This window comes from Anas platyrhynchos, chromosome 1, assembly GCF_047663525.1.
Source record: "Anas platyrhynchos isolate ZD024472 breed Pekin duck chromosome 1, IASCAAS_PekinDuck_T2T, whole genome shotgun sequence".
NCBI classification, from domain to species: Eukaryota; Metazoa; Chordata; class Aves; order Anseriformes; family Anatidae; genus Anas; species Anas platyrhynchos.
Window position 1 is genome coordinate 74,528,168 of NC_092587.1, and position 238,399 is coordinate 74,766,566.

At 41.3% G+C, this 238,399-nt stretch overlaps 5 protein-coding genes and 1 long non-coding RNA gene across 38 annotated transcripts; 2 read left to right on the plus strand and 4 right to left on the minus strand.

The window, feature by feature from the left end:
• Positions 1 to 10,459: 10,459 nt before the first annotated feature.
• On the minus strand, positions 10,460 to 20,913 carry LOC101791946 (poly(U)-specific endoribonuclease-A). Its single transcript, XM_005026305.6, has 6 exons — positions 20,723 to 20,913; positions 18,767 to 18,878; positions 17,458 to 17,579; positions 17,260 to 17,372; positions 16,499 to 16,652; positions 10,460 to 10,744 (listed from the first exon to the last, which is right to left on the minus strand). The coding sequence occupies exons 1-6, from the start codon at positions 20,846 to 20,848 to the stop codon at positions 10,484 to 10,486; spliced, it is 888 nt and encodes a 295-aa protein (XP_005026362.4). The 5' UTR covers positions 20,849 to 20,913; the 3' UTR covers positions 10,460 to 10,483.
• Positions 20,914 to 29,049: 8,136 nt separating this feature from the next.
• Positions 29,050 to 45,633, plus strand: CYB5R3 (cytochrome b5 reductase 3). The gene is made up of 9 exons (XM_027450038.3): positions 29,050 to 29,156; positions 31,039 to 31,170; positions 34,456 to 34,528; positions 36,885 to 36,991; positions 37,978 to 38,107; positions 39,116 to 39,199; positions 39,337 to 39,422; positions 41,661 to 41,760; positions 43,183 to 45,633. Exons 1-9 carry the CDS (start codon positions 29,136 to 29,138, stop codon positions 43,353 to 43,355), a joined length of 906 nt encoding a protein of 301 aa, XP_027305839.1. The 5' UTR covers positions 29,050 to 29,135; the 3' UTR covers positions 43,356 to 45,633.
• A 2,130-nt stretch (positions 45,634 to 47,763) lies between these two features.
• REP15 (RAB15 effector protein) lies at positions 47,764 to 51,588 on the minus strand. The gene has a single exon (XM_005026296.6). It carries the CDS (start codon positions 49,693 to 49,695, stop codon positions 48,943 to 48,945), a length of 753 nt encoding a protein of 250 aa, XP_005026353.3. The 5' UTR covers positions 49,696 to 51,588; the 3' UTR covers positions 47,764 to 48,942.
• Positions 51,589 to 51,738: 150 nt separating this feature from the next.
• PPFIBP1 (PPFIA binding protein 1) lies at positions 51,739 to 172,301 on the minus strand. 20 transcript variants are annotated; one of them, XM_038173509.2, is made up of 30 exons: positions 172,162 to 172,301; positions 112,373 to 112,534; positions 110,074 to 110,279; positions 92,021 to 92,107; positions 90,830 to 90,943; positions 90,143 to 90,274; positions 85,130 to 85,222; positions 84,432 to 84,524; positions 82,811 to 82,925; positions 80,200 to 80,232; positions 78,724 to 78,785; positions 77,954 to 78,029; positions 75,086 to 75,243; positions 73,986 to 74,116; positions 72,752 to 72,805; positions 71,585 to 71,645; positions 70,465 to 70,494; positions 69,133 to 69,307; positions 67,631 to 67,663; positions 65,345 to 65,486; positions 64,758 to 64,886; positions 63,921 to 64,071; positions 62,532 to 62,643; positions 62,289 to 62,377; positions 58,265 to 58,387; positions 56,903 to 57,028; positions 55,892 to 56,080; positions 55,391 to 55,570; positions 54,968 to 55,033; positions 51,739 to 54,346 (listed from the first exon to the last, which is right to left on the minus strand). In XM_038173509.2, the coding sequence occupies exons 2-30, from the start codon at positions 112,434 to 112,436 to the stop codon at positions 54,260 to 54,262; spliced, it is 3,111 nt and encodes a 1,036-aa protein (XP_038029437.1). In that variant the 5' UTR covers positions 112,437 to 112,534; positions 172,162 to 172,301; the 3' UTR covers positions 51,739 to 54,259. The 20 variants fall into 20 exon arrangements, with proteins under 20 accessions (XP_038029437.1, XP_027305828.1, XP_038029434.1 ...); XM_027450027.3 differs by having other exon boundaries at positions 69,133 to 69,304; positions 77,945 to 78,029; XM_038173506.2 differs by having other exon boundaries at positions 77,945 to 78,029.
• Positions 172,302 to 178,302: 6,001 nt separating this feature from the next.
• On the minus strand, positions 178,303 to 234,867 carry BMAL2 (basic helix-loop-helix ARNT like 2). Of its 14 annotated transcripts, none has more exons than XR_011811085.1 (20): positions 229,631 to 234,598; positions 228,807 to 228,856; positions 227,020 to 227,164; positions 225,787 to 225,822; positions 221,792 to 221,830; positions 219,542 to 219,699; positions 217,464 to 217,543; positions 216,705 to 216,797; positions 214,633 to 214,750; positions 213,622 to 213,765; positions 211,679 to 211,919; positions 210,585 to 210,691; positions 209,850 to 210,000; positions 208,581 to 208,636; positions 207,715 to 207,823; positions 199,377 to 199,464; positions 198,581 to 198,689; positions 185,237 to 185,374; positions 184,919 to 185,125; positions 178,303 to 179,174 (listed from the first exon to the last, which is right to left on the minus strand). XR_011811085.1 is itself a non-coding variant. In XM_072041906.1 (19 exons), the coding sequence occupies exons 1-18, from the start codon at positions 229,705 to 229,707 to the stop codon at positions 185,256 to 185,258; spliced, it is 1,920 nt and encodes a 639-aa protein (XP_071898007.1). In that variant the 5' UTR covers positions 229,708 to 234,598; the 3' UTR covers positions 178,303 to 185,125; positions 185,237 to 185,255. The 14 variants fall into 14 exon arrangements, 9 of the variants coding, with proteins under 9 accessions (XP_071898007.1, XP_071898002.1, XP_021132513.1 ...); XR_011811086.1 differs by having other exon boundaries at positions 183,158 to 185,125; XR_011811083.1 differs by having other exon boundaries at positions 179,284 to 185,125.
• A 248-nt stretch (positions 234,868 to 235,115) lies between these two features.
• On the plus strand, positions 235,116 to 236,765 carry LOC140003121 (uncharacterized). The gene is made up of 2 exons (XR_011811125.1): positions 235,116 to 235,753; positions 236,233 to 236,765. It is a non-coding gene; the product is annotated as an uncharacterized lncRNA (long non-coding RNA).
• The last annotated feature ends 1,634 nt before the right edge of the window (positions 236,766 to 238,399 follow it).

The following is a 238,399-nucleotide window of genomic DNA, read 5'->3' on the forward strand; positions in this document are numbered from 1 at the left end:
GATTTTGTGGCTAGATGGAGCCTGACCTGAGGCTTGAAGAGCTCCAGTGATGGGAATAGCTACAGGTGCTTTCCTAACAGCTTCCCCAGTGTTGGTACCTTATAAGTGGGTCTGTGGTGATGCAGTGCTTGAAAGATCTGGGGAGGGGAGAATGAGTATGGGAAGCTACAGACCTGATATTTGTTGTAGACAACTGAGTAGAAACTGCAATAAATCCTAAACTTAGTGGCTCTATGGGTAAAAGGTGGACATTTTATGAACACATCGATGTGTCTTCTTTAAGGGAAGGTCAGCAGCCAACGAGTACAGAGACAACGGGGAATTGTTAGAAAACGAGGGCCACCTGAGTTGAGAAAAGCTATTCAATGAAGTGCCTGGCATAAGGATGAAGCTTCCCAAATGGATGAGTAAATTAATTGGTGTAAAGTAGTGTGTGTTCAAAGAGCACTCAGGACCTCAGGTGTTTGGGTGAGAGGAGACAGCTCTATGAAACTCTGCTCAGTTCTTATGGCTGTCACCCAAACAGTGTGAGCACTGGGAATTATTAGCAAAGGAGTAAAAAGCAAAAGGGGGGAAATGGCTAAAGCAATTTAAAGCAATTTTTTTTTTTTTAATTGGAAATTTGGTGTGAATCAGAACAAGAGGATGTGAGGCTAGTAATATCCAGAACAGCATGAGCTGCAAAGGGGTGAGTGCTTTTTCCCCAGAAGCTGTGAATTATATTCCCTGGTGGCAGTGGAATAATTTATTTGCAGCAATCAGCTCCTTGAAGTTTCAAGAACTCCTGAAGAACATCTATGTAGTGCATGTAGGGAACAAGAAGAGACAAGAGACAAGACTAGAGATCACATCACAAGTTTTGTTGTCTTAGCTGCATTCTCACTTCTATCTTGCCAGATATGAGAACATGAAGAAGGTCTCTGAAGAGTAATGAAATCCTGTAATGGGATCTAATGGCCTTGGCTTCTGGGACGTTCCCAAACCTGAAAGAAACTGGATGCTTTTAACATCCCACAGTTTTCAGCCCGTGGAGCAGGTATTCCGGGTGGCATCTCTGTGATTTTGTACCATTTCTAATATCTGCATTAGAGCTTATGTATTTGAAATATAAACCAGATCTCAGTTCTGACTCTTGTCTTGTCCTTCAGTAGCCCTTGCTGCTGCAGAGAGGGGTAAACATGTTCATTAGGGCCTCCCAGTTGCTCCTCTTTTGCTGTTCTAGCAATTGTTCTTCCCATGAAAAATAAGAAAAGCCTCTTATTTACTTTCAACAGATGTAGGAACCCTTGGCTTGCTCTGTGTAACATTTTAAAGTATGTAAATAACTACCAACCAGTGCTATAGAACATTCCTTGGCTGTTTTAGAGGAGCTGTTCTGAGGCTGCTTTTTAGAGGCTGTTTTGTTCTTAAGAACAAATTTCCGGACTGTAAAAATTATTTCCGGACTGTAAAAATTATTATGACTGATCAAGTTTGGGGATAGACTGGTAGTATATTAAAAATTCTTTAAGAAAATAAGAATATTTTTAATCTCTGCTTGGCTCGGTGTTAAATTTTTCTCACTTGCCATAGGCACTTTATTTCAAATGATCTTTTCTATTGTTTTACATTCTACAACGATAGGCTTACTTTTCTGGTCCTATTGAGAAAAATAAGTAGGCAAAAGCAGTTCTTTTACCAGAGCGGAGAAGTGTAAGAGATATTGAGAACAATACTCTCCACCTGAGTCACTGCTTGGAAGTAAATATGTCCTTATCAAAATTCAACACCTGCAACACCTTGTAACATATTTAAAATAGCATGGTGGAACAGTCAGTGATTAGGAAGTATTTTCTTGTGGCTTATTTGCCTCTTATTGTGAGAGAGTAAAGTAAAAGAAATAATTAGCAACCTGTATTAATGCAGCTCATACCTAATTTATACTCACCTTTTCCATTGTGTGTAGAAACATGTATTTTATGACTTAATCTCTTACTCCTGTAGATACCTGTTCTTGAATTCAGAGAAATTGTCATGTCATAGGGAGTGTACAACTTTCCTCAATGCTATGCATTTGTTTGATTTAGAAGAGTTTTTCCATCAAAGTATTTCTATCAATTGTGAGGACTAGTCTGTGAAAAAACAGGCTGAGCAAAGATACAGGATGCTCAAAAGTACGGCTTGTCACGCATGTCTTGTAACTCTCATTTTTGGGCTAGATAGTAAAAAATCAACGTCTTTATACAGTAATTTGCCATGGTTCAGATATGCAAAAATGATTAGTCACTAATAGGACAATCTCCTTGGCTGTATGTCTGAGTTTCTTTTTCTCTGTCATTACTTTGTACTTGCTGTTTTTTCACTACATAGAAATCCCACTGCATTCACTGACTGCATGTGGGCAACTCTGCTCCCAAAGGGAGCCTCCAGACTGGCAACCCTGTAGGATTAAAATCAGCACATGCAGGTTCCTGTATGGTAAACATAAGCAGAATGAGCCCGTGGCTTTCTAGACTGAACTACTTCTTCTTTTAACAACCACTCTATTTTTTCCCCCCCCTACAAAAATGACAACAACAAATTTATAAAAATCTGTTTACACCTAACAGTTTACATAACACGCAAAATGCAATGCTGGACACAGGACTTTTGGGTTAGTTATGGTGTCATTTTGGGGCTGAGGCTGCTGTGACTTCAGTTGGGCCATCAACCAGAGGGGGGCTCAGCATGGTTCCAAGATTTTGAAGCCCAAGTGAAAGCTAATGCTCCAAACTAGAGGTGAGACTTGAAGTGGACAGCTGTTGCTTTGTTACCTTTCCAGTAACCCTAACCCCAAAGAAGGATAAGAGGATAGCATGGGACAGAAAGCTATAGGGAGGGTCTGAAACTGAGCTCTGATGTGCTTTCCTACATGGAGCTCTGACATGCTTTCATGCGAGACTGCTGCTGGCAGCTGACTGAGAGCAGCTGGTGCCAGAGAAGTCCCTTTGCATCCTGCTGCATGCGTGTGAGCAGAGCTGGTCCCTGCTGCAGGCACTGGTGAGTGTCTTGCTGTGCCTGGCTTGCCCCTTGCTCCCTTCTGGGTGCTCCCTACCTCAGAGCACATCACTTTCAGTCTTGACCCACCTCATTAAGATAAAGGCACAATCGCTATTAAGTCTACCATCTTTATAATTAGACCTGGTAGGATTCTAATTGCCTGGGGGAAGGGAGAGACAATCCCAGTGTGATGTTGTAGTTGAAATAGGATCTTTACATTTAAAAGAGTACAAAGTTGACGTTTCCTCTGTGACCAGTTTTAGTGGGACCATCACTATTTTGTTATCATTTCTGCAACTGATATTGCCTGTACTATATTATTTTGATTCCGAATTCAAGAAAGAGCAGCATAGGTGACAGAAACCAAAGGAACTTAGCTATGCTGTGCTCCTTGTGCTTGTGCTTGGCTGAGATGTTTAAAGGCGGAAGGCAGCAAGGGTCAAATCAAGTTCCAAATAAGACTACATCAGCTGATTTACAGTAATTATATCCTGAGTTTCTCATAGCTTTAAAGAACACAGAGAGCAATCAACAAAAATTCAGTTACAAAGCAGTCACTGGAGACTGACCTCTTACTATGCAAGAAGGAGGGTATTTTAGGAGGTTTTGTTTGTTTGTTTGTTTGTTCTTCCCCACATACCCTGGCCATTCACAGTCCTTTGTAGAGAGGGAAATGATCTGGCTATAGCTTCTGTAGGCAGCAACCTGATTCTGGCTTAAGGCCTGGCTTAGAAGAGAAGTGGCCTAGATCTTAGGAGGTCCTTGGGCACCCTGCAGAAAAGTTTGAAGCAAACACTACATCATCTTGTCATTTCCTCCTTTATTATTTCATGCTGTTACAAAATGCTCTCAAATATGTTTTGATACTTAGTTCACTTTTTTTTTTCTTTTCCCTTGATTTACAGTAAAGTTGTCCTTTCTAATGACCTTCCTTAGTAAAGGAAGGAAACTTGTATCATTTCACAGAGTGTTTAAAATTCATGCTCTTCTTGTACTGCTTTTTAGAACCCCACACACATTGATGAAATGAAAAGAAGGTGCCTATGTATCAAAATATAATGAGATAGCCCATGTTCTCCCTTATTTCTGGAGTTCACTTGCATTGCTGTTGTTATGCATTATCAGAAACAAGGCAGCAGAACTACAACTGTATCTAAAGGCATATATGCAGACTCTTGCAAGATTTGCTTGAAAGCAATGGGTTTTTTCCTCTGGAGGGCCCACCAGGAAGAAACACCCACCACACAGCTGAGGCAGGCATGTGAGAAAAATGCTTTTAAAAGACCTCTGCTTAATGGGGGATTTGAACCTACTCTGTAACTTCAGCAGCTCAATGCAAAATGTGACATAACCCTCCCTTGGTCCTGAAGACTTTGTTGTGGCTGAACATCAGTCATTGCCTTTAGATTTTACCTGCCCCACTCGAGATGGCTGCAGAGCATGGTGATTTCCAGGGAAGAAAAAAAAAAAAAGTCTCTCCGTGCATTCCCCTTAAGTCAATTCTTCATAACAATGACCTCAGCATTTGTTTAAATATTCAAGAGGCTTAACTGTCTGAGAGTGATTAAACTATGAAAACTTGTAAACTGTCTTGAGCGAACAGCTTTGCAGGCCTGAGAAACCGAAACTGCTTTTAGAGCAGGTCAAGGTGGAGCCTACACACAAAAAGCAAAAGCTCCTCTAGAATTAATTTAGCTCTCTAGTGCTCAGCTCTTTGCTTCCTGAGGCCTTTTTTTTTTTTTTTTTTTTTTTTTTTACAGAACAATTCAAGGAACCAGGGTTTGTTTCAAAGGAAATGGCATATCCTGGGCAGTGCCCTCAGGTGGGTGACAAAAGGCCCTTTGCTTTTGCTGCCCTCCTTCTGGAGCACTTGTTGTTTGTGAGGGGCATCCTGGCTCCCACTACACATCTCTGTCAAGGTGCCTCGGCCAGGCTGTGAAATGCTGGGATTTGCCAGGCTTGTAGCAAGGAAGCTTTTGAGGAGATGAAGCCAGGCTCTTCACAATGGTGCATGGTAGGAGGATGAGAAAACAGATATAAGAGGCTCAGACTGGATATAAGGAAAACCTTTTTCACTATGAGGACAGTCAAGTCATACAACAGGACATTTTCGGACTCTGTCACCTGCTTGTTGGCACCCACCACTTGTTAGCTGTTCAGTTCTGGTTTCGGTATTTTTCTAATACTCTGTTGACTGTCACCCAGGTTCAACAATTTCACTTTTGTTTCTACTTTCATTAGCTTGCTGACAGGAGTGTACGTATTTGCTCACCAACAATTTTTCTTACTAAAGCCAAGACAAGACTACACATCCATGCATCACAGAACCAAGCTTTGGTCACAGGACTTTGGGTTACAGTCTCATCCCTGGTGGCTGGATATCTTTAATACTGAGTCATTGCTACACTCAGTATCAGTGTCTGGCAGCCATCAGCAGGGTTCAGTGTCGTCTTTGTGGTAATACTTACCTATACACTTGGTCTTGTCCTGCTGCTACAACTTGCTTATCAGGTGATACTTGTATGGACTGTTCTGGTGCACGATTGTGCTCTTCCTTATCTTATTCAACTCAGCAAGCAATTTGTATTGTGGCTGTAGCTAACAGCACTTGTAACATGAGAAGAACTGCTTCTCTGCTTTAAATTCCCGTGCCACCATTCTCAACCAGTATTGTCACTGGGTGCAAGTTAATTCTATCAAAGCATTCCTGTATGAGAAAATAACAGCAGCTGCTAGCATTATTATTATTAAAAACAAAAAAAACAAACAAACAAACAAAAAACAAACAAAAAAAAAACACATTTGAAGATTATATTGCGCAAGCTAACTTAAATGAAGTTGTGCATGCTTGTTTTTCTGGAAGCCAGTACAACTCAATCTTAATTCATTCTACAAATTTCCTACTCTTATCTAAGTGTAATAACATTACTGAACACTTTCCACAGATCTTAGTCTACTGCATATTTTATTTAGGAAGACTGAAACTGAGAGATGTTGCCATGAGTGGCTAAGCAATTTGCTGTTTGTGATCATTATTCAACTATCTTATTGCTTTCCTTTCTTCCATACAGCAGACAGACTTTGTATTTCATTCTATATAACTTCAGTGAGAGGTCATCAGACCTATGGCCACATTCTCAGAGCCAACTGCTATAAAACTGTCGTATTGTTTCTCCCCACAATCCCCACATGTATTATTATATTATTTTCAGAAACTTGCTAATGTTCTCTGACTCTTTACTGTTAATTGGTTTAAAATTCTTCTTACACCATGGAGTGTCTATCCACATATTCTAATGACACTAGTGGGTATTTTTATTATTATTTCTTTAATTCTAGTTTCCAGTAGAAAACTTGGTTCAGAAAAAAAAAAAAAAAAAAAAAAAAGTGAAATTGGATATTACAGATTAATTCAGGAAATGTAAAGTTGTGATAAAAGGTACAGAAGATTCAGTTAAGATGCCATAAGTGTCCTCTGTATATAGCTGTGATATCTTGTGTCATAGTCAAATATACCCCATTACAGTTACAATATTTTCTTATCTCACCTCAAATACTCCCACAAGCTTGGACTGTCACACTTCTCTACCATCAGAAGGAGGAACTCTAAAGATGTTTCTCTGACCTGTAATTCCCAGAGGATTTAGCTGAAAGGTTCATCCATGTTTGATACGCTTCCATAGCTAACAGACTGACTAACCACCTGATAGCTTTTGGTATTATCAAACCTTAACTGTTACCTGCGCTGCTCAGGGGGAGGAGGTAGAAGAGGATAGATGGGGGGAAGTGTTTGTAGGATGTAGGCATGTCAAGTCAATGAAGACCCTCCACAGAAAGGCTGGCAACTCTTCCAAATCTGTTTGATGTGGCCTTAACTTAGTATTAGCCAGTTTTGTCTTCTGTCAATTAACTTCCACCTACAAAAGATCCCTATTTCCACATATAGGATGTCATTGGGATACTACATTCTCCTGATGGATTCACCTGTATGGAAAAATCATCTTTTCTTTCTGTCTGGAAAACCGCCACTTCCATACCTGGGCTACAAAACTCAATAAAGAGCAAGCCAGCACAGAGTCTCTCAGACTGCAGCTGTTCATACACATACAGCTACTGGCACTGCCTTAAACCTCTGTAAGCCTCTATTCTCTGCCTAAGTGACTCTGCATCTGGGACACAGAGAGCTGACTGTCACAAACCCGTGCCCCAGGTAACAACGTGGTGGCGTTGCTTGCAGGGATACGGTGTAGAAGGCCATTCTTAATGCAGAGAACTGCAGGAATTATAGTTGAACTGGCCAGCAGAGGGCATGGCTCTTGCTTGAAAATGCTGACTATGAAAGGGACCTTCTGAAGCATGTTGCTCAGTTTAAGATGGCAAATCATCTTTAAGTCAGCCTGCTGTGTAAATATGCGTTTGAGCATGTTCTGAGGAGTCTCGAAGAATTACATTCTCTATCCATTTTAGCTAACAACAGAGGTCAGATAGAGGTGATGTTTCTTTTACAAGCTCCCTTCACCAGGGTGGAGCATGAGAGCCCCTTGTGCTGTTGCCACTGCTGGGTGAAGCTGAGCGGGCGTGGGTGCCAAGAGGCCAACACCACGAACATGCACACGGGAGGATGCTGGCAAGACTTTGAGGACAGAGGCCACTTCGTCACCTCTGGACACAGTGCCCCTGTGTGTGGGCCTTGGTCCCAGCACCCACAGGTTTGATGGGAAGGATCAGGAAGGATTGCAGGACAGGTGCTGGTTACTTTCCTTTTAGGACTGGTTGGGAGTGCTCACAATATTGCAAGAAGTTGTTACTCCTTCCACCTGGGGGATATGTCAGATGCAGTACTCTTAGAGCCTGTAGTTCCTTTCCTACACAGTGGGAGCAAGCGATCACATTGCCAGTTTTCCAAGGGGTCCTCCTGTTTGGGATTATTGTGAACTGATATAATATTTAAATTCTACACCAGCTCTTTTTCCTGTTTTCTAGAGACGTCGCATCTGCCTGTTCAGCGGTGCAGATTCTCTCCTCCTCACAGCCCTGGGGGCTGGCTTGTCACACCTCTGCCCTCAGTGAGTAGCTTGCTTGTCCAGGCAAAGCACAGCCAAAGTCCTAGACACTCAGGTGATCAGCCTCTTCTGGTCACTGTGGGCAGGTGACCAGTGAGTTCCTGGGTGTTTGGCACTCATCACTGTGTTTCTCTTTTGCAGTTTTCTTTTTTCAATGCATTAGACAATACTGAATCCATACTCTGTGCCTCCGTTTTTATTGCTCGCTGCTCTTCTTCTTCTTCCCTTGCACTTTGCAGGTGTATTTGCTAATTTTTAGATCATTCACTTCCACCATCTCTCCTATATTTTCTGCTTATTTGCAGATCTAGATAGATTTATATGTTAAGCCTGCTAATTGCCTAGGCATAGGCTGTATCAACTACTAGGCTGTATTAACTACCTCAGAAGGAAAACTAAAGTTCTTGTTTACATCCTTAGTTTGCATTCTACCTTGCAAACACCACTTGCAGTTCTGTGGAATATACAGTTACAATTTTCCTGTAATCATCTGATCCCCTCTGGCTAAGAGAGCTGTCTGTACTAGTTATGTTAAGATTTAGGTCTGGAGGTTTAAGACCTTCCATAGAAGTCATAATTTGAGAATTATAGAGTTCTAATGTCATTATGCAAAAACAATTCTAAATGCTTTCAGCATAAACTGAGAATATAACTTTAATTCTCTGACACCACTAAATGTATACCTTTAGAGAATTTATACAGTTGATTTCTTGCCTTTTATTTCTACTGCTTGAACTATCACTGAAATCTGTTGTTCTGCAATAGTATCAGTGTGCAACAGTGTACATTTTTTTCCTATTAGGATGGATTTGCCAAGTTTCAGGGATTTCTGAGTACCTGCAGTTACACTTCAAAACAGAGGATAGAGGATTGCAGAAACTAGTGATGCTTGTTTGGCTTCATATAAGTTGGCTTCGTGTATAATTAGTGTTGTAACATCATCCAATTACATAATCGTTTTTTTTTTTTTTTTTTTTTTTTTTTTTTTTTTAATCTAGTTATGGTTTTGCTACCAAATAAAATATCAGTGAAGTACATTTATTGTCATATAGGTCACTTTACTGGTTGCAGGGCACTCCAGTGTCCCTTAGGGGCACCAAGAGCAGAAATAAGCATGTGGTGGTCCTACAGCATCAGGCTGATGGAAGTCCCTGAACAGGGGAGTTCGAAGATATTCCATGGTAGCAGTCCTATGTCTATTCCCTTTGTGCTGTGTTTAATCCCTTTTGTGCTTGGAACAGTAACTTGCTATCCTTCATATGTCAGCCTCTTTGTGTAGCCCCTTATGTAATGATGTATCTCTGTAGGCTTTTTTTTTTTTCTTTTTTTTTTTCCCTTTTCTTTTCTTTGCATATTTCCAGCACTGGGTTGGTTACTTAGCATTTTAACTTTAACACTCAAATTCATGAAAGTTATATGCACTTTCCAAATAATGTATTGTCAGAAAATACACATCAGGAATAATTGTAGGATTTGAATATCTAAGCAATCCCTATCACATTCTCAGAACATCTGCCTGTTTCTGCATTAGCATGAGAAGGAAAAGCATCACATTCCTTTCACTGGAGTATTGAATACATTTTGGAAGAAAAATGGCAGATGTTCTCATCAGCAAAAGGAACAGTGACCAGGTCTTGGAAGAGAACAAGCGTCTCCAGTGGCATCTGATTATTATTACCCAGGATTTATTCAGTGTATTATACAGGGTCATTCATCTAACCCTAACAGAGATTACACAAGCAGAAAAATGACTGCAGACTTCATAGGAACATAGGTGCCTATACCACAGACTTGTAAACTTAGGTGAGATAAAGCCTACTGTGGTATCTAGAAGCAGGCAAAAATCTGGGCAGATCCACAGCAGCGACAGACTTACTGTTGATCTGATTATCATTCTCACAGCTGAATATGCTTCCTGGGCATAGGAAAAATGCATTTGAAATTAACCTCTAATGAAATGAGGAGAAGAGAAAAAAAAATGTACTGTGGTTCAGCTTGCACCAAATCCAAGTTCCTGTCTGGAAGGAAAAGTATAAAAAAGGTATTGCTTTTGTTCTTCCAAATATGCAGCAGGTAACAAATAAGAGAAAAGTGTGTATCGATTTTAATATGGCTTTTTTTCTAAAATCTATTATCTGGTGAAAAGTATAGTGTTGTAATGTGTTAAGGAAGGCTAATACAAGTTTAATACAGACTTTAATATGAAGAGAAATGTATTTCAAGGTGGGTCAGACACTCCAGCATGTCACACTATTGATTAAACACTTTATTGCAGACTAAAAGTGAACAACTCAAAAACTTGTACTAGAAATTAATTGTATGAGACAACTCATCAATTTACTCCCTCCCCTCCATCAAATAAACAAAACAAAACAAAGGTAAATGCTGCCTGATCACTGTAATTACTGGTCTTCACTACTGGTGCTGCAGAGCACTGGATATGCTGTTCCAATGTGGTGCCCATGGCGACAAACAACAATCTGTAGCTCATATTCTTCTATCTTCACTGTTTCACATGTGACTCTTTCTTCAGACAGCAGAAAAATGACGGTGTAAAGGGCAAATTCAAACTCGGGGCTGACACCGATAAAGGTGCTTCCAATTGGCTTTACTGAGCCCTTCCAGCTGAATTGGATGCTCAAAACTTGGTCATCTTTGTCAGGCTGAAAGCATTAAAAAAACAAACAACCAAACAAACAACAATGGGATAATCTCCAGCACAGCTATGACCACATACCTACAATTTCAGATTCTGGATTTTTAGGTACAAATTATCCTGTTTATGGTTCTACAGTTTGTGAATTATGTTTTCTTCCTTGTCTAAACTAATCTTGCACCACTGAAGACAATAGATGGATAGCAGTTTAAGCCAGTGGACTTTTTTTTTTCTCCAAAAAGAGGCTAGAGCAGACTAGTCAGCAGAAAAGTAGAGCAGACTCAGTTAAACTGATATATCAGTTCAAATAAATTATAATGAGTTTTTTTATAGGAGACCAAGAGTAAAGTGACTCACCCAGTTTACAGTGAAAGTCAGTGGGAAATAGATGTTACAAATTGAATGCCAGCCCTTCTGAGCTCCTTTCCAGTCCTAATGTGGATCTCAGTAGCTCAGTGCCACTGTGAAGTTGTCTCAACCACAGCTGAGCTACAAGTAGGAAGCCCTAAGCAACATGTGATACACCATATCCTTGCCATGCCAGGATCACAGACCTGGAGCACAGCTTTTTCCCTGTCCTATAGAGCATACATGATCAGTTTTATCAATTAAGCATTGGTAGTGTTGCCGTTCCCCAAAAACTAGCATTACTGTTTGAAATAGTTTCAGTACAAAAGGATCTGGGCATGAGGGAGCACTAGGATTTCTTCTGCTTATGTATACCTGGGTAAATTAGGTTCAGAGCAGTTGACCCCCATAGCAGTAGCATCCTCTTCGTACAATTAGTGAAGAAATATGTGTGCATCATTTGGTGCCATACCTACACCCATGCCCCATTTGGCACTGATCATGTTCCTCACAAGCTGGTCACCATTCACACCAACACATCCAGGAATGGTGTAGGGTCACCAGCACCCACAGCACTCTGCGTCCGTGGATGGCTGGATCCACAGGCAAGACCCCCCTGGGACTACTGCATCCTGAGCATGCACAGAAGGAGTTTCTAACTGGTAAGAAAACATAACAAAACAAAACATTTGGGAGTTGAGGAGGAGTGGAAACTGGTCCCTGCGCGACATGGCAGGCGATGCCCTCCCCTTCCAGCCCCACCTTCCCAGGTGCCCTTACAAAACAGGTTTGAGGCCCTGGAGAATGAGAGATCAACAGCAACTGAGGAAGAGGTAGAAAGTGTTCCCAGGAGGATGCCTAGGGCGAGGAGGCCGACTCCACGCATCAGGACTGCCTCCACCAAGAAAGAAAGAAGGGTGATTGTCATGGGAGACTCTATCCTTAGGGGGACAGAGGGCCCTATTTGTCGGCCTGACCCTACCCGTAGGGAAGTCTGCTGCCTCCCTGGGGCCAGGGTCAGGGACATTGCCAGGAAGCTCCCCAACCTGGTACGCCCCTCAGACTATTATCCTCTTGTGATAGTCCAGGCAGGTAGTGATGACATTGATGACAGAAGCCTGAAGGCTATCAAAAGAGACTTTAGGGGGCTGGCACGGTTAGTGGACGGAGCAGGAGTGCAGGTAGTATTTTCGTCCATCCCTACGTTGACAGGGAGGGGTACAGAGAGGACAAGGAAAGCCCACCTGTTAAACACGTGGCTCCGGGGCTGGTGCCTACGCAGAAATCTTGGGTTTTTCGACCATGGGGCAGTTTACTCAGCACCTGGTCTGATGGCCGTAGACGGGTCCCTATCCTTTAGGGGAAAAAGGATCCTGGGCCAGGAGCTAGCGGGGCTCATTGATAGGGCTTTAAACTAGGTAAGAAGGGGGATGGGGCTGAAGCAAGGACTGTTGGGGCTGTGCCAGGGGGAGCAATGGCAAGGCCGGAGGATAAGGTAAAGGCCCAGCTGAAGTGCATCTACACCAATGCACGCAACATGGGTAACAAACAGGAGGAGCTGGAAGCCATCGTGCAGCGGGCAGGCTACGACTTGGTTGCCATCACGGAGACGTGGTGGGACCAGTCTCATGACTGGAGTGCTGCGATGCCTGGCTATAGGCTCTTCAGAAGGGACAGGCAGCACAGAAGGGGTGGCGGTGTGGCTCTCTATATTAGAGAGTCTTTCGATGTTGTAGAACTCGAGGCTAGGAATGACAAGATCGAGTCCCTTTGGGTTAGGATCGGCAGGGACAACAAGGCTAGTGTCCTGGTTGGGGTCTGCTATAGACCGCCGAACCAGGATGAGGAGACGGATGAGGAGTTCTACAGGCAGCTGACAGAAGTTGCGAATTCGTCGGCGCTTGTACTCGTGGGGGACTTCAACTTCCCTGACATATCCTGGAAGCACAACACAGCCCAGAGGAAGCAGTCTAGGAGGTTTCTGGAGAGCGTGGAAGATAGCTTCCTGACGCAGCTGATTAGTGAACCTACCAGGGGTGGTGCCCTGCTAGACCTTCTCTTCACAAACAGAGAAGGACTGGTGGAGGATGTGATTGTCGGGAACAGTCTTGGGCAGAGTGACCACGAAATGGTGGAGTTCACTATTCTTGGTGGGGCCAGGAAGGGAACCAGTAAAACCACTGTATTGGACTTTCGGAGGGCTGACTTTGGGCTGCTCAGGACACTAGTTGGTGGAGTCCCATGGGAGGCGGTTCTGAAGGGCAGAGGGGTCTAGAAAGGCTGGGCGCTCTTTAAGAGGCAAATCCTAATGGCGCAGGAGCGGTCTGTCCCCATGTGCCCAAAGATGAGCCAGCGGGGAAGAAGACCAGCCTGGCTCAACAGAGAATTGTGGCTTGAGCTTAGGAGGAAAAAGAGGGTTTATAATCTTTGGAAAATTGGGCAGGCCACTAAGGAGGACTATAAGGATGTAGCGAGGCTGTGCAGGGACAAGATTAGGAAGGCCAAAGCTCATCTGGAGCTCAATCTGGCTACTGCCGTTAAAGATAACAAAAAACGCTTTTATAAATACATCAACACAAAAAGGAGGACTAGGGAGAATCTCCATCCTTTACTGGATGCGGGGGGAAACTTAGTTACAAGAGATGAGGAAAAGGCGGAGGTGCTTAATGCCTTCTTTGCCTCAGTCTTTAGCAGCAAAACCGGTTGCTCTCTGGATACCCAGTACCCAGAACTGGTGGAAGGGGACGGGGAGCAGGATGTGGCCCTCACCATCCACGAAGAACTGGTTGGTGACCTGCTACGGCACTTGGATGTGCACAAATCGATGGGGCCGGATGGAATCCACCCAAGGGTACTGAGAGAACTGGCAGAGGAGCTGGCCAAGCCCCTATCCATCATTTATCAGCAGTCCTGGCTATCGGGGGAGGTCCCAGTTGACTGGCGGCTAGCAAATGTGACGCCCATCTACAAGAAGGGCCGGAGGGCAGACCCGGGGAACTACAGGCCGGTCAGTTTGACCTCAGTACCAGGGAAGCTCATGGAGCAGATCCTCTTGAGAGTCATCATGCGGCACTTGAAGGGCAAGCAGGCGATCAGGCCCAGTCAGCATGGGTTTATGGAAGGCAGGTCCTGCTTGACGAACCTGATCTCTTTCTACGACAAAGTGACGCGCTGGGTGGATGAGGGAAAGGCTGTGGATGTGGTCTACCTTGACTTCAGCAAGGCTTTTGACACCGTCTCCCACAGCATTCTCCTTAAGAAACTGGCTGCTCTTGGCTTGGACTGGCGCACGCTTCGTTGGGTGAGAAACTGGCTGGATAGCCGGGCCCAAAGAGTTGTGGTAAATGGAGCCAAGTCCAGTTGGAGGCCAGTCACTAGTGGCGTCCCCCAGGGCTCGGTGCTGGGGCCGGTCCTCTTTAACATCTTCATCAATGATCTGGATGACGGCATTGAGTGCACCCTCAGTAAGTTTGCAGATGACACCAAGCTAGGTGCGTGTGTCGATCTGCTCGAGGGTAGGAAGGCTCTGCAGGAGGATCTGGATAGGCTGCACCGATGGGCTGAGGTCAACTGTATGAAGTTCAACAAGGCCAAGTGCCGGGTCCTGCACCTGGGGCGCAATAACCCCAAGCAGAGCTACAGGCTGGGAGAGGAATGGTTGGAGAGCTGCCAGGCAGAGAAGGACCTGGGAGTGATGGTGGACAGTCGGCTGAATATGAGCCAGCAGTATGCTCAGGTGGCCAAGAAGGCCAACGGCATCCTGGCTTGTATCAGAAACACTGTGACCAGCAGGGCTAGGGAGGTGATCGTCCCCCTGTACTCGGCTCTGGTGAGGCCGCACCTCGAGTACTGTGTTCAGTTTTGGGCCCCTCGCTACAAGAAGGACATGGACGTGCTTGAGCAGGTCCAAAGAAGGGCGACGAAGCTGGTGAGGGGCCTGGAGAACAAGTCCTATGAGGAGCGGCTGAAGGAGCTGGGCTTGTTCAGCCTAGAGAAGAGGAGGCTCAGGGGTGACCTTATCGCTCTGTATAAGTACATTAAAGGAGGCTGTAGAGAGGTGGGGGTTGGCCTGTTCTCCCATGTGCCTGGTGACAGGACGAGGGGGAATGGGCTAAAGTTATGCCAGGGGAGTTTTAGGTTAGATGTTAGGAAGAATTTCTTTACTGAAAGGGTTGTGAGGCATTGGAACAGGCTGCCCAGGGGGGTGGTGGAGTCACCATCCCTGGAAGTCTTCAAAAGACGTTTAGATGTAGAGCTTAGGGATATGGTTTAGTGGGGACTGTTAGTGTTAGGTTAGAGGTTGGACTCGATGATCTTGAGGTCTCTTCCAACCTAGAAATTCTGTGATTCTGTGATAACTGAAAAGATTACTGGTCATGCTTTGACAGTCTTTTTCTGGGTATTAGAAAGATCCCTAAGATCCTGGTAAGAGTTTCCTTTAGAAACAGTGAAATAGCACTTTGCTGCCAGGAAAAATAAAATAAACAACCATGCCCGCCTGCTTGTAAAGTCCAAGTTTGTCCAGTGCCCTAGCAGCCAAGCTATGTTCTAGCAGTCACTGAGAAAGCATGGTTAGCAGCTCTGGAGGTATCCCAGCCGACCAATCCATTACCCACCAAACACTGCTGTTAAGGAAACATGGCATTTTGGGCTGATGTTTCAGTCTGTGTTTTCTTTACCTGTCCCAGAGGAGGTATAGGCAAAGCTTTCTATCTTTCACACTAGTTCAAGTGCAACAACCCAAAATGGCTTTTAAGCTTCACTTTTTGGTAATCTGGTTCCAAGTTGCCAATGCTCTTTGGATTATGCCCCATAATTTTCAGCTCTAAGATTTACAGACTTTCAGTTGCAAGAAGAGGACAGCAGCAAGGAATAAATAACCTGATTCAAAAGCCACCAAAGTCAAAGAAGTCTTTCCAATAACTTCAGCTGCCAAGGGGTGAGCTTCCAGATCTGCCAGCAATAAAAACCCAAATCTACAGACTGTACAAGCCCAAGAATAACCTTGCCTTTCCAGCAAAACACTTTTTGTAGCCTGGGCTCAGTAATTCCTGTCATGGCACCTTTTGGAATTTACTGCACTGGACCTTAGAAGACATACAGATTAACAGGTTTCTGTCCAGTTTCACTTGAAGTCAGGGGAATTGCCATAGGATTTTGTTTGAATAAAAATGTCTGCTCCCAGCATTTGTCTTAAAGGGGTCTGGAATTACAGACATGCTATGTGTGCAATAACCACAAATGATAGTAGGAAGAGGATGAAAGGGAACATGTCAGTGACTATGGATGTGACTCTGTAGATACAGGGAAAAATGCAACCTTGCCTCTGCATCATGGTGTTCTGATTCATTAGCACAGCTTTTCTCCGTGTACCTATTGATCTTATTTGCTAGGCTGCCCTGCTCATTCTTACCCTGGTTTTGTTCTTCCGAGTGATATATCCCTTGTAGTCAATTTGGTTATGCTTCTCCTGAAGGTAAAATTGCACCCAGTTGTGCAAACCTAAGATCTGTTTACCACGCCTTGTTTCTCCAACAAAAACATGTTCAAAACCGCAAGAATCGGGTCTGTAATAAACCAAAGAATAATATATAGGTCTTTTGTTTGAATAGTTCAAATTGGCTGGGACAAAAGGCAAGAAAACGTACAAGCTTGCCTACACTAATTTGTGAACAGTTTCTTTATTTGTTAGGATAACTTTAGGGTTTTTTGGGTTTTCTTCTTACTTTGAACAAAACTTGAAGTGGAATCTAGCCACAAAGTTTATTTGATAATGAAGTGGTTAGTAAAAGTCACAGATGTATCTCATCTGCTTATTCTGATTTTAGCAAGACTTTTGACATCATGTCCTGTAACAGCAATGCAGACAAATTGATGAAGTACAGATTACAAAAGTAAATGATGTAATTGAAAAGTGGATGAACTTCTGCAGTTGAATGCCTGTGACTAGGGACGCATGGTCCAGCTGGAGACCAGTGTACCCCAAGGGTCAACGTTGTCTGTATCTGATCAGTAAGCCTTTAAACATGATCTGTGTGGGACCATTGAACACCTGACTTGGGCTGTATCCTGAGGCCATCTTCCAGTTCTGCATGTAACAGATGGAATTCAGGCTTACCGTTGCATAAATCAAAATAGCGTAAGATGATCAGGGGCCATATTCATCAGACATACCTGTCTCCTTCTTTCCTGGCATAGAGCTGGAACCAGATGTCATAGAGCTGATACTTGAAATCAGCAAGGTTTGGCTTTGCCAGGTTTTTTTTAAGCAGATATTCATGAGCTAGCTGAAAGAAAAAACAAAGATACATATGAAGTTTATAATTTGTAATTCAGTGTTTTCAGTGACTAAAAAAGATCTCTGTTACTCACTTTCATTACTCCAGTCATTAAAATAGCATCAAGAAAACAATTGTTTTCAGCTATTTCTTCTGGAGTCACTACTTCTTCTACTCCAGTTGATGTCTCATAGTTGTCCAATAAGGAAATAAAGGCTGCAGAAAAAGAGAAACTTTCAGCATGTTCATTCTGATGAACAGGCCATAATCATACCTGTGATCCAGTCATTAAAGCCATCATAAAAAGTTGCCATATATTATGTCAGTGCTCCTTTATGTGTCAGATTTCATTCTTGAGTACAGAGCTGGGTGTAGACTAGAGGTGGCTCAAAGCCAGACCAGTGCTGCACTTCTTTTTAAGATAAACTGCTCACAACTGAGCTCCTTTATGGAACAAAGTGGCTGATGCAATAATGACCTTCTAACAACAACAACAACAACAACAAAAATCTGAGCACCTAAATTACAGACCTATGTTTATGAACTTGAGCTATGCTGGCAGAAGGTTTTGTGGGAATTACTTCAGCAAAGGAATATCACAGCATGAGGTGACCCGCAATTGAGCTCATGGCCTCTGAGTAGATGAGTTCATTTTCTTTGTATCCCCCTTTGCCACCTGCTGCCTCCTATCACTTCAGCTGCTCCTGCTCTACCCTCAGTAGATTCTGAGGGATGATGAATCATACTAAACTGATAGAAAAATGCCTGAGGTCAAAACTAAGTCATTCCCTGCCAGATTAGTGAGCTGAAGTGACACAAGGTTGGATTCAGTGAGTACCAGAGCTGTACCACAGGGTAGGATTGTGTGGCTCAGAGAAGTGTGGGGGAATAGAGAAGAATGGTTCTTCCCATTAGACGAGCAGTTTGATCAGCTTAGCAACATAGTGCAGCTTCACCCAGGGAAAAGAAAAATCAGGGGAGGAAACATCTATTGATAGATAGACCCGAAGTATAACCTCAACAGAAGTGCAAGGCGTAGCTGAGGACCTAGTGCTGTCTGAGAGGGCCAGGAGCTGTGGCCAAAGGAGAAAAGATGACTGGCATTTTTTCAATACATGGGATAATGAAGAGAGTCTCATCCATTTCACTTTGTAGTTGAATAACTTCAGAAGAATTCAGATCTTGCTATGACACAAAAGGTGTTCTTCCTGACGCTGAGGATACAGGTAACCTTCGTGTAAACATTGGGTAAACTACTTGCAAATGACATGTAGCCCGATGTACCTCGCTTCCTTCTCATCTGACCATCCAAATTATATACACTGTTGTATTTCTTGTAAACACATAAAAACAACATGGATTATTCCTGTCACTTCCACCATTAACAAAAGAACGGGTCTCACTTGAGAACGTTTTTATGCTCTTCAGGCGATCTTCATTTACATTGTGAAACAGATGTCTGGCTGCGCTGTCCTGGACAGCACTGTCTCCTTGCTGTACGGCACCTGCTTTTCCCTAGGAGAAACACCAGAGTAAAATAACAATAGAAGCAATATGTTCTTAGAGGTGACAGTGGCTGCCTTTAAAATAATCAGAACAAAAAGCATAATCCTATCAGGACACTTTGTTAGGAATGGTCATCCTAAAGCAAGAGAAGATATTAGTGAAGAAATATCAGTGTAAAGAGAAAAGACATGATTTCTGACACACTAGAAATCTGAAATTTTTCTGTTGACTCTTGTTCACGGATGATTGTAATGACCCACATGATAGCTCAGTTATGAACAGTAGCCAGATCTGCTACTGAAATATATACACCACAAATGATAGAGGAGTAATGTAGAGCCAAGACTGATTCCCAACACAAACAAAGAAAAATGAGATTTGGACACATTCTGTCTCTTCTCAGTACCCACTGCATACAGTTTATGAGTCCATGCAGTGCAGCAGAGATGTAGTTTGTCTCCTTATTACCAAGCCTGCCCCACAAGCAGTTCATTGCAGCTCTGGCAGCTTTGGACAGGTGCATGGTTGTACTCTGGAGTTTTCAAAGACTTGTAGCCAGCCATGTTTAAGGGCATCTTAATCAATGTGACAGTAAGTGCATCCAAAACAGAAAGGTGGCTTTTGTGATGATTTTCAGGTCTCTGATTCACAAAGGGCATTCTCAAGGAAAGAAGAGAAAAGACAGGCAGCTGTTAATTAACATGGGCAAGGGAGACCTAGAGCCTTGTTCTGAGAAATGAGGAAGATATGTGGGAGAAGCTTTCCCCTCACACATTAGGGCTGGAGGTACATTTCTTTCAAGTTTATTATCAATAGAAAACTATATCTGTATCTATATAACATCTATATCTATGTAACATTGAAGATATAGATATATAACTATATAACATTGCAGTAAAGAGTGTAAGCACTTTGAATACAAAATTGGTTACCAAATACTCAGTGACCTGCTGCACTTTGTGGCCAAAACACATGGTCATGCTTGTACCACACTGAGCTGGCAAAGAATGAAATGGCTGCTCATCAAATATGATACTTACACCTCCCTCACAGTTCTGTAGGAGTGTCAGCAACAACCTTGAAACCCTCCTCACCCACACCACTCTGCTATTCCATATTCTTCAGGTGAGGCTGATTCCTCAGTTTACTCCTTTACTCCAACAGGAATGACTTCGGACCTGCCTCCACTTCTCCTTTATGGGAAGTCGCCCAGACTGTACATGCAAGCAGTCGTACACACACATACATGTATGCACAACTGTACACTCACAGAAACATCCAGACCTCAGAACATCTCTAGTCCTGCTCAATGTATGATCGACACTGAATTCAGACCACGTTGTTCTGGCTGTCATCCTGTTGGGTCTTGAAAACCTGCAGAGATGGAAATTTCACAACTTCTCTGGGCATCCTGTTCCATTTGTATTTTTTCTTGTCAAATTTCATGACGATCCTTCAGCCTGTTCTTCCAGCCTGCTTAGGCCCAGCTGAAGGGCAGCCCTGACCTTGAGCATACCACCTGTATCACCACTGTTTTCTTTCATCTGAAAAAACAGAAAGGTTGTACTCCATCTCCTCCTCCAGGTCACAGATGAAGATATTAAATGTTACAGGCCCCAGGACAGACACTTGAGATGCCACTTGTAACCATTTTCCAGGTAGCATGGCCCATTAACATGTTCTCTGTATTATTCCCTCTCCTAAGTGCTTCTTCATCATTAGAAAGTCTTGCCTATGCCATTAAAGGAAATGATGAAGCATAGGCAACTCTTTAGCAGAAGGCAGTTTCACAGACACTTTTTCCTACAATACCATCCTGCCTTTAATTCTCATGTTACTTAGCAATTAGTTACCTGCACTTCAATTGTATAGTCTTTCCCAGGCATAAAGCGGTTAACGTCCATATCCCACATCTCATTGAAAAGTTTAGAAAGTTCATGATTTAAGGCCTTCCTGCCAAGAAATCCAGAGAAATGCATGTTAAAAAAGACACATACTATTGTTTCTGAAAGTCACTTTTAGAGTCTTCTGTCACTCTAACCATGTTCTGAACATGGTTAGCGTGTCAGCAGGAAAGTTTTCTCCTCTCCCCACACCTTGTTATCAGTCTGCTATAAAAACCATGGTGCTTATTGTCAATGTTAATATCTAAAGGATGCAGGTAATCTGTAAAAAAAAGCCAGTCTTCTCTGATGTTATTTTAGAATACATTTTAATGAAGTTTTTGTTAACAAACCATTTTTTCCACGCAGTGAAATAAAAATGAAGGTGATGGTGTTTCATTCAGAAAGATTCCATGTACAAACCAGAGGCAAGCAGGAGACTGTTACCAGCACACAGCAGCACTACTCAACAAAACAGAAGGCAAAACTGTCGCATTAAGAGGTATAGCCAATCAACCATTATGGGTCAGGTCAGATTCAAGATATGGAACTATCATGGTCATGGATTCACCAGTAATGTAGCATGCCCTCACTCTAGTCACGTTCAATGAGAACTATCATGGCTAGGAACAATGTAATTAAGTGGAATTTATTACAGCAACTTGTACACAGGTTCTTTGGATTTGTGTTGATAAATTCACTGTCTGCAAAAGCAAGCTAGCATGCGTAAAATACACAAGTACACAGTCCGGCTATTAACACATTGAAAAGGTACAAAAACTCTACAGAGATTTCTAAGTTTCCTGGGGAGGCACCTGGTACAACCAAGTGTTCAAATTTTACTTAAAGGCATCCCGGTGGGGTTGGGTGGGAGGAGAGACCCAACCCATCAGCTGATCCCTGAAGTCCCAATGGTGTCTTCCCTCACATCCTCTCTCTCTTAAGCCAATTTATATTATTTTCTTTTAGGTGGAGCTTGAGTGACTCTAGACAAGCATATCTTGGTTATGACTGGTAAAAAGTTTTGTCACTTTCGTTTAAAGCCATAGGCTCCGAGAAATTTAGAGCACATGCTCAGTGAGGGGTGGTTGCACCTTGGAGGTGGGTAGCTTTTTGGATGGAGGTGTGTTTTGGTATTATAATGACATTATAATGACATTATAATGAGAAAAAGTTCACCAGAATACAGCATTTTGTCAAAAACATGACAGGTCCTTGGCTCAGGGTGGCAAATATGCAGACTCGGTGTGTACAAGATCAAGGTCTCGGTGTGTACAGGTCTCGGTGTGTACAAGATCAAGTCCCCATCTTGCCACAGAGCCTAGCCGTGGTGTCTTCATTCCATACTGTTCCTTAGAGTCAGCACACCAGGTTCATCAAGTGTGACAGCCTCTAAGGTTGAAAGCCTAGGGAACGCTCAGGTAGTGCAGCTATACTCCACCCTGAAAGCTTTTTCAAGGCTGTACATATTCTTTAAAATTTGAAAATCAGTTTAATTTCCCAAGTCACCCCAGGCAGTTACCCCACAAAAGCATTCACTCTGTGATGCTTTTCTAGTAGTCTTACATAAACTTTTCCTATTTTTTTTCCTTCAAGACTCTATGCTAGAGATGCTTTCCTTTGCCCAAATGCAGGGTTATCCTAGTATAAAGCTAGAGTGATGAAGGCTGACTAAGACTAAACACAACATCTGCATACCGTAAAATCCTCTCTTTCACTGACCTCAGATGCTCATACAAACCTATCCAGGCTTACCCTTTCCTCATTTTAATGGATTTTTGTCCTTCATAGTATGTAGAGTTTTCAGAAGTCTATCCATCCATATATCAATAAGTTTTGGGAAGGTTTGTTATTGTGATGAACTGCCCAAAGGTAGCTCCAGTTCCAGAGCATTATGTCCACACTAACACAAAAGATCACAGATCTTTTCCAACAAGAATAGAGTGGAGAAGAAAGAGAAGTGGATTAAACTTACAATGACTGTCAGTTGAATTAACTGATTGCAAACCAGCACATGCATCAAAGCCTAGAAAAGAAATTCCCAATAATTTTAAATTTCTCCTCCAAAGCAAATGCTTAAGAAAAATTTCTTAAGAAAAAAATTCTTAAGAAAAAAAAAAGTGCAGAAGTTTGTCAACGTGGGCTTATCTTTCAAACAGCCATTTAAGCTACTTGTCTTGTTTTTAGTAACTGGTTCTTCCAGACTAGCCCAAGGCACCCTAGAGCCCTGCTTAACTTCCATACTGATATCTGTTATGTCCTCTCCTCCTGTTCTGGCCAGGATGGAGTTGCTTTCTGCATCCTCCAGTCAACCACAAATACTGCAGTGGCCACACCTGGGTTTGCCTGCAATCGGGATCTGAGCCACCATGTACCTCCGCTGCACTGGAGGCACTGACCATCTGCTGTCATTTGGGCTCTGCATTGCTTTGAGATCACGGGTGGAAAATGTACAAGATTGCTTTAATTGCTTGAATTGGGGTTGAATAGGTGTCAATAACTGAAAGAAGGAAAAGGATTAAAAATTCTGGTATATGGGAGTCAAAGGATATGTTTGTTGCTAGGACAAAATGTATTTATGAAGGAGGATTTTTGCGTAGATCTTACAGTGCAGCAGAAGGAGGCTGACACAAAGCAGATAAATTTAGCCCTTGCCCAAGCCTCATGCTCTGCCCTTACAGCAGAAGTGTGTCTTGTGGCGTCACATTATCAATACTGGCAGTGCAGCCTGTACAAGGCAACTGCTCAGCTTCACGGGAAGTCAGCTACACGGCATATCACAGAAGCCACCACCAGCAGCATTTTTATTCAGTTTCAGTAGAAAACTGAATAAACAGAAAACTGAAACACCTTCTTTCCAGAGTAATAAGAAGAGCAATCAATTTCTTCTCAAAAGAGCTTAAAAACCAACTTTAAGCAGAGAAGCGCTCATCTCACCAGCTCAGCTGATATCCCAAGAACAGGATCAACAAGTTCATGGAACAGTACCAGAGATATTTTCCAAACTCCAAACACCATCTGCATTCCCTTGGACTGACCTAATTTTACTGGATCACTATTCCCCTGGGATCTAGACCCTCCTGCTGGCTATTCCTTTCCATCAGCTTATCCAGTTTGCTTGAGTACTGCTATATCATGTTTGATATAGTTTTTACCTTGGAAGTAACTACCAGTGGTGGATAAGAACCTGCTGCCTGTTGAACTTCCAAGGTATGTGAAATATTGGGGGGGGAGGGGGAAAGGGGACTGATGGGGGATATCAATATTTTTTTGTTTAGAATTTTGTACTATATGTGTAGTATTTTATACACATATATTTTAGTATGTATGCATCTCTTTTCTATACAGGAAATCTGTCATCCCTTCAATACCTTCTGCTTATTCTTGGTCTGTTCTCAGCAGATTTGCACTGTGTTTGTAAAGGACTGTAGGGCTCTGTTCATCTGTCCTCCTCTAGAAAGCTTACAGAATACCACATGTTTAATTTAATAAAATAAAATGTCTTTTCTCTTGTGTTTCTCTTCTGGGTGCTACTCCAATATCAGCATGGACTCTTCCTCTCTGTTTTCTTGTCCCTTTAATTTCCAAATAGAACAGAACACTTTGACACATTGAATAAAGAAAGCAAAGAATTGCCAAAGCAAAGAACTTGTTTAGCAACTTACATAGTTATCTTGTAAAAGTTCTTTCTGAAGCATATTTCTTTTAAAAAGGTCCAGAAACTTAGCTTATATGTATGAAGTCAGACAACTTCAAAGAGAAGCCCAACACCTTTATGCAAATCCATGACACAAAGCATTTAAGTAAAGCTTTTCTGAAAAAGAATACTGCATATTTGCCCTGTGATTTTCAATATGTTGCATGCATGACTCAAAAGCAGATAATTTATTTATTTATTTATTTTATGTCACTAATTCATTCTATGGTGAAACCTCTCAGCTGTTGGATTTGTACATTCACATAAAACATATCTATGCAAAATATCTGGCCAATTGGGGTTTGTCCATTTGGGAGTCTAGCCCAGAGGCACCTATGTGTGAAAAACACCACTCCAATAACAAGAACACTTAGCCTGTAGTTGCAAGAGCTGGAAAAGCTCTTGGGGGAGATTTTTCTGCAATAGTAACTCCAATGTAACAGCAGTATAGCTAGCGCAAAAGAAGATGGTATCAACATTTCATTGTAGCTTTCATGTGAAACATTCAGGTGATGTGCCAGTTTTTCCAAGTCATTTTTTTTTATGACACTTTCATTCTGTACAAATCATTCCCCAGGAAGCAATCTTTTATTAGAGATTTTATTAGAGATGGAGAGAATTAAAGCGTCAGTGGAGAGTCGTGTGAGCAAGTCAACGATGTCAAAGCAAGAAAAGCATGTATTGCAAATGGGTCACATAGAGCCCTGCAGAGGTTTTGTTGATCATCTTCTTTAAAGTAAATTTATCTTCAGAGAACCTTTGAACAGAATCCATTTTTTAAAAATCCTTTAAACTTAGCATAGAGAAGTAAAGCATTTGGAAAGCTTGATGAGCAACCATTTACATTTCTCAATCCCTCAAAAAAATTGGTTTAAATGTTGTGAAATACATTCATCATCTCATAGGTTTAATTGAAGATGTAAGCAATTCTTTCAATTTTCTTCTTATGCCAGTGTGCATGTCTTTTGCTTAAGCCTGGTGACATTTTTTCTTGTTGAAACTTGATATTTGAAATACAAAAGGATAAATAGACAGGTTTTGTAGTTGGAAAAGAAAATGCCTTGCCAATAGCAGTCAGTGAGCATTTGCTTGGCAAATGCTGTCAAGGTCCTCAGCAGATTTGGAGAACTGATTCTGCATTATCCTCTCTATTCAAGCAAAATGTCACTTTACTTTAGCTTAGAGTTTGTGATTCACTTGTTGTTTTAGTTCTCACCAAGTTTTCAGAAAGGTACAGGAACAGAACAGAAATAGGAAGCAGGATTGCTGAGTGTTGCATTTCATGCAGCTTTCTTTTACACATCTCCCAGACATATATGTCCTGTCCCCACAGCCCTTCATATTAGAGAAGATTGGTATGATTTTTCCTTACCTATCAGCCATTCTGGAAAGAAGTTTTTCTCCTACCAAGAGCACGGAGCAGAGAAAATGCAAACTGAAGCTCTAAAGTCCTTCTAGCAGTCCAGGGAGAGGAGTTGTCTGTCTTACCCTCCAGTCACTCAGACTGACGGACGGCTCTGAAAGGCAATAACAAGGCAGGAGTTGCTAAGTCCCACAATGAAACGTGGAGTGCAGCCACAACACCACATCTCTTGTACCTTTGTTGGCACCGCCACAAAGTTGCAGCAAATTCTGCCAGCCTCGCTCTTTATCTTATCACCAACATCAGGAGGACAAATAAGACCAAAAAGAACAGCAGATATGCTGCTACCTGGGTTTTCAGGCATGAATCTGAAATCCTTGTACAAACTTCAGACACGACTCAAGTTATTACTTCTGGATTGACCCTGAGTTATTTATTGGTAGATTTTAGATGTCCGCAAGGATTTTGGGCCCAGAAACAAGCACCTCCAGTCTGAAAGCCTTGGCCGAGATGGACAGGCCACTCTAGTGCTACTGGTCTATATACACTTATTATAAAACAACAGAGGGGAAGCTGATAATGAATCAGGCATCTAAAAAGTTACAGGTAAGGAAGAAAAATAAAAAAACAGTGCACTTTTCTATGTACAGCTGAAATTGCTGTGGTTGCGACCTTGTAAATACTAGGAGGCATTATAACCAGGAAATGTTTTACAAAGGCAGCCCTTCACATGCATCACTGCAAGCAAGTGGGGGCAGGTGCCATAAGCACAGGTACCCTCTCCAGTGCCTTCCCTAAGAAGCATGTATTCATTATGTGGCTAAACTAAAGCTTTGGATGGTTTAAGGCTTATTTTGGTTTGATTTTTTATTTTTATTTTTATTTTATATTTTTGTCTTCATAGTAATTAATTCCTGAAAACATAGCTTTAGGTTTCAAATGATATATATTTATACAGAAGCCAAATGAATTTGATCCTAGACTCCCCTCCCAAGTAGTTCTATACTTGGAGGGGTACTGGTCCATGTACCCCTCCAAATAATAATGTTAAAGATAAACATAGCTGCAGGTAATGAAGATGCCTGCCATGTAGAACAGTATGTGGAAACATACTTGGTCAGCTCACTTAAAATACTTTAAAATGAAGATTCTTTCTGACACTAGTAGGAGTGTATCTCAAAATACACCAACTTAGTGTATTTTGGTGTATTCCTTCTGTAAGAAAGTTGCAACTCCTTTATTCATGTTAGCAGAAAAAGGTCCATTTGTGAGCCCTGGAAATTTCCACTTACAAGCATTCACTGGAGTCAGTGGATTTAAATTAATTCTTGATATAATTACACATCACGTTAGTAGCATCAGGGTTGATTTCAAAACTAAGCAAACACTTAAATCTCTTGTAAAACTTCTGTCCTATGATCTAGCTGCTGAGTTAAGAGCACGTTAAGGATCCCAGAGAGGTGTGTTGGACTGAAGAAACAAAGTGCTGATCAACGCCTAGCAAGAGCAGTGCAGAGTTTGTGTCACTCCTGGGTCTAACAATCAGAAAAGGTAACAATATGTCTTGCTTTAAGTTGTCAAGCAACTTGGCCGTCGGGCCTTATGTATCCCGTTCTTCCCGGATCGAAGAAAAGCATATCCATCTCCTTTTCAAGACCAATAGGGCCTGGGTCAAAAGGCACGTCCAGGTCACCAGGGGGCGGAACAGCAAAAGCCTTCGATGGCTGTAGCAGCAGAGGGGCTGATGGTGTAGCAGTCGGATCAGTAAACGAGCCTGAGCCCGCAGATCCCTCACTATCTGGCAAACCACACGTGTCTGACTGTGGTCCCACATGACTCTTTAAGGCTCAGTGACTGCTTGCCAGGTGCAGAGCAATCCTGCCGCTACCTTGTTGTTTTCAGTTGCACAGTCCCACACCTTGACCTCAATTTGGTCCCATATTTCAGGATCATAAACTGTCTGATTGTTAATAAGGAGAATAAGCTGTAAGGTTACCAGGACAGTCTTTGTTTCTAAGGACGTATGATTCCCCATAATGCGCAGCTGCTTACCAGTGAGGGGCAGTTGTGTGCTCAGGTCCTCTTCTCTCAGCTTGAGCTTCTTCCCAGCTCCGGTGCACCTATTTCCAGCGACTATCTCTATGAGCTTCTTTGAGCGGTTTGCTGAGTCTGGCCGAACCTATCTTCATGAGGCAATCAAAGCGCCTGTTCCCGTCCTGGTCTCTGTTCTGCTAGCCTGTATCTTTTCATCCCTTCTTTCTACTTCTTTATTGATGACATAACTTCATTATATCATGTTGCCTTTTTTTATCTTGAGGACAGGCTCCCCTCTTATACCCTTCTCTCCACAGCAGTCCTTTTCAAAACAACTTTTCATTGGTCAAACAACTTTGCCCATTAACAGCAAACACCCAGAAACTTCCATTCCTTAATGGCTGGAGAACAAGTAACCCGAGACTGCATGGAGTCTCCTGATTCACCCTTCTTTGTTCCCTCTAAACTCCTTTACATTCCTGATGGCCTCATCGTTAAGAGTCTAATGTTCTCATCAACCATGGGGCTTGCTGACCCCCACAGCCACACTCCCACATCTCCCCCTTCTTTATTACCAACCATCTTCTCGACATGAATTACCACTCCATATATAACAACTCAGAGGGTGGTGAGGCACTGGAGCAGGCTGCCCAGAGAAGCTGTGGATGCCGCATCCCAGGAGGTGTTCAAGGCCAGGCTGGATGGGGCTTTGGGTAGCCTGGTCTGGTGGGAGGTGTCCCTGCCCATGGCAGGGGGTTGAAACCAAATGGTCTTTAAGATCCCTTCCAACCCAAACCATTCTGTGGTTCTGCGATTCTGTAATCTTGCTGATAACGTGCAAAAGAGCGGTACGTATGCATCATAACGTGATAAGGACAAACTCACGGAAGGGCGGAACTAACCAAACCAGACTTGCACACATTCTTTGCTGAAGAGAGGCACTGAAAACAACACGGCGTTTACAGCATTTGGTGGCTTTTATTTTATTTTGGTTTTATTATCCCCACCCGCCCCGCTGCCCCTGCAGGCCCCAGCGGCAGCGCCCCGAGGGCCCCAAGCTCCAGCCAGCCCCCCTTCCCCGGAGGCTCTCTCCCCGCCGCCGCGTCCGGCCCCTCCCAGCCTCCGCGGTGCGGTGCGGGCGCCCCCTGGCGGGAGAGGGGCGATGCTCAGCGCTGATTGGCGGGGCGCGGCGCGGCGGGGCGGGGCGGGGCGGGGCGGGGCGGGGCGGCAGGGAGGCGCGGCGCTGATTGGCGAGGTGGCGTGGCTGTCGGCCGGGGTGGAGGGCAGCCATGGGCGCTGGGCTCAGCACGGTGAGCGGGGCAGCTGGATCCGGCGTTTTGGGGGCGAGGGGTTTGGGGGCGAGGGAAAGGGCTGCGGCTGCAGCTGCGGCTGCGGCTGCCCCTGCACGCGGCGCTGGGGATGGGCCGGGTGGCCAGGCGGTGGTGCCCGGCCCTGGCCCCGCCTGTGTGGGGCCCGCAGAGCCTCCGGATACTCCCCCAGCCGTTAGTTCCCGTTTCTGCCCATCAGCTCTGTTAGAGCCCGGCTCGCAGCGCACCTGGGCTGTTCCTCCCCGGGCTCCTCCCAGGAGGTTTTTTCAGGACCTGACCGCGAGTCACGAATTGCCTTCCCCGAGGCTAACGTGGTGCTAAAGACGTTCCTCAAAATTAAACTTCGTTCTGCTGCAGCAGGCTCAGATCTGGTCAGTGGCTTCAGAAGGGAAGGATTTGCTAGCCCACAGCTGCTGCTTTGCTCATTTCAGATAGCCATATGATAGCCATATGTTTAAATCGAATTAGCTTATTCTGACATGTTCGTATTGCATTTGAGACATCATCTCTTGCCGATTCAGCTTCCTGTCTCCGCTTGACTCTGTCACTGGTTGCAGTTCTTATTAGGGGTTTATTTGCTACAGTGTAATTGTCCTAAGCAACGTCCCCATCCTTTTCTTCTTTTTTTTTCATGGCTTAATAGCAAAAATTCCTAGAGCTGAAGTAATGTGATGGGTCTGCAGAAATTAAAGAGTAAGTTTTTTGTAAACTTCAGCTAATTTAGAAACATCTTCTGTCTGGCTATTTCAGTATTTTCAAATAAAAGTGAAAAATGCAGCGTGTGCGTGGTATGGTGTGCTTTCAGGTCAAACCAGCTGCTGCTATCTTATACATCTGTACAGCAGAATTTTAAGAAGAGGGATTTTATGCTGTCTTTCCTTTTAATTTTGCACTTGCCATATTTTCATTAATTACATTGTACATCTTATATCCTCCCAACAGCTGTGTCAGGTTCAGAGAGATGTGATTCCAAAATGCTGGTCAGGTCCCTCTAAAACAAAAATTAAAGTAGAAGCTGGTTGTACAGGGCTTCCAGCTCTCCCAAGAATCATCAAGAGCACCTCATGTAGTCAAAGTGTTTTGCAAAATTTTTATTTTCAGTTCTGTCTCTGTTGCCCTCCTTTTTTTTTTTTTTTTAAATGTATATAGGTATTGTGGAAAAATGCAGCTGCAGTCACGCTGTTTCACTGCCCTGAGTTAAAACCTGGAACAGCAAATGAGGGTCAGAGAGGATTTTTACCCTCAGCATTACCTGGATGCGATCACTCCCATACCCGTCCAGGAGAGAGGAGGGCTTGTGAAGGTTTATATCTATGTGTGCACTGGCAGGCGGGGAGCCGTGATACCCTGGCCTGAGGAAGGAGCCGCTGTCATGGGGGATCCCTCTGCCCCAGGGGCTGGGGATGACCCCCCTTGGCATCACCTTGCAAGCCCAGTGGCATGGGATGCAGCAGAGGAGCATTTGGGGATGCCATGGGCAGAAGCCACCTGCGAGCATGTCTGTGTCTTTGGGAGATGGGCAGCTAGCTGCTGGGTGCTGTTTGTGTGTCTGCATATGCTCATCTGTTGGTCTTGTTAGCGACTGGACTTGGGGACATGGGGACGGGTCTGACAAGCCTCTGCTGGCATGCCCAGTGTCACAGTGTGGGAGCAGCTCTGGCTGCTCACAAGGCAAACTTGTATTACACTGACTTTTTTTTTTTTTTTTTTTTTTTGATACTTCCTCATTCCACTCATGTTAGCACAGAAGAAGAGAGTATTATTTTGGGTGGTTAGATTGTTACATCACACTAATATTTTCCTCCTCACCAAAATAACCTTCTATTGTGCACATGTATCTAAGGATCTGTCTGTTTTGCTGCAGTTACGTTGGGTTGTGACATACCCTATATGGCTGATCTACAGCACTATCCGGAGGCTTTTTGGGAATCCCTATCCTGCAATCACTCTGAAGGATCCTGAAGTGAAGTATGCATTGAGGCTGATAGATAAAGAGGTAAGTATGTGTACAGCGCTGAGCATCCTCTCCCCGAATTCTGTGAAATGCTTATAGTTTCCTAAGTCTTGGGCAATGTTGCAGCAGGGATTGCTTGGGAACAGTAGATGTTTTGAAGGCTGCTAAGCCTTTCTAGTAAAATTGATTAAACATATGTATTTTAAGTAAAGAACTTATTTATACCTGCTCCTTGCATAATATAAGTGAGTTCTGCAGCATGCATTTCTGCAAGCCAGCTGAGTGGTGAATACTGCTTTAGAAATGACCATACTCATAGTTTCTGTCATATGAGCCTCATGTCATAGAGTATATCAGCAGGAATTACTAAAATCCCCACTTCTAGATGGGCTGTGAGACAGATGTCAGGCGGAACAGGCAGTTCTCAGTAGCATTCGGTACGGTAGCTATCACAAATATATTGATACTGATTGCTGTTATTGTATTTATGTACACTTACATGTATGTGTTACAGGAAGAAATATCTTTAAATGGTGTAGTTCTGACAGTAGCTGAGGTCTCTCAGCTTCTCCTTCTCTCTGTTTAAAGTGGAAGGTGTCTTCTACCTCCTGGGGTGCTCAAGTGGGCTTTCAGAGGAAAGTAGTCACCTTTTTAGTGCTGGATCTTGCTACCAGAATTTGGTAACTCTGCTTAGGGAAAGATCAAAAGATGAAAAATCAAAAGATGAAAAGTCCAAATTTCCCTTGGATAAACTGGCCATTAGAAAAAAGTATGAGACAGAAATCTTGCCTTTCAGGTATGCATGAAGTCATACCTGAAGATATTTGTAGTGTTGACTTTTTAAGTCAACGGGATAGTCAAAATGTTATGAGAAGAGTTCTGTTGGAAGGAGCTTGGGACTGGAACAGAGCTTTCTTCAAGGTATGCAGTGTGCTGATAGCTTGGCTTTCATTTGTTCAATCAAAGAAAACAATTACTGTGTTTCTGAGCCTTGGTTTCTTGGGAAGTGAAAGCTTTCCCATGGCTTGGGTTGGGCTGCCATATTGGATTTGTTTCCCATGCATGCTACAGCAATGCAGTTATTACGTACTCCCCATTTCCTCATGGGGTCTGTAGCATGTGGTGGCAGGTATGGTCTGCTTGACAGATCGTAACAGAAAATAATTCACTGTTCACATGACATTTTTTTGCTAAATACTGATTTTTCTCAGTCCATCATTGTATGTTGTGTAGTCTGTTTTAATCTTGGTATGAAGGAACAGCTCTGCTATAACCTGCTCAAAAGTTGCTGCATGGGGTAGCTTGGTCAGTGAGAATATTTTAGTGATGTACGTATAGAAATTTTTGCCTGTATGGAAAATGTATTCTGGAAACAGAAGTTGGTTTTGAAAAATAATAACCTGGTACTGAAGTAAAGTTTTTTGAGAGCTGTAATTCTGTGTTTTCACTAGCAGTTTCTAATGTCCTGCCAAAAATCAGGTGCAAACATTCTGAACATTGTACTGCTAAACTTCTCAACCATACCTGACTAGCTGGGGAGGAGGAAATTAGTCTTTCTGACAAGCTACAGTTTGTATTTTACAAGCTCTTAAAATTAAAATAGGTGAGAACTTCAATTGAAACATACCTGTCATTACACAAAAACATTTTAATGTCACTTGAGAAGGTAATTGTGGCTCTCAGCATGGATGTGGAGCAAACTCAAGACATGCATGGTATAAGTCAGTAGGCAGGTTTTTACTTGGAGTGTTGGATCTTGTTGCTTGTGAAGCACAACCAAAGACCCTCATATTTTAAGAGTTTCCATTATTCCCATTACCAAGTCGATATTCACTATTCCTTTTTTGTAACAGTGAAGCTTTTGGTAGCTTCACTATCAAAGCACCAAAATGATTTATTTTTAAAACAAAAATAAGAACTCTCTTTTTTGGCGAGTAGCTGGGGATTGTCATTTTTAGCCAGAAGTGTTTTGGTGATACAGTTGAGAATATGGCTGATACTTTGTTGGGCTGTTGCAAGGAGAATTGTTTCATCCTCCACCCTGTCTGCCTTTGGACATGGTGGCGGAGGTGCGATGAGTTTCTTGAGCCTTTTAGTGTTTCTCACAGTTGTCTCTTGTGATGCACAAAAGGCTTATGATCAGATATCTTTGGCTGAGCTATCTTGAATTTAATTGATGAGATGGTTAACTGAGAATTCAGGAGTTCACAACATTTTTGCTTTCTGCATGCTATTAAGGACAGTATCTTAAAATAAAGGATTACTGGCAAAATCCAACTTTGAAGCAGTGAAACTGGTGCTTAAATTTTCATGCAGAAACAGCAGTGGACAATGCCAGAGAAGCACTGTTACAATCTATGTGTCAGCTGTCATTCTAGTGAAGTTCCAAATAGTCACAGGTACAGAGAAGCACTTTTTAGACTGCTCCTCAATTAAATCACTTTTTTTTCTTCAGAATTTATCTTAAAGTGATTTGTTGTGAGGAAAATGTTGTCAGCGTGAGCAGAACTCATAATTGAAGACTAGGTGAACTCTGATGAGATGGAAATCTGTCGTTTCTTAAAAACAAACAAAAAAAACACAGTATTTAATAGGATGTTTATGTAAGTTTCTGTAGAGGGGATATAATGTCTCATAGGGCTTTAAAAAGAAAGTCATTAAATGAGCTGTTTGGCAGTATGCTGTTTCTTTCTTTTTCACTATTTTAACTCCGTTACTGTGAACTGATTTTTAAGAGGTAAAACTTGTGTACTATGAGAAACACTAATCTTTTTGACATCCGCTAGTGACTTCTGAAGTCATCTTCTGCATAGAAATGGTAAATTTATCAGATTTTGAGATGTTGAGTTTTTTTTTTTTTGCATTGAACTCCTGTGTTTTTAACCTTTAAATGAGAACTGGAATACTGGTTAGTTTTTTTAGCTTGCAACCTCCTCAAAGAAGGCAATGTAAATATTCATACCATTTAGAAAGTTGTTTAATCTTAATCTACAAGTACCTCACTGTTTTGCAATTAACATATAAATATATATCAAAACAAGATTTGTGTATGTCTCTTTAACTTTATTTTTTTTTAATTATTTTTATGCTGTTTCTAAAATATTTTGAGGAAAAGTTAAATTTTCAGGGAATTTGAGTGAAAAGTTTACCTCTGCAAGATTGTCCTGTTCAGATGAGTTCTTACATTATGCACAATCTTCAGTTAGGGTGCTGCTGTCCCCCAGATACTTAATCCTGAACAGGTCGGACTTGGGTGTTGATCATACAGGTAAAATTACAGTCATAATGTCCCAACAACATAGCTGATGATTATTTTTCTTCTTTCAGGAAGTTAGTCATGACACAAGAAGATTTCGATTTGCTCTTCCTTCAGTAGATCATGTTCTGGGTCTACCAATAGGTACGTTCTGTCTTTCCTTGCTGTGGATCAAATCCTTGTTCATTTAGAGATTTTGTGGGAGGATTGTTTGTTTTTTTACTTTTTGAACTGTTGAACTTCAAATACTGTCCATGTGGTTTCAGCTGGTATTTAGGGCTCTGCAGAACAGTCCTAATGCTGTGAGTCATCTTCAGCATCTGAATTCTTGTGTTATTACAGAGTGCATACATCCAGCTTGTTTCCAGGAAGATAGTTGAAACTAACATCGGCCTTTGCTTGTATTTCTCTAATCTTAACTTTCCAATGTGCAGTATTCCCATGGCTCTTTGTCTCTGTGGTTCCTTTTCACCCCATAAGGCAATGTCGCCTCTACCTCTCTGCTAAGGCGTGCATTCCCCAGTAGGCCGCTAATCTCTGAGTTTGCAGCCAGTCTCATGGAACTTCTTCATCACCATGAAGCAGATGTTTCCTGAGGCCTTCCCATGTGGCATATTACCCTCTGTAATAGCTTAGTACTGTTGTTTCTTACTGCTTATGTAAAGAGCATTTGACTGTGATGTGTGTCTGATAGGGACTTTGGCTTTAACCACCTTTTGCAATGGTCTGTGGGTTAGAGGTGCTGGCTGGTGGTCCTTAGACACCTTTTCAGCATTACAATCTGACCTGATTTGTTTCTCTTTGGTTGATATCTTATTCTCTTGATCCTAGTTTACCTCACTTTTCCTTAATTAACACGGAGGACTGAGCTGTCTCACCTCTGTAATTGTCCTTGTCCTAACAGAAAGGAAGCTGTCTGGGGTGAATTTGGCCTGCTGGATGCCACATCTTCCAGTATTTCATTCAGTAAGATAAGGGCAAATCAGCAGATGGTTTCAGTATAGCCCAAGAAGGGATGTGCCTCACCTTGCATGGTCCCAGCAGTAGTGTTGTAGTTGTGCTCACAAAGATGCTCTGCTTGGGATATATATATATATTTTTTTTTTTTTATAAATGGGGAGTGGTTTATTGGGTGAGAGCTGGGGAGCAAAGCAGCTGAAAGTTGGTGAGGGAGGTAAAAGCAGCTGGGAGCAGGAGGCATGGTAGCCGTGGGACAAATACTGGAATACACTCTGAATGTTCAGTGCAACACCAGCCTTTTGCTTTTACCAGCCAACTTGGGTGTTACAGGAAAGAACACAATTCACTCAGAGTTGGATTGTGCAGGGCTTCGTATGGAGGCCTCCCAGCAGCTGCTGTCCCTTGATTGAGGAGCTAAAGCTCTAATGGGTAAGAGCAGGATTAGTCATGGGTCTGCTCCTGTAGACAGGGATGACAAGGCAGTTGCTTGCCTGGAAAGATGAACAGGAAGCTGGTGCTGCTGCTGCCTCAGTAATTCCCCAACAGGAAACACATGTGCTACCAAATGTACATTGACTCACCCTCGTATCTACATGCTGCTTCAAGTCAGTTGTGGTTGCTCAATTCCCAAGTTACCAGGTTGCACGTCTTTATCCATCCACTGGTTTGCCTCACTGGCCCTCCAGCTTGACAGACCAGCTTTCAGTATAGTAGCAGCTTTGTGTATCCCATTACAAGCAGAGGAGCCGTACCATCTTTGGAGAGTTATGTTCATCTTAAGAGACAGTGGTGATAAAATAATGGAAAACAAATCTTCCCTATATATTCTTCACATGTTCCTCTTAAGAGTATTGGAATTTTGTTGGAAAACCTTTTCAAGGAGTTAAATTCTAGTTGGTTGTTGTTGTTTTGTTGTTGTTAATGTTTTTCATTAAAATATAGACATTGAGAAAAGGAATTATTGCAGAGAGTTCAGCTGATGTGTGAGAGATTGAAACATGATTGCTATTTTATTGGAGGAATAGCGGGGTTAAAAATATGCTTTACATCTAGGCAGCCTTAGCAATGGCAGCTGGAAGACCTCGTGGTAGACTGGAGTGATCTGTGGTCAAAGATTTTTCTATGTTGTGACTAAACTATAGCAGTTTGTAACACACACTTTAATGAAGTGGTTTGAGTAGCACTTGGCAGTTTCCCCCTCCCATGTTCTTTTTATGTGTTTGTAATGGAGAGAGATCACGCTGTTTGCAAGATCTCACATGCAGATAGGGCTTTGAAATATAAATGAGTGAAGATATCAAAACAGACGTGCTAGACACGCAAGGTTAGGCTGCCCTTCCAGGTAGAATCTGTGTCTGGTTAAGAATAACTGTGGCAAGATATTACAATGTCAGGAAAATGAGAAAGGAAAGAGTGGTACCTCCAAAACAAGGTAAACTGAACTTTAAGACTGCTTTCACAATTCATGTCAACCTGATAGATCCACAGAAAGAGAAGTCCTTTGAAAGCAAACTGTTGTTTTTTTCATACCTGCACACAGGACAGCATATCTACCTGTCTGCACGGATCGATGGGGCCCTGGTTGTTAGACCGTACACTCCGGTCTCCAGTGATGATGACAAGGGCTTTGTGGATCTTGTTGTCAAGGTGAGAATGTATTGCTGCTTTTCCAGGCTGGGCAACTGCTAAGCCCACCCGTGCTCTTGCAGTGCTATGTGGAGTCTGATGCACCATGTTCTGTTCAGCTGTGTGCCACTGTGAGCTTTCATTACTCTAACAAGGAATGTGCAATTACCTACAATCCATGCGGCATTCCACAATCCCTTTTTTATTGAGAGTTCTCATGAGATACTGCATAATTTTCTGTATATGCAGACTGCCATTTTCCAGAATTTGTGTACACTTGCAGATGTTCACATACTTTTTTAATCCTTCTGAAATAAGGAATTAGCCTTGCCTGAACTGTCCGCTTCTTTTATAGCTAATGTAACATCGTCTTTGTGGTCGTTATTAAGAGTGATGATTTTTGTTGTTACTGACATGGTGGACTGATGTCATTGATGAAAATGTGATTTAATCTTGTGATAATGTACTTTTGTTTTCTCTTGGTACTTATACTAAACATATATTTGAAGATGACAGTAATTTAAATGGCAAATGGTTGAATCTTCAGTTAGTTGCTCTCTGCTCTTTTTGTTACTCTGGCTTTGAGATGCAAACAGTTGGTGTACTGAGAAGTTGTTTGGGAACATCGCTTTGCAACTGGCCTGTCAGGGAACATTCACAGAAGTTTTTCCATTTTCAGTTGCAGTAGTTACTATATTTTTAACTTGGGTTTAGATCATGTTGTTTATTAGAGATACTTTCTATGTACAGAACTAAAATGGAGAAATTGCCAGTCTATGTCCAGTCTGATCAAAATCAGGGCAAGAGCATCATTTTAATCTTTATCAAGAAATTTTAATGCTTGTCTTTCATTTTCAGTCAAATCTGTCTTGATGTTATTTCTTTATGTAATAGTTGTTTCCTTTGAAAGAGGAGTATGAGTCTATAAATATTTGAATGGCAGAGAGAAGGGCAAGTACTCATCTTTGAGCTGTCAGATTAATAGCTTCATTGTTATTTTTTAACAGATTTACTTTAAAGGTGTCCATCCAAAGTTTCCAGATGGAGGGAAGATGTCTCAATACTTAGACAGCCTGCAAATAGGGGATACTATTGACTTCAGAGGACCAAGTGGCCTGCTTGTCTACAAAGGAAAAGGCAAGGCTGACTCATAAATATAATTTGTCCAAAGTAAACAATACAGAAAAAACAAACAAACCACAAAACACATTATAAAATAGCAGTAATCCTGATCACATTTTTTTTCCCAGCTGAGTTCAGGTCTTTCTCTGCACAAAATAAAGTGCTAGTATTATAATTAAGTCAACAGCCATCTTGAGGAGAATCGTTACATGATTGTAGAAGTGCCTGTGTTTTTACTGTTCTTAAAGAAGGGAATTCTCTCACTGCTTATACGGGCATAGTTGCTACACTGATAAAAACACTTAGTATTTGTGCTGTCCACTGCTAATTTCCCAAGTGAAATTGAACTTTATCAGCAGGAACTACCTTTATGCCAGTATAAAAGATCTTACTTTGGTATAGTGCAGCCACAAATTTGTCATAAAAATCTTCCGGCAATTCTGTGTGCAGAACTTTGCACACAGAAATTCCTGATTTTTGTGTTCACGTTACCCTATATGTAGAGACATGTGAATAGAGGAAAGACAACATTTGGGGGAATTTCAAGAGCTTTGTCAGATTTGGCTGTCAAATCGGCTCAAAAGAGCAGATAAATATTAAAAAAAAATGCTTTGCATATTTCAGGTTTTCCTTTAAAATAATCAGCATGGGGGAAAAAAGTTCTAAGGAGATAGATTCTGGAAACACTTCTACATAAAGGAATCAAGGCTTCTGAACATTGTTGGGGCTAAGGGACTCAAGCAAATAGAAATAGTAATGGCTTGATGCTGTAGTCACAGAATCAGGAGTGGTACCCCATGTCGGTGTCTGATCTTATTGCCATGTGCCTTAAAATCTCTAATAATGCTTCAGGATTTGTTTTTCTTTGTGATATCTTTGGTTCACCTTTGTTTTCTGCCGCTATTTTACAAACAGGGAAGGGTGACAGGGCTGAAACAAAGTCAATTAATTAAAAATACTGTGAAGGGACCATAGGCCATTTTTCCTGCTTTCTTCAGTGTTTTCCATCTCTCTCTCTTTCAGGCGTGTTTGCTATTCGGCCTGAAAAGAAAGCTGAACCAGTTACTAAAAAAGTCAAATACGTGGGGATGATTGCTGGTGGGACTGGTACGTGCATATAAAGATTCATCCTTGGTTTCTGACAGCTGCTAGATGTGTTTGTTCATATCTTCTCTCACACATTTGCTTGTGCTTCCTCTTGCTTCTTTACTTTTTCACATCATTAACCAGCATTTCTCTTTCAGGGATAACACCTATGCTGCAGATCATTCGAGCAATCATGAAAGACAAAGATGACCACACTGTTTGTCAGCTGCTGTTTGCTAATCAGGTAATTCTGTGCTTATTTCTGCTTATAAAGTTTTACTTAACAAACACAACTCCACTCAGCAAATGAAATTATTGCTGAGAAAGCATGGTACAAAAATACAAACCCCGGAGGGAGAAATGAACAGAAGTGTTGAAAACTTCCTGTATGAAAACACTGTAATGAATTCCTTTGTTAGCATTACTTATGAAGTGATACTGTCTTATCAGCTAACAGGTTCTGTCCTGTCTCACTGCTTTGCTTCTAATCCAATTTATAAATGTTTTAAAACTCTGGATTCATCTGTGCAAATTGTTAATGTTTTGGGCAGACTTTTAGAGCTGTCTTTCTTAATGGAAACATGGAAGAGGTGGACATCTGCATTCTTCAGCAATTGCAGCTCCCCAGTTTCAGAATAGGGTTTGTATGCTCTTTGAGAATACCTTAGTTAAGAAAAAAAATAAAATTGGTCTCCAGCAGCTTCCTTGACTGCAAAGCTGTGATTCTTCACAGCTGTCTCATTTCTATTCCCTCCATCAGCTTCTCCATTGGTGTTTCTTTTGCTCTTTGAGGTGTATCATACTGCAGTGCTGGAAAAAGGGAAGATTCTCACCCATAGGGTATTTGTGATACAGAGATATTTCTCGGATGATCAGTGCAAACCAAGTGGCAGTGCACTGCTGAATTAACTATATGCCCCTTTCTTTGACTGATATTTTTCTGGTGTTTATCTTCTTTCTATATTCTATCTCATGATGAATATCAGTTTCTGGATTACAAGACTCCTCTTCATGCCTGTATTTTTTAGCTTCTCTAGGCTCCCCTTCATCACTCCTCTCTCCTGTGATATTCAGTATTCCCATTTCCTCTGGACCATGTCTGAATCATAGAAGTTTTTTTGTACCCAGAAACAATGATCCAAGTGCCTACAAACACCTTGTTCTGATGCTTTATTAAAGACCTTCTTAAGAGCATTAGTATTGCCCTCTGGTGCTGGTTGGGGCAGCTGCAGAAGTTGATCTCTGCTGCGTGCTTGGAGTTGGCACAAACTGTAGTAGCTAGCAGGGCAGGAGGGCCAACATTGCCTGAGTAATTCTGAATGACTAATATAGGACTAGAGCTCCTTTAGCAACCTAAAAAAATTAACTGCTACTTCTGAGGAGGATTCAGGGAACACTTGCCTATGTATTAGCAACAGCCTGTGTAAACATCAGTCCTTGCCTTTAAGAAGTCCATATACCCAGTAACTGTACAACTATATAGCAGCCTACTGATGGATGGACAGACAAGAAAGCCTGCAGACTAGAGTTTTTTTGACATTCAGTATTGTAAAGTACTTTTTATATGTGTTTTGTTGATGTTTTATTTTGACTCTCCTGAAAGGGCTGTGTTGGATTACACACCACACAGCTTGTGAGCTCATGTGGTGCTTCAAACCAGCCTTTCTTGAGCTGGTCAGTCCCAGTTATAGCCTTTCTGGAACACAGGCAGCTGCAGGTCCAGAAATAGGCACCTTCTTGGCTATAGTTGCTGGCACATTCCTCATCACCCCCACAGTTACAGACATAGTGGTGTCCTCAGTGCCAAATTATTGGGGCTGTAGAGGATGATGCCAGTTTTATTCTCTACCCTTTCCTTCCTTCCTGAACTGCAGCTTCTTTTATGGGAATAAGGCTTTCTTTTGGCCTTTAACAGTGTTGCATCAGGGGGGAGCAGAACTTGCCTAACATTTTTTGTTACATTCAGAATGGGATGTTTTTTTTGGTTATTTGTTCCACATCTATTTTAAAAACTAAGCGATCTCTGTATGGTAATGCCAATGATTTGAAGTGGCAAAGGTGAAAAACTTGCCTTTTTCCTGATGGAATGGCAAAGTGTGGAGGGTAGGGAGCTACTTGTGCAGTCATGGTTATTTTTTTGATGAAAATTGCTTATGTAATGGTGGTGTTAAAAGAGGGCTTTACTCTTATGATGTTAACACTAATTTCCCTAATGAGTGAAGGTTCTATGTTTTGATACAGGTGTTGCTTTGTTTTGTTGTTTAGAGAGAAGGCATTGGCATTGCGTGGTAAAGATTTGGGGAAGTTCTGAACTTCTGGTTCATTCTGCTATGGGATAGTCAAGGAAATAATTTGTATTTACAGGCTCTGTTCAGCTCCTACAACATAATTGAATAATCTGCTCCATTTCACAAAACTGTAGGGGTCATCTGAAGACTGCATTCAAATGCAGAGCATAATCATTGTTTTCCTTGTCCTGCAGACTGAGAAGGATATCCTGCTACGTTCAGAGCTAGAAGAGATCCAAGTTCAGAATCCTAGTCGTTTTAAGTGTTGGTATACACTGGACAGAGCACCTGAAAGTAAGATCTAACATGCTACCTCCACCAATGCTTAAGTTATGAGAATTAATGCACATTTGATGCTGTTGTATGTGTATTTCTGGGCTCCTTTGTTGTTTAACGACTCGCAGGTTTATGCAACTCAGAATGCATTCAGCAGCATCATTCCTCACGTAGTGATGCACACAGGCTTGAGGTATTGTGTTTCCAAAGCTATGAAGTTCACCTCAAGTGAATGGTAGTGTAATGTTCCTCCCATGACTAGACTTGAATATTAGCCATTATTTACTGATCCAAGGTGACCTTCCTTTCTCCTTCCCCTTAGCCATAACTATAAGATGGCACCATATTGTCTCACGTTCAGAGCATTCATTAAGGCAGCTGTGAGAGGACTGGTAGAGGCATTGCATCTCACTAAGGTGTGGCTGAATACAGGCTCATACCTAGCTGTCACATGACAGTTTGCACTAGCTGCTCTTTCTAGGCAGTGGATTTGCCTTTGTATTAACAGTGATTCTCAAAGACAATGTGGTTTCATCTTGGTGCAGTCCAATTTTAAAGGTAATGTGATCTGGTTGGGTGCCGTAGGTGAGAGATGAGCTAGCTAAATGTGTCTCCCTCAGCTGTGCAAGTTGAAGGAAGAAAAGCCTGAAGAGTTATTGCCTAAGGTTTTCATGTCACATCAGGGTAGATTCATGCCCCTAGTCAGTGGTAGTTTGGAGCAGAGAGGGAAAAGCCACAGGCTTTCTTACCTTGTGACCAAGAATATACCTCCCATAGAATTGTGGGGAGGGTTTTACTGTCCCGAGTCTGTTGCTGTCATGCAATCTTCTTCAATTAGTGTTCTCCCTGAATTTCTAAGGCAACTTAGATTCAGATAAAATTGTTGTTCCTTCTCTTTGGTATTTGTGAATTGTGAACTGATCTTAGCAGTTGTGATGAAAGATCCTTCTTAGACCTCAACACTGTTCTACAGAATTCCACTACCATGCCTGTAAACAGACCTGAACTGGATATTTTTGGATGGGCTGTGGGAGAAAAATGTCTCAATTTTATTGTGCCTAAAGGTTTGGGTCAGCAGCGTTTTTATCCCAGAGCTGGGGATATGATGGGTAAATGTGAACCCTATTATTAACTGATTAGCACAATGAGTGTTCCTACTGGGAATAACATCAGCTAGAGTTCTTCTAATGAAGATATAAATTGGTGGCATAAGGAGAATAGATGTTATTTTTTCACAGCTCTGCTTGGTATTTCCTGGGGGCTTTTAGGAAGTTTTACTAAAAGTTAGCCTGTTTTCTCCATGCATCAGTTTTCCATCTTAAAAGCAGGAGTGGCAGATTTTCCATATAGAATAGGTCCAATTAAAAAAAAAAAAAAAAGCACACACTTTTATTATAAAGTGATTTGTTCATTCCCCCCCCCCTTCATTTTTTTTAACAGATTGGGAATACAGCCAAGGATTTGTGAGCCAAAATATGATCAGAGACCACCTGCCCCCACCTCAAAATGATGTTCTGATCCTCATGTGTGGACCTCCACCAATGATCCAGTATGCCTGCATTCCCAACTTGGACAAACTGGGCTACACCAAGGACATGAGGTTCTCTTTCTAAAGAAGACTGATACCTCAGCGATCTTGTAAGGAAAGGAAGAAAATACATTTTATGGGGAACAAGACAAGAGAGGTGGGTGATAAACAGTGCTGGGAAGCTACATTTACATTAAAAATAATTAACATTTATCTGAATCTCTGGCAAGTTAGACACTTAAGCTTAACTGTATCATAACCATACTGTATGTTGCACAGAAACAAATGTATTGCAGAGACATAGCGATGTATTGTATTTGCCATGTCTGTCCTGTAGAAATATACTCCATCTCAACGCAGGAAAGTATAACTTCTTAGGGTGGCAAATACTTGTTTACACTTCTCTTAGCACTGTAATCAAATGCAAGTAATATCCTGTTTCCTAACACTGTGCATACCCAGTATTTTATTTGGTATGAAGTATGAAATATATAGAATGAGCTGGATTATTGACCTTGCTTATGCCAAACTTTAATCCTTACAGAGCTTTTACTATATGAGGGCCAGGAGCATTTGCCTTGTACGTATAACCTTTGCAACACCAGAAGCTTAAAGATTCTTGTTCATTTGAAGGGTGACAATTAACCATTTATGACTGACTGAAGTTGTCCAAGTTGCCTCGTTAACCAAAACAAGAGTAGACACAAATACGAAATCTGTTCCAGTGTATTTTGAAATAGCCTTTCTTCAATGTAAACACTTTTCCAGCTCGTCACATCCTTGGGCAATGCAGGAAACTATGGAAAGCAGGAGGCTTTACACGCAGTTCTACAAGTAGCTGGAAATCTTTGCTTATACATGTGTTGAATACTGAAAAAAAATACTAACTAACATTTGTATTTACTTTTGAATAGCAGACAGTGTCATAAGAGTAGAAAAACAGTTGTTCTGCAGGTTCTGTGCAGTGAAAAAACGCTGGGTGAAAATTAGATCCAGATTCTGTTTCTTGTTTCCTGGAGTCTGATTAGGAATGAAGGGAGCTCAGGTTTCACCACTCAGGTGGGTTCCAGCAGGTATCCCTGCTTCACATGCAGTATGCCTACAGTCAGGAGACTCACCTGCATATCTTGCTCTGGCAAAACCACAAAGGGTTGCTAAGGATTGCATGGAACAGCCTTAAGTCACCAAACTGACAGCATATAGAAATGTCTCACTGAATCTAAACTGTTCTTGGATGCTACAGTTTATTTTTTTAAATGTAATTTTTTTACAGCAACTTTTTACCTAACCTTTAGTAAACTTGATGCATCTTGCATACTGAACCTTATGCTTCCAAACAGATGCTACTGACATTAGAGATAGAGCAGTCCCTGCAAGGAATCTGTGTAACTAAAAATTGATTTCTGGTGATAAAATCAGAGTGATTGAAAAGATGTCTAGGGGTATGTGAAGTAATGTGGATGCTAGTTAGCTACAAGTATCAGTGTATAATAAATATCTCTCTTTTTTAAAAGATTTGGGTAGGTAGTTGAAGCTATAACTTGCCGTGCTTTCTTTTGTGCCTGTACAACAGATGTGTACCATGCATTTAAAAGGTTTCTCAGCACGAATTAGAAGGAAAAAAAGATATTGCACAGTTAATTTAAGGAACCTGAGGCAGATAATACTATTATTAAATTTATTTTATTGAATTTACACTTGCCTCTGAAATCTTGAATTTTTGATGTGTGCTTCTAAAACTTATTCTTTAATACTATGCTGTGGAGTTCAAATAATGCTCAAGTAAGTTTCAGTCCATTTTATTGTGAGGCAAAAAGCAGATATTTGAGAGAAGTTATCTTGGTTGCTGGGTTGTATCATTAGGGGATAAAGAAATTTTTTTTTTTTTATGACTGTATTTAATGAAGTTTTCATATCCAAAATAGTTAGTTGGTAACGCATCAATGTTTTGTATTACCTTGTTTATCGAAGTACTGGCTTTTTCACATCTATGTATGAAATAATTTTGCAAGTGACTCGTGTTACACAGCACATCATCTTCAGCCTCGTAAGAGAAAAACATGTAGAACACTCCAGGGAGTGAATGTTCAAAAAAAAAAAAAAGGGAGGGGGGTGAGAGGGGGCCTGTGAAAACTGCTGTATTCAGATACCGAATCAAGGAGCAAACTATTGCTGTTTTTCACCCCAATCTCTTAGTTTTATCTTTACTTTATACATCTGTGTGAACATGGATCTCTTTTAATAGAAAAAATGAGGGATTTTTTATATGATCCACTGAAACAAAACGGTGTCCCAATCCCTTTTGCTTGATGGTCCTGTATTGTAACATTTAAACAAGTAATAAAAGTTGGGTTTGCATCTTTTTTGATTATTTGAGCCAATTCATCTGTCTGTCTTACAGAAAATAGTGTGGTGGATGTTATTAGACAGCTTGCTGTGGCCAGGTGTGAGAGCAGGCTGGTCCTGGAGGGTTTCACCCAGTTCCCAAGTGGACCAGGGCAGCTCTGTGCATCTTCCAGGTATGCCCTTACTGGAGGGGAAAGAGGCAAGAGCTACCAGAACCACATCCTCTTCGGGGAGGCAGAAGCAGCTGAAAAAGGGCTTGGGGTACTGAAACTGAGGGGCAGCTGCAGCCAGGCGCTGTGGAGAGGAGATGCCTCATCTGGCTCCCTGCCTACAGTCTGAGAGGCTCCTGCTGACTGCAGAAACTAGTCCTCACAGCAGCAGAGGCAAAACATCGCTACAGCAGGGAGTCAGTGGCTTGTGATGGGAGGTAAAAAGAATGTTTTCACATTTCCTGAACAACTGTGTGAAACAGCTGGAAACTTGCAAGTAGGGTCCTGTTCCGTATCCAGCAACTGGCATGGTGTTACATGTACTGCAGTTGTGCACAGTGGCGGTACAGTTACAGACGCCAATGCAATGCTGCTGTGTATGTGTGGGCACACATGATGGGATAGTCCACTTCTGTTATGAAGCCACAACACAACAGTGTTAGTAATTGATCCAGCTGGAAAAAGACAAGCATTTGTCTGCATAATTTGATAGAGAAATGCTAGTCAGCTTTCTTAATTTAAAGTTTCTTAAATTAAGAAGGGGTAGGGTAAGGTTTTCTGATGCTTTTTGATCTGAAGAACTACCTGGTGAAACTAACTGGCCAACAGCAGCAGGTGCTGCATGTTTCCTGTTTTGGCAGAAGCCTCTCTTCTCTATCTACGCTTTTGTGAGCTCTTGAGCTCATCCTCATGAGTTTCATGCATTAACCAAGCTATACAATGAAAATGATGGCAAAGTGAAGAACAAACAAACCAACCCCCTAAACTTTGCTTCTACTCACTATTAAAAAACAAACAACAACAACAAACACAAATTACCTAATTACCTTTGGATTAGACTGAGGTCAGCAACTTACCCAGTAAAAATGTACACTGTTAGAAAAGCCTGAGGTATGACTGAGTCACCAGTTCAGCCTGGCTAAATAAATGAACAAAGTCAAATTTACATCATTAAATACTCTGTTGTTTGTCCTCACCTTTATTATCCACAGCACAGATTCTTGGCAAATTCCCACCATTGCTGAGGGGCCAGGCTCCTGAGCTGCAACCCATGAGGCAACCAGGTGAAAGCTGTGGCACACCCTGGAAAATCTAACCTGGATCCCAGAATAAGTATCAAGGCAGCTTAAGCAGCTCTGGTACCTCAAGACTTACCTGAGTCTTGCTTACTTGAGGTACCAGAGCACCTCTGGAGGAGTCAAATTAAATGGTCAACTGCCTCAGTGTCTAATTTTCATAGTTCAAAATCTATACATGCAAATCATTTGGATTTATTTTCCTTTTCCAACTCCAAAAAGGTATGCAAAACATCCAAAGGAAGAAAACACAATGTTTGCCAAGACAGCATTCCTATGGAACTGATTTTATTACAAGACAATGCCCTAAAAACCACAAGCTGCAACATAATTTAAAGCAAAAATAAAGCTTTTCTGCTGGCCTTTTATAAAACAATCAATCCAGCTACAGTACTGCTCATGCTGTTAATTTAAACACACAAAACCAGAAACCATCCTGAATGGTCCTAGACCTTGCTCTCACTGCACAGCCCTGTAACTATGCACATTTTCTTTGTAAAATCTAATATAATACCAGAATTATCCTCTCTGTCTTATCAAACCCCTGTTATGCACAAAAATTACAATGCAGCCAGCTCTATAAAAAGCAACTGTATTTCAATGAGCTAGTTTAAAAAGCCTCCCTTCCCCAGCCTAGCTACCTTTGTGACATAGCAAAAATTTCACTGATGTCTGTGTGTTTGGTTTTGTTTCAGTTCACTTTTCAGCGTCAGTTCAGACTTACCTTGTGGAAAGCTTCTGGCACTACTGCCAAAGCTTCTTTATGCTCTTTTTATATGACTGTGTAAATAAGAGCCTTTATTTCTTAGAGGTTGCAGCTTCCCCATCTTAAAACTCAAACATCAAATAGCAAAAAATAAGATTGTTGAAATTATTTTTATTCTGTTAAATTATAAGGAAAGCCACATGAAGAGGAGGGTGATGCTTACAAAACTACTCCCATATACAAAAGTTGGTCACTACAGTGCCACAGTGGCCTACAAGCACAGTGGGTTTGTGAGTTTGAAACTGGATTAATTCTTCCTTTCACTGGTTAACAGTGGCTGAAAGAAAGTAACTACAACCGTGCAACCCGAAGTGCTGTCTAATAAAACCTGAGGAAAATTGAATAAATCAGTACATAAATACTATTAGCTGCTAAGATACTGAAAACAAAGACAAAGCAAAGCACTTCTGCCCCTTCCAGACTGCTGCTCGCTGCCATGAGTGGTCAGGAGCTCACCTCTGCAGTTTTGAAAGACGAAAACTCCCATCAGCATCCCCAGTGCTGGATCTTTGTCCCCATTTGTTAATTTTCCCACATTTTCTTTAACAATTGCCACTGCCTTTTGCCACACCTTGACCTGACACAGCTGCTTAGCAAGAACAGGATTTGCAGCTGGGACCAACCCTGCCCATGCATTTCACAGTGGCTCACAGCACTGAGGCGCTCCTGTCCCTGAATCCATAGCAAGGCACTGATTTACTTCCAACAGGCAGGTGATTAATAGCTTCTTCATATAGCCCATTTCTATCCCAGGGAAGGGCTTTTCCTCCTCCTTCTAACTGAGAACCAGCTCCACTCTTCCAAAAGAGTGTTTTGAAGTCCTCGTGTTGTCCTCCAAACTCACTGCAACTTTTATGACTAGTAACAACACATTTTCTTTATTACAGACTCATCCTCCTGTTTAAAAAACAGTCTGCCTTCTCTATAGACATAGTGCACAGAGGCTGAGTCAAGTCTAATAAGACCTCCCAAGGCTCCAGGCAATAAAACTTTCATCAGCCTTAGCCAATACTTGACAGTTGGAGAACAAAATGTTCTGGCAAAATTATGAGCCTTGTATAAACACATTTTCTGGCAGGTACGTCCTGTTGTTTTAAAACCTGGAGAGACTGAATCAGCTTTGGCTACTGCAGGATCTACAGGAATGTGCTGGGCAGAGGGGGAAAGTGGGAAATAAGGGGGTGGAGGAATGGCGTGCAAGATGGGAAATGAGGCAAGCTCAGCCCACACAGCCTTTGCATCAGGCATTCAGAGCTGCTGCTGCTAACACAAGGTTTACAGAAAGTTTACGTACACATTGCCCACCTCCTTCAGTCCATTTCTTGTGCTGAGGCACTTTTCCAACATCTCTTTTGTGGACAGGAAGCTCTCAGTACTCATGACAAATTGCCTTAGAGCATTCCTGCCCAACAGGCAGCATTTTTGCTTCTCCTTGGCAATGCTGTCTAGCATGACTCCGCGGATGTCCTTGGGCTTCCCTGGCACACTAAACACGATGAACAAGCCCAGGCAGTCCTGTCCCACCAGGTGGCAGAACTCTGCCAGCTTCTCGAACCTGCTCCTGTTTTGGAAATGCTCGTCTGCCAGCGTGGCTTCCCAGCAGCAGTCATCCAGTGCCTTGGTGGGGCTGCTTTCACTATGGAAAAGTTCGGCCAGCTGCAGAGCCTGCACAGCAATCTGAAGTTTGATTTGCTTGTCAACTCCCAACAGAGTCCAGATCCAGTCCACACCAAACAACAAGGATTGCTGCTTGGTCGTTTTGCTGGTTGTGATATGATCCTCCACTCCCTTTTCCACACAGAAGCTGATGAAGTTGACCAGAAAGATCTCGTTCAGAGTGTCTGTGGCTGTCTGGAATTTGCTCTGAGGATCTGTGAACCCAAGGTAGTCCTTCAGTCTTTGCGATGCATAGACCACACCTTGGCTGAAGACTTCACGGATAACAAGAGTTTCGGCCTTGCTCTCCTGGTTGTCTTCATGTGATATTTTCTGGCCCATTTTCTGTGCAGAAGAAGATTGTTTCCACATGCAGACAGCCTCTGGAAAGTTCCTTCCTTCTTCAGCAAAGGCTCTGTAGTCACTGGGCACTGTCAGACCTACTAAGTACACATAACGGGTAGCTGTCACCTTCTAGATTAAAGTCATGCCTGGCAGGCTGCAGTCCTGGAGGGCATGAAAGGTTTCTTCTGGGCGTGTTCCTCCACAGCTCACTGAGCAGCGACCGGCCCAGCAGGCCCTGTAACTTCCACACCTACTGAATTCACCTGTTTGTTTTCCTTATTGTTCATTCTGGCACCATTTCCTTCACCAAACCTATGTCGTTCCAGTCTGATCTTATCTCATTCGATCTCATTTCTAGGAGTATTACAAAGAAGCCTCTTTATTGGCACTGGGTGTTTCCTAGAGATGAATCAAGCTGTTTCTTTAATCACCCAGAGAGAAATATGTATCCAAACCTGAAGACTTCTACAGGATGCGTGAGATGATGTCATGGTCTATTTTGATGGAATGTTTGCCTGTATCCCAATATTAACTGCTGTTACTGTCAGTGGCATTAACTGTGCTATGACAATGCACATGGACTCATTTGAACATTTGGCTCAACTAAGAAGCTTGTGCTGTTGCTGCTGGATTATCTCAGGGAGGCTTGGACAGTCAATGCACAGCTACAACTACAAAAAAACAAGCTTCCTAACTTTACAAAATTCAGTCTCCCTAATTGTAAAAGCTGGAATGTATGTTACTGCTGCAGCAGGCACCAGCCCTGTTCAGCTCCAGAAGCTACTGCTGCCACCAAATGCACTGTCACAGTCTCCTCATGGGCCCAGAAGCTCACCAACCTTCTCACAAAACATTGTCCTACTGAGTCTTATTCCTCTTCATTCTCAATGAATGAAAAAAGCAACGAGGTTCTCTCTCTGCCTTCTTTTCTCTAATTGCTTAAAACTTCCTTCATTTGATCTCTCCCCTCCTGCCTACAGGTGTTCTTGTGCTCCTGCCACACCAAGGGAAACGCCATCTCAGGAGCAGGGCTGGTCAGTCACACTGCCCTCAGGTCCCTCTCTCCAAGAAACAGATCATGTCCTAGGTACTACCTTTCTTCTCTTACAGGGTCTTCATATTTGTCATGGGCCTGTCTCCACTCCTTCATAACTAACAGCCATCAGTAGGTGTTCACTACTGCTTCTCTTGTTATCTCTGACCCTAAATCTTGAGTTCTCTTCCTTTCTACAGAGGGATTCCCCAGCACCTAACACACTCTCCTTGCTGACCTCTGCTCCAAATCTACTGGCAACTCAGGTTTTGCTTTAATTTTCACAGCTACCTCACAGAGTGCTATCCTCAGTTGGGAGGAAGAAGATAAAAGGACTCACCAGGTAAAGCTCTTGCTACAAAGTAAAACATCAGAACGCTCAAGGAAAGCATAAAGCTCTCAAGTAGTATGCATCTTCTATTTTCCACATCACTGTAACAACAAATGCATATTGTGCTCTAGATTTCAAAGTGTTTATCCTCATTGTTAACACAGAAATGTTGATCTGTCAAACAAAACCACAGAAATGATAGTCAAAAGACAGGGAGGGGTTCTGCATTTTCTGCTCTGTTATCTGGCCACACCAGGCAAAACATTTATCGACATTTGTACCTGCATCCCAGCAGCACACTGTGGTCTGGGGAAAACAGCTGGAGCTCCTATGCCTGCTGAAGGCTGCAAATACATGCGTAGGGGACAACACCTGGGACTAGAGAGATGCTTGTTCTCTGCAGTGGGAATGGCCAGAGCTGGTGCTTTTGCACCAGATGACAATCAACAGAGACGCTTTCTCATCACACTGTGCCAAATAACCCAAGTGATTCAAATCTGGATCTCAGAAATCAGTATAAAAAGACCTAGGACAGTGCATTTCTTTGCTGTTATCTGACTCTTTCTGCAGGCACTAATGTGAACTAACGAGTCCACAAAGACTCTAATTTTGTTTGCCCCCTCTCCCTCATCTTTTAAATAGAACAAAATAGCTTCCTAGGAAATTAAAAAAAATATGGATACATATTTAAAACAAACACAAACACTTGGCATTTTCCACAGATTTTATTGGATCTTACATGGCAATACACAGTAGTAATGTTGCCCTCTTCAAAAATGCACAAAATACCACAATGTTATCAATTTTGTGCACATGCACCCATAAACTTCCTGAGGTCATCCCTTGCTTTCATATTAGACCCCCATAAAATAATCACGGTTCAGATGATAGGCTGCTTTGAAGGGACAACCAATTTTCCAACCAGTAGATGCTGAAATGGGTTGTTCGGAGCAGAATTTTACTTACACTGGACTTAAAAACAAATGATCATCTGCTGCTGCCAGTATGTTTGTTAATAGCACTGAACTGAAAAGAAATTTGAGAGTATTTGCTTATACCTGTTTCAGCACATAATATTGTGTCACTAGCCCTTTTTTTTTCCTGTGAATATCCAGCCATTATGTCCACTAGTCACAGCCTGCTAAAGGAGTGAAATTAGAGGAATACTGTTGCTCAGAAGCCTGTGCTATGTCCTCCCAGTGCGTCTCTACTGGTAAGAGCAGGGTCTTGAGCCCAACTTACATGTAAATAATTACCATATTGCAAATTATTCACAGAAAGCAAGCCCTGAATCCACATCTGAGTATTTGCACCTGAAAGCTGGAAGCAGGCATTACAGAATGTGGTATTTCTGCCTAATTAAAATAGCTCAAACACCCCCAAGACAGCAGAGGAAGAAACAACAGACAGCAAATTATTTGTGGATGTTACTTAGTCAGGAATTTTGGATAAAGCACCAGTGTTGTAGTCTGTCTGTAGAGAAATGGTAAGTGGCACAAACTGAATATGAATAATTACAGATTGTTTGCCTGGCTCCAGTTAGTAAAGTGAGAATGGCAGCACTTGATATCATATACAACACAACTGGTCCACATCAAATTTTTCATTTTCTTTGCACATAAATAGCCTTCACTGCACATCCTTAAAAAAAAAAAAAAGAAAAAAAAAAGAAAAAAAAAAAGACTTGTAATAGATTATAAGCTATAAGCAGAGCTCAGTGAAGAACCTTCCTTCCCTTCCTAACTTTTGTAATGGTGTTTCAGAAACACCCACAAAATCAGCCAAAATCTAAACTCCATTATACAACACAAGCAGCATGTCAGAAATGGTTTCATTACTACCCTTGCCGGAAGTGACAACTCTTATAAAAGCCAAATACCACTGCAAGGAGCAATTCTAACTGTATTTTTTTCCTTTACAAAGCAAAGAAATTTCATTCCATTGTGCTAAAATACATGCAACATTCAACACCGTATAAACAACTACTGTAATAAACAGTTACTTTTTTTGGCTTTTGGCTAGGACATCTTGCAATACAGAAAAATTCTGACAAAAAAAATTCTACTGGCTAGTTAGACTTACTAAAATCTGATCATCTTCAAGGCAAAAGAGTTATGTTTTAAGAAGGTAAAATGATATGCAACATGTTTGATATCTGTATTTTTGAGGGAAATTCCCACCTTGGCTTTAATATTATGAAATAATATACTTCCTATACATTTCTCTCTCTATATATTTTATTTTTGATTTTTTGCAATTACACCATCTTTATGTTAGTTACAGCACAGAAATATCCCTTCCATATGCAGGGAGTACTCTCAGCTTGAAGGAAAACTCTCCAGAATATTTTTAAGTCACAGAAACATTAATAACTTTCTTGAATGCTATAACTATTGCTGCAAGGAACACGGAAGAAGACGTTTTGAATTTGCAGTTTCCATAAGAGTCACTGCCAATAAAAACATGCTTTATAACTGTTTCATCCCAAATGGAAGATCATTATACTGTGCACTTAGAAAAAGCAAAAAAAGCAAACAGTTCCAAAGGCCAGCCTGCCTTTTCCAGTAACCAGCTGGTATACAAACTGCGATAATCTTTTACAAACCCCTCCCCTTCCCCCACACCTCAAGCTTTCCATCACTCTATTTCACAAAATTTAAATTTCTGTTTTTACATGTACTTCATATATTCTTTTTTTTTTTTTTTTTTATAAAACAGTATAAAAATAAAAGCAACAATTAAGAGCTACAGGGGAGGGCATGGATGACTAAAATCCTACATTTGATATCATGGGAAGGGCAGAACTAGTATTTGTGCTGATAGCAATAACATCTTGTTTCAACTGAAAACCTAGAGAAAGCTGATCAACATCTACAGACACATCTATTCTGAAACAATATAAAGGATTATCTCAGGACAAGAATAAGCAAAAGGAACACTATGATACCATGTAAATTTAAATGCAACACTCTGAAAGATACCACCAGTTTGTATATTAAATACAGTAAAAAACCAATTACCATTCACTAGTGTCTGGGTATTTCTTATGGCAACTTTAGAGTAGGCACCTTTTTTTTTTTTTTAAAATTCACCGCCTCCCAGTATTACTTCTAACAAACAGAAGAAAGGGCAATGTAATGTACATGATTTGCTGCCCATCATGTGTAATGCTGTTTCTTGTACATAGGAAAGTGAGCTGAGCCTTCATCAGTGCCTAGTGGTTACTGTCACACGTTAGAGTCCTCATCTGTTATACTGGTGCTAGGAGAGCGAGTCGCAAAGTCTTTAAACATTTCATCTTCTTTTAACATGTGCTAGAAAGGAAATGAGAAAAGAGTCAAGGTTCAGGCCCTCCCAATTAATATCAAGTACTGAGGACAGTCCAGTCTCATGGCTGGCAGCAAACAACACTAACAGGCAAGGCATCCTATCACTCTTCCTCTCCAGACCCACTCCCATTGATTTCTGGGGAACCCCTGGGGGGACAGAGCCAGCTGAAAAACAACTCATCTACAAAACAAACTGTGAGGAACAGATTTATTTTTTTTTTTTTTACCCCATGGCCCAGCTCCATTTCTGCTGGCACAAATGGCTTGGGAAATGCAGGCTGGGGCTGGGCTGATTCCATTTCTGATGAGGCTTCACTGTATCTGTTGTTTGCACAGTATTTTACATACTTCAGTTCTCAGACTGAGGTGTTTCACCCCATCCAAACACTATCTCTCACTAAAAGCACCGATATCTAGCAAAGCAATTGCTCCCCAAAACACAAAACTAAGCTGCTTGACAGAGCTGCTAATAGTGATGAAAATTTGCACTTAAGTATGTTTGTAGATAACTCAGCACTGCTATTTAATGCTAGAGACTGGCAAAAGTCTTAGGTCCATTGTACAGAAAAGGAACCTTATTCTACAGACACAAGTTTTACGCCTTACTGTTAAGTTGTTGATGCCTTCAGAAAATGCTCCTATTTGCCTCACTGTCCCTTCTGAATCTTCCATCTGCAAAAAACAGATAATGAATAATGAATGAATAATAAATTCACTGTATGCCACAACAGAATGGCAATTAAGTACAGCAGACAATGTAAATGCTTGATTACACCCAACCTGGTCAGAGCAAGGAAAGAGTGTGGCCCATGAGGGCCACACAATATGCAAGAGAGGGTCTTACAGGTATTGCATTCACAGCTTGTGTCTTCCTGTGCCGAGAGGAATGTTTGTTATGTTTGCTAGTGGTGCTGTGTGACTCTAAGAAGTGAGGACCTTCTCAGGCCAAAGCAAAGGAAAGGTTTCACCATGAAAAGGAGGTTTTCCACCAAACCTGACAGCAGAGCCAAGGATTTTAAACTGTTTTACCTGCTCCAGTCTGTCCAAATCGTCGTCATCATACACTCGGATATCCAGGCCAGGCTTAAAACCCTTCTTTGACCCACTTCCAGAAGCCCTCCCCAGTTCCATAGGACACACATACTCTTCCACATCATCTTGCTTTTTCTTCCTCAGGCTTCCAAAACTACTGAAGGCAAGTTTCTTTGGCTTACAAGTGAAGAGAAAGTTGACAAGTAAACAAAGAATTAACAGATCTCTCTGCATTTGGTGTTTCAATCAATGTAAGCAGATGATGAAGGGTTAAGACCCCCTGCTCTCCTAACAACGACTTTCTGAATAGCTGCATTTCCTGATAACTGCATCCAAAAGAACAAGATGTGTTCCCTCATGTGTTTAATGTGTGTTTTTTTCATTAGCAGCCAGCCCCTTTTCTCAGACCTTACTGAACTGTGCTCCAAGAACAGGTAAAACTGGATATCTAAACGTCTGCCTGGAAGCTCATACATGGACCCAGAACAAGTGGCCTACCTTTACTTTGGCAGTTGCTGTTAAGAGGACATAGTCTGGGGACTCCATGGCTTCACGTTTCTTCTGCTGGGCATCCTGCCCAATGAGGAGGTTGAAATGAGTCGCCAAGTGCCGTCGCAACAGTGTCTTGTTTGGTGGGATGTTTAGCAATTGCGCCATGGTTTCTACATTGAAACGTGGCTCCAAAACCTTTTAACCAAACCACAGAGAATACAGCTGAAGCCAGTACTGTCTGATGAGGTCTCAAGGACATCAAGAGGCACACCTGTCTTCGTCACCTCCTAAGGTTGCTTTGAGATGTTTTTATTTTTGAGAAAATATACAATAAAGAGGAAGCAAAAAGAGATAACTAGTTAAAGGATTCATAAAATGCTATCTCCAGACTTGCTTTCTCGAGCTATATTGAAACAAACTGGCAGGTAAGAACACATAAATCCACCCTTAGCTTATGTGGAGCTATCGCAAAATGTTTATTCACCATCTTCTTTAATGCTGGAAAATGCAGTCAAAGGAATGATGGAGAATAAACAGACATAAAATGTCTGGAGAAAGGATATACCTCTCGATCAGAACAAGCTTCTACAAGTATAAGCCTTTAGCCTGGAGCATCTCATGCTAGAGCAACTAAAAGCAATGCTGGTTTGACACTGAAATTACAGATTGTATGAAAGAATTAAACCCCCCTCACAAAAGAAAAACATACTCAGGTCTAGGAAGGAAGATGGTGGAAAGTGGAGAACACCATCAAATTGTGAGGGGGATACAGGTAAACAAACTCATCGCTTTCCAAACTAATTTCGCCCAAGACATTCATGTTTTTTAAAAATATAAGGTAATGAATTTTGACAGCAACTTATTATTAACCAGAAACAGAAGAAAAAATAAGAGTGGCTGCAGCAAAGATATCAGAACTTTGCTCTAGCAATTCTCAGTGGTAGTGGTTTTTCGTTTGTTTGTTTGGTTGTCTTTTTATATAAAACAGAATAAATGCCTGCCTGCCTAAAACCTTACCATCAGTCCCCCATGCACACCACTCCCCCGCAGATTAGGTGCATACTCTGCCAGATCAACAGAGCGTAACCACTCCATCACACGATGATTGGTCCACTGGGTGACTTCAGAAGGTGTGACACTACTCTATGAACAGGAGAAACAGGCAGTTAAGGAGACTTCCCAACACAGCTGTCGCAGCCTAACCTTTACTGAAATAAACCTCTCCTGTCTTTAATGCACACAAGCCCACCTTGCACTTGAGAAAAAGCTTCCACTCTTTTTGGATTACTATCTTGCAGCAATGTCAAAGCAGAGATGGGTCTGGACCGAACCCCACACATTCCCCAAGTACTGCAAGATTTCAAAGCAGATATAAACTGAAATTTCATCAGAAATATTTTACCTCTGTATTGCAAAGGGTTCAAAATATGCTGAGCTCTCCTGAGTTTCTTAAGCTGCTTCTTCAACTCAGAGTTAAGATACTGACAAGTCTAGGTGATGGGGACACTGATATGAAGCTACCTTTCTGATGCTTTTCTAGCCATAACAAGAAGAGTCTAAAGCCTTCCAGCAATGCAGTATGGTTTGAAATCAGCCAGTTTCAACTGTGGTTCATTCACAACATGAAATGTTTTATCTTTCTAATAATCTAAGCCTAGAGCTGATCATAGCAGTGATTAACTTGTGTTTATCCTACTGAGAAGTGATCATCTTTCTTGCTCTGTTTGTAGGAAGTTGTGCCAAATAACATGAGCTGTGTCTGTGAGTTGAGTGGGCAGGTCTGTATCATACTTCATGCAGTTTGAATATCTTCCTGTGTACTAAGAATAGTTGCAATTTCTACCAGTGCAGCTGAAAACTAGCTATCTCCACATGGTGCAGATAGGCATCACATATCTAAACCCAAGACTCTGAGTTGGTTCATCATCCATTGCCCTAGTCAGTGTACACTGCTTCCAAAACAGATACCAGTTTCCCATCTGATAAGAGTACCAAATTTCTTTTACAGAGGAAATTCTGACACGGCCATAGACTTCACAATTACATAAGCCTCACAGTAACTGTGCACTAAGTTTAAGATGACTTCTGTTACTGAAACATATTAAAGGCAAAAGAGCCAGTTCTCAACTAGGAAGAGGAATGGGAAATTTGGCAGAGATTTACTCTAGGACAATGGCCTGTGGAAGAAAGAAGTGGTATTCCAGGTAATTACAGCAGGGCATGAAACTTGGGAACAAAATAAGAAAGAGGAAACAAAAAATGAAACAAAATGAAATAGAAGACAACCAATAAAGGAGGAGAGGGCAAAGAAGGAATAATCACAAACTCTCAGAAAAAAACTAGAGGATTCTTCTTCACAGTTCTGTCTTCAAGCAGTACCTCATCTGATGGCCTCCTGCGCAGACAGTTAGGTTCAAAGTTATTTATTCTCAGAACTTGGATGGCCCTTTTGATGCTGAGGTGGTGGAGGACACTGACAACCTTCAAGGACAGCAAGTCATCCTGTCGAAGAGGAAGGGGGTGTTAGTAAACACAAATACACTTATTAGAGGAACTAACATCCAACTGTAGGAGACTGCTTTGGACTCTGGCTTAAAATGTCACATCTGATACATTCTGGGATAAAATTTTAATAAGTGAGACACAGGATGTCAAGCCATCTGTCCCAGAAGAAAATCTTTCTATGTTGCTCCTATACTAGCTCCTGCATGATGTTCTTCACATGCTGTATGGAGCTTAGTACAATAAATCTGGAGTGATGATGATGGGAGAGAGTGAGATGATGCCTCCTCTGCAATCCTACTAGAGACAGGACAGCTTTCTAACCACACTGCATCAGAATCAGATGGCATTTTCATTTAGTCGTGACCAAAGTTTTAATATCACAAACATCCAGCTCGAAGTTTAATTTAAAACAATAAATTACCCTGAAACTGATTGGGGCATTCTGTATGGTTAAAATGAAAAAAAAAAAAAAAAGGAGATAAAAATATGAGGTTATGTCAGGTGAATTTACACCACATCATTTTCAGCATGAGATGAGCCACTTCTCACACATCACAGGGTAAGAGCACGCAAAGACACAGGCACACTCCTCTCTGCAACACATTATGATACTAACATTCTTTCTCCAAAAGCTTGATCCTCCCAATGTTTTTTTACTTACACATTAATCTTGTAGAGAAATTGATTTTAGAGCTCACACAGACCAGCTATTTAGGTTCCCACTACTCTTTCATAGAAAGAGTCACACATCTCCTGACACACGTGAGAATTTCTACCATGCCAAAGGGGACACTGCCTCACAGCGTCCCTCTCCCTGCACTGGCCACCAGGTGCAGCCTTTGGCTGAATAAGTAGCTTTTAGATGTCAAGAGCTGGGAGAAGCAAGTTTCCTTCCCTCTTTGTGACAAGAGCAGCAAGCAGCAGTTTTGCTCTGGCTCCATTACACCCCTTGTTCTCCTTCTTATATTCAGGGCTACTTCAAATCACTGAGAAGGGGAAGAGAGAGTCTTTTGGCAACCAAGAGGGCTTAACTCACAGGACACAAATGGTGAAAACAGCTAAGGAGACACAAAGTTTAGATGAGGCTTGCAGGCTAGAAAAGGCTGTTGGTGTGTCCTGCTGATGGGTTTGCAATCTATGCAATGCAGAAGATGCCATGCTTTGCTTACCTCTGTTTTCACTTCAAGGTCTAGCCCCAGAAATTTATCATATCAAAACCAAAATAATCAGATTCTGTCTCATGAGAGAGACACGAAAAACTTTCATGCAGGAGCGAGTTACATGACCAGCCTGGAGAGACTTCCCAGCCCACTATCAGCTAGCTACTGCAGCACCAGAGAAGGGCTACAAAGAACCTCTGCACTGCAACAGGGGTCACATGCTGCGAGACTTGCATTCTTGCTATATTAGGCTCTTTGATTATAATTTAATCCTTATTGTGCCATTAAGTGTCTCAAAGTCTGATTCTTTTCTGGTACAATTTGGCTGACAAATTAATTTATGCACCTTTATGTCAGGGTTAACCTGGCTTAATATTAAAACATTAATATTTTTATATTAATATTAAAACATTAAGCCAGGTTAACCCTGACATAAAGGTGCATAACGTTTTAATATTACATGTGTGTTACCAATACTGGACTATTTTACAATTTTGTCAGAATAATCTATGACTAGATTCTTCACTTGTCCACATATTTCATTGTTTTCGGCTAACCTTATGATGAATTTAAGATTAGAGTTTCTATTTCATAGTTTGCTATTTTAGTTTGAGTTGGGGTAAATCTTCATGTGATTTTTAAAAGTATTTTTCATACTTTGCATACAGCTATGTTTAGTTGATCATTTACACAATCTGCTAAAAATTTGATGGTTCTACTCTAAAACATTCCTAGCAATTTAAAATTAAAGGGAATTGACAGGAAGAATACCTATTTAATAGGCAATGCCCTTGCTGCATTTCCCTCCTCTGTCCTATTACTTTTCTTCTTTAAGAGAAAAAAAGACTTGAATAACAGAAGTTCCTTTACCACCTACACTGTATCCTATCAGCATTCAATGCTCATCTAGTCAATAGTGATAAAGTCTCCCAACACGAGATCAACTTCAGCAGAACCTGCTGGCATCAGATCTCCATGATCTAACAAGCAGAAGAAAGAAACTACCTCCTGCTTTTATATTAATGTCCAAACTCAAAAACAAAAGGAAGCAAACACCAAAACACCTTATGCAAGCAGCAAGTACTTGAGTATCTGACTGAAAAGCACTTGACAGCAACATCATGTCAGGTAGCTGAGCTAATGTGAGAGCTGTACAAAATACATGCAAACACGGCATAAAATGATAACTTTTACTCTGTTCATAGCACAACTCATGAGGGAGTACCACTGCAACTGACTTTTTTGTTACAAAGAAGGGAATAATACTGGCAATGCTCAGTTTCCATTTACTTCTTCAGAGAAGAACAAATGCCTTATAAGTCATCTTACCTGATGTTTTAGACAAATTAAACCTGCTAGGTTGGCTTCACCTGACAGGCACTAAAGTGGGTAGCTGACACTGGTTGTGTACATTTTGAAATACATTATACAAATGCTATTAAATGTGTCCTGTTTTCAAACAAGCTGTCTCTTAAAACTGCAATTCTCTTCAAAGAAAATTGCTTGGGTTTTCTTACCCTAAGCATCCACATCAATATGTAAGTAGATTTAATATTTGCTCACTGAAGAGAAGAAAAAAATTCTACCTACTTTTATTAATTAATAGCATCACGAACAGCAAAAGCCCAGCTGCATGAAATGCGACCACAGCTTTTGTGTACTTACACATACTGCCTGAGCACATCAGACAACATCACAGACAATTAAGTGCAAGATTGCCCATTACTCAAGTATGATTCTGGGCTCTTGCTTACTTTGTTTGCTCTTTCACTTTAAGATAGTGTCTTTAAAGCTGGAAAGACTATAGGAAATACTTGCAGGTGAGCTGTACTATCAGGGCTTCTGTTTTCTACAGGTTGCAGCTATTAGCATTAACACAGGACACCCACTACAGTTTCAAGCAGTCCGTTAAATTCTGCGATACAGCATGTGCAAATATGGCATCCCAGAATATCTTTTTAGCATTAGCTTCTGACACTCTCACTTTCTCTCTGCAATTATGCAGAAAATTTGCAGGCCCAATTTCTGACCTGTTCAACAGCTTTGAAAATACTGACATCTCACGAGACATATGAGATGCGTAGGTGTTGGAATGAACTCTGCTTTTGGTACACAACATGAGTATATGTGTAGCCTCTGCAATGTTGCAAGAGCAAGTGTAAGCTCCATCTTTAGCTTACTTTCAATAGATTTTGTCATCTGGGGCAAAACTCAAATGTGCAGATGGTGACCTCACAGTACTTCTAAGTTTCTCTTTAAAACTTTGAACATAGACCCAGAGTAATGTGCAGATGGTCTGCTGGCCTCCAGACCTGTCAACTTTCTGCTCTACGAAGCTGCAAACCAGACTGCCATGACCTGACTCCTCATGGACACCAGACCCTGTAAGACGTCTATCTGGTCCTGCTCTCCCCAGCAGGATCTGAGAACAGATGTCTGTGTTGCCAGAGCTGCCCAAGCAGCCACAGATGCCCTCCAGTGCCCCATAAATGGGATGCTTATGGGGACAGCAAGGATTTGGCTGGTGCACACTCCTGTGGGAGGGCTGAGGGAAAGAGGTTCAAGTGTTAAGTGAATCTAATATCTATGCAGTCACAATGATGGCAGGTTGAAAGCAGGTCTCTCTAGCCTCACCTGGTCTTCAAGTGAGCTGTCTGGAGGTATGCCAGTGTGCTTTGAAGCGAGGAAAAACTAAGAACATGGCAAAGATGTCAGGAAAAGAAGAAACATTTACTCACCATACTCATGTAATGAAGCATTCGGCCATCCACCTTTCCTTCATCGAACTGGGTCTTATATTGGGGGAGGCCAATGTCATCCAGCCACCCTAAGACCGAGACAACCACATTAGTGCAGCAAAGCTCTTCTCGATTAATAGCAACCATGTCTGTTGGTGCTATTATCACTCTTTGAGCCTTAAATTTGCCATGATTAGGAACCCCTACAAAAAGTTGCTGCTTCAGAATTCAATAAAATCTTACTTGTAACCCAGTGGTAATCCAGTTTTCCATGATTGTTTTCCTCTTCAGACCCAAGCGCCTGCAGAGCAAGCTGAAGCTTCTTCCGATGCAATGGGTGCTTTATCCCAAGCTCCTGTGAAAGTAAGGAAAGCAGCAAAGCTTACGACAATCCTGTACTTTATTTCTCCCTCTACTAAGAATTAAATATGGTTTCAGAAAGTCACAGTGTAAACAGCACTTGATGGTGACTTGGCAGGTATATTTCCCATTGCTGAATCCCAAAACTATCTCAGCACATGCTTGGAATTATGGAAATGCCAGCTCACTGGAGTGGATTAAGAGACGTAGGTTCCAAAGAACTATATGAAAATATAAGCCATAGTATTGCCATACCAGCTTAAATCAAACAATTTAAAACATGTTAATATTCAGAAAAATACTTGATGTGATTACAACCTTCCCTCCCACTTAGGCAGGTAAAGTTAAATGTGTTAATTATTTAAAAGCATATAAAGGTCCCAGGAATTACTGAAATTTATTTATGCTTCCAAATGCACAAGAACTTCCCTGGTCTAGAGGTGCAAGTGCAGCTATCGAAGATTTATTTAATCCCATGTATGCTTTTACTAGCGCTCACTGGTTAATGTTATCTCTGAATACCACAAACCACTATGTCCACATCACACTTCTTGTATTCCAGTTGTAGTATAGTATAACTAAAGTTGTAGTATAGTATAACTTTGAATTAGCTTACTAATTGAAACAATCCCCCCCTTCCCTAGGGTTACTATTTCCTGAGGGTAGTAATTATTAAAAGTTGAAAATTCAAACATAAGCAAACATCGTGGATTCAAAGTGTAAACTAAACTAACTTTTTTTTTTTTTTTTTTTGCTTTTAGTTTTAGGAAACAAGACAAACGATTCCATAATTTAAGACAAAGAAAATGGTCACCCTGTGTGTAACAGGGTGTATGCCTCTGTGTAAAATGGGCAGAAAATACATCCAGACCAAAGCAGCAGCTTTTTACAACTTTTTCACACAGGCATAAAATAACTGTGCCATAAATAAATGATAATGAACCTGTTTCAAAGCTGTTTGATAATGAAGCACTCTTGAGTGCATGCTTTTAAAAAGCAGCACAGCCAATTCAGGTGTCCATGTCTAGTGAAGTTAATTCACAAACTTCTAATTAAGAGTTTCATTACAGAACATTACATTTCTACTAAATGTCACCTACAAAGAACCAGATTTTGCATTGTTGCAGATGATAAATAAAAAGAAAACAAAAAAATTTTTACATTTTTATTTTGACTAGATGCACTTCACAGTGCAGACATGATTTACATTAATACTTTTTTTTTTTTTTTTTTTTAAGTTTAATTAAACGTAGTGTTTCTAGTACTTCTCACCTTTTCCAAATCCTGCTGAGAAGCCTGAAGAAGTGTTTGCCCCGACAGTATCCATTGTCTGCCATTACTTATATAAGAGCCTAGTCCTTGGTCCTGGAGCCAGTTGCAAACCTGCTCTTTTGTCCACTTGGCAAATGGCATGTCCAGCTCACTTCAGAAGATTTTACAAAAAAAGAGATTGATAAATCCCATGCCTCAATCTTCTGCTTTCATACTTAAAATAATAATAAGAAGAACAACTGAGCCATTCATTCATGAGTATTTGGTGGGAGCTGGGGCAATCTCCAGGGAAGAACGTACATCATGATCAGCTGCTAGGTAAGCCTTGGAATAGTGTATCTCTACGTCAGAATTGTTAGCACCACAAAGTGCTAACTGCTACTGATCTCGCATCACCATTACAATAAACATAATCTATTAATGCTACTGGCACAATCACCTTTGCTGCCTAGGGTGGCTAAAACTCTAAATAAAAAACATAATATTTCACTTTTGCCTTTAATAAACAGGAAATATCGCAGCAGGAAATATACTGGAGGAATATCTCTCACGGCCACACGAGGGCTCATGATCCATTTTGTGCAGCCTTACAGATGCACTCCTGCATGAAAAGCTTCACTCAGCAGCAGAATCCCACCCCTGGGCACCCACCACCCAGCCAGCCTCAACCTTGCCAAGACCACTTCTCAAAGGAAGAAAGAGCATGGATCTGCCTGTTTCTGCTCGCCAGGGGAGGGAATGTATCCTTTTGACACTGTGATTCTCCTTTTGACCCTGTGCTCTACTGGAGCTGCCAGGAAGACAAAGCATTGGCACACTTTTCACCACTCATCTTACTTGTGAGACTGCCCCAGGTCTCGAGACCAGCCCAGTCGCGGCCCTGCAGTTGCTCTTGTCCCTCCTCTTTTGAACTCAGTCTCGGACATGTCATCTAGGTTGAAGGTGGTAGACTGACTTCTTTTAAGTCTAGATTAATGGAAGGAAGCATATTCAACATTTGACCAAAGAAAAGGAATGCTTCTACTAGCACAACCAACACACACAAGATTTCCCATGGGGTTTGTAGCCCTTCCTGCACCCACCACCAACCCACCAGTAGCCAAAAAAAAAAAACCAACAAAAAAACCCTTAAATACCATGCTGGTTCCTGCTCTTGTGACGGTCACACCAGCCGTGCCCACAGCCTGCCTTGAACAGACCACAGGGCCACTGGTTGGAGAGGGGAAAATGGAAGATGAGAAGCTAAGGCAGATTTGACAGAAAATGCATACAAGACGGAAGACAGAGCAGTGCCCCTGCTAAGCCCACCAGCTTCTTCCTCCCAAAGGCATCAGCTTGGGCAGCCCCAGTGCTTGGTTGGAACCCTTGCAAAACCCTTCGCAAATCCAGCTCTGCAGAACAGTCATTTTGCATCTTTCACTTACTTTCCAAAAAACTTCTTGATTCCTCTGGCCTTTTTCTTGGAATCTGGAGAAGGCGGAGTCATCTGTAAACTATCTGTTTCTTTTGGTCGAGGGGGCAAGCCAGCCAGATCCAAGTGATCTGCAGATCCTTTTTCTGTTTCAGCTATTAGAAAACAAAGTTCCATCAAGACTTGCTTTCACAGCACTGTACAGACACACTCCTGAACTCTGGAACAACTCTATCTAAAATTATTGAGCTTGTCTTCCTCATTCATGGGCCTTACTGAAACACTCCAAGGCAATGTCCTTGCTGGTTGAGTAGGCAACAAACATTTGGTGAATTAATCAACGACTTAAATCCCACATACACTCTTTCTCAGGGAGTGTCCTTTCACAGAAGCCCAGGAACAAATCAGTGCCATAGCAGAAGTCCCCAGAGCCCCCCCCAAAAATAAATATATTATCCTGTGGGCATCTTTCCTAAAGAACTGCAATATCTCCTAAGTTATCTCCTCAGTTCCCCACTCAGAAAATTCCAGCAACAAACAATTCCTCCTACACCCCAGGAGTAAGAGGGCCCTTTCACGTCATTGGTGGAAAAAGGGCTTCCCCCATGCAAGTTCTGGAGCATTTCGTTCCTCTGTAGAGAAATACCATGAAGTCTAGGCTCTGTCTGAACTGAATCTTCTCTTTGGAGAGAACTATAGAGCACTCTGATTAACATGAGAAGTTTAATCTATAGCTGTTTTCTTTGACAACAAAACTCACAAGTGAAGTTGTTACAAGACTGTTTCGTAAAAGCTAAGCTAACAAAGAACAAAACTACTTAAAGACCATTTAAAAAGAAATTACACAAAATTACAGTATCTATTAGGCTACATAAGCAGAGATGTGGCAGCAAAGTGCTAGATAGCTGAATAAAGTAACCATGTGGAGCTTATGCCACTTGCTTGCTGAGGAACTGTGACAGCACGAGCCTGCTCAGATGAAGCAGCTGTAGCAAGGCAGCCTACAGCAGGCTGACAGTCAGGCCTGCAGCCACTTTTACCCTATTTTCATGTGGGTGTGTAATTAGATGACCATCGTTTGTTTTTGACATGGACTCTCAGACTTCCAGAAGAAAACACGTTGCATGACTCAAACTAGAGCACATACTGCTGGGACATGTGGTCTCAGCATACCTTTCTGCTGAGCAAAATTTTAGATGTTTCAGCTAGACTACATTTGAACATGCCCCATTTTCCTTCAGTGATTTACAAGTGAAACCTCATAGTAAAGCAACAAGGTCACATAAAAGATTATTTCTTCGTACTTCGGTTTGACCACTATTGAATATGGGAATTCTGCCATCGAGAGACAGCGGTAGTGTCAAAGAAGGCTTTTGCATTAGTGATCTTTGCTTTAATTGGATAAGAAAAATTGCTAGCTTAGAAAAAAACAAACGAACAAAAAAAAAAAAAACAAAAACACATTTAAACATAATTCTGAAGAGAGAGATCAAGGACAAGGCTAGATGCATTAGAAGCAGAGGTTTGCGGGTATTGCAATATTTGCTCCTTGTACCTTGCTCCACTGACACAACCTCTAAGAGGAGATGACATTTATGGGGCTGTATGGGAAACCAAGAGGGCCAAGAGCACTTGTGTCTCTTTGTCAGCAAGGGTGACACGCGATGGCTGTGCTGCCACCCCAGCTGACACAGCTCCATTTGCTAATGTCAGACTCTATAGGTCCTCCCTGCCCTTGCCAGAATCACTCAGGGAATGCTCACATTGTGAGACCAGGTTTTACTACATAAATAGCTCCATCTCAATCTGCCCCAATTATTTCTCATTCATTTACTACATAATAAATATAACTACGTCTCAGAATATAACTTACATACCCTTCCCCTCAGAGCTCCCCTAAATGAATGCCTGAGAAGTAAATACACTCCAACGCTGCTTTGCCACCCTTCAAGTTTATACAGGGGTGTCCAAGAGGGGCACCAGCACAAAGGTGCCCCATGTGTTTATATGTTGCTGATTCTCAGTTGCTACCTTGGTCTGTAGGTAACTCTGTGCTCAAAGCTTTGGCAAAGGTCTCTGCAAATTAACCCGCAATCTCTCATTAGTAGCAGCTATCAAAAAATTGCACAGCTGACTTATAGCAGAGGGCAGATGTTACATGGAAACTCCTTTTAACAATGTACAGTTTTGATGCAGAGCTCTCGTGTAGCTTTTGCTTTAAAAGTGTGTGGCCATAACCAGCTGTTAGCAGCAGTCACAGCGCAGTGCTGGTACAGGCAGACATGCAGTATTACTATACCTAAGGTAGGTGCACTTGCACTTCGACTGCGATCTTCAGATATCCAAACAACGCACATAACCACACGCAGCACAAGGGGAGAGAACACGCAGAGGGACAAGGTAAAATACATTTCAAAACTTACATCAGCAAAATACAAGACAAAAGGAGGGAGGTACAATAAGGCACATGCACCACATACAACATTGAATTTACAGAGAGATTAGGATTACCAATTTGCTGCTAATCCCTCTCTCACAGAAAAAGAAATGCAGTAAAGATCCTTGGTGGAGAGGTTAAAACAGCACCCTCCATCACTTCAGTGCAGGGAGGTCACCTGCTATGTGACTCACGCAGGCTCCTGTGGGGTGGCAAGTATCTGGACAACAGTTTTACAGATGGAAGCACTGAAACCTGGATAACATGGGTAACACACTCAAATCCACAGAACCATGCTCTAGATGGCCCATCTTCCAGCCCTTTATGACAGCCACAAGAACTCCATCTTGTTAAACAAATTTCAGGATGAAACAGATGATTACACAAAAGCATGCACAAAATAAACCAAAGCAAAGTCTAATCCTCAGAATAGACTGTTTATCTACTTCAAGCTAGTAAATTTCCATGCCACATGACACAGGTAAATTATGTGCAATGCATAATAAATGTGTGAGCATGTTCTTTTGAAAAATGACCCAGAATTGTCATTGGTAAGTAAAAGCAGGAGACTCTTCTGCTCAAGACAGAAGAAGCTATCCCCTTTTATGCTTCTGAAAGATAGAGCTAAAGTCCTAAATTTTGTGCAATAGAAATAAAAACATTTTAGATAAATGGCAGTAGATCTGATGCACAGACTCACTTGATGCTTGAACAGGAACAGTGTAAATACTACTGTAGCAGAGCAGCTAATGCAAGTAGGATTTCAGCTACTGGTAACAGCAACTTCTGCATTAAGCAAAATAATTTATTTCTTCATCGTCCAAATGTCATCGAATGACAAAACCAAAAAAAAATACCACTTTCCATCACAGGTCTAGAACTCAAAATGAGCTTGAATAACTTGTCAATGCTGTTCTTGTTGTCACAATCTCTTTGCAAGGCTACTTAAATACACATAAAATAAAGAGGAAGACTGCCTCATTTCCATACATCTTATGAAAGATAAACTGAGGATGGGACCATGGGAAAAAAAAATACCCACAAGTCTCATGTGCGAACTACCACCAGGCAGCCAGCACTTCAGAACTGCAGCATTCTATTACAAAGTCTCAGGGGAGATATCACAGCAGAGGTTAAGACAGATCAACTAACTTCATTACATCAGAGAGGTTTTCTCTGTCTGTTGCTTCATTTTTTCCAATCATTCTACTGAGAACAGTACCACCAAGTCACAGTGAGACCAAGGCTGGCTTTCCTGCTTCTTAGGACTGTTACAGCACCCAGAAAAAATAAACCTCTAGTTCTCTGTTATTAAGACATTTGTCAAAATGCACAGAATCTGAGTGCAGGTGCACAATACCTACCCAGATTTGGGGCACTTGCAGTCCTCTTGTTATTTTTGATCTTGAAAAAGCCTCGTCCAAATGAAGATCTGGCTTTACGGGTACCAAAACTATCCTCATCTCCTGTGACACCGTGAGAAGGAGATTTTGGAGGGAGGGTTGCAAAATTATTACCTTCCATTGGAGGTTTAACCTGCTTAAGGTAGGGAAACAGTCAGTATCAGGGAACTGCAAAGGACCTTTTAGAAAGATACAAAGTGACTGTTGACAGATAACCTGAAGAGTCATTCCTTTACTTTTGTTACTACAAGAAAACAAGGTAAAAGGCATAAAGGAGAACACAGACAAGATCTTCATTTGAATATGTTCGGGATCCAGGATTACTACCACTAGCTTCTAAGAGTAACGTGTTGTCTTGAAGATGTTTCTCAGTTTCTGCAAGTAAGGCTTACAGGTATGAAAAAGATAAAAATACAGTCCTGGAAGGCTTTGAACTTTTCCAGCTTTCCAGGGTTTCTGTCTCCCCCACTGAAGGGGCAATGGGAAGCAATGAGGGAGACAAAACCCCCACACTAAATCAGTTCTCTGCCAAGTGCCACATAGCCCCTTTCATCTTGTCACTGCTACGCAATTTCAGAAGAAATTAATTAATTGATTATGTCCACTGACCAAGCTGAGAGTAAGCACATAGCAAAGAGTAAAAATGACAGGACAGAAAATCAGAAACGTCAGTTCACCAATTTCAAGTAGTAGTTTTAACCTTTTTCACTGTTTCACTGTTTCTTTAAAGGCAGAAACAAACTCATTCACAATCCAAACACATTCCTTTGGCTTTTGCTGAATGGATACCACATTTGGGCTAAAAGCAGTATCTGATATAGGTGTTTGATGTAGGTGTTCTCTCCACTCAGATCTTCCTGCAACTGTTGCATGCAAACTACTGACATAGCAGGGTAGACCATGGTGTAACTGTTCTGCAATGACAGTCTCTTTAAGAACACAGCTGTTACAGAAAACAATCTGGAAACCCAACGGTTTTTAGAGACATTAATTATAGTCAGTGTAATAGTTAATGGTTAGCTTTGCTAATTATCGAGTGGTAGAATTATGTGGGGGAAACATTGGCTTAGATGGCAACCTTATGCTCTACCAGACCAAAAGATAATTCACGTGTGAGAGGACAAGAATGTGTGAGATACAAAGCGGTTGTGGCAATTCATCATATCCTCCTCGCTATCTTGTTGCATTCTCCCTTTGGAACTGCATGCTGCAATTTCACAAGTTCTAGCCTTTCACCACCTACTTGCTGTCCACATTTCTCTGCATTCACACAGGAGCATACACACACATTACCTCTGTTGGCTTCTGTGCAGGGTCTCTGTCCTGTTTCGGAAAGATTAAGAAACACATTTTAGAAGTCACAGTTTATAGTCAGTATCCAATTCATTACAGTCACCCTGAGATGAACTGACTGAAATACCCATTCTCTGTACTTTTTTATTCCCTAAAGTTATCTCTTTGGAGCTGTATTTCACACAGACTAATTCTTGCTTTTTTTGAGGTCAGTGAGCTGACATGAAAGTACAGTTGCTTCAGTTTACTTTGTAAGGGATTAGCTGTGTACATAATCAGTGACAAGCAGCCTGTAAGGCACTATTGAGCACAGCTGGGTGACAGGACCCATAGCAGAAATCAGACAGGGTAGAAGCCAAGTAGATGAAACATCCACAGCCTCTACTCCTTGCCTGTCCAAACCAACCAGCCCCACAGCCTCCAACCTGGAATTTCTAGCTTTCATAATCAAGTTCTGGTCATATTTTCAGTACTGTCAACATCCTTCTTAAGCTGTAAAGCACAGCTCTTGGTCAGCTTGGCTATCAGACAATTTAAGAGCTTTTAACAGTTTAGGCTGTCAAAAAAACCGCACAGGAATAACCCTGATTTGATGACAGAGTCTATCTGTTTTGTCTCTTCTAAAGTGGCCTAAACAGAAGCTATCACCAGAAACACAATGGCTCAATATTTTGTTCCCAACCACCTGAAACGTAGAGCCATCGCAGACCGTATTTTAGAACACAGCCTTCCAAAATTATTAGCCTTGAACACGGGAAGGAAGTGGTAGCACATTTTCTGTGTGTCTTAAATCAGAAAAGCATATCAACTTAAGTTTAAAAAAAACAAACACCACCACTCATTATTTGAAGAAAAACACAGCACGAGATTTTCTGGTAAACACCTCAAGCAGAAAAACAAACAAACAAACAAACACTACATTTGCAAGGACAGATTTTCTCCTTTAATAAAGTCTGGAAGATGTCACACATTTGAGACCACTGGTAACACATGATATGAGGAGCCTTGCTGTGACTCAGCGTTTCTCACAATAAGAAAACAAGGCATCTGCAGGGTCAGTGCCATAACAGATGTCATCCCCATTTCAAAGGGAAAGATGGAAGTAAGAGCTCAAACCAACCGCTTCACATGTCTCCTTCTTCAAACTGCTTAGACTGCTGGACTTCTGCAGTGAAGAAGTTCTGAAACAACATGAAGAACAAGCGGAGTAATTGGCATTAAATTTTCTAAGATAAATACACTCTCAGGAGTTCGTTTTTGAAAAGCATTACAATACATGATGAGATATACTCAAAAACAAAGACATTTCTAATTAAGGCAATCAACACACTAATCAGAGCCCACACAGTTTGAGGAGATATTCTAAGAACCTCCACATCATAATTACTGATGCTAATGCTGCAGTGACATGATGCCTACCTTGGATATTTTTGGCTTCTTATTTAAAGTTTTATTTTCAGAGGTACAAGCAGAAGTTACACAGGCAAAAGTGATATAAACAGAAGCTATGAGAAACTGTATTATTAGCAAGAGGCTTCTGACTAATTTAATCCTTACAGAAGCCAAGCACAGTAAGCCAATCATGCTTTAGTATTTTATTTACAGTTCATTTTCCATTTCAGACCAGGTATCTCCCTGTTCTGGTGAGACTTATGCTGGAGTGCTCAAGTCTGAAAAGAAAGTTACCATTTAAATCTTCCCTACATACAGTTAAAAGAGTAACTTCACTGCATTTTACAATGTTACCTATCATTATACCAGCATGAGGGCTTTGGGAATAGTCTCATGGCACTACATCACACAAAATATAAACAGCCATTGAGCATTATGCAATGGACCAAACAAGCCCCGTTGACTTGGACACATCGTTAACAAATTGCTTTGACTCAACCTTGAGCTCATAAATAGTACCACTGGTTTTCCTGAGCAATAAGGTTATGTGACAGGTTAAAATTACGTTTTCATTGTAGTCTGCTGAGTACCTTTTCCCCACTATCAAAAGAACAAAAGCAAACCAGAGGCACTTGTACTACAGAAAACTGTTAATTTCAGTGTCTATCAATGGTCTATGACTCAATTAGAGATGCTTCATAATATAAAAGAAATTGTTAGCACGTGTGCACAGGTAAAGCATTGGAAAATAACGGCCATGAACAGAAAACCACCACCGCTACATCTTGGCTGGAATTACTTGGCATATTTGCATGTGTCTGTAAAATATGGAGGGATTGGTTAGGGTTTTTGAGTCAACAGTCACATATGTTTCCCAAATATTTTTGATACTTACGCTGGACCGTCACACAGCTGAGTTCCTGGGGAGGAACCAGTTGATCTTCCTTCACTGTAAAAATTAAAGATATGAAAAAAATAACGTATTTAAGTTTTCCGTGCAAACACCTTGCTAATATACAAATCCTAAAATCTCAGCCTGCTTTTATTTATTTTCACGTCAGCTGTTACCACACTAGCACATGCCAAATATTCTCCTCTACAGTTGTCAAGTCTTCTAAAAGACGAAGTTGAGCTCAAGTGCCCCAGGAAAGAAAACTCATACTGTAAGTTAACTACAATACTACAGTACTGCAGCAGAGGTTACAGCACGCATAGTGTAGCATTGCAACACCAAGTAGCAGAGATGACTGGCTCCCTGTGACTTACCCACAGTGCTGGGAGTTTTGTTGTTGGTTGGTGCTTTGCTGTTTTGTTGTTGTTGTTTGTTTATTTTGTTTTTAAGAGGCAGGATATAAATATCTGCAGCAATGGCTAGAGCTGCATGAGGTTCTCTCTCACCCAGGAGGCTGCAGTCTGGGGCACAGGAGCCACATTTCAGCCACAGCCCTAGGGTGCAGCCATGCACCCCCTGCTCTGGCTTCTCTGAATTTCTGGATCTACATGCTTAGTCTGGTATTGGAAAATCTCAGGCACAGTTCTCATAAGAACAACTGAAGAAATATCTGCATTTCATCATGTCAAAGCATGGCACACCAAGGATATCTCCTTCTCTAATCTCTTGAAACACTTCTTGTGGTTTCCTTTTGAGGCACTGTTAACAGCTCAAGGTCAGTGTTGGACAGCCCTTTTGTGGCAGTTTGTGTGGTGCCTTACACCAATCTTTAGCAACTGTGGAAAATGCCTGAATGCAAATCATCAGGAACAAATTCGTTAGCACAGCCAACACTATCTCAGAACAGACCTAGGTGATGTAAAACTATATAAAAATAAAAATTCGGTGTCCTTAATTACATTAGGTCAGTTTTTCTCTCCTGTTCATTTATTGCGATACAACTGATAATAGAGTGTAAGTGCTGCTACAAGCAACAACCACCAAATCAATGCTTACTTACTGAAAAATATTTAATCAACAGTTTGCAAATACATGATTAGTTTGTGATAGCTAGTCAAGTGAACGTTAGTCTCATTTAATGAACTTAATAACTTGACGTCATTGGCAGATTATTACTTTCATTAAACATCACAGAATACTGGATTTACAATTGAAAAATACATGAAAACAATAATACCTCAAATCACTTGCGGGATCTGACCTAGGCTGTGTTTTCACTTTTTCTGCAACAATTTCTGAACTCTTGGACGTTGATGAAAAAGATGGGATTGAAATCTGTAAAACACTTGTGTGGATCTGTAAGGAATTCTAAAAAGAAAGAAGAATATCTCAAACTGAAATGAGCTCAAATTAAGCAGTCATAAATGGTAAATGTGATAGATAAACTATAAAAAGGCTCCAAATTAAAATTATAAAAAAAGGAAATAAATTATATATATGTATGTTTTAAAGACAGTGGTGATTTACTACTTGAAAAATGTCACTGGAAGATAAAGCATGAATTGCTGCACTGATAAGCTATGGCGTAGACAAAAACCTTAAAAGCCACCACAGGCTGCCAGCTAAATCTCTCTCTACCACAGACTCCAAGAAGAGTAGTTAATTTTTCAGGTTCATGCCTGTCCTCAGGCCACTCAAAGAATACCAGAAAGCTGCTGAACATCTTTTCTTCAGCGTGTGTTCATGCTGTTTAGTTTTGTCTATCATGCTGTTTAGTTATGTCTATCAAATCCCTTCTTTGATTCAGAGTTTTAAGAGAAGAGATCTGTAGATTTATTACTGAAAAATGTGATTATAAAAAAATAAGAGATTTGACAATAACCTAGTTATTTCACTGAATTCAATCATGTAATGATGATTACAATCATTACATGATTACCATTCATACATTGATGATTGCATCATTTTAAATATGATAGGGTATATTAAATGAGTCCCAGCATGTTAACTTCCAGTTCCTGAACAATGAAATTCAGCTCCAAAAACAGACATGTTTGATATGAAAAATAGTTAAGACCCATTATCATGACAAATACAGCTATTTGCTATTTCCTGATCCCATCTGATTAAGGAAAATAAATTCAGCTGGATTCCAATGAAACTCCTCAGCAGGTTTCACAAGAAATCCACCTTGTCCAAAAGGTTAGGAAAGATTACTAAAACTGAGACCCTGAAAAAAATATTTTCAGAATCTCGAGTTTTGATGTCTCTAACATGAGTCCAGAACAGGCAATATTTTCAAGGAGTAAAGGAATTAAAAAATGAAAAAAGAGATACCTCTTCTTGAATATTCATGTTAAACTCATCATGGATTGGAGATGCTGTTACAGGAGTTGGGGATGGACTTTTCTCTGGGTCAGTCAGAGTTGGTGTGTCCAATAAAACTGTAGAAACTGATCCTGAATGCAAGAAGTCTTCACTGTCACTTTCCTTGCCTGCAGGGAGAGAAGACGGGAAATTTGTTAGTTTGACTTCTGGATACATGATAACTCTCATTCCTATGCAAGGTGCAGCCAGTATCCTCATTTATGGGCTATTGGAAGAGGCTTGAATTATGTATTTTTAGGAGAAAGTCCAATAGGAGAAGGTACCACATGCTGCTTCCTAATTCATCTGCCACAGCGTGGCAGGGTTGAAGCAGAAGGGAAACACGCATCTGACAGCAAAAGCCCAGCCCCCTGTAAAGGCATTTAGTTGGATCCATTTCAAAAAGCTCAATAAACTGAAGTAGTTATTTCCTGTCTCATGTCCTGGGATTTCATACTAAATACTACTTTTTGCATATTAACTAGGGAAAGACTAAGGGGATGGGTCAAAGTTTGCCTGAGACAAAAACAACCCGTCTCTGTGGTGTCTTTAAGTTACCCATAGGAAAAATGCAGTCCACAGCACAAGAACTTAACACCAGCTTTTAAGTGACTGCTTTATGTTTGCAGGCTGCCACAAACTGAGTGTGTTTCATTTAGTTAACTCAGTAGCCTGCATCAGCATCTGACATCCTCTGCGTCCACAGAGTGACTTGCTGCTCCTGAACTGCCTCATTACACACCTGGATTTCCATACTTGTCACTAACACCGGAGTACTGACCCCAGTAGGGGAACGTTCAAGGAAACTGATACTTTCTAAAAAGCAAGCAGAAGCCTAGCACTTGTTGCAAAAGACCTGATACAAATATAAGCCAAAGTCTGTTTACATCTTTCACAGAATCACAGAATTTCTAGGTTGGAAGAGACCTCAAGATCATTGAGTCCAACCTCTGACCTAACACTAACAAGTCCTCCACTAAACCATATCACTATTTCTTGCTCATTTTTCACTGCCTGTCCATTGCTCTATGAATCAACCATACACCACAGTTCCCAGAGACTCGATGTCTGTTTTACCCTCTTCCTCTCTTTGAAGGAATGGCACTCCATGAAAAAGCAATCCCTATTTTAAAAATGTTCCTCCTCTTTCACATTAAGCTTGTTGCTTTGCACTCATGACCCTCTTTCCTCTTCCCTCACAGATTCTGTGTGATCCTAGCTTTGGCAGAATGAAGACATTCAAGTTGTGTTCTTAGTGTTCGTGAGTGCTGGTTTTGAGGAAGGAAAGGTTCTTACATACCAAAATTGATGCCCACAGACAGGGAGAACTGTCTGATCTCTTGTCCCCTTACAACAAGGGGAGAAGGAGCCACTTACTAACAAGGAGGTAGCAAAAAGACTTCCCTATGCAACCTGAGCCCAAAATGCTTCAAAGCATGCCATTTCCAGTTTCAGTTTATGTTCCTGACACTAAGCTGAGAGAAGCTGAGGAAAAACAAACAAACAAAAACCACAAGCCCTTGTCATCTGCCCTAAAGAAGGCAACACACTCGGGGCAGTTCAGGCCTGTGAAAGGCTGTGTAAGCCTTCAAAGAACTCGCACACAAAGTAGGTTTTCAAAATGTAGCAATGCAACATCACAGCGCACAGACTTTTAAAGTTGTGCATATATTATGTATACATACATTAGCAGAATGCTAATGTCCAAAATTTGTTGAAGACAGGTCTTTCAGAGGATGATGAACTACAAAATGTGACTTGAGTACTGGAAGAGCAGTATGATGTGGGGAAAAAAAAATCATCCTATAGGAGCTATAATGCAAATAGGCCTGGATTGTAACTGTAAAGATAGTGCTTGTTTTCTAACATCTGAGTGTTTTCATCTGAAAACCCAGAACCATTTCAGGGTAATGCTCTCCATGTGCTTGTTTTGCTTATCTTTTAAGGGAGAAAGGGGAAAGAAAGGGTACTCTGTGTAGTTACATTAAACTGATGACCACCACCCTCAACATTTATCACCTTTGGGAATCAGAAGTTCCTGGATCTGGAATGCTCCACCAGCCTTTCAGTGTATGAAACATAACATCACATGCTACAACATGTAAGTATATTATATAACAACCATTTCAGCCACATGGTTATGCTCATTATCTGAGGGGTGTGGGAAGGTGGACAGGGAGACAAAGAGAGAAGAGGTTAGTAGTAGAGATGAAGAAAAGCCAGCTTTCCCCCCACTCCAGAAAGGAAGAACTATTCCATAGCTGCTGCATATGGTGGTTTGTGGGGATTCCATTACATGCCAAAGACATTGTGTGCCATTACAACACAGCCTTGGTAGCATGTCCACTTTGCTACAGGTATTTTTGCAGCTCTTGGGCATTGCTATAAGTGTGTGCAACTGCTGTGGCAGTGCTTGTTTGGCTGGAAGGAACATGCATGCTTAGGGTCTGCTCTTCTCAGCTTCCAACCCCTCCCACGGAACACTTGCAAGTGAAGGGAATTGCGATATTTAGCAGTTAATGTAGTACCTAATCAAGAAAGGCATTTCAAGAGGCAATGGAAAGAATGTGAGAACTCATCACATTCAAGCTAACTTTACACTGGGGAAATAAGCAACTGACAACAGTAGTCACTACTACCGGATGCACCCAAATGTGCAGCAGCACAGACAGAAAAGGAAATTTAACAGTTTGCTCTGGTATACTGTTTTATTATACCTAAGAGATACCTTCAAAGATCGTAAGTCTAAGAGTCAAAATGTAACACTATCACAATGCACCTACAGTTTAAATGGGAACAGAGTTTAAAACTTCTTAAACTGTACAATACCTTTTTTACCTTGAGCCAGTATCACCATGTCTTGAACTTTCTTGTACCTATTCAGAGACTGTCGAAGCTCTTCTATCTTCCGATCCTTAAATTAAGGAAAATTGTGATTGATCTTTTTCCTTTCGTAAATAAAAAATAATAAATATGAATACTTGATATTATTCAATTTAATTGGCTGTGTGACTAGAAGTATGGATGGGACAGGACCCAGAATTCTTTGAGGCTTTGAAATATCAAATACTTATATTTAGCAAAAGCTATTATCTGGTTAATCAACAGAATTGTCCCAGCCTTGAAACTGGATTTCAGCTCCCTCTTTAAGTCAAAGGTCAAGTATAATGCATGTGTCATTTACAAAGGAAGCAGTAATCAAAAGATTTAGGACTCTGGTGATCAAAAGAAAACATCCTATTAAATGTACATGCATGTAAATATGCAAAACCATACATGAAAACGAACCATACTTTACAGAATGTCCTTTGGAAATGTGGCCTCTATTTATATCCTGGGACTTGCGTTGGAGCTCTTTACATTTCAAAACATGGTGTAGAATGCAGTCCCACTGAATTTAATGACACTGATTTGTGAGGACATGGGACAGAGCTCATAAATGCCCAGCATCTTTCCATTTAAAAGGTACAGCAGTGCTTCTGACTATAGTGAATACTTGATTCTTACAAATTTGATTTTGTATTGAATTGCAACATGTATACAGATTTTCCTAAGAGATTTAACTCACTTTGATGAATGATTATAGAGGGAAAAAATGACTTCGCTACCTTCTCTTCATTTGCTGCCATAAGGGATTCTACCGCCTTCTTCATTTTCTGTACCTCTATATCTAAAAACACAATACAGTTACCTAAGTCAAATTAAGTAAGATAGTGTAAGGAAATAAGGAAAATAAAAATACCCTAGAATTGACTTAATAGTATCTGAAGGTAAATTCACAAATTAAAAGACATAACACAAGACACTTAAATTCTATGTTAGATGAAAATATACAGAGCCATTTTCTGCAAAATCTTTTTTCTAATATTTTTTTAAACCAAGGAAATGACCAAATTCACAAAATTATCCACCCCCTCAACTTCAGGAAAACTGAGTCATGAGTAAAACTAGTGCTTGACTATCACTCTCTCTCTCTCTCTCTCATATAATCAAATAATTGCGAAACAAAAGGTCCAAAAATACAAAATATTACTACTGGAATGCAATAAAAATACATCCTCATTACTACAGTCAATAAACACCCCACATGGCATCTCAAAAACCCACTATACAAAGCAATAGGATTAATGGAAATCATGAAGAAAGCATTGTGCAGTGGTGTTTAGTTATAATTCAGTATGGATGTAAAAATGAGGCCAACACAACGGAATGATGCAAGTATTTGTTGTGACAAGCAGTCATGCTAGAATACATACTGTAGTTCATACTTGGAAAAGGTCCCTGATACAGAGATCATGGTTCCGCACTTCATCTATAATCCTTATTTACAAAGTAATAGAAATACATGGAAACATGTTCTATTGATCTATGAGGTTTGATTTTGGAGGTGTTCTGGACAACATAAATGTAAGATGAATGGAAATAATCTCAAATTTTGCTAAAAATCTACTTTACATAAATGAAGGAAACTTTAAATTTCTTTACAATTATAGGAAGGTAGCCAAATTTACAGGCAAGAAAACATTTTACTTGAACTTCCTAAAATCCTTCTGGAAAAAAACAAACAAACAAACAAACAAACAAAAAAACAACAACAAAAATGCAGTGGGAAGATCGTTTTCCTCCTTAACGAAATGCAAGAACAAAACAAGCTGCCTGACTTTCTAGATAAGAGACATTTAGACATATTGAGTAAAACTGTAACTGGTACAGCTCCAGAAATTTTCACTGAGTTATGCTAATAGAAAATCTGGCCTACTGGATTGTAGCTTCATTTCACTGACAGGCAACTATTTTATTTGTGGGTACATTTTATGGAGAAAAATCTATGCACTCTGCTTTCAAGTGAAATTTTGTGTCTCAGTGAGACTAAATCTTCATTTATTAGCTTTTTTTCAGAGAACGTATTTCAAGTTTGATATATCCATCCTTATTCTCAAAATTTACCTTAAGTGTAACTAAGGGTTATAGATGACGCAACCTAACGGTGTGTGTTAAAGCAGTTTTATATATACATGCAGAAAGCTCTTCTGGTAAGCACTTCTGAAATACAAATGCATGTGGAAAGACACCAGAAACCTTACTTTTATCTTTCAGCTTCTTTTTACAATTTTCATCTGTGCAGGAAAGTCCATTGGATGTAAAATTAACATGAAGGTTATGACATTAAATAACTTTTAACAAAATATTGCTACATAAAGGAGCAAACTATTACACACTATTGCAGAAGCAAGCAGTTCAAAATTTTACCCTGCACTCCCCCATTGCTGATGTTCCTAATGACTCAAACAGTCTCGCTGCTCTCACCTGTATTTACCTATCTCAAGGATTTATTTATTTCACAGAATCACAGAATTTCTAGGTTGGAAGAGACCTCAAGATCAACGTGTCCAACCTCTGACCTAACACTAACAAGTTCTCCGCTAAACCATATCCCTGAGCTCTACATCTAAACGTCTTTTAAAGACTTCCAGGGATGGTGACTCCACCACTTCCCTGGGCAGCCTGTTCCAGTGCCTAACAACCCTTTTGGTAAAGAAGTTCTTCCTAACATCTAACCGAAAACTCCCCTGGCACAACTTTAGCCCATTCCCCCTCGTCCTGTCACCAGGCACATGGGAGAACAGGCCAACCCCCACCTCGCTACAGCCTCCTTTAAGGTATCTGTAAAGAGCAATAAGGTCGCCCCTGAGCCTCCTTTTCTCCAGGCTGAACAAGCCCAGCTCCTTCAGCCGCTCCTCGTAGGACTTGTTCTCCAGGCCCCTCACCAGCTTCGTCGCCCTTCTCTGGACCCGCTCAAGCACCTCGATGTCCTTCTTGTAGTGAGGGGCCCAAAACTGAACACAGCACTCGAGGTGTGGCCTCACCAGAACAGAGTACAGGGGGATGATCACCTCCCTAGCCCTGCTGGTCACACTGTTTCTTATGCAAGCCAGGATGCCGTTGGTCTTCTTGGCCACCTGAGCACACTGCTGGCTCATATTCAGCCAACTATCAACCATCACTCCCAGGTCCTTCTCTGTCTGGCAGCTCTCCAACCACTCATCTCCTAGCCTGTAGCTCTGCTTGGGGTTATTGCACCCGAGGTGGAGGACCCGGCACTTGGCCTTGTTGAACTTCATGCAGTTGACCTCAGCCCATCGGTGCAGCCTATCCAGATCCTCCTGCAGAGCTTTCGAGCCCTCGAGCAGATCGACACACACACCTAACTTGGTGTCATCTGCAAACTTACTGAGGGTGCACTCAATGCCCTCGTCCAGATCATCAATAAAGATATTAAAGAGGACCAGCCCCAGCACCAAGCCCTGGGGAACGCCACAGGTGACTGGCCTCCAACTGGACTTGACTCCATATACCATGACTCTTTGGGCACAGCTATCCAGCCAATTTATTTATTTTACTATAGGTTTTCACTTGTAAGGTCTCAGAAAAGGCTTATGCCAGTAGCTTACACTTAAGCTAATGCTATGCAAAACCCAGCTAGGTGATAATGTATGAATATGCGTTCAAAAAGCACAATTCATGTAATGGGGCTGATAACCGGTGTTATCTGCATTATTATATAGTATTGTTCTGAGGCAGAAAAAACATAGTTTACTGGGGAAGAAGATCCCCTGATGAGCCATACAGAGAACGAAACTAAAGGTAAGAATCAAAGGGTAATAGCAGTTCAATGTATAAAGCAGCCCCCAAGGAAGAAAAGTGCCATTTAGGTAGTAATAAATGCAATAAAGCCAGACCTTTTTCTACATTTAAATGTTCTGAAAGAAATCACATTTTGATGTGGTCACTTTCAATGCTTTTATACAGTAGCTTTAAAATCAGATAATTTTATTAAATAAAATTTGACAATCTACACACAGCTGTTTCTGCCTCAGGTTAGGGGAAGAGACTAATTAACCTCTTGTGGCTTTCTAAAAAGCATACTTTAAAAGTACAATTCTAAAATCTGTGGTAACTATCAATGAGATACATTCAGAAGTGAAATTTCAGTAAGTCCATGGAAAAAGTTTTGAGGCTTTAAAGTAAATTTTCTATTTTTAAATGAAGTTCCCAAACTTAAATTTCCCCCAAATAAATACTAATTTTTTTTTTGAAAGCAACTAGAAGTATCTGACACATAACATTTCTTTGTGAATTCAGGTTTAATTAGGATTTAGAATTAACCAGTGCATAAAACCAAAACCAATCCTTAATTTCATCTGTTTAGGGCTGGGGACACACTGAAGATTTGCACATCCTACTTCGGTTTGCATTATGGCTTTTTCCCCCCCTTAATAGTAAGAGGTATATAAGCAAAGCCCAGCACAGATACCCACACTTTGACGAATACATTGAGAAGGGAACTTCTCAATATAACCTTTTTGGGGACCTAGTTGAAATTTGTTTAGGGATTTATTTGCCAATATAAACTTTATCTTTCAGACACCATACAAGCCATACGAAGAACTAACTAGGGATTACCTAAGGCAGTTTAATGTTGATCCAGAACTATTCTGATGGTAGGTTCAGCAGTTGCATTGTGAATAGTCACTAAATATGGTAATAGTACTAAAACCAAAGGCAGAAAGAGCATGAAAATTGTTTTTATCTGTTATTTCAGTTCAACCACTCACAGAAGTACTACCTCAGATAAAGTGACTGAGGAGGATGGGTGCCTCTACACCATCCTAAGAAAGCCTCCCTTGGTCTTACCTCTGTCCAGTACTTCAATTCCTTCTCCTTTCAGCTTACAAACCAATTTTTCTTGCAATCTTTTTACCTCAGCTTCCTTCTGCTCCAGTTTCTCTTTCAAAGCTGCTAGTTCATCCTGTAACAGACACAGAATCACTCAGTGACAGTTACCATACACATCTGAGATGCTTTCAAAATTTACTTCTATGAAGCACAGCGGACAGGTCCTCAGCCAGTGAAAGTGACCAAGCACTCCCTGACATTTACACTGGGTAAAGGGACACCCATCAAACTCTGCCACTGAGCACTGCAACAGATTATTGAGTCCTGAAGGAGGCAAAAGCAGGAGACTTACAGACAAAAGCATCAGTCTTATGCATAATTTGAAAAGAGATTTTACATCTAAATTTAAAAAAGTAAAACAAAAAAATTCTTTTTTATTTAGCCTTGCACTGATAGAAAAATTGCAGGTGATAAGGCTGAGTGGTAAAATTTATGCTACAAACATTAGCTACAAAATGCTACAAACATTTATTTTTATATTTATAAAGCATTTTGCACGTTCAAAGCCGGATAGTTACAGAACTGTGCTTACAACAGGCTGAGGACAGTTTCAGAAATAATCACTGCTTCTATGAACAAAAAATTGGTCACAACACCATTAAGCACAAAAACAGATGCTGAAAAGCAGTTCAGACAAAAACATGGTACCTCTGCCATACTTTTGGTTTGCTGACCAAGTATTAGGAAAGGAAACTTAAGAGTTGAGATTCATGGGAATAAGACGGATGGTGTTTGAGGGAGTTGGGGTGTATTAGGTAAATGCTGTCAAACTGTAACTTAGATCTAACCATCTGCACCAGCAACTGACTGGCACAGGTCCATGCATTTAAGTTTTAAAATTTGAGTCAAATCCTATGCAGTTTAATAAGATATTCCTTTGAAGTCCGAGAATATCTTGTGCAACATCATCATCAAGACAGGACCCAACACTAAAAATTTAATTTGTTCAGTTTGTAAACAAAACAAGGCAAGACCCCTAATTTTGGCATTTATAGCTTCTAACTGAAGTGATAAATACTTAAAGGAATAAACCAAACTAGAATACTATGGCTTAAATGTTTTCCTGAGCTTCCCTCAAAAGATCTATGGCAAATATGCATAGAAATGATACCTGTGCCCCCATACTATGGCCCAGACATGTGGCCCAGTGTGAAAGAATCACTGCTCTCTAGCTAGTTTTCATGAATAAACATTCTCTAAAAAGGTGAGAAAAATTCCATTTGAGTAATGGGTGTAAACTACAAAAGAGGCAGTCTTCCCTTGGAACAAAAATGAACTCAAGCCTAATTCAATTATGAATACCTTATGCAAAGTTTATACACTAAAATCCTCTCCCATCCAATATATTTTATATTTTATATTTTATATTGGATGGGAGAGGATTTTAGTGTATATATTTATATATTTGTAATGTCTATCTACATAAAGAGCTTTCTGATCTAATGAGAAAGGAAGCACTGCATATCAACACACAAGAATTAATGAAGAACAAAGCACAACAACACAATGCAAGACAAAGTGTAAAACGGTGAAACAAAGAATTCAAAACAGGCCAAATGTTACCCAGAAACTACTACACCTTTAGCATCTGGCATTTTTGCTCCATCCGCTGCTTTTCATACTGCATCTGACCCACTTTGATTTTCATGCTAGAAAGTTTGGCCATTAAAGACTGGTAACAGAGATAGAGGAGTAAGAGAAAACTAAAGACAGAAAAGAGACAAGCTAAATGGCAAAGAGAAGTCAGACACTTACAGAAACGGACTGCTAGAATTACTTAGGGGAATACTTTCTCTTCAGAAGTAGCTGATTTTCAGCACATTTAGGAGAAAATAAATGCTCAGCTTTGGTCTCACCCATGGCATGTCTTATGTACTGCAACTGGTATTTCTTGACACATGCATGAAAGAAGGGTCTAAACAGGTAATATATTATCTGATTTTTTTTTTTTTTGGTGATCCCTTGGGAAACCAGGAGTTGGACTCGATAAACCTCATGGGTTCCTTCCAACTTGGATGTTCTATGATTTACTGTTAACAACCAGCTGCATGGTGAGTTACCCTTCATAAAACGCAATGTCTGGATCTGAAAACTACAACACAAAATTCAGAAATAACCCCTTTCTAGGCTTTGTTCTAGTTGTTAAGTGAGCATCGTTGAACTCCTGAGCATGCTCAGAATTTTTCAGGGTGCAGGCAAGGACTGGGGAGAAGAGAAAGAAGTTCTAAAACCTGTGAGTTGTGCCTATTACTGTTTCTTTTCCTCATTTTCACATACTTTGGTTGTTTTAAGCTTCTTCTCATACTGGAATCTTTCATTGTCCATCTCTCCCACTCTTAGTCGCAATTCATTTATTTCCTGGATCAAATCCTGAGGGAAAAACAGAAACAAAAGCAAGAAAATAAATCAGTAAACAGAGTCATAGTTGACCAGGCACACCTTGGTGGGACCATAAGAACTCAGCAGCAATAAAAGGAACTCTATACACACAAACACATCACCCAAATTCACAGTTAAGTCAAGGAATTCAGAACTTTCTGGATATTCAGGGGCCTTATTTCTCAGTTCTCCATTACTGCACTGGATAAAATCAGGCAGAGGAAAAAGAAAGAAAGAAATTGAAGTTGTGTTACCTGAGCTTGGGATAAAGAAAGGCCTCCTGCCCATCCAGCTACTCAACTGCCTTTTAAAAATATGAAGAGATTACAGTGGGAATCCACATCTCTGTCACTCATGAGACCTTCCACACACTGAATAAAAGCACCATCGCTTGTTTCTCTAAGCACCAAAGCACATTTGTTTAAGCATCAATGGCGCCACTATTGAAGTTTGCAAGTTCAACCTGGTTTAGAAGAAACTCAGAGACACCACGGACTTGCACCTGAGCTCTTCAGGGGAACAGTTCAACCTCCTGTGCATCCTCCTGGAGAGACCTTCCAGGTCTGGATGTTCAATCCAAGTGCCAGCAGCACCACAGCTCCCTTCCTGCAGTAGTTAAACAAACCCTAAGTTTGTGCCCCGGCAAGGTGCAAGGCACTCTTTCTCCGAACTACCCCATCCTCCAGATCAAGAAATGGGATGTTAAGCAGCCAGCTCCAGACCTGTCAGAAGCCTGTGTGACGGCCAGGACATTGTCCCCCCCAATATGAGACGAGGAACCACAGCTTATTGGGAAAATCATCTCCTTGTTCAGAAGGGGAGCACATTACCAGAAAGCTGTGGCTTTCACAGAGCTTAAAGATGTCCAGTGTGCTTCTACTTCACATATAACTCACTGATCTTTAGTTTATGAACATACACCAGAAAACTGTTACATTTGCATGTTTTACATAATAAAAAATTAGCCTTTCCTGACAACTGTAATGCCCTATCACTAGGGAACACATCGAAAGAGAGGATAAGCACTTTGGGCACCCTAGAAAACAGAACTCAAACTGCAGCTTAATGGCTTTTACACTACCAAGAGGGTAGTGTGGTACTTAGGTTTGCTTGTCTTCCTACACAGAAAGGCAAATCCTATCCATGTGAAGTGGTGCTGTACATTGAGCTAACATCTGCGAGCACTGGAACAAGCCAGAGGCTGACATTTGGAGAATATTCATGGGTTCCTCGTAACACCTGCCTTCCAGCTCCATTCCACATTTTCTCAGCTTGCAAAACCCTGGTTATCATTTTATGTGCTTGATGGATCTGATGGCAACAGAGCAGCATCTGTATTTCTTTAGCAAGATCCAAGCTCAATTACCAGAACTACAAGGAAAACATAGAACATTTTGATGATAGTAATAACTATTATTACTGCTAATGTACAACTCTGATTTGGATACACCTGCAATTCCTCACTGATTTTGCAGTGTGTGACCTTTACAAAGCACATCACTCTTAAGTATAACTACACATGGATGTCACTATTAATTGAACTTTTCTTCACCAACACCAAGTGTTAAAGACCTCTAACAAATTTACATCCACAAGTCCAAGAGTTAGCTTTGAAGCTATGACAATGGATTTGTTTTGGACTTTTGTCTCCTGCAGCCAATCCCTCTCCTATCTTTCTGCTGAAGTTGTTGCCTACATATTTATCACTTGAACTACATGTATTTTAAAACACTGGAGGAGGAGAAGGAAACCAGTTATCAATATTCAAAAGGCTGCTATGAGGCAAAAATCAATGAAAAAAATATTATCCTTTTGTGAAAAAAAGTTAGTGCAACCCGTATTGATGGAAGTGTCAAGATGTACACAAAATATAACAGGAAACAGTAATATTACAAAACCAAGAGTGTAAGATATTGGAATTGAAACCAAATTCCTCTTTTTAACCTGTTAAGGGCCTCATGTGTAATGGGTCCAACTGCTCATCAAAATGACAGTACAATTTGCTCAGGGGCTAGATAGAAATAAAGAGGAGACCTAACAGCATGCTTTGCACTACAAATATTTTCAATTACTCTCCTGCAAGTGCAACAAGAGATGTCTCTCATGTCTTAAGTTATCTACAACACAGTAATTGTAAATACCATTATTTCTCAGCTTTGTGAGGCAGAGAAGCATTTTAAAAACCAACCAGGTTCCACAGAGAGATTCTTGTCAATACAGAAGAGATGGGTCAGACCTCGTATAAATAAGCAGAGGAAAAAGAGAAGACCCTAAGAGCTCTGCCTCCGCTGCTACTGCATTACTTAAAAACATGGAAAATGGTAAAGAGCAATTAAATGGTCCTCTTCTGATACAGAGTCAGGTCCCTCCATGCAAACACCCAACAGCTCTTCCTTACAGAGATCCACTAATGGAGCTGATGAGGCAGGGACATACAAACTCCTGTTTCCTAAAATATTTTCCTTCCCTGCTCATGTTACTTGTGCTCTTGATTGTGTGGCCAAAGAGGCACAAAAAAGCAATGACAACTTTAAGCTTTGAGGGTCAGAAGCTTCCTTATTGGTACTGGAAATGTAAACTACATTCATGGTTTTTCTCCACTGAGAAATTCATCTGCCCAAAGGAGCCTGGTGGTGTTTAAGTTACAAAGAATTCCCCACGAGTGAGCCAGTTTAACCTCTGGCGGCTGCTTCAAAGACCACGTCTGGTTATGGACTCCTCCCTAAACAAACTCCCTAGTATGATATTTTCTTACATAAACCCAGCCCAGCTCAGACCACCCGTGCTCCTTAAGGAAAATAACCCTGGTGTCTGCTGAGAAAGTGGAAAGACTGGAATGAATTAAAGAACAGATTAATTATACAATTAGCTTTGAAAAAGCTCAGTATTTGTAAGCATCCAGACAGGAAACTCCTAGAGCACAAAGGAAAAAAAGCTTACAGATCTACTTAAGCATTGTTTTAGAGAAAGAATGGTGAATATGAGAAACCAACCAAGCTAGAAGGGGAAGTTGCAATAACAGACGTAATTAAAAACTGGATAATAGGAAAGATTTAGTATGAATGATAATTCTGTGGAAGAGAGCAGCTGCACAAAAGTTGGTTTCATATGTCAACAACATTAACATTTTTTTCCTTTCCATGTTCTTTTCTCCAAATAAAAACAGAACCAACATTAGCAATTTTTCTTTCCCAGTTTGGGTATGATTTTTTTGTTTTGAAAACAGCATGGAAATTCCACAATGTATTTTAGGGTAGAATATTTAAAATATTTAATCAACTCTGCTGAAATAAACTGATTATTCTCTATAACTTTTTAGGAATATAATTAGATCAATACTGAGTATAATATCAAGTATATCTGAATAAATACTACCTCCAAAATACCGATCAGAGATTTTACATGAAATCTCATGAGTCTGAGACTCTTACATCTAATTACAGCTGAGAATTAACAGCCAAGTATTTTCCCACTGAACAAAATGGCAATTAGGCATATTATCCCTTTCAATATTTAGGCCTTTTATAGCTATAATTTCTGTTACACTGAACTACACTGTTCAGGTTTGCAAAGGTATAGAAGAATGTTTTAGTAATAGTTCATTAGGCCTGGCATAAACTTCCAGCAAATAAATCTATATGGCCCTCAAATATAGTAATTACCTTTTAAACATAATTTAGGTTATCATATTTTTATCAAAGACATAAAGCATATTTCAAACAGCAATTGTTCATAGCTACCACGCAGGTAAGCCTCTTACACGGAGCCTGCAAATTTGTAGTACATGTTGTGATCCCCACACCTACAGAATCAGAACACCTTCACTGATTCACTCCACCTTTCACTCTGCCAATCCATCTGGCACTGCAAGGCATCTGTGACATTGCATGTCACTTGCCTGGACTGCAAAATCAGCCACTTCTAAGGCAGTGCTGTGATCATCCTTCACATAAGATCTAGTATCACACTAAGAGGAAAAGGTAATGGGATGTAATGGCTCAACACAAATTTAAGCCATGGCTTGGCAGCAGCCTGATGTGCTACACTGCAGAAATGGACACCACCATCACTACATAAATGATCACCACCTTTCAAATCCAAACATAATTTGAGTCACTGGTGTTCATCTTTGGGTTTGTGGATTACTTTTGACAGTAAGTATGTAAAAGCAAGCCTAACTTTTACTCTTTTCCTTGCAATACAAGTGAAGGAATTAAACTTCATTGCCTAACATATAGGAATCTGAATAGGAGTTGAAAGACCACTGATCAAAGTGGAAGTGTCAAGTGTTGTCTCCTGTGATGACATTATGGCTTCTTCCCTTCTAGAAATGAATGACATTTGGAACATCCACAATATGAACATCAGATGTCTCAGATCATTTATGAACTCAGAATAGGAAATTTTCTTCTGCTTCCCAGGCAGACTCCAAGATATTTCTGACACAGGGTATGTCACCCTCGCGGTGAAGCACAGTCTAATTCTTGGAGTTTTGGGAAACAAATGGGTTTGCCTACCTGTAGCCCCCTTCTGTGGAGCTGAGGTCTGAAGTGAGACTTCAAAAAGCCAAGCCATCACAGATCCACCTCATTCTCTCTTACTGAAACCTAAATGCCACCTGCCTTAAACCTGATGGAAAGAATCAAAAACTGGTTTTGGAAATCTTTCTTTGTCAAACTAGAATTTACCAAGGCAAAGAGGACACTGTTTTTATTTTAAGAGAGAAATGTTTTAAACTTGAAGATGAATTCCTTCCTTGTCTGGCAAAAAAAAAAAAATAATAAAAAAATAAAAAAAGAAGGGAAGAAAGAAAGATAAGAGAAGGAACATTCCCAGATGTTTCCCAAATTTTCAGATAATGTGAAACCACACACATGACTTTCACAATTTATTCTGTTGGTTTTTACTCACCTCTGTGTCTCTGAATCTATCCTCATAGTCCACTCTATCCTTCTCTACAGATGTAAGTTTCAACTTCAGATTGGATATCTCTGCCATAAGATCCAGCTTCTGAGTTTCAAGGGATGTTCTGCTCAAAAGCTCCTGATTCGAGATAAAGAGGAACAGATCAGAAATATTCATCTGAAGAGGAAGAAATTGGTATTTTATTTCTACAGCTAAAGGCCTCTTTCAGAGAACAAACCATCATACTCCTTGCACTCTCTGAAGCACTGGACACAGCAATTAACCATCCGACAGACCCAGGCAGCTAGGATGCAGCTGAGATCATTGGGGCATTATCACAGGTTGGCTGCCAGGCTGAGAAAAAAAGCTTGTCTGTCATCACAGTTGCCCTGGGCAGCAAGGAGCTTTGAGGGGAATCCACCCATCCTGCCAGAGGCTTTTATTCAAGTCTCTTTGAAGTTCAGTGGGGAAATGCTCAAAGGAGAGCAGGACTGGATTCCTACAGTGTAAAGCAGCACTGACATTACCAAGTACAAAGACTTTAAAGCAAATATGGTAGAAAATTATCACTTACCTAAGTGACATCAAGGGATACAATACCTTGAACTAAATTTTGCTCTCATGGAAGCAAAATGCAGTTTATTAAGAAGGAACAAAGACAGACAGCGAGACAGAAAAGTGACTGTGAAATACCTGCTGCAGCATCTCTTCTGTGGCATTCAGTTTCTCTCTGTGTTCTTCCAAACAGAACTCCAGATCCCGAATCTTTTCTCCCTGGGCCTCCACCTGATCCGTAAGCACACTTACCTGTACAGAGGAGATAAAGGGATGCATATAAGTACCTCACACCCATACAGTATGTGTCACCTGAAAAACCGTATGTGAGTAACGGCACCAGTTGGGCTACAGATGAAATGGGACCATGGGAGGAGATGGTGCAGAAGAGTTCTACAGTGAGCACAGTGTACAGCAAACCTGATGGGAGGGCTTTCCTCTCACACTTAAGGGAATTCCAGCCAATTTTCCAGCAGACACTTTGCAATTCAGGGGACAAGGGATGGCTGCTGCATTTTATGACAAACAATTATGTCTTTGCCTGTTACTCCTGACTTAACAACCAAACAGCCAGTTATTCTGCTTTTCAAGTGATTGCACAGTGTACACAGTGTATGGCTTCTTCTTTTCACACCTCTTCTGAATAAAGGTTATGTTTTAAACAGACTCTTTTGAGGAAATCTGCAGCACCACTGGGTAGCAAGACAAGCTGACTGGAGCAGAGCTTGATGCTACCACAGGTAGCCCTCAGGTCAGGTCCACGGCAGGGGACTGCAGCACGCCAGTGCAGGCAGAGAGGTGCCAGATAGTCCCAACACTGATGGCAGGAGTAACCCAGCTGGTCAGGGTGCCCAGGGCTGAGCTCGGAGGAGATCTATGGTCCCAGGACAGTGCAGCCTGGCAGCAGCAGATCAGAACCTCCAAGGAGCTGCTCACCTCCTCCTGCCCATTGGCCAGTCCTGCAGCTTTTGTCACTTTGCATGAGAACAATGCATGACAAGACATGTCACCTGACACAAACAGCATGTGAACAGTTAAAAATAAAAGGTGATTTTACAGATATGTATGAATGTAAGATAGTGGCTTTGATGATTTGCTCAGCTAACAAGATCCAAAACTAGATCAGATACAAAGAAAGTAAGGCATTTAGATTTTTACTGCAATCTAAAGTCACACCCAAATCTGGGTTAACTCTCACATATCAGCAAGCCCTCCATCTACTGTTCAAGACAATATAACAGGGAAGAAATCCTCAGAGGTTTAATTGCATAAAACCAAAAAGTGTTACAAATGCAAGGGCAGAAAAAAATAATTTAGGTGATGACTCACTTGCAGAACAAGAGATTCCTTATCATTTTCCAGACGAGCCAGCCTTTCTTGGTATACATCTCCATTCCCAGATAGGTGTCCATTAGTCTGAAAAAGACAGCAAATTTATATTGTCAGCTATCTTATGATAAGTATCATTCTTCAGTACTGCTTTCAAATCATTCCATGCCAGAAACTAATCTAATACCGTAACACTTAGCTTTTCAGTAAGGACATTTAAAATACAGTATTAAGAGCCAGAAATATCCCACTGGCAGGGTAAATTTAAGTCAAAAGGGTTATCCTGATTACCATCATCCCAGGTTCCAACAACCATAGTTTTCCATGTAGTAAAATTCATCAGCTTCAAGTGACAGCCACAGATAATTTCCAATGCCAAACACTTAACAGTAACACTAACACAGACAAGACTGATAAGCAACTGTGTTGTAATAACGACCCTTAAGCTTTTCTCATCTGTGGATCCTTATGATTTTCAAGTGGAACAATGATATATGGAGAATTTAAGCCTACTGTCAACATCCTTGTTTTTTGTAGTCTGTGGACTATCAAAGGTCTGTAAAGCCACAGGCTTAAAATCACTGAGCCACATAAAAATGCCTCAGAAGCCTTACTGTTAATACTTTAAAGGAATTTATCAAGACAAAACTATCCTTTTTTAACTCAAAACAAAATCAGTTTTCTTCACTGAATTAGTAGGCAGAAAGCAAATCAGACTTTTTTCTTTTAAGATGGCAAATAACCAGCTAAAAACTTATCGCAATATTAACACAACCAAGAGTTTCAGCTCATGATTCTGCCTTTAAGAAGGACAACTATTACATGTCATTCAGTGTTATCAATACACTTACAGAGTACTATTTGTCTGCTCTGTTAAAGAACAGATTTGAAGTATTTCGCAGTTCCCAAACGGTTACAAATCAAATAAACCATCAACGCAGGATACATGACCACAGTTCAGAACAAGAGTTGTTCGGGGGCTTAAAGATGAGAAGGGAAGAACCTTCTGGTGACCCAGTTCTGGGGAATTCATCTATTGCACATGCAGCATTTGTTAACAAAATTCATGTTCAGTGGTATGCCACACGAAACTACACTTGCAGAGAGACAAATACCCTGAGACACACAAAGTGAAAAGAAGAATCAACTTACAATCCACCAAATGTGCATTATGCTTCTTGCAAGTAAAATGATTTTTTTTTTTAAACACACAGTAAGATACATCCTTTTATATCAGGTACATTTTACTTGGTATGGGTGAATGTCTGCACTCTAAACACATCTCTTTATAAAGCTACCTGAGGCAAAGGAGAAGCAAAAATACATGCTAATGCTATCAGAGTCCACAGGAATCAGCAACTTTCTTGACAATAACTTCAATGCTCTCGAGCAGGGAGAAGGATTCTCCTTTATCCATATTCAAAGCAGTCTCAAAGTACTTTGTGATGAATGCTATATTCAGATCTCAGCTCAAGAAAGAAATTATTGTTCCCATCATTGCATGAATCCCTTGGAGTAGCCTGAAAAGCTGTCCTGAAATCCAGCATGATCAGCGCTGAGACTCCCACCAGCTTCAAGGAGCCTTGTTTTCCCTCTCAACGTGTGATGAAAAGAAAAAAGGCCAGGGACTGTGGTGCCCCAGTGAGGCTGCGGCACCAGCCTGCCAAGAGAGGCCACACCAGTATATGAGCAGCAAGCCTCAGGCTTCTGCTCCAAGTGTCTCTTCCAAGCAGTTTGTCTCCCCACATTGCAGAGCATGCCTCAGGAGACCTCCTGGATAAACCACCTTTTCTATGTTTTGTGTTTCAGTCTGGGTGGTGGGAAAAACTCCTTTGTCTGAAACTGGAAGAACAAAATGCTCACCAGCACCAGTTAAAGATTGGGTGCAAACAGTAGGAGGTACAAAGTGTCTGAGCTCACCTTAGCAATGTCCTCAGGAAGCAAGGCTGTGTCAGGCAGCTTTTCACTGTGTAGCAGCAAACATGTCTCTCAAGCATCCATGTGTAACTTTCACAAGATGACCACATCTTCCCTTAAATTACGAGAGCTACGGCATACTAAGAAAGGATGTTCCGTAGTAATTTGTACCAATAACTCATAATATAATGATACTCCATATCTGAATTATTTACCAGTAAGTCTTTCTGACCATCCAGAAACCAAACCACAGCAGAAATACTCTATGCTTCTGAGTTTTCCCTGTTTTTATCCTGACCTCTAACAGAATTTAGCTCATGCCATAGAATTTCAGTTTCGTAATAGTTCAAATTAAGATGAAACAAGTCAAAGAGCTTCCAAAATGAACTCACTAGCTGCTCAGCTAGGACATTATGCTGTAAATCCTGTGATTTCACTTGGATGCACAAAAAAACCCAAACAACAAACACACTCATAGTTTTGTTGTTCTGTAGCTCTATTCTCAGGTTAAGTCCTCCAGTATCTCTCAGGCTCTTACCAATGTGGGAATAGAAATGTTGTTTTTGCAGAGTTACATTGTTTAGAAGGAGGGAATGTGGTACTGAGATATGCTTACAGTGATAAGAAAGTTTAGCAGGCGACCTAGTAAAATGCAGACAACCAGTCTCCTTAGGACAATTAGGTGAAAATCACGGTGTCAAGTCAAGTCAGATAAGTGAAGAAACATTACCACTTCAAGCAGTAAAAATGTCAAAAGAAATTTGAAATTTAACAGGCCGGCAACTGAAGACTATGCATTGTTTGTGAAGCATCAGATAGATTGTGAACCTGGATTACCCACTCAGTGGGGAAACAGGGGAGGGTCCTGCCATCAAAAGGTATATAAACTGTGTTTTGGAACTAGTAGATGCGCTCTCTCCTGCTTGTGGGGCGCCCGTCATTGCAATCGCGAATAAATTACTACTTCACTGAGATCCTCGCCTGCGCCTAAGTTATTGGCTACAGAGTGTTTCTCACAATTTGGGGGCTCGTCCGGGATCCAGTCACCTACTGGGGAGCCCCACCGCCGCAGCAGCAGGAAGGCATGCCCCGCTGATTTCAGCGGTCCTGTGCATCGACGGTGGCGGTTCTGCGGAAAGCTGACAGAGGGCCCGAGACTGGTTAAAGAGGCAGGATCCGTGAAGTAGTGGGGAAAGGAAGAAGGTAGGCACTCCGGGTTTTTAAGAATCGATCCGGTAACTCTGTGCACAGACCAAGGTAAGAAATATTAAGTATTGCCTTGGGGGTTGGGTATCTGGTGTATGGTAAGCCCTTGCACGGGGAAGTGCTGGCACTACACCAGGGGAATCTGGTGTACGGTAATCCTTGCACGGGGAAGTGCTTGGAAGTACACCAGGGAATCTGGTAAACTCAGGTGTGCGGTAACGCTGGCACAGGGAAGTGCTCGGCGGTACACCCCCATTTTTCAGTACGTTGGTGTGTGGTACACTGCAGAAGGGAAATTTCTGTAGCACATACTGGCGAGGGTTAGGAAAAATGGGAAAATATGAGTTCCAGGGGACAGGGAGATATCCCTGGGGGAGTGCCTACTAATAGTTCTTCCTGAAGAATGATAAGAAATTGGAAACATAATCCCAAAATTAGAGGGATTGTAAAAGAAAAATAATTAAAAAAAAAAAAAAAAAAAGGTTAAATATTGTGTATCAGTCTGGACAAAAGAACCAATTAAGGAAACAGCAGTATTTTGGCCAAAATACGGGTCTGGTGAAAATTCAGGCTTTAAATTTATGTGTAAACAAGAAGATTCCTTTTTCAGAGAAGGAGCCAAGTTATGCTCCCTATAATCTTAATATTGAACTGGTGGCAGCAGCAGTCACTCCAGGAAGGGAGACAGGGACTGTAATTAACACTGTCCCTAAAAAAAGTATTGTACCCTAGGCTCCGGCAAGAATTAGAACAAGGTAGAAGAGATATTGAGAATTTTGCCTTCCCTGATACTAACAGTACTAACACTAACTGTGTATCCTCTAAGGTGAACTACCCCCTCCTCCTTACCAGCAGAGAGGTTAGGACTTTTAAGAAGGAGAGGAAGTCTTTATTTGAGGACCCCAACAGCCTAGTTGAACAATTAGACCAGTTCCTACGACCTGATTTATACTCTTGGGGGAGGGAATTATGTCTGTAAGTATGTTGTTTACAGGGAAAGAAATGGGAATGATCAGGAGGAGAGCTGCTATACAAGAATGGGAAAGAGCTCATCCTCCAGGACCAGGGGTAATTCCGGCAGGGCAGAAATACCCACTTGCCAATCCTGGCTGGAATAATAATAGTGTGCAACACAGAAATCATATGAGAGACTTGGGGTCAGAATGAGAAAGTACTTGGGGATGAGACCTGAGGACCCAGTATCCCAAGGGCTCTTGAAAGTTCATTGTGTGATTAAAGCCTGGCAAAATATGCAGAAAATGCTTCAGAAGGTGGGGGGATGTAGTGAACAGTCACTGGGGGACCCTCCTGTGGGAGGCCCTGGAGGTGTGTGTCCAGAGGGGAGATAAGAAGGAAAAAAAAAAAAAAAAAAAGTGAAACTAATGGTATTGACAGTGCAGCGGGTAGTGAGGCAGAGGGTCGGAGAAAGAGGAAGAAAATCTTCAGGGGGAGTTAGGGCCAGGATGGAAAGGAGAGGAAGAGAGATGAAGGAATGGCAGGCAAAGAAGGCTGCCTGTGTTGTGGCCTGAGTCCTAGCAGGGACAGGCTTTGATAAGATGTTTTAAGTGTGGCCAGGCTGGCCACTTCGAATAGGAATATCTGGAGTGGAAGAAGGAGGAAAGAAGGAAAATGGCATGAAATATGCTATATTGATATGTTGTTTATCTTGGAGGGAAAAGGTATGGAATTAAGTTGGACCCTGACTGAGCCTTTGGTGCTGGTATTAGAAAGGTACAGGCTGGAGAAAGATAAAGGAAGTGTTAAAAGGGTTGCTGAAGGGGTTAAAGGTGTGGCATGTAATATTTGACAGAGCTGTTTGAAGTTGAATGAGCAGGGAAGGGGGATGTAGGCATTATCTAAGTAACAGTCTGGAAGTTTTGGTATATTTGCATATTTGCTGTGGTGTTTGGTCAGTTTCCCAAACATCGGGGAGGGGGACGGTGGGGGGGAACAGCCTGCTCCACCAGGGGCCTCTCCGGCGGCCACAGGGGGGCTTCGGCTCCAGCGCCTGGAGCGCCTCCTCCCCCTCCTTCTGCACTGACTTTGGTGTCTGCGGGGGGGGGTTTCTCGCTCTCCCAACTGCTGTTGAGCAGCAGGCTTTTGTTTGTTTCTTTGTTTGTTTGTTTTCGTGGATGTGCTCTCACAGATGCACGGACTGTATTGCTCATGGCTTGGCTCTGGGCGGCAGTGAGCCCCTTAGGGGCCAGATGAAATTGTCTCTTACCTGCCACGGGGAGGCTTCTGGGTTTTTCTCACGGGGGCTGCCACTGCAGTTTCCTACCCCCCCCCCACTCACAGCCCCCGAACCTTGCCATCAAACCCAATACACTGGGGAACAGCTAGGTCATTACTGACTTGTAAAGCATCAGGGATTAAATTAACTAATGAAACCCTAAAAAGTGATGGGGGTAGAAGGGGCTGGAATAACAGTGCCACTTTTGGGGGATACCAACCTGAGACCAGGGGATAAAATGATCACTGGGTAATTATTGTATGTACCCAAGGCAGGGACTAACTTGTTGAGAAGGGATTTAATGATTAAATTGGGCATTCAAATAGTAAATTGTTAGACTGGAATAACAGTGTTATTAATGGAGTGCTCTCAGGCCCTGAGAGCAAACATACATGTATATTCACCTCTGACTGGAAAGACCCTGAAATGGGGGCGGAAGCAACAATATAGGTGGACAATTTTACCCCAAGGGTTTACTGGGCCACCTATCTATTTGGTTAAGTTCTAAAAAAAAAAAAGATTTTGGAGCAATTACAACCTCCCAAGGCGGTATTAATGTTAACAAATATATGGATCATTTTCTATTGTCAGGACAGGAGAAAAGAGTTGTGAAGAAAGCTACTAACAAGCTATTCAACTTTCTGGGAAAGCAGGGCTTGGGAGTATTAAAAAAAATAAATAAATTACAATATGGAGAAAGAGAAGTCAGGTATTTAAGGCATTTAATGTCTGAAGGAAAACAAAGAATAAATGCAGAGAGGATTCAAAGAATTGTTGAAAATTAAGAAAGAACTAAAAAGTTTTAAAAGAAAGATTTTTTTTAAGAAATCAGGAGCCATGAAGTCTGAAGGAAAATGGATACTCCCTAATGGGAGAGAAATGCTGAATAAAGTGATAATGAGGCAAATATTAACTGTTTTACATCAAAAGAGTCATTGGGAGGTGCAAGCAATGTGTGATGTTGTGCTAAGAAAGTATGTCTGTGTAGGAATATACACTTTAGGGAAGCACATATGTAGAGGGTGTACCATATGTCAAAAGGTAAATAAAAAGGTCTTCTGTAACCCATCTAGAGGGGGACGGGAGCCAGGGGTTTGACCTTTCCAAAGTATACAGGTAAACTTTACTGAGTTACTTGTTTGTCCTAATTGACCACGTGACTGGATGGGTGTAAAGCTTTACTGCAAGGGTTAAAGCAGGCCTTAGAGATTGAGTGGGATTTTCACAGCCCCTGGCACCCCTCCTCTTCTGGGAAGGTGGAGCGAATGAATCAGACATTAAAGAAGCAATTAACTAAACTAGTGTTAGAAACCCAACTTCCTTGGGTAAAATGCTTACTCCTACAGGTTTAAACAGCACCAAAAAAAAAAAAAAAATGATATAGGAATTTTACCATATGAGATGCTGTTCAGATTGCCCTATCTGGGCAGAAGGGATGAGATACCACAATTCAAAACAAGAGAGTTTTCTTAAGAACTGTATTCTGGAGTTGTCCTCTTCTTTGTCATTTCTCAGGACCTGTGGGTTGTTGGCTCAAACCCCACCTTTGGAATTCCCCATTCACCACCATCACCCAGGAAACCGGGTCCTGGTTTGGACCTGGAAAGAGTCAACTCCGGCCTGAATGGGAAGGACAATTACTAACCACTGAAACAGCCTAAGAACTGCGGAAAAAGGTTGGACTCACTATACTCGAGTGAAGGCATCCGTTGACGCTAGTACCTGGGAAGCTGTTCCTACAAAAGACTTGTTGGAAGTTGAAATTGAAAAATCTCATAGTGGACTCTGAGCAAGATAAGAGCTTACAATTGTAAACTAACCTTTTATTTTCACAGGTAACTAACGACTGTGACTTGTGATTGAGAGAAAGAACAGACCTATAGTGAATTGCAGTGCTCCCAAGGGGGGGTTGTTATAGTAGTAGTGTACATCTTACTTTTTGTATCAATAATTATTTGGAAACCTAAGGTTTAAAAATGATGACAGGGAAAAATTGATTACTAATTTTGTTTTTAGTGATTCTAGGCCTCAGAGAAGGCCTTGGTCAATTGGCAACTTGCAAAAGGCATGACCAGATAATAGCAAAAACGAGATACCCCATCAAAATATGGGTGACTCTGACAGAGGGTTATGTACCACATTCTGTCACGTTTGATGTTTGTGAGGTGTTAGCTTGTGGAGATTTAAATGCCCAACGACAATTGAGCAGAGAGAACCAATAACTGAAAGAGACCCAACAGCCAGATTGAGAATACTGTATGGAAACAATCCTCTATTGCCATCAGAGAAAGGGAGAAACTCAAGGAGAAAACAGGAGAGAAAACAGGAGGCCCTCTGAAATGTGTCAGTTCAAACAAGGTATGGGGATGTGAATGCCTGGATAGAATGGGTCAAATATACCGTCCAGAGTCTCAACTGTAGCTACTGCTATGCTTGTGCCTCGGGATGACCGATTGCCCAGATAGTGCCCTTCCTCTGGGGGTGGACCAAAGACTCCCAAGAGATGCGATGTATGATTGCATTGTACCAAGAAAAGACTGCCTGGGGAAATGAGGCCTGTAAGTCTCTCTTTGCTGTTCCTTGCATGATAACAGTATCACGGTTCCCCCTGCATTCTCTACAGCTATAGGTAACCATACAGCTTGCCTCTCACGGCAGGGTGTGAGTGCTACCTGGCATCTGGGAGAATTTGCCTTGTGCTACCAAGGACTTGATGGGAAACTGCTCAAGACTAGAGATCCCCAGGGCAGATCTCTGGTGGTACGGTGGAGGGAAGATTTTACGGTCCACCCTACCATCTAATTGGGAAGGCACTTGCGCACTTGTTCAATTAGCTATACCCTTCACCCTGGCATTTGAAAGAGAAACATCACAAATACCCAGAAGAACTAAAAGAGGCTTAGGAATATCATTTGATGATAGAGTATATATAGATTCTATTGGGGTACCTAGAGGAGTTCCAGATGAACATAAAGCCAGAAATCAAATTGCTGCAGGGTTTGAGTCACTGTTCTGGTGGGTAACAATCAATAAAAATGTGGATTGGATTAATTATTTCTATTATAATCAGCAGAGATTCATCAATTATACCAAGGATGCGATGAGAGGAATCGCTGAACAACTAGATGCCATCAGCAAAATGGCTTGGGAAAACAGGATAGCATTAGATATGATGCTCGCAGAAGAAGTAGGTGTGTTTGTGTGTGTAATACTGAGCAACCATTGTTGCACTCTTATACCCAACAATAGTGTCCCAGATGGCTCGGTAACAAGAGCATTGCAAGGGCTTACCACCCTTGCCAGTGAATTGGCAGAAAAAAAAAATAAAATAAAATAAAAAATAGGCATATTTGCAACATTGATCGTAGTTGTAGGAGTTTTGACAGCCATTGGTTGCTGCATTATCCCCTGTGTAAGAGGACTAGTACAGTGGTTAACTGAAACCGCACTATTGAAACAAATGACCATGGAGCCACCACCTTACTCAGATAAGGTGATAATGAGGAGATTGAAAGCAAAGAAAGCAAAGAAGAAGAAGTCTATCAAATTGCACCTTAGAGAAAGGTTTTGCAAAAATCAACAGTTTATAAAAAAAAAGAAAAGGGGGGAATTGTGGGAATAGAAATGTTGTTTTTGCAGAGTTACATTGTTTAGAAGGAGGGAATGTGGTACTGAGATATGCTTACAGTGATAAGAAAGTTTAGCAGGCGACCTAGTAAAATGCAGACAACCAGTCTCCTTAGGACAATTAGGTGAAAATCACGGTGTCAAGTCAAGTCAGATAAGTGAAGAAACATTACCACTTCAAGCAGTAAAAATGTCAAAAGAAATTTGAAATTTAACAGGCCGGCAACTGAAGACTATGCATTGTTTGTGAAGCATCAGATAGATTGTGAACCTGGATTACCCACTCAGTGGGGAAACAGGGGAGGGTCCTGCCATCAAAAGGTATATAAACTGTGTTTTGGAACTAGTAGATGCGCTCTCTCCTGCTTGTGGGGCGCCCGTCATTGCAATCGCGAATAAATTACTACTTCACTGAGATCCTCGCCTGAGCCTAAGTTATTGGCTACAGAGTGTTTCTCACACCAAGCCTCCACAAGTACAGTATCTACATTTTGTAATACAAAAGACATTTATCAACACAGCATGTGTCTCTGATGTAAGAAAGGGATATTCATTCCCCTTTACAAAAAGGCAGCTGATGTGCAAAGGTGCCCTCCGTCCCTGCTGGGGCTCACACAAATGTCCTCATCAGAGTGCAAGACTCAAGACTCAGTTCCCTGCCTCCCAAGCAACACACCAGTGCCCCAGCCACTGAACCTCTTGCTATTTCTAGACAATGCAACCAGACACAAATTAACTAAAACAAAATACTGCGTGAAGAGGTAAGTAAGCACTGGTTTCACACTACAATGAAAATATCTTTACCATGCTGTGAAAACTGATGAGGTGTTAAAGCAGAGTGTTAGTCATTAGGCACAACATCTTGCTAAGACACCTTTGCTGTTAAACTCTGTTCACATTTCTCAAAACAAAAACAAAAACAAAAAAAAAACACAAAACACCACAAACAACCTTTCTTGTTTAGCATGTTGTTCTTGGTTTTAAAATAGAAGCCCTTGGAGTATTCAGGCCATAGCTGCACATTGCCAATAGAAATGGAGAAGAAATGATTAGAACTTTGAAGAGAACTGGAGGCTGTTCTCCCACAAAACCAAACACAAAGATGTCTTTACTGGCAGTCACCATAAGTATTTTGTAAAATTTGCTTAAAAACAGACCTCCTGTAGTATAATGAAAACAGAAAGCATGGTGTACAACCCAACATCAGGTTGCTGTTTGAAATGTCGTAACTTCTCTGTAACACCTGCAATACCAGAACACATTTTAGCTATGAAGAGACGAAGTCACTGTCCTCAGTCACAGTAGAGGGAAAGATGAGAGTTGGAGAAATGACAATGCAGAGCGGCCACGGTATCTCTTTCTCTGAGCAGCAGCCCTGGCACCTCCTGCGGCGGTGTAAAGATCAGGGACTGGTGGGCAATGGCCACGCAATGCATTCTTTCATCTCTCCTCTGCTCTGTCCTCTTTCCCAAAGGTACAAAGTTGATGCTTGGCATGATTTTACTCTCAGAGAAGGACGAGAAGGAAGAGAGGAGATGAAATGGATCAAAAAAAGAATGGAGTAATGATGACAGAAGGCAGGGCTAGAGATAAATGGAGAGGGAAGATGCCCAAACACTGGATATGGGAAAGCAGCACATTATAAGATGGGGTGGAGAGAGCCCCTAACATGGAGGGAAGGGCTGCTGGGAGGTCTGAGAGATGGAGAAACACCAGGAGGGCTGGAGAGTGCAAGACCTGGTAGTTTCTCCCCATGAGACGAGCAGCCTCCCCTGGGATAGAATCCAGCAACTATTTCATCAGGCACAGCAATGTCTCTGCTTAAAAAAATGAAAAGAAAAGCAATTATCTGATTCAACAGCAACTGCAAGAGTATTTGGAGAATCTGGTAGTTCTGGACTAAATTTGTATCATCAAAGTCAATACTGGATTAACATAGCTTACAAGCTTTTCCATTTTCCAAAGAAGGCTCTTTTTCATCAGGAAAAGTTATCCTCAATTAAACAGTTAGACTTCGCATGTGTTTTCAGTTTAGGGATTAATTGTAAAACACTGGATGGGAAGACAATGCAGGTTTACCAGTACCAATCTTAATCCTAGAAACAAAAGAGCAGTTGTCACTATGCCACCAAGGCTTCTGAGAAGTTTGAGGTTAAGCATTTGCTTAAAATGCCTTATAAAACCAGACCCAGTGCACTTAAAACTCTAAAGATCAATCCATTACTAATCTGCTAAACCCATGTGCAAGCTTTGTTTGCAGTCATGTAAGTGTAAAAATCCACACTCCTCTAGAGGGAATTATTCCTGTAATAAGTAGATGCATCACAAGACTTTCACAGCTTTCCTGCCCTCACTCTTTAATCCATTTTCCCTAGAAACAAGTTCACAATCCAAATCATAGGAAAGTTTCTAACAGCTACTATTTTAAACTTCTAAAAGAAAAAGAAAAAAGATTCACTTTCCCTTCAATTGCTGAATTCTCCTTTCAAAAATAAAACTCATTTTTAGCCTGCTAAAGTTCATACCATTATTATCCTTCATTTTCTTTTCTGCTTTTGAGACAAATAAGCAGAACAAGTCACGCTGTTCTTGCTGAAGATGTGAGATGATTTGTATAAAAGGCACAGCCACTCCACAGTATTATTTTCTTGTACAGCAGATTGCGCTGTTCTGACCACCACAGCCCAGTCAACAGTTGGCCAAGTGGGCTTTCCATGACCATCTGGAGTTAAATAAGAGCTCATCCACACGCTGAAGTTGTTCAGATGGCTATAATACACGTTATCTACACAGCTACCATTGCTTTGTCTGTTTTCTCAGTTTTAGGGAGTCCCTTGGAAGGGGGCTGCTTTGGTTTCAGCTCCAGAATCTCCCAGTTTTCCAGTTTCATGCCTCCTCACTGATTTTTGAGCCTGTTTCAAATGCTGCAGCAGCAGGCATGCAGACCAGCTGCTAAGCCTTTCCTGAAGTTTACAGATTAGCTCCTCCCTACAGAAAGAGCAGAGAAAAACAAAAAAAAAAAAAAAAAAAACAAACCCACACACACAAAAAAACATGCTCAAAACCTCCACATTATCTTTTAGAAGCTCCCCTAAAGTAAAAGTGGAACCCGAAAGAAAATCAGCTTAAGACAGACCTTTACTCTGGGGGATTTACCTGAAACATTTTCTAAGTATAGAGTACAGCTGTTGAACGGGGAAGATGCAACCATTTCAAGATAATCAGTTTCTTTAACAGCAGCTCATCTGGTATCTTGTACAAGAGAAAGACAAAGTGCTTTCGTCCAATTCCCTCACAGCGCTGCCCAGCTACAGCTTGTCACTCAGAGCAAAGCAAGAGCCAGAACAGAGATACCCTACCTTATTTAGCCAGATGCAGTGCCCGTGAATATCCCAGCTATACTCCATGCTGCTTGCAGCTATCTTCATGCATGTAAGGGTAAGAGTGAGCGTGGCAGGCTGCTGAGGCAGGGAGCAGCAGCCCCGGCGCTGCCAAAGCCCGCTGCACCAAGTGGTGCTGTCAGGGCTCCTCTGAACTGTGATGGAGAGTTTAAACGAGGACAGGTCTCCTCTTCTCACCAAGGATAGAGGAGAAGGTGGCACCAGCGTGGGAGATGTGGGAAGCAGAGCGCGGCACAGCCGCAGTGCTCCTCAGGCGGAGCAAGTGGCTCCTCTGGGAATTAACACATCAAAGCCCGGGAAGCTCAACCCTTCATCTTCCAACCGGAGCCTGCCCAGCTCCACCACACTGGCAGGGACCACAGAGCACAAACTGGTACCTTCACCTACCTGTGGGATAAACAGGAGGGAGTTTGCTTTTCTTAATAGGTTGTTAATTGGAGAAGCTGGAAGAACACATGTAATTCACACATAGGTGCCAAGGAAAAGAGGAAGGAAGAAGTTGACTAAATGGTCCCCGATCTCACCAGTGCCTTGTCTCAATTTACGTTGTACTTTAAAACACACAAAATGCCACAGTAACAACTAACATTCGTCCCAGTGTTTCAGTTCCATTTTAACCAGTATCATCATCAGCATAACAAATCCTTACTATTTTTGACCACAGAGCCTAGCTCGCTGAGTCCCATGATTATCTAAAATAGCACAGCTTTTATAATGAAGAAGAAACATTTACAACTAACATTGACAGATTAAAAAAAAATAATCAAAAACATGATGCTGAATAATCCAGAAGAAAAAAGAAGAACAGAAGAGGCACAGAAACCACACTTTTTAAGCCAGAGGGATGCATTTTGGATTCCAAATTGTGATTTTTGAATTCTCTGCCATCAGGGCTGCCCTGTGCTCTTTTGCAGGACCACCCAGGTTGTTCTCACTGTTGATAAAACTCAACTGCGATGCATGAATATGCCAAGTCAAGATGTGCTGTTAATGAACCCATATCACCTTCCACTATTAAAAACACAGCATCCTGCATGATCACTTTTAGCAAGAAGCAGGGTCCTGCATTTCAACTAGCTCTCTCATGAACAAAAAGTATTACTGGGAGGCTGTTTGTAATGGCAGACTGAGAGAACATCACAGGACTCCTTTCATATTGTAACTAGAGAAGAGATCTCAAACAGGTGTTTGGTTGTAAAACTTGCATGCCACACATTACCATAAGGACCTTTCAGTAGCTGAACTCAACATAAGCACAAGCTGAGCCAAATGAATGTACTATACACCCACACTAAGACAATCAAACAACAAACTCTGGTTCGAAGACATTTTTTTCATGAATAAAAAATACGAGACAACTTCTGGCTAACCAAACCGCTTCCACAACTTGGGAATTGCTTTGTCTTCCAAATACGCTAATGTACCTTTGGAAGATTACAAGCTATGTTTATCCAGACAGGAAAACTCCTCTCAAAAACGTAATACTCACTTGTATTAACTCTCATTACTCCTTGCCACTCTTGGGAAGAATTAACTCATTGAAAAAGTGTTAAAATTTGAGACTGGTCTGTCAGAGGACACTCTGGATTACACAAGACACTAGGGGACCACAGCTCACACTATCATCTTCAGATGAGCTGAAAACGTTCTTTGAGAAATCTTTAAAGGCTGTTAACTGTCTTTTATTTTAATGCTCTCATATTCAACTTACAATGCTGCAGAAAGTCACTTCTGAAACTAAAACCACAATTGCACTTGTTGCTATGGATCATGGTGAATTTTAAAGAAAAAGTATTACCCCAGCTCTGCAGTTCAAGGAGCGCTTAATTTAAAGAGGAGATGGCACACCATATGAACTCTAACAGGACATATATAAATGTTCAGATGAGGAGCTTGAAGAAACTGGCTGTTAGGTTTGGGAAGGGACTTTCCACCCACGTGTAACCCTTGACTCTCCTTTTTAACAAGATCCAGTTGGTTTCTTCTTTCTGAGAAGGTTGTTTAATAAGTACATGTAGTATTAAAAAAAAAAAAAAGTCAAGAAAAACAACAACCAGAAATAAAAATGTCTCCTGTTTATTTAATCTGAAGAGAAAGTGGAGCAACATTCATGACTAGGAGCAAGATTTTTTTTTTTTTTCAAGAGATAGATCTGTCAGCTTCTCGTTGCTGGAACTTTCAGCATCCCCAAAGCAATGGGGTTGCCTTGGTCTTGCAAAAGGCAGAATTTCAATTAAGATAGTCTTGTTACTGGTAATGACATTACAGATCACTCACACATCTACATTCAGACCAGAAGCTCCACATCCGGAGTACAGCACATGTTTTATTAAACCACACATCATAATGTATTATGCACTTCTGTTGATCAGAAGAAATCTGAAAAGCCCCAAGACTTTGCAATAGTTGTGAGATCTGGCTATGGATTTCACAGCCAGTCCCCAGAGAAAGCATGTAGTCCCAACACTTCAGACCTTAGAAAAGGTTTAAGTCCTTTTCCAGACTTTGAACAAATGGCCTAATTTCTAGTTTTAATCACAGCATTCACCTACCACCCATTTGCACATAGAGATATGTATGATTTCAGCAAAGATATTTTTTTAGCTGTAGATGGACAACTGGAAATGTTGCAGTTACACCAGCTTATCTGTGCAAGACAAGGCTGCATTTGCAACTTCTCTGGAACTCCCCAGTGGAAACCATCTGATCTCTCCTCATGGAAATGCTCTGCCAGATGTCCAGGCACTGTACCTGTGCTCTGGTGTCACGTGGCCATCTGGCATTCACCATTTAAAAAAAGCAGGATAAGGCACTTTAACGCTTTAGTGCGTTTTGAGTGCTTGCACAGACTTCTCTAATGCCTGTCATGCACACTGTGAGGAGCAGAAATAGGTCACTGAGTGGCACAGGGACACAAGGCAACACATTCAGACGTGGTGAAATTGAATCCTCTGCCTTATTTTACAGAAGTGAGCAACTCTGGGAGACTGCTGTCAGACACTTTTCCCAACTAGGGCATCGGCGGTTTCCCTTTGGAGGCCAGGAGAGGATTTTTCTCTTGTGACACACTGTTTGGCAGCAGCAAACACTATTTTTGTTTTCCTCTGAGACAGAGAAGACTTGGTTACGGCTAAGCTAGGACATCATACACCAGTTCTAGTGGATTTGAATAGTCTGGTGGATGCAGCTTCTTCACGCGTGGAGGATTAAACCAATTCACATAAGGGAGGTGTTTTCCATTCCTCCGTAAGGATGGGTATCATTGCAGACAGCCTTTCTGTAAATCATCAGGGCACTTCACCTAAAACCTGCCCTACTTAGATAGGGACTGATGACACTGGTGGCACCTGTAAATCCCACACTTTTCACCTACAGCACAGTACAAAGCCTAACTTTGTCTTCCTACTAGGGGTTTTAAGAGAGAGTATGTGGGAATAATTTGAGGCAGTCCGAGGAGAAACATGTATGGAATAGCTATTTCTGCTGTCTTTTGCAGAATCATTTTCAGTGTTCAGGTGGCACTAAACTGAACAGCACAACAGAGCCCTTCCGCTTCCACATTCAGCTCACTGCTACCATGAAAACCATTGCAGCCTAATTGCTACATGGTGATCCATTTCAAAGTGGTCTGAAGGCTACTATTGCAGCTCCTAACAGCCAGGCATTCCTAAATCACACATTTGCTGCCCCATAGGGAGACTGACCTTCACCTCACTAATCTCAGCAGACACTGCAGCCTCAAGCCAGGCTGTTGGGCTCCTTTACTCCAGAATAACACATGGTAGATCAGTGTAGACTACCAATAACTATGCACCCCATGGGGAGAAGTTAATTTTCCAAGGCTGTTTATGTGGCATACGAGCACTTATTTATTTTTCAAGGTCATACTTGCATGAAAGCTGTTAAGTCCTTCTTTTTTCTGCTCCACACAGAGCAGAGTCCAGTTATAGCGATGTTCACTGGTGTATGTTACAGGGTAAGGAAATGCTGATGCCAGCAAGATCTCTGCATTTTTTAAAGATCTGATTTAAATGTCATTCCTGCCTCCTCCTGATCTTAATGTTTACTGCCACACCAACAGCAGGGGTGATATCTAAGTCGCATGGGAGTCAGTGGAAAAGCTCCCATGTGTTTCACAAAGCTTAAGGCATTTTCAGATGAGTAGTTCAGAGCAAAATAAAAATTATTTAAAAAAAGAAAAAAAACACCAACAGAGCACTCTCCCCTCAAACCCTGCCATAAGAGTTGCACAAGTGAGCCAAGCCATGTTAACCCAGGTCCCTACTTCTTCCCAGGGTGCTGTGCCCAGCCTGTGTGCCGCTAGATGGCACGTCAGGTCATGCCAAGCCAACTGCAGCCTGACACCTGGTTGTGCTCCCAGGGCACAGGTTCTGCCACAGGAGTGCTGGTAGGTCACTGGGGCCCCTCACAGAAAGTGGTGTGCCGGGCAGTGTTGCATGCTGTATCTGATCACCAAGATGAAACTGTTTATCAAGAGAAAAATGCATTGTGTAGTATCAGCTGTAGCTCCACGGTGAACAAACCCTTTCTGAGGGGAGGTGTGATGTCCACAGGACAGGATCAGGTGACAGGTGGTTTCTCATACTCATAGCTACTGGCTGTAGTGACGCATTGGGTGCAACATGGAGTCACCACAGTGTATGCCTGTCCAGTGTCAGATCTGTGTTCAACAGACCTGGCAACCCTCATTTCAGCAGTATGGCATCACCTTGGCCAACATCTTGGTGTGTCAGAGGAGGGGACAGACCAGGATGCTGCCACAGACAGATTTGGCAAAATCTGCAGAAGCACACAACTTCATCTGTTCTAACAGCCACAGACTGACTTAAACCCTGAAACACAGCCTCCAGAAATAAGCCTTGATTTCCCATTAGAGCTTCACTGAAATTTGTGCATACACAGGCCTCCACAGCAAGGCAAAGTGCCACAAACCACGAGCTTTTCGTTTTTTGAGGTCTTTTCATTGGCCCTATAAAGAAGACACCAATCATAGGGCACCCAAAGGCCACACCAGTGGGTCCTTAGAAGTGCTGCCATATAACTCACATCCTGATAAATACAACATTTTATTTCCCTGTTTAGTCTTCAGGTAGCCTCCACTTTTGAATAATATTTGATTTTTGGAAAAAAAAAAAAAAAAGGCTTGGGGAAAGAACACCCTTATCAGGTATCTTTAAAACAGAGATAACAGAAACTAATAGATCCACAAACAGACAATTGAAATATAGTTTGGTTTCAAGGTTAAAGGGATGCTGAGCATACACACCACTCAATTCTGTTATAAACCAGGTAAGGAAGTCCAATAGCAACCATAAAAAATACGCTGCCAAATACACTTTTTAGTGAGAAGTTCATATTGAGAACTTTCTTTTTCCATTTATGTGTCTGACTCCTATAAAGATGACTTTCCCTAACCCTCTGAGTTGAAACTCCAGTTACTGAAAAACTTCTGCTCACTAAAATGAGGCACAGTATACATCTAAGAAAGTGAAAGCCAACCTGTTGCACAAAGTATTTAGGCAACAGCTCTTCTGAGACCCCACTGTAGCATCTCCAAATAAAACCCTGTACCTTTGGTTCTTTGAAACCAACCCTAAAGCTTTCAAAGGCCCTGCATAAAACACAGGTGAAATGAGGCAAGACCATACCATTTGACTTTGGAGCCATTCAATCAGAGCCTCTGCCGTCGAGTCTGGGACCTGGCAGCGCAGCCCCTCTCTCTCGTCTGCTTCCATCATCTCCAGCAAGCCCCGCAAGTCCTCCACTAGGTGCAGTGCCCGCAGGCCCCCCATGAAGGGAGAAGTGGGGGACTGGCAGTCAAAAATGCCGTTGGAGTATTCCAGTGCCTTTGAACCTGCATTGAACAAAACCACAGGGAGTGAGGCACAGGGCAAGCAGGTAGGACAGGCAGCCACAGGAGATGGACAGCAAGGATTAGAAGTGTCATGTGGCATTTGCTACTGCTAGGAATTGATCTCAACCAATCTTGGCACTGGTGCTGCATCCTGCCCCCTCCCTCCCCACACAGCACCCTACAATATGGAGGGGGCAAGCCCTTGCTGATGTATATTTGGAATTCCACCACCTCTGGCAGTTTTAGTGGACAGGAGGAGGTGGGCTGATCTGACAGAAGATGCATGTGGCATAACAGCACCCAAGAGGTTGTGGCATGGGCTGGGCTTCCACTCCCAAGGATACATTGGAGGGTGAAGCTACTGTGGAGGGAACAGGCTCACGTGGTAATGCTTTGAGTAACCTTTTGGGGACTACATGACCCAAGTCAGACCCCAATGATTTCCAGAGGAAATAGTGCTGAGCACTTCTCGTGTAGAAATATGTTACTCTGCTCCAATGCACTGGATTTTTTTTATTTTATTTTTTTTTTAAGAATATAGAGATATATGGAGACAAACAAAAAACCTAAATCACTTCTACAATGCAAAAATTTAAATAAATTAAAGCCCAACAGTTTAACATGGTAGCACTGACACCTGCATGTTAATAAAGAAAGAAAAAAAACAAAAACTTTTATTTGCATAAATTCACAGTATTTATGTTTGACCTATATTAGAAGTTGCTATATGTTAAGTAAGGAAGGGAACTACAAATTCAGAATTAAGGCTGATTTCAATCAACCCAGCTAATTCCAACTAGAATTTCACCACACTGATTTGTGACCTTAATACTGTAATGCCTCAGCACAATCTTTCTGACAGAGCATCAGCTTTTGTACTGTCAACTTTGGGAAACTACAGAGCTATGCCATACATGCCCTGCCATGAACCTTCAATCATCTTATCTGGGAAGCCAAAAAAAAAAAAAAAGCAGGCATAATTCCCTTGGAAAAAAAAAATGGAGCAAGAAATCCCCACAAAAGCATAAGACATGTTCAGACACATGGTTAAAGTCTGTGGTGACTTAAACATCCCAATATCACGTTTTATTTTTGTTTTAAACCTCATCCTGCTATAACCAACTTCGGCTCTTGGAAACACAGATGCATGATCTGATCCAAGCAACAGTATCTACTTATAAGCTGTGACTTTAGAAATTTCCATATGTATTTTTATTCACTATGATCCATCTGAATCCACTTTACATGCATGCCTGATAAGTGTCCTTAATATCTTTGGAAAAATTGCAGAGAAAAATTGTTGTTCAAGCAAAGGACAGACCGTATGTCTTTTTTTTTTTTTTTTCCTCCCCTAAGGGAAATAATTTTAAATGTAACTATTAAAGACTTTATGACTGTGTTGCTACCCTTGCAGAATATTTTTCAGTTTGGGTAGCTGTTTGCATAGTGCTGCTGGAATAGGAGTAAACTATTAACTTCTTGCTGCTTTGCTCCTCTGTGTTGTGCACTTACATTATTTTCTAACTCACTAGACTCAACTTAAAAAGCAGAAGTTGTATAATCTGTGTTCCCTCTCCTTTGTCCACTTAAAATTTACAGGTACTTATAAAAAGCACTAATATCAAAGGCAGGTCCAAATGACATGCTTATACCCAGAGTATTCCAATTTTGAAAAAAGGAAAAATCAATTCATGTTTTAACTCTTCCAAGTTGAAGGAAATCCAGAATAGTTGATATTAGCCAACCTGTCTCTTCCTGCCATGCAGCAGCTCTTTAAACATACTCATGCTGGTTTGAAATGTGCCTTATCATTGGCTTTCATGGTGCTGCATGCACCAGCTGAACTGTATCACTCAGCCATTTTGAGCAGCATTTTGATTGAGGTTGGGAGAAAAACTACAATCCATTTAGCTGTGTCTGTGTGTGAAAGTCTGTGCAACCCTCCACTTTATTTATTTGTAATCTCTAAGCCATAAGGCAAGATGCCAAACACGATAACCAGCGTATGACCTCCTCAGCCTGAAACTCTGCCTTCTGGGTACGAAAAAGGAGGACCGAACCAGTTAAATGAATAAGCAGCCCCAAGCATTTACCTGCTATGATGCCATCCATCTGCTCCAAAGCCGCAGCAAGCATGTCACTTGCATCACTCATCATCTTCTCTCTTCTTAGGGATGATCACCAGCTCCACCATAAGGAACAATAAAACACCAGTCGTGTGAGTTGGATCCAGAGCCTGAAGTCTGCAATTCAATCTGCAAAAGAAAATTTAATTTCATTGCATGTTGTCTGAATTCAGACACCACCGTTGCTGGACCAGTAACAAAACTGAGGCCATTTGCTGATCACAAGACTGGGAGATGTTCATTACCAGTCATGAAATGGCATTTTGAAGAAACAAAGCACCAGCTTAATGACCCAGGGCCTACTTTTGGTCAGCTTGTAGCCTGCAGGTCCGTGCCACTGATGAGGCATCCTGCAGAGCATTTCAGAAACCCCAGATGGCACTTCAGAGAGCCACACACAGAAGACACAGGCCTTCGAATGCTAACAGGAAGCAGCAACTCAGCAATAAACCAAGTGTCTCTCTTGTATTTTTGTTCCCCGTGAATTTTATGGTATGGAAGGAAAGTCTGACTGTTCACCCAAGTTCTGGATATCTGACAATCCAGAAGTCCTGGCTGCGCAGCCATTTGCCTATAGGCAGGGTATCTCCAATGCCCAAGACTCAAAGGAAATTGCATGTGTGCACGGACCATCCCCCTGAAGACATCATTCCCACCTTAGCAGAGACTCACACCACAACGCTGCATCTGATCTCACTCCAAAGCTCCTGAAGGCCAGATCTGGTCCCTGGAGAAGTATTTCCAGTAGAGACTAGAAAAGCCAGCCTGCCCAAGGCACTGCCTGCGTGGGTGAACTAGCAGAGCCAACATCCCAGTGGGACCCATGAAGAGAGCACTATTATGAGTTAAGCACGTGCTTCGGTACTCAGCCGAGCTGTGGCTGCAGAGGGCAGAGGTGCAGCAGATCCTTCCCACACAGCATAATGGACACATGAGCCCCTGAAAACACCCAGATTGCCATGGCTTTCATCTGGGACAGGCAAGACTACATCTGCTCTAAATACAGTTACAGAACAAAGATAAACAAACACCGGGAAGGAAAACTTGCTTTAACCTTTTGCATAACCTGCCATTTGGTTTTTGCACTAGGCCACATTGCTGCTGACATTTGCCCCAACATAAGCAATTGATAAAGTTGTTCACAGTATCTCTGGCATAAGTCCTGAGCATCAGAAAAACATGTTATAAATTACTATGCATCAGAAATACATGTTATAAACTGAATTTTCCCTCCTATGAGTCACCTAATTGGTCTGACCCAGCTGGAAGATATCTCTTACTGGAAGCTGCCTGCTAGCTTTGCTGAAATGCTAGCCCTGAAATATCAGCAAACATTTCATCTTCTAGATCAGAACTTTTTTTTTGCATAAAGCAGGTCCAAAGACTAAGATAATTTTTGAATGACAGCACAGGCTAATGCAGTTTTGGCAAATGCCTTGCTCTATTTATTTAGTTGCCAGAGTTATAAAAGCCAAAAGAACTTCAAAAAGTGAAAGCACCTGGAAGTGAAGGTGTTGCAAAACTACAAATGTGGTAGCACCACATCGGCAACTTGAACCTTCAAAGAGGCAGACCTTGATTTTAAAAAACTTAAAGCAGGAGAATGCCTGCATAATATGCAGCTCCTGCAAGATATTCATCTAGTGTCTCTATGCCTGATTAAAAGAGTAGCAAACTCAGTTTTTGAAAAGGCATTCACCAGGACAATTCTGAACACAGTCTTGTCCCTTTCCTTTTAGGATTTCCTAGCTCTGATAACCAGGTCCTGCTAAAACATAGCAAATATAGTTATTTATGAACGAAGAATATGAACAACCTATGCTGGATTTCTCTCTGAAGGCAAAGAGCACAAAGAGAAGCCCAGGACTGCTGCTGCCCTTAAACAAAATGCTGATTCCTTGCAGCTCTAAGTGGAAAAGGGCCAACATCACAGGGCACCCACAAACTCACAACAGCCTATTAATAAATGGGAATTCGAAGTGCCCACGATCCCCCCGATGTGCATAAATACCTGATGGGAGGTAGTGAAGAAGACAGAGCCAGGCTCTCCTCTGTGGTGTCCAGTGACAGGACAAGAAGTGATGAGCACAAATAAAAACACAGGAAATTCCTCTGAAATATTTTAGCTGCAGGCTTAAAATGTGTTAAGGAACAGAGTGTTCCCTTATTGTATCACATCTGCTCACAGCACACCCCTTGTTTCTCACCTTGTATTTAGGAAAAAAATTAACTGTGGGCAAGGAACTGCTAATTTCACAGAATTGTCTAGGTTGGAAGAGATCTCAAGATCATCGAGTCCAACCTCTGACCTAAAACTAACCAGTCCTCCACTAAACTATACCACTAAGCTCTACATCTAAATGTCTTTTGAAACCTCCAGGGATGGTGACTCCACCACTTCCCTGGGCAGCCTGTTCCAGTGCCTAACAACACTTTTGGTAAAGAAGTTCTTCCTAATATCCAGCCTAAACCTCCCCTGGCACAACTTTAGCCCATTCCCCGTCGTCCTATTACTGGGCACGTGGGAAAATAGACCAATCCCCACCTCGCTACAGCCTCCTTTAAGTTATCTATAGAGAGCAATAAGGTCGCCCCTGAGCCTCCTCTTCTCCAGGCTGAACTATCCCAGCTCCCTCAGCCGCTCCTCATAAAACTCGTTCTCCAGACCAGCTTCCTTGCCCTTCTCTGGACCCGCTCAAGCACCTCGATGTCCTTCTTGTAGTGAGGGGCCCAAAACTGAACACAGTACTCGAGGTGTGGCCTCACCAGAGCCGAGTACAGGGGGACGATCACCTCCCTAGCCCTGCTGGCCACCCTGCTTCTTATACAAGCCAGGATGCTGTTGGCCTTCTTGGCCACCTGAGCACACTGCTGGCTCATATTCAGCCGACTATCAGCCATCACTCCCAGGTCTTTCTCTGCCAGGCAGCTTTCCAACCACTCATCTCCCAGCCTGTAGCTCTGCTTGGGGTTGTTGCATCCCAGGTGCAGGACCCGGCACTTGGCCTTGTTGAACTTCATGCAGTTGACCTCCGCCCATCGGTGCAGCCTATCCAGATCCTCCTGCAGAGCCTTCCTACCCTCAAGCAGATCGACACATGCGCCTAGCTTGGTGTCATCTGCAAACTTAGTGAGGGTGCACTCAATCCCCTCATCCAGATCATCGATAAAGATATTAAAGAGGACTGACCCTAGCATCAAGCCCTGGGGGATGCCACTAGTGACCGGCCTCCAGCTGGATTTGACTCCTTTCACCACAACTCTTTGGGCCCGGCTATCCAGCCAGTTTTTAACGCAACAAAGCATACGCCAGTCCAAGCTATGAGCAGCCAGTTTCTTGAGGAGAATGCTGTGGGAAATTGTGTCAAAGGCCTTACTGAAGTCAAGGTAGACCACATCCACAGCCTTTCACTCATCCACCCAGCGTGTCACTTTGTCATAGAAGAAGATCAGGTTCGTCCAGCAGAACACCCCTTTCATAAACCCATGCTGACTGGGCCTGATTGCCTGCTTGCCCTGCAAGTGCCACATGATGACTCTCAAGATCATCTGCTCCATGAGCTTCCCTGGCACTGAGGTCAAACTGACAGGCTTATAGTTCCCTGGGTCTACCTTCCGGCCCTTCTTGTAGATGGGTGTCACATTTGCTAGCCGCCAGCCAACTGGGACCTCCCCTGATAGCCAGGACTGCCAATAACTGATGGAAAGCGGCTTGGCCAGCTACTCTGCCAGTTCTCTCAGTACCCTCGGGTGGATCCCATCCAGCCCCATTGACTTGAGTACATCCAAGTGCTGTAGCAGGTCGCCAACCATTTCCTGGTGGATTATGAGGGCCACATTCTGCTCCCCATCCCCTTCCACCAGCTCAGGGTGCTGGGCAAATTTACACTTCCATAATAAAGGCACAGTTCAGAGAAACAAAAAAAAAACACCCTCTACCCTTCATCCAGGCACAGTGACCCATCCTGTTTCTACATCCTTGCTTTTCCTAAACAAAGGTTGTCTGTGGTTATCAAAAATCCTTAAGACTGAGGAGAGCCACAGTGGCAAACAGTGGCACGTACAGCATCCAGGAGGCCTCCAGCATTCACCCCACTGTCACCTTGCCCTACCTCCAAGGCAGGGGAGATGTCTGCCTGGGCAGGGCTTCCTCCCCTGCCACAACAAAAGCAGCTGCACCACCAGGAGCAACAGTGAGAAATTTTAAGATAAAATTTAGTGAAGCAAGACCACGAAATCACACTGCTCTCCAAAGTCTTCCACCATTTGTGGAGGGTCTGTTAGCAGCCAGAACAAGGCCACAGCTGAGAAACTTGGAGGCGAAAGAAAAAAAATAAAATAAAAAAAAAACAAAACACAAAAAACACAAACAAAAAGCCCCTAACCCAAACAGCTGGAGATGATGCAACAAGATCCCATTTCCCCAGCTATTTGGTCCTAAAAGTGGCCATTGAAAGCTAGTCTAGAATGGCACATCCTGCTCTGGCCACCTTCCCAGCACAGTACATCACATCTAGCAGTCAGGAAGTAAAAACACAGCAATAGAAAAATATATTGAAGGCATACTTCCCCGGTAAGGGTAGAGAATTGCTTTTATTCTTTGCACACCATCACCAGCATGCAGGGAGCGGATAGGCATGGAGGAAATCAAAAGACCTCATACACCAGCAGACTAAAGAATCAAACTGCACAGAACAAGAAAAGACAACAAACTGGAAAGGGAAAGTGTGGAGAGAGCCAAAGAAATGCAATTATTAGTCAGAAGTCTTTTGTGGAGTATAGGAAAGGACGATACTGAAACACCAGTGGATTAATCACTGCACCTACAGAAGGGAACCAACTTCACAAAGCTTCAGAGTAGCTCATGCTGAACATTAACAGAACTAACCTTTCCTGTTAAATATTTTCCTTTATTTGCTTTGCTTTTTATGACTCCGGTCTAATAGAAATAAAACCTAGCAGAAGACTCAAGGATTTCTTTTTCCTTTTACTTGCAGTGACTAAAGAAAACCAGTGTCAGAAATGAGTGAAAAGCCATCTTGAAGAAGTACACTGAAGTTCCTTAAGAAAATAAGGAATAGCTAATATTTCAGATGATTAGCAGTTTCAATTCCTTTCACTCACAAAAGCAAGAAGAAACAAAAAGGTAAATCCTTTTAACATAGGTAGATCTATGACATGGCAGATGAAACCACAAGAAACCACAGTACACAAAGAGACAGGGAGGCAGACACGAAATCCATCCCTGGCAGAATACCACTGAGAGCACACCTGGAAGGAAAGCACTGACAGTGCCCTGACAGACCATTTAAAACAAGTTTCCCCTTGCTTTTCAAGAAAATGAAGACTTACCTTCCTTATTCCTTCAGTGCATACACAACCAGTGCTAGCTGGGGCAGGGGGCTGTTCAGTTGTTTTTCTAAAGAAACAGATCCCTCTTCTAGGGCTCGCAGCTGAATACCTTGGTCATGCTGACAAGGATGAGCACTGCTTCAATGAGGCTATATTTACAATCCACCATTAAAAAACAAAAACAACAACAACAAAACCACAACAACATACAAATGCAGTTATCTCCACTATCAGTTGCAATCAATCTTGTCGCTGACACCTCTATTGCATCCCTGGCTGTTAGAGAGAAGATGTTACTTGGTCTTACTTGTTTAATGTTCTCTCCTCTGGTCCTGACACACCAGCCTGGTTGCTAGGGCTATGCTGTTCACTTTTCAGTAAGTGGAGATTTATTTTTTTTTATTTTTGAATGACATACAAACCCTCTGGCTACAGTGCTAGCAAAGATATATTCCAAATGATTTACAGAGGAAACAAAACACTGCCCTGCAAATAAATCCAAGGAAAGCTATAAAAACAAAGGGCTTACGAGCCCTGTGAATGGGAACTGCAGCCTGCTGGATCCAAACAGAAAGCTGCCTGAATATGGATTTCAGAATCTGATATGTAATGAAGATGGCAGACCTTAAAAAAAAGTACTTTAACATTTTACATATGTAGGAAATTGTTTCCCCACCCAGGGGCTCACTCTTTCTTAGATCAAACAACACACCCTGAGTCTTGTTTGACATCAAGACTCTGGGTCTTCAGGGACATCATATCCCTGATGTGATATGAGGCATCAGGGACAGCATATCCAAGCCCAGGATCCTCTAAAATTATTTTTTAAGGTTCACTGAGCTGAGGAGAATCAGCTGCATCCCAGGATGTCCAAAAGCTGCAAGGACACAAGTGCACTAATTGCAGCCTCTCCAGGGAAGGGTAAGGTCTGGCCTTTTCATCCCACTCACCCTCATCTGTGCACACACGCTCTGTAAACATTCAGCAGTTGGAAAGAAAGCATCAGCTACAGATTATTCTTATGAAATGATACAATAAAATGGATGACCAGAGTTTCACAGCTCTCCCAGTGCTACGTAACAGTCTTTAAAGTCGGAAATTTTAATACACTGAAATGGAGTATTTTGATTAGGATTTGTCTCTGACAGCTATAGAGAATAAAAAAAAGAACCCTGAGGAGGTGGCTATTCTCCTAGGAGTCTGCCACAAGAATGCAATAAAAAAAGTCCACAAATTACAGCCATCTTTTATGGGGAGGGTGGAGGGAGAGGGAAGAAACTGTACTACAGCAGAACCAAGATCTCTAATTTCACTTTGCTGTAAAAATTAACGTCAATTAGTCTCACTCCTGCATCTAAGAGATGACTGTGTGAGAGGTCTGAAGCATCTTCTGGATTTGCCTCTCCTACTTTGCAACACAAAACCAATACAACCTTAGTAATTAATTTCTACAAAGTGAGGCTCTATTCCATGAAAACAACTGTCATTTCACGCACATAATCACACTATTTGTGCTCTTACTTGCTGGGCAGAAAAAAAACATGAACACAGAGCAACTTATTTGCAAAAAACATTTCAATAATAGTAAAAATTGCCTTAAATGAATTTGATCTAAATCTCTGGCATAATTTCTCATGGGATGTTTTGAATATATTCAACTACAGTGCAATCTGTCAGCAAATTAACACTTAATAATGAATATAATCAGCTAATTTACAATAGGGGTATTAACATTTCTGTTAAAAAGCAGACTTTGTTTTATATGTTCCAAGACTGAAAAAAAAAATAAAAAGAAAATGGATCCTGTCAAATATGCTGCTCTGACATTTTATAAGATAAGAAGAGATGAAGTTTAAAAAGTAAAATAAGAAAATGCTGTACATATCTTATCAGGAAAACTGTGGAGAAGAATCTTAACATGAGGCAGGCACAAGACAGTAGTTATGTCCTAGATTCAGTCCAAAACATGTTCCAAGCTGCGTTACAACCTGTGCCCAGAGCAGGAATAACAGAAGACAACTGCATCTCCTATGCTGTGTCAAACACACAAAATGACAAGAAGCTCTTGGAGACTGCAGATCATCTGCCAGGAGGCTACTGGCATGGCTGCTGGCAGCAAACCCCATGGTCTCACCTGGGCACATGGCGTGAGAACACCTCCCTAGCAGCTCTTCCTGTGCCACCCAACTTCCCATCACATTCCCATCTCTTCACCCTGGTTTCCCACAGCCTCCATTATGAATCACAAAAACCCATCCACACGCCACAGCTAGGTACGGCAGAGCAACTCTCAAATCGTCCCTCTCTGTGATAACCAAGCAGTCACTTTGCACCATCCAAAGCAAGAAGGCCTGGTGAGAATGGACATGTGCCCCATGTTCCCATGGACATACAAGGAAGCTGCTCCATTTCAGCAGGGCTACGAGAAGCCCCATCCCATCCCCAGAGCACTTCTGTGCTGTGCAGGTGACAGAGCAATGGCACAAGTTGCCCAGAGAGGTTATGGAGTCTCCTGTCTGGAAATCTTCCAAAGTCACCTGGACGTGGTCCTGGGCAACCTGCTCCGGATGACCCTGCTTGAGCAGGAGGTTGGGCCAGATGGCTTCTGGAGGGCCCTTCCAGCCTCAGCCCTTCTGTGATGTTGTGAAAGCAGAAATCTGGTGGGACTGTGCTCAGGACTCCACCAACCTGCAGGCTCAGCACCAGCCCAGAGCTCAACACTTGACAGGTAGTGGTGGCATCCCTTATGAAGCACAGGCATGTAGGAACTGACACAATGGACGGGACACAAGGTCTGTTGGCACCCAGCATCCCACCTATACTAGCACAAAGCACCAGCAGCCTCCAGATGAGAGAGGTAGGAACTCTGAAGCAGATGAGTGCCCACCATATCAGACTTTCTTCTGCTAAAGACTGGAAGCCAGAATACAGACTTGGGTGCAAGTCAAATGTCTGGCTTCAAGCACGTCTACAAGATCTTTCTGAAATGGATAAAAGTAGCCTTTTTCTTTTCCATTACTGGCACAAAAAGGATATATTACAAATGTTATTATGAATTATAAATAACCCCAAAGTTGTCAAAGACTTATTTAAAGAGGTAATATCTGTTTATTTTTATAAATTTCTTCTTGAATTTGCTAAACTCAATGACATCAAAGTGATACTGTTCTCTAATTAAGCAGGAGTACCAAAAGGCAACAAATGACCCTGTTTCCTAACTCCAGATCTTCCCTTATTCCCTGAATTTCATTATTTCTTTATTATCCAACAGTCATTATTTATTTCCTTTAACTGATAAAAATTATTGGAAGAACACTAAGGCAGAAAGCCTATCCCACCGAATGTAAGATATGTCCTAAGATAAAAGGTATCAAGCCATAGAAAAGGCTTTAAACTATTTTAATAGCATAAAGCACAAGAGTCCTTCCAAGATACAATTGTTTACACTTGGGAAAAACTTACCTGAAACCATGCAAGAACTTTAGTACCAACCAGCTTAGCCAAATATATTCTTCTGCACTTCGCCTTAAAATCCATAAAATACATTGGAAGTGGTGCAAAAGCTAAGCCTTGACAAGATAAGCATTCTTCAAATACTCTGACAGAGACATATACACAGCAAACAGCTTATGTAAACACCCGACGTCTAAGAGTCAAGGTTTATAGCTTATTCATATCCAATTACAAACCAAACTATTTAATTTGGTCTACAGCACAGAAATCATTCTGGGTGCTTATCTCTGCCACCCTATACTCTAGTAGCTCTTTTTTTTTGTTGTTGTTGCAATGGAAAGGAATATAGAAAGCACAGCATATGACAGGTTACGTCATTTCATGATGCACAAGTTAGCTCTGCGCTCTGCATGCCATAGCCCCAGACCAGGCAGCAGCACCTTACCTGCAAAGATGCATCATGCAAAGACCTGCCTGTAAACACTGCTTAGGCTTGCTTTAACTATTTACACACAAGTAATCCAGGGTCAAATGGAGGCTTACAAAAAAAAAAAAAAGGAAAGAAAAGAAAAAGTAGAGACAGATTCATTTTAGGCTGTTCATGTTTTACTGGTTAGCTGTTTAGTAAATCCTTTCCACTATTTATGGTAGAGAGTTTGACAAATCAGTATGTATTTTTCTCACATTTTGCTTGGGTCCACTGATTAGAAAAACAATTGAGATATTCATTCATCTCTCTGAGACTACTACTGCAAGCAAGTAAATGCCTCACATTCCCCATCAACACATTACTGACATGCCATGGCCACACAGGCTATGAAACAAAAGGGGCACTGTTGATCAAAAGTCCAAAAGGTAGTTCTTCAAAATACCTTAAGAACCTCCAAATCCACAGCACAAACCCATGTTTAGATCCAATTTTACAGCTCACACACCTCCTTCTTTTAATGGGCTGATTCCAAGGACCAAATTCACAAACTTCCAGATTTGACAGTGTTTGGCTTTACATTTTGGACCTTCAGGTTTAGGATTTGATTTCAGACCTTTCTATACGCACAGTTTCAGCATTGTCACTGCATAAAGAAAAAGTAAAGTGCACCAATCATTGAAAGCTCAGAAAATAAATATGTTTATCTATATTAGTATTTTCATATTCAACAGTTATCTGAAAAAAAAAAAAAAAACAAACAAAAAAAACAAACAGTAAAAAAGAAAAAAAATAAAACAAGCATCTTTTAATTCTACAGCATCAACGGTTACATAGGGAAAATTTTCACATAAATCCCAGCATTACATCTTCCTCCTCTGATTTTATTTTTTTTTAATCTTCAGATTTATTTTTCAGGACAAATGTGTAATAGAAGAGAGAGATAACTGAAATATATGCTTTGTGTGTAAGGATAGTTCTTTTTTTTGTTTGTTTGTTTGTTTGTTTTAAAGACTCATGGTATCTAAGAACTTAGGTTAGCAGTGCAACCACACTGATTCATAAACAATCCCCTGATAGTGGGTGATTTGCCATCTCTCTCCTCTTGGCAATTTCAAAATTAGCAGTGTAAAGTTTGAGATGGTTGAAGACTACTTTTTTTTCTCGTGTAATAGGATGGAACAAAATTTTAGAGTGAACAGTATAGGGGGAAAAAAGTTAAAAATATGAAATGGTAGGCCAGTTTTCAGTCTGGTTTTCTTTCACGCCTCAAAAACATGTGGACCTTGAATTTTCTTTTCTCCTACACTAAAGCCCTTTGCCAAGACCTCACAATGGAGCTTTGCCAATAGCTTTTCAGGTAGCACACTGAGGAATATGAGAGAGTCTGTGTCCAGACAATATGCTTTAGGCAGCACATAACCTTAATCACTATTAAAAAAGAACCTTCTACTTTGGAGATCTCCTGAAATATCAGACGAAGGAACTGTGTGTTTCAAAACAGATCTTGAATTTTGAATTAACTCTCAGCTCGCAAAAGGCATGTGCAGTTCACATGCTACATGCATATCCTAAAACTTGCATGTTTATTCACATCATTGAGAAAGCAAAGGCTCTCCTTTCTTCTGAATGCCATGGTGATGAGTAGCAAACAAACAATGCCCCCCGCCCTCCCCCCCCCTTCCCCCACTCCAAACCCTATTATCACAGTGCAATTTTAAGGAGCCATATGCTGTCCTTAACCCTGCCTAATGCTTGTGTGGGGATAACGTGGACATGGGGTATGGGTGATACTGAAGGGTAGGACGGCTTTCACCAGCAAGGTGGAGGGAGGCAACAGGTTGTAACGAAGCCAGAGGTTTGACTTTTGCAGAAAGAGGGAACAAAAAAAAAAACTGGTCCCAGCCCTACTGTCTTCCCTTTCTTCTGCAGCAGGAAAAGGAGGGAAACTGAGAAAAGGAGGTGGCAGAAGAAAGAGTGAGTTGCTTCTGCTTCCTTCAGCAAGAGAAAAAGCCTTGGAGCTTTCTTCTTGATTCCATAGACAAGCCTCTCTGCATATGCAAGAGGGAGAAATATCCCATCTGTCACTGATGGCCCCACCAGCGAGATGAGCAGAACTGGCTGGCTTAACAGAGTAAAATTCAACTTACAAGATGGAGAAAAATCTTAGCAGTGAGAAACTTAGGACGTGATTGTATTGACGCATTTTTGATGCCCAACCAGGACAAATCTGTAGCTGATACAAACCCATCTAGACTTCTATAGGATGACAAGATTACTGATGGAGTAAACCTGCTATCTGCAAGAGCCAAGAATAAGGTACCTACAAAATTTGAGGGGGGGTTGCCCACAAGAGAATGTCATTCGTCTGAATGTCAAGACAAGATGACAAGAGATTGTCATTTGGCTGAATGTCATTTGTCAGCCTGATCATAGAAAATTGAGTTTAGGGGTACAAGTGACCTGTTTCATTAAAACTCAAAAAGCATGGTTGCAAAAGCAAGGGAAACGGGAAACAACCAGAACGTATGTACAAAAGGAAATGCAACAGTGATGAAAAAGCATCATTAACTCTGTGGGAAAATAATCCCCATGACATAACATGGTGGGGAAGCAACATACCAAACACCAATAAGGAAGTGAGCAGATAGAGAACGTGAAGATGCTGTAATGGTAGGGCTGACACAGGCAGCTGTGTGCACTCTGTGATGACAAGTCAACAGGATGACTGCAGTACTATCAGCTTCCAGAGAAGCATGCCAGCTCTGTCCTACCTGGCTACCTTTCCTTTACTGCTCCATACTGTGTACAAGTGGAGAAGGGAGGCCATGCAGTACCCCCCAGCCCAGCAGTGAGCAACCTTCTTTCTGGTACAACAGCTCAGTTCAGAGTGTATTACCTTGAACCAGCTATTCTCACCTGCAAAAGTGTAACTTAAGAGAAAAATCCACTATAAATGTGTTCTGAAAGGTCTTGCAAGCTTTACTGCTCAAATGCCAAGAGCCACCAGCACTTCCTGTTGTCTGGTTCAGCCATTGGTCTCTTGGAGGCAATGCAAGGAGTTGAAGGGGAGAGGGTGCAGACCAGAGGGAAAAACATTGCACACATCCAGCAAAGGAGCACAGCATGGAGTAAACAAGGTTGTGGGCTATTCATATCGCCTCCTGAAGAATCTCAGATCATGAAATTCAAGGCTGTTTGCAGAGCTGACAAAACTAGAAAATTCAAGTGCAGAACCAGCAGCAGTAAGAGCCAATGCTGTCCTTTAGGCTGTCACTACTCTATTGAAGTAGGCAAAGTTATCAAAAATAAGTGGATGCACACATCACAAACTGTCATTGCTTATTTAACGCTGGTTTCAATAATCATTTGTTTTAGCAAAGGAGTTCGGCACGAGTTCTTTGACTGCCCTGAGGTGAGGGGACAGGCACACTGTCCTGACTGGTCTTACCAGGAAGTGCTTTGCTGCGAGGTGGACAATACACAGCAGCGCAATTCTTCGAGGATTCTCATCTGAAGGTTTTAAGAATTAATGCCTTCCTTGTGTGATTAAAAAAAAGTGTATGAGACCAAGTTCACTTGCTACAGATCACCTGCTAAGTATGAAACAACTCTTTTTGACTGTATAGAACAATGAAAAATGCCTGTTTTATTAGACAGAGCAATACACTTCTTTATTACTGACCTTACTAAGGTAGACTTAGTAGTCTGCCTTTAGTAGACACAGCTATAAAATGCTTAAACATAGAACAAGATAACTTTTAAGAGCGGTACAGGCCAGTTCACAATCCAATCACAGAAGCACAGTGATGATATACCCATAAACCACCTGGTTCAGATCCCCAGAGCAGTCCAAGTTGTCTCAGCAAACCACATAAGCAGCACACAGGTTAGCACATGCATCACACTGTGCTGCCCCAGCCAGCAGTGCCATGATCCATGTCAGCGAGTCTGAAGCAAACCTAGGTGTGGTTAAATTATACAATAACAGCACAGGAATAGTCACGTGCCACTCTCCATCATTACATACCTGCAGTGTGTTTGTGCCAGTCTACAACTGTGATATGCCAGTGAGGTTCACAGACTGTTGGAAAGCCTGTTCTACCACAAACCTTGCAATATCTGATTTCTCCCTAAACTCAAGATCTTACAGAGAAGTAATTCCACCAGGACCCTAGTTCTGATTAAGAAAAGGGAAGAAAAAAAAAAAAAACCACATTTGAACCTCATGGTTGCTGAAAGAAGTTTGATGTGATCCGAGAATCTGAGAACACCCAGAGTCTGAACATACAAAGCCCCTCATTTGAAATGCAGTATCATAAAGCATGGAAGGATATCATAAGGCATGGAAGGGATGTGGACAGGGGAAAGCTGGATCACCTGTTTTCTTAAAATCTGCAATACTAAAAAAATAGCTTAGGCAGCTTTACTGTTTCCTTTCTCCCATCCTTCCCTCAACCTACAGATACAATTAAAATAAAACTTGAAAAATAATACAAGTAATTTAAAACTACTTTAAATAAAATCTGTTTTTATAACATAAGACCACCAAAAGGAACTACACTGTTGTTTCACAGCTGTATTGGTAAAAAGTGGTTCTTAGGAAACTTCATGTTTTTCTAACTTTCTGAAGCCTCATTGTAACAGAAGATAACAAGGACAGAACAATACATCCAGTATTTAAAGTTCTGCCTAGCCATGATTTATACACATCTAGTTACCTCCTCACACACCCTTGAGCTCTGGGAACTGCTAGTATAATTCCTGCAATTAAAATGCTGATGCCAGAATCTGTTTGCCAAAAGGAAAAACCACCACCCTCTGCTCCAGCACAACTGGGCATGTTTTTACAGGAGTGAAGTAAAAATCACAGCTCAAGATGTGAACTCTCCCAGAGTTCAAGACACTTATTAGAAATGTGTAATCCACCATCAAACAGGAGTGGCAAAAACACACCCCATCATCTTCCACAGACCACCATGCCCATACCCTAGCAGAGCAACCCATGCAAATCAGAAATTTGGGAAGCTTTATTTGGCTGTATCCAGTTATCTATTCTGGACATTGGGGTAACAATATTGAACAAGTCTCACACCATAGCAACATCATGCTTTGGTTTCCCTGTCAGACTCTGTATTAACTTCTGAGTGATGGTTATCAGCAACGTAGATGAACGTAGGACTGCTAGTCTGCCATGATGTAAAGTCAAAAGTAGTACATTCAATGGATGCTGACTGGCAACACTCAAAATATTTTGGACGAATTAATAAGCCCTGGTATTTCCACACAAATGTTCCCCTGAAAGCCTATTCTCAAGATAAAATTTCAAAATCCTTGAGGGATCAGATACGCTTTTAATGTTACGTTTCTTTGAAGTATTTTCCCTTTGTATTTCAATGACACTTCAAAGTTTTCCTACTTACATACAAATCAAATTGAACATCTCCTCCTAAAAGGAGACGATAAAAGTGTTTCGCATTTTCCCAACCTTTGGGTGGGGGGTATGACTCAGTCTAACAGAAAAGCATATACTAACCATATGAAGATTCTCACTATACCAGCTGCCCAACAAGGGTTTCTTCAGGTATCAAAGGTCAAATAGAACCACAGTACAGCCCCAGTCCATCCTGTCGCCAAAGATCCTGGTCCAAGGGAGCAGGTTTAAACTGCAGAATGCAAATAGTCTTGCTGACATCAATAGAGTGTTCATAATCAATGGCAGTGCCCAGACCACAAAGGCCAGTGGAAGGAAGAAGCCGTTTATGGGAAAAACAGAGGTCCATTATGAAGTTTAACAGATGTGAGCTGATCATCTCAACAATTTTCTTTATAGACATGGGGAAGAACTCAACAGGACTCCCAAAACACTGCTGAATTTCTCAGTGAATGGGGAAGAGGGAAGCTGCGAAGACGACAAAATATAACCAGATTTTCGTGCCTCAGCCAAGAACCTCACTGGACCAGCTGAAAGAAAGAAGGTTCTAGAAGTTGTCCTCATTATCTATTACCAGGTCAAAACAAAACAAAATCAGAAGCAAACAAATAACATCACTTTCTCAATATTGCCATGACCCAGGGCAGCTCCACATCGGAAGTGTCCTGAGCTGCTCACAAAAAAAAAAAAAAAAAAAAAAAAAAAGCTCTGCTGCTATCCTTACCCCTCCAGCAGCACTACAAAAGTGTTGTTTTACAAAAGTACTACTTCCTGCAGCAATTGCCCTCCTCACAGCATGAAACTCTGCCACTTCAGTAGGTGGATTCATTCATGTCAAGGTTTTGCTTAACTATAATTACCATGATATTTTACTTAATACACGTTCAGGCTTTGTTGGTAAATTCTGTCACTTTGGCAAATGAATTTCAATGCATCAATATCAACGTGCTCACAATTGCTATACTACAGTTCTGAAGGACTAAAATACCCTAGAAATATTGTGTTACTGAAAAAAATATGCTACTATTACCAAGTTTTGAACATGAAGTCTAAAAAGGAAGACCACAGAAAGCTCTAACTTGAATGCTACAACAAAGACTATTCTGGTACAAATGTCTAAGGTCAGCCACTGCAGCTGTGCACTCAAGTTCGCAAAAGTTGTTTGCTACTCCAATTCACTGTACAATTTACCTGCTTTATCCAAGGAAACAGTCTCACTCAATCAATTGAAGATATATACCATGTACAAATAAGCTGCAAGTTCAACAGTAAGCCCTGCTGAAATTGGTGGAAATCCACGTAAGTACAAGGAACGCTTGAAAATTATGTATCTAAGTGCAAGATCACTGCTGTTAAAGCTTTTACAAATATAGTTTCATTATATTATTTTCCATTGAGAAATCATTCTCCCTATTGGAACATGCCTTGCCTTAAAAAATAGTGAAGATAGGAAAATAAAAAAAAAAAAGGGTTTTCTTCTGATCTTCTGAGCATAAGACATATTGCAATACAATCAGAGTGGAAAATACAGCAACAACATGAAATTTGTTGCCTTCAACACAAGTTTATAGAAATGCCAAAGTAGTGCCCTCCAAAGCGGGACAATAATATATTCTGCACAACTATTCCTGCTGTTATTTGCCTTACCCACCAAACTATCTTTGGATCTCCCAGCTTTTCCAATGCCATTTTCACACTAAATTTAAGTCTTTGACAGAAGCCCGAACTCCCTGATGTTGGGAAGTGAGAGCGGGAAAACATCCAGAAGAACTCCCAATTCAGTGAAAATAGATTAAAACAAATGCATTGCTCACATGGCAGAAAGCTGTGGTCTCGTTTTTAATCAACTGTTGATAAATTTTTGGAAGAGAGTTCAGCTGGCCGTATGTTTAACAATGAAAAATAGCAATCAGCACTCCAGTTTATTTAAATTCTAGTTCAACATACAATGTCAAACTGAACAGTGTCATAGGTATATTCATCAAGAGAAAAAAACCTGGCCTGGATCAGGTGTCTCAACAAGGTAATTACCAGAACTTTGGAAGTGGAGGTATGTGAACCATGCAGCTGGCCTCTCAGATTTGCTTTTTGCCCTTTGTTAAAATTTTTGACAGTTCTGAATAGCAAGCTTTTGTTTCCTGTAAACGTCTCACAGATCATAAATGCATTCAGGCCTTTAATAATATTTTAATAAAATATCAGTTCTTGCTCTTCTACTTGACTTGCAGGCAAAAGAATCTGCCTTTTTAAGGAGATAATCCTAAGTAGCTTCTGAGAAATGCCACAAATACTGATTTGCCATTTGTGTTCTGTTTGTTGTTGTTGTTGTTGTTTGTTTGTTTGTTTTTCCCCCAGTATTCTATTTAAATTGTCTTTGAAAATAAAGTCCAGTGCTACACAACATGAAGTTGTATCAAGGGATACACTGTTTTACAGATCGTAAGATCTGAAGTAGTAATGCCAGCTAATTGAAAACCTTTAAATAAATAGGGTTTTAATTACCTACATTGCATTACTGTGCCTAAAGAAAGACTTGGGGAAATAACGTGAACAAGACATCTGCTTAAATGCCATTCCATTTTCCTCAGCCAAGGATTAGCTATCAGTGAAATAAATGCCAATATTCAGCCACATTTCTGACACATTTGTGCCCATTTTGAAGCTTCTGCAAACCTATTTAAACATTACTCAAGAAAGAGTTGCTTATGGTTTATAAAAAAAAACAACAATTCTGTTTAAGGAGAAGGAGCTTGTGGACTGTGATGCCAGCTTTGCATATCAAGGCTTTCCCAGTGCTACAGTCCAAGCACAAAATTTCCAGTTTAGGGGGAGATGACAATTGAACGTCTACACAACAATCTGGCAACAACGTCAAAAAAATACAGTATTTTCCTAATTCCAGCTGCCTAGCTCAGGAGAGGTAACTTTGCTGAAGACAGGCATAGAGATTAAGTAAATTGGGTATTAAATCACAAAAAACACCTTAGCTAGACCACATTTACCCTGAAGGGCTTAGACTAAAAGTTGCCCATCTGAGCTGGGAGTCCTGTCACTTAGCCTTTACTGCTATTTCAATGGGTTGGCCCATCCAAGGAAAGCATTTGGTCATCTGCCTGTGCAATCAACCCTTAGCAAGTCATTATGGTGGAGATGACTGCAGGGGATCTTCTCAGCAGCAGGGAGAAAGATGGTGCTGCACGTAGAAATAGCATCTGGGAATCTCCACACTGCTACCAAGGCCACGCTTAGCGTAGATGTGTACTCGACCTGTGGCTGAGCAATGGGTATCTTATGCGTAATCAATACTCTGTCTGTCTGCAGATCTCAAGCAACTCATCTTCCAATCATTCAGCACAGTGGAGGGAGAGGAGAGTCAAGTGTTATTTCCTACTAACACTAAAAACTAACATATGGCTTTCATGAAGCATGACAACACCCAGTCACAATTTAAAAAAAGAGAAACACACCCAGCACGCATATGTGCCAGAACACATACGGCACCACAAGGACATCTCTGGTGTCTGTGTACCTTGCAGGTTTCTTGTCCAAGGACTGTGGCCCAGCCCGGTGCTTCTCTGCTTGTAAGACCTGATGAGATCCCAAGAAGTTGGTGTGGCTGCCAACCAGTCACCCAGCACCATTCAGCGCTCCAAAGAGCTGTATGCAATATTTAGCAACAGCAACAGGACTGCACGGGGTTCCTCTCCTACTGTAACACAAGCAAGGCTCCAAACTTGTTCTAGGTAAGAGACAAGATAGTAATTCAGCCATGTCTCATGGTGTGGATCATGGCATTCACTTCAGCTGTCATAATACATCGTAAATTACACACAACTGAACACTTAATAATGCAAACCTCAGAACTCTCTACTTATTTTGCAGTAGCAGAAATTAACAGACGTTGACAACTTATCAGATACTAGGAACATTAAAAGAGACAGTCATGTCCATTACTACTACTTGTCATGTATGTACATGGTTTCTTGCCATCATTACTGTCTACATTAATGGTTTCTCCTGATGCAGCAGCGTTGGTAGGCTTCTCTTTCCCATCTTCCCAACAGGCAGTTATTCCAGTTACTCAGAGCAGTGCTACCCCTACCTTTAATGACAGAGGATTATTACTATCTGACAAACACCCCACTCAACAGGGAAGCATAATCTTAACACCAGACCCTAGCAGCCCAAAAGCTCTGTGGCACCAGACATATGACCAAGATGAGCACTCATAGGGACCATCCAGAGCACATGATACCATGTTCTCACTGCTCTGTGCACATTGCTGCTTCTACTGCTCTGCCCAGAGTGCTGCGGCACAGCTTGAAGCCTGGCAGAGCTCTTACAAATACCAACACAGCTGCACACAGTCCCTACATGAAGAACCCATTATTTACACCACGTGGGCCACACAGATGAAAGAGGCTAAGATGAGCCCAAGATACAGAAAACGCAAATGAGGGCAAGGCTAGATCATCTATTCATAGGATGCAAACATATTAACTTCTGAATATGACTAAATCTGCAAGGAAAGCAGTAAACAGTACTAAACTGTTGTACTTAGAGGGATCAGAAGCAGAAGGAGTATAGGAAAGACAGCGATAACTGAAATCCATGCCAAGGTTTTGCACAGAAAAGCACCAAACCCACAAAGAGGCTCCTATGAAAACTTGGAAGCTGGCAAGTACAGACCACCTTTGCACCATTGCAAGACTTGGGTCTAAAACGCTGACAGTCAACAAGGCCATCCCCCAGATAGCCAGAGATGTGGCAGAGTGTGACATCCTCCACCTGAAACATTTTCATCCCCTACTGTGAGCCTGGAACAGATACAAAGGGCACCAGAGCAGCCATTAGTTAGTTTTTCATTTTTCCCACAATGCTGCAGCACCTGATGGGATGCATAAGGCTATTTTCTATCTTCATGTGGACAGGAGGTGATTGATAACTGCCCAAATGGATGACCACCAAGGCTGCTTCACCACTGTCATTGCCTGGTGGACCTTAGGCAGCACAACACCCAGGGTGTTGCATCAAGTCTCAACATCAAGTCTTGCTTAGCAGCAAGCCCGGCACACAAAACAGCCAAAACACCCCTGGCACCGAGCATCGTGAGCACAGCCAGGAGTGGCTGCCCAGTCCCAGAGCAGAATTCAACTTACAAGATATTTTGAGCAGCTCCTTATCAGCTAAGTGGCTCTATAACAGCTTGGCATTTCACAGTGTTTACAGTATGGTCCCCCTGTATTGACAACCTAGCTGAACCACAGCTTGGAACAGAGACAAATCTCTCTGGCAGCACAGGATCCTTTCAGCAAGACCCACACAGACTGAGACCAGCAAGTTGCATAAAACCACATTTGACAGTAAGCATGCTCCTAATAAGAAGTCAGTGGTACTGGGTACGTGCTTAACACTGGGTGCCTGTTTGACCAACTGGCCAAAACAGGACCTCTAAGTAAAGATCTTGCTAGCTCTGTACAACCTGTGGGTGCTTCAGTAACATCTGCAATCTGTTAATAAGGTCCATGGTGAAATACCAGCTCTCCTCACCTTGACTCACTTTAGTCCACGAGCCACCAGATATGACCTCTGCCACAAAGTGAACAGGACCAAGTCCCCATAAGCATCCAGGTCACTGTGGCTACAACCCTTCTTCCTTCTCCATTTAAAAAGACTATCAGAACACAGCCACCAAAGCATGTGTGTTGATACTCAAGGGAAACAAAAGTTAAAAAACTCAAATCTGCCACAAAGACGCACTCTCATCAAAACCAATCTTGCTTCAGATTACTCTGGTTAAGTGTGACACCATGACTATACTGAAAAGCAACTACTTTATCAGGATATTTCTAGGTAAGATTTACTTAAGGTTACGCAGAACCGCTGTTATCACTTACCTTGAATCCATATAGAAAATTCAACAAAAATTAATCAGTGATTCAGAGCTGCCAAATGCATGAGAAAAGAAAACACTATTTGGTAGAAGTCCCAGCATCTTGATAACCCCCTCCAGGTATAGGACTGGTGGCTTGATTAAGTGATGAAGATGTTTCACGTGTTCGAGCCTCTTGGATGATGCCCACCTGCAGAGTAAGGATAATTCTCCTCACAAAATGCATGTTGTGTCCTCACCAGTGCTGCACTGGTAGGGCTCCGAGGAACAATTCCTTCTCCCTGAAACCAGGAGCTTTGTGGTGGGGGATAAGCCTGAGTTTCTACTGCTTTATATACCTCAAATTGGCATGCGCTGACCTACTGGGGGAAGGGGATGTAGGGTGAAGGGAAGAAAAAAGCATGTTTCCCAACCTAACCCTTCTTTATACTCCCCAGTACAGGTATACCAGAGGTGAGACAGAGGAGAATCAGGCCTTCAGAGAAGAGAAAAATACGACAATTGTTGTGCTACCCCAATGAAACAGACTGAATTCTCTGTCTCTTACCATTCATTATATGGAACGCTAGATGATTCAATTGAATTTGAACTCCCCTCATGTGGCACGGTTATTTGCTCTCCTGCTTGCAGTAATTTAGATCTGTCTATGTCCTATTTTTGGTATCTAAATTAAGAGTATTGCTCATAACCAGATTATATGGCATTTATTCTGAAGAGTAAGAGATACTGTTACAGCTAAAAATTCAATACAAACACCCTGTGGATGTAAGCCATGACATTTATATGCTAGATTAATAAGTACTAAGAGGAATTTCTGATGTAGGGCACATGACCCTCCCTGCATTTCAAAGGTAATTATTTTAATACCATGATTTCAAAGTGTGATGAGTCCTGGAAAATGCTTGCAGACAGACAGCTTTACCCAAAAAGCTCTCATGTCCTGAAAAAACAATTTCAGGTGAATCTCTGGTTTTCCGATAAGAGAACATCTGGCATTTTGTTTGGTTCAAATAAGCATGCATGTGCTGGCAGGAAGATAAGCAGACCTGACACAAACATCAATTTTATGCCATATGGATCTGAATCTCCCTTAAACAAGTTGAGAGGGCTCAGGGATATTCAACACATTAGCTCCTGCTTAGGCCCATCTCTCCTTTTAACCAGTGTGACCCACATTGTCACTACTGCCATTGTCGCTGGTGAGACATGCCATCAGTGGAGCGAGGTCCTTCCCGAGGTCTGTCTTAACTTATGTCCACTCTTCACTTGTCACAAAATCTCTTGCCAAACAAACCCAAGTCCCAGAGTCACATTAGTGTAGAAATCCCACTCCAAGTAAAACTGTAAGAATGAAGAGTCAAGAAGTTGAGCTATAAGGCAAGGCTTGCCTGTGAGGGTGTGGGGATATGGGCATCTGGAGAGGCAAGTTTAACACAGAAGTTGCAATTTTAAGCTCTTAACAGTTAAGAAATATCCTGTGTTCACTTACGTTATTTCACAACCTAATTTCTTGGCTATGCAAGTCGCACAAGGACTGACAGTAATCAAGTTCACCGTGGGGAACCACACTGGCTCAGGTACCCACTGCCTTCCATTTCCCAACGACCACAATTTTATCCCTCCTTCAAGTCACCTTCTGGCTGCCATCTTCCACTGCTTCTTTCCTTCTGCTCAACCTGACGACCCCTCTCCCACTTCCTTTTTCCATGCTTTGTTCCTATTCCATTGCATGCCAATGATATTTGTGATTTGTAATCACAACCCATGATATCTAACAGCTTCTCCTTTCTCTTTACTGCTTGGGAACCACTGGGAGGAAACACGAATGGAAAAAAAAAAAAAAGACACACAAAAACAAACAACTCTTCAGTTCTAATGTTTGGCACAACTGCAAACTGCAGCCTCAAGCAGGAGACAGGCAGGAAAAGTCCTCTTCATCTCTTGCGTTGGATCTTGGAGTGATAGTGCCCCAAAGAGCAGCTGATGCAAAGGGCCATGTGAGCATTGAGCTCCCGTGGCTCTGCTGAGCTGAAGGAAAAACAATTCTCTTCTCACAGCTGAGAAGTTACCTGGGTTTTGGTGAATTTTTACTGCAGAGGGAAAAAGAGAAGGAGGGAGCATCTGGATAGGCAAGTAGCTCCCTCCCTTTTTTAATTTCAAATACCTAATCAGAGATACTAAAGTATTGCCAAAAATTTCTTTGGTAAGGATTATCAGCAAGACCCAAGGAAAAAAAAAAAAAAAAGGAAAAAAGCCATCCCACAAACAAAACAGCTCAAGGAAAGCACGCAACTCCCCACACACTAAGCTGCTGATGGTTCTTCTGAGCAACTGAAATCCAAGTCTAGCGAGAGAAGTTGTCAGATAACAAAGAGAAGACATGAAGACAACAACGCAAGCACACACACTGCAAGTGAAGAGTGAGTGAAAGCCTGCATACCAGCTGCTCTGCTACAAAGTTCAGGTCCCAGCCCAACCCTGAGGGCTCTCCAAGCCCAGCAAGGGAGAAACATCCAGATTCAGGATAAGCCACATTCAGTTCCTGAAAAAGGTCAGCTGACAAGTTATCAGGAATTTGGGCATCATGTGAAACACTGGATGAAATCGGAGCCCTGTGAGCATGTCCTGTGAGCACAGGACAGCTCTGCTCAGTGCTGGAAGGGAGCATGTACAAGTGAGGTACCAGCAAGAAATAAGTACAGGCTAGATCCAAAGCTGTCACATTCCCAGATGACCAGCCCCATGATGTCTTTAGCAGAAGTGCTGCAAGCACACTCCAACACAGATTTGATTGTAGAAGATTAAAACAAGACTACATTCTCTCTCCCAGCAAAGGCAAAGAAAAAAAAATACTGGCTATGATACCTGGGTGCTGCTGCCTGTCATTGCAGATCTCATCTAAGGCATCAGGATACCTGTTCCACTCATCCAAAACAGAAAACTAAACATATGCTTGCAGTTGCATCTTGAGTCCCTAAAAAGGCTTGGCAGTTTTGCATTCCCAGATAGAGCGCATGGCTGAAGACAGCTGCATTCCCCACCGCCTTTACTAGCAGGGCATACCCAGAATAAAGTTGCTTGAAGTCAGTCATGCAAGACTTTCATCAGAAAGTTTATCGAACAAGACATCTGAAACCAGTCTGAAGGCAGACAGGGAACATCTGAAACCTGTGGAGGAGCAGCCAAGAAATTTTCCAAAGAAAGATAAAATTCTTCACATGGTTTCCATTCCTCTGCATCAAGCTGCTTTTCAACAAGCAGATTATCTGTCCTCCCCAAAGGGGCTAAACTGTTCCACTGCTGACCAGAACTTCAAAACAACTTTTCTAGATTTCATTAAAAAAAAAATCAAAATTCAGAGGGGGAGGAGTTTTAACTGAATTCATCAATATTGTGACAATGACATGCAGGACTGCTCCATAACATCCTGGATACCACCCTGAGCCAACAATTTTCACTCAAGCCCACAAGGGGAAAACAAAAATCCCAGCATGGCACGTGGCGGGCGAGGCAAGGATTATTTTCTGTACTTGCTGTGCAATAACACAATCCCCTTCTAAGATGCTTCACTTTTCCCATCCCAGCCTCAGCTGGCAAACAAGAGGAAAAAATACTTTCAAATACTACAGAAAAGGTTTCCACTGCTCCTGGGTTGAGGGGGCACAGGAGGAACAGAAAGAGATTGCCCATCCAGCAGCAAACAACCTCTTCCCTCTGCAGCAGCCATGGCAGTTCACATGCCACTTGCACCACCACCAACTGCTGCACTTAACTCAGTAGTTAACAAGGTTAGGCAAGATGATTACAGATAAACATCTCTCCCTTTCCCTTTGTTGTTATTTCTCTCTCTCTCTCTTTTTTTTTTTTTTTAATTTCAACAAGAAAGGTGTGGTGCTACTCTAGTATAAGTCAGGGAGCTGGTACTCTCTGATTTTGTTTCTCCTCTCACAGCCTAAGGGCACTTGAATTCTTGCTCATATTCCCCATCTGTAAAATGAGGCAAATAATTATTATATACTGCTACACAATGTTAAAGAAATTATTTAATTCATAACTGTTTAGTTCTCTGAAGGCAGAAACAAAGTACCAAGTATTATTACCATGATGAAATATTTTCTCCCCCAAGGTACCGATGGAAAGAAAAAAAGCCATGCAAACAGCCAGCCATATTCCTAATGAGATGCAATACTCAGAAAGTGGGACATCTTAAAACAGATTGGACAATCTTCTTTCAGCTCAGAAGGATTGTTCTCAATACACAAACCACACAGGATTATAAATTCACATAAAGAAACATCATTTGACCAAGTTTCTACAGACAAAATAAGAATGCCTAAGTAAACAGGGAAAATATACATTCTCAGTCTTGAAGAGAACAGAAAGAATTTCTCAGAGAAGTAAAGGAAGAAATGAAATTACATTTGAAAGCTTTGTGGGGGATGAATTTATATTTTCTGAAAATAAAGCAACCATCAGGACTGGGAAAGTCAAGTACATAAAAAGGAGCAGGTCGGGTGAGGCAGGGAAAGGCCCTGTGCAACAGAGAGGTCATGTGCAAGATAAACAGGGCAGTATGATAGTTATTTATGGATAAATACAACTCCCTTTCTTGCTGTAGAGATATTTATGTATATTAAATAGCTGCCAGCAGTACTGTGAGTAAACATAATGTTAAGTTACTTTAACGTTACCCAAACCACATTGCGTAAAATGACAGAGTAAAGGCACGAAAACACGAACTGCCTTCTGTAAGCAGCAGTATTTCCTCCTAGAAGAAATGGACAGGGAAAAAAAAATAAAAAATACTGCCTCCTTTACACATCACACTCCTTCCCCATTCCCTCCGGCCTGAGGTTCATTTTTCATATGAAGGGCTTATGAGGGCGGGGGCTTCATTCTCTCAAGCAAAATGTTAACTCAAAAATAAATGAAGAGATTCATGGGCTTAACCCATACTGAACCTAGCAGCAAAAAGATGGCCTTCCTTCATCAGCATATCCACGTCCTTTCATGCCCTGGTACTGCTTGGATAACACAGTGGGTTTGGGAAAAGGGACACTTTTCCTACAAACAGGGACTTTATCTTGCACTGCACCCTTTGTTATGCAGCGGTCTTGGGTAATGTGAAGGCAGCATCCCTGCCCTCCATGCCCTGTGGCTGCAGCAGTCCCAGCTGTGCCATGTCCCATGCCTAACCCATTCCCTGGCCCTGATGGACCTCTGCACACTACATCTCACTTTTGGACGTGTAGACAATATGCTGCCACCCCAGGCAGACTGACTCAGAGCAGCTCCAGGAACTGGCAGAGCAAAGAGGTACCCAAAAACCTGCAGAGAATGCGCAAGAAAAGAGCAGCAGACGCATGGCTACTTGGGAATAGTATCTTCATGGCACCACACCAAAGCAGCTCTGCCTGCTAAGACTTAGTAAAAAGCATTTATCTTTTCCAGATTATTTATACATTCTGCCATACTAAGGGCTACATAAAGGCCATTGGTACCATGTTTAACATGAATGTGTGCTTGGGAATAACAGGATGGGAATGTGTGACATTGAAACCTCACCCAAAACACATTGGTACATGGATGAGCAGAGACATCAGGGGCTGAATGTGGGGCAGTGCAGTGGGAAACCCCTTGTTCATCTGTCCCACTTGGAGCAGCAGGCAGCAGCCTGTAGCACAGCCTGTCATTCCTGCCAGCGCCAAGTCAGAAGGATTTTGGAATGTCGTATTAGGAGAGGCTTTTATTTATTTATTTGATGGTGAAAGCAAATAACAGCAGGAGAAATCTGTTCCAGCTTTTCAGACAGACTGCTGAGAGAAATGGGTCTAGCTCAAGCAGGAAGCCTCCAAGCAGCTGAAACACACCGGTACTCGAGCTGCAGGAATGGAGAAAGGAGGATCAAGAGCACCTGAGATGGATACAGACACATACCTCTTCCCAGAGCAACAGCACAAGTGACAGGGAGGATAAAAGATTTAGGTCCCAATAGTTCTGGCTACTACTAGGGAAGGGAAACCAGCACAGCATCTGAGAAGTAAGGATGCAGCAATGTCCAGCAAAGGCAAGACATTCACATGGTGATGCCAGCAGACTGAAAATCTCCAAACACACATCCAGCAGAATGAGGCAGCCAGCCAATGTCAGGCTTTTAATGACGTTTTTACAGCCATGACCCATTCAAATCCAGCTGGAGCACCAGGACAGCTGGAGTGCAATTCCAGCAACTCTGATAAGCAGCAATAAAATTAAAGAAATGTGACCAGGATAGGAGGACAATAGGTGATAACTGCTCCTGGAGCCATCACATCATTGATTAAACGCCTGGGAAATAAAAGCTTTTGGTGCTGGATTTTAGGGTTCCTGGAAACAGGGTGCAATATCCACTTCTTTCCAGGTCTCATGCAAGACTCCAGGCAGCTTGTGGATCCAAGAGAGCTCACATGCAGTGATCTAGTACGGGAAAGGTCAGAGACCCAGGAAGAGGGAAAATACCTCAAATGAGATGACAGTCCCCACACACTGCAGGCAATTGAAGGGTAGCAAGCCAAGGTGAAGGATGCTGTATGCTAGTGGACATTGGTCTTTGCAAGCAGACGTATAGGGTGTGACGCCCATCTACAAGAAGGGCCAGAGGGCAGACCCGGGGAACTACAGGCCTGTCAGTTTGACCTCAGTACCAGGGAAGCTCATGGAGCAGATCCTCTTGGGAGTCATCATGCGGCACTTGAAGGGCAAGCAGGCGATCAGGCCCAGCCAGCATGGGTTTATGGAAGGCAGGTCCTGCTTGACGAACCTGATCTCCTTCTATGACAAAGTGACGCGCTGGGTGGACGAGGGTAAGGCTGTGGATGTGGTCTACCTTGACTTCAGCAAGGCTTTTGACACCGTCTCCCACAGCATTCTCCTCAAGAAACTGGCTGCTCTTGGCTTGGACTGGCGCACGCTTCGTTGGGTTAGAAACTGGCTGGATAGCCGGGCCCAAAGAGCTGTGGTAAATGGAGTCAAGTCCAGTTGGAGGCCAGTCACTAGTGGCGTCCCCCAGGGCTCGGTGCTGGGGCCGGTCCTCTTTAATATCTTCATCAATGATCTGGACGAGGGCATTGAGTGCACCCTCAGTAAGTTTGCAGATGACACCAAGCTATGCACATGTGTTGATCTGCTCGAGGGTAGGAAAGCTCTGCAGGAGGATCTGGATAGGCTGCACCGATGGGCTGAGGTCAACTGCATGAAGTTCAACAAGGCCAAGTGCCGGGTCCTCCACCTCGGGTGCAATAACCCCAAGCAGAGCTACAGGCTGGGAGATGAGTGGTTGGAGAGCTACCAGGCAGAGAAGGACCTGGGAGTAATGGTGGACAGTCGGCTGAATATGAGCCAGCAGTGTGCTCAGGTGGCCAAGAAGGCCAACGGCATCCTGGCTTGTATCAGAAACACTGTGACCAGCAGGGCTAGGGAGGTGATCGTCCCCCTGTACTCGGCTCTGGTGAGGCCGCACCTCAAGTACTGTGTTCAGTTTTGGGCCCCTCGCTACAAGAAGGACATCGAGGTGCTTGAGTGGGTCCAGAGAAGGGCGACGAAGCTGGTGAGGGGCCTGGAGAACAAGTCCTACGAGGAGCGGCTGAAGGAGCTGGGCTTGTTCAGCCTGAAGAAGAGGAGGCTCAGGGGCGACCTTATTGCTCTCTACAGATACCTTAAAGGAGGCTGTAGTGAGGTGGGGGTTGGCCTGTTCTCCCACGTGCCTGGTGACAGGACGAGGGGGAATGGGCTTAAGTTGTGCCAGGGGAGTTTTCGGTTAGATGTTAGGAAGAACTTCTTTACCAAAAGTGTTGTTAGGCACTGGAACAGGCTGCCCAGGGAAGTGGTGGAATCACCATCCCTGGAAGTCTTGAAAAGACGTTTAGATGTAGAACTTAGGGATATGGTTTAGTGGGGACTGTTAGTGTTAGGTTAGAGGTTGCACTCGATGATCTTGAGGTCTCTTCCAACCTAGACAATTCTGTGATTCTGTGATTTACAGCAATGGCACCAGTCAAAAGGAGAGGCCCAGCCACCAGCTGGGACCTCAGAGGCAGTGGTACAGGGTGAGCGCAGCCGAGCCATGGAGTGCATGGCTGAAGTGTGGATGCAGCAACTCAACCTAGTTCTCTCAGAGAAGAGTCAGCTGGAATTTAGGAGCCTCAAACCCTTTATATTGTTAGATTGCACTGGAATATCCAAAGCAAAGTAGATAGGGGATAACTATCCCCAAAACAAGACTGCCAGCACTGACACGCACTAGGCTACTTGGATCAAATCAGTCTAGACTGAATGCAAAATGCCACACCTTCTAGTCTACTAAACGAGGCCATTTCCAAGAGCTAATGCAACAGATAGTGTATTCTGTCAAATGTGTTTTCACATAAACTTGCCACAGTAATCTGAAAGCCCTGGGCAGTTTCTCTGCACATTGCCATAGACCTGCTGAGTCAGATTAACTGCACATGCACAGCACAGCCATGTCACACAGGCATGACAAGCACAGCAGTCCCCCTACTGAAGCACTGGCACTGCTTGTTGAGCCCATGGTATGCAGCAAGAATGACTCCAGCAGTCATTTCAGTTTTATTTCTTGGATAACCAAAATATACTTTACTACCTTGCCATGGTCCATGTTAAAACTTGAAAGCCACTGTCTTTAAATTGTGGAAAGCCTCCCTGGACCTAAACAGCAGTTCAGACTGTATAAGTAAGTCATGACTACCCTTTAAAAGATACCAAATGTATGAATATTTACGCAAGCAGAAGTAGCATGACATTTATCTACAACTCCTGCTGGAAGCTGTAATGCAGCATCATTTTAATATCATTTGAAATAAAAGCCTATAGGAGCTGTTGTGTAAGTTCTCAAAAAAAAAAACAAACAAACAGCAGATACATAGATGTTAGAGATATCTATAGTGAGGAGTGAGCCATTAGGTTAGTCACCCAGGCGAGGTTACGTATCCAGGTGAGCAGACTTAATGTTCATCTGCCCTGTCACTCTAGAGCCAGTAACACTGATCCATATAAACTTCTGACACTGAAAAGAGAAAAATAAAGAATTTAATTAATTGCTACAGAGTCTGAGGAGACTTAACAGTGATATCTTACAAAAACTGATGATAAAGTGACGTAGGACACAGGAAGCACAGTGGATGACATACATAACAGCATTTAAAAAAAACAGTACCAAGAAATTAAAGGATGACAACTGATGTAAAAATGGGAAATGAGCTTGTTTATTCCTAGTAATACCCAGCAACCTCCTCTCTTGGTTTTTGTACATTAAATAGTTGGTCTCTGCCTGCCCCCCCCACTTCCCCAGCTGATCACACCTGTATAACACAAAGCAAAGGTGAATGACAACTTGCAAAGACTTTCTTCTCACTACTGCAACCTCTAAAAATCCCAAGAGTTGGATGTCCAGAGATCTGAGTGCGCAGAAAAGCCAGAGGAAGTCAGTGCAGCACAGAGTACTGAATGAACCCCACAGCTTCTTCCCACCATCACAAAGGATGCACACGCCTAAAACTATTTTGTATGGGAAACTTGACAAAATTGTTCTGGGAGGAGGTTCTGCATAAATTTCAAATGTGAAATGCAAAGGGAAGTTTGGGAAATAAAACTCTAGACCAATAACAAAACAGTTATAGACCAATAATAAAACTAGTTCCAAACCTAGGCAATTACACAAGCTCCCATTAAAAGAGACATAAAAATCAAACTCAAATATGAGTGCTCAGATAAATACCGATGGTAGAAGGACCAAAACAGCCAGGAGCACTGCTGTAAATGTACCATGCATCATTCAGCAGCAAAGTCAGTAACTCTTCTTGTTATAACTGGTGCATCCCACCTGGGATACTGCCCTGGCATGCTGAGATACTGCTCTTGGCATAGAAATCATGCCAAGAGCAAGAACGGCTATTGCCAAGTTGGCAGAAGTTCAGAACAAGCGAGCAACGTGATCAGAATGCAAACACTAAGCTCAAAAAAAAAAAAAAAAAGGCTAAAAAGTCAGACTAACTAGCTGACTTGAGGCAACAAAGACCAACTGCAAATATCCAGAAGGTGTGAACAAAACAGGAAGAATTCAGCCCAAATATGTATGGGAGACGGGCACAAAAAAAGATGCAATTTCAGGTCTAAATGCCAAATGGTAGAATAAGCAGTCTCAGGGCACACAAATGATTGGGTGTTCATTGCTTCTTGGAGCAGTTTTTTTTTTAAACTGGATTAGACAAAAGCACCAGGAACAAAATTTACACAGGACATAAATGACAGGGACGTGTAAGTCTGTGCAAGCAGACCATCACAGGACCTGGGCTTCAGGCTATTGTAACAAAATAATTATGTCCTGTGCAACACAGGAAAAAAAAAACCACAAACGAAGAACACATCTGTCAGAGGGAAAAAGAGACAAAAAGTGGTAGGCAGGGAAAGAAAAATATTTGAGGTTTCTATAAAGGGTACTGCAGTATGTCACATATAAAACTACAAAGCCAGGGAAAAAAGTTAGTTAACGGTGTTATTGTAGGTCTGCCTAAAGTAATACCATGGGTTGAAATGGAAAACCTATCATTAGACGGAGCTTCTCCTCCTCTCCATTCCAAATATTCAGCCCCAGCTAAGCCACGCAAGGCTCACAAATGGATGGGATCTTTGAGATTCTTGGGCTGTAAGGACCCCAAAAGCGGCAGTCAGGCAGAGGGGAAAGATCCTGTCTTCTGCAGCGCAAAGGGCTTTCCAACACAGAGTAGTCCTGGCTGCTTCTTGCCACGAATCTCCCATGCAGTCCTGCTAGGGCTGCCTGTGGCAGGGATTAACAAGCCCCACTTCGACGCAGGGCAAGTCATGCTGCCCTGAGTGCAGACCCCGGGTTGCTTTGCTCTTTCCCACCTGGAACACTGGCAGTGCTTGCTTCAAGACTCAAGCAGCTAATCCCAAGTCTCCTTACCATGACTATTTTGGTAAATCAAAGATGTTCTTTGTTACTGTGGTTGGACAGAAAGTTTTAGTCATTTCCTTCTCAACAGAGTCAGGAGTTGCACAAACCCAGCCCACACCCCTAGCAAGCAGCACGGTCACTCACTAATGGGAACAGGAAAACCTTGCATGGAAAATGGTCTATACAATCTATTTTTCCTTTCTTCCTTCCTTCCTCAAATTTCATTCACCCCTTGCTTTTCCCGGCTGCAGAGGGCGCAGAGATCCAGGGGGCTTTACCTTGCAACCTGCATCACCATCATCCCGGGAGGGCTGTAGTCCCGGGACACTGAGTGAAAAACGGGACTTCTGGGAAAAGGGAGGAGTTTCTCTGGCTTAAATTATCACCCAAGAAACCCCAAGAGAGAATAGCTACTCTGATATCACATGTAATAAACGCATGACACACAGCCCAACCAGAGGACATGCGGGCAGACTTGTCTGTGTGACAAGCTCTTCAGCCTTAACAGCAAGACCTCAGCTCTCCACAGACACTGAGTTCAATGTAAGTTCAGTTTCAGTACCAAAGAACAACCTCCCAGAAAACTACTTTCATAATCAAGAGGCAATTTTTAGGAACTATCATTTAATACCTGCAGGACCATGCAAAACAGGTGAAATAGAAGGTTTTCTTGCTTTCTTGCAGAGACCAATGTAAAAGACAATTGCCCTGGAGGAACCTTTCTAATATTGCCAGGAAGCAATGGTATTGCAAGACAAATGTAAATAAAGGTAAAACATGAGAGGTGCAAGATGCATATTTTTTTGTTGTTGTTATTTTCAGACTGTAATCTCTTAATCAGGAAGAAAACATAAATCCTAAACCTACAATCTCGAATGTTCAACAGTAATATTTTACCTTGCTTATCAAAGGTTTCCTGCATTAGCTGCCCATTTCTTTTTCAAATTAAGGAAGCAGAACTGCATGCAATTACATACTGGGTGGATTTAAAAGGGACACGATCCCATGTCTACTATCTGAAATATTCACATGTTGCGCTGTATTTAGGGGCCTTGGCTTAACAGAAAAGCAGCAGCACTATCTCTTTTCTTTGTACTTATTAGAAGCTCTGCTTCAGGAATATTTTTGGAGGAATGCAATCATGCGTACTGCAAGCAAATAATCTGATTTACATATGTTCTTTACCAGATAAAAATAAAGATCAGCTTTGCCTAATCAGTTCTGATCAAGGAAAGAAGGGCTTTGAGTTACAAGATCTGAAAGATCCCCTTCTTTCTACTAAAAATGCCTCTGTAATATAGGACCCAAGTAATCATAGCACAATTCAAATCACTCTTCCTTCCCACACACTCACTTCACATCTGCGTGTTTGTGTTTAAATTAAAAAGCTACTATGACATTCTTCCTATCTTCCTACATTTTAAAGAAAACCGGGTGACTTCTTCAGGCAACAGAACTCAAAGCAGCTTGCATTTAAACATCTCCCACCATCCTCTCAAGTCCCAAAGCTCTTGATGAGCTAAGCTTCCTACACACACGTGCCTGAATTGAATACAAGGGCCAGCCTTGCTCAAGCCAACAAGGCTTTGTGATTGCTGACCACTTACACCTTGAGGATGCAGTGAGGCTGATGAAGCAGGTCATTATCCAGGCTATGGACAGGGATCTTTCAGCATCAACAAATCAGACAGAAGCCAGGGACCTGGGCATAATAGGTGTGACTGCTCAGGATAGCATCAGCCAGGCAGCAAAACTCAGCCTGCAGCAGGGGACAGCGTAAGACATGGTGGCCAAAGTTTCACAGACAAGAAGCGTTTCCTGAAGTCCATTTGGAATATTCAAACAAGCCTTTCTGCCCTGTGATGGGAGAGGACACTGCCTGTAATATACTGTGCTCACAGTTTGAAGCAGCATGGTTGCTTCTCCAGGTAACATCTGACAACAGCCAATGCTTCCCCAGCTGTAAACAGCTCTGCGCACATCCTGACCTCTTATCCCTCCAGAAGGGGTTGAGAAAGTTTCTGGTTTCTCAAAGTCATATTGCTTGGACCTCTTCGAAGAGCCAGCCATTTCTGCACAAGCCTGCCAGGAGAAGAGGTGCCAAGCAGAAGGCTCCTCTGCTAAGAAGCAGCCTCCTTGGTCCATCCTTTGTCTCCCCCACACACACGCCTTCGAGCAACAAAACTCGATCAAGTGTTTCTTCAAGTTTCCCAGGAGAGCCTGACCATCCAGCTGTGGCCAGGACATCTTTCCGAAAGCCTGGGGGCAGCTGCAGCAGCTTGGCCAAGCTGCAGCTTCACATGGGCTTACGAAGCGGCCGGCTGGATGCTCCTGCACAGACATGGCTCCTGCTTGTCCAGGCCTGCACGAGCAGTTCTGGAAGCTGATTCTTCAGCTTCCAACAGATCTAAATATGTTAGGAGTTACTTTTGCAGAACTTTCAGCCTTTCCTATGGCAAATACCTAGTTTACAATGGTTGTTACATAGAGAGGTTGTAGAATAGCAACTTTTTTTTAAAGGCTTATTCTGAGAAGATTCTTTCCTGAGAAGCATATTTGATTCTTTTGAACTCTGCCTTTTCTCTGTGTCAACAGAGCATTTGTCCTTTTTTTTTTTTTACTCCCTTTTCCCTTTAAGGAACGCATCAAAGCTACTACATAGAACTCAAAACTTTTTGAAGGAATATGAATAACGTACATTTCTAAGGAAGTCACTAATACAAGCTGATCACATCCAGTCATTTTGCCTTGGAAAGGTGGGGGAGGGATTTGAAGTCAAGCAGCAAAGCAATGAAGAAATAGTAACAGTCTGAATGCTTTGGGAACCTACTGACCTTCCATACGAAAAAGTCCTTGATGCCTGTCTTTTACTTTGGTATGGTAATGGTACAATTTTTTGGATAAGGCCTTTTGGCAAAGTCTAGTTTGAACCTAAATTAAATTAATTGGGGCTAAAGCTTGGATAATTTCCCCTCATTCATATACATCACCTATCCACACCAAATACCACCCATCAACACCCAATATCTGTCACATATAAATTACCCTGTCCCTGGATACATTCCCCAGCTGCTGCAGACCATGTAACAGATCTCTTAGTAACAGGGGGACAGGTGAGCCACACTTACACAGAACATGTAAAAATGCAGATGTTCCAGCTTTTATCTTTATTTTTCATTTCTGGGAGGCAGCACATCTTTTGACACACACAAAAACACACAGCATCCACATCAACAAAACAATCTGATTTTGGTTATTACTGTACCCACAACTGAAACCCAAAATAGTGCTTGTTCAGCCTGCAGGAACCAGCCTTGAGCTTTAAAAAAAATGTTTTGATCCAAAACTGGAGGTTTTAGCACATGCAGAAACACGAAGTAAAAACTAAGGGACCCAAGCAAACTAACCACATCATTAACCCCAGCGACACAAGCAGCTGCAATATCATACAGCAACATTTTCTTCCACCCAATCTGAACAATGCACAAACACAAATGTCACTGAATCAACACACCAGCACTGGAGGATACAGATAACATAGCCAACTGCCACAGCAAATAAACAATTTTTGGGATCATTATAAATAATATTGATAATCTTGTGAGTCAGAGAAGAACACCAGATAGGTTGTTTAACAAAGCACTTGTAGGGAACAGTAGGAATAATGAAATTACAACTGCAGAAGGTGTAAACAGCATCTTTCAAATCGCTAATTTATCTGAGTTTAAGTGGAACTAGACATGATCTATGCATGGAAAAACTTTAAGACTATAAATAATTTCATATTAATCAGCAACTGAGTCAATGTCCAACCAGAGCCCCACTCTGTGCAGTGTGCCAGCTAGCTCATGGCTTGATTCCTGCAAGCCAAAGCAACAGGCTGTGGTCTGTGAAAATAGACATCAACTGGTGGGAGATGTAGAAGTAACTGGAAGAAATGGAAGATTATTATATGAACTTAATTTAAGATCTTATGCCCATAGCACCCACTTTATGGAAGCGGTGTGATAATAAGCCTGTGCGACTAGATATGATGGAATTCAATCTCCTGAAAGACATTTTCCATAGCACAAACTCGATACCAACAAAAACTGCTCTTGTCAGTATTCTGCCTCTTTTGTAGTTCTGTCAAGCTTGCTGACAAGAAGGTGACCAAATCTTGCTAAGCCCATGCAATACTGGAGCACACTGGGCGGACAGTGATCTCCAGATTTCTACTGTCACAGCAACGCCAGCCACCAGCTGGCATCTCAAGCAGCCCTGGCACTGAAGGGCAAGAGCCCACAGCAGCTTTCTTAGAGAGGATTGCCTTTTTTAGGGTAAGATGATCACAACAGGATGTCACACTATCATCAATAAACTAACACAAAGAGATTATCGAAGGATTTTCTCTCTCACAGGCACCAGTTTAGGTTTATTCTTCTCCGTATGCAAAAAAGCCAATAAAAGCCTCTGTGAGCCTCCTGGTTAGAGGTTTATGAGACAGCTTCAACCTTGGTACACTCCATTATGCAGAAAAGGCCCTGATGTAACAGTGTTGGTCATCTGAACCCGACTGGTGTTGCCACATACTGGTTTCCCTCTCAGCTCTACGAGAAATAAGCACAGAACATTCCTTTAGCAGAAAGGATTGGGCTTACACTGAGGCCTTGTAACATGTTCCAGGACAATGCCTGCCATTCAATTATCCTCAGCTGTTACAAGCACCCTTCACTTTGAAGTCTGGTCACAGCAGTACTTTGCCATTCCTAGAAGGAACTTAAATAGCTCCAACAATACTCTGTTATAAGCCCCTGTTAATGAGGCACATGCATCCAAACTCCACATTTCCAGAGCCAAGAAGTGAGGCAGAAGCTAGGCAAACAGCACAAAACAAAAGCACTTACCATGTAAAAGAACAAAATACATCTTTTTTTTTTTTTTTAATATATATATTAAGAAGATGCAGCCAAAAGTTTGAGGAAAAAAATAATCTAGAAATTAAGATCAGCTTAACCAGATGCTTTGCCAGCTTCACGAGCAAAAGGTTTATACGTTTATTTTGCTATTTTTCCATACAGACACGTCAGTTGTTTCAGCCCTTTTAAGCTGGTTATGTGCTAATACACATGCACACAACAGGATTCAGATGATGTGTTTTTATATGCGCTGCAAATAATCCTGAAAATAACATTTCTACTAATCATGTTGTTCCACACAGTTTTAAAGCACATGACTGCAGCATAAACCCCTCACCACATATTTCTGGCCTGGATTCTAAAGGAAATTAAATTTATGGGGTAGTGTAGTCTATCAGTCCTCACCCTATTAAATTTTTGACTTGCTAGTCAATTTTGACCATGTTTGGCAGAAGGGAGAGAGATTTGACTGGGTGCCACATTCTTACATCTTCGGGAGACACTACTATGTATGTAGGTAGAAGAGACGCATGCAGATAAGCCTCACGTGAGGCTGAAATCTGCTGCAGGAGCTGATCAATGCCCGGCTTTATTTGGCCCAGTCTGTCAGCACAAGCACACAGGCTGGCCCCACACCCAGCACACGGGTTGACTCCTGTCTGGCCACTATCAGAAACACTGGAGAGAAACCACAGACAGATGCAAAAGGGAGGGAAGAGATACACTGGAGGTAAGGGGCAGGGAAGGACAGTGAGAACAAATGGGTCTGAGGAGAAAGACCCCAGTCATGGCAGTACAAAAGGCCACAGAGAGGAAACAAAATTGTAAAGAACAAGGGTTCATCAACTCTGCTACCTGATGAATAGTGGTGGCAGCTGTTTGTTATCTCCACACCTACAAGAGCAAGGGTGCCCTTTCCCTGTCCTCCTTCCAACCCTCTCTGAGCTGTATTTCATCTTCAGATACCCCCAGATAACACTGGATGCTCTTGGGTCCGCACGCCTGCAGGTGGTGGACAGGACAGGAGCAGAACAGCAGCAACTGAGCTCACACCCAGAAAAGTGCCATAGCAGACCAGAAACTCCCCAATCCACATGCCTCACAGCTGCAACAGAAAGCAAGACCCCTCTCCAGAGCCACTTTCTACTTTATCCCAAGGAAAGGAGAAACGCACACCACGATTCATGAAGCATTTGCTTCTTTGGGAACAGAAGCAACTCAGAAGCACTTCTGAAAGAGGACCAGGTAATCGAGATCATTTGCAACCTACGTGGGTTTGATTTTTCCCAAGGTGTACTCAGTATCATACTGTTATTTCAGGGGCAGAAATATAATCAAATGATCCTTGGTGCAGAAGGGAAGGCTCAGGATCAGAAGCAAGCAGGGACTACCCTCAGAGGTGCCAAGCAGCTGGAATGGCCAAGGGGAACATCCTGCAGAGCCAGGAGGGACATTCATCCCCAGGCAGGGCCAAGCAGCCCCTCAGCATGTACCACCACCACCCTGGCAAACCAGCTTGGCCCCAATCTTCCTCTGTGCCTGGCAGCTAGTGGATAGGTGACTGGAAGTTTTATCTCTGTTATTTCCTAACAAATGAACATTTCTGTGCCTTGAAAGAGGAAGAACATTAGTATCTCTTCCCCACTCTCTCACATGCCTTTCTGGTCTAGTTTGATTTTATTCAAGAATCTTCTTCATAACCACCCTATTAGAGCGCTTAAAGGAGTAAGCGAGGATGCTGCCACCAGCATTAAATACCCTTCCACTGGCAGTTACAGTGCATTATCCTCAGAGGAAAAACTTCATTAGCTATCAGTCTCTCTCCTTCCTTTAAGAGGTCAGTGTCCTGCAACAAGGGAACAACAGTTTTTCTCTCAGGGAAAATAGCAAGGAAGTACTGACTGTACCAACCAGGGACAAAAATACCAAGGAAGCAGCGTCTATACTGAACAGGGTGGGGGAAAAAAAGAGTTTCACCATTTAATTTTCATGTCTGGAGGGAAGTAGCCTATGATTAGATCAGGAATCACAAGAACATACTTTCAGGGGAAGATTTCTAAAACCCAAGCAATCATACTTAAGAAACAGATGGCTATATATTCCATTTTGAACAAGTACACATTTTCAAGATAAAAGATGCAAGCAGAGCAAAAGATTTGGGGGATAAGCAACAAGAATTCAACAAAATCATTTTTCCCTTCCAGACTATCATGACAAGTCCAAACTGATTATAAGACAGCTTAAAAAGTCACCAGCAGTGTCTCCCTCCACCCTACTATGATATTAATACACAAACCATGCTTGCAAATTGCAGCCTGCTCATCCAGGGGCATTTTATCCTGCACGGGCACCAGAGGAGCCCTGCATGGCCACAATCGCCTGAATAGCTCAGCGGCTGCAGCAAATACCCCAGGTGAAGAGCAACACATGTCCTTGAGATAGCAGCATGGAGGGGACACCAGTCTGTGATCTGCACTGTAATGCATCAGTCTCTTCGGTCTGGCTCCTGTTATTAATAGCTGGACACTGGCATCAAAAGCTCATGGTGCCATGCCACACTGTGTCAGAGACCACAAGGTTTACAGCAAAAACCTAAGAAATACTGTGGGGAGAACAAGATAGAGCTCAAGTAAAAGTATCCAGCAAGCACAATGAGCCCCAGGGGACAAATGCATCGCAGTATAGCCTGAAGCAGAGCCGTGTGGGGACATCCAATCCCAGAAAGCAGCTGCCTTTATCCACAAGCCTTCAACTGAGCTTGGTCCTATAAGCTTTCCCACTCCACCCACACTGTTTTCACACTTATGAAAGAATAAGCAGCCCTGACCAATGCAGCAGCTAAGCATAAACAAGTTCAGTTAAAGCTAGGTTTGTATTTCATCTGAAGTACATGTAAATAAAGATTTCATATTTAGCTGTTTGGTTGGTTTTGTGGAAGGGAGGTTGTTTGTTTTTTTTTAAAGGAAAGAGGCAAACTCCACTTAGGAGCCAAAACAAAAGCTTCATGTGAAAGAACCACTCATGAGATGCTAGTGGCAAACAACTGCACTATTTAGTATGCACTGTAACATATCTTCATTTAGAAATCACCTAATAACTATCATTCCCAATTATGGGGGGACAGTTAATATGAGAAGCCATAGACATCCCACACAAGGATATCTCTATAAAACATCTTATTATAAGAACGTTCCTAGAATATAGCAATTTAGCAAAATATGTTTTTTAACTTCTGTGTAAAACTTTGGACATACCAAAAGGGCTTCAGTATCACTACACCTGATTATTTTCCATTGTGCAAAGTGGGGAAAGGACCATCTTCAGGAGGGTATTCAGGAAGGTAGTGGAGCACAGATAGCGCCCCCCCCCCTTCCCTACACAGAAGGGCTGGGTGAATCCCAAGCTCTCTTTAGAGCACCTTCCACAGACATGAAAGATTGCTTCAGTGGTAGTATCAGTTGTTATCTTTCAAAGTAGAGAAAAGGCTTTTAGGTTTCTTGAAATATCCTCTAAGGATCCTGTGAATTCGTAGGGGGAAAAATAGCCTCCTATACCTGATCAAATAATAAAGTACAACTGCTTTACCTACCGGACAAGTCATCATTTGCAAAAATGTTAGTTTCAGGGGTGCAGTAGAAAGGAAGACCCAAGAATAAACATACCTTGTCCTGAATTTATACCCCAGTACTTCCCAGTGGCTGCCTCAATTAATTGCTTTAGTGATGGTAAGCTGTCAGTCATTAAGATCTTCATTATGAACTGCCCCAGAAGAAGACTGGACCATTTTATGATGATTTTGCACAAAAACTTAGCTACTGAGCTCTGACACAAATTTCATTTTCCATTCATTCACTGTTTACTGTCTTGTGCACAGTAAAGAGTCTGTAAGCCTGTCACCAAACCATCATCATCCCAGGGAAAACATTTTACCGTAGCAACCAGCAGCACCAGGGAGTCACCTTATTGCAAAGCCTGGCAGATGACAAGCCATACCTTCACTTCTCTGCAGCTTGTTGAGGCAATACCACAGGCACAGCACATCCTTCACCCCAGTGAAAATGAGGTCTAGCAAATGTCAAACTTGCAGAGCACTCATTTTAAAAGGGGGAGCAAGTCAAGTCAAGCATCAGACAGGACTTTATATGATACAGAGGCCCACGGAGGAGAATCTAGATGAACCAAAAGAGCATGAGAAGCAAAGCAGAGAAGGGACTGGCAGACTGCTGAAGAGTTTACAGGAGCTGTGTGAGCAGCGCTGAGCAGCCCGCTGCAGCTATCTCTCTTCTGCAGAGAAATGCAACTCAAGGACGGAGCTGCCAACATGCAAAGCCACCTTTTGTTAATTGATTTTTCCCCTTTATATATATATATATAAAATGGGGACCCACAGGCTGAGAGATCACCTGCTGCAAGATGAAATCAGCCAGACAGCTTACCACAGCTCCTACCAGGCTCATTACACCACCATAATCGTCACGTATGCAACAGCAATGCAGTCCGGTAAATGCATCTCCCCTCCTTGCCTGCAGCACTGACTCTTACAGCATCGCCTGTTACTCCTGAGGGCACTTACTACAATCTTTCATAAAGGACTCCTTTGTGGAGCCTGATTTGCCAAGAAGTCATCACTCTCCTCTTCCCCTTGTAATACAAACAAGACAGAGCTGTAAAGTTATTTAATTTGCTGTTTATTCCATGGTCCTCCTTTCCAAAAAATTTCTTTCAGATGTTTTTGATGAAGCCAGATACATCAGATCATTAGAAAAGATTGCCTCATAGAAACACAGTGTTTAAAGAAATTTTGTGTGGAAAAGATGAGCAATTTATGATGCTTTATATCCCTGAATTTGTCTGCTGTTTCTTGCCAAAAGAAATCCATGAACTTCCTTCCTTTAAATAACACAAAGTACTGAAGGATGCCTGGCAGTGGTGCTGCATGGAGATGAGGCAAGCCACCAGCTTCTGGCTTCAGGTTCAGGGCTCAGCTGCTAGCTCATTCAAGAGGCCTGAGAGCATCTCTTCTCCACATTGTTTCAGACTTCCCCTCTGTAAAAGCAAGAAAATACAACCAACACCCAGGAACCATTTTTCTGTACTGATACTGTGGTCACGCGTGTGCAACCCACACTTTAATGGCCAGTCTTGCTGTAGCTTTTTCAACTTTTTATGTGACACCAAACATTCCCAAAAAGGTCACTACTGAAATAATCACTGACCTACAGCAGCTACCACTCCCTCGAAGGGAGTCTAAAATAGGGGATCCAGCCTTGCCTGCAGCTCAGAAGCGTTTGCAACAGATTGTTTGGCTTCTGGCTGAGTCCCTGTTCTTGCTGAGCCCTCAGAAGTTTTATCAACTCTCACCAAGGAAGGGAAAACCCATCATTGGCTTTCAGCACCTTACCACACACACGCCTCTTTGCTTTACCTGTTTAAAACCATCCATCCCAAGCAAAGGGGTAGTTATGAACTCCACACAGAAAAAAAATAGTGCTAGTCAAGACAAAAGGGAGAAGAAAATTGGTTTTTAAAGAGTAGAACGATTCAAACAGTCAGCATTTGTGAAGAAGTCCTTCAACATATCTCTATGTTCCCAAACAGCTTTTCCATACTGCCGTGAGTTTTGTGTTATTACTAGCTAGGCACAGAGAAACTTAATTGTGTCATATTAACTATTCAGGATTTGACTTCCTATCCAAGGGCTCTATTACTTTTAATTCAAATTGCATGTTATAATGTTGTTAAGCCTATGCAAATCCCACACTGTGAAGTTAGTGCTAATAAATGCGCAGGTAATCTTAGAGCCTCCACACAAGGATACTGATACAGAGCTTAAAAATAAGCTTTGTTAGTATAGAAAAATAAAGTGAGCACACAGGAAATATTTTTGAAGGCTGGACTTTGCAAAATCCATCCTCAGTGTCTTTTCAAAGGGCCAGTGAACTACTACACATCCCCTCAGCTCCCTGCTTAAGCAGAGCACTTCACCATGTACTCTGTCGGATTTGCCACCGGTTGAGGATTGCAGCTGGAATTTGCCATACAACAACCATGCAATTTGAAGACCCAGTGATGCTGTGCAGTCAGAAAAGCGAGCGTCAAGCAAGATCAACAGGAGTGTCTGCTAACTCAGGCTGACATGGAGAATTTTCTCTGGCTGAACATAAAGGGCACTTGACTCGAAGGGCACTTCTACAGGGTTGTGCATTGACTTCATGGAGCACCACCTCAACATTTGTTTGCTCCAGCCAGCACTGAGTTAGACCCAGAGTTTTGATGCTAATACTTGCACATTGGAGCACACAGAGAAGGTACCAGGGTAGGGCTAAATCAACTTTGGACTTATTAAAAAAATATATTTTTAGTCCTTGCATGTCAGTCATTGCCTCTTTACAGTAGGAGCTGCGAAGATGTGGTCTAGTCACAAACCCCAAGGGAGCAGGATCCAGACACATGAGAACCCGCTGGCTCAAAAGCTGGAGCTATATGCTCCCCACACAGCTACTATTAGCCCCAAAACAGTCCGAAGGGGTAGGAGGGGTTGGGAAAGGGCCACCACACTGGTCATAAGACCAAAGGAATAGAGATGCTGTGTGACCACCCTACAGCCTCCCTGAGGTCACCTCCAACCCAGGCCTCCTCTTTGCTCCTGCTTGCCCAGGAGAAGAAGATGCGTGCGAGAGCAGGCTGTGCTCCAGCTGTGCACAGCTGGCAGGGTTACCAGCTCAAACAAGGTGAGATTGCTCAGGGCTGGACACGGGGTAGCAGGGAACGGGGCTGCAGCCCCTTGTCAGCCAGTCCTCCTGCTTCGCTCAGCATAGCTGCAATGATCGCTGTGGTGAGTGTGCACGTAAAGGTGAGCTGTGAGTCACTGCTGCAGCAGCTGGGGACTGACTTTGGCCAAGTGTCGGGCTGGCTGGAAGGCAGAGTCAGGAAAGCAATGAAGAAAAGTCCTCAAGCCCATACAATTTATCTCTCTGGTCCTCCTTGTAGCCCTTTCATTACATCACTCTGTGCCTAACCAAGAAAGAAAGGCCAAACTATAGTTTTCTTTATTTTAGATTTATAGTTTCCCTCCAACTAGAGGTATTTTTAAGCCAGGAAAAAGCAAAAGATTTATTTGTCCTACAGACAATGTAGCAAACTCAGTTCAAAAAAAAAAAAAGAGACCATTGTTTTCCTAGTCTTTTTAAAGAGGGGAAAAAGTGAACAAGAAGCCAAGATTATTAGCAGACTGAAGAGAAAGCAAAGAAAAAGAGCAATAACAGCCTTTATTCCCAAGAGCTCCTTTTAAACAATTTAGGAAGCACCAAGCCATGTAGCTGTACTTCCTATGACCGGCAACATTAAGCTTGAAGAAATGAGGAAGGTCAGCAGTATGGAACAGCTTCTTACACCCACACTGTGCAAGCAGAGTACTGAACACAAGTGTATCATGCTGAGGCACACAGATCGACTGGAAGACACAGACAGCAGGCCCTTGACAAGGGACAGGAAAGCTCTTTCATACCACAGAGTTGAGTGCACCAACCAGGTAACTTGCACATGTCCTTGCTCCCAGCTTGAGTCCTGCTGGATATTTTTAACAGCAGTAGTACTCTGTTAATTCAATTCACAATTAAACACACTGTATTATCATGCTCTTGCTATAAAAAGCATTTGGAAATGATATATACACATATACACAGCTATACACACACGTGTTTTATAATACACACAGCCTGGGGAGCATCATTTGATGTATTATTGATAGGCAGACACTTCTGAAATGAGACAGACTTTGAACAGCAGTACAGCAGGAGGGCAGCATGCAGGGAAGGAAAGTGGCAGAACAAAAAGCACTAAACTGCTGCAGGACTTGATATACACACTGATTAGCAGAGAGCTTGTCTACATTGAAAAATTAATTCAAGCAGTGCCTGTAGCTTGACCCTGCATCTTTAATTGAAGCGTGGCACTTTTAATTTGAGTCAGAGGGAGACACAGGCAACAGTTTGACAATGCGTGTTTCAGCAACACCTAGCAGCAGCACAAGCAGCCAGTGCTCAGGTAAATCCTAAATTCTGTGAGTTTACCCCGCTGTTTTCCTCTGCCATGCACACAAATATGCAGGAACAACACCCTTGTACCCTATGGACAAATTCAGAGAGCAGCTGAACTTTTTATAATATAGACCCCTTTATATGTATTTACATACATTTACTTTAATATTTCAGTGCTGTATCTATATATACACATATATAAGAAGCACAGTGCTCTGTGTAAATACACACCCCACAGAGATCATTCAGACCCTGTGGTGTCCTGGCAAGCACAGGCACTGCTATCCAGAGCACTGCTCTCTTTTCACAGGAGGCCCAAGTTCACTTGAGCTCGGTTAATGTGTGAGGGGTCTGCTCTGCCAGGACCACCTCTTCCCACAAATACTTCTCTTCAGCCACTTGACACAGGAAGTGTGGCAAGAGTGTTATTTTGAGCACTCATGACTTTGCAGGAGCCAGTATTGAGCTCAACGCACGTAGGCAAGGCTCAATTACAAAGGACATTGGAGGGTGGAAAAGTGATTGAGTTGCTGGTCCCATGGAATAGGAGGAGGTGGTAATCACAGAATAGCTTGGGTTTGAAGAGACCCTAAAGACCACCTGGTTCCATCCCACTGCCCCCAGCAGGGACACCTCCCACCAGACCAGGCTGCCCAAAGCCCCATCCAGCCTGGCCTTGAACACCTGCAGGTATGGGGCATCCACAGCTTCTCTGGGCAGCCTGTGCCAGTGCCTCACCACCCTCTGAGTGAAGAGTTTCTTCCTAATGTCTAATCTAAACCTACCCTCTTTTAGTTTAAAGCCATTCCCCTTGGCCTACCACTACACTCTGTGAAAGAGTCCCTCCCCAGCTCTCCTGTAGGCCCCCTTTAAGTACTGGAAGCCTGTCTATAGCAAGGACCCTGAATCAGGATTCCTGAAGTTGGAATCCAGCCAGGAAGCCAAAATAATAGCCCTTATGCTCACACCACTGAATCTTGACTGTTCACAAGCTGTCTGGAATACATTTTTATATTAATTTAAAAGACAATGCACCCCACTCCCACCACTAGAGAAGATACTAATTTGATGCTTTCTCCATTCTTGCTTTGACTGTTTTCCATTATGCAGATCCCTACCAACTAAATGCTTTCTTCAAAATAGACAAGTTTTATAGGATTGATTTTTTGTGTGTATTTTTATACTTCCTCCCTGACGTCACCAGAAACCTTTAAGTATTGCACATGTATACATATGGAAATTCTGCTTCTACCTGGATTACGTGTCTACAGTGTTTCTTTGAATCATCTAGCTCCGTGTCTTATGCAGGAAATTAAATTAACACAAAGATCGTAAGAGCTTCACTTTGCAAAACTAGACTGGCACTCTGCATTACAGTAGGTGGTTGACTGAGCATCTTGAGACAAGATCTTGTACAAAAGCCTTGTCCAAAAATTCAACACCGCTATTTACTACCCCAGCAATGCAGTTGGTGAACGGAAAACAACCACAAGAACACAGCCAAACAGCCACTCCTCCTGCTCACAGGCTCAGTTGATTCGCAGTCCTAAAATCTGCAGGTCTCTGGTACCAGCTAACATAATCCAATGCAGCGAGGGCTCTGCACACCACTCTGTTCCCCATCTTGGAGGAGTTCAGGATCCAAAAGAGGAGAGATGGACGAAAGAAGGAAAGAAAAAGAGTGCAGCAACGTACCTGAGCCCTAGAGCCACAAGCAGAGCTCAGCCTGGCCTTGTCCACCCCAACAGCTGCTCAGTCCCCCAGCACAAGCAACTTTTGTGCTAAAGCTATGGCACAATGCGTATTCCAAACAAATATTCCTTAAGGGGAGGAAGCAGAAAAAGAAAGATGAAACAAGCAAGACTCTGGGTACAGCTACTTCTGCTGCTAAGTTTGTGGCTTTAGCCTATTTTTAGGCAAGTTGTCTTTGCAGATGCCAAAATAACACATACACATATACATAACCCCCTACACACATACACAGCTGGACGGGAATCATAACGCAGCCTGCATCCATCACAGATGTGAGTTACGAGAGGAAGTCTCAAGAAGCAGCCTCCTCTCTGGAAATCCAGCCACAAGCAGTTAATATGCTCATCTGCTGAGCAGGCAGCAAAGGGGAGGAGGGACCCACAAGTACAGGGGACACAGCAAGTTCCTTCCTCGCCATCAGCAGCGTTTCCTCTGTACTTTACTCCTAAGCAACATGCTTGGAAAATCAATGCCTGATTCCCGCTGTGTAATACAGAATTGGTCCTTTCCTCAAACACAGGTGCAATGGGCACAGAGGATCAGAGCTCACAGTCAGAAACTGCCTCTCCCCAGCCCCACAGAGGGGTCGCATGCCTGTTGGCACCCACCAGACCCAGACGATCTCCTCGCAGGCAGAGGCGGCGGCCAGATGGTGATAGTGCCACATTCACTGCCACGTTCACACCCGCAGACAAGCCATGCTGAGCTCCCGTGCTGACCTGCAGTTTGAAACCCTTCCACAGCACGCCTACCTCCCCATTCCCAGCCCCCAGGGCCACTCCCACAAGGTGGTGCTGGGAACCCTCTGAGCGCCACGCTGCTCTCTTTAAGCCCAGAAGCACACCAGTCCATCACTCGCCTCCATCAGTGTTTGAGACCAGCACCAGGCCCAGAGTGTATGCATTTTTGTAGGCTTGTCACTTTCTGCAAGGCATAAACGCTCACTGGGAGAAATATGCCTAATCCAAAGACGCAAGCCAGCAAAGCTTCACGTCCCCGTGGGTGACCTGGACTCCATCCAGTGAAAATACTCCTGGCCTCCGAGGCTGTCCTCCCTGCGGGGAAGTCCACCACACCTTCATGCCAGTGCTGGGAAAAGGGGTCAGGGACAGAGCCAGCTCCCCCAGCAGCAAGCTTTCCTGCTTCTGTGGCCAGTGCCAGGCTCCCTGTTGCCAGCCTGGACACCAACCAACCCTCAGCATGCCCCAAGCACTGCAAGAAGCTCTGCAGCAACAATGAGGCAGCCTCCTCATGCCCACTCGAAGACTGACCCAACCAGATTGTCTCCCTCTGGTCTCCATACCCCTAGGACACATTCTTATTGCTGTCAAGCACGTGGAGTGAGCACACGTACCTGTATGATAAACAAAATGCCATCAGGCAGGCTAACCAGCTCCAGGTCAACCCATGGCATTCAACCTGCCCTCTTCCATTCTTGCAGGGAGGAGCACATGAGCCCACAACCACAAATTCATGTAGAACAGGCCCATGCTTTGTTCAGCTCCCTTACTTCATCTTCAGCACTGCTGTGCCCACAGTCCTCTCCCATAAATCCGTTCAAGGAGCCTTCGCTTCTCACAAACGCCCACACAGTGAGCTTGGAGCACTGGTTTGTCTCAAAATTTCTTCGAGCCTAATACAGGCATGGCCAACTTCTGGAGAAGGATTCACTTTTTGTTCTTCATAGTCTTAAAGCTATGCAACATGCTGAATCTGTGCTACAATCTCCTGTTTACTGTGGAAGGCGTAACAGTTTAATTTGGATTAATCTCATGTATGGCTTCTATCAGGCTCCAGAGAACCTCTGGCTGCCCTCGCATGTCTGTGTAAACATTGATGAGATCCAGGCAGGAGGCTGTGGAGATGGGAGACAAAGTTCCTGCCTCGAGGCTTTGTAGTGCAAGCTAGACAAGCAGGATTAAAGACAGGACTCTGCACTTACCAGGGGATTCCACGGTGAGTGACAGGTCATGCAGCAGGGCACAGCTGCAGGTAGGGAGCCCGTCCTCCAGCAGGGATGTGATCAGGGGTCACATACACATCGGCTGTCAAGGACCCCCCTCCTCTCATTGTTGCTAGGAGTGGCAAACAGGACAGGAGGCACTGGGTCTGGCCAGATCACACAGCACTGAAAGCTTACAAGACAGAGAGCTGCCACACCTGGGAAGGCGAGGGGCAGCTGGCGAGATGAACACACCCGATACAAAACCCCAGAGCCTGGAGGGACCTCTTCTGTTGTTTTTACGTCAGTCATTAATTCAGCCAAATGCCTCGGTCTCCTTACAATAGCAAGTATCATCAGGGGATAGGACTTCACCCCACTTTTTAAGGTAAGGCATGACAGGATTTTTCATCGCATGTGACAACGAAGCCAGGCCTAAATCCCCACAGCCATAAAAAGAAATTTTGTAAGAGAAAGCATTACCTGCAGCGTCACAGCCAAATTCCAACTTAGTACCGCCAGTCCAGCTGGATGCGCTGTCCTAAATGACCAGGACGCCAATCCTAAACTATTGCCACATGTTTGTAACTTCCCTACCCGCTCAGTCTCTCCCTTCCAGAAGTGCTGCAATAAATCATTGTATCAAGGCAAGTCCCTACAGAAACATTATCTTGTCCCAACTACATGTACTTCTGCATTTACAGATGCCTGACAGTAAGATTAGCCTTGCCTAACTACAGCAGACCTCACTCTGCACCCTGTTATTTTTGTGCCATGCCCTGAAGTGACCAGAGCAGCATAGGGCACAACTACATGCACAGGACGACCTCACATATGCTTTGACAACTGCATTTTCATGCCAGCGCTGTATTTCACTAGGAGCAAAGTGACTTTTCAGGACAGTGCAGGACAGCACATCAAACATCTTTTCTTCACAAAACAAAACAGGCCCAGGCATTTATTGTGAGACACTCAAACATAGACTCGCCACAATTTTTGCTCATTGTGTCTCCGTGGTGTTTTTACTGATGAATGAATGAATTATCATTTACATCAAAGGCAAGGTTTCCAGTTGGAAATTGTTTACTTTCTTCTCAATCGAAGAAGCTCTGGCAAACTCATCCAAGATACAGATTATGTACAAACCAGCCAGCAAGTGCTTGCACGCTGTGAGCTGTTGAAACAGGAATAATTCAATCTTTTTGTAGTCTTACCCTAGCTAATTTGCCACAAGCTGTCTCTTTTCAGATGCTACATGAATCTCTTTTCAGATGCTACATGAAACACGAGGGAAAAGAAAGCTGGATTTAGCTGGTGAACTTACAGTCAGTTCATCTACCAAGAGCTCAGGTCAGGTAGTTTTCTATTTAAAACAACTCATTTTTTCAGCCTCACAAGGTTAAAAGAACAAAAATTTTTTCCAGTAACCAAACACTGAACAAGTGTGCAACAATTACTTAACTAATGCAAATGATTTTCAGTCTGCATGCAAGGAATATATGGGATAATTGTAGGGCACTCTCTTCCATTAGCATTTTGCAAGTACTTTTTAGGTAGCCATGGAGACATTACAGCCTTTTACTTCTCGCTGTCATAACTAGACAGCTATTGATTTATTTGTAAAAATTCCCTGAAAGAGAACAGAGAAAGAGGGAGTTTTACACACCACAAGATCTGAGTGCAAGAAGCTGAAGACTCAGAAGGATTTTAGATAGAGACAGCAGCATGGAGGCTTCTTGCAGAAAGTAGCCCTGAACTCCAGGTACTGCTTTAGCACTTTTTCCAAGACAGAAGGAAAAAACATCCACTACTACATAACATGCACACAACAGAGGGACAGCCTCCCAGCCTGGTCCAAAAGGAGTAACATCTCTAGCTCTACTTGCCACCACCCTGTACAAAAGGAGGCAATCTCCAAGGGCCTGCTGTGTTTTTGCTCTGACAAAAAGCTCTCCAGAGATGTGATAGGACTCCATCCTTGCAATGCTGCCACCATCAGCAGGGCAAACATGGTTCCAGCTTCCAACCTCACTTTCAATGCTCTTTGTAATGCCTGATAACACACACCAAAGGGAATGAAGAAGGAAGGGGATGTTAAGTTTGGGAATGTTCAGAACTGCTTTTACTATGGAAAGTTTCTGTTTACTGAACCAACACAGGCAATCACCACACAGGGCTAGAAGACATCCCCTCTCCTCCCAGTCAGCATATGTGGATGCCTCACCCCTGGCAGGCATTGCAGGTGATCAGTCCCTCCTCTCTATGGGAAAGCCTTTTGACAAATGTCTCGCCCAACTTCTCTGCACATCACCCTCCTTTCCCTCTGCAGCTCCAGAGTTTCTGTAAGCAAAACAAATGCTGGTCATTAGCAGCCATTTCTATCATGATGCCCAAAACAATTCCAAAAGAAATGCCATTTGCCATATAGACATCTTTATGATCAAGTACTTCTGCATATGTGGATTTAACAGTGCGTGTCGTGATGAGTGATTCTGAAAGCCAAACAAGCAACCTGGAAAAGACTGCATCACACAGATAAGAACGTGCAAGTAATTACAGATTCAGGTCCCACTCAGATACTCTTAGTAATAAGAACAATGTATCAGGCTCATAACAGATTTTTCCTTTTGGATAAAACAGAGAGGAAAGCCTATTCCACCAAAATATTTTTCTTATATTCACCTTAGACACAGTTACAACAATGGAGCCCAAACCTGCAAGATTATCTTCCCCACCAAGCTGCAGGAAGTTTACCAGCACCACCCTGAAAATAAATCACAATGCTCTTATCTCCACATTACATTTTAAGCCTCACAGCTGTTCACGAAAAGGATGCTCTCTAGCAGTGCTGCAAACAGAGGGACAGCCAGCCAGATGCTGCTGCAGAAGCATGTCCATGGATGTTACTACTCCTGGCACATAACACTCAATTGCGTCATCGATACTGCTTCGTTAATTCCTGTGAAGGCCTGGAAGGGGGAAAGGATTCATCATCCATGGGAAGCTTGCTGAGAAACATCATCACAACCTTTGGGGCATATGGGTGCTGCCGCCGTGGGTGGAAGCACAGGGTCTCGTGAGCATCACGGCACTTTCACCATTCTCGGCAGTGATCGGACCAGCCCACACTAAAAACACACAGCCACACCTATGCTGTGTACACCTGCAAGGCCAGGGAGTGTAAGGGGGGCACATCTGCGTCCCCAGCAAGGGTGGTGAGAACAGATGCACTCACATGGTGTCCAAATTCCTGCTTGTGCTGTGGGTCCTGCAGACACCCCTGAAAACAAGTTTCTATACCAGCACTGTCAGAGGTTGCAGTGATCCTACCCAGCACTGCATGGGAAGTACATGTAGAACACCAACAGGACATGTCAGGAAACCTCTGAGAGGACACTTTTGGTTGAAACCTGTTAATAACAGGTTTCATACCCAAAGGAAGGGGTAGACAAATGTAAGCCACTATATGCTCTTTTGTGGTTTTTGTCCTCTCCAAAAAACAGAAAAGAATCCCAGCCTAAGACAATAAATTCTCTTTCACTGAAATAAGAAAAACAAGTTCTTAGACCCAAGCTTAGCCAAGATACATAAATATGCATTTCTGAACTTTCCCCTGATGTTTCCTTTAAAAACGTAAATTAAAAGTGCTGTCACACATTAAATGAACTTTGGTTACATAAAAAAAAAGCTGAATGGTTCTAAGATCCAACTGACAAGCCTTTTCAGATCCCTGCTCTAAACCAAAACCAACTTCCCACAGATTTAAATTAAGAGTAAAAAAAAAAAAAAAAAAAGCCTCCTTTGTTTAATGCTGTTTTGGAAGCAGGATAGAAGGCACTACAAAGCTAGCACCCAAACCATCAGGAGGCACCTAGCTCCCATGTGCCTTTCCCAGAGATTAGCTGGTCAACACACCCACCTCGTCCTGAGGCAGACCTTGCCCCACTGTGTGCACAGCAATGGACAGGAACTGGGGAGAAAACATGAAGGGACCCCTTGCAGCACAGAGAGGTTCTCAGGAGGTATGCTATCCAAAGCGACTGGCAGCTTTGGGTAGCATGCAACAGAGACCTTGCATACATCATCTTGGGAGGATTAAGTTTTTGTCTTGTTCTTATAAAAGGACCCCAATGTACCACCCCTTCCACCCAATGAGCAAAAGCCTATCAGAGGTGCTTTCACTATAGGAAGGAGAGCAAAAAGGCTCCAGCTGAGCAGCAGAGGGAGCAGAGCCATTCATTACGCCACCACCTCCCACCACAGCAGCCTGCCTGCCAGCATGTACATTTGGATGTGGAATCCAGCTCTTCCCAGCACCGGGATTGCTCCTGGCCCCCACACAGCCACCACTTCCCCAGCATGGCCCCATCCATGCCCTTGCCTCCATCTGCACCCTGTTCTCTGCAGCTCTCAGAGAAAACACACTCTGCCCACTTCTCTGGGATGGATACAAATAAACCAGTGTTACATTTAAGCTAGGTGGTAGAGAAGACCCTTTGAATCTACCAGAAAGCCTTACACAGCAAGGTACAACAGCAGTCACATGCCTAGTATCTATTAATATCCTTCTACACTCTAATTGCAGAGATAATATCCTTCTACACTCTAACTGCAGAGATCCCAATTAGCTACATGCTCCCTCTCCTTGCCAACACTTCATCTCTGCAGGACTTTTTCATGACTTGAGTACCTGACCCAAGGCTAAGGGAAAACAGATTCTAGCAGTGTCCATGCAGCAAAGGCAATTTTCACAAACCCACATCGTCTGCACCCTTGTTGAGCTGGACAGAACCCATGACCACTGCTACAGCCATGCGGGACAATAACTATGTTCAGAAACACAGCAACAGCTCAACACTTTTGTACAATGAAGATACTTTTTGTCACCTGCCGGTTGAGACAGATGTTAATAATTTGCATCATGCTCTGCACAACCTTAATTTGGTCCTACACACACCTTCACATGCCCATCTCATGACTTCTGAAAACAGAGACCAGCCTCCAAGGGCCTGCACATTGTTGTTCTCCCCATACTTACACTCCCTGTGATTTAGGCCACTTAAAATAGCTCACCTGCTTCAAGAATGCTTATACCTTTGAGGCTGGATTTCTCCCTGAACCTATAGCTACAGCTAATGTGTACGTATACTTTAGAGAGAAAATATCAAGTCAAGACTTCAGGAGAACACCTACCTAGACTTTCTGGACAACTCTAGATCCTTTGAATGGCATTGAAGTTCACTGAACATCTGGGGTTCTGCTCAGTTCAACAGCTGCCTTGCCAAAAGCCTTTCAGTGTCATATAGCACACCAAGTAAACCCAGCACATCCTCAAAGTCAGTGACTGACTGCAGGAACCTCAGATCAACTGCTGGGTGTGCAGCAAGCATGCTGCCCCTGCCCTTTCCCTTAGGGGTCACCAGGAAAGCAGGAGTCAGCAATAAACCACAAGCCACAGAAACTACTGCGATGAACTGAACACAGCCAGCCCAAGCCATGGCTCTCCCTTGAAGCATGAACATGATCAAACCTTAACTGTACCTCTCTGCTGTAGAGAGAGAAACTGGTTACAGAGTTCTGCTTCGAGGGACAAACACCAATAGAACAGCTTCTGATTCACTCCCTGAATTCCTCTCCTTGGACAAAAGAAAAAATACACCGTTATTTTTAAGGACCTTCTATTTAAATTCAGAACTTGCTGTGAGATGTCCTATTCCTCACACTAAGCCAGTCATTCAGCCCATGGATCTCCGACCACATAACCACAAGCGAATCAGGTTCACAGGGCCATGTTCACCATGCAGCACAGGGATAGCAATGTGTAAAGCTGTCACAGGATCACAAGTCACCACCCTTCCTCAGGAAGTGATCCTGCTGCTAATTTGATAAGTGTGTGTTCCTGATTCTGTCAGTCATAAAAGATCACTGCAAGGGGATTATTTGAAAATGAGGAGATGGAGGCTGGCCTGTTCAGCAGCTTGCTTGTTTTTACCACATGAAAGCTATGTTCTGTTACCAGCTAAAGTTTGGGAATGTTGTATCTCCCTTCAGAACCACTGCAGTCTTATGAATTATTTGGGGTCATCTCCTACTTTCATATTTTAAATACACACTACACTCTTCCCCTAGATTTTTGTTTCAGAATTGATCAACTCGAAAACAGGCATGTAAGACCATATTATCATCATAATTTCCACTTATTTTTTTCTTGCTGCATTACAGATGTGGCAAAAGTTGTTCTCCCACATCTGCCACATTTGGACTTATGAGAAAACTTTAAAAATCAGATAACCACTAGCATAAATCAGCACACTTTAAATCAAAGACATAATTATAGGGCTGTCTTTAACAGTGCAAAGATTCACCAGTTCAGATGCTGTAATAGCTGGCTCAAGTCTCTGCCTTAAGTTCTCCACTAACATTTAAGAAAAAAAGCTTTCAAAGATAGATGCAAGTACAAACCAAATTTTGGACCACTGCACTCTATCTTGGAATCCTTATGCTCACAGATGGCATTCAATGGGATTTTATTCATTCAAGAGTTGTAGCACTGAGCCTACCAGAAGTGTGACTGCCATCAAGATGCACGCACATGGCTGCTTAAAGTCGGACTTTTTGTTATTTCTGTCTTTCTTCTGGCACGTTGAACCAAAGACTCCTTAAATGGCCTCTGGCCCTGGCTCTTTGGCACAACCAGTATGGCTTAATGAGGCAGAGCAACAGCGAGCAGCCTTACCTTAACAGAGAGTGGGACACCAGCCTGATGCCAGACAGGTTATCCAATCTCCCTTGCCTAAGTAATCTCACATGTTTTGGCTTTTGCATCTCCCAGCAGTTTTAGCAAGATTCATACTTGTTCTTCTCTTTCATCAAAAGCATGGTCCATCTGTAGTCTACACCAGGGGCTGTTCCTCGTGGCCCTAATACAACATGCAGGAAAAGATACAGCATGCAAGCAATGAGGGCAAGATTTAGCAGCACTCCCCCCACAGAGCACCTCTTGTGGAGACAGTGCTGGTAAAACTTTAGCTCTCATGGCCTGAAGGGACAAAGCAGTCGAAAGCAAGACAGTGCAGGACTCCCACCCAGGGGAAAAACTGCTGGGGTTTGCCAGGCTGGACTGCACAGCCCAAGCCCTTCCACATTCTCCACCTGCCTTCTCTGTTACAGATGAAGGTGGCTAAGGAGAGCACAGGGAGAAGGAAGAATACAGCTATGGCTGGTTTCAAGACCTGTATCTAAATATATTTCCACTGAGGAAAGAAATCAGCTCTTTACATAATTGGTTTATCTTGGCCTTGTGACAGAAACAGAAGCAGAGCAGTTATAAAAAGCATAAAGCTTTAAAACACCACATTTTCCTCATGTACAACGTAAGTCACAGAGGGACAAAATGCTCTGGAAGTTAAAGGTATCAGGAAATCGCATATGCCCATAGCAAGGGCAATGCATACAATGGGAAAGCAACTGAAAATCCAGTGTGATAACTTAATTATTGATGGAAAATTCAATTCTTTACACATAACGAAAGTTATGATCTTGGGAGCAAAGCCTGTTAGAAAAATAACAGACAGCCAGTCTTCTCTCCCTGAGCTGGACCAAAACACAAGCCAACTGGGGAGACATGGGTAGAAAAAGAGAGAGGGAAAACTGATGCATCGCTGCCTGCATCTTGCTGTGTGTTCATGGCTGAACACCCTTGCTAGGGCACTCAGAGCAAGGAGAGAGCCGCGGCAAAGACCCCACCAGAAAGGCGCCAAGATAGGTGTTACAGCTCAGTGTACCCATCTGTTGAGCTCTCAGTCACCTGAAGTTAGAGATGCAACAGTTGCTGATAACAACCCTGTGGCAAGAGAAAAATCATGCTCCAAAAGGACCAAGCTTTGATCCTGGATTGGGTGCTGACTTCTCAAGAACCAGGAGATGTAATCTCTCGGAAGTAACACGCTGCCTTTCCTATGACAGGCTACAAAGATTAGTGTACATAAAACCACTGTCTTCAAAGCACTATCTGAACAGTGAACATCATTGATTTCTGAGATCCTCCACTCATAGATAACCTGTTCAGCAGTGATCCCTCCAGCAATATCACTCACTGTCCTACCAAGGCACACGGCAGGCTGATGCCCTCGTTGCGCTGCAGCCAGAACAGTCAGCACACATGCAAAGACTGGCACAGGAGGAGAACAAGATACGGTATTTCTGTTAAGGAGACACCACAACATGCAACCTGGGCTCTGGGCACACAAACGGATATACAGCAGGGCAAGGCAGGGTGTGAATTCATAGTACATGATGAATAAATGTTAAGTGAGTGCCTGGGTATAGACACCAGCAGAAAACATAAGACAAGGCAATGTAGTTTACCTCTCTTGGACTGCATCCAAGAGCAGAGTCGCTAATGAGATGACTAATGGGATCTCACAATGACAAATGGGGGGAACACCACTCAGCCTAAGTATAGGACAGTACTAAGTGGTTTTATTTATTAAGGTATTGTTTTTATTTATTCTTAATACACAGCTGTACACAGAAGCTGCACACAAGAAGAGCAAACACAACAACACCTGCCTGCCAAAGCAAGGCCATACAGAAATAGGCCAGAACATAATTGCAGATCTTTAAAGAAGCAACAAAACTTGAGCTTTGCTTTGCAGCCAGAAAATAACAAAGGTACAGATGGATGAGAAGCAGCCACCTCAGGCACAGCAACTTAACCTGCACATTGCCATTTAGGAACTGAGGCACAAGTCACCAGTACCTTAACAAAAGGCGTGGAGATTGTCAGCAGTGGGACAGGGGCTTCACCAAACTCTAACACCACAGAAATTTTCAGGATGCTCCACTGTCTCCCTGAATCCTGTCAGATATTTGGGCTATTTCATTTTCTACCAAAAACTACACCAAACCAACAGACTCGCCAGGAGTGAGCATTTACTTTCTTGCACTCCTTTTACCCCTTCATTGGGGCCAAGGACACATTTTGGACAGTCATATCAGACCCGTGACACAGGCACCCCTCTCTCTCTGTGCTCCCTCACCACCACAGACAACACACAATTTGAAGCACCACAAAGGAAATTAGTAACTCTAACGGGTCTGCAGCAGCACTATCTTGTCCTCAGTAAGCCAGAGGTACATTTTGATACCATCAGATCACTGTTAAGAAAGTAAGCAAGCCGCCTTTGTTCCACACCTCTTACTTCAGAGGAGTAAGTCTCTCCTCATTGAAACTGTCTTGATTCCTTGATGCAGTGTAAGACATAAAAACCACAGACACCCTACTCTGGCAGATTTAAGACAAAACCTCCTGCAGCACATGGGACCATGCACATCAGCACACAGCGTTTCCTCTCCTCAGACCAGCCTGACACAACTGGTGATCAGAGAGCAGATGTCCTCCTCATCACCGGCAAGCGATGGGACCACGCTGGCAGTACCAGATGAGAACGAGCCTCAGCGTCCTGGGAATGGCTGTAATTTCAGGAACGCCAACAGTTATCCTCATAGGCACAGCTCACAAGTGAAGTCTCCCAATACACCTCCAGAGATCTTTTAATCAGAACCCCATTACTTCCCACAACACGTTTTATACTGCAACAGACAGCACAGCCCAAAGCAGGAACATGACTTGCATCTATGTAGGAACAGAAGATGGCATTCAGCAGAGCCTTCTGCCCCATGTGACATCCCTGACCTCAAGGCACTCTACCCTGCACGGAAGCAGAAACGTTACTCACAAATTTCTCCACAGCACCGATCTACTGTGGACACATGTGCAGAGGACAGAACAGCTCAAACAGTCTTCAGCTGATCTGCTAAACCTAGAATTGAGCCAGCACACAGGATGAAAACCCAGGGCAAAACTCACCGAAGCTGCAGAGGTGCCCGAATCTGGCATGATATATTTTGACTTGGGCTCTTGACAGAGTTACAACAGCTGTTGAATATCTAACAGCACCTTGCTCAAAAGCAGCAGTGCCTCTGAATAAGAGCAATGCTGCTGGAGAGAGAAACAGCTCTCACAGGCCCAGCTCTGCAGCCAGGTAAACACATGCAGCTGACACTGCCTTCAGGGAGAGAAACAGTGGCCTCATACTCCAGGCATGGCAACATTGATCTTTAAGAGCCACGCAGCACGCACTGAGTCAGTCTCTCACTTGCACACCAAACAATTCCCCCTGCTTCAAGGAGCTGATCTACAGCTTTTCAAGAAATTACACTAAATCCTATTGTCAAAACTCTCCTAGGATGGCTTCCACCCAAACTGTGGAGCGCTGCAGCTCCTCACTTCCTACCAACACAAAAAAGTCTCTCTAGACCAAAATGCTTGCCATGTTTGGAACCAAAACTTAAAACAGATTTCAGTTTTCCTAGTTTCTGGGATGCCCCTACAACCTGTCTGCAGCGCTGCCTTGTGAATCTCATCAGTTTTACTGAAATCCGTATTCACGTTTTTATTGTAACGGCAAGCCACTTTTGTCCTTGACAAACATAAATCCTCAAGCCACGGCTGCTACCTTTAATAGAAGCAATAAATCTGGATTTGGCACACTGAAACATCTTGCTGTCAGATACTCGATAATGTAAGCACAAAGAATATTCTCACTCCAAGTGACCCATTTTTGCTGCTTAGTTTTTGGAACTCTCATTGCTCAATCGTGCTGCCATTTCAATACATGCCAGAGCTCACACATTTTGCTGCTGGTAGTATCTGAGCTTGGGCTGAAATAAACAGAACCAGCAGAGTCTGAATGCTCCAGACACAGCCGAGTGCACGTCCCAAACACTTCATCTGCGTTTGTCCCAAATCATCTGCACTGCACTTCCACAGGAGAGCACAAGCATGATGTTATACTGCAGAAAAGCGCTTAACAGCATGGCTTATTTCTTCCCGTGGAAACAGCTGTATAGGTACAAAGCACCTTTTCACTGCTACAGCTGCACCTCAGCCAGGGCGTGAGCTAGCACAGCTATTTCAGCTCACCCAAGTCCCAGAACTAAAAGAAACAGACCTAGAAAAAATAATTATAGGATGTAAGAACCCCAGGCCTTAAATCAAAACACATTTGCTCGTGCAGGATATGACTCCCAGCCAAATTTTCACAGCACTCCTAACTACAGCGTCCCACCACAGCCCGCACCGATGAAAGCAGAGGCTTCCGCTCCCCCAAACCTCCCTAAACTCTACTCCGGGAACGAAAACCAGCTCCAGGGCGCTCACCAGGGCCGACTCCAGCTCACCTCTAGCCGGGCTGCGGCGGGGTCACGCTCCCTCGCCCGGCCCGGGGGCGGCAGCCCAGAGGGAAGGCAGCCGGGCTCCTCCGCCCAAGCCAGGCCAGGGCCGCGGTCCAGCGGCTCCAGGGGGCCCCGTTGGGCCGGGGTTAGGCGGCAGAGACCCCCTGCGGGGACGGCAGCAGGCGGCGGGGACCCCCTGCGGGGACGGGAGCCGTCTAGCCCTGGGGACACCCGGCCAGGCGACGGCCCCGGGCTCGGCGCCCGCACGGCGGCGGGACGGGACGGGGCAGCCGCGCTGGGCTACGCCGGCTTCGTTCTGAGCCTTGGGAGCCCCCCGCAGGAGCCAGGCTCCCCCTTACCTGCGCCCGAAGCCGCGCCGGGCACTCCCAGGCCGGCCGCACCTCTGTCTGCCGCCTGCTCCGGGCTGCCCCGCCTGGCACACGGCGGCCAGGACCCAGCGGGGCCGCGCCGCGCCGGGCCCTCGCCTCGCTCCCCGCCCCGGGGCTGGGCCTCCCCGACGGGGCGGGCGGCAGCGCCGGGCCGGGCTGGGGCCCTGATTGGGCCCCACCGCAGTCACTCGGCCGGCGGGGAAGGAGGGAGCGGCGCTGACCGCCCCCACCGCCGCCCCTCAGCCACAGCCCCTAGGTACTGGGAGACTCTCTCCGGCTTCCTCCCGCCGCCTTCGCGCTTCGGCTGCCGGCTCTTGCTCTCTACCGCCGGGCTGACATATTCTCCCGCATCCCTCGGACGGCTCCCGGGGAGCCCCAAGGGTGTCGGTCGTGACACCCAGCTCCATTGGCCAGAGAGAAGACACCGGCCCTACGCGCCTGGCGGCCAGGTCAACCCGCAGAGCACGGGTTCGGGATTCACGACGCCAGATTTCTTTATTCCCGGAGCTCTTCCTCCCGTCCCCTCCTCCACCGGACGGGTTAGACAAAGCGCTTAACTTAATCGTTTTGGATGTGGAAAAGTGTTTTGGTTGTGCATCATTTCTGACTGTAGCTGCTAAAGAAAATGTGAAATTTTCTATTCAGAACCACATGGAAAGTAAACATTTTGAGTTCTACCCGATTTGGAGCATGACATTCACTGTTCAAGCACAGTTTACAGAGAGGAAAAACTGATGCAAAACACCTTTTTTTTTCTGGCAGGTTACCAGTCTGTGGAGTTGGCCACAAAGCTGGAGTACATCACAGATTCAAGAGGGGTCAAGTCTTAGGCTGCAAGAAAAGAAGAAAAAGCAGCCACACAGTTACTAATCCCTGGTCTTCCTTTGTATCTGTTAGTTCTTCCATCTCAAAACTTCGGTGGCTAACTACAGTTTTTGACATTGCTGTATCACATTCTACAGCTGGTCTTTTTGCCCATTTTCTCAAACCTTCATTGAAACCATCAGTGTTACTGTTTTGCTCTGCACCTTGCTGTTGGCTACATACTTGTGCCGGACTCCTGGGTCCAGCTCTCCATGTTTTGTCCCTCTGAAGATGGCTGGTGTTCACTTGCACCATAGCAAGCTGTTGAAACAACTGTTGATCTCCATGCTTGTCAGTCAGTCTTCTGGGTCAACTATTCATTTCTGGTAACTCCTCTTTTTTTTTTTTTTTTTTTTTTTTCTTTCTCTCTTTTTTTTTTTTTAACACTTTAATTCAGAAAGTGAGGGTTCTTACTAAAGTAATTCAGAAGAGCTTCATTAGGATGGCATACAAGTGAGATTCATCTGAAAGCAAATCTGAGCTGACAGAATGTTTCAAACAACTGTTTGCATCAAAGAAAGTATCTTTGCAGGTTAAGACACATCTCTGATAAGACTTTCTAGCATGCTTATCTCTCATCTCCCAAAATAGTTTAGCCTTTTTTGCTTGAGGCTGGTTTGCAAGAAAAGGTTGATTTTCTCTACCTTTGTGAAAATGTGGTATCTGAGAATACAAGCATCTCAGAAGTCCCTCCTGTGAAGGCTGTGGGAGGTCATGACAAATCAGTGTTTTCTAACATTTTTCATTGCTTGAGCAGGTAAAGGGAAAGATCTTTTCCCTCACTTACTGTGGTTGCAAATCAATAAATAGTGTTAAGCCCAGTATTTCAAAAGCTGCAGAGGCATTTTGAAGGTACAACAGATACTGACTTACACTGCCTTTTGAATGCAGTGCTATGAGTCTTATGCATTGACAGCATTGTAGAGCGAGGGACATGGGTTCACATGTAAGCTGCTCCAGCACTGCCTGACCATCCAACTGGGCATCACTCTGTCCCCTCATCAGGTTGCCAGTCTCACAGGAACCACCCAGTTGGGTTGGGTTGCTCTGAATGAGTGAAAAAATTACTTTTTCAGTTGGATCAGGCCCCCAACATCCCTGCTGCAAAGCAGGCATTTGGAGTGTAGGGGCAGGGGCACAAGCAGGACCGTACCATCCACCAGCAGCAACTGCAAAAGCAGATTAAACCCATTGCAAAACAGCCATTAATGGCACTCTTATTAAATCTGTGGCGTATCTACTCTGTGTTTCTGCTTCAACTTTCCTCCTGAATGATAAACATTTTTGTTGTTTTTTAAAAATTTTTAAAATTTTAAAGTTTAAATTTTTAAAATTTAAAGTTTTTAATGTGGTTATCCTTGCAACACTCACAGGCATCACTATCTCATTTTACAGTTTAAGTGACTCATGCTGGTTAATTGTGAGTGTTGATGACTTCTAGTGATCCACGTTTCAGTTTTGCTCTCACCTGGAAGTCTTCAGCAGCACAATAGTCATTAGCCCCATATCTCCATATCAGTGCTTCCTCATGGGCAGAGCTCCTAAATACAACAACAGTCCATGTACACTGTAGCCAATTCTATTTCATTTTATTTAAAAATTCAGCAGCTTTCCGGGGCCCAGAAGTCTTACGTTTAGACCTAAACCACTTCCTAAAACACAACAGCTAGAAGAGCTGAGGGATCTTCTTCCACATGGGTGATGATTTCACACCTAGGCTATGCATGTGCTTTCATTTCAGGAGAGCTTAAAAAGCAGTTTCGGTGAGTCGCTCCCTCTGTTCACAGATGAGTGTTAACCCTGAAGCTGAGCCAGGGTGGGCTCGGGTCAGGTCTCTGCTTCTACATGGCCATGTCAGCCGGAGCTGTGATGGGATCAGGCCCATCAGTGGCAGAGCGGTGCCAGCAACAGCACCTTGTGCAGACGTGAGGATAAGCAGGGAGAACCGTCAAGGTAGCTTATTTCACTCAAGAAAGCTGGAAATTGCCCACTCAGCAAAAACTGTTTTACTGTTAGAATCTGCATCTATGTTGGGAATGTTTGCTTTCTGACCAGCTATCGTAGCTCTGCTGTCAGAGCTGTCCTGGCTTTCAGTTACCTTTAGTATCCTGGCTATTAAACACTTAACTATCACAGAGCTAATTGTCTGAGCCAAAACCTCAAGCTTATGTATGATATTATGTTCAGTCCTGGGACAAAGCAGTGTACAAACAGTTTCTAGCTGTCAAATCAATAATTTAACTTTCCTCCTTATGTTTAAATTCCTGTATAAACCCTTCCTAAAAAGGAGAGGAGGAGAGAAGGTTCAGTGCCAATAGCATTGACTTACTCCACAGCAGCCCTGGTACAAAATGCCCCCAGAACTGTACCCCCCTAAAACTATCAGACTTCTGACATTGGCTGTCCCATTGCTGCCTCTGCCTGCAGCTAGGCTTTTGAAAACGCTGTAAGAAAAGCCTCGCACACTGAACAGACTGCTGAACTCACAGAAGGGATGCTGCCTTGGCTCTGCTGGGCTGGCCAGAAAGACATGAAGACACGAATAAAGACATTTTTGTAGTTTAAATCTCCCAGAAGGAAGACCACTTAAGAAATGACCGATCTGCTCCTGTGTATGGGATTGTTTCAGTCATGGAATTGTGGCCATCACCAGACCACCAGACTATTGAGATAACTAGCTTTGCATATTTTACCTGGGAAGCTTGTACAGTTAGCCCCTGAAGTATTAGCAGGAAAAAGCAAAGTCTTTTTTTTTTTTTTTTTTTTCAACTGGGCACGAAAGCTTTCCATAAAACTTTACACATCTATGTGGGTGCAAAAGTAATTGGCTGCAGGAAAACTTCTTCAGCCTGAACACTGAGGAGAACATAAGAGAAGTGTCAGGCCATGTCTGAGAATTACAAAAAATAATAATGGGGAGAAGATGGTCATTCTATGTAGAACATGAGCAAGAGACAACCTCAGATGGTGGTTCAGATGGGCTTTGTCTTTCTGTTATTTTGGATGATAGCAATCATTAAAAACAGAAAAGGAAAAACCGCAGTTCTAAAGTACGTTTTATGTTCTTTAATTTCTGCTGGCCTACAAAACATTTTTTCTTTCCATGGAGGTCTCCTGCTGGCTCATGTAGCTATAGATGTAGCTTTACTGGGCTCAAGTACTCTTTGGGTTGATGCCCATGCAATTCTTGTAGCAATTCTCTCTTTCTGTATCAGAAGATAATTACTTACATTCAGTAACTGATTTCCAATATACCCAGTAAACATACTCACTCAATCAAGAAAAGTCAGAAGAACACTCCAAATAGTCAGAAGAACACTCCAAAGAACATATCCCTTTGGGTATTTGGAGTTTTTATCTTCAGACACAGGAAAAAACATTCCATAACAAAGTGGTGTGACAGTAGTCAAGAAAAACATAGAGGTAGCAGTGCTAACTTTTACTGGTAGACCTATTGGTGGAATGTGCCAAATAAACACCCCTCCACTTTAATACTACACACACACACACACACACACAGTTTGCACGATGCAACAACACCAGCAAGGCGAACACCTGAGTCCCTAAGTACTACACAATGTTATCAGGGAAAAGCAGGCATGGTGGACCCAGAAGGACACAATGAACAGCACTCTTTTCTCCCAGTGCCTACTGAAAGCCCTCCAAGAGATTCAACTTGTAACATTTGCCTAATCTGAGGAAGGCTTTTCTTCTAGGCAAGGGCAAGTCCATTCGTTGTACACTGTTGTTCACATCTGACCGCACCACTGCCCTTCAGCTATGCCTGGCTGGGGGTGACATCCTACACTTAAGCTTCTGTGCCCTGACCTTTAGGATAATTTTCACTATTCATTTCCTACTAATTCTGAACTCGTGATTATCCATTTTGCCTAGCACTGTTTGCATACAGATATTATTACCCATTAGTTCCTTTCATAATTACCTCCTCATTCCCATTCCCCAGGGAAATGCATGAATACAGCCACCTTATTTTTTTTTCTAAGTTTCCCAGGTACTCATCAAACACATCCTTTGGTCCAGTTTGTTCTCAGCATCAGCTTCTATATCACACCACTGGTGCTCCTGCATGTAGTCTTTTCATAGTTCTGCTAAAATCAGGCTTATAGCTATACCCCAAATCCTTTTAGCTGGGCTCTTCAGCAGATAAAGCACTAGTACAGCAAAAAAGTGTTTTTTAAGAGAATCTGAAAATACTCATCTTACCATACAGAAGTTATTCTCTCTGTACCACCAAGGAAGAAAACGAGGGATAAACGGGTGCAGGATATATCCAGGTTTGCAGTATAACACCATACAGAGACCTTTAAGCATGGTGGTATGTAGGCACAACATGGAGGAGCCGAGTTGTGCTCACAACTGTCCAGTCCCTGGGCTTACTCACCCTGTTAACAGCTGGCAAAGGCAGCCAGTGTGCAGGGCCTGACCCAGCTCTGGAGTCACAGATATCTCTGCCTGGCACGCTGTAGACATAACTGTAGTGACTTGCTCAAGATCTCACAGTGACTCAGTGTCAAAGCCAGCCCGATCAGCTGGCCTCTAGGCTCCTGCTTTAACCACAGGGCTGACCTTCAAAAGAGGAAAACAAGGCAGGTTCAGATATTCCTTACATACTAGGGCCACAAGGGCCTCGGGGGAAGGCAACGGTATCCTGCCTCAATGAGAACAGGAACTGCGTTTGCTTCCCATTTCTAAGAGTCTGAGGTGCATGAACCGTGCTTGTTCCTGGACTGACTTCTCTGGCAAAACGTATTTTGTTGGTGACTCACAAGCGTGGGAAACTGCAACAGGCTGTGAGGCTGATTCACCATCAACACACAGGGTGGGAAGGGATGCTTGCAGGTATCAAGCAGCACACAAGTTAATCACACAAAGTTACTAAAACCTTCTGGTCTAGAGAAATGGGAGGTGGTAAGGAAAGTCTTATGAGCTAACTAGGATTGTAACCAAGATGTCTTACTGCATCAGTCAAAGTGATGCTTGCCTTGCTCTGAGCAAAGTGACAGACAACCATAACAGGGATTATTTTATTCTGAAAGAAAGAAAAGAGAAACATGGAAAACACAGCTCAGGAGGAGCACAAGAAGGTGGTGATAATCAGTTCAGCTACTCTCTTTTTTAGTCTCTCTCTCTCTCTTTCCAGAGAATTTGCACCTTAGGAAGTGGGAGAATAAAGCTTGCGTTTGTGAAGGATTCCTATTTTTTTATGTTAGAAAAAAAAAAAAAAACAAACATCAAAATGATCTTTATTCTCCACATCACTTGTGAGTCCTGTCTTTTTGTATTAAAGGTAAGGAACAGAAGAGACAAAGGGATTTTGTTTAAGTGGGAAGTAAGTCATATCTGAGTTAATATGGTTGATATGAAGAGCTTATAACTAGGACTTCACCTAGCCCATTACATTATTTACCTAAAATAAACCACGTGAGTACCATTCACAAGACAACGGGGGGAATTAAAACCAGACTTCTTCTTTCTTGACAAAGGGTGTGCATGATGAACACAACTTCAATTATCTGCTGGTTAACAGGAGAAGTAGTTGTTTTTTCTGATTACAAAAGTATCTGGATATCTTACTAAAGTTGCTGTACAGACAATTTAAATCTAGATGTCAAAATGCTTTTTCAGACTGCATTTATTCAACAATGTCTCCATTAAAGCTGGTTAGATGTTTTAGCTTCCATCCCAGACAAAGCATTGGTTTTGACATTTAGAGAAACAGAGCAACGTCGTTCGGATAATGAGATGAATATTGAGGATTTTCATGAAATTAAATATTCCAAGATCAGGAGCCAAATAAATTAATGTTAAAATTAGAATATAAACATGGAGTTATTTCATGGGAATATGCAAATGTGTGTTCACCTTTCAGTCCGGTGAAAGCAGTGCTGAATGACGGGAAGAAAAGTCTGTGCTAGTATGAGGGCATATTGGCAAGCAAAACAGCTCAGAAGCACTATCAGGCCATGGGGTCACTCCTTCTTCTTGAGGTGGATCTTCATGCCTTTTTGGTCTGCTTCTGCCATTGCAGATCCTTCACCACAACAGATGGACAGAGAATGGGAGTTGCAGAATTGAGCCAGTTGGTGAATGATGAAAGGCTAAATATGTGGAAAAGAAAATGTAAGGGAAAGAAAATGGGTGAGCACAGCAAAACAAAATAAGGCTGGATAAGCCAATGTGTGTCTCAGACAAGATTAATATACTCACAGTCTAATCTTTCTGAAGGTGAAAGGCATACCTCCTCTGTCAGTTTGGCTTCACAAAAATACCTGCGGCTGTTGCTTCTGGTTGGTTAAACACCATCCTACAAAATGATCTTACTACTCCATCAGCTCATTAATGCACAATTTGGTAATGCACAGGCGTCAGGGCTCAGATTCAGCATCAGCAGCCCTGCTGTGGGGCTCATGTCTCTGTGCCAAAATCTTATATGAACATCTTTAAAGAGGCATTTCTTTTTTAATTCAGGTAACTGGATGCAAAAAAAATCTGTTTCAATGAGAATACTTATGTCCATTTTCTATAACAATGTCTTTAGTTCCTAAAATAACTACTTTATCTTAAAACTGTTCTCAAAGGAAGTTTCAAATTTAAGTGATCAAAGCTATTCTTGTTTCTTCTTAACATCTGCAGATGATTTCTGCTAATTTTGGGTTCAGCAGAGAACCCCTTAAGTATTTCCAAATAACTTACTCTCCAGTTCCCCCTCCTGAGATGGCTTCTTGTAAAACTGTGTACAGCAGTGCTATATCTATACATACACCACCTTAAAATTCAATCAAAAATGTCAAAAAGTTCAGATTTGAGGTCTTTAACTTAGATACAAAACACATACAAGGAACATTCAAAAGAAGCTTCAGTCCATCTCAGGCATCTGAGGAATTATGTTTTCACATTTAAGATAAAGCACAAGTCAGAAGTATCCATTATCTTTTGGTAGGTGTTTTGCAAACATAAATGTCCCCCTTAATCTCTGGAAACCAGGACTTCAAGCTAAATGGTAATGAAAAATCTTGTTTTCTTTTAAAGTACATGCATATGCTTTTACATATGCATATGTAAACGCTTAAACTGGACTCATTAGTAATTCAATATCCTACTTCAAACATAAGCTTATTTAAAATCAAGTGTAAAATTCTTACATTGGCTATTAAAACAATATATTTTTAAAGATGAATTAAATAAGATCTAAGGTGAAAACCATAAGCATTTGCTGTTAAAGTTTTAAAAGAACATAAAATCTCTGAAGTGATGGAATTACTATCTGAACATCTGGAACAAGAGTTGGCTGAACTGAACCAGATTTTGATAACAACGATTTTTCTGTATGTGCAGAAAGAATATTGGAGCTGAACAAGTTGAATAATCTGAAATAAAAATAGCAAAATGTTCAAAGCCAAGAAACTAACAGGGAACTAAAACCCAGAAAGTTGTGAATGAAGATGAGGAACAAAAGCATCACCTCTCTCAGTCCCCATGCTTTGACAGACAATATGCTAAGAAGTAATCACTTTAAGTTCACTAACTGCAAATGATCCATCTGGATGAGTCAGGTTTTATGAATAATACACTACGATGAGCTTTGCATTGTTAATTGTTTCTCCTGTGGATGGCATGTTTTAACTGCATGGTTAGCTGTAAATACTAAAGGAGAAAGCAGTTTTGAACACAGGTGTGCACTGAGAACTGAGTTGTGAGCTGCAGCAGCAGTACACAGGCACCCAGCAGGCTGCTTGGCAGCACTTCTTTTACATCCCTGCATGCAAATGCTGCAGATGTGAGACAATGACCCACCAAGTAAATAGTATTCTCATTCTTGCATGAGATGGGTAAATGTCTTTCTTTGCCAAAGCGGGCCTCTTCTAACACAAGGCTGAGCTTGATTTACCTTGCACTGGTCTTGGCACACTGGCTTCAAGCCGGTTCTCTTCCCTTACCTCCTGCAGCCCATGCTTATTTTTAGTCTAAGGACCCATACACGGGTAAATAATAGTACCTTTGTTAGGAGAGAATGATATACATGAAATAAATACACACATATATAAGCTCTTAAACAACATTTCTGCATGATGTGCTGAATTCACAGCAATGCACTTTCCGCAGCAGCCCAAACCCCTCAGACAGACAGGGCAAAGAGGCATGGCACAGTGCTCCACATGCCCTGGAGCAGGTGTAGTGTAAGTAAATTAACAAGATACAACGTCAGCATGTATGGCAGTGCCTGAGGGCCCAGGAGCACCCAGGGCCTGCGTACCACCCACACAGCTTCCTCAGAGCACTTGCTGACCACCAGGCCCCACCAAACAACAATAAAAAGAAACAAAACTTTCCACTCAAGTGAGCCTGAAAATTAATTTAAGGAGCAGCTTAAAGCTCCTGAGACACCCCCCCCCCCCCCAGCCCTGGAGTGGAGCATGAACTGGGACAAGGTTGGGAAGGGGCACAACCACCCCATAGCACCACCAGGCCAGGGCCTGAGGACACTGCCAAAATAGCACCCAAAGATGTGGGGCCTGGGAAGTGAGACCTGCTGGTGCCCCCAGGCAGGAGGCTAAGCCAAGCATGACTGGGCCAAGGCTTGCCAGCCCACTGGAGTCACAGCTTGTTGCCAAAGCATTGCCTGGAGGCCACCATAGATGTTGCACCAACACTGCTGAAAAGGTGGCCCCAGGGCAGGAATGGCTAGCATGGGGCAAAGCCCCCTTGATGCTACTTGGTGCTTGTGATTGCCACTGTAGGTACCTGGGAGGACACTAGGGAAGGTTTCAGGAGTGCCACCTCCCCTGCAAAGCCCCAGGCCCCATTCCTGCCATGGTGGCTGTCATCTCTCTTTCTTTCTTCACTCACCAACCAGTGCTTCCACTTTCCCTCCCAGCAGGGATCTCTTGCCAGCTGGGGACACGCTGCACGTTGCTGGTGAGGTGGCACCAGCAGACTGACCCGAACCTCTGAATGGGGCTGAGCAGGGTTTCAGTCAGTAGCTGTTTTGGGGTCCATTTTCTACCCAAGGTGTGCTGCAAGAACTTCCCTAGGGGAAAGCATCACCAGGGCCACAGAGGCTTTCCCCTGGCCAACCTTCCTGCCACATTAACTGTGAAGCCAAGCAAAAGCAAGCAATTTAAGCAACTTCAGCCAGGTTTTTGCCAAGGCTGGAAATCATCAGGAGAAGCCAGCAGCTCTGCTTATAATTCTCCAGTCCAGCACCATGTATCCTCCCCACTATGTGCTGTAAGGATATAATTTAGCATTTAATAATGAACTGCCTTTAACATACAAGAAAGTTACTGACAATTTTGTCAAACGGTGCAGGAAGCTCCTGTCCACAGGAGACTACCAGAGCATATTAGTAAGGTAGAAAAAAATCTGTGATGCATTTCTAATGATAAAGTATGATTAAAAAAAAAAAAAAAAAAAAGACCTAAAAGTCATAGGCCTTTCATGCCCTCCATCCACATTCAGCCCACAGGATCTCTATTGCCTACAGTAATCAGTTTAGGCTGTCAGCTACCAAAGCTGCATTATGTACATGTATGTGATGGTATTTTTAAATTAAATATGTCTTATTTTACATATAGAAGAACATTAAGGCAAGCTGTGCTCCTGCTTTTCATAAAAATTATGCAAATGATTGCTCCCACATTAACTGGGAATCACACATCAAAGGCATACTGGGAGACTGACACAGCCCCCCAGTGACTTCAACCAAGACGAGTTTCATACAGTTGCAAAAAATTTTGTCTTATCCAACTGAGAGCACACATATGGCATTTCCAAAACATGGTGGGTTCTGGAAAGTTTCAGGATTTATTTAACCTGGAATTTGCTTTCAGTGGGGAAGCAGCTAGCTTGAGAGTTGGGCACACCTGACAATGCCTTTTGGAATCTCACAGGTGAAAATAATCTCTGTTAACAATGACTCGAGCTTCCAACATCAATAAAATATTATTATGAAAATAATTAAATGCGACTCCACCACCTATTGCTACATGGGAGCATGAGACTGAGAAGAGAGAGCCCAGCAGGAAATGAATGGGGAGAACAAAACTTAGGACACTTCCAAAACAGGAGACATTGTGCTCACGTGCATCTCAGACGGACGCATGCCATTTCTAGTGACTCCAACAGATGCTATGGGAAATGTTTTCCTATGTGCTCCATTGTCTCTCACACAGCCCAGGCAAGCCAGCAGCTCTTCCAGTAAGCAGCATGAAGAGAGGGAGCGAGGTGAGGATAGTGTCATTGTGAACACAACCCAGAAACAAATCCTCAGCAAGAAGAGATGTTTTGGGACATGAAATGGCAGAGGCAAGACACTTAACTAGCAGCACCTGGAGCAGTAATCTCTTCCAGTAGATTAAGACTCATAGCAAAAACCTGCCAATTGATCACCAGGTAACCTGATGCAAAGACCACCAGGGAACGAGGTGGGGCATTACACGAGGAAACAAAGTTTCACTGATGACATGGAGACCATCAAACCTTCCAGCTGTCTAAATCACTGACCTATAAAAGGAGTATGTCAAGGGACTGTGAGTTTTGGAGTCCCAGATGGCCAGATTACACAGCTGATTTTCCAGGCATGACGTATCTACCACTGCCTGATAGCCTTCCACAGCTGCAAGGTCTGTGGGGAGAAGCCCAGCTGAGCACTCAATTATTTTGTAGGAAAGAGACAGCACATGTTAGCTACAGACACACTCTAAACCCTTTGCCTTCACTACTCTGACCTATTTGGAAAATGCCACGTTAAGCATGGTAATCTCCAGTTATTTTATCCTTGTCTTTATCTTCCATCTCTTGCTTTAACCTGTTGCAGATACTTGCTTTCTGTTTGAAACGTAAGCATCTTGTGGAGGCAAGAACAGGACACAACAGAGCTATGTCATGGTCTTGTGGAGGTATATCCCCTGTTGGAGCAGCAGGAGCAAGTAAATCTCTTTGACTGCTGAAACTTGCATCTGCATTATGTTTAGTGAGGGCTGGTATCATTTATTTGTTGGTGCCCTGCAGCTTCTCTGTCTATCTGCTTAAATACTCCCACTTCCCAAAAATGCCCGTTCAGCTCCATAGACAAGCTCTGTCTATGAAGGGGTGGGGGAAATGCCAAAACAGCACAGAATGGTATTTAAAGCAAGCATTAGCAGCCAAAGAAGGCAGATCTGGAGGGAACATTTTTGAGCCTAAGCTAGCACAAACTTCATGTAAAATTATCTGTTCTGCTGCTTGTGCATCAGTGCATTCACTGGCTCTGTATCTTTGTCTGTTAGATCACATATCCACATGCTGACATATTAGGCCAGATGCTGAGGAAGACAGTGTCATTGCAGTGATTTTATGTGGCTATGCCAGCATATACATGCTGGGGGTCAGGCTCGGCATATGGATGGCTTTTAGATCCCAGAGAGGATCACACAGCAAGAAAACAACTACAAGTAAGAAACACGGTGCTTTTTTTTGCTATTTGTTTGTTTGTTTTTTCCCAACCCTGATTCATTGAATTCATGCTCAAAAAAAGTTCATGTGATGGAGGAAACTATTTGCTTTCCTTAGATCATCGCAGTAATAATTCAAAGGAAAGGTACAACTTCTAAGCTCAGAAAAACAGACGAGTCCAGGAGGCAGGAAATTCAGCATTCACTTATGACACATCATTTCTGGGATGACTCAAAAAGAGGCAATTTTGTTTTGTTTCAAACTCATGTCAGAAAGAACACTATAGAACAAATGAAACTAGCTGTAACAAGAGAATGAAGCCTGTGGTAAGCAAGCTCCCACACACACGCTTATGGTTTGTGTCAATCATCTGGTTTGTGTCTGACAGCAAACTAGTGTATTTTCTTACCTACAGCAATACACAATGCCAGCACACTGCATGTCCAGCATGCCTTTTCTTTGCTGCCTGCTGTGCCACAGTCCCCACTGAACAATACTGTGAGGCACCACCCCAGCGAGCAAGCCAGGCTGGCAATGCCCATGCATAGTGGCAGGACTTCCCTTGGTCATTAGATGGGGGCAATCAGGCAGAAGCTTCCTGACACGTTTCTTTGATCTAGAAGAGAAAATATTTATTGTAAGTCCAAGCTGAAGTTTGAAAACTATCCACTGAAGTAGTAAATGGAATAACCTGATTCTTAAGAGGCATTTATTCTGGGACACTCACCCCTTATTTTGAGATGCTGCTACACAGGAGGGAGATCCTCTGACAAGGTGGGCAGTGGCAAGTCCTCCACTTCATAGCACATCGATTTTTGACCAAAAGAGAGGACTGTATTAAGCATTGCTCTGTGTGATGACCAACCTTTGTGAAAGACAGAAAGAACAAATTAACTTAAAAAGGTAGGAAACGGGAAGAAACTGTGAGAAGAACCACATGCTTGGTTTCAGGTTTCATCCTGCTGCACCTCCTCGTCTGAGGCTGGAGCTGTCCTTGAAGCAGTGGGGCTGGGCTCTTTGTGCATTCCCTATCTGTGCTCCTCGCACAAGCCAGTGATTCAAATCAGTGACTTTTACTTTAGCTGTTCCAATGTGCTTTCTGGTAATTGGGATGAAATTTCATTTTGCAGAATTTCAGAGAAATCTAAATGCCTTTTTTTTTTTTTTTTTTCCTTTGGTCTGATATGAGTACTCTGTTTTCTGAATACTCTGGGTAACTTTCAGTGACAGCACTATTTGGCCCAGTAACAGGCTCATGGGCATCTCTGATGGATCTGAGAGGAGCCTCTGTAGTCTTCATTAGTGTGTGGGGCTAATAAAATAACACCTGCCATTGGCACTGTGCTGCATTGCAGAATTACGTCCTCTGTGCATCATTATTTGGGATTGAGCACTCAGCTATACAGAAGGCAGCTGGGTGGACTATTGTGAGACAGGAAATACTATAGATAGCAGCACTGCACTGAGCTCACTTTTAGCACTTTAGCTCATCTTTACATACCGTTTTCTCCAAAACCTTAAAAACGTCAAAGTCCCAGTTAGATTTACTGTCAATCTGGCAAGAATTAAATATAAACAGCAATTGCTATGACAGAACTGTATAGCTAATGTGCACACAAGTTCTTCTTTTCTTCAGACAATCACAGATCAACTCCATATGCTGGCTTCCTAGTAAACAGCTGCGTCCCAGCTATTGATTACACTTTAATTAATCAAGCTGGAAAATGTCATTTCTGCTTGCAAGTGCAGTTTTTCATATACAACTCAGGTTTGGTTCATCAGGCTTATTCTACCTTTCAAGAAGAGTTACCAGGAAAATCTTTACTTTAAGGTTGTAATGTTCCTCACCAGACAAGAGCCAGCAGCTTCAACTTGTTGAAGTCCAGCCACTATAGTGTTATCTGATGTTTTTTCTCTTGATTTTAACCCAACAGGGTACTAATTCATTAATAAATTGGCAAGAACTTTTCATCCCATCCCTGACTATGACACTGATTTCATTACATTAGTATGGCATTAGTTATCCACTCTATACACTGTTCATTAATGTAGCCTCTAGCCTGACAATAATTACATTTGGCAATTATTAACTCCCCATATGTGCTGCTTTCCCAGGAAAACTAGCAGAGTATCACTAACACCTAGTGTCCCTTTGCACTTTATGGTCCTTTTTACTGTAACAGTCAAGCAAATATGCTCAAAAAAAAAAAAAAATAAATAAATAAAAAAGGCCTTTGAAGTGTGGAGTACTTTGAGCTTTGTTTTCACAGGTGGAAGAGGAGACAATGGTATCATGTGAATTCCAAAGGTCACACAGGCTGTCTGCGGCAAAGTAGCAACACTCTACACAGCTATCCCAAGCAGCAAGCTAGGTGTTTACAATGGATGATTGTTGAACTCAGTATCCTTCCATGCATGATGTAAGATAGGATAAGAATAATGATAAGGAAGTGTTCCCTGTTATTTTCCTTCACTTTTGAGGGTTTACAAAAGTTTCTACATCAAGAGACATTTTTGAATGCAATTTTTAGTGTACCTAAAGAGGCCTGCTCTAGCTCCTTGTGAGGCTGAGGAAAAAGTAGCAATGGCAAATGAAATTCTAGAAACTGTTGGTAAAGTACTGTAGTCCATCCATGTGCCCAGCCATTGCCAAAAAGCAAAGCTACTGCAAGCAGCATGTGCCTCACTCACGCCCTTTACCCAAAAGCACAGGATTTTATAAAAAGTATAGAATCTTCTTGTGATGGCCTCAGCCTTATGCTATTGAAAATGCATAGAGTTTTTGGACTTCAGCTCTAGACCCTGATTGGCTCTAAAATAAGGATAAATATGGTCCCAACAGTTTTCCTAGCGTGTTGTCTCAGCTCAGCATTTTGTTTCCTGCTTGCCCCTATCAACCCCAATTGTGGGGATCCCCCTTAACCTGGAGTCTCTCAGAACTGGGCATTGCAAACATCTGCTCTCATTTGCACACTACCCTTTTATGACAAACTGCAAGCCTACTAAATTTGTGAGGATCGTAACTAGTGAGTAGGGCCACCCCAGTTTCTGAGGCATAAGAATTCATGTACTACAAAACAAGTATGATCACAACTGGTGCTACATTATAACCTGGGTCTGCAAGCTTGGCATAGCAGTCAAGGAAACCAAAGGTGAATTTAATGCATCTTCTCCAGCAGAGGAAATATCTCTGCTTCCAGGTTGAGATGGGTGGAGAAACTGCACAACTGCAAACTATCTATGGACTAAAAGCTTTTAGCACAGCCTTGGGACAATGTCATTTGATGTCCATAACCAAGTTCCTACTTCTGTAAAAAAGGCAGTTTTAGAAGGTAATTTTTTAAGATGCATTGTCTAAAGGCACATAAACCTATACATACAAATGCCTCTAGTATTTTTATCCTATGTTGTAGCAGTCCTCGAACAGTGCAATTTCATTGTTAACATTATTATGCTAACAAAATCCAGATTATTTTAGCATAAATAGAGGATTAATGAAAAAGACACCACCCAGCTTCCAAAACTACAAGTAAAAACCACACAGCAATAGTAAGCTTCAACCAGCAGTAACATCTATGTTATCCTAACAGGATTCCCAATTTGATTATTTAATTAAGCTTCTCAGAATTAAACTCATTTAAATGATGCAATTCTGCCAGAGTACTGATGAACCAAATCAAAACCCAGATAATGAGATTTTCTTGCTTAAGTCAGTGCCACTCCAGGTTTCTCATTATGAAGACTAGGTAAAAACCTACTTGAACCCTCCTTATCAAAAGGAAGAAGAGGTAAGCCACAGCTCTGAATTACCTCTCCTATGATATAACATGAGATTGAGGGTAATGTATAAAAGTCAAACATGAAGTGTCAGTATTGTTGTATGTCTCTGTTTTAATTTGCACTTCTCATTACATCAAGACTTGTTATATATAAGAAAACATGGTTATGTGCAAGGGACTGAAGAGCGTCTATTTCTGAAGAAGCACAAGAAGGCTACATGTTCACTTCTCACGCTAAGGCTTCCAGAGGTGGCACCTCACTCCATTACACACTTCCAAAATACAAGACCACTGAGGGCTCTAAACTTGCTCCACTTCCACAGAAACGTTTAAGGAGAGAAGCACACATAGTGAAGACAGCTGGGAGACTCAAATCCCAACCTATTATTCTTCATTTTCATTATAATTTAGGTGTATATATAGATCTCACCTACTTGAAAAAACAAAGCAACTTCAGCATTAAACCATCGATTTTCACCTTGAGCTAGATTACAAATCGTGTGGTCATTGCAGGAAACTCGTATTTGTTCCAGTAAGATAGAGAATTGTGCTCCCTTCTTTGATCTCCTTCTGTCCTCATGGGCCCTTCCTTTTCTTTTTCTAGCGGCACAAGTTGCAACAAGCAGGACTGGAAAATGTTTTTGTTTCAGTTTATAGGCTTTGGGAAAGTAAATTAATTGCTAAAATTACACAGCAATAACAACTAGAACATTGAGAACTGATAGACAAAGTTAAAAACCTGGAAGTGGGATTGATCCTGAGTTTACAAAAGGGAAGTCACATCTGTTTATGTACGGTTTTGCTTAAGCTAAATGATGTCTGAATTCATGTATTTACCTTGGCCTTGCTCTTCAGCCAAGTTTCCTATTACCATACTAGAACCTCTGCTCAGCCTGTCGTTAATGTTTGCATTTATTATGAAGTTTCAGCCTTTTGAACTAATTTTTTCTCTCATGCAAAAAAATCTTGGCAATTCATTAGTGTTTACAGAGGTATATTCACAAGTAAATGCTATTAATACCTTTTCTAATGCTAATGATCTTATCTATTTCTTTAAGAAATATGTAACTAAAATTGTTGCACTAAAAAAATCTGATGATGCTTAAAATTGAGATGCAGATTGCTTCTACCATTTTTAAACTACACCTTTACAAATATCTCAATGCTATTTTGATGCTATCAGCATTTGCTAAAAACTTTTTTTTTTTTGACTGTGGCTCCACCTGTTTTTTTTTTTTTTTTTTTTTTTTTTTTCCTTTTTTTTTCTTTTTCCTAGTGCAGAACTATTGCGCTGGCACGAACTGCTAACACTTTTGCTTAACCACCAACCAAAGAAGCAATGTAATCTCTGGAGTTTAATTCTACTTTGCACACTCCAAGCTCAAATACTTATTTAAACATGTAGCTAGTTCTGAACAGAGCTAATCTTATGAATAAAGCTATTTATATTAAAATGCCTATGAGATTAAGCTTTTAGACAACGTTTACACCATACCGAGCAGTGGTGTGTCGAGATGTCCAAGCTGGACCTGGAGCTAGATGGTGGAAGACAAGCCAATTAGGTTAGACCTACAAGCTTTGCTGTCATAATTAGGTGATTCCTTTCTAGGATTCACTTTGCATGGTGCCATATACAAAGCAGCGTGTTCAGAACTAGCCCTGGAATCTTTCAAGATAGCACTGCAAAATGCTATCACATAATTAGCAGTACTGGTAAAGCAGGGATCCTTCTGCAGGAAATTGCTAAATCTTCTTTGAAAATAACAATGCCAAAAAAAAAAAAAAATCATACGCTGCAAATATTTTCAAAGAACTTGTGCGCAGTTGGTGTTTTCAAGCTGAAAATGAAACACCTATAATCAATTCGAGGCCACTATTTCAAACTTAAAGCTTATAAAATGAACTTGTTATTTACAGCTCCTGAAGAGCTACCAAGAATTGCATTTTTTTAACTGATGGGTATGTTCAACCAATGTCAGGGAATAACAACAATAAACATGATTAAAATTCTACAACAATTTATCCTTGAGATTTCTAAAACCTTCTATATAATTTGAAAATGTACAGCAGACATCTATGTATTTTAGCTAGATTATTACTTGAATTTCCATCAAGACGATGAAATACAACTTAAAACACTATTCAGTCAAAAAAAAGATATACACCCCTGAGATGGCAGAAACACATGGCATCCTCAGCAGAAACACTGAAGAACCTTTTTGCTATAAACTAAGTGATGTGAAATGTGAGGTTTGTGAAATATTGTGATGTGAAATATTGTTTTGACACAAATATTTTGCCAAAACCCTGCCTTTACATATGACTTGTTCTCCATGTGATTATCAGTGGGAATAACCTTGACAGCAAGACATGAGCATTGCTGCTTTTTCTCCTTCTTAGCTGTGAACTAAGACTTCAATTTAACAATTCCTGAAAAGCAGAAACATTTAGAAAGTGTGGTCTTGTTAAAAGATAGACTACTATATCCACAACTGATTAAGTAGATCTGATATGATGATCTCATCTACAGCCCACATGAATGAAACATATCTATTTGTACATAAAAAGCCCTTGTATCTATCCAATGTTAATTGCAGAGAAAGAACACACACAAAAATACATGACAGTGGAGAGGATTTATACCCAGCCAATTCTTCTACTTTGAACTTCCATTTTAATGGTCACATTGCAATTGTTCTTAATATCGATCTTGGCTACACTGAAGCCAGAGGCAAAGAATCTTATTGATTGTTGTGGAGTCACGTTTAGTATGAATCAGTTAAAATGTTAAACTCCAACAGGGTCATACTAAAAATCCTAGAAGTTGTGTTATCCATTCCCTGCGAAATTCAACTTTCAGAGGAAACAAAATTGCAAAGAACTCCTAGTTCATTCCCCATTACAACTATTTTAAGGGTTGGAAGAAGTTTCCCATGTTGTTTCATAGGAAGGAACAGCTTAACCATCCAGTGGCATACAGAAAATTACACTGGGCATTTCAGTGGATTACAAATAGAAGTATCCACAAATTTCCTTGTACATCAATGACCAAATTAAAAATACCTATTAAAGTCTGGTCATTTAGGAGGAAAATATAATCCAGTCATCTCATATCATATGCCTAATTCCCACATCAGGGACTACAGTTCTTGACATACAAACCAATTGGTTTAAAACCCCTGGAACAGGTTAGAAGTTCTGTCTGATGAAAAACTTCCTGCCACAAAAATGTCAGTCACAAGGCTCTTCCAAGTGACTGGAAGATCCATCTTCCAAATTCCTTGATCCAAAAATACCCGAACAACTTTGACTCTGCTTTTGAGTAGGACAGTCATCATGGTTAGAAAATGTCTCTCCAAATCCTGTAAGCCTTATTCCCTATTACCCAGTCTTAAAGGCCATAGCTCAATTAAAGCAAGACACTGAAACGAGGCTGAAGGCAGCAACCAGAGAAGTAACTTTCCAGTCTTTCTAAAAAGGGCCATACTTACTAACATAAACAAACTGTTCCAGTAGTACAAGCTACACTCAGCACAGTGTCTACCTCCTTTCAGATTGATAAGGTGGTATTTCAATTTCTGTTATTAGATAATCCACAGAAACCCAACATCAATAATGACAAAAATGCAGCTGTGGGTGGATTAGCACAAGGGGGTTGATTATTCAGTGAAATTGATTGCATGAAAATGCAGCAGTTATACCAGCCTAAGTGAGAAATGATCCAGCCTAAGTACTTCAAAGTCCTCTCAGACTATCAATAACCCTCTTCACCATTTTTAAAGTTAATACCTCTAATGCTTATTACCAAAAACTGAAATACCATTAAAGCACCTGTGATAAGAAAGCTTACCAGAATGAGTGAATGCTCACAAGGTTAAATATGACAAAGATGGGAGACAGAGAAGAACCAACAGTTCAACCCCCTTTTCTTTATCACAGAGCAATTGAGAGACACCATTCCACAGCCCCAGTCATACAAGCACTTCACCTGCAGCATGGCAATAAGGCAGCGAATTGCATTTCAGGTTTTTTATACAAGTAGTTGTCCTTTTTTTTTTTTTTAATAAAATTATTTTTCCTGCAACTGTATTGGAGCTTCACTTCATTTGATCTTTCTGTTTATCTGCAAACTCTGACAACATTGGACTCTTTCCCATGGCTTTCCACCAAAGTAACTGTAAGAACAATGAAATGATGACCTTTGATTTCTGAGATACACAACACGTTTTTATACTCGAAACTTTACATTCCTTCTAGAATTCAGATACAAAATGCCCCAAATGTTAAAAAAAAAAAAAAAAAACTAAACACGTGCTTACCTTTTTGACTTTTTTCCGCCAAAAATAATCTAGGAGGGTGCTGTAAATTACTATAATAAACCACAAGCAGAACAGCTCTGAAGAACTACGATTTAAGAAGTTTTAAAGCTGTGGGTTCATAAAGGAGGACTGTCATAAAAAACTAAGTCATCATGAGAGAGACAAACCACAGAGACAGAAGATGAGAAACAACTGTTTGCTGTCTCTTCCAGTACAAGCAGCAGTGATCCACAAATGAACTAGCAATCCGTAAATGAACTGGTGGGAGCCAAAACAGATAAGAGCTCTTCCTGCAGTACAAAGGTAGTTTCCATGGGGTCAATGCAGGGAGTTCAAACACACACACTCAGAATAGACATCTCTCAGGCTTTACCAAACAAGACACACCAAATGAAGCTGAGCAACTCCCCTGAGCTGAAAGCAGTTAAAGCTGTTGCTGCATTTACCCTATTCTTTTATTTAGGAGTTGACTCATGCCCATTGCTGCCCACAGAAGAGCAGGCAGTCTTACATGCTGTAGCTGCTCCTGCCTTCCACACAGAACGAAGCACAACCAGCCTGGTGCCCTTCTGAGCTCGCTTCTGCAGAACAAGTGTTTAGCAAGTGATTATACATTGCAGAAGCAAGGCTAAATTCACCTGCATGGTTTGTTATTGTTTTTCAAAAATAAAAGATTTGCTATCTCTTAAATGATAACAAAAGCATTATCTGATACTGCAACTGTATTTGTCCTGAAAAAAGAGGTATTCTTGAAGGCCTTGCAAGTCAGAAGTGCACAAAGATGAGGAATTAAGAAATCAATTTGCTTATTATCCTATTTAGACAAAACAATGTCTAAGGATGGAACCACTCCTGTTGAAGAATTTTTAATCAACTCAAATTATTTTTGCCTAAATACTAAAGCCCAGTAGTATAGTATTCTATATGGTTTAGCCTCATCTGTAAGATTTATGCAAGAAGCAGTCTTTAAAGTGAGATTTAAAACCACTGCAAATTAACTCAAATATTGTATTATTCAGAGTTCTGTTGATCTTTTTATAGTATTTCCTAGAAACACGTTGATATACATCATTTTTACAAAAGAGTCTATTAAGTATGTAATTTTCTCTCAGTCGTGCCAAAGTTCCCTAAATTTTGTAGGACAGATCACAGATGTTAGGTCACATATGCTTGAGATCTGGCAAATGTTGTGGAAGTAAACATTTACCTCCCAGATAGGGCCAGCACTATGAGAGCAACAATCAACCAGGAAGATTTTCCCCACAAACTTATTATTTCCAAAGACTGTGTAGTTCTGGAGATTTTGACAAGAAAACAACCAAAGGATAAAAAGTTGTATGTAGTAACTGCCCATTCATATGAACTTATCCTTCAATTAATCAGACATTCTGATTCATTCCCCTTTCACTCCCATTTCTCTCCCATTTAACAAAGTAAAAACACTTCACAGAAGCTGACACATAACATACACAGCTCACAGGGCCCTTAAATTACAAAATAAAATAAAATAAAATAATTAAATTAAAAACAAAAACAAAAATATATAGCAGGCTGGTATAGTTTGGCAGCAGCTTCCCAGGACCTCATATAAGAAGAGCTGTAGAGAAAGGAGCAGCATCAGTAAAACTGCTCTTTGCTACTTCCAAGAGATGTGAACATTTTTGACATGCCTCTGTTCCTCACAAGGAAGATATGAACTTTCTGAAAGCAATTAAGCTATAAAGAATACAGAAAATTCAATGATGACAGCCATCTGCCACAGTACAGGGAGCTATTCAGACCAATCTTTTAGAAATGAGGTACACACAGAACATGTTACAGCAGCACAAGCTGTCTTTCAGCAGCTCATTCACCACTCCGCTTACCTTTTTCTAGATCCTCTGATTGTGCTGTTCTGAAACAGCTTCTAACCTGCAAGAACCCATACCCCAACTACATCTGTGACCTCCATATTTGTGCAGAATAAAAATATTCTCATATTGTGTGGGAAATAAAATGGTTATCTTCAGAGAAATCCCAAGTGGCACATCACTTTCCAGCTGATAATTACTTCCTGGAATTCCAGGACATTTTGTGAACTTACATGGTGTATGTCAGCCTAACAAAAAGAAGCAAAAGACTAAGTGAAAGAGGCCAGAAGTCGGGCTTTGAGGAAAAGCAGCATCATTTCCACATTAGTATAATCTTCATTTCAGCTTGGATCACAAATAGGAACACACTACAGTCACCAACCAGTGGAATGACCAACTTCAGCCTATTGTGCTTGCAAATAAATGAAAATAGTGAGCCTCACTAGGGACTTGAGCTACCAGAACCCACGTTAGTTCAAACTCCCCATTTAAGTATTTAGAGAATGAGCCTGGGATCTTAAAGCATAAGTACTTTATATTTAAATTCAATGAACAGATAGAATTGTGTGCAGACTAACAGCTGTGCATAAAAATAACATTTTATTAACCTGATTTCATCACATCCTCCAATAACCTGTTCCAAGTCAAAAAAAATCTGTCCTTATCTTACTAGAATTATATTGTTGTACAAAGAGAAATAAGTACAACTACCTCAACTATATTCAAAAGTACATAAAAATTTCACCTCTTTATTCGTCATAAATATTTACAAATGACACTTTTTGTTCTAGGACTTCTTTAAACCAGAAAATTTTGCAAACATTAAAGAGAAAATCTAAAAATTAATTGAGACATACAATATTGATCACTGACTGCAAATGACTGTTACATTTTTTTATTATTATTATTAATATTTTTAGGAAAATGTAGTAAGAATGCAAACCAGTGGTTTAATTCTAGAAGGTTATATAGATCTTGTTAAATAATTATTATGCTCCTTCAATAACAACATCTACACCATTTTCAAACTAATCCAGAATAAAAAACAAACCATGTTGTAAAGAGTCTGTGCAATATTAAGTCATGTATTTACTTATTTCTCTGTGCTAGCCACAGTACTTCTTATTTTATTTATAATTGATTTTTACCTTAATGGTCAAAAACATAGAAAATGAAAAATACATTTCATAATGGCAAAAATTGCAATTCTTATTTTACAGTTGTACAATTCGATCGATTTTTAGAAAATGTTTGTTTATTCTTCTCACTTTGCTTTATGATATAGTCCCAAACTCATTTTCTGTGAAGAAACAGAACAGTTTATTCCAATAAAGCTAAACAACAGGTAATTTTGGCCCCATGTCTTTAAAAAACTGTGAATGCAGGAAATGACATGCAAGTTCAGTGCAAAATATCTAAAGACAGAAAAAAAATAAATCCAACAAGCCATTCTAGAAAACTTGTACAAGATGTCACCAAAAATTCATCATTTCTGAAACAATCCATATCTATAAGATATAAAGCTGCTCCATCAAAGCATAGCAAGTCAATGTACAACAAAATTTTGTATTCATTCATGAAAGGGTAGTCATCCAACAATAGAAGCATGACATCTGGCGGCTACTTAGAGAAGTTATCTTTTGTTCACACTTCAGCCTTTGTAAAATCTGAAAAGGGCTGCCTATTGCTCATCTTTACAGTTCAAACAAATGTAAGAGTGCTTACAGCAGTACCTGTGGTCAAGTTTTAATGTTTGTATTAAACAAAGATGCACACATATCAAACATCTTTGAAGGCTTTCCTTTCATTACGTGAATTAATTAAAAAAAAAAAAAGTATGCTTTTATGATATATAACTGACACACACATTTATCTATACCTTTAATATCAGAAAGAAAAAGATACACTTTATATATTAATGCTATATGGCTTTAAAGCAACCCATTTAACGCCATGTTCTTGAGTAATCTGCTGTAACTGGTATACAGGTCTTGGAAAAGCTGTTCCTCAGAAGATCATTCTATATAGCATTTACTTATAGACAGCACTGTATTACACAAGTATTTTAAAAAGTCAAGAAATATGAAATCACCTATCTCTCCAAAACATAGATACTATAAAAGATTCTACAGAATTTTAACATTTTCCACTAATAGACAATGCTATCTATCCTCATTCTGGAACTAAGACAATCTGGTCAAAATTCTCTAGTTAGCAAATAATTAGTGATGAGACTAAAGTGCTTTATTACAGTTACAGCATTACTTTTCTTAGGTTCCATGCATTGCCCCTCTAGTAATACTTTATGAATAATACAATGTAGCAAAGATTTTGTTTCTCTTTTCTCATACTCTTCTCATGTTTGTGTACTGGCAGATGATTGAAATTATTTTTCCTCACAACTTTTTCTTCCAATTGGTATGATGGTCTAATCCTTGCTCGCAGAATTGTATGCTGCATTTTCACTTTTGACTACAAAAACTGCACTTCTGAAAGAGCAAGGAATCACAAACTGCATCACTTAAGAATTACAAAACCTTATTTTACAACTGTAGTGTGTGCATATTATCATTTTAATGAAATTTAATAGTTATAAATATTTTTAGATTCTGTAAGTAGACTAGGTTCTAGAGAAAGTAACACAGATAACCAATATTCTCTCATTTGAAACAAAAAATAAATAAAAGTGTTAAATTTAAGAAAAAATATTCTGTACATTGTACAGTACCTTTTGGTTAAAGCTTCTTAGAAAAAATATAGCTGTGTTTTAAGCATTCCAGTTACAGATACTTCGGTATTAAAACGTCAAGGTTCCCCATCATAAAAAAAATACTGCATTTTTCCATCGTTGCAGCAGAAACTGTCTGTGAACAAGGCTTCAGTCTTTAAAAATATATTGATAGTATGTATGAATTCAAATGCAACAATAAAAAAGTCATAATACAGTACTGAGGATGTATGGTTGTTGTGCATTAAGGACTTAAAATTCCTCCTTATTTCAAAAAAAGCAAAACTAGAGAGCCCATTGTATATCACTGAGTTCAGCTGGATCTCCAAGTCCTCCATCAGCCTCCAAGTAATTCATAAGAGCAGTCATAGCAGTGTCATCATTTTCACATATTGTGAAGTCCAGCTGAGAATTACCACCTATAAAATTATTAAAATATTTATGTATGCAGTACAAAGCATGAATAATATGGTAACTTTCAAAACAGATTTGTTTTTAAACAACACTTTTTTTTCAAAGATGAGGCAAAGATTTACACGCAAATGTTAAAAAATAAAAAAGTAGAGACGATAGAAATAAGGCCTATCTGCAGACAGTCAACTGCTAGCTAAGAAACCTTGTATCCATGCAGTGAAGTTTTAGCTCAAGTATCAGTGAAAAATGTTTCCTTGCATATCTTGAAAAAAAAAGCTTTTACAAATTCTTTTCTGAGGATCATAGCTCAACTGGAAGACAGCTATAGGTTATAAATTAAGCTCTAATAACTTATCATAAAAGAGGGAGGTGGAAAAATTTCTAAGAGCTGAGGTACAGGATAAGCATAAACATGACTTTAACAGCACTTTGCCTTTAATGTTAAAATTAATACCATGGCATTCTCCTCTTCCAGAGCCAAGGAATCCTATGTCCAAACTTCTGGCTTACTGCATTCTTGAAGGAGGGGAAGAAAAAGTTCTAAAACATTTTTGTCAGCTGTTTTTATGTAGCTCTTCACAGTTTGTAGTTAAGAAAGACACGAAGTACAATAAGGACAGTAGTTCACAAGTTACAACCAAATCCTTTACATTGCGCTACCATACTTATTCTTACCCATCTCTTTCTTCTGCAGAAAAAAAACTTTAAGTACCTAATTAAAATGGTGGAATGCAAGAACATAATGGTAAACTTGTATTGCTGGATGTTATTTCTGTCATGAGAATGAACAACTGATTTTGCTGTTCATCTTCCAGTGACAACACATCTCTTTTAAGAGTTCACTCATCTTAAGACAAACACTGACTCTTGAAACTTTGTAATTTATACATGGTTGTATACTGGTGCACTCAAAAAATACGTATTTTATTATAAATGTCTTTCCCTGCAGTTCCCAAATACCCAAAGAGAAATAAATCTTACTGAGGAGAGGTTCATTACTCGGAAATGGAATAGCACCCTGATTTTGTTCTGAAGTCTGTAGAACTTCTACTTCTGAAGGACATAACTGAGTCAACTCCTTATCTGGCACCTAAAAGATCAGAAATAGTAGAAGGACAGAATTAAATTCTAAATTTAGTCACAATTATTACATTACTGGAATGTTATAAATTTCCATAAAAGCATTAAGAACTAGATAAGAGTTAATGAAAAATGTGTATCAAAGAAGATCTACTGTGTTTTATTATTATTTTTTTAAAGTTCACATAGCACTGGACTTTGCTTAAATAAAAGGTGATACTTACACATCTGTCAAGACTATTTCACTGTGATGACATCTGCACTATTAAGTGTCTACTTCAATATTAAGCAAATAAACCCAGCACAACAAAATGTACTGGTACATGTTCTCCACATATAGTACCATAAACTACAAATTCCCATTCACATCATCTATAATAGTTAATATCAACACATTCTTGCTAAATGATAAAAATCCTCATACCTCCCATGTTAGAGATGCATTAAACTATAGGAATTAGGAAATTGCATCTCTTCTATTATTATTTTGCATCTTGCTACAATCACGACAAAGATCTAAGTAGTTTTAAATTACCTTTTGCACTTGTGAAAACTAGGCTAGCAACAATAGAGATAGAAGTCACCCTACTGCAAACATACCAGCAAAATATATAAAGTAGAGGAAAAAATGTTTGAGAGAAAGCAAGAACTGTTATTTTATTTATTTATTTATTTTTACAGGCAGTGATATACTCACATTGCTGCAGTTTACAGTTAAAGCTGGAGAAGGTGACCTTCTCAAGAGATGTGATGGACTTAACTCCCCAGATGGTGAAGAATCCAACCTAAAATTTTATATGTATAATTGATTTACCAAGTCACATTGATCATGAAAAACAGCCTGTTGCAGAACCCAGCAGATCTCCCCAGTGATGAAGTCCGAGCCAGCTAATCTGAGATAAAGTTGGCTTAAATTCTCCTGAAGATTCTAAGTGCTCTTGCTCTTCTATCGATAATGCAAAGAACAGAAGAGATAAGTAAAGTCCATAGGTCATTATTACTTGAGCACACTCATTTTTCTCTTCAATCAGCAGCAGTGACAAAGCAGAGAGTCAAATGTTTCAGAATTAGGCACACTGGTACAAATAGACGCATTTGAAATACATACGTAATATGTACAACATGAGGAAGTTCTGCTAAACTAACAATACACTTAATACTCCCTCTACTATTATTGTAGATACCTGTCTTTCCCTATTTTCATTAAACTCCAACCAAAAAGAACACTTAGTTTGTTACCAAAATTCTTTGAGATCCTGCTCATCCTCCCTCACCAAACATGCTGGATATGAAACTAACAATGAAAATGTCATACCAGGGCCCTTTGGATAGCTTGCTCACATTTCCCCCCACACACTCTTCCTGACTTGCGAAGGACAAGTCTATAGAAGTGGAGCACTCTGGATACTTCAGTTTCCACCACTTCCTCAGATCCAAAATGTGGTACAGCAGGAAAGACAGGATATGGATGAATCAACAACCTATCTTAAGTAAGTCTAGCTACTTGCACAGAACATTTATTAGTTCCTTACACTTCGATGTACAGTTTGGTAAGCAGTGCTATCATCTCTAAAAGGGACAAATTCCAGACTGAATAGATTTTAGTACTGCTGTAACTGAAATGATCATTCCTCACTCGTTAAACTGATTGAGAAACGCTCATTAGTAGAAGTGTGGACATAGCCCTGAATTTTTTGTTAAAGTCTAGTGATGCCTGATGCACAGCTTGAGAGCCATCTGTCTTACTGATATTAAAAAATGAGAGGAAATTCAGGTATTAAACACAGTCATTCTATTGGATTCTGCCTGTAACCACAGAAGTATTTGATGAAAAAGTGCTGGTGTCAACTTTTGTTGGCCACTCTTTTGTCTAATTTTGACTGCCTCAGCATGTGGGAGATAGTAACCTGAATTCATATAAGAGAAAATGAAGAAATAGCATACAGTTCTACTCTCCAGCTGGAAATAAAATACAGCACTATTTTTCTGCAACTATTTTGGAAAATTGAACTACATCTGGCTGCAAGCAATGACGTTCAGACATCTACAGAAACACTCAGTACTTACTGATGACCCTTCAACAACCAAAGTACATGTGAATGCATTTTCCTCTTACAGACTTTAAAAACTAGTTCCTCCCAGTCCCACTCCAAGATACAGGACTGCAGAATAAATGCAGTGCCAAAGATCCCAGTCACACAGTGCAACTGCTCCTTTCCACAGCTGGCTTCTTTTCATAACTGTTCAGCATAGGTTTATTTGCAATTTCCAGTGTCCATGGACAACTAAGATCACTGAAATAGACATGCCTGCTTGAGATTACAAGGGTTCCAAGTGCTGCGGTTGATTGAGCTGGCAAGCAAAACATTTTTGCTCTCAGAATATTCTTGCATTCTGTCTATTACAGAATCATAGAATATCCCGAGTTGGGAGGGACCAAGGATCATCAAGTCCAACTCCTGGCACCACACAGGTCTACCCAAAAATTCAGACCATGTGATTAAGTGCACAGTCCAATCGCTTCTTAAACTCTGACAGGCTTGGTGCCGTGACTGCTTCCCTGGGGAGCCTGTTCCAGTGAACGACCTCCTCCTGATATCCAGCCTGAGCCTCCTCACCACAGTTTGACACCATTCCCGCAGGTCCTATCGCTGGTCACTAAAGAGAATAGGTTGATGCCTGCCCCTCCACTTCCCCTCCTGAGGAAGCTGTAGACCACAATGAGGTCTCCCCTCAGCCTCCTTTTTTTCCAGGCTGAACAGGCCAAGTGACCTCAGCCACTCCTCACACATCTTCCCCTCTAGGTCCTTCACCATCTTCATAGCCCTCCTCTGGACACTCTGCAACAGTTTTACATCATTTTTGTACAATGGTGCCCAGAACTGCACACAGTACTCGAGGCGAGGCCGCACCAGCGCAGAGTAGAGCGGGACAATCCCTTCCCTCAACAGACTAGCAATGCTGTGCTTGATGCACCCCAGGATACAGTTGGCCCCCCTGGCTGCCAGGGCACACTGCTGGCTCATATTCAACTTGCTGTCAACCACAACCCCCAGATCTCCCTCTGTGGGGCTGCTCTCCAGCGTCTCGTCACTGAGTCTGTACATACAGCCAGGGTTGCCCCGTCCCAGGTGCAGGACCCGGCACTTGCTCTTGTTAAACTTCACGTGGCTGGTGATCACCCAGCTCTCCAGTCTGTCTCCAGATCTCTCTGCAAGGCCTTTCCACTCTCAACAGAGCCAACAACTCCTCCAAGTTTAGTGTCATCAGCAAATTTGTTCAAAACACCTTCTAGTCCTACATTAAAATTGTTTGTAAAAACATTGAAGAGGACTGGCCCTAAAATGGAGCCTTGAGGGACCCCACTAGTGACCATCTGCCAGCCTGATGCAGTAGCCCCACATACCACAACCCTTTGAACCCTGCCTGTCAGCCATTTGCTCACCCATCATATGATGTTTTTGTTAAGTTGTATGCTGGACATTTTGTCCAGTAGGATCCTATGGGAAACCGTGTCAAAAGCTTTACTGAAATCCAGAAAGATCACATCAGCTGTTTTCCCTTCATCGACTAGATGGGTGATCTTATTGTTAGGAATGTTTTAACAATTCGTGTCCATAAAGAACAGTCCTGTCTGCCTCTGGGCCCTGCACTGGCAATTTAATTCTTGAACCACAGATGCAGTGTGTCCCAGTCTCCCCCTCATTCTAGTCAATTTATCAAGTCTTCAGAAAATACTCCTCAAATTTATGAACCTGTTTGCTTTAGCCATTTCTAACATTATCATAAAAGGAAATCGAGTTAGTAAAGCAGGACCTACAGCTTGTGAACCCATGTTGTCTGGGACCAACAACTGCATTGTCCCCTAGATGCACTTCAATAACTTCAAGGATAATCTTCTCCATAATTTTACCAGGTGATGATGTGAGACTGACAGGCCTGTAATTGCCAGGGTTCTCTTTCTTGCCCTTCCTGAAAATTGGCACAACATTTGCCAGCTTCCAGTCTATTGGGACCTCTCCAGATTCCCAAGACTGTTGAAAAACAATTGAGAGAGGTCCCACAATGATGTCAACCAGCTCTCTAAGCACCCTGGGATGAATCCCATTGACCCATGGATATGCACAGATCCAGGTGGAGCAGCAAATCCCGCACACCTTCAGGGTTGGTTGGGAGTTTATCATTCCCACCATCACGGTCCTCCAGCTCAGGGCACCTGGGGTCCTGAAGTCCATCACCAGCATTGAAGACGGAGGCAAAGAAGGCATTAAATGTCTCTGCTTTGCCTATGTCCTTGTCTGTGAGGTGACCTTTCCCATCAAGTAGCTGACCTATGTTTTCTTTGGTTCTCCTTTTTCTGTTCACATATCTAAAAAAATTCTTTTTATCGTCTCTCACAGACCTGGCCAGCTTCAACTCTAATTGGTCTTTGTCCATATGAATTTTCTCCCTACAAACACAAACCGTGTCCCTGTATTCCTTCTATGTTGCCTGACACTGCTTCCAGCAGTCATACACTTTCTTTTTCTGCCTAAGCTCCAGCAGAAGACTTCTGATCAGCCAGGACAGCCTTCTGTCCCACCTGCTTGACTTCCATAGTTTGGAATTGCCTGATCTTATGCTTTTAGGAGGCAGTACTTAAAGACTGAGCAGCACTGATGGACGTCAACACCTTCAAAAGCAGTTTCCTAGGGGACCTTGCTGACTAGTTCCCTGAGCAGCCTGAAGTCTGCTCTCCCCATATCTAGGGCTGGAGTTTTGGTGGCAGTTTTCCTTCTGTCACCAAAAATTTCAAACTCAACCACTTCATGGTCACTATGACTAAGATGGCCGTCAATTACCATGTCCCCCACAAGACCCTCTCTGTTCTCCAGCAACAGATCTAGGAACGCACCTTTCCTAGTGGGCTCCCTTAGCACCTGCACCAAGAAGTTATCATCGAGGTGCTTTAGGAACCTCCTGAACTTACTTGTGTTGGCCGTGTGGTAATCCCAGTTGACGCCTGGCAAGTTGAAGATCCCCATAAGGATGATGGCAGCTGATCTTGAGGTATCTCTTAGTTCCTCAAAGAATAATTAATCAGCAGCGTCATCCTGGCCAGGTAGTCTGTAATAGACTCCCACAACGACATCCCCTTTATTTGTTCATCCCTTAATCCTTACGCAGATGCTCTCAACTTTGCCATCGCCAACTTCAAGTTCCACGTAGTCCAGCCCCTCCTTCACATACATTGCCACCCCCCCACCTTGTCTGCCCTGCCTATCCCTCCTGAGGAGCCTGTAACCATCTATTGCAGCACACCTGTCACAGGACTCATCCCACCAGGTTTCGCTTATGTCGATGATGTTGTAGCTGTGAGAACAGGCCAAGACTTCTATCTCCTCCATTTTATTCCTCATACTGTGTGCGTTTGTGTAGTGGCACTTCAAATACTCCTCACTGCACGCAGCACCTTGTGTAGCAGACCGAAGGACCTCACTAGCACTCAGTCCCTCTGATTCTAGTGTGCCATGCTTTAGCTTATCAATGGCAGGCCTAGTTTTATCCCTTTCCCCCTTCAACTCCAGTTTAAAGACCTATCTATCAGCTCCGCTAACTCCTGGGCAAAAATCCTTTTCCCACCTCTGAGAGAGGCACATCCTACATGGTGCCAGCAGCCCCGGTGTCACGTAGACCTTCCCATGATCAACAAACCCAAAGTTCTGCTGATTGCACCAGTCTTAAAGTCATGTGTTAATAAGACAAGTCTGCTTGTCAACACTGATCCCAATGAGATTTAATAGTTTGGTTATTAGTTCATTAGATTATAAATGAGATTAATTGGATTATTAATCAGAGGTTAATTAGATTAATTAGAGGTTAATTAGATTATTGATAATGAGATTATTAGTTGAGAAGTAGTATGATTGTTCCCAAGGAAAGCAATATAACACTATTTCCTGTTCTAACCAGTGTTCAAGATGTGCATGTAAATGGGAAAAACAAAGGTCAATCAATGACTTGAAAAATAAGACTATCTGATACAGCTTCGTAAGGCATGTGGTCATTGCTGCCAGTACCTTCAAAAATATTTTCCTGAAAAGTTGATATTTGAACCTAGAACTCACACAGTTTGTTTTAATTTCTTGTAGCAGTCGCACTTTTCAAACGAGAAGCAAGTCTGGACTATCACTGTGACTAGATCTTGATTAAAAGATGTTTTGATAAATCAGACAAAGAGGGGTAAATGTCCTGTTGCATTAAACTGCTGTTCCATTAAGGAGTCAAGCCATACTTTTCTTACATGATGAAACAAGACATCTACAAAATGAATCTTTGATAGATAGGGAGATGTGCATCATCAAGAGCTTCAAGCTTATGATAGGCAAACAGAATGACAGAAAATTATGGCAGTGTTAATATTTAACTTTTTGATAAATATACTCAGTTTCTGTAAGGTCTGTAGGAGACTAGGAACATTTGTTCTTCTTGGGAAGGAAGTGCAGTAATAAATACTCCCCTGAAACATCTCTAAAGAGGCCTTGTTCATATGTGCCTCAACTCCACAGCAGAATTCCATTTAAATATCCATAAAAAAAAAAAAAAAAAAAAAAACCACAATCAACTCTTATTAAAGTAACCTCCTCCAAACTGGGGAGATTAATTTAATATCACACTCTTCAAATTCCACAATTCTTTCTGTTATGATGGATTCCTCCATTTTCTAAGATGAAAATTTTGCTCTCTTACGACCTGCTGAACTCTAAGAACTGTCACAGAAGAGTAGTGAGTTGGCTTGATCTTCATAAAAAGCTCACAAAATTTTCCTCTGCTGCTTAGGAAGATACTGCACCTGAAATTGTGTTTCTGTAGTATTATGAAGAGTATTGCTTGTGGTTCTTAAAAAACACAGATATCAAAGCTTTCAAGGGGTAGCTTCAAAGAAAACTCACAGGAATGCATTCATTCGTTCCTCATCCAGCAATTTATTTTTCATCCACCTAATAAACTGGTTTTCTTAAGCTGATGACATGTACGATCTACGTATCTTTCAGCAAAGGTCAAGTTATCTCAATCAAGAACATAACACTGACCTGGCTGAAGCTCCAAGAAGAGGTATCAAGTTAAGCTCTTGTCTCATGCCTGGGTGTTGATCATCAGAGATGAGAACTTCTACCAGCTATGGTCTTTCAGAAGAGTTGATAAAAATAACACTTTCCATTTATAGGTGGTATTAATGAGAGAACATTAAAAATGGTATTACCAAAGTGTAACATCCCAATTTTGTTGCTTTTGTTGACAGTGCTTTTCCTCTTCTTTTCAGATAATCCCAGCAACCTGTCAACATGCTGGAGGTGGATTTTTTTATTTTTATTTTTAAAATAGCAGTCCTTTCCTCCTATCACTACGGAATTATTTCTTCTTTTCTTCCTTTCATTCAAAAGGAATGAGTCCCTGTTCAATTTGACTATTCTAATAAAGGGATATGACTTCATTGTTGGAAAGTGACTCTAAAATACGGGAAACAGAGTAAAAAACATCTACCACCATGACTCATCATTCTTAGGCTCTGGCCATGGTTTTTACTGTGTTCTGATGAAGAGACAGCTGAGAAGACAGCCATGTTATGAGGAGATAACCTGTAATTCTCTAATTCAGCATGGATTTATGAAGAGGAAATCATGCTTAACCAATCTGATAACCTTTCACAATAAGGTGACTAGCTTGGTGAACCAAGGAATTTAGTAGTGGATGCTACATTGATATTGGTAAATTTTTTGACATTGCCTCTCATAATATCCTCACAGATGAGCTGAGGAGTCAGACATTTGCTAATGAAATAGCAGAAGCTGACTATGTTATGGCATATTAAACTATTCCTTTCACATCTACTATTATTTCCAAAATTGGTGTATCTCTTACTGGACGATTTAGTATTACACTATCGTCCTTTAGGTACTGTTGCAAAAGTGTCACTAGAAAGAATTACAAGGATCCTTGGAATACACTGCTCCGTAGACATAAACAATTTGTTTGCATTTCTTTACTTGAAACTGGAAGTTAAAGATTTAAAGTCTAAGAGAGCGCTTCATTAGCCAAAACTAACAGTCAGATGACTTGTCCTGTCCTAATGAGATGATAGTACCCTATGCTATGTTTAATCTTAACAAAAGTGATTGGAGCTTCTGGGGAAACCTTGACTCCCAAAAGAGTTGTAACCAAAACCGGACTTTTTCTGTGCTTGTGAATCCCCAAATCCTGGAATTAGCCTCAGAGGCTTTTTAAAAATGTTCTTAAACAACAAATCTGATATGGTGCAAACTGAAATAGAGTAATAACCTCTCTATAAGCAAGTCAGGCACCACTGTGGATGCCCAATACAAAAAACACAGAAGTACATTTTCACATTAAAATTACGTTTCTTCCTTTGTAATTCACTGGCTATGCTACAAATCTACTAAAACTAGTTAATTTTAAAAGGGTCAGTCTTTAACAGCATAAATCTAGGATGGATTCCCATTTGGAATGATGCAGTTATGTTTTTTTTAAATCTACAGCTGGGTACTGGGGAGCTACTGAACTATCATTTTAGCCTACCTGCAGGACAATTAGAAAAGGGACAAGACAGGATATGAAAGCACTCCACTGGTTACTGTTTCAAAGAAGTCTCTGCTGGCAGAGTTACACTATTAGAAAAATATAAACGCTACTCACAGGCAACTGATTTTCCATTCCCTAATGAAGTACCTACCCATTTCAATCTCAAGTGAAGAAGCATCACAGTAATACTTTTGAAATCATAGTTATATAATTCTTCCATTAACAAAGGAAATTGCATGCCCAGAACAAACTATTTATCAAGGCTTGTGATGTGTACTGCCATGCATGAGACCTATATTAGGTTATAATTGGTACCTCATAACACCATTGCTGAACAAAAAAAATAATTTAATACATATATTAAAAATGAAACTTGAACAGTCCCCACATAACCACATATGCCTCTTCTCCATCTTTAACTAAAATCCTAACATACGATGTTAAGTGCTTATTACCTTTGCAATTCTAATATTTCATTTGCAATTTCGGTTCCTATACTGCCAGCACCAAGAACCGTTCCAGAGGACATTCCAGGTACACTCACTAAAGATTGTTTAACAGCATCTACAGTTAAAAAATAAAATAAATTAGAATAAAATCTTAAGTTCATAGACATTTTATTACATAGCATGGAACAATCACCTCGAGAATTCACTTTAAAGCAGTTTTTGTTCCCTTTTTTCAGAAGTGAAATTCCTTAAAATACTAACCTCCTGGTGGATAAGTCTTACTTGAAATATAAAGATAGCTGAATAATATAAATGTCAACACTGCTGAACTTCAGTCATGAAGTTACTAGCTTTAATTATTACCATTTCTCATCTCAGTCAAAGCAAAAAGCGTAAGGAGAAAAAGTTGGACTTTCACAAACATGCTGTTAAAGAAAACTATCTAGCAAGGTAAAAGAAAACCTCAGAGACCAGAGTATGTGCACAGCACAGAACTGTTAACAAAATATTTGTTACCCCTTTATTATGAAAGTAAAGTCATTGCAATTGTATTTCTGCAGAAAACTGGAGAAAAGAAAAAAACAAAACAAAACAAGAAAAGGTTGTGACAGAAACATGATATTCTATCAGCAAAAACCTAGCTATAGTAGAAATTTCTAGAGGGAAAAGAGATGCTGCAAGCCCTTCTCATCACATTAATCTAAATTACATGAATTAGGATGCTGCAAGTAGCTAGAAATTGTCACTAGAAATATTTAAAAAACTTCTCCCTTGCAAAACAGCTTAGCCTTAAATCCTGCATTCAATAAACCTAAAACATTAATGATCCATCAGAAGATACACCTATGATAACTGCAAGAAGAGACACTTGCCTTCTGTAGGCTGGGAAGCATAGGGTACCTGTTCTTCAGCAGACTCATTGTGACCTCTGAAATTTAAATAAAAAAGAAAACACAAAAATCAGCAACATTTTCAATGGCAAGATACAGTGTATTTGTGTTCGATTTCAATCAATACTTTACACAGGAAAACGAATATCCTCAAGATAGTGATAAAATGCAATATTCCTTACATGTTTCATTGTTCAACCTTTGTACTGTTTGATAGTTATGAGGCACTAAGAGAAATATTCATTTCCACTTATTCCCCAAATAAAAAAGAACAGTCAATTTATTTGTCTGTGTTCCATGCCAAGAGAACAAGGCTGCCCTTTTTATTCCTAGGTCGGAGAGCAGTTAAGAAGAAACAACTGGTACAAGGACAGGCCAGTGGCTACTGTCTGCCTGCAGCTGCTGCCTACTTTCTCCTCCTCCAGACAGCTGTGGATGCCTGGATCTCCAGGGCAGGTAGAAGTGGCCTTTGTCTGTTGGGCAGCACATGCTGCTTTAACTTCTCTTCACTGTCTTTTAGAGGAAAAAAGACATGGGCAAAATAGGTGGACAATGTTGACTTAAGATATTAACTAATTACAAAATGGGTAAAAGGCTCCCTTGACAATTTGGTCTAACAGAAATAGAATCCCTGTCCTCCCCCTCCCAAAAACCCCATCATTGGTAAAGAACCTCAGTATCTATCGAACAATCCGAATACAACACCATTGCATGATTCAGTGAACAAAAAAGTAACAAAAGAAAAACTAATCACACACTCCAACAACTCATTTACTGTCTCATAGGCTCTTCCTTTGCAATCAGTTTGGAGAGTATCTTCTTGTCCTGCCTTGCATTTCTACTATCTATCAATTATGCTTCTCCATATTCTGACACATGGCAGGTAGGGTAGCACTTAAAATTAGGCCCACCATGCAGTCTTACAAAACTCAGGAAGAAAAGCAGAAGTAACTTCACATTTCCATTTTTTCGTATCTATTATCTTTAAAGATCTTTCCTCTCTTCCTTTAATAAACTCTTTCCCATTTTTCTACTAGTAAACAACACATTTTTCATAGTTAAATCCACGACCTAAGCCTGAAATCAAAATCAACTGGTAAATGCAGAATGTTTTCCCAGGTTACTCAACCTCTTTGTGCACTGCTGATATTTTCTAGTCTTGTTCTGCTTCTTAAACAAGTTGCTACTATCAGTGCTAGATGTAAATAAGACAAAAATTAACATAGGGAATTCATATAACAAATTACTTACAATACTACAGTGTTGTTTGATACAATGTACTCCAGTTCTTTGGTCCACGGATTCATGAAACTAAACCACTGACTCTTTAAAGTAACAAATGTCCCATCTTTTGCTCTAAATTTGTAGGAATTTGTAAATACTTTTTCTTTATTCTGCAACACTAAATAAGAAAGGAGAATTATGATCACTAATACTCTGGAGGACAGAGTTAAGCTAAAGAAAATGGTTTCTGATATCATAAAGCCAAAATGTTTTTGACAATCAGAAATACAAATCAAATGCCATAAAATTGGCAGGACAGAAACCCTACTGAAATCAAACTACATTTATAACAATGCTATTCATCTTAAACGTGAGCCCATGTACTAAGTTTCTGCAAACCACTAGCAGGGAGACTTGGTGAACTTTAATAACTGGTGTCTTTATTTAAGTGATTAGTCACATTTGCTCTCCAGGACTTATTCCTCTTTCTATCAAAGAAGAATTGAAGCAGAAGGTTGAAAGAAACATTAACGGTATTCCCTTGCAATTAAAGCACTGCACCAAGATCCAAGACAACAGAAGTTTCTCCCTGTTTTTCTTACAGGATTTATGTGGGCATGTCTTCATGTAGGTGTAGAAAGGGACAATGCTAAGATTGTTTAACTTTATTAATTCCCAGTTTCTGATTTTTTGATTTGTACTGTTTTCACATAGCAATTACATGTACTTGTATACAGCCTGGGAGGACCAATTGTTTTGTACCTTCTTTATGTTTTTCAGCTAGATGATTGTGATCATCTTGATGGCAGTACTCGTAACAAGAAGTTCCTAGAAGCTCTTGTGGCAGATACCCTAAAATTGCTGTTGCACTGTTAGAAATAAAAACATGAACTGCAGTGGATTCAAACAATTGCAAAGCTTGGTTTCTTCAGTATCAGATAAAGCAGAAAATGAATATTTAAAGAAATAGATGCTTGTGTTCATGTTTGGGAAAAGATACAGCACTAGTATAGCTCTAAACCAACAGGAAATATTAACTGCAGTTTACCTTGGATCTGTTTGCAATGAATAATACAGGATACCAAGATTTTGCAATGAATGACAACAGAAAGACAAAATAACAGTGTTTAAACATGCAAACCATGTGCATGCACAATTTAAATGTACACAAAGTACAAATCATTACTAGCTCTTCTAATTAGCCAGAGTACTGAACCCACATAATGAGTCATTAAAAAATAGCTAAATTTTGCTCCGCCATGTTAAGGAATAGGTTTGAACTGATACTTTTAGATGAAAGATGAATGAAAGCAATAAAAATCCTCCAGTGGCATTAATGAAATTCAGTCTGTATTACTGACAAAAGTCCTTTTAAAGAAGTTCAGAAAATAGGAACTTGTCTTTCACTTCAAATGAAATAATTTGGTAACTCATTTAAATATAATGTATTTGTTCCAAATATTAAGATTTTAACATGCAGTAATTTTGGTGAAGTGCTTATTACTTTTTTCTCTGTCAGTGCAACTTATAAACAAATAAAAGTCATATAGAGAGATATGAAGCTCTAACTTGAGATTTTTCTTTACAAATAAATACATGAGTGTATTTTATTATGTATTTTCATCTTTCTAGCCTACCTTTTCCTACAGAGTGGTACACTTTTTTGCTACATTATGTTTAACAAAAAGAAAGTCCAAAAAGAAAGTCATTGATTCAGGAGAAAGCTCTTCCTGTGTACAGAATCTAGAAATTCTATCCTGATTGAAACATCATGTTTCTTTCTCACAGAAAAGATCAGAAAACCTATCTAGCTGTGTCATTTTGATTTTCTCTTCAGTACAGAAAAAAATGCTTACCACTGATCTACGTAAACAAATTTTCCATCCATGGCAAATCGTGTAACAAATTCTGTTGCTTTGACTTTTATCTCTCCACTCTTTTGTGGAACAATGTAAGGGTGTAACCTCCCAATTGCAACAAGACAGTTAAAGTTACTACTGTCCTTTTCCACATCATTTTCCTCTTCCACTCCCACCTCGCTAGGAGGCCAGTTCTTCATGTACCCAGTACAGTGAATGGTACAGTATTTCCTGTGATCTAATAAAAAGACATAAAATCAGCAGTTACGGTTCAAAATATTTTTTGTTGTTGTTTATTCCTTTCACCATAATAGCAGCAGTCATATTTTATGCTTACCTACAACAACCGTAGAAGGCTATAATTAATTTTACAGAATACTTTTAAATTAATTTTATACTACTTAATTTTGGCTTACCTGGATAGAGCACTTCTAGCCCTATATAAGATTTAGTAAGATAAGTTATAGGTGTTGACAGTGCAAACAGTCTCAAAGGAAAAAAAACAAAAACAAAAACACAAAAACACAGTCTAGTAACTCACAGATCACTTTTTCTTTGTATTGTTTCTTATATATTGTAAATTAAAATAATCCATGGCAGCATTCTGTAGCTTCTATATCAATTTATCTTATATGAACACTATGATCTTAATATAGTTTTACTGCAGCTACTAAAATAATGAACCAAGACCGTAACCTAAAACAACCCAGCTTACTTTCTATTTATATAAGGCTTCTGAATTCCTCAGTTTTTCTTGGAACACAAATATCAAAAGAGACTTAAGTTACAGCATACACTGCTTATAAGATATGTAAATAGCCTAATTTGCATCAATGCATAGATATAACATACCATGTGCTGCAGTAACTATATTTAAAACAAGTTGCCAAAATACTCTTAATAACTGTATTCTTACCAAATTATGATTTACATAGATTTGACTGCATTAACTCAATCAACTATGGAAACCATCAATTATCACTGTAAAATGAAAAACGGAGGTATTTATTCTGCTGTGATTGTCAGTTTAGCAGATTTACAGTGTGATCTCCCTGAATAGTGCTTTCCTGAAGAAGCATTTATATGTTAAATAGTCTTATCAAATTAGTTGGCACATTCAAGGGAGATGGAATTCCATGTACTTACAATGACAGATCTATTTTTAAATTTATTCTTGTACATTCAACAGTAACATATATATCTCAACAGTAACAGGTTCTTGAAATAAAAAAGGAGGAAGATTTATTCAGGATCAAGTCATTTCTGCACACTTTTACAAAGATCAATGCCAAGGTATTAAACAAAAGCTGGAAATTACGTTTTTTTTAAAAGAAAGATTAATTCACTGAAAACTTGACAAGAATATACTTGCTGCACAGGCATACCAAAACTAAATTGAAACTATAAACTAGATTAAAATTAATGGAAAAAAATAAATGGAATTACATTGATAAATTAACTTCACCATTAAAAACCAAAAACAGGAAACTCATACTTTGTGAGTACACACAACACAAAATGTAAATCAGATAAAAAACTTTTTACTTGCTTTTTTTTTTCCTCCGAAACAGTAGATTTTGCAGGCCTAATTCATACATTTATCTTCAAGACATGTTATTTAGTTTCATTCTTCTGATCTGCTCCAGTGCTTTCAAAAATTTCCCTGAGACTTTTAAATTTGACTAGAACAGACCGTATGCTCCTAAACAGGCACTGAAACTCAGGTTCCTTCCTCCCTTCCTCTTTTCAGGAGTGAACAGGGAGGAGAAAGAGTACAATTAGACTGTTTTTCAAGATGTTTCTTCAGTAAATATTTACACTTCACTACAGCTACTTTGTGAAGTCAGTGATAACTACAAGGGTCATACTACTGACTTGGAACTTAAATGTACCAAATTTCAAGACAGAAAGCCCCCACTTCAGCTACACTGTTTGAATACCTTTCTTCTTTGGGTTGGGCAAGCACTCCTTCTCTTCTTTGACTGTGGTCCTACTACATTTTATCCGACAGAAGAAGGAACGTCGAGCACCAGAATTCAGTCGAGCTGGTCCAGCTTGAAAATCTGTGTGTACTTGCAAGCCAGCTTATAAAGATTTAGCAAAGTAGTTAAAAAAAATAATCCAGCAATAAAACTGTTGAGTCCAAGGCCTAATCTTCATTTCTGTTTCTAGTACATTCTCCTTACCGTTCAGTTGCCTAATTTTTGTCCTGGCAATTAAAAATGAAAAAGGTCTAATAACTTAAACAGGGCAGAGAAAACGTGGCTGTCACACATATTCCAAAATTAAAAAGAACTACCAAATTAAACTTAAGCCATACATGACATTTTGAATTATATTTTAATAAATATGCTTTATAAACTTTCAACTTCTATTTGGTACATAGAAATGTGAAAATGCTTATAAAAGTCAGCTATAAAATAGTTATTAGCTGCAGAGTACATAATGCTGTCCATATTAGAAATAACTGCAAACAAAATAAGATTTAGTTAAATTAGGATTGACACTTAGCATTTTCAGAGAAGACAGGGATTCTTGATACTGAAGTATTTTATCCCATGTTCGACTACATCAGGTCTTTTGTATTGACAAGACCTATCAAATACAAGAAAAAAAGGTAGTATGCCTGGTAGGAAGAATGTCAGATGACAACTTGGTAAATGTTTAACAACGCAAATTTAAATCACTCTTATTATCTAAAGTAAGTTGTTTTCTGGGCTAGTTTTTAAACTCTTAAGCGCATTCTAAGCAGCAGATAAGCATTCAAATGTCTGGCTCATAGAAATCATATTTCAAGTTCGTACATCCATGCATGTATAAGCATGTGGATATGTCCTGCATAAGAACAGAGCTTACTGCACATACAAACACATGAATATGTCCTGCATAAAAACTGGATTTTATTAACATCTCTTAAAAAAGAAATCTGAGTACATTCACACATAACTTACTTTTGCCATCTACAAGCTTTTCTCTGGGAGAGACATCTGAAGATGAAAGTTGCTCCTTCACTTTGGCAACATCTTTTGGATGCAAGTAATCAAACAAACTTTGTCCAATTAAACTGGCCTATTAAAAAAAAAAAAAAAAAAAGAGCCCCACTGTTTTAGGACATTGAACACATTTAATATCCCAGAAAAAAACATTCTATATTACTTAAAAAAAAAAAAAAAACATTTTAAAATATCACATTTTTTCTAAAGTTCTGTATTTCAATCTGCATTATCTTTCCATTTAATATTTTTTTTATATAAATGGGGTAGCAAAAAAAATATTTGTAACTTCTCTCTGAAAAATACTAGTTGCATATTAATAAAGAGCAAGTGCTATAAATATATATATATTTACTTAACACGACTCCTGATCCTGAAGCCGAAGAAGGTTATGTGAAAAACAACTCCCCTCACAGATTATTTTGGTTATGGAAGGGAAAAGAAATTTACAATACCTAATGACTGAGCTCTCATTTAGAAGAACAGAACAGCATTGCTAATCCAGGTGCTGTCTGGAAGCTGCAAATGGCTCAGCTCACTTCAGCACTCCTTACTAGGGGACATTTACAGTGATTGCTCTAGCTGGGATCCTTTCAACCCGCTCAATCTGCTCATCCAAAGCTTGTCTGCTGCACTAGTGCAGGTACTACTACCTTCTCTTGGAACAGGAAGGAATTCTCACAGAAGTGGGCAAGCTTTGGTTTTTAATGGCCTACCTTCACCACAGCAGGTCAAATCAAAGGGTAGAAAGGAGCTGTGTTGATAATCATATTCCAGACTCAAACTGCAACTCATTTTGGACCCTGGCCACTTGCTACATGATCACTGCATAAAATGGGAGCACCTCTCTGACAAACAACAACCAGAAACATATTTAATGAAAATCTTCAAAGAAAGCAGGATAAATATTCAGCCTCTTTCACTTACTCAGTCCCCATCTAACCCTAACGAAAGGGGAAAATGATGAGTGCCCCTGAGAAAGGCTAATGGCAGCCCTGTCAAAATACATAGGTATAACAAACAGACTATGCTGCAGAATGGGATTCGTAACCCAGAGAGGTTCCTAGATAAGCAAATAAATCCAGGGCTTAAGACAGTTAAATTCTCTAAACCACTTTGGCTGGAACAGTGAAGATCTTATGGGTTTGGAAGCAGGTATGATTAACATGAGAGACTCCAAATTGTACTTTTGAGCAGGTTCAGTATAGAGGTTTTCAAAAAAAATCTGCTTTATGTTTGTTACAAAGTAAAATGATTCATTTAACTTTAATTTAAATAAGACATAGTTCTGTTTAAAGAAAATCTATAAAACAGAATCCAGATTAGTTGACCTTCCTCCTTTAATCAAAGTGAATGAAGCACAAACTGTTTCTAAATTATAGAAGTAGACAGATGGAAGCACTAATTGTTTTAGCCTGTTTTTGGAATGGGAGTCACAGAAACATGAACAATTTATCATGCTTTTATTATCTGTACTAATTCCTTATGATGTTAAATGTCACCTCATACAAAGTAATTATATGTAGCCTATTCTATGGGTTAAGCTAACTCACACTGTTTCCTACAAGTTAAGATTATATAACATGGATGGTTACTGTGGGTGAGGTGATATATGGTGCATCTGAGCCTGAAGGCACTGCACCAAGGCAAGCTTTAATTAACTCATGCTGCTGAACAACCAATTTTCCTCAGGTTAGAACAATAAAAAATCACTTAATCGTTCAACAAAAAAATGGGGATAAAATTTGGACGTCTTCAAAATATCCTTTTCCTTTAGCCTAGCAGTTCTCTTAAGTATGATCAATTGAAATACAGTGCTATTACTCAGGTCACAAACACTGACCACACTTACAAATACTTATTCCAGGAAATTCAGTTTTACTTTGTTGTTACCAACAACATTCCAAGAAATTCCAAGAAACAAAAGGACTCTTTTAAAAATAAAATACAGTAAAATGTAAAAGCTTAAGTATTTCTAATTAAAAGAAAATGCAAGGTAAAAACAAACCAAGAAACTCAAATATAACCACCTGATCATAATTAAGTATTTTGCAAACTGATTCTGAGACAAACAGAATTTTTCCTCTGTTACATCCAACCACAAACAGGAATCCATCTGCTGCCTGAAAATACAAAGATACTGTCTTAAAAACATACAATTAAAATATACAATGTATATCGATGACTACAAGGAGGTACACTTTTAAACGTGAATGTTTCTATTAAATAAAAATCACACCAAAAAGCAATTAAAAAGATTGCAGGGACCAAATCAGACCTTCCACTACAGGCAGCTAGAGTTTCCTAAGCACAGCTTTGGGAAAGAGAACACCAGCTGCAAAACAGCTTAACTTGGAGTCATCTTACAGATCTTGCCAAACTGTGTTATTGCAGCAAAGGAAAAGAGAAAATAGCTGCAAATTAGAAAGGGTAAGAGGGTGTGGGTGTATGACTACATGCAAAAACAGGAAGATTTTCTTTCAGGTATTATTTCTGCATCTTGAAGCACAGCAAGTAACTGCAAGTATATTTATGAATAATTAAAAGCATTCCATATACTTGCATGCAAGTTTCAATATCAGCATTAAAAACAGTTTATGTATGAAACATGCTGAGTATATCTTAGTGGAAAGTCCTGTTTAGTGTACAGAGGTTACAAACCAAAGCTCATCAACTACATCAAAGCACTTGCTTGAAGAAAAAGATGGGGGGGCAGCTCTCTCAAAATATAAAGTTAATGGCAAGCTTTAATAAGGACAACATTTAACTGAGAGTTGCCTTCTACTTACCCTAAGGATTAATTGTCTGAGCTCATCATCCTTTAAAAATGAAGGTTTATATCGAACTTCGGTATAAGAGCTAGTGGAACCTGGAAAATAGCTTATTTGTAAACATGCATATAGTATCAAAATATATATTTTAAATTTACTTTCAACACAGTTTTATTTAATTCTTAATCTGTAAATTCTCTTTTCAATCACAACAGCTGAACAAAAATTTATAAAAGATTTTTTTTAAAAAAACAAACAAACCAGTGTAAGAAAACATACACTGATACTGAATATGGGCATATCACCAGTTACTTCCTTGCCTTTTATTTAGCAGAAAATAAGGAAGCTTCTGATCAGATACCTTCAGTATACTGCTACAGAAAAGGTACTATGAGCTCTGCATTACCTAGAAATATTTTGTAGACTTATTTCAAAACCCTTAGTATCTGCTGAATATGAGTAATTCCTATGTTACCCTTTTGGCTTGAATAAAGGTTCATTAGTACACTATATCCAGTCATCCAAAAAATCACTCTGTGTAGTTACACTGAATAGGTATTGTATGTTTGACTCACAACATATTACTGTTCTATCATCCATGGCAAACACACTAAAATCCTCCTTAGCCATTACAAGTATTTTCATATTTTTTTCTAGGTATTGTTTTGAGAGCAGTTGAACTTGCTAACGAATTTCAGCATTTGCTGTAATTCCATATAGTATCTCTCATTGTCTTAAAGCATTTGTTTTGAAGATACATATAACAACGATGGCAGATAAAGTCCAGTTTTCCTAAACCATTGTTAAAATAACACTGTTTGAGCTTAAGATTTCTCATTCCACTGTCAAGATGTAGATGCTTGCTTAAACTCTAAGTGCAATTACTACCCTGCTAATATGTGACATTATTTCCTTATGCACAATTCTCAGCCTACCTAGACTGGAGTACCTCCAGAAATTCCTTCCAACCTAAATTATTCTGAGTCCGTAACTGTCAAGACAGTCACATAATTAATTTCATACATTGCTTTGACTTACAACTAAAGAGGTTCTTATGAGATGCGTTTATCCATAATCAAATTTTTGGCAAGGCACAGAGTCTTTGATCTTTGCTTACAGTTATGTGGCTGGGGACATAAGCTTTTAATAACACTTTTCCCTAGCACTCTATAAAATTTTGTGGTGTTTCAGACTTAAATGTAATCAGCCATCAACCATTCTATTAAAATATGTCTTGCTATGTTTCTTTGTCTACTTTGACTACTGTCCTTGCAAGCGAAAGAAACAAAGAGAAGACGATCACATTCAAATTTAATTTCTTCTTTAGTTTTATGCAAATAGTCATTGTTTTATAAGCTACACTGTAAAAGATGAAACTGATCACTGAAGTAAGTTCTCTGTGCTCCCTATCAGTGTAACTACTTAGATCAGTTTCTTTAGGTAAGGATTAGCATGGTTTCCCATTGTTGAGAAGACCTTTTTTTTGATGTCATGCTAGACAAACAACTCAGTGGAAGTATTCAATATTTCATAAGTGACTTGGTTTTCAACTTTAAATCTTCCCAGAATTTAGTTATTTTTTTAAAATGGTCTTTTTCAACGACATTATACATTACAAAGTCAATAATTAAATAGAAAATTCCAATACAAAGGGCTGATGCAATCACAAACTCTGCAGTAAGAAACATTAGTTTGAAGACTATTTTCTTCTCACTAGCAGTACAGCTACTGATGTTAGTACAGCACCACCGGTATTACTGTTAAAGAAAGTATGATGGGAAGTTGAGAGACAGCAGAACTTTTGAGGGTTAGAAAATAACAGAAGATAAAATTGCTTGATTTTTCTATAATTTTGAAAAGGTATAGCCTTAGTTAACAAGGTATCAGACACTGAAGTATTGCTTATTATAGCAGAAAAAAATATAAATAAATGAAATTCTGGAAACTACAAATGTAAAATTAAACAAAGAACAGACTCAAATGAATGCAGCAAGGAAACAAAACAGAAGACCTTAGATGTATATAACATCAAAGAAAATATGTAGTATAACTCCTGATAGAACAAGGACTGTCAGGATTAGTTTCCTAAAACCTACCTTTTAAAGATTTTAAGTGTTGCACAGCCATCCGTAAAACTGTAAGTTTATCTAGTTTTCGTGCCATGGGGTTGCACTGGGGTATCATAGCAGACAATTCCTCTATCAAATTATTCATTTTGTCTCTTCTTCGTTTCTCTGTTTGACTGTGAGCCTCTCTAATAAAAAAAAATATATATTTTAAGGTGTAGAACACACAATTTTCCTCATAATATTCATCAATATAATTTTGGGAGTGGAATGTATCATGAGAAGTATCACTGCACTGAAATGTTTTTTTATACACATGTATTTGACAATTGGATTCATGTGAACAAAGTAGCAACAGTTACAATAATGAAGTGAAATATTGCAACAACTTGATCATATATGGCAGAAACAAGAGTTGATGAAGACTTACAAAACTGAAATTCTTCTTGTGACCCTTAAGGCTCAAGTGAATACCTTGACATCTTACTGCATACCAGACATTTGATGTAATTAGTAGACATTTGAAGACATTGCTGTTCTCTAGCCTGTGTAATGTGATGGTGAATTCATTCTACTACTATTTCTTTTTAAACAAATAATGCTCTAAGCACTCGCTGAAGTATCTCTGAGCTCTGTCTATGCAAACTCACAATAATCCAGAATGAACATTGTCTTCTTGTTATTTATTTAGCGTGAAAATAACTTGTATTGAAAAAAGACACAAATACAAGCATTTATTCACAGCACAAATGACAGTTACATGTGGTTATAAGAGATGCTATGGAAACTGGAAGAAAAAGCTATGCTTCATCTATTTTCCACTAGTGGTGTTTCAGAAAGCTTTCCCCCTTCATTCACTTAGTAAGGTGGATTAAGGAAGGGTTTCAGCCTCTGTGAAGGTATCACAAATACATTTTTATCTCAGGTCACCTTTTCTCAAATTCTTTCTAGTCTAGTATGTTGACTTTCTAGCTGATCATCGTCCCTCTACCGTTTAGCTGGTCAAGTTGAATTAATTCTATTCCCTTCTCACTCAGAAGACAAGCTAGCCACTCATTTAAAATAAGGATTATTTCAACCCTTTCTGATTGAGACCAGACACAATGGCAGTTAACCGAATCAAGCAACATGTTTTGTTTAACTGATCCCCAAATTCTTCCTTTTCAGTGTATTGTAACAAAGCATTAAAGACAATAAAGTTCAATAACTCTGGCCTGCTAGAAAGAGTGAAGTACAGTTTTAAAGATGTAGTCTTCTTTGTTTTTAATTATTTTCCTTTGGAAGCACAAAAAAGAAATTTCCCCTCCATATGGGTAACTTTGGATCACTCATACAAATTCCCACCCCCCTACCCTCCCCCCCGAAGCCTTTTTTAGTTTACTTTCATCAGTTATTCTTGGCTCACTCCACTTTTCCTTTGTATCAGGGTAGGGCCAGTCAAGTAATATATTATGTATGCTCTTTGTACTTTGAACCTCGGGAAAATGGTTACAAACATATGGGGAAACAGAACAATCTTCCACACCTCTAATATTTAAGAATAATTTATTGATACAGAAATCTTAGTGAAACTTGATGATTCAGAAAGCCTGCTGTTACATTCCACAGTTAAAAGCAGGAAGGGAGAAGAGCAAGTTTCCTAATAAGCTCGTGAAAAGGAACACTGGACAGAGATTAACTGTTGATCAAACCCTCAAGAATGTCTTCCAACATATACTTTTTTTTTTTTTATAAAATAAAAATCCAACATCTAAGGAAAAAAATTAACAGTACAACATGAGTATCAAAGCAATGTACAAAATACAGTTTTACATAGTGATCTGGGGTACTCATTAAAGAAAAACAAATTTTGGAGTTTAAAAAACTATAAATTTGGTTCGGAACACTATTTAATTTCTTCTATTTAATTTAATGGAGACCAGATCATCTTGGAAGTCTTTTCCAACCTTCTTGTTTCTACAATAATTACTAGTTAGCATATTGCATAAATAATGCTTCAGACAAGTACTTTTTGTCAATTTTAATTTGCATTAAGGTAAGATGTGAATTCACAGTGCAGTGGCAATCATTAAGTAATTCCATATATGAGCACTTGTTCCAGAACAAGAATTATTTGTCATGCTTTCACTGAATCCATTTTTGTGTGGGATGATTCTTAAATACCTCCATGTGTAAACAAATCCAGAAGAAACAATTCCTCACTTCATGCAGCCTGAGGATCAGCTAGCTTCCTTTATACACAACTTGAGAGTATAGCATTTAATGCTATAAAGTTAGTACCTGAAATCTTTTATCTTAAGATGTTCTTCATCTTCACTCCTAGAGAAAACAAGATATAAAGTCTTACGTTGTATATTTAGTACTAGGCACTTCTTCCATGAATTCAAGAAAATACAGAAAATGCTATAAATTTACTGTCACTCCAACAAAACCAAAACCACAAAAATTCCTAACACAAACGTTATCTAGAAAGTGATGCGTAACACAAATTAAAAAAAACGTAATTTCCAATATTCACAGTTATGTGAACATATTACAGGGATATTTCATTATTATAGAGCTATTTCTAACCTAAAGAAAACAAAATTAATGGTACATTCAAACAGCTTAAGTCCAGTCTTGATTTAGTGTATTTTTTTTTTAATTTTTCAAGGGTCCTCTATTAATGTTCTTATTTCCAAAATCTGATTGCCAAAAGATTAAAAAAAAAACAACCCTAGCCTAGGTTGGCCCTAAAATATAACATAATTGCTCAAGGACCAAAAAAGAAGTAAAAATTAAAGTTTTCCCATACCCCACAGCAATGACTGGAAAGAGTCTATATAAGAAAACCATAAATGAAAGACAGTCATAGCACCAATATGATGATAAATACTTAGCAGCAGGAAAACTTAAACAATAATTCAAACAAAAGCAATGATCTTTTCTCTTCTCCAAGATCACAGTATTTCCCACCACAATCTTCAAGAAATTCAGAAAGTGGCCTAATAGATGTCTTGCCAATTCAGTATGAGCAATTTGGTACTTGCAGAGAGGCAGTTCCACACTAATATTGGCAACTATTTTCTTTAAAAGAAACTGATACAAGCATTTTTTAAATCTATACAACAGTACTTCAGCTCTTTTTTTTTTTTAATTTTTTTTTTTAATTCAGCAGTGGAGACACCTCATGTAGTACTCTAAGCTTCATTCCAGAGGAGAGACCTGCTAGCTTCAAGATCATTTTAGAAGATGTGTATGTTGTGGCAGGATTGTAAGGAGACAAGCCAATCAGGCAGTGGCTGTTTCCTATAAGAAAACAGAAGTAAGAGGTGGAAGGAAAGATGGAGATTAAAGCTTTAGAAAAGACTTCAAAAGCTGCTTCCATCTACAACCCGGCACTGACCCCAATAAGGAAGGATACAGCAGCCAGAGTCAAACTAACACAAAACCAATCCACAGATCCAGCTGCTCAACCTGGATTTTACTAGAACCCAGGCATCTTCCAGGTAGTCTGATAAACCCGAATTCAGGATTAGGTTGGGCTCACATGACCCTAGAATTTATCTTTAGTGAAACTGTTTCAGATCTGGAGGAGTTATCAATACCTAATATTTCTTCTTTCATTTTGAAATAAACTTTTACCAGAAACGTGCATATACTACAAACTCCAGTACTTAATCCCTTTTTTTGTCTCAGCCTTTATTGGCAAGGCCAATTGTTCCCAGCCCCAAGCTAGAAAACAGTGACAGGGATCGAGATGAAGCACCTATACTTCACTAGGAAACTGCAGGTGACCTGCTACACCATTTGATCATTCACAAGTCTACGGGGAATCCGAGGAATCACAGGCCTATCAGTCTGACCCCGGTACCAGGGAAGGTCATGGAGCAGATCATCTTGAATGTCATCTCACAGCACACAGAAAAAATCAAGTAAGCAGATGCAACCATCATGTGTTCATGGAGTACAGATCCTGCCTTACTGACCTGATCTCCTTCTGCAGTAAGGATGACAGAGAGGCTATACACGCTGTTTACATAGATTTCAGTAAAGAACTTGACACTTTCCCACAGTATTCTCCTGGAAAAACCTGACTGCTCAAGGCTTGGACAGGCTTACACTGCTGCGTGAAGAACTGACTGTACAGCCAGGCTCAGAGAGTCCTAGTGACTGGTGACTAGGACTAGTCTGACCCAGATAGCAGCCAGTCACCAGTAGCATTCCCCATGGCACAGTATTGGGGCAAGCCTTGTTTAACATTGATAAAAAATTTTAATATTGATAAAAATTATCTGGACAAGGGGATTAAGAACACCTTCTGTAAGCTTGCAGACAATATCAAGTTTGACAGTTCCGCCTATCTGTTTGAGGGGAAAAAAGTTTTGCATAGGTATCTGGATAGACTAGATCAATGGGCTGAGTCCAATCACACAATATTCAACAAGACTAAGAAGTGCCAGGCTCTGCGTTTGGGCTATAAAAATCCCATGCAGCAACACAGTCTTGTGGAAGAGTGGCTAGAAAGCCACCCAGCAGAAAGGGCCCTTTGGGGGTGCTAGCTTGACAGCCATCTGAACACAAGCCAGCAGTGTACTCCAGTGGCCAAGAGGTCCAATGGCATCGGCTTTGCATCTGAAATAGTGTGGTTAGCAGGCCTACTAAAGTGATTATCCCTCTGTACTTAGAACTGGTGAGATCAAACCTCAAATACTGTGTTCAGTTTTGGGCCTTTCATTGCAAGAAGGATACTGAGTTGCTTGAGCATTGTTCAGAGAAAGGACTAGAACACAGAACTCATGACAAACCGCTGAGGGAACAAGTTGTTTAGTCTGAAGAAAAGGAGGCTGAGGGGAGACCTCACTGTTTTCTACAACTATGTGAAAGGAGGCTGGCAGTCTCTCCTCTCAGATGACGAGCAATAGGACACAAGGAAATAGTTTCAAGTTGCAGCAGTGGAGATTTAGATTGTATATTAGGAGAAATTTCTTCAGAGAAAGGGTGGTGAAGCATTGGAATGGGCTGCCCAGGAAGTGGTGGAGTCACCATCCCTGAAGAGACGTAGGTGTGGCAATAAGGGACACAGGTCAGGGATGGTACTCAACAGGTCAGGTTGATGGTTGGCCTTGGTAATCTTGAAGGTATTTTGCAACCTAGATGATTCCTTGATACTGTAAAAGTTACCTTATCTGACCGTAAGAGGTGAAGAGATAAAGTAAAGCCAGATCACCTGCAATGCAGCATGCAGAGTCTTGACTGTATCTCTTCCCTCAGAAGCTTCACTTAGGGAAGAAACTTGAACAAGTTTGCTGTTCAAGCAACCAGTCACAGCCTTCAATGGATTTATATAGCCTCTGTCCTAACAGATGTGCTGTTATTGATATAAATAGCTAGGTTAAGACTACCTTGAACACAGAGTGAAAGTGTACCTCATGGCTCTAATGTAGGTGTCCTTTATTTGTACCAGCAAGAACAGGATTGTTATTATTCAAAATAAATTACCACCACCTTTTCATCTATTATTTGATTTATTAATCATAATTCCTTACTTCTTCTAAAAATGAAGTGAGGGTCTTAAATATAAAAGAGAATTATCTTTATTCAAATATTTCCATCACGAGCACAATGGAAAAGTCCACAAAAAAAATAATTTATGCACAGAAGGTTTTAATACTACCAAATAAATCATGCACCAAATATTGACTGTAAGGATAAAATAGAATACTGGACAGCTACATATAAACATATAAATTCTAAGTAAGGTATTGAGGTGCAGAGAAAGAAATCACAAAGTAACAATGTAACTAATAACTACTCCATAATACACACATAGGCTTTATTTATACCGCACAGCTAATATTAATGTTGGCTTGTCACCTCATAATAACATTATTTTAACATATATGTGGTAGTTATATTTTAAAAAGCACACCATGAAGGATGAAAAAAATTGAAAAACATTTTTAGATGTGCCAGTCCTAGAAGAGCATGAGATATTCCCTTCACCTCGTCGGCCTTATTTAACAGTTACTCTTTTCTTTCCTATTTGTATCTTAATTTCAACATGAATAAGTCTGGTAAATATATGAGCTCGTTAGTGTCATTTTTGAAAGAAACAGTAGAAAACTTTACCACTGAATGGATCTATCCACCCCACTAATTAGCTACACCTTTCGCAACACAGATACATATCCTTATACAAGCATTCCTTAAGGCAAACAACGCAGCTTAGCTAGACAAATGGGAAAGTGGGACAGAACATTGAAAACAGAAATGGATTCATTTACAAAGAGTACCTTTTCTGAGGATCACCATCAACTTCAACCGCAACCCTACAAAACAGGTAATGAAGTGAGCTGAATGTATTTTGAAATGCAAGATGACTTGATATACTTAATGGTGCAGAAAAAAAAGTGTGGAAATCCCACTTGATTATTCACTCATTCTCAGCAAGAATATTAGTTTTTACAAACGGATTGTTAGTATTTATAAAATGATACTTTTTCAACTTACACATGATTTTTCTGACAGAAGTTTTATGAAATCAGAAACAGATCCAAACTTCAGGGAAACACTATTGAACAACCAGCATTTTCATTAAACATGTAAAATCAACTAATAGTACAGAAAAACAAAAAACAATGGAGACTTCTTTCAGAAGCTATTGTCTTTCTGGAGTTTTCAGAGATCTTCTCGATAGACATGAAGCTGCGAGTTGATAATTACATCAACATCCACAGTATAGCTACATTCTGTAGATCACTGGCCTATATATGGAAAAAGCATGGTTTAAAGAGAATTGCTTTAATAATCACAAATACATGTAAATTTCCTACAATCCCCATCCTTTTAAAGTGGATTTTCCACACTTGTAACAGAGAGATGCTTGTAATGCAGTAGATCTGCATGCTGACTTACTTCTAGCTGATAAATATAACTTTGAACAAAGGACTTGAAATTGTATTTTTTGTTTTGTATGAACAATTGCTTGGTTAACTGGTATCTGTTTGGCTGTTATAAAACTGGAGAAAACAGCTAATAGTATCAGTGCACTTAAAGAGACCGAGTACTACTGCAGGAAGGTACTCATTTTTAGGTCACAGCTCTCTCTGGATATTTATATAAATGGCTGCCCTGTTCACTGAAGAAGCAGTTCTGATTCTCCAATTCTACATCAAAGAGATTAAAAATGATATTCAAAGGTGCACTTCTGAGACTTCAAGCTATTTAATAATTTGCTGCAAGCAGAAAAAGACAAGTGTCAGGATTGAAGTTTCATTATTAAAGACACATTACCAGACACTTCAGGACAGGAAGACACATTACAGAAACCCACATACACGTATATCACCTGGATTCAAGGATTCTATTTTTTGAGTTTTAAGTGATCAGAACTGTCAACACTTTTAGAAGAAGAACTGAAATAAGTAGTTGTAATAAATTTGAGATGCTCATTTGTTATTTCTATGACACAGTAACTTTCTAATTCTCTTTATTTATGTGGAGACACAAACAATCAATTTACTTACTGGTTATCAGAATCACTTCCTTTGCGCTTCCTTGGAATCTCAGCCACAGAAGCGTTGAAAGAAGCAGTAACAGTCTTAGTTATTGGATTCATGAGGCTTGAGACTCCAGAAGTAATGCACGGGCTTCCATCTATTGAGAAATTATCTATAAATGAAGAAAAAAAGCTCAGCATTCAATGCAAGCTACATCATCATGCATTCATTCTGACTTTCATTTGTAGAAAAGAAAAAAAAAAACACATTTGTAGGTGATTTACACCTGAGACAAAAACCAAGTTACACTGCTACAACTTATGTACAGAAAACAGCACATCATTTTTCCACAGTCCTATGAAGACCTCCACAACTTACTCAATAGCCTAATGCAATGTAAAAATATACCTTTTTCCTCAGTTTCCACAGACTACAGTTAAATCTCCCAGCACCTCAAGCATCTTGCTCCACAAGATGCAGCATTAGCTAGCAGATCCAAATATTAACTCTACATTCAATTTAAACAAAATAAAATAAGCTATGTTTTTTAAACAAGCTGAGCATCCCAAAAAAAGAAGATTTGCTATGTTTCTGACATAAAATCTATAGTTATTCATAACATCAATCGCATAGGCCAAGAGAGTCTTGAAAGCTTGTCACATATCTCAGAGAACCCTTGAAAATTCTCCTATCAAGGAAAACAGCTTTCTTTCTCAGACAGAAAAAAAAAAAAGCCACAAGCCAAAATAATCCTAGCATCCTACCGGTAAAGGAACGTACTCTCAAGGAACCTAAGCACTAATGCACTTTTTATTCCCTATCTCAGTGCAAAGTTATTACAAAGAATTACCCAGCTGATGCTTAAAGAAATAGAGCTAAATTTGTTTCAGCAACGCAGGCAATCCTTTAGGCTTCCCATGTTAGTGAGGAAACTATCCAGCATCATACAACTAGAAACAAGAAAGGATTAATTCTACAAAGCAAGTATCTCCTACTTTTGCAGGAGGCAAAAAACAAATAGGCACTTTCAAAATCCAGCATGAAGAAAATCTGGATACTTTATTAAGAGTATTTTTTTTTTTTTAGCATCTGTGTTGTCTGTAAAATGAATGAAGCACAGCGTATGCTTTTTTCCCCTCTTGGGTATAAATGCATCTTACACCGGAAAAATTACCTCCTAGGTCCTCATTTTCTGTTGGAATATTACTCTAGAGAGTTAAATGAAAATAGACTAATACTTGAAGAACATTGCCTGGTCTTCCACTAATCCTCTCTCTACCAAGTCAGACTACAGAGAGTCAGCTCGTTTTATTTTAGAAATCTCTTTAACTCATTAAGCCACATAGGAAGTTCCAAAGAAAAGTAAGTGGTGGGAACACAGAAAATCAATCAACACTTCTGAAAAAAGTAACAGTCTTTGGGCATCTACAACAGAAAGAAGAGGTAGTTGCTTCAAACACACAATACATTCAAACTAGGGATACTAAAATTATTTTAAAATAAGTTATAAATACATATTTTTTGATTAATCATCACTTTATAGTTTCACTTGTTATTTCTGCTACAAATTCCTGCAATTATAAAACCAAACAAAAACAATTCCAAAGGAACTTCTTATTCATAGGGAGTAGTTTTACTTCTTTAACAGCAGTCTGCAATCATTAAATGAGGTTTTTGAAGTAACAATCATTCTTCATGCATATTCATACGAGTATTTACTAAACAGAAACCTAAATGTACCAAAGACAAGAATGCTTTCAGCACAACAAATCCTTTCATCCTTTAACAAGGCAGGACAGAACAGACCCACTGACCTAAATACTCCTTTGCACACAGATGGCCAGCCTGCTTCCTAAACCACTTCCTTTTAAAGAAACAAAAAGGAATCTGTGTGTTATTTACAGCTTTTCCAATTTATCCTTCATATTATCAAAATAACTACAATTTTTCCTGACACTCTGGCACTAAGTTCTGAACACTGAACCCATCTCCTAACTTTTTTTCTTAAAAAAGATAAAACAGAATGTTTAGTTTATGAGTAACAATTTATTAGAACTTCTACATCGAAATGTTGAGGTGATAGGCTGAATCCTTACTATCACAGTGACATCTTAAATGAAATGCCATATTAGATACCATCTAGCTATATCTTCAGTAAGATAGATAATATTAAGAATTTGTATTAATTCCTGCCATGTACAGCATGCAGCACATACTCTTACGTATTTAAGATTATCCAAAAAAAAAAAAAACAGAAAACAAATAGGGAAATCAATTAAAACTTCAGAACTACCAAATGCAGTAGAAAACTAAATACTTAAAATTTCACAGACAAGAACAAGTATTTTTAATACCTACTACTCACTGAACAAGAAGCAGACAGAAACAGTTCATAAAGCTAGGTCAGCTTTAAGAAATCAGTAAAAGCGCTTTAAAATAATCCCTTCGGGCTTTCTGTAATAGCTCTCACTATGAGACTAGGTGATTCCAAGGTCTGCCCCTGAAGAATGCCTTTATCTTCTGCACTCTGCAATAAGAGACTTCTTCACTCTGCCTGTACCACGTTGGGAGAGATGGATAAAGGATCCAATCAATAAGGTGTGTTTCTACGATAGGAGGTTCCTAGCTGGATTCCTACCTTTTGTTTGTGCAGCTGAGGGACCTCCTTATATTTTCCTTTTCTGTGAATGGTTTCATACCATTAAAACCAAGCATTTCTAGGAACACATGAAGCGAAACTAAATGGCTCCCACTCTTGTTTCATGAACCCACAAAGACCATCTTTATTACAAATTTATTTTCCTGGATGATTAAAATCATTAGTTACTTTTGAAAAGAGTGCGCGGAACAGTTTAGTTCAACTAGATATATTTTGTTTTGCTCCTCCAAAGGCTATTATTTACAGTAGCTTGGATTGCAAGACTAACAAAATTCAAATTGACTTTTTTTTAAACTAATGCTATTAATAATTTCACACTTTTGCTAAGGCCCTGGCATACTGTTGACTGAGCAAATAGACATATGTTTTCAAGGCACTATTTATGATCTGCTTGGTTCTCAGTATTAAACATATATACTTATCTTAAAAATACTGAAGAAGCATATTAGGTATGTACATCAGGACAGTCAAATGTAATATTAGAAACAAAAAACAGCGTTATAAGCATTGTCTCTATGAAAAAAGAAAGCCCATACAAACATATCACATGAAAAATTATATGTTCTCACTAAACATATTAGAATTAATCAGGCAAAACCTAACATTTAAATAATGGTTATAAATTTATACAGTTGTGGAAAAATACATTCAGTAATTGTTCTGTGTGAAACCCATGCAATGTATTAAAAGACTCGTTTCTACGTTTCTAATTACTGACAATAGTATTTTCTAAACAGATGCCACATTTCTGAGCCGTCTGTACCACTAGCGATTTTAAGGTTTCCAATTCCTAAACAAACACAGGCTATTAGGAAAGGCTTATGGCCAAACTCCACCAGCCATAAAAGGTGCGATGCCTCCAAGCAAACAGTTATGTCCACATCTGAACTAACCATTCTAGGGCCTCTTGGAGAGTAGCAGACATTTCTAGGGTGATTCATATCAACCTAAAATAGGCTCATACAGTTGGTTAAATGAAATTTAACATTTTTAGGGTGATTCATCTCAATCTAAAATATATTCCCATAGTTGGTTGGATGAAATGCAGCCTGTGAGTGCCTGCCTCCTTCCCTTTGGTAATTATACAAAGAAGAAAGTAGCTAGCTCTGATGCTGCTATCTGCTCCACTGACATCTGCAGATAAGCAAGGTGAATCCCACACAAGATGGCTACAGACCTCTCATGAAGCTGCTGCAATACAACAGCCACAGAGAGCACCTGGTAGAGTCACATGCAACAAATCCCAGACAATTTTTCAGAATTATGGCCTTAATTATGCCTTACTGCCACTTCATGATCCACTCACCTCCCTGTCAAAGTTCAGCTTTTGGCTAGAGATAGATTTACTCCCCATAGGCTCTCCTGAAATATTCATTTAATATTAGAACATATTTGTCACTTCTTAGAATCATCAAAATGTACAAGATAAATATAGACACTCCAAACATAAGCAGAAAAATACAAGTAATGTAGATATTAATAAATAATAAAAAACCCTCTTAATCTGCCCTCATTTAGAGTTTTTTTTTTGTTTTGTTTTTTAAGCAACTAAAAAACAACATCTAAATCCATCTACTGGGATATTTCAGTAAAACATATTTGAAGTAAGATATCAATGAGCAAGTACCTTTCAAAAAACAAAACCAAAGCAACCTTTTGGGTGGCATTCTGTATGCATTTGTCCTCAGAAGATACAACACTGAACTATTCTCCATGTCACAGCTCAGCAGCTGCTTAAGGAATTCCAAGCTTTGACAGCTTTCAAGAACTCAAAATCGTGTTAGAAGTGAATGCAGTTAAGGTGGCACATAAGTGGTCCTTACTTGCTAGATTACTTACTGAAATTGAGATCTACTCACATGAGCTACTAGGCTGTCTATTAGTAAGTACAGTACTACAGCAGAGCAGCAACAAGCCAGCAGAGCAAAGCAGGTGGTTACAGAAGTCCCCACTTCTAGTTTTTTAGTAGTCCAGGGAGCTTATGTTAAATCCCATTCAATCTGGTTCACTGGACTGAGAATCCTTAAAATGCATGTGTTTTAAAGTTGTCTGAGAACCAACCCTTGGTTCAGTTCTTTACATCTAGAGTTGGAGTACATTTGGTATGCTCCTGGAGTGTCATTAACCTTCCTACGATACCATTCTAGCTTAGGTTCTTCTGAAAGAGGTCTACTTCATTTATATCAAAGCTGCAGAGCAGTATGTGAGGATGACTAAGAATTCACTTCAAAATAATGCTGTTGCTCTGAACCTAAACGCCAACACACACATATAGCCTCCAAGTACATACTTGATTTAAGGGTCTCAGCCTGAAGCTCTTATGAGTGTAGTCATAAAGAGAAGCAGAGGCATGAACACACAAAGGTACCTAAGCAACCTAGGTTTTCTAAACTGAGGTACTACCCAAGATGCCAGTTGGATTCTTAAGTTTCACAATGCTTAAGACATGCTCAAAATTTTTGTTTGAAGATTTAAGAAGTCTCTGGTTTCCCAAGCAATTACAAATGTAACTAGCTGTACATGCACTGATGCATACTCACACAAGATAGCTATTGATTCAATTAGTTTTGAATAGCTTTACTTTACTACAAAACTGTTTTTTCTAAAATCATTCTAATGAATTCTTACTCCATGTTTTTACTACAGAATGAGAAAAACTGTACACGTATTCTACATATCTATAGTACTTTATGCTGTATGAGGAAGAAAGTTACAGGCACCATGATAGGCATCATTTTACAGGTCCTGCATGTCTGAACACATATAAAGCAGGCAACCATATTTTCTAAATAGGGGTGAGAGTTGTATTAAATATTCTGGGGTTTACAGCTTTAAAACAGGCCATGAAAACTATCTTCAAACTACTTACAGTACAACAGCCCACAGTATACCTTCCTTTAAAGCTGGGGCAACTGTATTCGTCAGGGGTAAGTTATGAAAATACCAGGAAGGTATTGTCTAAAACAAGTGTTTTTTTTTTTGTTTTGTTTTTTTTTGTGTCACACTTCATAAGCATGCATAAACAGGAAAAAGATGCATACTTCAGTAAACAGAGTAACTCTTACGGGTTGGCTTAAGAACACTGCATTTGTTTTTATTATGACAAAATGCTGAAAATAAAAATTTTAATATCCCAAAATATACAAATTTAAACCAAATATTAATACAGGCCACTGATTACTTTCTGTGTCTACGCTCATTTATTTTCATCATTCAGAAAAAAATACTCAAGAATCACAACTAATTAAATAAAATATTCACTCAATAGATCTCAGACACCAATGTGCCCAAACCTATCAGTTTATTAAAAAGTGTGACTGTAACTACCTAATGAAAAGATACCAGACAAGCCCTTGAAAGATTACCCTGCTTTCCTTGTCACTTCCAGGCTCAAATCAGGTCACTGATAGAAACTGAGTCTCATATATCTCAGTTCATTACCAGGTGGGGAACAAAACAAACCAAAAACACTCTCCAATCATATACTGCTAAGGGAATTGAGTATACCTGGTTTTCCTTGAATCAAAAACATGCAAGAAAATGCTGACCCCATCAAGCCTGGAGCCCGACAGGGAATTTTCAACAGCGTATGCATATTGATTCGTTTTCCAGTCACACACAAAGTGGTTTTATTTTTACAGTGAAGATGATTCTGAACCGATGTTACTGTCCAGTTTAGAGTTTGTCTTTAATAATGTGCAAGTATACTAACATTAATGCATACATTTGAGTGGAGAAAAAAAAAAAAACACTAAGAAGCTGACCAGTATGAATCTATTCCCCACAAATGAAGACACTTTTATCTTTTAAAAAGTTGATAGAAAAAGACTCAATTTCTTCCAAATCCGTTAAAAGAACAAGTATAAACATTGAGTAACAACAAAGCCAGGGAGGAGGGTTTCTTCCACAGTAAAACATAAAAGCCTATGCTTCATTACCTTCCCATTTGTAAATGGAAATGACCACAATGGGCTTTCTTTATTTTTATGATTTTGTTCCCATCCATCACATAGAAACTATAACTGCTTATTTTAAACACGACTTTACATGCTGCAAAAACCGTGTGAAATAAGAAACACTTTGTTTTCAAACACTAATTACTTTCTACAAAATTATACTTGTATTTGAACAGCCCAACAACAGAGAGACAGAAAAATGCCTGTTTCTTCTAGACAACCAGGATCCCCATCTATCTTAAAACACACACAAACCAATACGTTTTAAAACAACTAAACCTAGAAGAATCAGCACTAACTAAACAGAACTGCAACGATGATTTAGGAGAGATTTCTTCACTTCTGTTTCTCAAATCCCCAGAAGAGGAAGCAACACACCAGTTTTCAAGGCGGGGGGAGCACAAGCAGCTGCAGCTGGTTTACAGCTTGCCTTTTTTTAGTGCCAGAAACTTAAGATTATGAATAGGAACATAAATCCTTGTTCACTATACAGGCATAGGCATGTGAATGCAGGAGCCAAAAATCACTACACTTAGAATACTAAATTACATTTGCCTGCCAAAAAGTCATCCTAGCATATGAGGTGCATTGCTAATTGCATAACAGAAACAGCGTACTAACTCAAACATAGAGAAACCTTTGCTGCCCACATCACATCAGCATGATGCCACATCTGTAGCTTGAACAAAGTGAAATGCAGTGTGGACGCTGTGTTCGGGGCTCCTGTGGATACACACACCCCGCCGCCGCTGCATCCACCCCTGCTCACTTCAGCTACACGCCAAGCAGAGAACGGCTCGGACTAGAAGGGACCTTAAAGATCACCCAAATCCAACCCCAAGACAGAACTAAAGACACGGGAAGAAGTGAGATGGCACAGCCCGGAGCATACTCGGGGCCAGCGCACGCAGGACAGAGCCTCCTCCCTGCCCCACTCACGGGGTCTCACCGACAGGCGGGCAGACGGACAGCCACGCCAGGTCGCGCCCCGCGGGCGGCACCCCCCCCCCCCGCCCCACACCTGCCCGCGCCCACAGCAGCCGCCCCCCGCCACCTTCGCCAGCCCGCCGCTCCTCCTCGGCCCCCTCGGCGCTCCCCGCTCCTGCCTCTGCCATGGCGGGCGGCCCCGTGCCCGGCTCCACAGCGCCCCCGGCCCTGGCGGCATGCGGGAGGTGAGCTAAGGTGAAACGGAACGGAACGGAACGGAACGGAACGGAACGGAACGGAACGGAACGGAACGGAACGGAACGGAACGGAACGGAACGGAACGGAACGGAACGGAACGGAACGGCCCTGCCGGGGCCGAGGGCGGGCTCTCCAGCGCCCCGCCAAGCTCCCCCTCCGCCCTTCACTGGCACTGCCTCAGCAGAGCCAGCCCCGCCGCCATTTTACCCCCCCCTTCCCCGCCCCGCCGCCATCTCACGCCCCCCACGGCCCGGCGGGGCGGTTCTCGCGAGATGGTGGCGGGGCGGATGGGGAGTGGTCAGGGGCTAATGGCTGATGGGTGAAGGGAGGGCAGGTGCGGCAGAAAGCGCTCAGTGGGAATCTTGGCATGATTTTGGTTGGGTGACACCTTTTTGGGGGTCATCTGCTCCGCCGTGTGGGCAGGGCGATGAACAGTCACGCATGCAAGTAAAAAGGAGCACAAAAATAGTTAACTCTTACCACCATGGTGAATTGTGTAAGCAGACCTCCATTCTGCTAGGCACTGAGGGTGTAACCTTGGTTTTGACTGATGCTAGGTGTGCGGTTTCAAAATGAAGATACCCAGTACCCTCACTGCATCTTGGTTCGCATCCTGGAGTGGTCAGGCTGTGTGAGAACTTTACTCTTTTCGTGTGGAAACCTCAAGTTGCATGTGAAATTGCATAATGTACTGCACCTGGTAAAGGGCATCTGTTCCACACGACTCCACCAGAGCTAACCTGAAATGAAATCTCTCCAATGTGTGGTGTGGGCACCAGGACCTCAGCAGTACCTGTTCCTCTTAACAGAACCACTTTTACTGTGTTGCTCCAGCTCACTCAGGTAGCCTCTGCTTGCTCAGCTCCAGCTGTTAAGTGCAGCAGAACAGGCTGTTGCCTAAGTCTCTCGCATCCTTGACTTGCAGAAAACAGACTCCACAATCAGTAAGATTGTGAAGTAGGTACGTTTCTTCAGCACTGGGCAGCACGGGGGGTAGTCCACCAAAGTCTTGCACATATACATATTCATAACTTGTCCCCATTTCATATTAAAATTACTTCCAATGAGTTATTTCCATAAGCTTGTGAGGAATGTTTTAACAATTCGTGTCAATAAAGAGCAGTCCTGTCTGCCTCTGCGTCCTGCAATTTAATTCTTGAACCACAGATGTAGTTTCTCCCAGTGTGTCCCAGTCTCCCCCTTATTCTAGTCAATTTATCGAGTCTTCAGAAAATATTCCTCCAATTTATGAACCTGTTTGCTTTTGTTATTCCGAACTCCTATTTCTAACAGTTAAGCAGCCTTTTTTGTCTTCTTCGTGATTGATTTAACACTGCTATAGGTGTGACTGTCCCTGTGAATAGCCGGTGAGGAATGTTTTAACTACTCGTGAAGTGTCAGTAAGAGAGCTATTTGTGTTTGTATGTTTTTTCTTTGAAGTTTTTGATGTCTGGGGGTTTCAGAACAACTGCTAACAACTAGTGACTGTTACGGCTTCTGAATGGGACACTATGCAAGCCCCTGATATCTGGCCAGGTGGCCAGAAGATTAAGGAGAAGAAAAAAAAAGAAGCTGAAGGACGGCTAGTAGACAAAACTTGCAGGGGACGCTGTGTACGCTTGACATGCTGCCAAGGAGAAGGGGAAGGGGAAGGAAAGGGGAAGGACAAGAAAAAAACTTGGAGAGGAAGACTACGAGCCTTCAGCATGAAAGACCCCTAGAGACCCGCAGAGGGACCAGGACCACCGGAGACTGATGCGCATGCTCCAGTAGGAGGGACTGGATCCCGGAAGCTAATTATAATAACCTATTTTTTTTAGAAGTAGTAATGAATATGTATTAGTCTAGGAGCATAAAAATCAGCTACTTGATTTAACTGGTGTGCGTCCTGGTGGAGCGGAGACTCCCGGTGCACCCAGCGCTGTTTGCTTACCTCTATTCTTTTAATAAATCCTATTTTTTATTTAATCCTACTTTGGGACTGAGCGAATTTATAACAAGCTCCTCCCATCTGCGCTTGTGCAGTGTCACCTGGTGGTGGTTGCCAGGGGTTGTGGGGATGAAAGTTGGTGACTCTTCCTCATCACCGCTAGTTGACCTCTTGTCCTTGTGCAGACTCAATTGCTCCTTGGCTCTTGCCCATCCACAGGACCAGTTTCTACCAGTGTCTTAGGCTCACATGATAGGCTCACACTCTTATCATGAGACTAACCTTGGTAAGGGGCCCAAGACTTCTTGCTATAGTTAATTTTCACAATTCACAATAGTTAGAAAAGACAGTAAGTAGCATCCACTGGTTTAATACTGTCAGCGCTCTATCTCTATTTGCTAAAATTCTCCTAACTCTCTCTCTCATCCTTACCTGAGCCATCTTCATAGGCTGCATGTTTCCCTGTACCTACCTGTTGAACTCATGTTCAAGGGGCCAAGTGTGTACAGGGCAGCTGGATCCAGGTGATCTGAGACCTGTGTGAAGAAAGCTACCTCTACAAGTGTACTGTTCCATTGACTTCCAGAGCTTCTGGCAGTTACTAGTAAAGGAAGCTCCTTTGGAACTAGCAAAAGCGGGTGCAATATTCTCAAAGTGTATCACATTGTCGGCATCTGTTCTAGAGGTTAATGTTTAAGTTGTTAAAATTTCTATCTTTGTGCAACAGACAACAATCACAAAAGGGATAGCTTTTTTGGTCTGGAGGCATAACAAAATTATTCTCTAAGATAAAAAGAAAAGCATCCTTTGCTAAAAGTGAAAAAGAAAATTAAATACACAAAAAATATGTTGGCTTTAATAAAAGCAAGAATATTATTTACCTATGTATGTTCATAATTCATTACATTATGCAAAGATGAAAGAAGTGTGCGTGAATGCTTGTTATCTCTCCAGGTCTAAAGACATTGCAAGCACGCGAAGCATTAAGACAAACCCATGAGTAGTAAAATTGCTCTTGCAGAAATAAATTGCTTGAAAGATAGTTTTCTGAAAGGCTCTTTTCTTCAAAATGATAGTCACATGCAGCAGAGCAATAGGTCTAGTGCTGTAGTAACAGTCCAGACTCTTGCAGTAATAGACATCTCACCACTGGTGGTAAGTCTACAGCTAGTTAGGGCTTTTTAGAAAATGACAGGACTGTTTATTGCTGCCTTGCGTAAAAAAATAAAATAAATTAAAAAAAAATCTCCCAAATAAGGAAATGCTAAAGTCCTACTAAATATTCTTACTAAAGCTTGGTATACCTTTTGGTATACTTGGGCCCTTTTGCCCTTTTTTGGGCCCCTCATTCCAGGAAGGACATCAAGGTGTTTGAGTGAATCCAGAGAAGGGCAACAGAGCTGGTGAGGGCTCTGGAGAACAAGTCTTATGACGAGCGGCGGATGGAGCTGGGGTTGTTCTTTGGAGAAAAGGGGGCTCAGGGGTGGCCTTATTGCTCTCTACACTGATTTAAAGATCAAAGCCAAAATTTCTTTAAGTGGTATATTCTTTATTGCAGCGCTGGATGCACGGGGGATCCTTCCGCCTATCGTGCACATTCGAAGTGACAAAATATCTCATATTTATACAGCGAATCAATGAATATTCAATTAGCACCCATACATATTCATCACATAA

Excerpts from the sequence above, each read along its gene's own strand:
- LOC101791946 (XM_005026305.6), bottom strand. The coding sequence starts at position 20,848 with ATGCATTTCTCTGGATTTCTTGGCAGGAAGGCCTTAAATCATGAACTT. Across the intron at positions 17,580-18,766 it reads GAGCATAAAAACGTTCTCAA|CCTTTATTTCCTTATTGGAC; the intron begins GTGAGACCCGTT and ends CTTTTTCTGCAG. Across the intron at positions 16,653-17,259 it reads GCCAGGAAAGAAGGAGACAG|ACCCGATTCTTGCGGTTTTG; the intron begins GTATGTCTGATG and ends GGTTTATTACAG.
- CYB5R3 (XM_027450038.3), top strand. The coding sequence starts at position 29,136 with ATGGGCGCTGGGCTCAGCACG. Across the intron at positions 39,200-39,336 it reads GATGATTGCTGGTGGGACTG|GGATAACACCTATGCTGCAG; the intron begins GTACGTGCATAT and ends TTTCTCTTTCAG. Across the intron at positions 41,761-43,182 it reads ACTGGACAGAGCACCTGAAA|ATTGGGAATACAGCCAAGGA; the intron begins GTAAGATCTAAC and ends TTTTTTTAACAG.
- REP15 (XM_005026296.6), bottom strand. The coding sequence starts at position 49,695 with ATGTGGAAACAATCTTCTTCTGCACAGAAAATGGGCCAGAAAATATCA.
- BMAL2 (XM_021276838.4), bottom strand. The coding sequence starts at position 229,707 with ATGCTTGGTTTTAATGGTATGAAACCATTCACAGAAAAGGAAAATATA. Across the intron at positions 219,700-221,791 it reads CTTAAGATAAAAGATTTCAG|AGAGGCTCACAGTCAAACAG; the intron begins GTACTAACTTTA and ends TTTTTTTATTAG. Across the intron at positions 213,766-214,632 it reads AAAGCTTGTAGATGGCAAAA|CTGGCTTGCAAGTACACACA; the intron begins GTAAGTTATGTG and ends AATCTTTATAAG.
- PPFIBP1 (XM_038173506.2), bottom strand. The coding sequence starts at position 112,436 with ATGATGAGTGATGCAAGTGACATGCTTGCTGCGGCTTTGGAGCAGATG. Across the intron at positions 67,664-69,132 it reads TGCAAGTGCCCCAAATCTGG|ATCGCAGTCGAAGTGCAAGT; the intron begins GTAGGTATTGTG and ends GGATATCTGAAG. Across the intron at positions 55,571-55,891 it reads CAGCAACTGCCAAAGTAAAG|CCAAAGAAACTTGCCTTCAG; the intron begins GTAGGCCACTTG and ends TTCACTTGTAAG.